General features: G+C 42.3%; 1 long non-coding RNA gene across 1 annotated transcript; it reads right to left on the bottom strand.

The window, feature by feature from the left end:
* Positions 1 to 93,011: 93,011 nt before the first annotated feature.
* Positions 93,012 to 246,055, bottom strand: LOC309339975. The gene is made up of 2 exons (XR_014155719.1): positions 246,008 to 246,055; positions 93,012 to 93,123 (listed from the first exon to the last, which is right to left on the bottom strand). It is a non-coding gene; the product is annotated as an uncharacterized lncRNA (long non-coding RNA).
* Between the last annotated feature and the right edge of the window lie 42,303 nt (positions 246,056 to 288,358).

The raw sequence follows: 288,358 nt of genomic DNA, 5'->3' as shown, positions 1-288,358 counted from the left end.
ATATATTGCGTCAATCCCATTCTCAAACCCCCGTCCCACTCCCATTTCATTCAAATTTCCCTTCATAAATTTCCAAGAAATATTGTCAAAGGCCTTCTCCGCGTCTATAAAAATTAACACTGCTTTTGTATTTATATCTGTTTGCAAAAGTTCCAAAACGTCAATAATGTTCCTAGTATTTGCAAACATATGTCTGCCTGGGAGAAAGCCTGCCTGGTCTTTATGAATTACTTCATTAAGAACTCTTTTAAATCTACTTGCCAAAATGTCTGCAAATATTTTGTAATCCACATTCAGAAGGGAGATGGGACGATAGTTTTTAAGTTGTGTCTTTTCAGCTTCAGATTTTGGTATCAATGTGATAAAAGCTTCCTTCCACGATTCCGGCGCCTTCTTCCCTTCCATAATTTCATTACAGACCTCCATCAATGGTTGGATCAGATAGTCTTTTAATGTCTTATAATACTTGGAGGTCAGGCCGTCTGGCCCTGGAGATTTGCCCAATTGCATGTTCTGGATAGCTTGTTCAATCTCTTGCTGTGTTATTTTGTTGTTCAGGATTAATCTGTTTTTTTGTGACAACTTTGTTAGTCCATTTCTTTCCAAAAACTGTTTAATCTCAACCTCATCTTGCGGCCCTTGAGTGTATAATTTTTTAAAGTATCTCTGGAAGCACTTTCTAATTTCTATGGGGTTCTGGATATTTCTTCCTTCAATTTCTAGGTTTGTAACTGTATTTAGTTTCTGTCTCTTCTTCAGCTGCCAGGCTAGCAGTTTCCCACATTTATTTGCCGATTCAAAAGTTTTTTGTTTCATTAATTTAATCTTCCATTCTATTTCTTGGTTTATCAATTTGGAATATTGAGCTTGATATAGTTTAATTTCTCTCAGAATCGGCTGTGACTTCGGATTTGATCTTAATTTCTTCTCCAATTCTTTGATTTTCTGCAAAATCTTATCTTTCCTTTCATTTTGTGTTCTTTTCTTTACAGTGTTCTGTTGTATCAAGAACCCCCTCATCACAGCTTTGCTTGCGTCCCAGATAGTTCTTTTTTCCACCGTAGTGTTCATATTTATTTCAAAATAGTCCTTCAGAGTTTTTTGGGCCTTCTTAACGATCTCCTGATCTCCAAACAAGCTATCATTCATCTTCCATCTAAAGGAGCCGGTTGGCAAAAGTGTCATATCCATCTTCAGCGCATTATGGTCGGAGCAGGTCTTTGGGCAGATTTCCACTTTTCTGACCTTGGGTGCCAGACCTCTAGATATCCATATTTGGTCGATTCTTGTCCAAGTCAGTTGGGCTTCAGAGAAGAATGTTCCCTCTCTTCCCAGGGGGTTCTTAGTTCTCCAAATGTCAATCCAGTCCATATTGTCAGCCATTTCAAAAAAGGTCTTTGGCAGTCTGCCGTCTTTTGTAACATTTTGATTTTGTGACTTATCCATGTTTGTCGATACGACCCCATTCATATCTCCCATCATAATGATGTTGTTGTAGTCCAGATAGTCCAGCATGATCTCATGCAACTTCTTGTAAAATTCCGATTTCCCGTCATTTGGTGCATAAATTCCTAATATCAGAATCTTTTCTCCTTGATGTTGTATCTCAATTCCTAATATTCTTCCATGTTCGTCTTTGAATAAGAATTTAGGTGACAGGCTCTCTTTTGCATATATCACCACTCCTCGCTTCTTTACTCTGTCCGAAGGTATAAATTCTTGACCAAGTCTTTTGTTTATTAACACCTTTCTATGGAGCCTAGTCACATGTGTTTCTTGTAAGCAGATAATATCCAATTGTTCTTTTTTTAATATATGAAAAATTTTCCTCCTTTTTTCCGGGATGTTGCAGCCATTAATGTTCCAACTCATAAGTTGCAGAGACATCCTGAATAAATCTGGTTATTTTTCAAGGGGTGGTATCTTATTCAGAGGATCTTCAGGGTCCAAGGGTGCAGGTACCTCTGGTGTTTCAGGCCCTGGAAGTTGGTCAATTCCTTTGTGAAGGTCCTCTCCGTATACGTTCAGAAATTTATCTCTATCTTCTGATGTTCTGATTTTGATCTTCTTCCCTCTAAAAGTAAAAGATAGTCCTTGAGGAAATTCCCACCTAAAGATGATTGAATTCTTCCTTAGTAGTCTTGTCAACTCCAAATAGTTAGATCTAAGATCTAGCAGTTGTTTAGGAATATCCTTGTAGATCTCAATTCTTTTGTCCAAAATATCCAGTGACTTTCCGTAGTGTAGGCCCAAAATCTTATCCCTTTCCTCCTTTGACCTCAGTATTATCAAACAGTCTCTGGGCTTCTCTTTCTTTAGAAGTCTTCCGAGCCTAAAAGCCGAAACGATTTTAAAGTCCTTTTCCTCTAAACTCCAAAATTTGGAGAATTCTTTAGTCAAAAACTCAGCTAGGTTGCCTTCTTCCACTTCTGGTATTGCTCTTATCCTTAAATTGCTCTCCCTGTTCCGCAGTTCAAGCATGGACAAATAGGTCTGATGTTCACCTACTTGTTTACAGAGTGGTCTTACCTCTTGTTCTAAGTTTTCAAGTTTTTGGCTGGTATCTTCAGCCAATTTCCGATTTTCCCCTGCAGCCTCCTTCAATTCTCCGATTGCTTGAGTATTCTGTGCAACTTGTCCAGATAATTTATTTAAACATTCTATGTTCTGCTCAATTTTATATGTTTGCTCATCGGCTTTCTTGTCCAAAGATTCTACTTTCTTATCCAAAGATTCTAATTTTTCAAAAATTTTCTCTAAGATAGCAGTGCTTGCCCCTGAGGCCATATCTTCCAGTTGTAATTCCTCAGTTTCTCCCTCCCCTGCCCGAGGCAGAGAAACAGCTTCCACCTCAGAAGGCAAAGTAGGCACAGATGATCTACGTGCCTGTGAGGCTGCGGTTAAAGTTGTCAAAGTTGTTTGTTTAGTTCTTCCTCTCCTTCTTGTACCACTCATTCCAAAGTTATCTAAAAGTCAAGGTCAAGCTGAGTTGTTCCCATGAGAAAGCCACGGCCCAGATGGTAACAGTCAACAGAGGGCCGGGAAAAGGAAAGTAAAATAAAAGTCACTGTTATAAGTCCCAAATCCTCTAGGGGGAGTTTAAAATATTTCAGGAAAGAAGTCAATTTCAATTAAAATAAAGTCAGATTTCTAAGTCCAGGAACCTTCAATAAAAAGATTTTTCAGCAGAGTTGGGGTTTAGTACAGCAACAAAGTTTCTGATGGTGCAAGCTGGTAATCCAAATGCCTTAAAGTAACAAGTTCAAACTCTCTCAGATTGTTTCAAAGTTCAGATTCAAAGTATCCAAACTGCAAACTGCAAGCTGACAGCTCAGTTTCTCAGGCAGCTCCAGCGCCTGGCATTTTTAGTTAGAATGTAGCTCCAAAGGGAGAAAGATATCCCCGTGTAATTAAAGTTCATAAGAGTCCAACACATAGGGTAATTGTTCCACTTAGAATAAAGTTCAATGGGTGCTCAGATCAAATAGTTTAAAAGATCTCTCTTTGCCTCCACTCCTCCAACTCTTTGCGTTCAAGTTCAATGGGAGCGGAAGACGGACTTCCTGTTTTTCGTCACTCCGCTTTCAGCCAAATTCAATATTTTAAAGTCCCAAATTGCATAGAGTCAGATGTTTACTCACGGGTTGTTGTTTTCAAGGCATAAATTTCAGGAAGAAAGGTCAGCGCTCACTGGCAACAGCTACGCGGCTTCACTCCGCCGATTGCGGAACGACCCACAGCGCCGCAGCCTCCTCCGCGATCCGGAGCCCCTTACGGGGTTCCTTCAACGTTTCGGTGACCGCTACAGGCACCCGCCGGGTCCCAGGACCGCAGGCTTCTGCTGCCTGCGGTTTTCCGTTTTGGGTCTCCGCTGCGCCGTAGCGGACGACCCTTCTCATGCGGAGCTTCCCTTCCCTGTTAGGAAAGGGCAGCCATTACCCTTCGCGCCGCCTCCGGAAGTGCCGTTTGGCACCAATTTGGAGTGAATTGCCGAAAGTTAGATTTTTGCTGAAATTGTGTCCCCGGGGCTTAGGGATTTTTTCAAAAAAATCTTTTTCTGCCGGTGACGTTGTTGAGGGCTGATTTCTTTTCCTTTCATAAAAAGCCTTGTGTTTCGACCGCCAAACCTCTCAGGGGAGCCTTTGCATCCGTTTGGCACCATTTTTGAGTGAATGGCCAAAAGTCAGATTTTTGATGAAATTGTGTCCCCGGGGCATAGGGATTTTTTCAAAAAAATCTTTTTATACCGGTTAAGTTGTCGAGGGTTACTTTCTTTTCATGTGATAAAAACCCTTCTGTTTCGACCGCCAAACCTCGCAGGGGAGCATTTGCGACCGTTTGGCACCAATTTTGAGTGAATGGCCGAAAGTCAGATTTTTGATCAAATTGTGACCCCGGGGCTTAGGGATTTTTTCAAAAGGATCTTTTTCTGCCGGTTAAGTTGTCGAGGTCTGATTTCTTTTCCTTTCATAAAAAGCCTATTGTTTCGACCGCCAAACCTCTCAGGGGAGCATTTTGAGATTTTTGCTGAAATTGTGTCCCCGGGGCTTAGGGATTTTTTCAAAAAAATCTTTTTCTGCCGGTGACGTTGTTTAGGGCTGATTTCTTGTCCTGTGATAAAAAGCCTTCTGTTTCGACCGGCAAACCTTTCAGGGGAGCATTTGCAACCGTGTGGCACCATTTTTGAGTGAAAGGCCGAAAATCAGATTTTTGCTGAAATTGTGTCCCCGGGGCTTAGGGATTTTTTTCAAAAAAATCTTTTTCTGCCAGTTAAGTTGTCGAGGTCTGATTTCTTTTCCTTTCATAAAAAGCCTATTGTTTCGACCGCCAAACCTCTCAGGGGAGCATTTTGAGATTTTTGCTGAAATTGTGTCCCCGGGGCTTAGGGATTTTTTCAAAAAATCTTTTTCTGCCGGTGACGTTGTTTAGGGCTGATTTCTTGTCCTGTGATAAAAAGCCTTCTGTTTCGACCGGCAAACCTTTCAGGGGAGCATTTGCAACCGTGTGGCACCATTTTTGAGTGAATGGCCGAAAATCAGATTTTTGCTGAAATTGTGTCCCCGGGGCTTAGGGATTTTTTTCAAAAAAATCTTTTTCTGCCAGTTAAGTTGTCGAGGGCTGATTTCTTTTCCTGAGATAAAAAGCCTTCTGTTTTGACCGCCAAACCTCTCAGGGGAGCCTTTGCATCCGTTTGGCACCATTTTTGAGTGAATGGCCGAAAGTCAGATTTTTGATGAAACTGTGACCCGGGGCTTAGGGATTTTTTCAAAAAAATCTTTTTATACCGGTTAAGTTGTCGAGGGTTACTTTCTTTTCATGTGATAAAAACCCTTCTGTTTCGACCGCCAAACCTCGCAGGGGAGCATTTTCGACCGTTTGGCACCATTTTTGAGTGAACTGCCAAAAGTCAGATTTTTGCTGAAATTGTGTCCCCGGGGCTTAGGGATTTTTTCAAAAAATCTTTTTCTGCCGGTGACGTTGTTGAGGGCTGATTTCTTTTCCTTTCATAAAAAGCCTTGTGTTTCGACTGCCAAACCTCTCAGGGGAGCCTTTGCATCTGTTTGGCACCATTTTTGAGTGAATGGCCGAAAGTCAGATTTTTGATGAAATTGTGACCCTGGGGCTTAGGGATTTTTTCAAAAAAACCTTTTTATACCGGTTAAGTTGTCGAGGGTTACTTTCTTTTCATGTGATAAAAACCCTTCTGTTTCGACCGCCAAACCTCGCAGGGGAGCATTTGCGACCGTTTGGCACCAATTTTGAGTGAATTGCCGAAAGAGAGATTTTTGCCGAAATTGTGTCCCCGGGGCTTAGGGATTTTTTCAAAAAAATCTTTTTCTGCCGGTGACATTGTTGAGGGCTGATTTCTTGTCCTGTGATAAATAGCCTTCTGTTTCGACCGGCAAACCTTTCAGGGGAGCATTTGCAACCGTTTGGCACCATTTTTGAGTGAATGGCCGAAAGTCAGATTTTTGCTGAAATTGTGACCCCGGGGCTTAGGGATTTTTTCAAAAAAAAAATTTTATACCGGTTAAGATGTCGAGGGTTACTTTCTTTTCATGTGATAAAAACCCTTCTGTTTCGACCGCCAAACCTCACAGGGGAGCATTTTCGACCGTTTGGCACCAATTTGGAGTGAATTGCCGAAAGTCAGATTTTTGCTGAAATTGTGTCCCCGGGGCTTTGGGATTTTTTCTAAAAAATCTTTTTCTGCCGGTGACATTGTCGAGGGCTGATTTCTTTTCCTTTCATAAAAAGCCTTGTGTTTCGACCGCCAAACCTCTCAGGGGAGCCTTTGCATCCGTTTGGCACCATTTTTGAGTTAATGGCCGAAAGTCAGATTTTTGATGAAATTGTGTCCCCGGGGCTTAGGGATTTTTCAAAAAATCTTTTTCTGCCAGTGACGTTGTTGAGGGCTGATTTCTTGTCCTGTGATAAAAAGCCTTCTGTTTCGACCGGCAAACCTTTCAGGGGAGCATTTGCAACCGTTTAGCACCATTTTTGAGTGAATGGCCGAAAGTCAGATTTTTGCTGAAATTGTGACCCCGGGGCATAGGGATATTTCAAAAAAATCTTTTTCTGCCAGTTAAGTTGGCGTAGGGATGCGGGTGGCGCAGTATGTAAAAGCCTCAGCGCCTAGGGCTTGCCGATCGATAGGTCGGCGGTTCAAATCCCCGCGTCTGGGTGCGCTCCTCTTGCTTTGTCCCAGTGCCTGCCAACCTAGCAGTTCGAAAGCAACCCCGGGTGCAAGTAGATAAATAGGGACCGCTTACTGGCGGGAAGGTAAACGGCGTTTCCGTGTGCTGCGCTGGCTCACCAGATGCAGCTTTTTCACGCTGGCCACGTGACCCGGAAGTGTATCCGGACAGCGCTGGTCCTCGGCCTCTAGAGTGAGATGGGCGCACAACCCCAAAGTCTGTCCAGACTGGCCCGTACAGGCAGGGGTACCTTTACCTTTACCTTAAGTTGTCGAGGGCTGATTTCTTTTCCTGAGATAAACAACCGTTTGGCACCATTTTTGAGTGAATTGCCAAAAGTCAGATTTTTGCTGAAATTGTGACCCCGGGACATAAGGATTTTTTCAAAAAAATCTTTTTCTGCCGATGAAGTTGTTGAGGGCTGATTTCTTGTCCTGTGATAAAAAGCCTTCTGTTTTGACCGCCAAACCACTCAGGGGTGCATTTGCGACTATTTGGCACCATTTTTGAGTGAGTTGCCGAAAGTCAGATTTTTGCTGAAATTGTGACTCCGGGGCTTAGGGATTTTTTCAAAAAAATCTTTTTCTGCCGGTTAACTTGTCGAGGGCTAATTTCTTGTCCTGTGATAAAAAGCCTTCTGTTTCGACCGGCAAACCTTTCAGGGGAGCATTTGCAACCGTTTCGTACCATTTTTGAGTGAATTGCCGAAAGTCAGAATTTGATGAAATTGTGACCCCGGGGCATAGGGATTTTTTCAAAAAAAATCTTTTTCTGCCGGTGAAGTTGTTGAGGGCTGATTTCTTGTCCTGTGATCAAAAGCCTTCTGTTTTGACCGCCAAACCACTCAGGGGAGCATTTGCAACCGTTTTGCACCATTTTTGACAACTTCACCGGCAGAAAAAGTTTTTTTTGAAAAAATCCCTAAGCCCCGGGGTCACAATTTCAGCAAAAATCTGATTTTCGGCAATTCACTCAAAAATGGTGCCACACGGTTGCACATGCTCCCCTGAGAGGTTTTGCGGTCGAAACAGAAGGCTTTTTCTCACAGGACAAGAAATCAGCCCTCAACAACTTCACCGGCAGGAAAAAAAAAATTGAAAAGAAAAAAAACCCTAAGCCCCAGGGTCACAATTTCAGCAAAAATCTGACTTTCGGCAATTCACTCAAAAATGGTGCCACACGGTTGCAAATGCTCCCCTGAGAGGATTGGCGGTCGAAACAGAAGGCTTTTTATCACAGGACAAGAAATCAGCCCTCAACAACTTCACTGGTGTAAAAAGATTTTTTTGAAAAAATCCCTAAGCCCCGGGGTCACAATTTCAGCAAAAATCTGACTTTCGGCAAATCACTCAAAAATGGTGCCACACGGTTGCAAATCCTCCCCTGAGAGGTTTTGCGGTCGAAACAGAAGGCTTTTTATCAAAGGCAAGAAATCAGCCATCGACAAGTTAACCGGAACCAAAAGGCAGTTACTTTACCCTAATGCCAATACAGACAATAATAATACAGATATAAAATCCTTTGACTCAATACACAAAAATTTATATGCAGAATGCATCATGTGAAAGGCTGGGCTGGATGAATCCCAAGATGGAATTAAGATTGCCGGAAGAAATATCAACAACCTCAGATATGCAGATGACACAACCTTGATGGCAGAAAGTGAGGAGGAGTTAAAGAACCTTTTAATGAGGGTGAAAGAGGAGAGCGCAAAATATGGTCTGAAGCTCAACATCAAAAAAATGAAGATCATGGCCACTGGTCCCATCACCTCCTGGCAAATAGAAGGGGTAGAAATGGAGGCAGTGAGAGATTTTACTTTCTTGGGCTCCATGATCACTGCAGATGGTGACAGCAGCCACGAAATTAAAAGACGCCTGCTTCTTGGGAGAAGGGCAATGACAGGCCTAGACAGCATCTTGAGAAGTAGAGACGTCACCTTGCCAACAAAGGTCCGTATAGTTAAAGCCATGGTTTTCCCAGTAGTGATGTATGGAAGTGAGAGCTGGACCATAAAGAAGGCTGATCGCCAAAGAATTGATGCTTTTGAATTATGGTGCTGGAGGAGACTCTTGAGAGTCCCATGGACTGCAAGAAGATCAAACGCATCCATTCTTAAGGAAATCAGCCCTGAGTGCTCACTGGAAGGACAGATCGTGAAGCTGAGGCTCCTGTACTTTGGCCACCTCATGAGAAGAGAAGACTCCCTGGAGAAGACACTGATGCTGGGAAAGATGGAGGGCACAAGGAGAAGGGGGTGACAGAGGACGAGATGGTTGGATCGTATTTTCGAGGTTACCAGCATGAGTTTGACCAAACTGCAGGAGGTAGTGGAGGACAGAGGTGCCTGGCGTGCTCTGGTCCATGGGGTCACGAAGAGTCGGACAAGACTAAACGACTAAACAACAACAACATAGGGAAGTTTTTTAATGTTTACTGTTTTATTACCTTTTTATATGTTTTGGAAGCCGCCCAGAGTGGCTAGAGCAACCCAGGCAGATGGATGTGGTATAAATACAGTGGTACCTCGGGTTACATATGCTTCAGGTTACAGATGCTTCAGGTTACAGACTCCGCTAACCCAGAAATAGTGCTTCAGGTTAAGAAATTTGCTTCTGAGAACAGAAATCGTGATCTGGCGGCGCGGCGACAGCAGGAGGCCCCATTAGCTAAAGTGGTGCTTCAGGTTAAGAACAGTTTCAGTTTAAGAACAGACCTCCGGAACGAATTGAGTACTTATCCTGAGGTACCACTGTAGTAAAATTGTTGTTACAGAACAGGGCACCCCTATTTTCATTGGAGAAATGTTGGAGGGTATGCTTTTGTCCTCACCTCAGTTTTGACTATGGGCTCCTCACACAGCTCCTGACTCACGACAGTGTGTTGCCCATCGCTCAGTTCTGACTAAAGGATTTTATGCAGCCACTGCTGGTGGGGACATTTTGGGACCCAAAATATCCAACGCCACTAAATTCTGGTGTACTTTTTAACATAATAGTGTAAACAGGGATCAACATACAAACACTGAAAAGCGATTCCACCCGCCCCACTAATTTATATGGAAACAACTGGAAAAACCTCTGTGATTGAGGCTACCAACATGGTGCCTTTTTGTATAACGAACACTTCTGAGGTCATTCTTACTACTGCTTTACTACTGCTTTACCACTACTTTACTACTGCTTTACCACTACTTTACTACTGCTTTACTACCATTTTATTACTACTTTACTACTACTTTGCTACCGCTTTACTACTACTTTACTACCATTTTACTACCGCTTTACTACTTTACTACCATGGCACCATTTTTGAGTGAATTGCCGAAAGTCAGATTTTTGCTGAAATTGTGACCCAGGGGCTTAGGGATATTTTTTTTCAAATTTTTTTTTTCTGCCGGTGAAGTTGTCGAGGGCTGATTTCTTTTCCTGAGATAAAAAGCCTTCTGTTTCGACCGCCAAACCTCTCAGGGGAGCATTTGCAACCGTTTGGCACCATTTTTGAGTGAATTGCCGAAAGTCAGATTTCTGCTTAAATTGTGACCCCGGAGCTTAGGGATTTTTTCAAAAAAATCTTTTTCTGCCGGTTAACTTGTCGAGGGCTGATTTCTTGTCCTGTGATAAAAAGCCTTCTGTTTCGACCACCAAACCTGTCAGGGGAGCATTTGCAACCGTTTGTCACCATTTTTGAGTGAATGGCTGAAAGTCAGATTTTTGATCTAATTGTGACCCCGGGGCTTAGGGATTTTGTAAAAAAAAAAAAAAAATCTGCAAGTTAAGTTGTCGAGGGCTGATTTCTTTTCCTGTGATAAAAAGCCTTCTGTTTCAACCGCCAAAACTATCAGGGGAGCATTTGCATTCATTTGGCACCATTTTTGAGTGGTGGAATAGTAGTAAAATAGCTTTAAAGTAGTAGTAAGTATTAGTAAAATTGTAGTAAAGTAGTAGTAAAATGATAGTAAAACAGTAGTGAAGTAGTAAAGCAGTAGTAAAATGGCAGTAAAGTAGTAGTAAAGCGGTAGTAAAATGGTAGTAAAGTAGTAGTAAAGCAGTAGTAAAGCAGTAGTAAAGCAGTAGTAAATCTTGGAACTTTGAAGTGTCAGGCATAGCTCTAATGGCTTTAGCCCAAACGTAGCAGAGTTTTCCTGCACAGCGAAGAAGCTAGTTGAGGTGGAAATGACTAGTCAGCTAGACTCAATAAATATTTACAGGATTTATTAAAAGGAAAAGAAACCAGCAGAGTTTCTGCATACAAAACAAAGCAAAATAAATCCTTTCTTTCTTTCTCTCTCTCTCTTAACCACACACAGCACTCCTACTCCTAACATACCACACCCCAAACGTACTAGCGTTCCTAGATAACAGAGTTGAGTGCTGGTCGTTAACCAATCGGAGTGAGTAGTTTCTAGGTCAAGCAGACCTTGGCTTTCTGCCAAGAGTAAATTGACACTGCCTTGAGTTAATTGTGTGAAGCCAGAACCTGTAAGTTTTCATGAGAATCAATTAACAGAAACTGAACAGTAAAATGGTAGTACAGTAGTAGTAAAAGCGGTAGTAAAGCAGTAGCAAAGTAAATCCAGCTTGCACTTCTAAATCCAGCTTGCACTTCTGGGAGTTCTCGATCCACATACTGCTTGAGCCTTCCTTGTAGAATTTTAAGCATAACCTTGCTAGCGTGTGAAATGAGTGCAATTGTGCGGTAGTTGGAGCATTCTTTGGCACTGCCCTTCTTTGGGATTGGGATGTAGACTGATCTTCTCCAATCTTCTGGCCACTGCTGAGTTTTCCAAATTTGCTGGCATATTGAGTGTAGCACCTTAACAGCATCCTCTTTTAAAATTTTAAATAGTTCAGCTGGAATACCATCACTTCCACTGGCCTTGTTATTTGCAGTGCTTTCTAAGGCCCATTTGACTTCACTTTCCAGGATGTCTGGCTCAAGGTCAGCAACCACACTACCTGGGGTGTACGAGACATCCATATCTTTCTGGTATAATTCCTATGTGTATTCTTGCCACCTCTTCTTGATGTCTTCTGCTTCTGTTAGGTCCTTACCACTTTTGTCCTTTATTATGGTAATCTTTGTACAAAATGTTCCTTTCATATCTCCAATTTTCTTGAACAGATCTCTGGTTCTTCCCATTCTGTTGTTTTCCTCTATTGTTTGCATTGCTCGTTTAAGAAGGCCTTCTTGTCTCTCCTTGCTATTCCTTGGAAATCTGCATTCAATTTCCTGTATCTTTCACTATCTCCCTCGCATTTTGCTTGCCTTCTCTCCTCCGCTATTTGTAAGGCCTCGTTGGACAGCCACTTTGCTTTCTTGCATTTCCTTTTCATTGGGATGGTTTTCGTTGTTGCCTCCTGTACAATGTTACGAGCCTCCATCCATAGTTCTTCAGGCACTCTGTCCACCAAATCTAAATCCTTAAACCAGTTCGTCACTTCCACTGTGTATTCATAAGGGATTTGACTTAGATGATATCTTACCGGCCCAGTAACTTTCTTCAGTTTAAGTTTGAATTTTGCTATAAGAAGCTGATGATCTGAGCCACAGTCAGCTCCAGGTCTTGTTTTTGCTGACTGTATAGAGCCTCTCCATCTTTGGCTGCAGAGAATATAATCAATCTGATTTCGATGCTGCCCATCTGGTGATGTCCATGTGCAGAGTCGTCTCTTGTGTTGTTGGAAAAGCGTGTTTGTGATGACCAGCTTGTTCTCTTGACAGAACTCAATTAGCCTTTGCCCTGCTTCCTTTTGATCTCCAAGGCCAAACTTGCCAGCTGTTCCTCTTATCTCTTGCCTCCCTACTTTAGCATTCCAATCCCCTATAATGAGAAGAACATCCTTCTTTGGTGTCACTTCTATAAGGTGTTGTAAGTCTTCATAAAATTGGTCAATTTCAGTTTCTTCAGCAGCAGTAGCTGGTGCATAAACTTGGATTACTGTGATGTTAAAAGGTCTGCCTTGGATTCGTATCGAGATCATTCTATCATTCTATTCTATGTATAACAACATACCATCCAACATTTCTCCCATGAACATAGGGACGTCCTAAGGAAAAGCAGGATAACATCAGAAACCAGGACAGCTTCAATAAATCTGGGACTGGCCCGGCAAAATTAGGGACAACTGGAAGGTTTGCAAAAGTGGGGAAGTTAAGATCAAGGAACAAGAGAGAAGTCATGAGTGAAGGACAAGCCAAAGGAGAGGTTGAGGGAGGAGGCTTATTGGTTTGTTCTTGTTCTTGTTTTTATTGTGTATTTTGTGTTTTTTACCTTGCATTTTTAAGTTGTAAACCATACGGATGAAGGGCAGTATATAGAATTAATAAAATAGTAACAATACTATTTGTTACTATAGACAGGCATGCCATTGTTCAGGAAGGTCTACTGTATAAATAGGGGTATAAATAGTAAAGTAGTATAAGTAATAAAGTAGCAGTAGTAAAGTGGAAGTAAAGTGGTAGTAAAGCAATAGTAAACCAATAGTGAAGTAGCAGTTAAGTAATGGTAAAACAATAGTAAAATGGTGGAATAGTAGCAGTAAAATAGCAGTAAAGTAGTAGTAATGCAGTAGTAAAATAGTAGTAAAATGGTAGTAAGGCTGTAGTGAAACAGCAGTAAGATAGTAGTAAAGGAGTAGTAAAGCGGTAGTAAAATGGTCCAATAGTAAAGTGGTGGAATAGTAGTAAAATAGCTTTAAAGTAGTAGTAAAGTTGCAGTAAAATTGTAGAAAAATAGTAGTTAAATGGTAGTAAAGCAGTAGTAAGGTAGTAGTTAAATGGTAGTAAAGTAGTAGTAAACCGGTAGTAAAGTAGTGGTAAAGTAGTGGTAAAGTAGTAGTAAAGTGGTAGTAAAGTAGTAGTAAAGCAGTAGTAAAGTGGTAGTAAAGTAGTAGTAAAGTAGTAGTAGAGTAGTAGTAAACCGGTAGTAAAGTAGTGGTAAAGTAGTGGTAAAGTAGTAGTAAAGTGGTAGTAAAGTGGTAGTAAAGCAGTAGTAAAGTAGTAGTAAAGTAGTAGTAAAGTAGTAGTAAAGTAGTAAAGTAGTAAAGATTTCTTGTTCTGTGATAAAAAGCCTTCTGTTTCAACCGCCAAACCTTTCAGGGGAGCATTTGCAACCCTTTGGCACCATTTTTGAGTGAATGGCCGAAAATCAGATTTTTGATTAAATTGTGACCCCGGGGCTTAGGGATTTTTTCAAAAAAATCTTTTTCTGCCGGTTAAGTTGTCGAGGGCTGATTTCTTTTCCTGAGATAAAAAGCCTTCTGTTTCGACCGCCAAACCTCTCAGGAGAGCATTTGCATCCCTTTGGCACCATTTTTGAGTGAATGGCCGAAAGACAGATTTTTGATGAAACTGTGACCCCGGGGCTTAGGGATTTTTTCAAAAAAATCTTTTTATACCAGTTAAGTTGTCAAGGGTTACTTTCTTTTTAAGTGATAAAAACCCTTCTGTTTCGACCGCCAAACCTCGCAGGGCAGCATTTGCGACCGTTTGGCACCAATTTTGAGTGAATTGCCGAAAGTGAGATTTTTGCTGAAATTGTGTCCCCGGGGCTTAGGGATTTTTTCAAAAAAATCTTTTTCTGCCGGTGACGTTGTTGAGGGCTGATTTCTTGTCCTGTGATAAAAAGCCTTCTGTTTCGACCGGCAAACCTTTCAGGGGAGCATTTGCAACCGTTTCGCACCATTTTTGAGTGAATGGCCGAAAGTCAGATTTTTGCTGAAATTGTGACCCCGGGGCTTAGGGATTTTTTCAAAAAAAAAAATTTATACCGGTTAAGATGTCGAGGGTTACTTTCTTTTCATGTGATAAAAACCCTTCTGTTTCGACCGCCAAACCTCACAGGGGAGCATTTTCGACCGTTTGGCACCAATTTGGAGTGAATTGCCGAAAGTTAGATTTTTGCTGAAATTGTGTCCCCGGGGCTTAGGGATTTTTTCAAAAAAATCTTTTTCTGCCGGTGACGTTGTTGAGGGCTGATTTCTTTTCCTTTCATAAAAAGCCTTGTGTTTCGACCGCCAAACCTCTCAGGGGAGCCTTTGCATCCGTTTGGCACCATTTTTGACTGAATGGCCAAAAGTCAGATTTTTGATGAAATTGTGTCCCCGGGGCATAGGGATTTTTTCAAAAAAATCTTTTTATACCGGTTAAGTTGTCGAGGGTTACTTTCTTTTCATGTGATAAAAACCCTTCTGTTTCGATCGCCAAACCTCGCAGGGGAGCATTTGCGACCGTTTGGCACCAATTTTGAGTGAATGGCCGAAAGTCAGATTTTTTATCAAATTGTGACCCCGGGGCTTAGGGATTTTTTCAAAAGGATCTTTTTCTGCCGGTTAAGTTGTCGAGGTCTGATTTCTTTTCCTTTCATAAAAAGCCTATTGTTTCGACCGCCAAACCTCTCAGGGGAGCATTTTGAGATTTTTGCTGAAATTGTGTCCCCGGGGCTTAGGGATTTTTTCAAAAAAATCTTTTTCTGCCGGTGACCTTGTTTAGGGCTGATTTCTTGTCCTGTGATAAAAAGCCTTCTGTTTCGACCGGCAAACCTTTCAGGGGAGCATTTGCAACCGTTTGGCACCATTTTTGAGTGAATGGCCGAAAATCAGATTTTTGCTGAAATTGTGACCCCGGGGCTTAGGGATTTTTTCAAAAAAATCTTTTTCTGCCGGTTAAGTTGTCGAGGGCTGATTTCTTTTCCTGAGATAAAAAGCCTTCTGTTTCGACCGCCAAACCTCTCAGGGGAGCCTTTGCATCCGTTTGGCACCATTTTTGAGTGAATGGCCGAAAGTCAGATTTTTGATGAAACTGTGTCCCCGGGGCTTAGGGATTTTTTCAAAAAAATCTTTTTATACCAGTTAAGTTGTCAAGGGTTACTTTCTTTTTAAGTGATAAAAACCCTTCTGTTTCGACCGCCAAACCTCGCAGGGCAGCATTTGCGACCGTTTGGCACCAATTTTGAGTGAATTGCCGAAAGTGAGATTTTTGCTGAAATTGTGTCCCCGGGGCTTAGGGATTTTTTCAAAAAAATCTTTTTCTGCCGGTGACGTTGTTGAGGGCTGATTTCTTGTCCTGTGATAAAAAGCCTTCTGTTTCGACCGGCAAACCTTTCAGGGGAGCATTTGCAACCGTTTCGCACCATTTTTGAGTGAATGGCCGAAAGTCAGATTTTTGCTGAAATTGTGACCCCGGGGCTTAGGGATTTTTTCAAAAAAAAAAATTTATACCGGTTAAGATGTCGAGGGTTACTTTCTTTTCATGTGATAAAAACCCTTCTGTTTCGACCGCCAAACCTCACAGGGGAGCATTTTCGACCGTTTGGCACCAATTTGGAGTGAATTGCCGAAAGTTAGATTTTTGCTGAAATTGTGTCCCCGGGGCTTAGGGATTTTTTCAAAAAAATCTTTTTCTGCCGGTGACGTTGTTGAGGGCTGATTTCTTTTCCTTTCATAAAAAGCCTTGTGTTTCGACCGCCAAACCTCTCAGGGGAGCCTTTGCATCCGTTTGGCACCATTTTTGAGTGAATGGCCAAAAGTCAGATTTTTGATGAAATTGTGTCCCCGGGGCATAGGGATTTTTTCAAAAAAATCTTTTTATACCGGTTAAGTTGTCGAGGGTTACTTTCTTTTCATGTGATAAAAACCCTTCTGTTTCGATCGCCAAACCTCGCAGGGGAGCATTTGCGACCGTTTGGCACCAATTTTGAGTGAATGGCCGAAAGTCAGATTTTTTATCAAATTGTGACCCCGGGGCTTAGGGATTTTTTCAAAAGGATCTTTTTCTGCCGGTTAAGTTGTCGAGGTCTGATTTCTTTTCCTTTCATAAAAAGCCTATTGTTTCGACCGCCAAACCTCTCAGGGGAGCATTTTGAGATTTTTGCTGAAATTGTGTCCCCGGGGCTTAGGGATTTTTTCAAAAAAATCTTTTTCTGCCGGTGACCTTGTTTAGGGCTGATTTCTTGTCCTGTGATAAAAAGCCTTCTGTTTCGACCGGCAAACCTTTCAGGGGAGCATTTGCAACCGTTTGGCACCATTTTTGAGTGAATGGCCGAAAATCAGATTTTTGCTGAAATTGTGACCCCGGGGCTTAGGGATTTTTTCAAAAAAATCTTTTTCTGCCGGTTAAGTTGTCGAGGGCTGATTTCTTTTCCTGAGATAAAAAGCCTTCTGTTTCGACCGCCAAACCTCTCAGGGGAGCCTTTGCATCCGTTTGGCACCATTTTTGAGTGAATGGCCGAAAGTCAGATTTTTGATGAAACTGTGTCCCCGGGGCTTAGGGATTTTTTCAAAAAAATCTTTTTATACCAGTTAAGTTGTCAAGGGTTACTTTCTTTTTAAGTGATAAAAACCCTTCTGTTTCGACCGCCAAACCTCGCAGGGCAGCATTTGCGACCGTTTGGCACCAATTTTGAGTGAATTGCCGAAAGTGAGATTTTTGCTGAAATTGTGTCCCCGGGGCTTAGGGATTTTTTCAAAAAAATCTTTTTCTGCCGGTGACGTTGTTGAGGGCTGATTTCTTGTCCTGTGATAAAAAGCCTTCTGTTTCGACCGGCAAACCTTTCAGGGGAGCATTTGCAACCGTTTCGCACCATTTTTGAGTGAATGGCCGAAAGTCAGATTTTTGCTGAAATTGTGACCCCGGGGCTTAGGGATTTTTTCAAAAAAAAAAATTTATACCGGTTAAGATGTCGAGGGTTACTTTCTTTTCATGTGATAAAAACCCTTCTGTTTCGACCGCCAAACCTCACAGGGGAGCATTTTCGACCGTTTGGCACCAATTTGGAGTGAATTGCCGAAAGTTAGATTTTTGCTGAAATTGTGTCCCCTGGGCTTAGGGATTTTTTCAAAAAAATCTTTTTCTGCCGGTGACGTTGTTGAGGGCTGATTTCTTTTCCTTTCATAAAAAGCCTTGTGTTTCGACCGCCAAACCTCTCAGGGGAGCCTTTGCATCCGTTTGGCACCATTTTTGAGCGAATGGCCAAAAGTCAGATTTTTGATGAAATTGTGTCCCCGGGGCATAGGGATTTTTTCAAAAAAATCTTTTTATACCGGTTAAGTTGTCGAGGGTTACTTTCTTTTCATGTGATAAAAACCCTTCTGTTTCGATCGCCAAACCTCGCAGGGGAGCATTTGCGACCGTTTGGCACCAATTTTGAGTGAATGGCCGAAAGTCAGATTTTTTATCAAATTGTGACCCCGGGGCTTAGGGATTTTTTCAAAAGGATCTTTTTCTGCCGGTTAAGTTGTCGAGGTCTGATTTCTTTTCCTTTCATAAAAAGCCTATTGTTTCGACCGCCAAACCTCTCAGGGGAGCATTTTGAGATTTTTGCTGAAATTGTGTCCCCAGGGCTTAGGGATTTTTTCAAAAAAATCTTTTTCTGCCGGTGACCTTGTTTAGGGCTGATTTCTTGTCCTGTGATAAAAAGCCTCCTGTTTCGACCGGCAAACCTTTCAGGGGAGCATTTGCAACCGTTTGGCACCATTTTTGAGTGAATGGCCGAAAATCAGATTTTTGCTGAAATTGTGACCCCGGGGCTTAGGGATTTTTTCAAAAAAATCTTTTTCTGCCGGTTAAGTTGTCGAGGGCTGATTTCTTTTCCTGAGATAAAAAGCCTTCTGTTTCGACCGCCAAACCTCTCAGGGGAGCCTTTGCATCTGTTTGGCACCATTTTTGAGTGAATGGCCGAAAGTCAGATTTTTGATGAAATTGTGACCCCGGGGCTTAGGGATTTTTTCAAAAAAATCTTTTTATACCGGTTAAGTTGTCGAGGGTTACTTTCTTTTCATGTGATAAAAACCCTTCTGTTTCGACCGCCAAACCTCGCAGGGGAGCATTTGCGACCGTTTGGCACCAATTTTGAGTGAATTGCCGAAAGAGAGATTTTTGCCGAAATTGTGTCCCCGGGGCTTAGGGATTTTTTCAAAAAAATCTTTTTCTGCCGGTGACGTTGTTGAGGGCTGATTTCTTGTCCTGTGATAAATAGCCTTCTGTTTCGACCGGCAAACCTTTCAGGGGAGCATTTGCAACCGTTTGGCACCATTTTTGAGTGAATGGCCGAAAGTCAGATTTTTGCTGAAATTTTGACCCCGGGGCTTAGGGATTTTTTCAAAAAAAAAAATTTATACCGGTTAAGATGTCGAGGGTTACTTTCTTTTCATGTGATAAAAACCCTTCTGTTTCGACCGCCAAACCTCACAGGGGAGCATTTTCGACCGTTTGGCACCAATTTGGAGTGAATTGCCGAAAGTCAGATTTTTGCTGAAATTGTGTCCCCGGGGCTTTGGGATTTTTTCTAAAAAATCTTTTTCTGCCGGTGACATTGTCAAGGGCTGATTTCTTTTCCTTTCATAAAAAGCCTTGTGTTTCGACCGCCAAACCTCTCAGGGGAGCCTTTGCATCCGTTTGGCACCATTTTTGAGTTAATGGCCGAAAGTCAGATTTTTGATGAAATTGTGTCCCCGGGGCTTAGGGATTTTTCAAAAAAATCTTTTTCTGCCAGTGACGTTGTTGAGGGCTGATTTCTTGTCCTGTGATAAAAAGCCTTCTGTTTCGACCGGCAAACCTTTCAGGGGAGCATTTGCAACCGTTTAGCACCATTTTTGAGTGAATGGCCGAAAGTCAGATTTTTGCTGAAATTGTGACCCCGGGGCATAGGGATATTTCAAAAAAATCTTTTTTTGCCAGTTAAGTTGGCGTAGGGATGCGGGTGGCGCAGTGGGTAAAAGCCTCAGCGCCTAGGGCTTGCCGATCGATAGGTCGGCGGTTCAAATCCCCGCGTCTGGGTGCGCTCCTCTTGCTTTGTCCCAGTGCCTGCCAACCTAGCAGTTCGAAAGCAACCCCGGGTGCAAGTAGATAAATAGGGACCGCTTACTGGCGGGAAGGTAAACGGCGTTTCCGTGTGCTGCGCTGGCTCACCAGATGCAGCTTTTTCAAGCTGGCCACGTGACCCGGAAGTGTATCCGGACAGCGCTGGTCCTCGGCCTCTAGAGTGAGATGGGCACACAACCCCAAAGTCTGTCCAGACTGGCCCGTACAGGCAGGGGTACCTTTAGCTTTACCTTAAGTTGTCGAGGGCTGATTTCTTTTCCTGAGATAAACAACCGTTTGGCACCATTTTTGAGTGAATTGCCGAAAGTCAGATTTTTGCTGAAATTGTGACCCCGGGACATAAGGATTTTTTCAAAAAAATCTTTTTCTGCCGATGAAGTTGTTGAGGGCTGATTTCTTGTCCTGTGATAAAAAGCCTTCTGTTTCGACCGCCAAACCACTCAGGGGTGCATTTGCGACTATTTGGCACCATTTTTGAGTGAGTTGCCGAAAGTCAGATTTTTGCTGAAATTGTGACCCCGGGGCTTAGGGATTTTTTCAAAAAAATCTTTTTCTGCCGGTTAACTTGTCGAGGGCTAATTTCTTGTCCTGTGATAAAAAGCCTTCTGTTTCGACCGGCAAACCTTTCAGGGGAGCATTTGCAACCGTTTCATACCATTTTTGAGTGAATTGCCGAAAGTCAGAATTTGATGAAATTGTGACCCCGGGGCATAGGGATTTTTTCAAAAAAAATCTTTTTCTGCCGGTGAAGTTGTTGAGGGCTGATTTCTTGTCCTGTGATCAAAAGCCTTCTGTTTCGACCGCCAAACCTCTCAGGGGAGCCTTTGCATCCGTTTGGCACCATTTTTGAGTTAATGGCCGAAAGTCAGATTTTTGATGAAATTGTGTCCCCGGGGCTTAGGGATTTTTCAAAAAAATCTTTTTCTGCCAGTGACGTTGTTGAGGGCTGATTTCTTGTCCTGTGATAAAAAGCCTTCTGTTTCGACCGGCAAACCTTTCAGGGGAGCATTTGCAACCGTTTAGCACCATTTTTGAGTGAATGGCCGAAAGTCAGATTTTTGCTGAAATTGTGACCCCGGGGCATAGGGATATTTCAAAAAAATCTTTTTTTGCCAGTTAAGTTGGCGTAGGGATGCGGGTGGCGCAGTGGGTAAAAGCCTCAGCGCCTAGGGCTTGCCGATCGATAGGTCGGCGGTTCAAATCCCCGCGTCTGGGTGCGCTCCTCTTGCTTTGTCCCAGTGCCTGCCAACCTAGCAGTTCGAAAGCAACCCCGGGTGCAAGTAGATAAATAGGGACCGCTTACTGGCGGGAAGGTAAACGGCGTTTCCGTGTGCTGCGCTGGCTCACCAGATGCAGCTTTTTCAAGCTGGCCACGTGACCCGGAAGTGTATCCGGACAGCGCTGGTCCTCGGCCTCTAGAGTGAGATGGGCACACAACCCCAAAGTCTGTCCAGACTGGCCCGTACAGGCAGGGGTACCTTTAGCTTTACCTTAAGTTGTCGAGGGCTGATTTCTTTTCCTGAGATAAACAACCGTTTGGCACCATTTTTGAGTGAATTGCCGAAAGTCAGATTTTTGCTGAAATTGTGACCCCGGGACATAAGGATTTTTTCAAAAAAATCTTTTTCTGCCGATGAAGTTGTTGAGGGCTGATTTCTTGTCCTGTGATAAAAAGCCTTCTGTTTCGACCGCCAAACCACTCAGGGGTGCATTTGCGACTATTTGGCACCATTTTTGAGTGAGTTGCCGAAAGTCAGATTTTTGCTGAAATTGTGACCCCGGGGCTTAGGGATTTTTTCAAAAAAATCTTTTTCTGCCGGTTAACTTGTCGAGGGCTAATTTCTTGTCCTGTGATAAAAAGCCTTCTGTTTCGACCGGCAAACCTTTCAGGGGAGCATTTGCAACCGTTTCGTACCATTTTTGAGTGAATTGCCGAAAGTCAGAATTTGATGAAATTGTGACCCCGGGGCATAGGGATTTTTTCAAAAAAAATCTTTTTCTGCCGGTGAAGTTGTTGAGGGCTGATTTCTTGTCCTGTGATCAAAAGCCTTCTGTTTCGACCGCCAAACCACTCAGGGGAGCATTTGCAACCGTTTGGCACCATTTTTGACAACTTCACCGGCAGAAAAAGTTTTTTTTGAAAAAATCCCTAAGCCCCGGGGTCACAATTTCAGCAAAAATCTGATTTTCGGCAATTCACTCAAAAATGGTGCCACACGGTTGCACATGCTCCCCTGAGAGGTTTTGCGGTCGAAACAGAAGGCTTTTGATCACAGGACAAGAAATCAGCCCTCGACAAGTTTTATCACAGGACAAGAAATCACCCCAGACAAAATCTGACTTTCGGCCATTCACTCAAAAATGGTGCTAAACGGTTGCAAATGCTCCCCTGAAAGGTTTGCTGGTTGAAACAGAAGGCTTTTTATCACAGGACAAGAAATCAGCCCTCAACAACGTCACCGGCAGAAAAAGATTTTTTTGAAAAAATCCCTAAGCCCCGGGTACACAATTTCAGCAAAAATCTGACTTTCGGCAATTCACTCAAAATTGGTGCCAAACGGTCGCAAATGCTCCCCTGCGAGGTTTGGCGGTCGAAACAGAAGGCTTTTTATCACATAAAAAGAAAGTAACCTTCGACAACTTAACCGGTATAAAAAGATTTTTTTGAAAAAATCCCTAAGCCCCGGGGTCACAATTTCATCAAAAATCTTTCGGCAATTCACTCTAAAATGGTGCCACACGGTTGCAAATGCTCCCCTGAGAGGATTGGAGGTCGAAACAGAAGGCTTTTTATCACAGGACAAGAAATCAGCCCTCAACAACTTCACTGGTGGAAAAAGATTTTTTTGAAAAAATCCCTAAGCCCCGGGGTCACAATTTCAGGAAAAATCGGACTTTCGGCAATTCACTCAATAATGGTGCCAAATAGTTGCAAATGTTCCCCTGAGAGGATTTGCGGTCGAAACAGAAGTCTTTTTATCACAGGACAAGAAATCAGCCCTCAACAACTTCACCGGCAGGAGAAAAAAAATTGAAAAGAAAAAAAACCCTAAGCCCCAGGGTCACAATTTCAGCAAAAATCTGACTTTCGGCAATTCACTCAAAAATGGTGCCACACGGTTGCAAATGCTCCCCTGAGAGGATTGGCGGTCGAAACAGAAGGCTTTTTATCACAGGACAAGAAATCAGCCCTCAACAACTTCACTGGAGTAAAAAGATTTTTTTGAAAAAATCCCTAAGCCCCGGGGTCACAATTTCAGCAAAAATCTGACTTTCTGCAAATCACTCAAAAATGGTGCCACACGGTTGCAAATCCTCCCCTGAGAGGTTTTGCGGTCGAAACAGAAGGCTTTTTATCACAGGACAAGAAATCAGCCCTCGACAAGTTAACCGGAACCAAAAGGCAGTTACTTTACCCTAATGCCAATACAGACAATAATAATACAGATATAAAATCCTTTGATTCAATACACAACAGTTTATATGCAGAATGCATCATGCGAAAGGCTGGGCTGGATGAATCCCAAGATGGAATTAAGATTGCCGGAAGAAATATCAACAACCTCAGATATGCAGATGACACAACCTTGATGGCAGAAAGTGAGGAGGAGTTAAAGAACCTTTTAATGAGGGTGAAAGAGGAGAGCGCAAAATATGGTCTGAAGCTCAACATCAAAAAAATGAAGATCATGGCCACTTGTCCCATCACCTCCTGGCAAATAGAAGGGGTAGAAATGGAGGCAGTGAGAGATTTTACTTTCTTGGGCTCCATGATCACTGCAGATGGTGACAGCAGCCACGAAATTAAAAGAAGCCTGCTTCTTGGGAGAAGGGCAATGACAGGCCTAGACAGCATCTTGAGAAGTAGAGACGTCACCTTGCCAACAAAGGTCCGTATAGTTAAAGCCATGGTTTTCCCAGTAGTGATGTATGGAAGTGAGAGCTGGACCATAAAGAAGGCTGATCGCCGAAGAATTGATGCTTTTGAATTATGGTGCTGGAGGAGACTCTTGAGAGTCCCATGGACTGCAAGAAGATCAAACGCATCCATTCTTAAGGAAATCTGCCCTGAGTGCTCACTGGAAGGACAGATTGTGAAGCTGAGGCTCCTGTACTTTGGCCACCTCATGAGAAGAGAAGACTCCCTGGAGAAGACGCTGATGCTGGGAAAGATGGAGGGCACAAGGAGAAGGGGGCGACAGAGGACGGGATGGTTGGATCGTGTTTTCGAGGTTACCAGCATGAGTTTGACCAAACTGCAGGAGGTAGTGGAGGACAGAGGTGCCTGGCGTGCTCTGGTCCATGGGGTCACGAAGAGTCAGACACGACTAAACGACTAAACAACAACAACATAGGGAAGTTTTTTAATGTTTACTGTTTTATTACCTTTTTATATGTTTTGGAAGCCGCCCAGAGTGGCTAGAGCAACCCAGGCAAATGGATGTGGTATAAATACAGTGGTACCTCGGGTTACATATGCTTCAGGTTACAGATGCTTCAGGTTACAGATGCTTCAGGTTACAGACTCCGCTAACCCAGAAATAGTGCTTCAGGTTAAGAAATTTGCTTCTGAGAACAGAAATTGTGATCTGGCGGCACGGCGACAGCAGGAGGCCCCATTAGCTAAAGTGGTGCTTCAGGTTAAGAACAGTTTCAGTTTAAGAACGGACCTCCGGAACGAATTGAGTACTTATCCTGAGGTACCACTGTAGTAAAATTGTTGTTACAGAACAGGGCACCCCTATTTTCATCGGAGAAATGTTGGAGGGTATGCTTTTGTCCTCACCTCAGTTTTGACTATGGGCTCCTCACACAGCTCCTGACTCACGACAGTGTGTTGCCCATCGCTCAGTTCTGACTAAAGGATTTTATGCAGCCACTGCTGGCGGAGACATTTTGGGACCCAAAATATCCAACGCCACTAAATTCTGGTGTACTTTTTAACATAATAGTGTAAACAGGGATCAACATACAAACACTGAAAAGCCATTCCACCCGCCCCACTAATTTATATAGAAACAACTGGAAAAACCTCTGTGATTGAGGCTACCAACATGGTGCCTTTTTGTATAACGAACACTTCTGAGGTCATTCTTACTACTGCTTTACTACTGCTTTACCACTACTTTACTACTGCTTTACCACTACTTTACTACTGCTTTACTACCATTTTATTACTACTTTACTACTACTTTGCTACCGCTTTACTACTACTTTACTACCATTTTACTACCGCTTTACTACTTTACTACCATGGCACCATTTTTGAGTGAATTGCCGAAAGTCAGATTTTTGCTGAAATTGTGACCCAGGGGCTTAGGGATTTTTTTTTCAAATTTTTTTTTCTGCCGGTGAAGTTGTCGAGGGCTGATTTCTTTTCCTATGATAAAAAGCCTTCTGTTTCGACCGCCAAACCTCTCAGGGGAGCATTTGCAACCGTTTGGCACCATTTTTGAGTGAATTGCCGAAAGTCAGATTTCTGCTTAAATTGTGACCCCGGAGCTTAGGGATTTTTTTCAAAGAAATCTTTTTCTGCCGGTTAACTTGTCGAGGGCTGATTTCTTGTCCTGTGATAAAAAGCCTTCTGTTTCGACTGCCAAACCTCTCAGGGGAGCATTGGTAACCGTTTGGTACTATTTTTGAGTGAATTGCCGAAAGTCAGATTTTTGATGAAATTGTGATCCCGGAGCTTAGGGATTTTTTCAAAAAAATCTTTTTCTGCCGGTTAACTTGTCGAGGGGTGATTTCTTGTCCTGTGATAAAAAGCCTTCTGTTTCGACCGGCAAACCTTTCAGGGGAGCATTTGCAACCGTTTCGTACCATTTATTAGTGAATTGCCGAAAGTCAGATTTTTGATGAAATTGTGACCCCGGGGCTGTCCCGGCAAAATTAGGGACAACTGGAAGCTTTGCAAAAGTGGGGAAGTTAAGATCAAGGAACAAGAGAGAAGTCATGAGTGAAGGACAAGCCAAAGGAGAGGTTGAGGGAGGAGGCTTATTGGTCTGTTCTTGTTCTTGTTCTTTTTTTTATTGTGTATTTTGTGTTTTTTACCTTGCATTTTTAAGTTGTAAACCAACCTTAAATCTACGGATGAAGGGCAGTATATAGAATTAATAAAATAGTAACAATACTATTTGTTACTATAGACAGGCATGCCATTGTTCAGGAAGGTCTACTGTATAAATAGGGGTATAAATAGTAAAGTAGTATAAGTAATAAAGTAGCAGTAGTAAAGTGGAAGTAAAGTGGTAGTAAAGCAATAGTAAACCAGTAGTGAAGTAGCAGTTAAGTAATGGTAAAACAATAGTAAAGTGGTGGAAAAGTAGCAGTAAAATAGCAGTAAAGTAGTAGTAGCACAGTAGTAAAATAGTAGTAAAATGGTAGTAAGGCTGTAGTGAAACAGCAGTAAGATAGTAGTAAGGGAGTAGTAAAGCGGTAGTAAAATTTTCCAATAGTAAAGTGGTGGAATAGTAGTAAAATAGCTTTAAAGTAGTAGTAAAGTTGCAGTAAAATTGTAGAAAAATAGTAGATAAATGGTAGTAAAGCAGTAGTAAGGTAGTAGTTAAATGGTAGTAAAGTAGTAGTAAACCGGTAGTAAAGTAGTGGTAAAGTAGTGGTAAAGTGGAAGTAAAGTGGTAGTAAAGTAGTAGTAAAGCAGTAGTAAAGTAGTAGTAAAGTAGTAGTAAAGTAGTAGTAAAGTAGTGGTAAAATAGTAGTAAAGTAGTAGTAAAGTAGTAGCAAAACAGTAGTAGAGTAGTAGTAAACAGGTAGTAAAGTAGTGGTAAAGTAGTAGTAAAGTAGTAGTAAAGTAGTAGTAAAGTGGTAGTAAAGCAGTAGTAAAGCAGTAGTAAAGTAGTAGTAAAGTAGTAGTAAAGTAGTAAAGATTTCTTGTTCTGTGATAAAAAGCCTTCTGTTTTGACCGCCAAACCTCGCAGGGGAGCATTTGCGACCGTTTGGCACCAATTTTGAGTGAATAGCCGAAAGTCAGTTTTTTGCTTAAATTGTGACCCCCGGGTTACTTTCTTTTCATGTGATAAAAAGCCTTCTGTTTCAACCGCCAAACCTCGCAGGGGAGCATTTGCGACCGTTTTCCCCAATTTTGAGTGAATGGCCGAAAGTCAGATTTTTGATCAAATTATGACCCCGGGGCTTAGGGATTTTTTCAAAAAAATCTTTTTCTGCCGGTGACGTTGTTGAGGGCTGATTTCTTGTCCTGTGATAAAAAGACTTCTGTTTTGACCGGCAAACCTCATAGAGGAGCATTTGCAACCGTTTGGCACCATTTTTGAGTGAATGGCCGAAAGTCTGATTTTTGCTGAAATTGTGACCCCGGGGCTTAGGGATTTTTTCAAAAAAAATCTTTTTCTGCCGGTTAAGTTGTCGAGGGCTGATTTCTTTTCCTGAGATAAAAAGCCTTCTGTTTCGACCGCCAAACCTCTCAGGAGAGCATTTACATCCGTTTGGCACCATTTTTGAGTGAATGGCCGAAAATCAGATTTTTGCTGAAATTGTGACCCCGGGGCTTAGGGATTTTTTCAAAAAAAATCTTTTTCTGCCGGTTAAGTTGTCGAGGGCTGATTTCTTTTCCTGAGATAAAAAGCCTTCTGTTTCGACCGCCAAACCTCTCAGGAGAGCATTTACATCCGTTTGGCACCATTTTTGAGTGAATGGCCGAAAATCAGATTTTTGCTGAAATTGTGACCCCGGGGCTTAGGGATTTTTCAAAAAAAATCTTTTTGTGCAGGTGACGTTGTTGAGGGCTAATTTCTTTTCCTTTCATAAAAAGCCTTGTGTTTCGACCGCCAAACCTCTCAGGGGAGCCTTTGCATCCGTTTGGCACCATTTTTGAGTGAATGGCCGAAAGTCAGATTTTTTATGAAATTGTGACCCCGGGGCTTAGGGATTTTTTCAAAAAAATCTTTTTATACCGGTTAAGTTGTCGAGGGTTACTTTCTTTTCATGTGATAAAAACCCTTCTGTTTCGACCGCCAAACCTCGCAGGGCAGCATTTGCGACCGTTTGGCACCAATTTGGAGTGAATTGCCGAAAGTCAGATTTTTGCTGAAATTGTGTCCCCGGGGCTTAGGGATTTTTTCAAAAAAATCTTTTTCTGCTGGTGACGTTGTTGAGGGCTGATTTCTTTTCCTTTCATAAAAAGCCTTGTGTTTCGACCACCAAACCTCTCAGGGGAGCCTTTGCATCCGTTTGGCACCATTTTTGAGTGAATGGCCGAACGTCAGATTTTTGATGAAATTGTGACCCCGGGGCTTAGGGATTTTTTCAAAAAAAAATTTTTATACCGGTTAAGTTGTCGAGGGTTACTTTCTTTTCATGTGATAAAAACCCTTCTGTTTCAACCGCCAAACCTCGCAGGGGAGCATTTGCCACGGTTTGGCACCAATTTTGAGTGAATTGCCGAAAGTGAGATTTTTGCTGAAATTGTGTCCCCGGGGCTTAGGGATATTTTCATAAAAATCTTTTTTTGCCGGTGACGTTGTTGAGGGCTGATTTCTTGTCCTGTGATAAAAAGCCTTCTGTTTCGACCGGCAAACCTTTCAGGAGAGCATTTGCAACCGTTTGGCACCATTTTTGAGTGAATGGCCGAAAGTCAGATTTTTGCTGAAATTGTGACCCCGGGGCTTAGCGATTTTTTCAAAAAAATCTTTTTCTGCCGGCTAAGTTGTCGAGGGCTGATTTCTTTTCCTGAGATAAAAAGCCTTCTGTTTCGACCGGCAAACCTTTCAGGAGAGCATTTGCGACCGTTTCCCCCAATTTTGAGTGAATGGCCGAAAGTCAGATTTTTGATCAAATTGTGACCCCGGGGCTTAGGGATTTTTTCAAAAAAATCTTTTTCTGCCGGTTAAGTTGTCGAGGGCTGATTTCTTGTCCTGTGATAAAAAGCCTTCTGTTTTGACCGGCAAACCTCATAGGGGAGCATTTGCATCCGTTTGGCACCATTTTTGAGTGAATGGCCGAAAGTCAGATTTTTGCTGAAATTGTGACCCCGGGGCTTAGGGATTTTTTCAAAAAAAAAAGTTTATACCGGTTAAGTTGTCGAGGGTTACTTTCTTTTCATGTGATAAAAACCCTTCTGTTTTGACCGCCAAACCTCGCAGGGGAGCATTTGCGACCGTTTGGCACCAATTTGGAGTGAATTGCCGAAAGTCAGATTTTTGCTGAATTTGTGTCCCCGGGGCTTAGGGATTTTTTCAAAAAAATCTTTTTCTGCCGGTGACGTTGTCGAGTGCTGATTTCTTTTCCTTTCATAAAAAGCCTTGTGTTTCGACCGCCAAACCTCTCAGGGGAGCCTTTGCATCCGTTTGGCACCATTGATGAGTGAATGGCCGAAAGTCAGATTTTTGATGAAACTGTGACCCCGGGGCTTAGGGATTTTTTCAAAAAAATCTTTTTATACCGGTTAAGTTGTCGAGGGTTACTTTCTTTTCATGTGATAAAAACCCTTCTGTTTCGACCGGCAAACCTCGCAGGGGAGCATTTGCAACCGTTTTCCCCAATTTTGAGTGAATGGCCGAAAGTCAGATTTTTGATCAAATTGTGACCCCGGGGCTTAGGGATTTTTTCAAAAAAATCTTTTTCTGCCGGTGACGTTGTTGAGGGCTGATTTCTTGTCCTGTGATAAAAAGCCTTTTGTTTTGACCGGCAAACCTCATAGGGGAGCATTTGCAACCGTTTGGCACCATTTTTGAGTGAATGGCCGAAAGTCAGATTTTTGCTGAAATTGTGACCCCGGGGCTTAGGGATTTTTTCAAAAAAAATCTTTTTCTGCCGGTTAAGTTGTCGAGGGCTGATTTCTTTTCCTGAGATAAAAAGCCTTCTGTTTCGACCGCCAAACCTCTCAGGAGAGCATTTACATCCGTTTGGCACCATTTTTGAGTGAATGGCCGAAAGTCAGATTTTTGCTGAAATTGTGACCCCGGGGCTTAGGGATTTTTTCAAAAAAAATCTTTTTGTGCCCGTGACGTTGTTGAGGGCTAATTTCTTTTCCTTTCATAAAAAGCCTTGTGTTTCGACCGCCAAACCTCTCAGGGGAGCCTTTGCATCCGTTTGGCACCATTTTTGAGTGAATGGCGGAAAGTCAGATTTTTGATGAAACTGTGACCCCGGGGCTTAGGGATTTTTTCAAAAAAATCTTTTTATACCGGTTAAGTTGTCGAGGGTTACTTTCTTTTCATGTGATAAAAACCCTTCTGTTTCGACCGCCAAACCTCGCAGGGGAGCATTTGCGACCGTTTTCCCAATTTTGAGTGAATGGCCGAAAGTCAGATTTTTGATCAAATTGTGACCCCGGGGCTTAGGGATTTTTTCAAAAAAATCTTTTTATACCGGTTAAGTTGTCGAGGGTTACTTTCTTTTCATGTGATAAAAACCCTTCTGTTTCGACCGCCAAACCTCACAGGGGAGCATTTGCGACCGTTTTCCCCAATTTTGAGTGAATGGCCGAAAGTCAGATTTTTGATCAAATTGTGACCCCGGGGCTTAGGGATTTTTTCAAAAAAATCTTTTTCTGCCGGTTAAGTTGTCGAGGGCTGATTTCTTTTCCTGAGATAAAAAGCCTTCTGTTTCGACCGCCAAACCTCTCAGGAGAGCATTTACATCCGTTTGGCACCATTTTTGAGTGAATGGCCGAAAGTCAGATTTTTGCTGAAATTGTGACCCCGGGGCTTAGGGATTTTTTTAAAAAAAATCTTTTTGTGCCGGTGACGTTGTTGAGAGCTAATTTCTTTTCCTTTCATAAAAAGCCTTGTGTTTCGACCGCCAAACCTCTCAGGGGAGCCTTTGCATCCGTTTGGCACCATTTTTGAGTGAATGGCCGAAAGTCAGATTTTTGATGAAATTGTGACCCCGGGGCTTAGGGATTTTTTTTTAAAAAAAAAAATTTATACCGGTTAAGTTGTCGAGGGTTACTTTTTTTTATGTGATAAAAACCCTTCTGTTTCGACCGCCAAACCTCGCAGGGGAGCATTTGCCATGGTTTTCCCAGTACTGATGTATGGAAGTGAGAGCTGGACCATAAAGAAGGCTGGTCGCCGAAGAATTGATGCTTTTGAATTATGGTGCTGGAGGAGACTCTTGAGAGTCCCATGGACTGCAAGAAGATCAAACGCATCCATTCTTAAGGAAATCAGCCCTGAGTGCTCACTGGAAGGACAGATCGTGAAGCTGAGGCTCCTGTACTTTGGCCACCTCATGAGAAGAGAAGACTCCCTGGAGAAGACACTGATGCTGGGAAAGATGGAGGGCACAAGGAGAAGGGGGCGACAGAGGACGAGATGGTTGGATCGTGTTTTCGAGGTTACCAGCATGAGTTTGACCAAACTGCAGGAGGTAGTGGAGGACAGAGGTGCCTGGCGTGCTCTGGTCCATGGGGTCACGAAGAGTCGGACACGACTAAACGACTAAACAACAACAACATAGGGAAGTTTTTTAATGTTTACTGTTTTATTACCTTTTTATATGTTTTGGAAGCCGCCCAGAGTGGCTAGAGCAACCCAGGCAGATGGATGTGGTATAAATACAGTGGTACCTCGGGTTACATATGCTTCAGGTTACAGATGCTTCAGGTTACAGACTCCGCTAACCCAGAAAGAGTGCTTCAGGTTAAGAAATTTGCTTCTGAGAACAGAAATCGTGATCTGGCGGCGCGGCGACAGCAGGAGGCCCCATTAGCTAAAGTGGCGCTTCAGGTTAAGAACAGTTTCAGTTTAAGAACGGTCCTCCGGAACGAATTGAGTACTTATCCTGAGGTACCACTGTAGTAAAATTGTTGTTACAGAACAGGGCACCCCTATTTTCATCGGAGAAATGTTGGAGGGTATGCTTTTGTCCTCACCTCAGTTTTGACTATGGGCTCCTCACACAGCTCCTGACTGACGACAGTGTGTTGCCCATCGCTCAGTTCTGACTAAAGGATTTTATGCAGCCACTGCTGGCGGAGACATTTTGGGACCCAAAATATCCAACGCCACTAAATTCTGGTGTACTTTTTAACATAATAGTGTAAACAGGGATCAACATACAAACACTGAAAAGCCATTCCACCCGCCACACTAATTTATATGGAAACAACTGGAAAAACCTCTGTGATTGAGGCTACCAACATGGTGCCTTTTTGTATAACGAACACTTCTGAGGTCATTCTTACTACTGCTTTACTACTGCTTTACCACTACTTTACTACTGCTTTACCACTACTTTACTACTGCTTTACTACCATTTTATTACTACTTTACTACTACTTTGCTACCGCTTTACTACTACTTTACTACCATTTTACTACCGCTTTACTACTTTACTACCATGGCACCATTTTTGAGTGAATTGCCGAAAGTCAGATTTTTGCTGAAATTGTGACCCCGGGGCTTAGGGATTTTTTCAAAAAAAAATTTTTATACCGGTTAAGTTGTCGAGGGTTACTTTCTTTTCATGTGATAAAAACCCTTCTGTTTCGACCGTCAAACCTCGCAGGGGAGCATTTGCGACCGTTTGGCAGCAATTTGGAGTGAATTGCCAAAAGTCAGATTTTTGCTGAATTTGTGTCCCCGGGGCTTAGGGATTTTTTCAAAAAAATCTTTTTCTGCCGGTGACATTGTCGAGTGCTGATTTCTTTTCCTTTCATAAAAAGCCTTGTGTTTCGACCGCCAAACCTCTCAGGGGAGCCTTTGCATCCGTTTGGCACCATTTTTGAGTGAATGGCCGAAAGTCAGATTTTTGATGAAATTGTGACCCCGGGGCTTAGGGATTTTTTCAAAAAAAAATTTTTATACCGGTTAAGTTGTCGAGGGTTACTTTCTTTTCATGTGATAAAAACACTTCTGTTTCGACCGCCAAACCTCGCAGGGGAGCATTTGCAACCGTTTTCCCCAATTTTGAGTGAATGGCCGAAAGTCAGATTTTTTATCAAATTGTGACCCCGGGGCTTAGGGATTTTTTCAAAAAAATCTTTTTCTGCCGGTGACGTTGTTGAGGGCTGATTTCTTGTCCTGTGATAAAAAGTCTTCTGTTTTGACCGGCAAACCTCATAGGGGAGCATTTGCAACCGTTTGGCACCATTTTTGAGTGAATGGCCGAAAGTCAGATTTTTGCTGAAATTGTGACCCCGGGGCTTAGGGATTTTTTTTAAAAAAAATTTTTATACCGGTTAAGTTGTCGAGGGTTACTTTCTTTTCATGTGATAAAAAGCCTTCTGTTTCGACCGCCAAACCTCGAAGGGGAGCATTTGCGACCGTTTGGCACCAATTTGGAGTGAATTGCCGAAAGTCAGATTTTTGCTGAATTTGTGTCCCCGGGGCGTAGGGATTTTTTCAAAAAAATCTTTTTTCTGCCGGTGACATTGTCGAGTGCTGATTTCTTTTCCTTTCATAAAAAGCCTTGTGTTTCGACCGCCAAACCTCTCAGGGGAGCCTTTGCATCCGTTTGGCACCATTTTTGAGTGAATGGCCGAAAGTCAGATTTTTGATGAAATTGTGACCCCGGGGCTTAGGGATTTTTTCAAAAAAAAAATTTTATACCGGTTAAGTTGTCGAGGGTTACTTTCTTTTCATGTGATAAAAACCCTTCTGTTTCGACCGCCAAACCTCGCAGGGGAGCATTTGCGACCGTTTTCCCCAATTTTGAGTGAATGGCCGAAAGTCAGATTTTTGATCAAATTGTGACCCCGGGGCTTAGGGATTTTTTCAAAAAAATCTTTTTCTGCCGGTTAAGTTGTCGAGGGCTGATTTCTTTTCCTGAGATAAAAAGCCTTCTGTTTCGACCGCCAAACCTCTCAGGAGAGCATTTACATCCGTTTGGCACCATTTTTGAGTGAATGGCCGAAAGTCAGATTTTTGCTGAAATTGTGAGCCCGGGGCTTAGGGATTTTTCAAAAAAAATCTTTTTGTGCCGGTGACGTTGTTGAGAGCTAATTTCTTTTCCTTTCATAAAAAGCCTTGTGTTTCGACCGCCAAACCTCTCAGGGGAGCCTTTGCATCCGTTTGGCACCATTTTTGAGTGAATGGCCGAAAGTCAGATTTTTGCTGAAATTGTGACCCCGGGGCTTAGGGATTTTTTCAAAAAAATCTTTTTCTGCCGGTTAAGTTGTCGAGGGCTGATTTCTTTTCCTGAGATAAAAAGCCTTCTGTTTCGACCGCCAAACCTCTCAGGAGAGCATTTACATCCGTTTGGCACCATTTTTGAGTGAAGGGCCGAAAGTCAGATTTTTGCTGAAATTGTGACCCCGGGGCTTAGGGATTTTTTCAAAAAAAATCTTTTTGTGCCGGTGACGTTGTTGAGGGCTAATTTCTTTTCCTTTCATAAAAAGCCTTGTGTTTCGACCGCCAAACCTCTCAGGGGAGCCTTTGCATCCGTTTGGCACCATTTTTGAGTGAATGGCCGAAAGTCAGATTTTTGCTGAAATTGTGACCCCGGGGCTTAGGGATTTTTTCAAAAAAAAAATTTTATACCGGTTAAGTTGTCGAGGGTTACTTTCTTTTCATGTGATAAAAACCCTTCTGTTTCGACCGGCAAACCTCGCAGGGGAGCATTTGCGACCGTTTGGCACCAATTTGGAGTGAATTGCCGAAAGTCAGATTTTTGCTGAATTTGTGTCCCCGGGGCTTAGGGATTTTTTCAAAAAAATCTTTTTCTGCCGGTGACATTGTCGAGTGCTGATTTCTTTTCCTTTCATAAAAAGCCTTGTGTTTCGACCGCCAAACCTCTCAGGGGAGCCTTTGCATCCGTTTGGCACCATTTTTGAGTGAATGGCCGAACGTCAGATTTTTGATCAAACTGTGACGCCGGGGCTTAGGGATTTTTTCACAAAAAAAATTTTTATACCGGTTAAGTTGTCGAGGGTTACTTTCTTTTCATGTGATAAAAACCCTTCTGTTTCAACCGCCAAACCTCGCAGGGGAGCATTTGCCACGGTTTGGCACCAATTTTGAGTGAATTGCCGAAAGTGAGATTTTTGCTGAAATTGTGTCCCCGGGGCTTAGAGATATTTTCATAAAAATCTTTTTTTGCCGGTGACGTTGTTGAGGGCTGATTTCTTGTCCTGTGATAAAAAGCCTTCTGTTTCGACCGGCAAACCTTTCAGGAGAGCATTTGCAACCGTTTGGCACCATTTTTGAGTGAATGGCCGAAAGTCAGATTTTTGCTGAAATTGTGACCCCGGGGCTTAGCGATTTTTTCAAAAAAATCTTTTTCTGCCGGCTAAGTTGTCGAGGGCTGATTTCTTTTCCTGAGATAAAAAGCCTTCTGTTTCGACCGGCAAACCTTTCAGGAGAGCATTTGCAACCGTTTGGCACCATTTTTGAGTGAATGGCCGAAAGTCAGATTTTTGCTGAAATTGTGACCCCGGGGCTTAGCGATTTTTTCAAAAAAATCTTTTTCTGCCGGTTAAGTTGTCGGGGGCTGATTTCTTTTCCTGAGATAAAAAGCCTTCTGTTTCGACCGCCAAACCTCTCAGGAGAGCATTTGCATCCGTTTGGCACCATTTTTGAGTGAATGGCGGAAAGTCAGATTTTTGATGAAACTGTGACCCCGGGGCTTAGGGATTTTTTCAAAAAAATCTTTTTATACCGGTTAAGTTGTCGAGGGTTACTTTCTTTTCATGTGATAAAAACCCTTCTGTTTCGACCGCCAAACCTCGCAGGGGAGCATTTGCGACCGTTTTCCCAATTTTGAGTGAATGGCCGAAAGTCAGATTTTTGATCAAATTGTGACCCCGGGGCTTAGGGATTTTTTCAAAAAAATCTTTTTATACCGGTTAAGTTGTCGAGGGTTACTTTCTTTTCATGTGATAAAAACCCTTCTGTTTCGACCGCCAAACCTCACAGGGGAGCATTTGCGACCGTTTTCCCCAATTTTGAGTGAATGGCCGAAAGTCAGATTTTTGATCAAATTGTGACCCCGGGGCTTAGGGATTTTTTCAAAAAAATCTTTTTCTGCCGGTTAAGTTGTCGAGGGCTGATTTCTTTTCCTGAGATAAAAAGCCTTCTGTTTCGACCGCCAAACCTCTCAGGAGAGCATTTACATCCGTTTGGCACCATTTTTGAGTGAATGGCCGAAAGTCAGATTTTTGCTGAAATTGTGACCCCGGGGCTTAGGGATTTTTTTAAAAAAAATCTTTTTGTGCCGGTGACGTTGTTGAGAGCTAATTTCTTTTCCTTTCATAAAAAGCCTTGTGTTTCGACCGCCAAACCTCTCTTGGGAGCCTTTGCATCCGTTTGGCACCATTTTTGAGTGAATGGCCGAAAGTCAGATTTTTGATGAAATTGTGACCCCGGGGCTTAGGGATTTTTTTTTTAAAAAAAAATTTATACCGGTTAAGTTGTCGAGGGTTACTTTTTTTTATGTGATAAAAACCCTTCTGTTTCGACCGCCAAACCTCGCAGGGGAGCATTTGCCATGGTTTTCCCAGTACTGATGTATGGAAGTGAGAGCTGGACCATAAAGAAGGCTGGTCGCCGAAGAATTGATGCTTTTGAATTATGGTGCTGGAGGAGACTCTTGAGAGTCCCATGGACTGCAAGAAGATCAAACGCATCCATTCTTAAGGAAATCAGCCCTGAGTGCTCACTGGAAGGACAGATCGTGAAGCTGAGGCTCCTGTACTTTGGCCACCTCATGAGAAGAGAAGACTCCCTGGAGAAGACACTGATGCTGGGAAAGATGGAGGGCACAAGGAGAAGGGGGCGACAGAGGACGAGATGGTTGGATCGTGTTTTCGAGGTTACCAGCATGAGTTTGACCAAACTGCAGGAGGTAGTGGAGGACAGAGGTGCCTGGCGTACTCTGGTCCATGGGGTCACGAAGAGTCGGACACGACTAAACGACTAAACAACAACAACATAGGGAAGTTTTTTAATGTTTACTGTTTTATTACCTTTTTATATGTTTTGGAAGCCGCCCAGAGTGGCTAGAGCAACCCAGGCAGATGGATGTGGTATAAATACAGTGGTACCTCGGGTTACATATGCTTCAGGTTACAGATGCTTCAGGTTACAGACTCCGCTAACCCAGAAAGAGTGCTTCAGGTTAAGAAATTTGCTTCTGAGAACAGAAATCGTGATCTGGCGGCGCGGCGACAGCAGGAGGCCCCATTAGCTAAAGTGGCGCTTCAGGTTAAGAACAGTTTCAGTTTAAGAACGGTCCTCCGGAACGAATTGAGTACTTATCCTGAGGTACCACTGTAGTAAAATTGTTGTTACAGAACAGGGCACCCCTATTTTCATCGGAGAAATGTTGGAGGGTATGCTTTTGTCCTCACCTCAGTTTTGACTATGGGCTCCTCACACAGCTCCTGACTGACGACAGTGTGTTGCCCATCGCTCAGTTCTGACTAAAGGATTTTATGCAGCCACTGCTGGCGGAGACATTTTGGGACCCAAAATATCCAACGCCACTAAATTCTGGTGTACTTTTTAACATAATAGTGTAAACAGGGATCAACATACAAACACTGAAAAGCCATTCCACCCGCCACACTAATTTATATGGAAACAACTGGAAAAACCTCTGTGATTGAGGCTACCAACATGGTGCCTTTTTGTATAACGAACACTTCTGAGGTCATTCTTACTACTGCTTTACTACTGCTTTACCACTACTTTACTACTGCTTTACCACTACTTTACTACTGCTTTACTACCATTTTATTACTACTTTACTACTACTTTGCTACCGCTTTACTACTACTTTACTACCATTTTACTACCGCTTTACTACTTTACTACCATGGCACCATTTTTGAGTGAATTGCCGAAAGTCAGATTTTTGCTGAAATTGTGACCCCGGGGCTTAGGGATTTTTTCAAAAAAAATTTTTTATACCGGTTAAGTTGTCGAGGGTTACTTTCTTTTCATGTGATAAAAACCCTTCTGTTTCGACCGTCAAACCTCGCAGGGGAGCATTTGCGACCGTTTGGCAGCAATTTGGAGTGAATTGCCAAAAGTCAGATTTTTGCTGAATTTGTGTCCCCGGGGCTTAGGGATTTTTTCAAAAAAATCTTTTTCTGCCGGTGACATTGTCGAGTGCTGATTTCTTTTCCTTTCATAAAAAGCCTTGTGTTTCGACCGCCAAACCTCTCAGGGGAGCCTTTGCATCCGTTTGGCACCATTTTTGAGTGAATGGCCGAAAGTCAGATTTTTGATGAAATTGTGACCCCGGGGCTTAGGGATTTTTTCAAAAAAAAAATTTTATACCGGTTAAGTTGTCGAGGGTTACTTTCTTTTCATGTGATAAAAACACTTCTGTTTCGACCGCCAAACCTCGCAGGGGAGCATTTGCAACCGTTTTCCCCAATTTTGAGTGAATGGCCGAAAGTCAGATTTTTTATCAAATTGTGACCCCGGGGCTTAGGGATTTTTTCAAAAAAATCTTTTTCTGCCGGTGACGTTGTTGAGGGCTGATTTCTTGTCCTGTGATAAAAAGTCTTCTGTTTTGACCGGCAAACCTCATAGGGGAGCATTTGCAACCGTTTGGCACCATTTTTGAGTGAATGGCCGAAAGTCAGATTTTTGCTGAAATTGTGACCCCGGGGCTTAGGGATTTTTTTCAAAAAAAATCTTTTTGTGCCGGTGACGTTGTTGAGAGCTAATTTCTTTTCCTTTCATAAAAAGCCTTGTGTTTCGACCGCCAAACCTCTCAGGGGAGCCTTTGCATCCGTTTGGCACCATTTTTGAGTGAATGGCCGAAAGTCAGATTTTTGATCAAATTGTGACCCCGGGGCTTAGGGATTTTTTCAAAAAAAATCTTTTTCTGCCGGTTAAGTTGTCGAGGGCTGATTTCTTTTCCTGAGATAAAAAGCCTTCTGTTTCGACCGCCAAACCTCTCAGGAGAGCATTTACATCCGTTTGGCACCATTTTTGAGTGAATGGCCGAAAGTCAGATTTTTGCTGAAATTGTGACCCCGGGGCTTAGGGATTTTTTCAAAAAAAATCTTTTTGTGCCGGTGACGTTGTTGAGGGCTAATTTCTTTTCCTTTCATAAAAAGCCTTGTGTTTCGACCGCCAAACCTCTCAGGGGAGCCTTTGCATCCGTTTGGCACCATTTTTGAGTGAATGGCCGAAAGTCAGATTTTTGCTGAAATTGTGACCCCGGGGCTTAGGGATTTTTTCAAAAAAAAAATTTTATACCGGTTAAGTTGTCGAGGGTTACTTTCTTTTCATGTGATAAAAACCCTTCTGTTTCGACGGGCAAACCTCGCAGGGGAGCATTTGCGACCGTTTGGCACCAATTTGGAGTGAATTGCCGAAAGTCAGATTTTTGCTGAATTTGTGTCCCCGGGGCTTAGGGATTTTTTCAAAAAAATCTTTTTCTGCCGGTGACATTGTCGAGTGCTGATTTCTTTTCCTTTCATAAAAAGCCTTGTGTTTCGACCGCCAAACCTCTCAGGGGAGCCTTTGCATCCGTTTGGCACCATTTTTGAGTGAATGGCCGAACGTCAGATTTTTGATCAAACTGTGACGCCGGGGCTTAGGGATTTTTTCACAAAAAAAATTTTTATACCGGTTAAGTTGTCGAGGGTTACTTTCTTTTCATGTGATAAAAACCCTTCTGTTTCAACCGCCAAACCTCGCAGGGGAGCATTTGCCACGGTTTGGCACCAATTTTGAGTGAATTGCCGAAAGTGAGATTTTTGCTGAAATTGTGTCCCCGGGGCTTAGAGATATTTTCATAAAAATCTTTTTTTGCCGGTGACGTTGTTGAGGGCTGATTTCTTGTCCTGTGATAAAAAGCCTTCTGTTTCGACCGGCAAACCTTTCAGGAGAGCATTTGCAACCGTTTGGCACCATTTTTGAGTGAATGGCCGAAAGTCAGATTTTTGCTGAAATTGTGACCCCGGGGCTTAGCGATTTTTTCAAAAAAATCTTTTTCTGCCGGCTAAGTTGTCGAGGGCTGATTTCTTTTCCTGAGATAAAAAGCCTTCTGTTTCGACCGGCAAACCTTTCAGGAGAGCATTTGCAACCGTTTGGCACCATTTTTGAGTGAATGGCCGAAAGTCAGATTTTTGCTGAAATTGTGACCCCGGGGCTTAGCGATTTTTTCAAAAAAATCTTTTTCTGCCGGTTAAGTTGTCGGGGGCTGATTTCTTTTCCTGAGATAAAAAGCCTTCTGTTTCGACCGCCAAACCTCTCAGGAGAGCATTTGCATCCGTTTGGCACCATTTTTGAGTGAATGGCCGAAAGTCAGATTTTTGATGAAACTGTGACCCCGGGGCTTAGGGATTTTTTCAAAAAAATCTTTTTATACCGGTTAAGTTGTCGAGGGTTACTTTCTTTTCATGTGATAAAAACCCTTCTGTTTCGACCGCCAAACCTCGCAGGGGAGCATTAGCGACCGTTTTCCCAATTTTGAGTGAATGGCCGAAAGTCAGATTTTTGATCAAATTGTGACCCCGGGGCTTAGGGATTTTTTCAAAAAAATCTTTTTATACCGGTTAAGTTGTCGAGGGTTACTTTCTTTTCATGTGATAAAAACCCTTCTGTTTCGACCGCCAAACCTCGCAGGGGAGCATTTGCGACCGTTTTCCCCAATTTTGAGTGAATGGCCGAAAGTCAGATTTTTGATCAAATTGTGACCCCGGGGCTTAGGGATTTTTTCAAAAAAATCTTTTTCTGCCGGTTAAGTTGTCGAGGGCTGATTTCTTTTCCTGAGATAAAAAGCCTTCTGTTTCGACCGCCAAACCTCTCAGGAGAGCAATTACATCCGTTTGGCACCATTTTTGAGTGAATGGCCGAAAGTCAGATTTTTGCTGAAATTGTGACCGCGGGGCTTAGGGATTTTTTCAAAAAAAATCTTTTTGTGCCGGTGACGTTGTTGAGAGCTAATTTCTTTTCCTTTCATAAAAAGCCTTGTGTTTCGACCGCCAAACCTCTCAGGGGAGCCTTTGCATCCGTTTGGCACCATTTTTGAGTGAATGGCCGAAAGTCAGATTTTTGATGAAATTGTGACCCCGGAGCTTAGGGATTTTTTTTTTAAAAAAAAAATTTGTACCGGTTAAGTTGTCGAGGGTTACTTTCTTTTCATGTGATAAAAACCCTTCTGTTTCGACCGCCAAACCTCGCAGGGGAGCATTTGCGACCGTTTGGCACCAATTTGGAGTGAATTGCCGAAAGTCAGATTTTTGCTGAATTTGTGTCCCCGGGGCGTAGGGATTTTTTCAAAAAAATCTTTTTCTGCCGGTGACATTGTCGAGGGCTGATTTCTTGTCCTGTGATAAAAAGCCTTCTGTTTCGCCCTCGGCAAACCTCTCAGGGGAGCCTTTGCATCCGTTTGGCACCATTTTTGAGTGAATGGCCGAACGTCAGATTTTTGATCAAACTGTGACGCCGGGGCTTAGGGATTTTTTCACAAAAAAAATTTTTATACCGGTTAAGTTGTCGAGGGTTACTTTCTTTTCATGTGATAAAAACCCTTCTGTTTCAACCGCCAAACCTCGCAGGGGAGCATTTGCCACGGTTTGGCACCAATTTTGAGTGAATTGCCGAAAGTGAGATTTTTGCTGAAATTGTGTCCCCGGGGCTTAGAGATATTTTCATAAAAATCTTTTTTTGCCGGTGACGTTGTTGAGGGCTGATTTCTTGTCCTGTGATAAAAAGCCTTCTGTTTCGACCGGCAAACCTTTCAGGAGAGCATTTGCAACCGTTTGGCACCATTTTTGAGTGAATGGCCGAAAGTCAGATTTTTGCTGAAATTGTGACCCCGGGGCTTAGCGATTTTTTCAAAAAAATCTTTTTCTGCCGGCTAAGTTGTCGAGGGCTGATTTCTTTTCCTGAGATAAAAAGCCTTCTGTTTCGACCGGCAAACCTTTCAGGAGAGCATTTGCAACCGTTTGGCACCATTTTTGAGTGAATGGCCGAAAGTCAGATTTTTGCTGAAATTGTGACCCCGGGGCTTAGCGATTTTTTCAAAAAAATCTTTTTCTGCCGGTTAAGTTGTCGGGGGCTGATTTCTTTTCCTGAGATAAAAAGCCTTCTGTTTCGACCGCCAAACCTCTCAGGAGAGCATTTGCATCCGTTTGGCACCATTTTTGAGTGAATGGCCGAAAGTCAGATTTTTGATGAAACTGTGACCCCGGGGCTTAGGGATTTTTTCAAAAAAATCTTTTTATACCGGTTAAGTTGTCGAGGGTTACTTTCTTTTCATGTGATAAAAACCCTTCTGTTTCGACCGCCAAACCTCGCAGGGGAGCATTAGCGACCGTTTTCCCAATTTTGAGTGAATGGCCGAAAGTCAGATTTTTGATCAAATTGTGACCCCGGGGCTTAGGGATTTTTTCAAAAAAATCTTTTTATACCGGTTAAGTTGTCGAGGGTTACTTTCTTTTCATGTGATAAAAACCCTTCTGTTTCGACCGCCAAACCTCGCAGGGGAGCATTTGCGACCGTTTTCCCCAATTTTGAGTGAATGGCCGAAAGTCAGATTTTTGATCAAATTGTGACCCCGGGGCTTAGGGATTTTTTCAAAAAAATCTTTTTCTGCCGGTTAAGTTGTCGAGGGCTGATTTCTTTTCCTGAGATAAAAAGCCTTCTGTTTCGACCGCCAAACCTCTCAGGAGAGCAATTAGATCCGTTTGGCACCATTTTTGAGTGAATGGCCGAAAGTCAGATTTTTGCTGAAATTGTGACCGCGGGGCTTAGGGATTTTTTCAAAAAAAATCTTTTTGTGCCGGTGACGTTGTTGAGAGCTAATTTCTTTTCCTTTCATAAAAAGCCTTGTGTTTCGACCGCCAAACCTCTCAGGGGAGCCTTTGCATCCGTTTGGCACCATTTTTGAGTGAATGGCCGAAAGTCAGATTTTTGATGAAATTGTGACCCCGGAGCTTAGGGATTTTTTTTTAAAAAAAAAAATTTGTACCGGTTAAGTTGTCGAGGGTTACTTTCTTTTCATGTGATAAAAACCCTTCTGTTTCGACCGGCAAACCTCGCAGGGGAGCATTTGCGACCGTTTGGCACCAATTTGGAGTGAATTGCCGAAAGTCAGATTTTTGCTGAATTTGTGTCCCCGGGGCGTAGGGATTTTTTCAAAAAAATCTTTTTCTGCCGGTGACATTGTCGAGGGCTGATTTCTTGTCCTGTGATAAAAAGCCTTCTGTTTCGCCCTCGGCAAACCTCTCAGGGGAGCCTTTGCATCCGGTTGGCACCATTTTTGAGTGAATGGCCGAAAGTCAGATTTTTGATGAAATTGTGACCCCGGGGCTTAGGTATTTTTTCAAAAAAATCTTTTTATACCGGTTAAGTTGTCGAGTGTTACTTTCTTTTCATGTGATAAAAACCCTTCTGTTTCGACCGCCAAACTTCGCAGGGCAGCATTTGCGACCGTTTGGCACCAATTTTGAGTGAATTGCCAAAAGTCAGATTTTTGCTGAAATTGTGTCCCCGGGGCTTAGGGATTTTTTCAAAAAAATCTTTTTCTGCTGGTGACGTTGTTGAGGGCTGATTTCTTTTCCTTTCATAAAAAGCCTTGTGTTTCGACCGCCAAACCTCTCAGGGGAGCCTTTGCATCCGTTTGGCACCATTTTTGAGTGAATGGCCGAAAGTCAGATTTTTGATGAAACTGTGACCCCGGGGCTTAGCGATTTTTTCAAAAAAATCTTTTTCTGCCGGTTAAGTTGTCGAGGGCTGATTTCTTTTCCTGAGATAAAAAGCCTTGTGTTTTGACCGCCAAACCTCTCAGGGGAGCCTTTGCATCCGTTTGGCTCCATTTTTGAGTGAATGGCCGAAAGTCAGATTTTTGCTGAAATTGTGAGCCCGGGGCTTAGGGATTTTTTAAAAAAAATCTTTTTCTGCCTGTTAAGTTGTCGAGGGTTACTTTCTTTTCATGTGATAAAAACCCTTCTGTTTCGACCGCCAAACCTCGCAGGAGAGCATTTGCGACCGTTTGGCACCAATTTGGAGTGAATTGCCGAAAGTCAGATTTTTGCTGAAATTGTGTCCCCGGGGCTTAGGTATTTTTTCAAAAAAATCTTTTTCTGCCGGTGACGTTGTTAAGGCTGATTTCTTGTCCTGTGATAAAAAGCCTTCTGTTTCGACCGGCAACCTTTCAGGGGAGCATTTGCAACCGTTTCGTACCATTTTTGAGTGAATGGCCGAAAGTCAGATTTTTTATCAAATTGTGACCCCGGGGCTTAGGGATTTTTTCAACAAAATCTTTTTCTGCCAGTTAAGTTGTCGAGGGCTGATTTCTTTTCCTGAGATAAAAAGCCTTCTGTTTCGACTGCCAAACCTCTCAAGGGAGCATTTTCAACCGTTTGGCACCATTTTTGAGTGAATGGCCGAAAGTCAGATTTTTGCTGAAATTGTGACCCCGGGGCTTAGGGATTTTTCAAAAAAATCTTTTTCTGCCAGTTAAGTTGGCGTAGGGATGCGGGTGGCGCTGTGGGTAAAAGCCTCAGTGCCTAGGGCTTGCCGATCGATAGGTCGGCGGTTCAAATCCCCGCGTCTGGGTGCGCTCCTGTTGCTTTGTCCCAGTGCCTGCCAACCTAGCAGTTCGAAAGCAACCCCGGGTGCAAGTAGATAAATAGGGACCACTTACTGGCGGGAAAGTAAACGGCGTTTCCGTGTGCTGCGCTGGCTCACGAGATGCAGCTTTTTCACGCTGGCCACGTGACCCGGAAGTGTATCCGGACAGCGCTGGCCCTCGGTCTCTAGAGTGAGATGGGTGCACAACCCCAGAGTCTGTCAAGACTGGCCCCTACAGGCAGGGGTACCTTTACCTTTACCTTAACTTGTCGAGGGCTGATTTCTTTTCCTGAGATAAACAAACGTTTGGCACCATTTTTGAGTGAATTGCCGAAAGTCAGATTTTTGCTGAAATTGTGACCCCGGGGCTTAGGGATTTTTTCAAAAAAATCTTTTTCTGCCGGTTAACTTGTCGAGGGCTGATTTCTTGTCCTGTGATAAAAAGCCTTCTGTTTCGACTGGCAAACCTTTCAGGGGAGCATTTGCAACCGTTTGGCACCATTTTTGAGTGAATGGCCGAAAGTCAGAATTTGATGAAATTGTGACCCCGGGGCTTAGGGATGAAGGGCAGTATATAGAATTAATAAAATAGTAACAATACTATTTGTTACTATAGACAGGCATGCCATTGTTCAGGAAGGTCTACTGTATAAATAGGGGTATAAATAGTAAAGTAGTATAAGTAATAAAGTAGCAGTAGTAAAGTGGAAGTAAAGTGGTAGTAAAGCAATAGTAAACCAGTAGTGAAGTAGCAGTTAAGTAATGGTAAAACAATAGTAAAGTGGTGGAATAGTAGCAGTAAAATAGCAGTAAAGTAGTAGTAATGCAGTAGTAAAATAGTAGTAAAATGGTAGTAAGGCTGTAGTGAAACAGAAGTAAGATAGTAGTAAAGGAGTAGTAAAGCGGTAGTAAAATGGTCCAATAGTAAAGTGGTGGAATAGTAGTAAAATAGCTTTAAAGTAGTAGTAAAGTTGCAGTAAAATTGTAGAAAAATAGTAGTTAAATGGTAGTAAAGCAGTAGTAAGTTAGTAGTTAAATGGTAGTAAAGTAGTAGTAAACCGGTAGTAAAGTAGTGGTAAAGCAGTGGTAAAGTAGTAGTAAAGTGTAAGTAAAGTAGTAGTAAAGCAGTAGTAAAGTGGTAGTAAAGCAGTAGTAAAGTAGTAGTAAAGTAGTAGTAAAACAGTAGTAGAGTAGTAGTAAACCGTTAGTAAAGTAGTAGTAAAACTGTAGTAAAGTAGTAGTAAAGTAGTAGTAAAACAGTAGTAGAGTAGTAGTAAACCGGTAGTAAAGTAGTGGTAAAGTAGTAGTAAAGTAGTAGTAAAGTGGTAGTAAAGCAGTAGTAAAGTAGTAGTAAAGTAGTAGTAAATTAGTAGTAAAGTAGTAAAGATTTCTTTTCCTTTCATAAAAAGCCTTGTGTTTTGACCGCCAAACCTCTCAGGGGAGCCTTTGCATCCGTTTGGCACCATTTTTGAGTGAATGGCCGAAAGTCAGATTTTTGATGAAATTGTGACCCCGGGGCTTAGGGATTTTTTGAAAAAAAACTTTTTATACCAGTTAAGTTGTCGAGGGTTACTTTCTTTTCATGTGATAAAAACCCTTCCGTTTCGACCGCCAAACTTCGCAGGGCAGCATTTGCGACCGTTTGGCACCAATTTTGAGTGAATTGCCGAAAGTCAGATTTTTGCTGAAATTGTGACCCCGGGGCTTAGGGATTTTTTGAAAAAAAACTTTTTATACCGGATAAGTTGTCGAGGGTTACTTTCTTTTCATGTGATAAAAACCCTTCTGTTTCGACCGCCAAACCTCGCAGGGCAGCATTTGCGACCGTTTGGCACCAATTTTGAGTGAATTGCCGAAAGTCAGATTTTTGCTGAAATTGTGACCCCGGGGCTTAGGGATTTTTTGAAAAAAAACTTTTTATACCAGTTAAGTTGTCGAGGGTTACTTTCTTTTCATGTGATAAAAACCCTTCTGTTTCGACCGCCAAACTTCGCAGGGCAGCATTTGCGACCGTTTGGCACCAATTTTGAGTGAATTGGCGAAAGTCAGATTTTTGCTGAAATTGTGACCCCGGGGCTTAGGGATATTTTCATAAAAATCTTTTTTTGCCGGTGACGTTGTTGAGGGCTGATTTCTTGTCCTGTGATAAAAAGCCTTCTGTTTCGACCGGCAAACCTTTCAGGAGAGCATTTGCAACCGTTTGGCACCATTTTTGAGTGAATGGCCGAAAGTCAGATTTTTGCTGAAATTGTGACCCCGGGGCTTAGCGATTTTTTCAAAAAAATCTTTTTCTGCCGGCTAAGTTGTCGAGGGCTGATTTCTTTTCCTGAGATAAAAAGCCTTCTGTTTCGACCGCCAAACCTTTCAGGAGAGCATTTGCAACCGTTTGGCACCATTTTTGAGTGAATGGCCGAAAGTCAGATTTTTGCTGAAATTGTGACCCCGGGGCTTAGCGATTTTTTCAAAAAAATCTTTTTCTGCCGGTTAAGTTGTCGGGGGCTGATTTCTTTTCCTGAGATAAAAAGCCTTCTGTTTCGACCGCCAAACCTCTCAGGAGAGCATTTGCATCCGTTTGGCACCATTTTTGAGTGAATGGCGGAAAGTCAGATTTTTGATGAAACTGTGACCCCGGGGCTTAGGGATTTTTTCAAAAAAATCTTTTTATACCGGTTAAGTTGTCAAGGGTTACTTTCTTTTCATGTGATAAAAACCCTTCTGTTTCGACCGCCAAACCTCGCAGGGGAGCATTTGCGACCGTTTTCCCAATTTTGAGTGAATGGCCGAAAGTCAGATTTTTGATCAAATTGTGACCCCGGGGCTTAGGGATTTTTTCAAAAAAATCTTTTTATACCGGTTAAGTTGTCGAGGGTTACTTTCTTTTCATGTGATAAAAACCCTTCTGTTTCGACCGCCAAACCTCGCAGGGGAGCATTTGCGACCGTTTTCCCCAATTTTGAGTGAATGGCCGAAAGTCAGATTTTTGATCAAATTGTGACCCCGGGGCTTAGGGATATTTTCATAAAAATCTTTTTTTGCCGGTGACGTTGTTGAGGGCTGATTTCTTGTCCTGTGATAAAAAGCCTTCTGTTTCGACCGGCAAACCTTTCAGGAGAGCATTTGCAACCGTTTGGCACCATTTTTGAGTGAATGGCCGAAAGTCAGATTTTTGCTGAAATTGTGACCCCGGGGCTTAGCGATTTTTTCAAAAAAATCTTTTTCTGCCGGCTAAGTTGTCGGGGGCTGATTTCTTTTCCTGAGATAAAAAGCCTTCTGTTTCGACCGCCAAACCTCTCAGGAGAGCATTTGCATCCATTTGGCACCATTTTTGAGTGAATGGCGGAAAGTCAGATTTTTGATGAAACTGTGACCCCGGGGCTTAGGGATTTTTTCAAAAAAATCTTTTTATACCGGTTAAGTTGTCAAGGGTTACTTTCTTTTCATGTGATAAAAACCCTTCTGTTTCGACCGCCAAACCTCGCAGGGGAGCATTTGCGACCGTTTTCCCAATTTTGAGTGAATGGCCGAAAGTCAGATTTTTGATCAAATTGTGACCCCGGGGCTTAGGGATTTTTTCAAAAAAATCTTTTTATACCGGTTAAGTTGTCGAGGGTTACTTTCTTTTCATGTGATAAAAACCCTTCTGTTTCGACCGCCAAACCTCGCAGGGGAGCATTTGCGACCGTTTTCCCCAATTTTGAGTGAATGGCCGAAAGTCAGATTTTTGATCAAATTGTGACCCCGGGGCTTAGGGATTTTTTCAAAAAAATCTTTTTCTGCCGGTTAAGTTGTCGAGGGCTGATTTCTTTTCCTGAGATAAAAAGCCTTCTGTTTCGACCGCCAAACCTCTCAGGAGAGCATTTGCAACCGTTTGGCACCATTTTTGAGTGAATGGCCGAAAGTCAGATTTTTGCTGAAATTGTGACCCCGGGGCTTAGGGATTTTTTCAAAAAAAATCTTTTTGTGCCGGTGACGTTGTTGAGAGCTAATTTCTTTTCCTTTCATAAAAAGCCTTGTGTTTCGACCGCCAAACCTCTCAGGGGAGCCTTTGCATCCGTTTGGCACCATTTTTGAGTGAATGGCCGAAAGTCAGATTTTTGATGAAATTGTGACCCCGGGGCTTAGGGATTTTTTTTAAAAAAAAAAAATTTGTACCGGTTAAGTTGTCGAGGGTTACTTTCTTTTCATGTGATAAAAACCCTTCTGTTTCGACCGCCAAACCTCGCAGGGGAGCATTTGCGACCGTTTGGCACCAATTTGGAGTGAATTGCCGAAAGTCAGATTTTTGCTGAATTTGTGTCCCCGGGGCGTAGGGATTTTTTCAAAAAAATCTTTTTCTGCCGGTGACATTGTCGAGGGCTGATTTCTTGTCCTGTGATAAAAAGCCATCTGTTTCGCCCTCGGCAAACCTCTCAGGGGAGCCTTTGCATCCGGTTGGCACCATTTTTGAGTGAATGGCCGAAAGTCAGATTTTTGATGAAATTGTGACCCCGGGGCTTAGGGATTTTTTCAAAAAAAATCTTTTTCTGCCGGTTAAGTTGTCGAGGGCTGATTTCTTTTCCTTTCATAAAAAGCCTTGTGTTTCGACCGCCAAACCTCAAAGGGGAGCCTTTGCATCCGTTTGGCACCATTTTTGAGTGAATGGCCGAAAGTCAGATTTTTGATGAAATTGTGACCCCGGGGCTTAGGTATTTTTTCAAAAAAATCTTTTTATACCGGTTAAGTTGTCGAGGGTTACTTTCTTTTCATGTGATAAAAACCCTTCTGTTTCGACCGCCAAACTTCGCAGGGCAGCATTTGCGACCGTTTGGCACCAATTTTGAGTGAATTGCCGAAAGTCAGATTTTTGCTGAAATTGTGTCCCCGGGGTTTAGGGATTTTTTCAAAAAAATCTTTTTCTGCCGGTGACGTTGTTGAGGGCTGATTTCTTTTCCTTTCATAAAAAGCCTTGTGTTTCGAACGCCAAACATCTCAGGGAAGCCTTTGCATCCGTTTGGCACCATTTTTGAGTGAATGGCCGAAAGTCAGATTTTTGATGAAACTGTGACCCCGGGGCTTAGCGATTTTTTCAAAAAAATCTTTTTCTGCCGGTTAAGTTGTCGAGGGCTGATTTCTTTTCCTGAGATAAAAAGCCTTGTGTTTCGACCGCCAAACCTCTCAGGGGAGCCTTTGCATCCGTTTGGCTCCATTTTTGAGTGAATGGCCGAAAGACAGATTTTTGCTGAAATTGTGAGCCCGGGGCTTAGGGATTTTTTCAAAAAAATCTTTTTCTGCCTGTTAAGTTGTCGAGGGTTACTTTCTTTTCATGTGATAAAAACCCTTCTGTTTCGACCGCCAAACCTTGCAGGAGAGCATTTGCGACCGTTTGGCACCAATTTGGAGTGAATTGCCGAAAGTCAGATTTTTGCTGAAATTGTGTCCCCGGGGCTTAGGTATTTTTTCAAAAAAATCTTTTTCTGCCGGTGACGTTGTTAAGGCTGATTTCTTGTCCTGTGATAAAAAGCCTTCTGTTTCGACCGGCAACCTTTCAGGGGAGCATTTGCAACCGTTTCGTACCATTTTTGAGTGAATGGCCGAAAGTCAGATTTTTTATCAAATTGTGACCCCGGGGCTTAGGGATTTTTTCAGCAAAATCTTTTTCTGCCAGTTAAGTTGTCGAGGGCTGATTTCTTTTCCTGAGATAAAAAGCCTTCTGTTTCGACTGCCAAACCTCTCAAGGGAGCATTTTCAACCGTTTGGCACCATTTTTGAGTGAATGGCCGAAAGTCAGATTTTTGCTGAAATTGTGACCCCGGGGCTTAGGGATTTTTCAAAAAAATCTTTTTCTGCCAGTTAAGTTGGCGTAGGGATGCGGGTGGCGCTGTGGGTAAAAGCCTCAGTGCCTAGGGCTTGCCGATCGATAGGTCGGCGGTTCAAATCCCCGCGTCTGGGTGCGCTCCTGTTGCTTTGTCCCAGTGCCTGCCAACCTAGCAGTTCGAAAGCAACCCCGGGTGCAAGTAGATAAATAGGGACCACTTACTGGCGGGAAAGTAAACGGCGTTTCCGTGTGCTGCGCTGGCTCACGAGATGCAGCTTTTTCACGCTGGCCACGTGACCCGGAAGTGTATCCGGACAGCGCTGGCCCTCGGTCTCTAGAGTGAGATGGGCGCACAACCCCAGAGTCTGTCAAGACTGGCCCCTACAGGCAGGGGTACCTTTACCTTTACCTTAACTTGTCGAGGGCTGATTTCTTTTCCTGAGATAAACAAACGTTTGGCACCATTTTTGAGTGAATTGCCGAAAGTCAGATTTTTGCTGAAATTGTGACCCCGGGGCTTAGGGATTTTTTCAAAAAAATCTTTTTCTGCCGGTTAACTTGTCGAGGGCTGATTTCTTGTCCTGTGATAAAAAGCCTTCTGTTTCGACCGGCAAACCTTTCAGGGGAGCATTTGCAACCGTTTGGCACCATTTTTGAGTGAATGGCCGAAAGTCAGAATTTGATGAAATTGTGACCCCGGGGCTTAGGGATGAAGGGCAGTATATAGAATTAATAAAATAGTAACAATACTATTTGTTACTATAGACAGGCATGCCATTGTTCAGGAAGGTCTACTGTATAAATAGGGGTATAAATAGTAAAGTAGTATAAGTAATAAAGTAGCAGTAGTAAAGTGGAAGTAAAGTGGTAGTAAAGCAATAGTAAACCAGTAGTGAAGTAGCAGTTAAGTAATGGTAAAACAATAGTAAAGTGGTGGAATAGTAGCAGTAAAATAGCAGTAAATTAGTAGTAACGCAGTAGTAAAATAGTAGTAAAATGGTAGTAAGGCTGTAGTGAAACAGAAGTAAGATAGTAGTAAAGGAGTAGTAAAGCGGTAGTAAAATGGTCCAATAGTAAAGTGGTGGAATAGTAGTAAAATAGCTTTAAAGTAGTAGTAAAGTTGCAGTAAAATTGTAGAAAAATAGTAGTTAAATGGTAGTAAAGCAGTAGTAAGGTAGTAGTTAAATGGTAGTAAAGTAGTAGTAAACCGGTAGTAAAGTAGTGGTAAAGCAGTGGTAAAGTAGTAGTAAAGTGTAAGTAAAGTAGTAGTAAAGCAGTAGTAAAGTTGTAGTAAAGTGGTAGTAAAGTAGTAGTAAAGCAGTAGTAAAGTAGTAGTAAAGTAGTAGTAAAACAGTAGTAGAGTAGTAGTAAACCGTTAGTAAAGTAGTAGTAAAACTGTAGTAAAGTAGTAGTAAAGTGGTAGTAAAACAGTAGTAGAGTAGTAGTAAATTAGTAGTAAAGTAGTAAAGATTTCTTTTCCTTTCATAAAAAGCCTTGTGTTTCGACCGCCAAACCTCTCAGGGGAGCCTTTGCATCCGTTTGGCACCATTTTTGAGTGAATGGCCGAAAGTCAGATTTTTGATGAAATTGTGACCCCGGGGCTTAGGGATTTTTTGAAAAAAAAACTTTTTATACCAGTAAAGTTGTCGAGGGTTACTTTCTTTTCATGTGATAAAAAGCCTTTTTTTTTTCGACCACCAAACCTCGCAGGGGAGCATTTGCCACCGTTTGGCACCAATTTTGAGTGAATTGCCGAAAGTGAGATTTTTGCTGAAATTGTGTCCCCGGGGCTTAGCGATTTCTTCAAAAAAATCTTTTTCTGCCGGTGACGTTGTTGAGGGCTGATTTCTTGTCCTGTGATAAAAAGCCTTCTGTTTCGACCGGCAAACCTTTCAGGGGAGCATTTGCAACCGTTTGGCACCATTTTTGAGTGAATGGCCGAAAGTCAGATTTTTGCTGAAATTGTGACCCCGGGGCTTAGCGATTTTTTCAAAAAAATCTTTTTCTGCCAGTTAAGTTGTCGAGGGCTGATTTCTTTTCCTGAGATAAAAAGCTTTCTGTTTCGACCGCCAAACCTCTCAGGAGAGCATTTGCAACCGTTTGGCACCATTTTTGAGTGAATGGCCGAAAGTCAGATTTTTGCTGAAATTGTGACCCCGGGGCTTAGGGATTGTTTCAAAAAAAATCTTTTTGTGCCGGTGACGTTGTTGAGGGCTAATTTCTTTTCCTTTCATAAAAAGCCTTGTGTTTCGACCGCCAAACCTCTCTGGGGAGCCTTTGCATTCGTTTGGCACCATTTTTGAGTGAATGGCCGAAAGTCAGATTTTTGATGAAATTGTGACCCTGGGGCTTAGGGATTTTTTCAAAAAAAAAATTTTATACCGGTTAAGTTGTCGAGGGTTACTTTCTTTTCATGTGATAAAAACCCTTCTGTTTCGACCGCCAAACCTCGCAGGGCAGCATTTGCGACCGTTTGGCACCAATTTTGAGTGAATTGGCGAAAGTCAGATTTTTGCTGAAATTGTGTCCCCGGGGCTTAGGGATTTTTTCAAAAAAGTCTTTTTCTGCCGGTGACGTTATCGAGGGCTGATTTCTTGTCCTGTGATAAAAAGCCTTCTGTTTCGACCGGCAAACCTTATAGGGGAGCGTTTGCAACCATTTGGCACCATTTTTGAGTGAATGGCCGAAAGTCAGATTTTTGCTGAAATTGTGACCCCGGGGCTTAGGGATTTTTTCAAAAAAAATCTTTTTCTGCCGGTTAAGTTGACGAGGGCTGATTTCTTTTCCTGAGATAAAAAGCCTTCTGTTTCGACCGCCAAACCTCTCAGGAGAGCATTTGAATCCGTTTGGCACCATTTTTGAGTGAATGGCCGAAAGTTAGATTTTTGATGAAATTGTGACCCCGGGACTTAGGGATTTTTTCAAAAAAATCTTTTTCTGCCTGTTAAGTTGTCGAGGCTTACTTTCTTTTCATGTGATAAAAACCCTTCTGTTTCGACCGCCAAACCTCGCAGGAGAGCATTTGCCACGGTTTGGCACCAATTTTGAGTGAATTGCCGAAAGTGAGATTTTTGCTGAAATTGTGTCCCCGGGGCTTAGGGATATTTTCATAAAAATCTTTTTTTGCCGGTGACGTTGTTGAGGGCTGATTTCTTGTCCTGTGATAAAAAGCCTTCTGTTTCGACCGCCAAACCTTTCAGGGGAGCATTTGCAACCGTTTGGCACCATTTTTGAGTGAATGGCCGAAAGTCAGATTTTTGCTGAAATTGTGACCCCGGGGCTTAGGGATTTTTTCAAAAAAATCTTTTTCTGCCGGTGACGTTGTCGAGGGCTGATTTCTTTTCCTGAGATAAAAAGCCTTCTGTTTCGACCGCCAATCCTCTCAGGAGAGCATTTGCATCCGTTTGGTACCATTTTTGAGTGAATGGCCGAAAGTCAGATTTTTGATGAAACTGTGACCCCGGGGCTTAGGGATTTTTTCAAAAAAATCTTTTTATACCGGTTACGTTGTCGAGGGTTACTTTCTTTTCATGTGATAAAAACCCTTCTGTTTCTACCGCCAAACTTCGCAGGGGAGCATTTGCGACCGTTTTGCACCAATTTTGAGTGAATGGCCGAAAGTCAGATTTTTGCTGAAATTGTGACCCCGGGGCTTAGCGATTTTTTCAAAAAAATCTTTTTCTGCCGGTGACGTTATCGAGGGCTGATTTCTTGTCCTCTGATAAAAAGCCTTCTGTTTCGACCGCCAAACCTCTCAGGAGAGCATTTGCATCCGTTTGGCACCATTTTTGAGTGAATGGCCGAAAGTCAGATTTTTGCTGAAATTGTGACCCCGGGGTTTAGGGATTTTTTCAAAAAAATCTTTTTCTGCCGGTTAACTTGTCGAGGGCTAATTTCTTGTCCTGTGATAAAAAGCCTTCTGTTTCGACCGGCAAACCTTTGAGGGGAGCATTTGCAACCGTTTCGTACCATTTTTGAGTGAATTGCCGAAAGTCAGAATTTGATGAAATTGTGACCCCGGGGCTTAGGGATGAAGGGCAGTATATAGAATTAATAAAATAGTAACAATACTATTTGTTACTATAGACAGGCATGCCATTGTTCAGGGATGAAGGGCAGTATATAGAATTAATAAAATAGTAACAATACTATTTGTTACTATAGACAGGCATGCCATTGTTCAGGAAGGTCTACTGTATAAATAGGGGTATAAATAGTAAAGTAGTATAAGTAATAAAGTAGCAGTAGTAAAGTGGAAGTAAAGTGGTAGTAAAGCAATAGTAAACCAGTAGTGAAGTAGCAGTTAAGTAATGGTAAAACAATAGTAAAGTGGTGGAATAGTAGCAGTAAAATAGCAGTAAAGTAGTAGGAACACAGTAGTAAAATAGTAGTAAAATGGTAGTAAGGCTGTAGTGAAACAGCAGTAAGATAGTAGTAAAGGAGTAGTAAAGCAGTAGTAAAATGGTCCAATAGTAAAGTGGTGGAATAGTAGTAAAATAGCTTTAAAGTAGTAGTAAAGTTGCAGTAAAATTGTAGAAAAATAGTAGTTAAATGGTAGTAAAGCAGTAGTAAGGTAGTAGTTAAATGGTAGTAAAGTAGTAGTAAACCAGTAGTAAAGTAGTGGTAAAGCAGTGGTAAAGTAGTAGTAAAGTGTAAGTAAAGTAGTAGTAAAGCAGTAGTAAAGTGGTAGTAAAGTGGTAGTAAAGTAGTAGTAAAGCAGTAGTAAAGTAGTAGTAAAGTAGTAGTAAAACAGTAGTAAAGTAGTAGTAAAGTAGTAGTAAAATCGTAGTAAAATCGTAGTAGAGTAGTAGTAAACCGGTAGTAAAGTAGTAGTAAAACAGTAGTAAAGGAGTAGTAAAGTAGTAGTAAAACAGTAGTAGAGTAGTAGTAAACCGGTAGTAAAGTAGTGGTAAAGTAGTAGTAAAGTAGTAGTAAAGTGGTAGTAAAGCAGTAGTAAAGTAGTAGTAAAGTAGTAGTAAATTAGTAGTAAAGTAGTAAAGATTTCTTGTTCTTTGATAAAAAGCCTTCTGTTTCGACCACCAAACCTCGCAGGGGAGCAGTTGCGACCGTTTGGCACCAATTTTGAGTGAATTGCCGAAAGTCAGTTTTTCGCTGAAATTGTGTCCCCGGGGCCTTGGGATTTTTCCAAAAAAATCTTTTTCTGCCGATGACGTTGTTGAGGGCTGATTTCTTTTCCTTTCATAAAAAGCCTTCTGTTTCGACCGGCAAACCTTTCAGGAGAGCATTTGCAACCGTTTGGGACCATTTTTGAGTGAATGTCCGAAAGTCAGATTTTTGATGAAACTGTGACCCCGGGGCTTAGGGATTTTTTCAAAAAAATCTTTTTATACCGGTTAAGTTGTCGAGGGTTACTTTCTTTTCATGTGATAAAAACCCTTCTGTTTCGACCGCCAAACCTCGCAGGGGAGCATTTGCGACCGTTTTCCCCAAGTTTGAGTGAATGGCCGAAAGTCAGATTTTTGATCAAATTGTGACCCCGGGGCTTAGGGATTTTTTCAAAAAAATCTTTTTCTGCCGGTGACGTTGTTGAGGGCTGATTTCTTTTCCTGAGATAAAAAGCCTTCTGTTTCGACCGCCAAACCTCTCAGGAGAGCATTTCCATCCGTTTGGCACCATTTTTGAGTGAATGGCCGAAAGTCAGATTTTTGCTGAAATTGTGACCCCGGGGCTTAGGGATTTTTTCAAAAAAAATCTTTTCTGCCGGTGACGTTGTTGAGGGCTGATTTCTTTTCCTTTCATAAAAAGCCTTGTGTTTTGACCGCCAAACCTCTCAGGGGAGCCTTTGCATCCGTTTGGCACCATTTTTGAGTGAATGGCCGAAAGTCAGATTTTTGATGAAATTGTGACCCTGGGGCTTAGGGATTTTTTTTTAAAATAAATTTTATACCGGTTAAGTTTTCGAGGGTTACTTTCTTTTCATGTGATAAAAACCCTTCTGTTTCGACCGCCAAACCTCGCAGGGGAGCATTTGCGACCGTTTGGCACCAATTTGGAGTGAATTGCCGAAAGTCAGATTTTTGCTGAATTTGTGTCCCCGGGGCTTAGGGATTTTTTCAAAAAAATCTTTTTCTGCCGGTGACATTGTCGAGTGCTGATTTCTTTTCCTTTCATAAAAAGCCTTGTGTTTCGACCGCCAAACCTCTCAGGGGAGCCTTTGCATCCGTTTGGCACCATTTTTGAGTGAATGGCCGAAAGTCAGATTTTTGCTGAAATTGTGACCCCGGGGCTTAGCGATTTTTTCAAAAAAATCTTTTTCTGCCGGTGACGTTGTTGAGGGCTGATTTCTTGTCCTGTGATAAAAAGCCTTCTGTTTTGACCGGCAAACCTCATAGGGGAGCATTTGCAACCGTTTGGCACCATTTTTGAGTGAATGGCCGAAAGTCAGATTTTTGCTGAAATTGTGACCCCGGGGCTTAGCGATTTTTTCAAAAAAATCTTTTTCTGCCGGTGACGTTGTTGAGGGCTGATTTCTTGTCCTGTGATAAAAAGCCTTCTGTTTCGACCGGCAAACCTTTCAGGGGAGCATTTGCAACCGTTTGGCACCATTTTTGAGTGAATGGCCGAAAGTCAGATTTTTGCTGAAATTGTGACCCCGGGGCTTAGCGATTTTTTCAAAAAAATCTTTTTCTGCCGGTGACGTTGTTGAGGGCTGATTTCTTGTCCTGTGATAAAAAGCCTTCTGTTTTGACCGGCAAACCTCATAGGGGAGCATTTGCAACCGTTTGGCACCATTTTTGAGTGAATGGCCGAAAGTCAGATTTTTGCTGAAATTGTGACCCCGGGGCTTAGCGATTTTTTCAAAAAAAATCTTTTTCTGCCGGTTAAGTTGTCGAGGGCTGATTTCTTTTCCTGAGATAAAAAGCCTTCTGTTTCGACCGCCAAACCTCTCAGGAGAGCATTTACATCCGTTTGTCACCATTTTGAGTGAATGGCCGAAAGTCAGATTTTTGCTGAAATTGTGACCCCGGGGCTTAGGGATTTTTTCAAAAAAAATCTTTTTGTGCCGGTGACGTTGTTGAGGGCTAATTTCTTTTCCTTTCATAAAAAGCCTTGTGTTTCGACCGCCAAACCTCTCAGGGGAGCCTTTGCATCCGTTTGGCACCATTTTTGAGTGAATGGCCGAAAGTCAGATTTTTGATGAAATTGTGACCCCGGGGCTTAGGGATTTTTTTTTTAAAAAAAATTTTATACCGGTTAAGTTGTCGAGGGTTACTTTCTTTTCATGTGATAAAAACCCTTCTGTTTCGACCGCCAAACCTCGCAGGGGAGCATTTGCCACGGTTTGGCACCAATTTTGAGTGAATTGCCGAAAGTGAGATTTTTGCTGAAATTGTGTCCCCGGGGCTTAGGGATATTTTCATAAAAATCTTTTTCTGCCGGTGACGTTGTCGAGGGATGATTTCTTGTCCTGTGATAAAAAGCCTTCTGTTTCGACCGGCAAACCTTTCAGGAGAGCGTTTGCAACCGTTTGGCACCATTTTTGAGAAAATGGCCGAAAGTCAGATTTTTGCTGAAATTGTGACCTCGGGGCTTAGCGATTTTTTCAAAAAAATCTTTTTCTGCCGGTTAAGTTGTCGAGGGCTGATTTCTTCTCCTGAGATAAAAAGCCTTCTGTTTCGACCGCCAAACCTCTCAGGAGAGCATTTGCATCCGTTTGGCACCATTTTTGAGTGAATGGCCGAAAGTCAGATTTTTGATGAAACTGTGACCCCGGGGCTTAGGGATTTTTTCAAAAAAATCTTTTTATACCGGTTACGTTGTCGAGGGTTACTTTCTTTTCATGTGATAAAAACCCTTCTGTTTCGACCGCCGAACCTCGCAGGGGAGCATTTGCGACCGTTTTGCACCAATTTTGAGTGAATGGCCGAAAGTCAGATTTTTGCTGAAATTGTGACCCCGGGGCTTAGCGATTTTTTCAAAAAAATCTTTTTCTGCCGGTGACGTTATCGAGGGCTGATTTCTTGTCCTGTGATAAAAAGCCTTCTGTTTCGACCGGCAAACCTTATAGGGGAGCGTTTGCAACCGTTTGGCACCATTTTTGAGTGAATGGCCGAAAGTCAGATTTTTGATGAAATTGTGACCCCGGGGCTTAGGGATTTTTTCAAAAAAATCTTTTTCTGCCGGTTAAGTTGTCGAGGGCTGATTTCTTCTCCTGAGATAAAAAGCCTTCTGTTTCGACCGCCAAACCTCTCAGGAGAGCATTTGCATCCGTTTGGCACCATTTTTGAGTGAATGGCCGAAAGTCAGATTTTTGATGAAATTGTGACCCCGGGGCTTAGGGATTTTTTCAAAAAAATCTTTTTATACCGGTTAAGTTGTCGAGGGTTACTTTCTTTTCATGTGATAAAAACCCTTCTGTTTCGACCGCCAAACCTCGCAGGGGAGCATTTGCGACCGTTTTGCACCAATTTTGAGTGAATGGCCGAAAGTCAGATTTTTGCTGAAATTGTGACCCCGGGGCTTAGCGATTTTTTCAAAAAAATCCTTCAAAGCCTTCTGTTTTGACCACCAAACCTCGCAGGGGAGCAGTTGCGACCGTTTGGCACCAATTTTGAGTGAATTGCCGAAAGTCAGTTTTTCGCTGAAATTGTGTCCCCGGGGCCTTGGGATTTTTTCAAAAAAATCTTTTTCTGCCGATGACGTTGTTGAGGGCTGATTTCTTTTCCTTTCATAAAAAGCCTTGTGTTTCAACCGCCAAACCTCTCAGGGGAGCCTTTGCATCCGCTTGGCACCATTTTTGAGTGAATGGCCGAAAGGCAGATTTTTGATGAAATTGTGTCCCCGGGGCTTAGGGATTTTTTGAAAAAAATCTTTTTATACCAGTTAAGTTGTCGAGGGTTACTTTCTTTTCATGTGATAAAAACCCTTCTGTTTCGACCGCCAAACCTCGCAGGGGAGCATTTGTGACCGTTTTCCCCAATTTTGAGTGAATGGCCGAAAGTCAGATTTTTGATCAAATTGTGACCCCGGGGCTTAGCGATTTTTTCAAAAAAATCTTTTTCTGCCGGTTAAGTTGTCGAGGGCTGATTTCTTGTCCTGTGATAAAAAGCCTTCTGTTTTGACCGGCAAACCTCATAGGGGAGCATTTGCAACCGTTTGGCACCATTTTTGAGTGAATGGCCGAAAGTCAGATTTTTGCTGAAATTGTGACCCCGGGGCTTAGCGATTTTTTCAAAAAAAATCTTTTTCTGCCGGTTAAGTTGTTGAGGGCTAATTTCTTTTCCTTTCATAAAAAGCCTTGTGTTTTGACCGCCAAACCTCTCAGGGGAGCCTTTGCATCCGTTTGGCACCATTTTTGAGTGAATGGCCGAAAGTCAGATTTTTGATGAAATTGTGACCCCGGGGCTTAGGGATTTTTTTTTAAAATAAATTTTATACCGGTTAAGTTTTCGAGGGTTACTTTCTTTTCATGTGATAAAAACCCTTCTGTTTCGACCGCCAAACCTCGCAGGAGAGCATTTGCGACCGTTTGGCACCAATTTTGAGTGAATTGCCGAAAGTCAGATTTTTGCTGAATTTGTGTCCCCGGGGCTTAGGGATTTTTTCAAAAAAATCTTTTTCTGCCTGTGACATTGTCGAGTGCTGATTTCTTTTCCTTTCATAAAAAGCCTTGTGTTTCGACCGCCAAACCTCTCAGGGGAGCCTTTGCATCCGTTTGGCACCATTTTTGAGTGAATGGCCGAAAGTCAGATTTTTGATGAAATTGTGACCCCGGGGCTTCGTAATTTTTTCAAAAAAATCTTTTTATACCGTTTAAGTTGTCGAGGGTTACTTTCTTTTCATGTGATAAAAACCCTTCTGTTTCGACCGCCAAACCTCGCAGGGCAGCATTTGCGACCGTTTGGCACCAATTTTGAGTGAATTGCCGAAAGTCAGATTTTTGCTGAAATTTTGTCCCCGGGGCTTAGGGATTTTTTCAAAAAAATCTTTTTCTGCTGGTGACGTTGTTGAGGGCTGATTTCTTTTCCTTTCATAAAAAGCCTTGTGTTTCGACCGCCAAACCTCTCAGGGGAGCCTTTGCATCCGTTTGGCACCATATTTGAGTGAATGGCCGAACGTCAGATTTTTGATGAAATTGTGACCCCGGGGCTTAGGGATTTTTTCAAAAAAAAATTTTTATACCGGTTAAGTTGTCGAGGGTTACTTTCTTTTCATGTGATAAAAACCCTTCTGTTTCAACCGCCAAACCTCGCAGGGGAGCATTTGCCACGGTTTGGCACCAATTTTGAGTGAATTGCCGAAAGTGAGATTTTTGCTGAAATTGTGTCCCCGGGGCTTAGGGATATTTTCATAAAAATCTTTTTTTGCCGGTGACGTTGTTGAGGGCTGATTTCTTGTCCTGTGATAAAAAGCCTTCTGTTTCGACCGGCAAACCTTTCAGGGGAGCATTTGCAACCGTTTGGCACCATTTTTGAGTGAATGGCCGAAAGTCAGATTTTTGCTGAAATTGTGACCCCGGGGCTTAGCGATTTTTTCAAAAAAATCTTTTTCTGCCGGTGACGTTGTTGAGGGCTGATTTCTTGTCCTGTGATAAAAAGCCTTCTGTTTTGACCGGCAAACCTCATAGGGGAGCATTTGCAACCGTTTGGCACCATTTTTGAGTGAATGGCCGAAAGTCAGATTTTTGGTTAAATTGTGACCCCGGGGCTTAGCGATTTTTTCAAAAAAAATCTTTTTCTGCCGGTTAAGTTGTTGAGGGCTAATTTCTTTTCCTTTCATAAAAAGCCTTGTGTTTCGACCGCCAAACCTCTCAGGGGAGCCTTTGCATCCGTTTGGCACCATTTTTGAGTGAATGGCCGAAAGTCAGATTTTTGATGAAATTGTGACCCCGGGGCATAGGGATTTTTTTTAAAAAAAATTTTTATACCGGTTAAGTTGTCGAGGGTTACTTTCTTTTCATGTGATAAAAACCCTTCTGTTTCGACCGCCAAACCTCGCAGGGGAGCATTTGCGACCGTTTGGCACCCATTTGGAGTGAATTGCCGAAAGTCAGATTTTTGCTGAATTTGTGTCCCCGGGGCTTAGGGATTTTTTCAAAAAAATCTTTTTCTGCCGGTGACATTGTCGAGTGCTGATTTCTTTTCCTTTCATAAAAAGCCTTGTGTTTCGACCGCCAAACCTCTCAGGGGAGCCTTTGCATCCGTTTGGCACCATTTTTGAGTGAATGGCCGAAAGTCAGATTTTTGATGAAACTGTGACCCCGGGGCTTAGGGATTTTTTCAAAAAAATCTTTTTCTGCCGGTTAAGTTGTCGAGGGCTGATTTCTTTTCCTGAGATAAAAAGCCTTCTGTTTCGACCGCCAAACCTCATAGGGGAGCATTTGCAACCGTTTGGCACCATTTTTGAGTGAATGGCCGAAAGTCAGATTTTTGATGAAACTGTGACCCCGGGGCTTAGGGATTTTTTCAAAAAAATCTTTTTCTGCCGGTGACGTTGTTGAGGGCTGATTTCTTGTCCTGTGATAAAAAGCCTTCTGTTTTGACCGGCAAACCTCGCAGGGCAGCATTTGCGACCGTTTGGCACCAATTTTGAGTGAATTGCCGAAAGTCAGATTTTTGCTGAAATTTTGTCCCCGGGGCTTAGGGATTTTTTCAAAAAAATCTTTTTCTGCTGGTGACGTTGTTGAGGGCTGATTTCTTTTCCTTTCATAAAAAGCCTTGTGTTTCGACCGCCAAACCTCTCAGGGGAGCCTTTGCATCCGTTTGGCACCATATTTGAGTGAATGGCCGAACGTCAGATTTTTGATGAAATTGTGACCCCGGGGCTTAGGGATTTTTTCAAAAAAAATTTTTTATACCGGTTAAGTTGTCGAGGGTTACTTTCTTTTCATGTGATAAAAACCCTTCTGTTTCAACCGCCAAACCTCGCAGGGGAGCATTTGCCACGGTTTGGCACCAATTTTGAGTGAATTGCCGAAAGTGAGATTTTTGCTGAAATTGTGTCCCCGGGGCTTAGGGATATTTTCATAAAAATCTTTTTTTGCCGGTGACGTTGTTGAGGGCTGATTTCTTGTCCTGTGATAAAAAGCCTTCTGTTTCGACCGGCAAACCTTTCAGGGGAGCATTTGCAACCGTTTGGCACCATTTTTGAGTGAATGGCCGAAAGTCAGATTTTTGCTGAAATTGTGACCCCGGGGCTTAGCGATTTTTTCAAAAAAATCTTTTTCTGCCGGTGACGTTGTTGAGGGCTGATTTCTTGTCCTGTGATAAAAAGCCTTCTGTTTTGACCGGCAAACCTCATAGGGGAGCATTTGGAACCGTTTGGCACCATTTTTGAGTGAATGGCCGAAAGTCAGATTTTTGGTTAAATTGTGACCCCGGGGCTTAGCGATTTTTTCAAAAAAAATCTTTTTCTGCCGGTTAAGTTGTTGAGGGCTAATTTCTTTTCCTTTCATAAAAAGCCTTGTGTTTCGACCGCCAAACCTCTCAGGGGAGCCTTTGCATCCGTTTGGCACCATTTTTGAGTGAATGGCCGAAAGTCAGATTTTTGATGAAATTGTGACCCCGGGGCATAGGGATTTTTTTTAAAAAAAATTTTTATACCGGTTAAGTTGTCGAGGGTTACTTTCTTTTCATGTGATAAAAACCCTTCTGTTTCGACCGCCAAACCTCGCAGGGGAGCATTTGCGACCGTTTGGCACCCATTTGGAGTGAATTGCCGAAAGTCAGATTTTTGCTGAATTTGTGTCCCCGGGGCTTAGGGATTTTTTCAAAAAAATCTTTTTCTGCCGGTGACATTGTCGAGTGCTGATTTCTTTTCCTTTCATAAAAAGCCTTGTGTTTCGACCGCCAAACCTCTCAGGGGAGCCTTTGCATCCGTTTGGCACCATTTTTGAGTGAATGGCCGAAAGTCAGATTTTTGATGAAACTGTGACCCCGGGGCTTAGGGATTTTTTCAAAAAAATCTTTTTCTGCCGGTTAAGTTGTCGAGGGCTGATTTCTTTTCCTGAGATAAAAAGCCTTCTGTTTCGACCGCCAAACCTCATAGGGGAGCATTTGCAACCGTTTGGCACCATTTTTGAGTGAATGGCCGAAAGTCAGATTTTTGATGAAACTGTGACCCCGGGGCTTAGGGATTTTTTCAAAAAAATCTTTTTCTGCCGGTTAAGTTGTCGAGGGCTGATTTCTTTTCCTGAGATAAAAAGCCTTCTGTTTTGACCGGCAAACCTCATAGGGGAGCATTTGCAACCGTTTGGCACCATTTTTGAGTGAATGGCCGAAAGTCAGATTTTTGATGAAATTGTGACCCCGGGGCTTAGGGATTTTTTCAAAAAAATCTTTTTCTGCCGGTTAAGTTGTCGAGGGCTGATTTCTTTTCCTGAGATAAAAAGCCTTCTGTTTCGACCGCCAAACCTCTCAGGAGAGCATTTGCATCCGTTTGGCACCATTTTTGAGTGAATGGCCGAAAGTCAGATTTTTGATGAAACTGTGACCCCGGGGCTTAGGGATTTTTTCAAAAAAATCTTTTTATACCGGTTAAGTTGTCGAGGGTTACTTTCTTTTCATGTGATAAAAACCCTTCTGTTTCGACCGCCAAACCTCGCAGGGGAGCATTTGCGACCGTTTTGCACCAATTTTGAGTGAATGGCCGAAAGTCAGATTTTTGCTGAATTTGTGTCCCCGGGGCTTAGGGATATTTTCATAAAAATCTTTTTCTGCCGGTGACGTTGTCGAGGGATGATTTCTTGTCCTGTGATAAAAAGCCTTCTGTTTCGACCGGCAAACCTTTCAGGAGAGCGTTTGCAACCGTTTGGCACCATTTTTGAGAAAATGGCCGAAAGTCAGATTTTTGCTGAAATTGTGACCTCGGGGCTTAGCGATTTTTTCAAAAAAATCTTTTTCTGCCGGTGACGTTGTCGAGGGCTGATTTCTTTTCCTGAGATAAAAAGCCTTCTGTTTCGACCGCCAAACCTTATAGGGGAGCGTTTGAAACCGTTTGGCACCATTTTTGAGTGAATGGCCGAAAGTCAGATTTTTGCTGAAATTGTGACCCCGGGGCTTAGGGATTTTTTCAAAAAAATCTTTTTCTGCCGGTTAAGTTGTCGAGGGCTGATTTCTTCTCCTGAGATAAAAAGCCTTCTGTTTCGACCGCCAAACCTCTCAGGAGAGCATTTGCATCCGTTTGGCACCATTTTTGAGTGAATGGCCGAAAGTCAGATTTTTGATGAAACTGTGACCCCGGGGCTTAGGGATTTTTTCAAAAAAATCTTTTTATACCGGTTAAGTTGTCGAGGGTTACTTTCTTTTCATGTGATAAAAACCCTTCTGTTTCGACCGCCAAACCTCGCAGGGGAGCATTTGCGACCGTTTTGCACCAATTTTGAGTGAATGGCCGAAAGTCAGATTTTTGCTGAAATTGTGACCCCGGGGCTTAGCGATTTTTTCAAAAAAATCTTTTTCTGCCGGTTAAGTTGTCGAGGGCTGATTTCTTTTCCTGAGATAAAAAGCCTTCTGTTTCGACCGCCAAACCTCTCAGGAGAGCATTTGCAACCGTTTGGCACCATTTTTGAGTGAATGGCAGAAAGTCAGATTTTTGCTGAAATTGTGACCCCGGGGCTTAGGGATTTTGTCAAAAAAATCTTTTTCTGCCGGTTAAGTTGTCGAGGGCTGATTTCTTTTCCTGAGATAAAAAGCCTTCTGTTTCGACCGCCAAACCTCTCAGGAGAGCATTTGCATCCGTTTGGCACCATTTTTGAGTGAATGGCAGAAAGTCAGATTTTTGCTGAAATTGTGACCCCGGGACTTAGGGATTTTTTCAAAAAAATCTTTTTCTGCCTGTTAAGTTGTCGAGGGTTTCTTTCTTTTCATGTGATAAAAACCCTTCTGTTTCGACCGCCAAACCTCGCAGGAGAGCATTTGCGACCGTTTGGCACCAATTTGGAGTGAATTGCCGAAAGTCAGATTTTTGCTGAAATTGTGTCCCCGGGGCTTAGGGATTTTTTCAAAAAAATCTTTTTCTGCCGGTGACGTTGTTGAGGGCTGATTTCTTGTCCTGTGATAAAAAGCCTTCTGTTTCGACCGGCAACCTTTCAGGGGAGCATTTGCAACCGTTTCGTACCATTTTTGAGTGAATGGCCGAAAGTCAGATTTTTGATCAAATTGTGACCCCGGGGCTTAGGGATTTTGTCAAAAAAATCTTTTTCTGCCGGTTAAGTTGTCGAGGGCTGATTTCTTTTCCTGAGATAAAAAGCCTTCTGTTTCGACCGCCAAACCTCTCAGGAGAGCATTTGCATCCGTTTGGCACCATTTTTGAGTGAATGGCAGAAAGTCAGATTTTTGCTGAAATTGTGACCCCGGGGCTTAGGGATTTTTTCAAAAAAATCTTTTTATACCGGTTACGTTGTCGAGGGTTACTTTCTTTTCATGTGATAAAAACCCTTCTGTTTCGACCGCCAAACCTCGCAGGGGAGCATTTGCGACCGTTTTGCACCAATTTTGAGTGAATGGCCGAAAGTCAGATTTTTGCTGAAATTGTGACCCCGGGGCTTAGCGATTTTTTCAAAAAAATCTTTTTCTGCCGGTGACGTTATCGAGGGCTGATTTCTTGTCCTGTGATAAAAAGCCTTCTGTTTCGACCGGCAAACCTTATAGGGGAGCGTTGGCAACCGTTTGGCACCATTTTTGAGTGAATGGCCGAAAGTCAGATTTTTGCTGAAATTGTGACCCCGGGGCTTAGGGATTTTTTCAAAAAAATCTTTTTCTGCCGGTTAAGTTGTCGAGGGCTGATTTCTTCTCCTGAGATAAAAAGCCTTCTGTTTCGACCGCCAAACCTCGCAGGGGAGCATTTGCCACGGTTTGGCACCAATTTTGAGTGAATTGCCGAAAGTGAGATTTTTGCTGAAATTGTGTCCCCGGGGCTTAGGGATATTTTCATAAAAATCTTTTTTTGCCGGTGACGTTGTTGAGGGCTGATTTCTTGTCCTGTGATAAAAAGCCTTCTGTTTCGACCGACAAACCTTTCAGGGGAGCATTTGCAACCGTTTGGCACCATTTTTGAGTGAATGGCCAAAAGTCAGATTTTTGTTGAAATTGTGACCCCGGGGCTTAGGGATTTTTTCAAAAAAATCTTTTTCTGCCGGTGACGTTGTTGAGGGATGATTTCTTGTCCTGTGATAAAAAGCCTTCTGTTTCGACCGGCAAACCTTTCAGGAGAGCGTTTGCAACCGTTTGGCACCATTTTTGAGAAAATGGCCGAAAGTCAGATTTTTGCTGAAATTTTGACCTCGGGGCTTAGCGATTTTTTCAAAAAAATCTTTTTCTGCCGGTGACGTTGTCGAGGGCTGATTTCTTTTCCTGAGATAAAAAGCCTTCTGTTTCGACCGCCAAACCTCTCAGGAGAGCATTTGCATCCGTTTGGCACCATTTTTGAGTGAATGGCCGAAAGTCAGATTTTTGATGAAACTGTGACCCCGGGGCTTAGGGATTTTTTCAAAAAAATCTTTTTATACCGGTTACGTTGTCGAGGGTTACTTTCTTTTCATGTGATAAAAACCCTTCTGTTTCGACCACCAAACCTCGCAGGGGAGCATTTGCGACCGTTTTGCACCAATTTTGAGTGAATGGCCGAAAGTCAGATTTTTGCTGAAATTGTGACCCCGGGGCTTAGTGATTTTTTCAAAAAAATCTTTTTCTGCCGGTGACGTTATCGAGGGCTGATTTCTTGTCCTGTGATAAAAAGCCTTCTGTTTCGACCGGCAAACCTTATAGGGGAGCGTTTGCAACCGTTTGGCACCATTTTTGAGTGAATGGCCGAAAGTCAGATTTTTGCTGAAATTGTGACCCCGGGGCTTAGGGATTTTTTCAAAAAAATCTTTTTCTGCCGGTTAAGTTGTCGAGGGCTGATTTCTTCTCCTGAGATAAAAAGCCTTCTGTTTCGACCGCCAAACCTCTCAGGAGAGCATTTGCATCCGTTTGGCACCACTTTTGAGTGAATGGCCGAAAGTCAGATTTTTGATGAAACTGTGACCCCGGGGCTTAGGGATTTTTTCAAAAAAATCTTTTTATACCGGTTAAGTTGTCGAGGGTTACTTTCTTTTCATGTGATAAAAACCCTTCTGTTTCGACCGCCAAACCTCGCAGGGGAGCATTTGCGACCGTTTTGCACCAATTTTGAGTGAATGGCCGAAAGTCAGATTTTTGCTGAAATTGTGACCCCGGGGCTTAGCGATTTTTTCAAAAAAATCTTTTTCTGCCGGTTAAGTTGTCGAGGGCTGATTTCTTTTCCTGAGATAAAAAGCCTTCTGTTTCGACCGCCAAACCTCTCAGGAGAGCATTTGCAACCGTTTGGCACCATTTTTGAGTGAATGGCAGAAAGTCAGATTTTTGCTGAAATTGTGACCCCGGGGCTTAGGGATTTTGTCAAAAAAATCTTTTTCTGCCGGTTAAGTTGTCGAGGGCTGATTTCTTTTCCTGAGATAAAAAGCCTTGTGTTTCGACCGCCAAACCTCTCAGGGGAGCCTTTGCATCCCTTTGGCACCATTTTTGAGTGAATGGCCGAAAGTCAGATTTTTGCTGAAATTGTGACCCCGGGGCTTAGGGATTTTTTCAAAAAAAATCTTTTTCTGCCGGTTAAGTTGTCGAGGGCTGATTTCTTTTCCTGAGATAAAAAGCCTTCTGTTTCGACCGCCAAACCTCTCAGGAGAGCATTTGCATCCGTTTGGCACCATTTTTGAGTGAATGGCCGAAAGTTAGATTTTTGATGAAATTGTGACCCCGGGACTTAGGGATTTTTTCAAAAAAATCTTTTTCTGCCTGTTTAGTTGTCGATGGTTACTTTCTTTTCATGTGATAAAAACCCTTCTGTTTCGACCGCCAAACCTCGCAGGAGAGCATTTGCGACCGTTTGGCACCAATTTGGAGTGAATTGCCGAAAGTCAGATTTTTGCTGAAATTGTGTCCCCGGGGCTTAGGGATTTTTTCAAAAAAATCTTTTTCTGCCGGTGACGTTGTTGAGGGCTGATTTCTTGTCCTGTGATAAAAAGCCTTCTGTTTCGACCGGCAACCTTTCAGGGGAGCATTTGCAACCGTTTCGTACCATTTTTGAGTGAATGGCCGAAAGTCAGATTTTTGATCAAATTGTGACCCCGGGGCTTAGGGATTTTTTCAACAAAATCTTTTTCTGCCAGTTAAGTTGTCGAGGGCTGATTTCTTTTCTTGAGATAAAAAGCCTTCTGTTTCGACCGCCAATCCTCTCAGGAGAGCATTTGCATCCGTTTGGCACCATTTTTGAGTGAATGGCCGAAAGTCAGATTTTTGATGAAACTGTGACCCCGGGGCTTAGGGATTTTTTCAAAAAAATCTTTTTATACCGGTTACGTTGTCGAGGGTTACTTTCTTTTCATGTGATAAAAACCCTTCTGTTTCGACCGCCAAACCTCGCAGGGGAGCATTTGCGACCGTTTTGCACCAATTTTGAGTGAATGGCCGAAAGTCAGATTTTTGCTGAAATTGTGACCCCGGGGCTTAGCGATTTTTTCAAAAAAATCTTTTTCTGCCGGTTAAGTTGTCGAGGGCTGATTTCTTGTCCTGAGATAAAAAGCCTTCTGTTTCGACCGCCAAACCTCATAGGGGAGCATTTGCAACCGTTTGGCACCATTTTTGAGTGAATGGCCGAAAGTCAGATTTTTGATGAAACTGTGACCCCGGGGCTTAGGGATTTTTTCAAAAAAATCTTTTTCTGCCGGTTAAGTTGTCGAGGGCTGATTTCTTTTCCTGAGATAAAAAGCCTTCTGTTTTGACCGGCAAACCTCATAGGGGAGCATTTGCAACCGTTTGGCACCATTTTTGAGTGAATGGCCGAAAGTCAGATTTTTGATGAAATTGTGACCCCGGGGCTTAGGGATTTTTTCAAAAAAATCTTTTTTTGCCGGTTAAGTTGTCGAGGGCTGATTTCTTTTCCTGAGATAAAAAGCCTTCTGTTTCGACCGCCAAACCTCTCAGGAGAGCATTTGCATCCGTTTGGCACCATTTTTGAGTGAATGGCCGAAAGTCAGATTTTTGATGAAACTGTGACCCCGGGGCTTAGGGATTTTTTCAAAAAAATCTTTTTATACCGGTTAAGTTGTCGAGGGTTACTTTCTTTTCATGTGATAAAAACCCTTCTGTTTCGACCGCCAAACCTCGCAGGGGAGCATTTGCGACCGTTTTGCACCAATTTTGAGTGAATGGCCGAAAGTCAGATTTTTGCTGAATTTGTGTCCCCGGGGCTTAGGGATATTTTCATAAAAATCTTTTTCTGCCGGTGACGTTGTCGAGGGATGATTTCTTGTCCTGTGATAAAAAGCCTTCTGTTTCGACCGGCAAACCTTTCAGGAGAGCGTTTGCAACCGTTTGGCACCATTTTTGAGAAAATGGCCGAAAGTCAGATTTTTGCTGAAATTGTGACCTCGGGGCTTAGCGATTTTTTCAAAAAAATCTTTTTCTGCCGGTGACGTTGTCGAGGGTTGATTTCTTTTCCTGAGATAAAAAGCCTTCTGTTTCGACCGCCAATCCTCTCAGGAGAGCATTTGCATCCGTTTGGCACCATTTTTGAGTGAATGGCCGAAAGTCAGATTTTTGATGAAACTGTGACCCCGGGGCTTAGGGATTTTTTCAAAAAAATCTTTTTATACCGGTTAAGTTGTCGAGGGTTACTTTTTTTTCATGTGATAAAAACCCTTCTGTTTCGACTGCCAAACCTCGCAGGGGAGCATTTGCGACCGTTTTGCACCAATTTTGAGTGAATGGCCGAAAGTCAGATTTTTGCTGAAATTGTGACCCCGGGGCTTAGCGATTTTTTCAAAAAAATCTTTTTCTGCCGGTGACGTTATCGAGGGCTGATTTCTTGTCCTGTGATAAAAAGCCTTCTGTTTCGACCGGCAAACCTTATAGGGGAGCGTTTGAAACCGTTTGGCACCATTTTTGAGTGAATGGCCGAAAGTCAGATTTTTGCTGAAATTGTGACCCCGGGGCTTAGGGATTTTTTCAAAAAAATCTTTTTCTGCCGGTTAAGTTGTCGAGGGCTGATTTCTTCTCCTGAGATAAAAAGCCTTCTGTTTCGACCGCCAAACCTCTCAGGAGAGCATTTGCATCCGTTTGGCACCATTTTTGAGTGAATGGCCGAAAGTCAGATTTTTGATGAAACTGTGACCCCGGGGCTTAGGGATTTTTTCAAAAAAATCTTTTTATACCGGTTAAGTTGTCGAGGGTTACTTTCTTTTCATGTGATAAAAACCCTTCTGTTTCGACCGCCAAACCTCGCAGGGGAGCATTTGCGACCGTTTTGCACCAATTTTGAGTGAATGGCCGAAAGTCAGATTTTTGCTGAAATTGTGACCCCGGGGCTTAGCGATTTTTTCAAAAAAATCTTTTTCTGCCGGTTAAGTTGTCGAGGGCTGATTTCTTTTCCTGAGATAAAAAGCCTTCTGTTTCGACCGCCAAACCTCTCAGGAGAGCATTTGCAACCGTTTGGCACCATTTTTGAGTGAATGGCAGAAAGTCAGATTTTTGCTGAAATTGTGACCCCGGGGCTTAGGGATTTTGTCAAAAAAATCTTTTTCTGCCGGTTAAGTTGTCGAGGGCTGATTTCTTTTCCTGAGATAAAAAGCCTTCTGTTTCGACCGCCAAACCTCTCAGGAGAGCATTTGCATCCGTTTGGCACCATTTTTGAGTGAATGGCAGAAAGTCAGATTTTTGCTGAAATTGTGACCCCGGGACTTAGGGATTTTTTCAAAAAAATCTTTTTCTGCCTGTTAAGTTGTCGAGGGTTTCTTTCTTTTCATGTGATAAAAACCCTTCTGTTTCGACCGCCAAACCTCGCAGGAGAGCATTTGCGACCGTTTGGCACCAATTTGGAGTGAATTGCCGAAAGTCAGATTTTTGCTGAAATTGTGTCCCCGGGGCTTAGGGATTTTTTCAAAAAAATCTTTTTCTGCCGGTGACGTTGTTGAGGGCTGATTTCTTGTCCTGTGATAAAAAGCCTTCTGTTTCGACCGGCAACCTTTCAGGGGAGCATTTGCAACCGTTTCGTACCATTTTTGAGTGAATGGCCGAAAGTCAGATTTTTGATCAAATTGTGACCCCGGGGCTTAGGGATTTTTTCAACAAAATCTTTTTCTGCCAGTTAAGTTGTCGAGGGCTGATTTCTTTTCTTGAGATAAAAAGCCTTCTGTTTCGACCGCCAATCCTCTCAGGAGAGCATTTGCATCCGTTTGGCACCATTTTTGAGTGAATGGCCGAAAGTCAGATTTTTGATGAAACTGTGACCCCGGGGCTTAGGGATTTTTTCAAAAAAATCTTTTTATACCGGTTACGTTGTCGAGGGTTACTTTCTTTTCATGTGATAAAAACCCTTCTGTTTCGACCGCCAAACCTCGCAGGGGAGCATTTGCGACCGTTTTGCACCAATTTTGAGTGAATGGCCGAAAGTCAGATTTTTGCTGAAATTGTGACCCCGGGGCTTAGCGATTTTTTCAAAAAAATCTTTTTCTGCCGGTGACGTTATCGAGGGCTGATTTCTTGTCCTGTGATAAAAAGCCTTCTGTTTCGACCGGCAAACCTTATAGGGGAGCGTTGGCAACCGTTTGGCACCATTTTTGAGTGAATGGCCGAAAGTCAGATTTTTGCTGAAATTGTGACCCCGGGGCTTAGGGATTTTTTCAAAAAAATCTTTTTCTGCCGGTTAAGTTGTCGAGGGCTGATTTCTTCTCCTGAGATAAAAAGCCTTCTGTTTCGACCGCCAAACCTCGCAGGGGAGCATTTGCCACGGTTTGGCACCAATTTTGAGTGAATTGCCGAAAGTGAGATTTTTGCTGAAATTGTGTCCCCGGGGCTTAGGGATATTTTCATAAAAATCTTTTTTTGCCGGTGACGTTGTTGAGGGCTGATTTCTTGTCCTGTGATAAAAAGCCTTCTGTTTCGACCGACAAACCTTTCAGGGGAGCATTTGCAACCGTTTGGCACCATTTTTGAGTGAATGGCCAAAAGTCAGATTTTTGTTGAAATTGTGACCCCGGGGCTTAGGGATTTTTTCAAAAAAATCTTTTTCTGCCGGTGACGTTGTTGAGGGATGATTTCTTGTCCTGTGATAAAAAGCCTTCTGTTTCGACCGGCAAACCTTTCAGGAGAGCGTTTGCAACCGTTTGGCACCATTTTTGAGAAAATGGCCGAAAGTCAGATTTTTGCTGAAATTTTGACCTCGGGGCTTAGCGATTTTTTCAAAAAAATCTTTTTCTGCCGGTGACGTTGTCGAGGGCTGATTTCTTTTCCTGAGATAAAAAGCCTTCTGTTTCGACCGCCAAACCTCTCAGGAGAGCATTTGCATCCGTTTGGCACCATTTTTGAGTGAATGGCCGAAAGTCAGATTTTTGATGAAACTGTGACCCCGGGGCTTAGGGATTTTTTCAAAAAAATCTTTTTATACCGGTTACGTTGTCGAGGGTTACTTTCTTTTCATGTGATAAAAACCCTTCTGTTTCGACCACCAAACCTCGCAGGGGAGCATTTGCGACCGTTTTGCACCAATTTTGAGTGAATGGCCGAAAGTCAGATTTTTGCTGAAATTGTGACCCCGGGGCTTAGCGATTTTTTCAAAAAAATCTTTTTCTGCCGGTGACGTTATCGAGGGCTGATTTCTTGTCCTGTGATAAAAAGCCTTCTGTTTCGACCGGCAAACCTTATAGGGGAGCGTTTGCAACCGTTTGGCACCATTTTTGAGTGAATGGCCGAAAGTCAGATTTTTGATGAAATTGTGAACCCGGGGCTTAGGGATTTTTTCAAAAAAATCTTTTTTTGCCGGTGACGTTGTTGAGGGCTGATTTCTTTTCATGTGATAAAAACCCTTCTGTTTCAACCGCCAAACCTCGCAGGGGAGCATTTGCCACGGTTTGGCACCAATTTTGAGTGAATGGCCGAAAGTGAGATTTTTGCTGAAATTGTGTCCCCGGGGCTTAGGGATATTTTCATAAAAATCTTTTTTTGCCGGTGACGTTGTTGAGGGCTGATTTCTTGTCCTGTGATAAAAAGCCTTCTGTTTCGACCGACAAACCTTTCAGGGGAGCATTTGCAACCGTTTGGCACCATTTTTGAGTGAATGGCCAAAAGTCAGATTTTTGTTGAAATTGTGACCCCGGGGCTTAGGGATTTTTTCAAAAAAATCTTTTTCTGCCGGTGACGTTGTTGAGGGATGATTTCTTGTCCTGTGATAAAAAGCCTTCTGTTTCGACCGGCAAACCTTTCAGGAGAGCGTTTGCAACCGTTTGGCACCATTTTTGAGAAAGTGGCCGAAAGTCAGATTTTTGCTGAAATTGTGACCTCGGGGCTTAGCGATTTTTTCAAAAAAATCTTTTTCTGCCGGTGACGTTGTCGAGGGCTGATTTCTTTTCCTGAGATAAAAAGCCTTCTGTTTCGACCGCCAAACCTCTCAGGAGAGCATTTGCATCCGTTTGGCACCATTTTTGAGTGAATGGCCGAAAGTCAGATTTTTGATGAAACTGTGACCCCGGGGCTTAGGGATTTTTTCAAAAAAATCTTTTTATACCGGTTACGTTTTCGAGGGTTACTTTCTTTTCATGTGATAAAAACCCTTCTGTTTCGACCGCCAAACCTCGCAGGGGAGCATTTGCGACCGTTTTGCACCAATTTTGAGTGAATGGCCGAAAGTCAGATTTTTGCTGAAATTGTGACCCCGGGGCTTAGTGATTTTTTCAAAAAAATCTTTTTCTGCCGGTGACGTTATCGAGGGCTGATTTCTTGTCCTGTGATAAAAAGCCTTCTGTTTCGACCGGCAAACCTTATAGGGGAGCGTTTGCAACCGTTTGGCACCATTTTTGAGTGAATGGCCGAAAGTCAGATTTTTGCTGAAATTGTGACCCCGGGGCTTAGGGATTTTTTCAAAAAAATCTTTTTCTGCCGGTTAAGTTGTCGAGGGCTGATTTCTTCTCCTGAGATAAAAAGCCTTCTGTTTCGACCGCCAAACCTCTCAGGAGAGCATTTGCATCCGTTTGGCACCACTTTTGAGTGAATGGCCGAAAGTCAGATTTTTGATGAAACTGTGACCCCGGGGCTTAGGGATTTTTTCAAAAAAATCTTTTTATACCGGTTAAGTTGTCGAGGGTTACTTTCTTTTCATGTGATAAAAACCCTTCTGTTTCGACCGCCAAACCTCGCAGGGGAGCATTTGCGACCGTTTTGCACCAATTTTGAGTGAATGGCCGAAAGTCAGATTTTTGCTGAAATTGTGACCCCGGGGCTTAGCGATTTTTTCAAAAAAATCTTTTTCTGCCGGTTAAGTTGTCGAGGGCTGATTTCTTTTCCTGAGATAAAAAGCCTTCTGTTTCGACCGCCAAACCTCTCAGGAGAGCATTTGCAACCGTTTGGCACCATTTTTGAGTGAATGGCAGAAAGTCAGATTTTTGCTGAAATTGTGACCCCGGGGCTTAGGGATTTTGTCAAAAAAATCTTTTTCTGCCGGTTAAGTTGTCGAGGGCTGATTTCTTTTCCTGAGATAAAAAGCCTTGTGTTTCGACCGCCAAACCTCTCAGGGGAGCCTTTGCATCCCTTTGGCACCATTTTTGAGTGAATGGCCGAAAGTCAGATTTTTGCTGAAATTGTGACCCCGGGGCTTAGGGATTTTTTCAAAAAAAATCTTTTTCTGCCGGTTAAGTTGTCGAGGGCTGATTTCTTTTCCTGAGATAAAAAGCCTTCTGTTTCGACCGCCAAACCTCTCAGGAGAGCATTTGCATCCGTTTGGCACCATTTTTGAGTGAATGGCCGAAAGTTAGATTTTTGATGAAATTGTGACCCCGGGACTTAGGGATTTTTTCAAAAAAATCTTTTTCTGCCTGTTTAGTTGTCGATGGTTACTTTCTTTTCATGTGATAAAAACCCTTCTGTTTCGACCGCCAAACCTCGCAGGAGAGCATTTGCGACCGTTTGGCACCAATTTGGAGTGAATTGCCGAAAGTCAGATTTTTGCTGAAATTGTGTCCCCGGGGCTTAGGGATTTTTTCAAAAAAATCTTTTTCTGCCGGTGACGTTGTTGAGGGCTGATTTCTTGTCCTGTGATAAAAAGCCTTCTGTTTCGACCGGCAACCTTTCAGGGGAGCATTTGCAACCGTTTCGTACCATTTTTGAGTGAATGGCCGAAAGTCAGATTTTTGATCAAATTGTGACCCCGGGGCTTAGGGATTTTTTCAACAAAATCTTTTTCTGCCAGTTAAGTTGTCGAGGGCTGATTTCTTTTCTTGAGATAAAAAGCCTTCTGTTTCGACCGCCAATCCTCTCAGGAGAGCATTTGCATCCGTTTGGCACCATTTTTGAGTGAATGGCCGAAAGTCAGATTTTTGATGAAACTGTGACCCCGGGGCTTAGGGATTTTTTCAAAAAAATCTTTTTATACCGGTTACGTTGTCGAGGGTTACTTTCTTTTCATGTGATAAAAACCCTTCTGTTTCGACCGCCAAACCTCGCAGGGGAGCATTTGCGACCGTTTTGCACCAATTTTGAGTGAATGGCCGAAAGTCAGATTTTTGCTGAAATTGTGACCCCGGGGCTTAGCGATTTTTTCAAAAAAATCTTTTTCTGCCGGTGACGTTATCGAGGGCTGATTTCTTGTCCTGTGATAAAAAGCCTTCTGTTTCGACCGGCAAACCTTATAGGGGAGCGTTTGCAACCGTTTGGCACCATTTTTGAGTGAATGGCCGAAAGTCAGATTTTTGCTGAAATTGTGACCCCGGGGCTTAGGGATTTTTTCAAAAAAATCTTTTTCTGCCGGTTAAGTTGTCGAGGGCTGATTTCTTCTCCTGAGATAAAAAGCCTTCTGTTTCGACCGCCAAACCTCGCAGGGGAGCATTTGCCACGGTTTGGCACCAATTTTGAGTGAATTGCCGAAAGTGAGATTTTTGCTGAAATTGTGTCCCCGGGGCTTAGGGATATTTTCATAAAAATCTTTTTTTGCCGGTGACGTTGTTGAGGGCTGATTTCTTGTCCTGTGATAAAAAGCCTTCTGTTTCGACCGACAAACCTTTCAGGGGAGCATTTGCAACCGTTTGGCACCATTTTTGAGTGAATGGCCAAAAGTCAGATTTTTGTTGAAATTGTGACCCCGGGGCTTAGGGATTTTTTCAAAAAAATCTTTTTCTGCCGGTGACGTTGTTGAGGGATGATTTCTTGTCCTGTGATAAAAAGCCTTCTGTTTCGACCGGCAAACCTTTCAGGAGAGCGTTTGCAACCGTTTGGCACCATTTTTGAGAAAATGGCCGAAAGTCAGATTTTTGCTGAAATTGTGACCTCGGGGCTTAGCGATTTTTTCAAAAAAATCTTTTTCTGCCGGTGACGTTGTCGAGGGCTGATTTCTTTTCCTGAGATAAAAAGCCTTCTGTTTCGACCGCCAAACCTCTCAGGAGAGCATTTGCATCCGTTTGGCACCATTTTTGAGTGAATGGCCGAAAGTCAGATTTTTGATGAAACTGTGACCCCGGGGCTTAGGGATTTTTTCAAAAAAATCTTTTTATACCGGTTACGTTGTCGAGGGTTACTTTCTTTTCATGTGATAAAAACCCTTCTGTTTCGACCGCCAAACCTCGCAGGGGAGCATTTGCGACCGTTTTGCACCAATTTTGAGTGAATGGCCGAAAGTCAGATTTTTGCTGAAATTGTGACCCCGGGGCTTAGCGATTTTTTCAAAAAAATCTTTTTCTGCCGGTGACGTTATCGAGGGCTGATTTCTTGTCCTGTGATAAAAAGCCTTCTGTTTCGACCGGCAAACCTTATAGGGGAGCGTTTGCAACCGTTTGGCACCATTTTTGAGTGAATGGCCGAAAGTCAGATTTTTGATGAAATTGTGACCCCGGGGCTTAGGGATTTTTTCAAAAAAATCTTTTTTTGCCGGTGACGTTGTTGAGGGCTGATTTCTTTTCATGTGATAAAAACCCTTCTGTTTCAACCGCCAAACCTCGCAGGGGAGCATTTGCCACGGTTTGGCACCAATTTTGAGTGAATTGCCGAAAGTGAGATTTTTGCTGAAATTGTGTCCCCGGGGCTTAGGGATATTTTCATAAAAATCTTTTTTTGCCGGTGACGTTGTTGAGGGCTGATTTCTTGTCCTGTGATAAAAAGCCTTCTGTTTCGACCGACAAACCTTTCAGGGGAGCATTTGCAACCGTTTGGCACCATTTTTGAGTGAATGGCCAAAAGTCAGATTTTTGTTGAAATTGTGACCCCGGGGCTTAGGGATTTTTTCAAAAAAATCTTTTTCTGCCGGTGACGTTGTTGAGGGATGATTTCTTGTCCTGTGATAAAAAGCCTTCTGTTTCGACCGGCAAACCTTTCAGGAGAGCGTTTGCAACCGTTTGGCACCATTTTTGAGAAAATGGCCGAAAGTCAGATTTTTGCTGAAATTGTGACCTCGGGGCTTAGCGATTTTTTCAAAAAAATCTTTTTCTGCCGGTGACGTTGTCGAGGGCTGATTTCTTTTCCTGAGATAAAAAGCCTTCTGTTTCGACCGCCAAACCTCTCAGGAGAGCATTTGCATCCGTTTGGCACCATTTTTGAGTGAATGGCCGAAAGTCAGATTTTTGATGAAACTGTGACCCCGGGGCTTAGGGATTTTTTCAAAAAAATCTTTTTATACCGGTTACGTTGTCGAGGGTTACTTTCTTTTCATGTGATAAAAACCCTTCTGTTTCGACCGCCAAACCTCGCAGGGGAGCATTTGCGACCGTTTTGCACCAATTTTGAGTGAATGGCCGAAAGTCAGATTTTTGCTGAAATTGTGACCCCGGGGCTTAGCGATTTTTTCAAAAAAATCTTTTTCTGCCGGTGACGTTATCGAGGGCTGATTTCTTGTCCTGTGATAAAAAGCCTTCTGTTTCGACCGGCAAACCTTATAGGGGAGCGTTTGAAAACCTTTTGGCACCATTTTTGAGTGAATGGCCGAAAGTCAGATTTTTGCTGAAATTGTGACCCCGGGGCTTAGGGATTTTTTCAAAAAAATCTTTTTCTGCCGGTTAAGTTGTCGAGGGCTGATTTCTTCTCCTGAGATAAAAAGCCTTCTGTTTCGACCGCCAAACCTCTCAGGAGAGCATTTGCATCCGTTTGGCACCATTTTTGAGTGAATGGCCGAAAGTCAGATTTTTGATGAAACTGTGACCCCGGGGCTTAGGGATTTTTTCAAAAAAATCTTTTTATACCGGTTAAGTTGTCGAGGGTTACTTTCTTTTCATGTGATAAAAACCCTTCTGTTTCGACCGCCAAACCTCGCAGGGGAGCATTTGCGACCGTTTTGCACCAATTTTGAGTGAATGGCCGAAAGTCAGATTTTTGCTGAAATTGTGACCCCGGGGCTTAGCGATTTTTTCAAAAAAATCTTTTTCTGCCGGTTAAGTTGTCGAGGGCTGATTTCTTTTCCTGAGATAAAAAGCCTTCTGTTTCGACCGCCAAACCTCTCAGGAGAGCATTTGCAACCGTTTGGCACCATTTTTGAGTGAATGGCAGAAAGTCAGATTTTTGCTGAAATTGTGACCCCGGGGCTTAGGGATTTTGTCAAAAAAATCTTTTTCTGCCGGTTAAGTTGTCGAGGGCTGATTTCTTTTCCTGAGATAAAAAGCCTTGTGTTTCGACCGCCAAACCTCTCAGGGGAGCCTTTGCATCCCTTTGGCACCATTTTTGAGTGAATGGCCGAAAGTCAGATTTTTGCTGAAATTGTGACCCCGGGGCTTAGGGATTTTTTCAAAAAAAATCTTTTTCTGCCGGTTAAGTTGTCGAGGGCTGATTTCTTTTCCTGAGATAAAAAGCCTTCTGTTTCGACCGCCAAACCTCTCAGGAGAGCATTTGCATCCGTTTGGCACCATTTTTGAGTGAATGGCCGAAAGTTAGATTTTTGATGAAATTGTGACCCCGGGACTTAGGGATTTTTTCAAAAAAATCTTTTTCTGCCTGTTAAGTTGTCGATGGTTACTTTCTTTTCATGTGATAAAAACCCTTCTGTTTCGACCGCCAAACCTCGCAGGAGAGCATTTGCGACCGTTTGGCACCAATTTGGAGTGAATTGCCGAAAGTCAGATTTTTGCTGAAATTGTGTCCCCGGGGCTTAGGGATTTTTTCAAAAAAATCTTTTTCTGCCGGTGACGTTGTTGAGGGCTGATTTCTTGTCCTGTGATAAAAAGCCTTCTGTTTCGACCGGCAACCTTTCAGGGGAGCATTTGCATCCCTTTGGCACCATTTTTGAGTGAATGGCCGAAAGTCAGAATTTGATGAAATTGTGACCCCGGGGCTTAGGGATGAAGGGCAGTATATAGAATTAATAAAATAGTAACAATACTATTTGTTACTATAGACAGGCATGCCATTGTTCAGGAAGGTCTACTGTATAAATAGGGGTATAAATAGTAAAGTAGTATAAGTAATAAAGTAGCAGTAGTAAAGTGGAAGTAAAGTGGTAGTAAAGCAATAGTAAACCAGTAGTGAAGTAGCAGTTAAGTAATGGTAAAACAATAGTAAAGTGGTGGAATAGTAGCAGTAAAATAGCAGTAAAGTAGTAGGAACACAGTAGTAAAATAGTAGTAAAATGGTAGTAAGGCTGTAGTGAAACAGCAGTAAGATAGTAGTAAAGGAGTAGTAAAGCGGTAGTAAAATGGTCCAATAGTAAAGTGGTGGAATAGTAGTAAAATAGCTTTAAAGTAGTAGTAAAGTTGCAGTAAAATTGTAGAAAAATAGTAGTTAAATGGTAGTAAAGCAGTAGTAAGGTAGTAGTTAATTGTAGTAAAGTGGTAGTAAAGTGGTAGTAAAGTAGTAGTAAAGCAGTGGTAAAGTAGTAGTAAAGTAGTAGTAAAGCTGTAGTAATGTAGTAGTAAAGTAGTAGTAAAGTAGTAGTAAAACAGTAGTAGAGTAGTAGTAAACCGGTAGTAAAGTAGTAGTAAAACAGTAGTAAAGTAGTAGTAAAGTAGTAGTAAAACAGTAGTAGAGTAGTAGTAAACCGGTAGTAAAGTAGTGGTAAAGTAGTAGTAAAGTAGTAGTAAAGTGGTAGTAAAGCAGTAGTAAAGTAGTAGTAAAGTAGTAGTAAATTAGTAGTAAAGTAGTAAAGATTTCTTGTTCTTTGATAAAAAGCCTTCTGTTTCGACCACCAAACCTCGCAGGGGAGCATTTGCGACGGTTTGGCACCAATTTTGAGTGAATTGCCGAAAGTCAGATTTTTGCTGAAATTGTGACCCCGGGGCTTAGGGATTTTTTCAAAAAAATCTTTTTCTGCCGATGACGTTGTTGAGGGCTGATTTCTTTTCCTTTCATAAAAAGCGTTGTGTTTCGACCGCCAAACCTCTCAGGAGAGCATTTACATCCGTTTGGCACCATTTTTGAGTGAATGACCGAAAGTCAGATTTTTGCTGAAATTGTGACCCCGGGGCTTAGCGATTTTTTCAAAAAAATCTTTTTCTGCCGGTTAAGTTGTCGAGGGCTGATTTCTTTTCCTGAGATAAAAAGCCTTCTGTTTCGACCGCCAAACCTCTCAGGAGAGCATTTACATCCGTTTGGCACCATTTTTGAGTGAATGGCCGAAAGTCAGATTTTTGCTGAAATTGTGACCCCGGGGCTTAGGGATTGTTTCAAAAAAAATCTTTTTGTGCCGGTGACGTTGTTGAGGGCTAATTTCTTTTCCTTTCATAAAAAGCCTTGTGTTTCGACCGCCAAACCTCTCTGGGGAGCCTTTGCATCCGTTTGGCAACATTTTTGAGTGAATGGCCGAAAGTCAGATTTTTGATGAAATTGTGACCCCGGGGCCTTGGGATTTTTTCAAAAAAATCTTTTTCTGCCGATGACGTTGTTGAGGGCTGATTTCTTTTCCTTTCATAAAAAGCCTTCTGTTTCGACCGGCAAACCTTTCAGGGGAGCATTTGCAACCGTTTCGTACCATTTTTGAGTGAATTGCCGAAAGTCAGAATTTGATGAAATTGTGACCCCGGGGCTTAGGGATGAAGGGCAGTATATAGAATTAATAAAATAGTAACAATACTATTTGTTACTATAGACAGGCATGCCATTGTTCAGGAAGGTCTACTGTATAAATAGGGGTATAAATAGTGAAGTAGTATAAGTAATAAAGTAGCAGTAGTAAAGTGGAAGTAAAGTGGTAGTAAAGCAATAGTAAACCAGTAGTGAAGTAGCAGTTAAGTAATGGTAAAACAATAGTAAAGTGGTGGAATAGTAGCAGTAAAATAGCAGTAAAGTAGTAGGAACACAGTAGTAAAATAGTAGTAAAATGGTAGTAAGGCTGTAGTGAAACAGCAGTAAGATAGTAGTAAAGGAGTAGTAAAGCGGTAGTAAAATGGTCCAATAGTAAAGTGGTGGAATAGTAGTAAAATAGCTTTAAAGTAGTAGTAAAGTTGCAGTAAAATTGTAGAAAAATAGTAGTTAAATGGTAGTAAAGCAGTAGTAAACCGGTAGTAAAGTAGTGGTAAAGTAGTGGTAAAGTAGAAGTAAAGTGGAAGTAAAGTAGTAGTAAAGCAGTAGTAAAGCGGTAGTAAAGTGGTAGTAAAGTGGTAGTAAAGTAGTAGTAAAGCAGTAGTAGAGTAGTAGTAAAGTAGTAGTAAAGTGGTAGTAAAGCAGTAGTAAAGTAGTAGTAAAGTAGTAGTAAATTAGTAGTAAAGTAGTAAAGATTTCTTGTTCCTTGATAAAAAGCCTTCTGTTTCAAACGCCAAACCTCGCAGGGGAGCATTTGCGACCGTTTGGCACCAATTTTGAGTGAATTGCCGAAAGTCAGTTTTTCGCTGAAATTGTGTCCCCGGGGCCTTGCGATTTTTTCAAAAAAATCTTTTTCTGCCGATGACGTTGTCGAGGGCTGATTTCTTTTCCTTTCATAAAAAGCCTTGTGTTTCGACCGCCAAACCTCTCGGGGGAGCCTTTGCATCCGTTTGGCAGCATTTTTGAGTGAATGGCCGAAAGTCAGATTTTTGATGAAATTGTGACCCCGGGGCTTAGGGATTTTTTCAAAAAAATCTTTTTATACCGGTTAAGTTGTCGAGGGTTACTTTCTTTTCATGTGATAAAAACCCTTCTGTTTCGACCGCCAAACCTCGCAGGTCAGCATTTGCGACCGTTTGGCACCAATTTTGAGTGAATTGCCGAAAGTCAGATTTTTGCTGAAATTGTGTCCCCGGGGCTTAGGGATTTTTTCAAAAAAATCTTTTTATACCGGTTAAGTTGTCGAGGGTTACTTTCTTTTCATGTGATAAAAACCCTTCTGTTTCAACCGCCAAACCTCGCAGGGGAGCATTTGCCACGGTTTGGCACCAATTTTGAGTGAATTGCCGAAAGTGAGATTTTTGCTGAAATTGTGTCCCCGGGGCTTACGGATTTTTTCAAAAAAATCTTTTTTTGCCGGTGACGTTGTTGAGGGCTGATTTCTTGTCCTGTGATAAAAAGCCTTCTGTTTCGACCGGCAAACCTTTCAGGGGAGCATTTGCAACCGTTTGGCACCATTTTTGAGTGAATGGCCGAAAGTCAGATTTTTGCTGAAATTGTGACCCCGGGGCTTAGCGATTTTTTCAAAAAAATCTTTTTCTGCCGGTGACGTTGTTGAGGGCTGATTTCTTGTCCTGTGATAAAAAGCCTTCTGTTTCGACCGGCAAACCTTTCAGGAGAGCGTTTGCAACCGTTTGGCACCATTTTTGAGAAAATGGCCGAAAGTCAGATTTTTGCTGAAATTGTGTCCCCGGGGCTTAGGGATTTTTTCAAAAAAATCTTTTTCTGCCGGTGACGTTGTTGAGGGCTGATTTCTTTTCCTTTCATAAAAAGCCTTGTGTTTCGACCGCCAAACCTCTCAGGGGAGCCTTTGCATCCGTTTGGCACCATTTTTGAGTAAATGGCCGAAAGTCAGATTTTTGATCAAATTGTGACCCCGGGGCTTAGGGATTTTTTCAACAAAATCTTTTTCTGCCAGTTAAGTTGTCGAGGGCTGATTTCTTTTCCTGAGATAAAAAGCCTTGTGTTTCGACCGCCAAACCTCTCAGGGGAGCATTTTCAACCGTTTGGCACCATTTTTGAGTGAATGGCCGAAAGTCAGATTTTTGCTGAAATTGTGACCCCGGGGCTTAGGGATTTTTCAAAAAAATCTTTTTCTGCCAGTTAAGTTGGCGTAGGGATGCGGGTGGCGCTGTGGGTAAAAGCCTCAGTGCCTAGGGCTTGCCGATCGATAGGTCGGCGGTTCAAATCCCCGCGTCTGGGTGCGCTCCTGTTGCTTTGTCCCAGTGCCTGCCAACCTAGCAGTTCGAAAGCAACCCCGGGTGCAAGTAGATAAATAGGGACCACTTACTGGCGGGAAAGTAAACGGCGTTTCCGTGTGCTGCGCTGGCTCACGAGATGCAGCTTTTTCACGCTGGCCACGTGACCCGGAAGTGTATCCGGACAGCGCTGGCCCTCGGTCTCTAGAGTGAGATGGGCGCACAACCCCAGAGTCTGTCAAGACTGGCCCCTACAGGCAGGGGTACCTTTACCTTTACCTTAACTAGTCGAGGGCTGATTTCTTTTCCTGAGATAAACAAACGTTTGGCACCATTTTTGAGTGAATTGCTGAAAGTTGTGACCCCGGGGCTTAGGGATTTTTTCAAAAAAATCTTTTTCTGCCAGTTAAGTTGTCGAGGGCTGATTTCTTTTCCTGAGATAAAAAGCCTTCTGTTTCGACCGCCAAACCTCTCAGGAGAGCATTTGCATCCGTTTGGCACCATTTTTGAGTGAATGGCCGAAAGTCAGATTTTTGCTGAAATTGTGACCCCGGGGCTTAGGGATTTTTTCAAAAAAGTCTTTTTCTGCCGGTGTCGTTGTTGAGGGCTGATTTCTTGTCCTGTGATAAAAAGCCTTCTGTTTCGACCGCCAAACCTCTCAGGAGAGCATTTGCATCCGTTTGGCACCATTTTTGAGTGAATGGCCGAACGTCAGATTTTTGATGAAATTGTGACCCCGGGGCTTAGGGATTTTTTGAAAAAAATCTTTTTATACCAGTTAAGTTGTCGAGGGTTACTTTCTTTTCATGTGATAAAAAGCCTTCTTTTTCGACCGCCAAACCTCTCAGGAGAGCATTTGCAACCGTTTGGCACCAATTTTGAGAGAATGGCCGAAAGTCAGATTTTTGATCAAATTGTGACCCCGGGGCTTAGGGATTTTTTCAAAAAAAATCTTTTTCTGCCGGTGACGTTGTTGAGGGCTGATTTCTTGTCCTGTGATAAAAAGCCTTCTGTTTTGACCGGCAAACCTCATAGGCGAGCATTTGCAACCGTTTGGCACCATTTTTGAGTGAATGGCCGAAAGTCAGATTTTTGCTGAAATTGTGACCCCGGGGCTTAGGGATTTTTTCAAAAAAAATCTTTTTCTGCCGGTTAAGTTGTTGAGGGCTGATTTCTTTTCCTGAGATAAAAAGCCTTCTGTTTCGACCGCCAAACCTCTCAGGAGAGCATTTACATCCGTTTGGCACCATTTTTGAGTGAATGGCCGAAAGTCAGATTTTTGCTGAAATTGTGACCCCGGGGCTTAGGGATTGTTTCAAAAAAAATCTTTTTGTGCCGGTGACGTTGTTGAGGGCTAATTTCTTTTCCTTTCATAAAAAGCCTTGTGTTTCGACCGCCAAACCTCTCATGGGAGCCTTGTCATCCGTTTGGCACCATTTTTGAGTGAATAGCCGAAAGTCAGATTTTTGATGAAATTGTGACCCCGGGGCTTAGGGATTTTTTCAAAAAAATCTTTTTCTGCCGGTGACGTTGTTGAGGGCTGATTTCTTTTCCTTTCATAAAAATCCTTGTGTTTCGACCACCAAACCTCTCAGGGGAGCCTTTGCATCCGTTTGGCACCATTTTTGAGTGAATGGCCGAAAGTCAGATTTTTGCTGAAATTGTGTCCCCGGGGCTTAGGGATTTTTTCAAAAAAATCTTTTTCTGCCGGTGACGTTGTTGAGGGCTGATTTCTTGTCCTGTGATAAAAAGCCTTCTGTTTCGACCGCCAAACCTCTCAGGGGAGCCTTTGCATCCGTTTGGCACCATTTTTGAGTGAATGGCCGAACGTCAGATTTTTGCTGAAATTGTGACCCCGGGGCTTAGGGATTTTTTCAAAAAAAAATTTTTATACCGGTTAAGTTGTCGAGGGTTACTTTCTTTTCATGTGATAAAAACCCTTCTGTTTCAACCGCCAAACCTCGCAGGGGAGCATTTGCCACGGTTTGGCACCAATTTTGAGTGAATTGCCGAAAGTGAGATTTTTGCTGAAATTGTGTCCCCGGGGCTTAGGGATTTTTTCAAAAAAATCTTTTTTTGCCGGTGACGTTGTTGAGGGCTGATTTCTTGTCCTGTGATAAAAAGCCTTCTGTTTCGACCGGCAAACCTTTCAGGGGAGCATTTGTAACCGTTTGGCACCATTTTTGAGTGAATGGCCGAAAGTCAGATTTTTGCTGAAATTGTGTCCCCGGGGCTTAGGGATTTTTTCAAAAAAATCTTTTTCTGCCGGTGTCGTTGTTGAGGGCTGATTTCTTGTCCTGTGATAAAAAGCCTTCTGTTTCGACCGGCAAACCTTTCAGGAGAGCATTTGCAACCGTTTGGCACCATTTTTGAGAAAATGGCCGAAAGTCAGATTTTTGTTGAAATTGTTACCCCGGGTCTTAGCGATTTTTTCAAAAAAATCTTTTTCTGCCGGTTAAGTTGTCGAGGGCTGATTTCTTTTCCTGAGATAAAAAGCCTTCTGTTTCGACCGCCAAACCTCTCAGGAGAGCATTTGCATCCGTTTGGCACCATTTTTGAGTGAATGGCCGAAAGTCAGATTTTTGATGAAACTGTGACCCCGGGGCTTAGGGATTTTTTCAAAAAAATCTTTGTATACCGGTTAAGTTGTCGAGGGTTACTTTCTTTTCATGTGATAAAAACCCTTCTGTTTCGACCGCCAAACCTCGCAGGTGAGCATTTGCGACCGTTTTGCACTAATTTTGAGTGAATGGCCGAAAGTCAGATATTTGCTGAAATTGTGACCCCGGGGCTTAGCGATTTTTTCAAAAAAATCTTTTTCTGCCGGTTAAGTTGTCGAGGGTTGATTTCTTTTCCTGAGATAAAAAGCCTTCTGTTTCGACCGCCAAAACTCTCAGGGGAGCCTTTGCATCCGTTTGGCACCATTTTTGAGTGAATGGCCGAAAGTGAGATTTTTGCTGAAATTGTGTCCCCGGGGCTTAGGGATTTTTTCAAAAAAATCTTTTTCTGCCGGTGACGTTGTTGAAGGTTGATTTCTTGTCCTGTGATAAAAAGCCTTCTGTTTCGACCGGCAAACCTTATAGGGGAACGTTTGCAACCGTTTGGCACCATTTTTGAGTGAATGGCCGAAAGTCAGATTTTTGCTGAAATTGTGACCCCGGGGCTTAGGGATTTTTTCAAAAAAATCTTTTTATACCGGTTAAGTTGTCGAGGGCTGATTTCTTTTCCTGAGATAAAAAGCCTTCTGTTTCGACCGCCAAACCTTTCAGGGGAGCATTTGCAACCGTTTGGCACCATTTTTGAGTGAATGGCCGAAAGTCAGATTTTTGATGAAACTGTGACACCGGGGCTTAGGGATTTTTTCAAAAAAAAATTTTTTACCGGTTAAGTTGTCGAGGGCTGATTTCTTTTCCTGAGATAAAAAGCCTTCTGTTTCGACCGGCAAACCTTTCAGGGGAGCATTTGCAACCGTTTGGCACCATTTTTGAGTGAATGGCCGAAAGTCAGATTTTTGCTGAAACTGTGACACCGGGGCTTAGGGATTTTTTCAAAAAAATCTTTTTCTGCCGGTTAAGTTGTCGAGGGCTGATTTCTTTTCCTGAGATAAAAAGCCTTCTGTTTCGACCGCCAAACCTCTCAGGAGAGCATTTGCATCCATTTGGCACCATTTTTGAGTGAATGGCCGAAAGTGAGATTTTTGCTGAAATTGTGACCCCGGGGCTTAGGGATTTTTTCAAAAAAATCTTTTTCTGCCGGTGACGTTGTTGAGGGCTGATTTCTTTCCCTTTCATAAAAAGCCTTCTGTTTCGACCGCCAAACCTCTCAGGGGAGCCTTTGCATCCGTTTGGCACCATTTTTGAGTGAATGGCCGAAAGTCAGATTTTTGATGAAATTGTGACACCGGGGCTTAGGGATTTTTTCAAAAGAATCTTTTTATACCGGTTAAGTTGTCGAGGGTTACTTTCTTTTCATGTGATAAACACCCTTCTGTTTCGACCGCCAAACCTCGCAGGGGAGCATTTGCGACCGTTTGGCACCAATTTTGAGTGAATGGCCGAAAGTCAGATTTTTGATCAAATTGTGACCCCGGGGCTTAGGGATTTTTTCAAAAGAATCTTTTTCTGCCGGTTAAGTTGTCGAGGTCTGATTTCTCTTCCTTTCATAAAAAGCCTATTGTTTCGACCGCCAAACCTCTCAGGGGAGCATTTGCATCCGTTTGGCACCATTTTTGAGTGAATGGCCGAAAGTCAGATTCTTGCTGAAATTGTGTCCCCGGGGCTTAGGGATTTTTTCAAAAAAAACTTTTTCTGCCGGTGACGTTGTTGAGGGCTGATTTCTTTTCCTTTCATAAAAAGCCTTCTGTTTCGACCGCCAAACCTCTTTGCATCCGTTTGGCACCATTTTTGAGTGAATGGCCGAAAGTCAGATTTTTGATGAAATTGTGACACCGGGGCTTAGGGATTTTTTCAAAAAAATGTTTTTATACCGGTTAAGTTGTCGAGGGTTACTTTCTTTTCATGTGATAAAAACCCTTCTGTTTCGACCGCCAAACCTCGCAGGGGATCTTTTGCGACCTTTTGGCACCAATTTGGAGTGAATTGCCGAAAGTGAGATTTTTGCTGAAATTAGGGCTTAGGGATTTTTTCAAAAAAATCTTTTTCTGCCGGTTCAGTTGTCGAGGGCTGATTTCTTTTCCTGAGATAAAAAGCCTTCTGTTTCGACCGCCAAACCTCTCAGGAGAGCATTTGCATCCGTTTGGCACCATTTTTGAGTGAATGGCCGAAAGTCAGATTTTTGATGAAACTGTGACCCCGGGGCTTAGGGATTTTTTCAAAAAAATGTTTTTATACCGGTTAAGTTGTCGAGGGTTACTTTCTTTTCATGTGATAAAAACACTTCTGTTTCGACCACCAAACCTCGCAGGGCAGCATTTGCGACCGTTTGGCACCAATTTTGAGTGAATTGCCGAAAGTCAGATTTTTGCTGAAATTGTGTCCCCGGGGCTTAGGGATTTTTTCAAAAAAATCTTTTTCTGCCGGTGACATTGTCGAGGGCTGATTTCTTTTCCTTTCATAAAAAGCCTTGTGTTTCGACCGCCAAACCTCTCAGGGGAGCCTTTGCATCCGTTTGGCACCATTTTTGAGTGAATGGCCGAAAGTCAGATTTTTGATGAAATTGTGACCTCGGGGCTTAGGGATTTCTTCAAAAAAATTTTTTTATACCGGTTAAGTTGTCGAGGGTTACTTTCTTTTCATGTGATAAAAACCCTTCTGTTTCGACCGCCAAACCTCGCAGGGGAGCATTTGCGACCGTTTGGCACCAATTTGGACTGAATTGCCGAAAGTCAGATATTTGCTGAAATTGTGTCCCCGGGGCTTAGGGATTTTTTCAAAAAAATCTTTTTCTGCCGGTGACATTGTCGAGGGCTGATTTCTTTTCCTTTCATAAAAAGCCTTGTGTTTCGACCGCCAAACCTCTCAGGGGAGCCTTTGCATCCGTTTGGCACCATTTTTGAGTGAATGGCCGAAAGTCAGATTGTTGATGAAATTGTGACCCCGGGGCTTAGGGATTTTTTCAAAAAAATCTTTTTCTGCCTGTTAAGTTGTCGAGGGTTACTTTCTTTTCATGTGATAAAAACCCTTCTGTTTCGACCGCCAAACCTCGCAGGAGAGCATTTGCGACCGTTTGGCACCAATTTTGAGTGAATTCCCGAAAGTCAGATTTTTGCTGAAATTGTGTCCCCGGGGCTTAGGGATATTTTCATAAAAATCTTTTTTTGCCGGTGACGTTGTTGAGGGCTGATTTCTTGTCCTGTGATAAAAAGCCTTCTGTTTCGACCGGCAAACTTTTCAGGGGAGCATTTGCAACCCTTTGGCACCAATTTTGAGTGAATTGTCGAAAGTCAGGTATTTGCTGAAATTGTGACTCCGGGGTTTAGGGATTTTTTCAATAATATCTATTTCTGCCGGTTAAGACCTTGGGGGCTGATTTCTTGTTCTGTGATAAAAAGCCTTCTGTTTCAACCGCCAAACCTCTCAGGGGAGCATTTGCAACCGTTTGGCACCAATTTTGAGTGAATTGTCGAAACTCAGGTATTTGCTGAAATTGTGACCCCGGGGCTTAGGGATTTTTTCAATAAAATCTTTTTCTGCCGGTGAAGTTGTTGAGGGCTGGTTTCTTGTCCTGTGATAAAAAGCCTTCTGTTTCGACCGCCGAACCTCTCAGGGGAAAATTTGTAACCGTTTGGCACCATTTTTGAGTGAATTGCCGAAAGTCAGATTTTTGCTGAAATTGAGACCCCGGGGCTTAGGGATTCTTTTCCAAAATATCTTTTTCTACCGGTGAAGTTGTTGAGGGCTGATTTCTTTTCCTTTCATAAAAAGCCTTCTGTTTCGACCGCCAAACCTCGCAGGGGAGCATTTGCGACCGTTTGGCACCAATTTTGAGTGAATTGCCGAAAGTCAGATTTTTGCTGAAATTGTGTCCCCGGGGCTTAGGGGTTTTTTCAAAAAAATCTTTTTCTGCCGGTGACGTTGTTGAGGGCTTGTTTCTTGTCCTGTGATAAAAAGCCTTCTGTTTCGACCGCCAAACCTCTCAGGGGAGCATTTGCATCCGTTTGGCACCATTTTTGAGTGGTGGAATAGTAGTAAAATAGCTTTTAAAGTAGTAGTAAAGTAGTAGTAAAATTGTAGTAAAGTAGTAGTAAAATGATAGTAAAGTAAAGTAGTAGTAAAGCTGTAATAAAATGGTAGCAAAGCAGTAGTAAAGTAGTAGTAAAGCTGTAGTAAAATGGTAGTACAGTAGTAGTAAAAGCGGTAGTAAAGCAGTAGCAAAGTAAATCCAGCTTGCTCTTCTGGGAGTTCTCGATCCACATACTGCTTGAGCCTTCCTTGTAGAATTTTAAACATAACCTTGCTAGCGTGTGAAATGAGTGCAATTGTGCGGTAGTTGGAGCATTCTTTGGCACTTCACTTATTTGGGATTGGGATGTAGACTGATCTTCTCCAATCTTCTGGCCACTGCTGAGTTTTCCAAATTTGCTGGCATATTGAGTGTAGCACCTTAACAGCATCCTCTTTTAAAATTTTAAATAGTTCAGCTGGAATACCATCACTTCCACTGGCCTTGTTATTTGCAGTGCTTTCAAGGCCCATTTGACTTCACTTTCCAGGATGTCTGGCTCAAGGTCAGCAACCACACTACCTGGGGTGTACGAGACATCCATATCTTTCTGGTATAATTCCTCTTCGTATTCTTTCCACCTCTTCTTGATGTCTTCTCCTTCTGTTAGGTCCTTACCACTTTTGTCCTTTATTATGGTAATCTTTGTACGAAATGTTCCTTTCATATCTCCAATTTTCTTGAACAGATCTCTGGTTCTTCCCATTCTGTTGTTTTCCTCTATTGTTTGCATTGCTCGTTTAAGAAGGCCTTCTTGTCTCTCCTTGCTATTCCTTGGAAATCTGCATTCAATTTCCTGTATCTTTCACTATCTCCCTCGCATTTTGCTTGCCTTCTCTCCTCCGCTATTTGTAAGGTCTCGTTGGACAGCCACTTTGCTTTCTCGCATTTCCTTTTCATTGGGATGGTTTTCGTTGTTGCCTCCTGTACAATGTTACGAGCCTCCATCCATAGTTCTTCAGGCACTCTGTCCACCAAATCTAAATCCTTAAACCTGTTCATCACTTCCACTGTGTATTCATAAGGGATTTGACTTAGATGATATCTTACCGGCCCAGTGGTTTTCCCTACTTTCTTCAGTTTAAGTTTGAATTTTGCTATAAGAAGCTGATGATCTGAGCCACAGTCAGCTCCAGGTCTTGTTTTTGCTGACTGTATAGAGCCTCTCCATCTTTGGCTGCAGAGAATATAATCAATCTGATTTCGATGCTGCCCATCTGGTGATGTCCATGTGTAGAGTCGTCTCTTGTGTTGTTGGAAAAGCGTGTTTGTGATGACCAGCTTGTTCTCTTGACAGAACTTAATTAGCCTTTGCTCTGCTTCGTTTTGATCTCCAAGGCCAAACTTGCCAGTTGTTCCTCTTATCTCTTGCCTCCCTACTTTAGCATTCCAATCCCCTATAATGAGAAGAACATCCTTCTTTGGTGTCACTTCTATAAGGTGTTGTAAGTCTTCATAGAATTGGTCAATTCCAGTTTCTTCAGCACCAGTAGCTGGTGCATAAAATTGGATTACTGTGATGTTAAAAGGTCTGCCTTGGATTCGTATCGAGATCATTCTATCATTCTATTCTATGTATAACTCCATACCATCCAACATTTCTCTCATGAACATAGGGACGTCCTAAGGAAAAGCAAGATAACATCAAAAACCAGGACAGCTTCAATAAATCTGGGACTGTCCTGGCAAAATTAAGGACAACTGGAAGGTTTGCAAAAGTGGGGAAGTTAAGATCAAGGAACAAGAGAGAAGTCATGAGTGAAGGACAAGCCAAAGGAGAGGTTGAGGGAGGAGGCTTATTGGTTTGTTCTTGTTCTTGTTCTTGTTTTTATTGTGTATTTTGTGTTTTTTACCTTGCATTTTTAAGTTGTAAACCAACCTTAAATCTACAGATGAAAGGCAGTATATAGAATTAATAAAATAGTAACAATACTATTTGTTACTATAGACAGGCATGCCATTGTTCAGGAAGGTCTACTGTATAAATAGGGGTATAAATAGTAAAGTAGTATAAGTAATAAAGTAGCAGTAGTAAAGTGGAAGTAAAGTGGTAGTAAAGCAATAGTAAACCAGTAGTGAAGTAGCAGTTAAGTAATGGTAAAACAATAGTAAAGTGGTGGAATAGTAGCAGTAAAATAGCAGTATAGTAGTAGTAACACAGTAGTAAAATAGTAGTAAAATGGTAGTAAGGCAGTAGTGAAACAGCATTAAGATAGTAGTAAAGGAGTAGTAAAGCGGTAGTAAAATGGTCCAATAGTAAAGTGGTGGAATAGTAAAATAGCTTTAAAGTAGTAGTAAAGTTGTAGTAAAATTGTAGAAAAACAGTAGTTAAATGGTAGTAAAGCAGTAGCAAGCTAGTAGTAAAATGGTAGTAAAGTAGTAGTAAAGCGGTAACAAAATGGTAGTAAATCAGTAGTAAAGCAGTAGTAAAATGGTAGTAAAGTAGTAGTAAAGCAGTAGTAAAGTAGTAGTAAAGTAGTAGTTAAATGGTAGTAAAATGGTAGTAAAGTGGTAGTAAAGCAGTAGTAAAGCAGTAGTAAAGTAGTAGTAAAGCAGTAGTAAAGTAGTAGTAAAGCAGTAGTAAGAATGACCTCAGAAGTGTTTGTTGTACAAAAAGGTGCCATGTTCATAGCCTCAATCACAGAGGTTTTTACAGTTGTTTCCATATTAAGTAGTGGGGCGGGGGGAATGGCTTCTCAGTGTTTGTATGTTGATCCCTGTTTACACTATTATGTTAAAAAGTACACCAGAATTTAGTGGCGTTCGGATATTTTGGGTCCCAAAATGTCCCCGCCAGCAGTGGCTGCATAAAATCCTTTAGTCAGAACTGAGCTATGGGCAACACACTGTCGTGAGTCAGGAGCTGTGTGAGGAGCCCGTAGTCAAAACTGAGGTGAGGACAAAAGCATACCCTCCAACATTTCTCCGATGAAAATAGGGGTGCCCTGTTCTGTAACAACAATTTTACTACAGTGGTACCTCAGGTTAAATACTAAATTCGTTCCGGAGGTCCGTTCTTAAACTGAAACTGTTCTTAACCTGAAGCACCACTTTAGCTAATGGGGCCTCCTGCTGTCGCCGCGCCGCCAGATCACGATTTCTGTTCTCAGAAGCAAATTTCTTAACCTGAAGCACTATTTCTGGGTTAGCGGAGTCTGTAACCTGAAGCATCTGTAACCTGAAGCATCTGTAACCTGAAGCATATGTAACCCGAGGTACCACTGTATTTATACCACATCCATCTGCCTGGGTTGCTCTAGCCACTCTGGGCGGCTTCCAAAACATATAAAAAGGTAATAAATCAGTAAACATTAAAAAAAACTTCCCTATGTTGTTGTTGTTTAGTCGTTTAGTCATGTCCGACTCTTCGTGACCCCATGGACCAGAGCACGCCAGGCACCTCTGTCCTCCACTACCTCCCGCAGTTTGGTCAAACTCATGCTGGTAACCTCGAAAACACTATCCAACCATCCCGTCCTCTGTCGCCCCCTTCTCCTTGTGCCCTCCATCTTTCCCAGCATCAGCGTCTTCTCCAGGGAGTCTTCTCTTCTCATGAGGTGGCCAAAGTACAGGAGCCTCAGCTTCACAATCTGTCCTTCCAGTGAGCACTCAGGGCTGATTTCCTTAAGAATGGATGCGTTTGATCTTCTTGCAGTCCATGGGACTCTCAAGAGTCTCCTCCAGCACCATAATTCAAAAGCATCAATTCTTCGGCGATCAGCCTTCTTTATGGTCCAGCTCTCACTTCCATACATCACTACTGGGAAAACCATGGCTTTAACTATACGGACCTTTGTTGGCAAGGTGACGTCTCTACTTCTCAAGATGCTGTCTAGGCCTGTCATTGCCCTTCTCTCAAGAAGCAGGCGTCTCTTAATTTCGTGGCTGCTGTCACCATCTGCAGTGATCATGGAGCCCAAGAAAGTAAAATCTCTCACTGCCTCCATTTCTTCCCCTTCTATTTGCCAGGAGGTGATGGGACCAGTGGCCATGATCTTCGTTTTTTTGATGTGGAGCTTCAGACCATATTTTGCGCTCTCCTCTTTCACCCTCATTAAAAGGTTCTTTAATTCCTCCTCACTTTCTGCCATCAAGGTTGTGTCATCTGCATATCTGAGGTTGTTGATATTTCTTCCGGCAATCTTAATTCCAGCTTGGGATTCATCCAGCCCAGCCTTTCGCATGATGCATTCTGCATAGAAATTGTTGTGTATTGAGTCAAAGGATTTTATATCTGTATTATTATTGTCTGTATTTGCATTAGGGTAAAGTAACTGGCTTTTGGTTCCAGAGGGTACAGCTACTATTGGTTCATTTAAGCTGCTGTATTTGGATCCTCTGTCTTATTGGTTTCCTCCAAAAGGCAGGACTGTGATTGCCTGATATTGTTCCCTCCAAAATGTATCCTTTCTAGCTGGTTCCCTGTCCCTATAAATGTAGCTCTCCCCTCCTCAGGTCTCAGTCTTGTTTGCTTTAATAAAGAAGTGTTACTAGAGAACTGTCTCCAGCATATTATGTCAAGAGAGCTGAAATCACAAACCCCACGTCACAACAACTGGCGACGAAGGTGGGATCCGGAATGCTGAGGAGCGGTTAAACGCAGCCCTGCCTCAGAGTCCGGATTGTAGCTAAGAACAAGACTCACTGGCCAGCTGAGAAGACGACCCTGCCCACAGGACAATGGAGAGTCCAAGGGTATTGGAGCCCTTCCAGCCATCAGAGCCCCACACGTGGGAAGACTATGTCGAACGCTTCGAGTTCTTCGCAGTGGCTCAAGGGATCACCGATGCCAGCAAAAGAAGGGCCACATTCCAGAGCTACTGTGGCCCTGAGATCTTCAAGCTGGCCAAGGCATTGCTTGCTCCAGCGAAGCTAAGTGAGACATCTCTCAAAGATATTCTTGCCTGCCTAACAAGCCATTTGGCGCCTACTGAGACCAAGATGGCCCGGCGGATGGAGTTTCATAAGAGGCAGCAGCGTGCTGGGGAGTCTGTATCTGCATTTCTAGACGCATTGTGGCTAAAGAAGAGGTTACCCTTGCTTCAGCCTTGAAGGAGGCCACCGCCACGGAGAATTATGAAAGAGAGGAGCTTGATGCCAGTCGCAGGGCCCCTAAGCCACAGATAGAAGTTGCGCATGCCATGGACGAGCTAGAGGCTACTCCGAGCCAGAGCCCAGTCCGTGGGGTCGAGTCAGTGCGTCAGGCCTGCACAGTGCACAAAGATCACTGAGGCAGGTGCCCTGGTTGTGGCGGAAACCATGAGCGGAAGAGTTGTCGTTTCCGGGATGCTGTGTGCCGGACGTGCGGGAAGACAGGTCACATCGCCAGGGTCTGTAGATTGGCGGCGTTGGGAGCGACAGGAGCACCTAGACTGGAGCATCGCAGACCGCCCACAGCAAACCATGTTCTAAAGGACTGCCACTACGTAACGGAGATCAACGGGAGGGTCGTGCAGTTTCCAGCGCAAGGCAAGGCACACGTCAAGGTGAAGATTGAGCGTCAGCTGTGCGACATGGAGGTGGACTCCGGATCTGGATTCACTATCGTGTCGGACCAGACCGCGAGGACGTTCTTCCCCAGGGGTAAGTTGCCCCCTCTGGAGCCCTTCCCGGCAACTTTGCAGTCATACTCAGCGGGCCGCATCCATGTCATGGGAATGTGTGCCGTGAGAGTACAGTTCCGGGACAAACAGGTGGTACCCAAACTGGTGATTGCGAAATGCAGTCGCCCCAGTCTCCTGGGCACTGACTGGTTCCCCGCCCTGGGACTGAGTATATCAGGGCTTAATTCAATCCAGACCTGCCCTGAGATGAGCGAGGCATTATGCAAAGAATTTGCTGGTCTCTTTAATGGAAAACTGGGTTGTTATAAAGGGCCCCCAGTTGACTTCGAATTGGACCCTGGGGTGGCCCCAATCCGACTCAAACCAAGGCGAGTGCCATTTGGGATGGTTTTCGTTGTTGCCTCCTGTACAATGTTACGAGCCTCCATCCATAGTTCTTCAGGCACTCTGTCCACCAAATCTAAATCCTTAAACCTGTTCATCACTTTCACTGTGTATTCATAAGGGATTTGACTTAGATGATATCTTACCGGCCCAGTGGTTTTCCCTACTTTCTTCAGTTTAAGTTTGAATTTTGCTATAAGAAGCTGATGATCTGAGCCACAGTCAGCTCCAGGTCTTGTTTTTGCTGACTGTATAGAGCCTCTCCATCTTTGGCTGCAGAGAATATAATCAATCTGATTTCGATGCTGCCCATCTGGTGATGTCCATGAGTAGAGTCGTCTCTTGTGTTGTTGGAAAAGCGTGTTTGTGATGACCAGCTTGTTCTCTTGACAGAACTTAATTAGCCTTTGCTCTGCTTCGTTTTGATCTCCAAGGCCAAACTTGCCAGTTGTTCCTCTTATCTCTTGCCTCCCTACTTTAGCATTCCAATCCCCTATAATGAGAAGAACATCCTTCTTTGGTGTCACTTCTATAAGGTGTTGTAAGTCTTCATAGAATTGGTCAATTCCAGTTTCTTCAGCACCAGTAGCTGGTGCATAAACTTGGATTACTGTGATGTTAAAAGGTCTGCCTTGGATTCGTATCGAGATCATTCTATCATTCTATTCTATGTATAACTCCATACCATCCAACATTTCTCCCATGAACATAGGGACGTCCTAAGGAAAAGCAGGATAACATCAGAAACCAGGACAGCTTCAATAAATCTGGGACTGTCCCAGCAAAATTAGGGACAACTGGAAGGTTTGCAAAAGTGGGGAAGTTAAGATCAAGGAACAAGAGAGAAGTCATGAGTGAAGGACAAGCCAAAGGAGAGGTTGAGGGAGGAGGCTTATTGGTTTGTTCTTGTTCTTGTTCTTGTTTTTATTGTGTATTTTGTGTTTTTTACCTTGCATTTTTAAGTTGTAAACCAACCTTAAATCTACGGATGAAGGGCAGTATATAGAATTAATAAAATAGTAACAATACTATTTGTTACTATAGACAGGCATGCCATTGTTCAGGAAGGTCTACTGTATAAATAGGGGTATAAATAGTAAAGTAGTATAAGTAATAAAGTAGCAGTAGTAAAGTGGAAGTAAAGTGGTAGTAAAGCAATAGTAAACCAGTAGTGAAGTAGCAGTTAAGTAATGGTAAAACAATAGTAAAGTGGTGGAATAGTAGCAGTAAAATAGCAGTATAGTAGTAGTAACACAGTAGTAAAATAGTAGTAAAATGGTAGTAAGGCAGTAGTGAAACAGCAGTAAGATAGTAGTAAAGGAGTAGTAAAGCGGTAGTAAAATGGTCCAATAGTAAAGTGGTGGAATAGTAGTAAAATAGCTTTAAAGTAGTAGTAAAGTTGTAGTAAAATTGTAGAAAAACAGTAGTTAAATGGTAGTAAAGCAGTAGCAATCTAGTAGTAAAATGGTAGTAAAGTAGTAGTAAAGCGGTAGCAAAATGGTAGTAAAGTAGTAGTAAAGCAGTAGTAAAATTGTAGTAAAGCAGTAGTAAAGTAGTAGTAAAGCAGTAGTAAGAATGACCTCAGAAGTGTTTGTTGTACAAAAAGGTGCCATGTTCATAGCCTCAATCACAGAGGTTTTTCCAGTTGTTTCCATATAAAGTAGTGGGGCGGGGGGAATGGCTTCTCAGTGTTTGTATGTTGATCCCTGTTTACACTATTATGTTAAAAAAGTACACCAGAATTTAGTGGCGTTCGGATATTTTGGGTACCAAAATGTCCCCGCCAGCAGTGGCTGCATAAAATCCTTTAGTCAGAACTGAGCTATGGGCAACACACTGTCGTGAGTCAGGAGCTGTGTGAGGAGCCCGTAGTCAAAACTGAGGTGAGGACAAAAGCATACCCTCCAACATTTCTCCGATGAAAATAGGGGTGCCCTGTTCTGTAACAACAATTTTACTACAGTGGTACCTCAGGTTAAATACTTAATTCGTTCCGGAGGTCCGTTCTTAAACTGAAACTGTTCTTAACCTGAAGCACCACTTTAGCTAATGGGGCCTCCTGCTGTCGCCGCGCCGCCGGATCACGATTTCTGTTCTCAGAAGCAAATTTCTTAACCTGAAGCACTATTTCTGGGTTAGCAGAGTCTGTAACCTGAAGCATCTGTAACCTGAAGCATATGTAACCTGAAGCATATGTAACCCGAGGTACCACTGTATTTATACCACATCCATCTGCCTGGGTTGCTCTAGCCACTCTGGGCGGCTTCCAAAACATATAAAAAGGTAATAAATCAGTAAACATTAAAAAAAACTTCCCTATGTTGTTGTTGTTTAGTCGTTTAGTCATGTCCGACTCTTCGTGACCCCATGGACCAGAGCACTCAAACCAAGGCGAGTGCCATTTGCACTGCAACCCAAGATCGACGCAGAGCTGGATAAATTGGTCAAGCAGGGAGTTCTCTCACCCGTGGACTCCGCTAAGTGGGAGACTCCAATCGTCACGCCCCTTAAAGCAAATGGGGAAGTCAGGATCTGTGCTGATTACAAATGTACTATCAATAAGGCACTCAGGGGGAACTCATACCCCATTCCAGTCGTATCACATCTGTTGGCTAAACTGGCTGGGGGCAAGGTGTTCGCCAAAATTGACCTGGCACAAGCTTACCAACAGCTGCCAGTAACCCCACAATCAGCGGAAGCACAGACTATTGTCACACATAAAGGGGCGTTCAGAGTTAACAGATTACAATTTGGAGTTTGTGTGGCCCCAGGGATTTTTCAAGGGCTCATGGAACGCCTGTTAAGAGGTCTGCCGGGGGTCTTGCCATTTTTTGATGACGTTTTGATTGCTGGAAAAGACCCACAGGAACTGGTTGCGCGTGTCCGTGCAGTGTTGCTCAAGTTCAAGGAGGTGGGGTTGCAACTAAAAAAGGAAGAATGCAGTTTTGGGGTGCCAACTGTGGATTTCTTGGGGTTTAAAATTGATGCATCAGGCATCCACCCCACAGATGCTAAGGTTAAGGCCATCATCGAGGCACCACGACCACAGAACAAGACGGAGTTGCAGTCATTCCTGGGACTTATTAACTTTTATCATTCGTTGTTACCCCAGAAAGCTTTGGTAGCTGAACCATTACATAGACTGTTGCAGAAAAAGAATGTGTGGCGATGGGGGCAGGGGCAGCAGAAGGCTTTTGACTCCTTGCGAGGAATGCTGAGTAGCAGGAGCGTCCTTGCTCATTATGATGAGTCGAAGCCGCTGGTCCTGGCATGTGATGCCTCTCAATACGGCCTGGGGGCGGTGCCGAGTCATAGGGAACCGGATGGGTCGGAAAAGCCCATCTCTTTCTATTCCCATACGTTGTCGCCCACGGAGCGCAACTATGCTCAAATTGACAAAGAGGCGCTTGCAATTGTGGCAGGAATCAAAAAGTTCCATGATTATGTGTACGGTCGCCATTTCTCCATTGAAACGGACCACAAACCACTGTTAGGGTTGTTCAACCAAGAACAAACAAACGCCACAAATTTTCTCCCCCAGAATGTTCCATTGGTCTATATTCCTGAACGGGTTCCAGTACACCTTGACCCATGTGCCGGGGAAATGGTTGTGCCACGCTGATGCGCTGAGTCGATTGCCCCTTCCTGGCGGGAGCAATGAGGATCCTGCTCCAGCGGAGCACATAATGATGCTGGAAACACTTCCGGGGGCTCCTGTAACGGCTACTGATATAGCTGAGAAAACGAGGAAAGATGCTGTTCTCTCCCGTGTGCTCACTTGAGTGGGGAGGGGGTGGCCAGGTGGTCCGCATGAAGACAAATTCAGGCCTTATGCGACAAGGCAGCACGAGTTGTCCATGCATAAGGGTTGTCTCCTGTGGGGAAATAGGGTGATCATCCCAGCACCACTGAGAAACAGGGTTCTTGAGACGCTTCACATGGGACACCCGGGAATGGTCAGGATGAAGTCGCTAGCCCGATGTTATGTGTGGTGGCCTGGAATGGACCAGAACATAGAACAATGGGCACGAACATGCAAGGCATGCCAAGAGGTGCGGGCAGAAGTGGCCAGAGCACCAGTTCACTGGTGGGAGCTGTCCAGATCTCCCTGGAGCCGGCTGCACTTAGATTTTGCTGGGCCATTCCAGGGGAAGGTCTTTTTGGTTATCATCGATGCATATTCCAAATGGTTAGAAGTGGCCATGGTCCCTAGCATGGCATCAGCTGCCGTAATCAAGGTGTTGAGGCAGCTGTTTGCAACCCACGGGTTACCTGAGACCATTGTATCAGATAATGGGGCAGCTTTTGTATCCCAAGAATTCAGGGCATTCTTGGCTGATAACTTCATCAGAGGGGTCACATCCGCGCCCTTTCACCCATCCTCCAATGGGCAGGCGGAGCGCATGGTAAGAACAGCCAAAGAATCCATTGCGCGCTTAATGGAGGGTAACTGGTCAGCTCGCATCGCACGAATGTTATTTTTGCAGCATGCGACGCTGTGTACTGCGACGGGCAAGTCGCCAGCTGAGCTGCTCTTGGGTAGAAGACTGGTAAAGGTGCTGGATTATGTCCACCCGGATAAAATGCCAAACTGTAATTCAAGAGCAACCCCCCAGGCTGAGACTGACACAACAAGGTATCTCGCCCCTGAAGATCTGGTCTGGGTGAGGAACTATTCACGAGGTTCGCGGTGGGTGGCTGGTGTGGTCACCTGGACTAGTGGACCTGTGTCCTATTATGTGACCTTGGAAAATGGGCAAGTTTGGAAGAGACCAGCTGAGGCGCCGGGCACTCACCAGGGAGGAGTCTGATAATTCATCCCTGGCTAACAACGCAGAGCTGCAAGACCAGAGTGAAAATGGCCCAGAGGTGCAGTCACCAGGGGCTTCAGCAAATGAACCAGGGTCTGCTAGTCCTCAGGATGACGAGGTACAGGTAGAGGACCCTGAGATGTCTGGGACTCCATCTGTTCCTGACGAAACCCCTATAGCAGCCCCCCTACCACAGGTGACACCCAATCCAGAACCGGCAACACGTGTTGTCAGGAGATCAAGTAGAAGTTGTAGGACCCCACAGTACCTGAGAGATTACGTCTGCTGTGCTCACTAGGGGGGGAGGGGTGTTGTGTATTGAGTCAAAGGATTTTATATCTGTATTATTATTGTCTGTATTTGCATTAGGGTAAAGTAACTGCCTTTTGGTTCCAGAGGGTACAGCTACTATTGTTTCATTTAAGCTGCTGTATTTGGATCCTCTGTCTTATTGGTTTCCTCCAAAAGGCAGGACTCTGATTGCCTGATATTGTTCCCTCCAAAATGTATCCTTTCTAGCTAGTTCCCTGTCCCTATAAATGTAGCTCTCCCTTCCTCAGGTCTCAGTCTTGTTTGCTTTAATAAAGAAGTGTTACTAGAGAACTGTCTCCAGCATATTATGTCAAGAGAGTTGAAATCACAAACCCCACGTCACAACATAAATTAAATAAGCAGGGAGACAAAATACAGCCTTGTCGTACTCCTTTTCCAATTTTGAACCAATCAGTTGTTCCATATCCAGTTCTAACTGTAGCTTCTTGTCCCACATAGAGATTTCTCAGGAGACAGATGAGGTGATCAGGCACTCCCATTTCTTTAAGAACTTGCCATAGTTTGCTGCGGTTGACACAGTCAAAGGCTTTTGCATAGTCAATGAAGCAGACATAGATGTCTTTCTGGAACTCTCTAGCTTTCTCCATAATCCAGCGCATGTTTGCAATTTGGTCTCTGGTTCCTCTGCCTCTTCTAAATCCAGCTTGCACTTCTGGGAGTTCTCGATCCACATACTGCTTGAGCCTTCCTTGTAGAATTTTAAGCATAACCTTGCTAGCGTGTGAAATGAGTGCAATTGTGCGGTAGTTGGAGCATTCTTTGGCACTGCCCTTCTTTGGGATTGGGATGTAGACTGATCTTCTCCAATCTTCTGGCCACTGCTGAGTTTTCCAAATTTGCTGGCATATTGAGTGTAGCACCTTAACAGCAACCTCTTTTAAAATTTTAAATAGTTCAGCTGGAATACCATCACTTCCACTGGCCTTGTTATTTGCACTGCTTTCTAAGGCCCATTTGACTTCACTTTCCAGGATGTCTGGCTCAAGGTCAGCAACCACACTACCTGGGGTGTACGAGACATCCATATCTTTCTGGTATAATTCCTATGTGTATTCTTGCCACCTCTTCTTGATGTCTTCTGCTTCTGTTAGGTCCTTACCACTTTTGTCCTTTATTATGGTAATCTTTGTACAAAATGTTCCTTTCATATCTCCAATTTTCTTGAACAGATCTCTGGTTCCTCCCATTCTGTTGTTTTCCTCTATTGTTTGCATTGCTCGTTTAAGAAGGCCTTCTTGTCTCTCCTTGCTATTCTTTGGAAATCTGCATTCAATTTCCTGTATCTTTCACTATCTCCCTCGCATTTTGCTTGCCTTCTCTCCTCCGCTATTTGTAAGGCCTCGTTGGACAGCCACTTTGCTTTCTTGCATTTCCTTTTCATTGGGATGGTTTTCGTTGTTGCCTCCTGTACAATGTTACGAGCCTCCATCCATAGTTCTTCAGGCACTCTGTCCACCAAATCTAAATCCTTAAACCTGTTCGTCACTTCCACTGTGTATTCATAAGGGATTTGGCTTAGATGATATCTTACCGGCCCAGTAACTTTCTTCAGTTTAAGTTTGAATTTTGCTATAAGAAGCTGATGATCTGAGCCACAGTCAGCTCCAGGTCTTGTTTTTGCTGACTGTATAGAGCCTCTCCATCTTTGGCTGCAGAGAATATAATCAATCTGATTTCGATGCTGCCCATCTGGTGATGTCCATGTGTAGAGTCGTCTCTTGTGTTGTTGGAAAAGCGTGTTTGTGATGACCAGCTTGTTCTCTTGACAGAACTTAATTAGCCTTTGCCCTGCTTCGTTTTGATCTCCAAGGCCAAACTTGCCAGTTGTTCCTCTTATCTCTTGCCTCCCTACTTTAGCATTCCAATCCCCTATAATGAGAAGAACATCCTTCTTTGGTGTCACTTCTATAAGGTGTTGTAAGTCTTCATAAAATTGGTCAATTTCAGTTTCTTCAGCACCAGTAGCTGGTGCATAAACTTGGATTACTGTGATGTTAAAAGGTCTGCCTTGGATTCGTATCGAGATCATTCTATCATTCTATTCTATGTATAACTCCATACCATCCAACATTTCTCCCATGAACATAGGGACGTCCTAAGGAAAAGCAGGATAACATCAGAAACCAGGACAGCTTCAATAAATCTGGGACTGTCCCGGCAAAATTAGGGACAACTGGAAGGTTTGCAAAAGTGGGGAAGTTAAGATCAAGGAACAAGAGAGAAGTCATGAGTGAAGGACAAGCCAAAGGAGAGGTTGAGGGAGGAGGCTTATTGGTTTGTTCTTGTTTTTATTGTGTATTTTGTGTTTTTTACCTTGCATTTTTAAGTTGTAAACCATACGGATGAAGGGCAGTATATAGAATTAATAAAATAGTAACAATACTATTTGTTACTATAGACAGGCATGCCATTGTTCAGGAAGGTCTACTGTATAAATAGGGGTATAAATAGTAAAGTAGTATAAGTAATAAAGTAGCAGTAGTAAAGTGGAAGTAAAGTGGTAGTAAAGCAATAGTAAACCAGTAGTGAAGTAGCAGTTAAGTAATGGTAAAACAATAGTAAAGTGGTGGAATAGTAGCAGTAAAATAGCAGTATAGTAGTAGTAACGCAGTAGTAAAATAGTAGTAAAATGGTAGTAAGGCAGTAGTGAAACAGCAGTAAGATAGTAGTAAAGGAGTAGTAAAGCGGTAGTAAAATGGTCCAATAGTAAAGTGGTGGAATAGTAGTAAAATAGCTTTAAAGTAGTAGTAAAGTTGTAGTAAAATTGTAGAAAAATAGTAGTTAAATGGTAGTAAAGCAGTAGTAAGGTAGTAGTAAAATAGTAGTAAAGCAGTAGTAAAGCGGTAGTAAAGTAGTAGTAAAGTAGTAGTAAAGTGCTAGTAAAGTAGTAGTAAAGCAGTAGTAAGAATGACCTCAGAAGTGTTCGTTGTACAAAAAGGTCAGATTTTTGATGAAATTGTGACCCCGGGGCTTAGGGATTTTCTCAAAAAATAATAATAATTCTGCCGATTAAGTTGTCGAGGGCTGATTTCTTTTCCTGTAATAAAAAGCCTTCTGTTTCGACCGTCAAACCTCTCAAGGGAGCATTTGCAACCGTTTGGCACCATTTTTGAGTGAATGGCCGAAAGTCAGATTTTTGATCAAATTGTGACCCCGGGGCTTAGGGATGTTTTTTTTAAAAAAAATTCTGCAGGTTAAGTTGCCGAGGGCTGATTTCTTTTCCTGAGATAGAAAGCGTTCAGTTTCGACCGCCAAACCTCTCAGGGGAGCATTTGCAACTGTCTGGCACCATTTTTGAGTGAAAGGCCGAAAGTCAAATTTTTGATGAAATTGTGACCCCAGGGCTTAGGGATTTTTTCAAAAAAATCTTTTTCTGCCAGTTAAGTTGTCGAGGGTTAATTTCTTTTCCTGTGATAAAAAGCCCTCTGTTTCGACTGCCAAACCTCTCAGGGGAGCGTTTGCATCCGTTTGGCACCATTTTTGAGTGAATGGCCAAAAGTCAGATTTTTGAAGAAATTGTGACCCCGGGACTTAGGGATTTTTTCAAAAAAATCTTTTTCTGCCGGTTAAGACGTTGGGGGCTGTTTTCTTGTCCTGTGATAAAAAGCCTTCTGTTTCGACCGCCAAACCTCGCAGGGGAGCATTTGCGACCGCTTGGCACCATTTTTGAGCGAATGGCCGAAAGTCAGATTTTTTATGAAATTGTGACCCCGGGGCTTAGGGAATTTTTTGGAAAGAAAAAATTTCTGCCGGTTAAGTTGTCGAGGGCTGATTTCTTTTCCTTTCATAAAATGCCTTCTGTTTCGACCGCCAAACCTCTCAGGGCAGCATTAGCATCCGTTTGGCACCATTTTTGAGTGAATTGCCGAAAGTCAGATTTTTGATGAAATTGTGACCCCGGGGCTTAGGGATTTTTTTGGAAAGAAAAAATTTCTGCCGGTTAAGTTGTCGAGGGCTGATTTCTTTTCCTTTCATAAAATGCCTTCTGTTTCGACCGCCAAACCTCTCAGGGCAGCATTAGCATCCGTTTGGCACCATTTTTGAGTGAATTGCCGAAAGTCAGATTTTTGATGAAATTGTGACCCCGGGGCTTAGGGATTTTTTTTTCAATTTTTTTTTTTCTGCCGGTTACGACGTTGGGGGCTGTTTTCTTTTCCTGTGATAAAAAGCCTTCTGTATTGACCGCCAATCCTCTCAGGGGAGCATTTGTAACCATTTGGCACCATTTTTTAGTGAATTGAAGAACTTCAGATTTTTGCTGAAATTGTGACCCTGGGGCTTAGGGTTTTTTTCAAAAAAATCTTTTTCTGCCGGTGAAGTTGTTGAGGGCTGATTTCTTGTCCTGTGATAAAAAGCCTTCTGTTTCGACCGCCAATCCTCTCAGGGGAGCATTTGCAACCGTTTGGCACCATTTTTGAGTGAATTGCCGAAAGTTAGATTTTTGCTGAAATAGTGACCCCGGGGCTTAGGGATTTTTTTTTCAATTTTTTTTTTCTGCCGATGACGTTGTTGAGGGCTGATTTCTTGTCCTGTGATAAAAAGCCTTCTGTTTCGACCGCCAAACTTTTCAGGGGAGCATTTGCAACCGTTTGGCACCAATTTTGAGTGAATTGTCGAAAGTCAGATTTTTCCTGAAATTGTGACTCCGGGGCTTATGGATTTTTTCAAAAAAATCTTTTTCTGCCAGTGAAGTTGTTGAGGGCTGATTTCTTGTCCTGTGATAAAAAGCCTTCTGTTTCGACCGCCAATCCTCTCAGGGGAGCATTTGCAACCGTTTGGCACCATTTTTGAGTGAATTGCCGAAAGTTAGATTTTTGCTCAAATAGTGACCCCGGGGCTTAGGGATCTTTTTTCAATTTTTTTTTCCTGCCGGTGACGTTGTTGAGGGCTGATTTCTTGTCCTGTGGTACAAACCCTTCTGTTTCGACCGCCAAACCTCGCAGGGGAGCATTTGCGACCGCTTGGCACCATTTTTGAGCGAATGGCCGAAAGTCAGATTTTTTATGAAATTGTGACCCCGGGGCTTAGGGAATTTTTTGGAAATAAAAAATTTCTGCCGGTTAAGTTGTCGAGGGCTGATTTCTTTTCCTTTCATAAAATGCCTTCTGTTTCGACCGCCAAACCTCTCAGGGCAGCATTAGCATCCGTTTGGCACCATTTTTGAGTGAATTGCCGAAAGTCAGATTTTTGATGAAATTGTGACCCCGGGGCTTAGGGATTTTTTTTTCAATTTTTTTTTTCTGCCGGTTAAGACGTTGGGGGCTGTTTTCTTTTCCTGTGATAAAAAGCCTTCTGTATTGACCGCCAATCCTCTCAGGGGAGCATTTGTAACCATTTGGCACCATTTTTTAGTGAATTGAAGAACTTCAGATTTTTGCTGAAATTGTGACCCTGGGGCTTAGGGGTTTTTTCAAAAAAATCTTTTTCTGCCGGTGAAGTTGTTGAGGGCTGATTTCTTGTCCTGTGATAAAAAGCCTTCTGTTTCGACCGCCAATCCTCTCAGGGGAGCATTTGCAACCGTTTGGCACCATTTTTGAGTGAATTGCCGAAAGTTAGTTTTTTGCTGAAATAGTGACCCCGGGGCTTAGGGATTTTTTTTTTCAATTTTTTTTTTCTGCCGATGACGTTGTTGAGGGCTGATTTCTTGTCCTGTGATAAAAAGCCTTCTGTTTCGACCGCCAAACTTTTCAGGGGAGCATTTGCAACCGTTTGGCACCATTTTTGAGTGAATGGCCAAAAGTCAGATTTTGCTGAAATTGAGACCCCGGGGCTTAGGGATTTTTTTAAAAAATACTTTTTCTGCCGGTGAAGTTGTTGAGGGCTGATTACTTTTCCTCCGATAAAAAGACTTTTGTTTCAACTGCAAAACCTCTCAGAAGAGCTTTTGCAACCATTTGGCAACATTTGAGTGAATTGAAGAACTTCAGATTTTTGCTTAAATTGTGACCCTGGGGCTTAGGGGTTTTTTCAAAAAAATCTTTTTCTGCCGGTGACGTTGTTGAGGGCTGATTTCTTTTCCTGAGATAAAAAGCCTTCTGTTTCAACCGCCAATCCTCTCAGGGGAGCATTTGCAACCGTGTGGCACCATTTTTGAGTGAATTGCCGAAAGTTAGATTTTTGCTGAAATAGTGACCCCGGGGCTTAGGGATTTTTTTGGAAAGAAAAAATTTCTGGCGGTTAAGTTGTCGAGGGCTGATTTCTTTTCCTTTCATAACATGCCTTCCGTTTCGACCGCCAAACCTCTCAGGGGAGCATTAGCATCCGTTTGGCACCATTTTTGAGCGAATGGCCGAAAGTTAGATTTTTGATGAAATAGTGACCCCGGGGCTTAGGGATTTAGTTGGAAAGAAAAAATTTCTGCCGGTTAAGTTGTCGAGGGCTGATTTCTTTTCCTTTCATAAAATGCCTTCTGTTTGGACCGCCAAACCTCTCAGGGGAGCATTTGCAACCGTTTGGCACCATTTTTTTAGTGAATTGCTGAAAGTCAGATCTTTCCTGAAATTGTGACCCCGGGGCTTAGGGATTTTTTCAAAAAAATCTTTTTCTGCCGGTGAAGTTGTTGAGGGCTGATTTCTTGTCCTGTGATAAAAAGCCTTCTGTTTCGACCGGCACACCTTTCAGGGGAGCATTTGCAACCGTTTGGCACCATTTTTGAGTGAATTGCCGAAAGTCAGTTTTTTGCTGAAATTGTGACCCCGGGGCTTAGGGATTTTTTCAAAAAAATCTTTTACTGCCGATGAAGTTGTTGAGGGATGATTTCTTGTCTTGTTATAAAAAGCCTTCTCTTTCGACTGCCAAACCTCTCAGGGGAGCATTTGCAACCGTTTGGCACCCTTTTTGAGTGAATTGCCGAAAGTCAGATTTTTGCTGAAATTGTGACACCAGGGCTTAGGGATTTTTTCAAAAAAATCTGTTTCTTCCGTATAAGGTGTCGAGGGCTGATTTCCTTTCCTGAGATAAAAAGCCTTCTGTTTCGACTGCAAAACCTCTCAGGGGTGCTTTTGCAATCATTTGGTACAATTTTTGAGTGAACTGAAGAACTTCAGATTTTTGCTGAAATTGTGACCCTGGGGCATATGGAATTTTTCAAAAAAATCTTTTTCTTCCGGTTAAGTTGTCAAGGGCTGATTTCCTTTCCTGAGATAAAAAGTCTTCTGTTTCGACCGCCAAACCTCTCAGGGGAGCATTTCTAACCATATGGCACCATTTTTGCGTGAATTGCCGAAAGTCAGATTTTTGCTGAAATTGTGACCCCGGGTCTTAGGGATTTTTTCAAAAAAAACTTTTTCTGCTAGTGAAGCTGTTGAGGGCTGATTTCTTTTCCTGTGATAAAAAGCCTTCTGTTTCAACCGCCAAACCTCTCAGGAGAGCATTTGCAGCCGTTTGGCACCATTTTTGAGTGAATTGGGGAATGTCAAATTTTTGCTGAAATTGTGACCCCGGGGCTTAGGGATTTTTTCAAAAAAATCTTTTTCCGCTACTAAATTTGTCAAGGGCTCATTTTTTGTCCTGTGATAAAAAGCCTTCTGTTTCGACCGCCAAACCTTATAGGGGAGCATTTGCAACCGTTTGGCACCATCATTGAGTGAATTGCCAAAAATCAGATTTTTGCTGAAATTGTGATTAGGGTTTTTTTGAAAAAAATCTTTTTCTGCCGGTGAAGTTGTTGAGGGCTGATTTCTTTTCCTGTGATAAAAAGCCTTCTGTTTCGACCGCCAATCCTCTCAGGGGAGCATTTGCAACTGTGTGGCATCATTTTTGAGTGAATTGCCGAAAGTCAGATTTTTGATGAAATTGTGACCCCGGGACTTAGGGATTTTTTTTTCAAATTTTTTTTTCTACCGGTGACATTGTTGAGGGCTGATTTCTTGTCCTGTGATAAAAAGCCTTCTGTTTCGACCACCAAACCTCTCAGGGGAGCATTTGCAACCGTTTGGCACAATTTTTGAGTGAATGGCCAAAAGTCAGATTTTTGCTGAAATTGTGACCCCGGGTCTTAGGGATTTTTTCAAAAAAATCTTTTTCTGCGGGTGAAGATGTTGAGGGCTGATTTCTTGTCCTGTGATAAAAAGCCTTCTGTTTCTACCGCAAAACCTCTCAGAGGAGCATTTACAACCGTTTGTCACCATTTTCGAATGAATTGGAGAAATTCACATTTTTAATTAAATTGTGACCCCGGGGTTTAGGGATTTTTTCAAAAAACCCTTTTTCTGCTGGTGAAGTTGTTGAAGGCTGATTTCTTTTCCTTTGATAAAAAGCCTTCTTTTACAACGGCGAAACCTTTCAGGGGAGCATTTGCAACCGTTTGGCACCATTTTTGATTGAATTGAGGAATGCCAATTTTTTTTTTGAAATTGTGACCCCGGGGCTTAGGGATTTTTTCAAAAAAACCTTTTTCTGCTGGTGAAGTTGTTGAGGGCTGATTTCTTTTCCTTTGATAAAAAGCCTTCTTTTACAACGGCGAAACCTTTCAGGGGAGCATTTGCAACCGTTTGGCACCATTTTTGATTGAATTGGGGAATGCCAATTTTTTTTTGAAATTGTGACCCCGGGGCTTAGGGATTTTTTCAAAAAAAGTTTTTCCACCGGTTAAGTTGTCGAGGGCTGAAATTGTGACCCTGGGGCTTAGGGATTTTTTCAAAAAAAAAATATTTTTCCACCGGTTAAGTTGTCGAGGTCTGCAATTTTGACCCCGGGGCTTAGGGATTTTTTCAAAAAAATCTTTTTCCGCTAGTAAATTTCTCAAGGGCTCATTTTTTGTCCTGTGATATAAAGCCTTCTGTTTCGACCGCCAAACCTTTTATGGGAGAATTTGCAACCGTTTGGCACCTTCATTGAGTGAATTACCGAAAATCAGATTTTTTCTCAAATCGTGACCCCGGGGCTTAGGGATTTTTTTTAAAAATCTTTTTCTGCCGGTAAAGTTGTCGAGGGCTGATTTCTTCTGTGATTAAAAAAACCTCTGTTTCGATCGCCAAGCGCTTCAGGTTAGCATTTGCAACCGTTTGGCACCATTTTTGAGTGAATTGGGGAATGTCAGATTTTTTCTGAAATTGTGACCCCGGGGATTAGGGTTTTTTTTGAAAAAAATCTTTTTCCGCCGCTTAAGTTGTTGAGGGTGACTTCTTGTCCTGTGATAAAAAGCCATCTATTTCAAGCGCCAACTTTTTCAGGAGCGCATTTGCAACCGTTTCTCAACATGTTGTAGTGAATTGCCGAAAATCAGATTTTTGCTGAAATTGTGACCCCGGGGCTTAGGGATTTTTTCAAAAAAACCGTTGTCCGCCGGTGAAGTTGTTGAGGGCTGATTTCTTCTTCTGTGATAAAATGCCTTCTGTTTCGACAGCAAAACCTCTCAGGGGAGCATTTGCAACCGTTTGGCACTATTTTTGAGTGAATTGCCGAAAGTCAGATTTTTGCAGAAATTGTGACCCCGGGGCTTAGGGATCTTTTGAAAAAAAATAAATCTGCTGTTGAAGTTGTTGATGGCTGATTTCTTGTCCTGTGATAAAAAGCCTTCTGTTTCGACCGCAAAACCTCTCAGGGGAGCTTTTGCAACAATTTGGCACTATTTTTGAGTGAATTGGAGAACTTCAGATTTTTTATGAAATTGTGACGCCAGGGCTTAGGGATTTTTTTTAAAAAATCTTTTTCTGCCGGTAAAGTTTTTGCGGGTGATTTCTTGTCCTGTGATAAAAAGCCTTCTGTTTCGACCCCCAAACCTTTCAGGGGAACATTTGCAACGTTTGGCACCATTTTTGAGTGAATTGGGGAATGTCAGATTTTTTCTGAAATTGTGACCCTGGGGCTTAGGCATTTTTTCAAAAAAATCTTTTTCCGCTAGTAAATTTGTCGAGGGCTGATTTCTTGTCCTGTGATAAAAAGCCTTCACTTTCGACTGCCAAACCTTTCAGGGGAGCATTTGCAATCATTTGGCTCCGTTTTTGAGTGAATTGGGGAATGTCAGAGTTTTTCTAAAATTGTGACCCTGGGGCTTAGGGATTTTTTCAAAAAAATCTTTTTCCGCTGGTAACGTTGTAGAGGACTGATTTCTTGTTCTGTGATAAAAAACCTTCTGCTTTGACCGCGAAACCTTTCAGGGGAGGATTTGCATCTGTTTCTCAACATTTTGAATTGCCGAAAAATCAGATTTTTTACTGAAATTGTGACCCCGGGGCTTAGGGATTTTTTCAAAAGAATCTTTTTCCGCCGCTTAAGTTGTCGAGGGTGATTTCTTGTCCTGTGATAAAAAGGCTTCTGTTTCGACCGCCAAACCTTGCACGGGAGCATTTCCAACCGTTTGGCACCATTATTGTTTTTTTTTTTTAAATAAAATTTTTATTGTATTTTCAGTTTACAAGAGAAAGAAATAGAATAAACTAAAAGAAAAAAGAAAGAAAAAGAAATAATCCAACTTTCAAAATACATCTTTAAGTTACTAACTGGACTTCCCCACATCTCCCTCACCCTGCGTTCTTTACAATAAACATATCAGCAAATTATTACCTTGTTTCGTGTCTTATTTATATCTTTCAGGATATTTTACTTCTAAATTTAAAGTACCTTTTGTCAAATATTTATACCTTAAAATAATACATATAATAGCTTTAAATTTCAACTTTTTCTTACTTATAACTTAACTTTCTATTTTCTCAATCTAATTGCAGGAGCTAAAATTTCCAAATCATGCAGATTCTTAACATTCATACAACTTATAATGTTTTTGTAAATAGTCCTTAAATTTTTTCCAATCTTCTTCCATTGTCTCTTCTCCCAAATCTCGGATTCTGCCAGTCATTTCAGCCAATTCCATATAGTCCATCAACTGCGTCTGCCACTCTTCCAGCACGGGAAGGTCTTGTATCTTCCAATATTTCGCGATAAGTATTCTTGCTGCTGTAGTTGCATACATAAAAAGTGTTCTGTCCTTCTTTAACACCTTTTGGTCCACAATGCCCAGGAGGAAGGCCTCTGGTTTCTTGGGAAAGGTGTACCTAAACACCTTTTTAAACTCATTATAGATCATTTCCCAGAAGGCCTTCACTTTTGGACAAGTCCACCAAAGGTGAAAGAATGTCCCTTCAGCCTCCTTACATTTCCAACATTTATTATCAGACCGATGGTAAATTTTTGCAAGTTTGACTGGGGTCATGTACCACCTATATATCATTTTCATAATATTCTCTTTCAGGGCATTACATGCCGTAAATTTCATTCCAGTGGTCCATAACCTTTCCCAGTCTTCGAACATAATGTTGTACCCAATATCCTGAGCCCATTTTATCATGGCTGATTTGACTATCTCATCCTGAGTATTCCATTTAAGCAGCAAGTTATACATTCTCGAGAGTACCTTGGTCTTAGGTTCTAACAGTTCTGTCTCTAATTTCGATTTTTCCACCTGGAATCCTATTTTTTTATCCATCTTAAAAACCTCTTGAATTTGAGCATAATGAAACCAGTCTTGCATCCTATTCTTTAATTTTTCAAAGCTCTGCAGCCTCCAATTGTCTCCAGTTTTTTCTATTATTTCCCAATATTTTGGCCATCCGACCTCCATATTGAGTCTTTTTCTGGCCTTGGCCTCCGATGGTGATAACCACCTCGGGGTCTTACCCTCCAATAAGTCTTTGTATTTTGTCCAGACCATAAATATAGCTTTCCTGACAATATGGTTTTTGAACATTTTATGAACCTTTACCTTGTCATACCACAAATATGCATGCCATCCAAAAGCATTATCGTACCCTTTCAGATCTAGGACATCAGTGTTCTCAAGAAGTAACCAATCTTTCATCCAGCAGAAAGCTGCAGCTTCATAATATAACCTTAAATCTGGCAGGGCAAACCCCCCTCTCTCTTTGGCATCCGTTAATATTTTAAATTTTATTCGGGGCTTTTTGCCCTGCCAGACAAACCTAGAAATATCTTTCTGCCACTTCCCAAAGCACGCCACTCTGTCTACGATCTGTAGGGTCTGAAACAAAAATAACATCTTCGGCAATACATTCATCTTTATAGCTGCAATTCGGCCCATCAAGGAAAGTTTCAATCTTGACCAAATCTCTAAATCTTTCTTAATTTCTGACCAGCATTTTTCATAATTATCTTTAAATAGATTCAAATTTTTGGCAGACAAGTTTACCCCTAGGTATTTTACCTTTTTAGCAAGATTTAATTCTGTCTCTTTCTGAAACCCATCTATTTCCAAAGGTGTCAAGTTTTTCTCCAAAACCTTAGTCTTTTGCTTGTTCAATTTAAACCCCGCTACCCGACCGAATTCATAAATTAGTTCTAACACTCTCTTCGTACTAGATTCTGGCTCCTGTAATGTTAAAACCAAATCATCTGCAAAAGCTTTCAATTTAAATTGTTTCACTCCGACCTGTATTCCTTGTACCAACCGGTCTTCCCTGATCATGTTCAAAAGCACCTCCAGAACAGAGATAAATAACAGAGGGGATAGGGGGCATCCTTGTCGTGTTCCTTTTTCAATTTTAAACTCTTCTGTCACCACATTGTTTACTATCAATTTAGCTTTCTGCTCTGAATAAATTGCCTCTATTCCATTTTCAAACCCCCGTCCCACTCCCATCCCTTCCAAATTTTTCTTCATAAACCTCCAGGAGATGTTGTCAAAGGCCTTCTCCGCGTCGACAAAAATTAACACTGATTTTGTATTGATGTTGGTTTGCAAAAGTTCCAAAATGTCAATAATATTCCTAGTATTATCAGACAAATGTCTTCCTGGGAGAAAGCCTGCCTGGTCTTTATGGATTACTTCATTTAATACTTTTTTAAGTCTACTTGCCAAGATGTCTGCAAAGATTTTGTAATCCACATTTAGGAGTGAGATGGGACGGTAGTTCTTTAGTTGAGTCTTTTCAGTTTCCACTTTAGGGATCAATGTGATGAAAGCTTCTTTCCACGATTCCGGTGCCTTCTTCCCCTCCAAAATCTGGTTACATACCTCCATTAATGGTTGTATCAAATAATCTTTCAATGTCTTATAATACTTGGAGGTAAGCCCATCCGGACCTGGAGATTTGCCTAGTTGCATATTCTGAATGGCACCCTCTATTTCTTGTTGTGTTATTTTATGATTTAAGATTGTTCTCTTTTCCTGAGCAAGTTTTGGTAAGCCATTTATTTTCAAAAATTGGTCTATCTCCTTCTCATCTTGTGGCCCTTGAGTATAAAGCTTTTTAAAATATCTCTGGAAACACTTCCTAATTTCTTCGGGTTTCTGGATATTTTTCCCTTCAATCTCTAGATTGGTGACTGTATTCAATTTTTGTCTCTTTTTCAATTGCCATGCCAGTAGTTTTCCATACTTGTTAGCTGATTCAAATGATCTTTGTTTCATTTGTTTAATTTTCCACTCAACTTCTTGGTTTATCAGTTTCGCATATTGTGCTTGGTAAAATTTAATTTCTCTCAAGATCTCCTTCGATTTTGGCTTAGATCTCAACTTTTTCTCTCCATCTCTTATCTTCTCTAAAATCTTATCTTTTTTCCCCATTCCAGAGTCTTTTCTTTATCGTGTTCTGTTGTATCAGAAACCCTCTCATAACTGCTTTGCTTGCGTCCCAGATTGTTCTCTTTTCCACCGTAGTATTCAAATTTATTTCAAAGTAATCTTTCAAAGTTTTTTGGGCCTTCTTCACAATCTCCTGGTCTCTTAGTAGGGTGTCATTCATTTTTCATCTAAAGGAGCCGATTGGAGTAAGTCTTAATTCCATTTTCATAGCGTTATGGTCGGAGCAAGTTTTTGGGCAGATTTCCACTTTTCTAGTCATAGGTGCCAGCCTTCTAGTTGTCCATATTTGGTCTATTCTTGTCCATGACAGATGGGCCTCAGAGAAGAAAGTTCCTTCTCTACCTAAGGGATTCTTTGTCCTCATTTGGCACCATTATTGAGTGAATTGCCGAAAATCATATTTTTTTTCTGAAATTGTGACCCCAGGGCTTAGGGATTTTTTCAAAAAAAACTTTTTCCGCCGGTAAAGTTGTCGAGGGCTGATTTCTTGTTCTGCCATAAAAAGCCTTCTGTTTCGACCGCAAAACCTTTCAGGGGAGCATTCGCAACCGGTTGGCACCAATTTTGTGTGAATTGGAGAACATCACTGTCAGGGGTTCAGGGAGAGAGACGCAGATGAGGGAGGAGACAGAGAGCGAGGAGGAAGGATTCCAGGGTGACGAGGAAGAGGATGACAATGACCCAAGATTGTCCATGAGTCCGTCCAGTGAATCGGAGGACTCCCAAAAGGGAGCCCCCCTGGTCAAGCCAAGGGGAGCTAGAGGGGGAAACAGTCAGGAGCAGGGGAACGAAGGGGGAACCCCCAGTGGGAGTTGGAGATCGGGACCGGCTTCTCCGCCGGAACGGAGTGAAGGGGGTGGAGTTACCAGTGTGTCAGAAGGAGCAGAACAGGAAGCAGAGAGGGGAAGGAGATTGGGGCAAGACGTCCTGCCGAAAGGGGCGGAGAGTAGTACCGAGAGCAGTGTAACTGTCGAAAGGAAGGTCAGGAGCAACGTACGCGCGCCAAGTTCAAATGTGGAGGCGCGCGGAAGTGAGGAGAGCCCTGGGGAGGAGCCTGGTCCCAAAGCCCGAAGGAGGGGGCAGCAAACGTCAGAGGAATCAGCCTCTGGGGAGTCCCGGAGGGAGGGAACACAGGGGGGCAGAAAGACCCTGCGGAAAAGGAAGGAGAGGGTACCAACGGCAGATCACCTTTTGCTCATCGTACTGTGCTCAACATTGCATCCAGCCCAGCCAGGAGGAGGGGGCGGAGCAGCAGCTGCACCTTGGCATGGTGCAAGCAGTACCTAACAAGTACAAAGAGTTTTTGGAGGTCTTCTGCAAGAAAGAACGCCGGACTCAAACTCGCCCAGGGGATCGTGTTCGGGGGTGGACACGGAACCCTCTTATTGGTGGGACGAGCAACCAGAGGAAGACTGGCGCAAGAGATGGCTGACGGGGCCTTGGCCGGCAGCACCAGACGAAGTAGCAATGGAAGAGGGAGCTGAGAACACCTTGGGTGAAGAACCCGAATTCGAACACACATACACCGAGCTGCCAGCAGAGGACATTGAAGTAGACGAACTGTATCCTGCATCTACCTCCGAAGAGCCGCAGATCCCACAACCCGCACCCGAAGGGCGGGAGGGGGGAAGGGGGGGCTTCGAGGGGGGGATGGATGTCAGGGGTTCAGGGAGAGAGACGCAGATGAGGGAGGAGACAGAGAGCGAGGAGGAAGGATTCCAGGGTGACGAGGAAGAGGATGACAATGACCCGAGATTGTCCATGAGTCCGTCCAGTGAATCGGAGGACTCCCAAAAGGGAGCCCCCCTGGTCAAGCCAAGGGGAGCTAGAGGGGGAAACAGTCAGGAGCAGGGGAACGAAGCGGGAACCCCCAGTGGGAGTTGGAGATCGGGACCGGCTTCTCCGCCGGAACGGAGTGAAGGGGGTGGAGTTACCAGTGTGTCAGAAGGAGCAGAACAGGAAGCAGAGAGGGGAAGGAGATCGGGGCAAGACGTCCTGCCGAAAGGGGCGGAGAGTAGTACCGAGAGCAGTGTAACTGTCGAAAGGAAGGTCAGGAGCAACGTACGCGCGCCAAGTTCAAATGTGGAGGCGCGCGGAAGTGAGGAGAGCCCTGGGGAGGAGCCTGGTCCCAAAGCCCGAAGGAGGGGGCAGCAAACGTCAGAGGAATCAGCCTCTGGGGAGTCCCGGAGGGAGGGAACACAGGGGGGCAGAAAGACCCTGCGGAAAAGGAAGGAGAGGAAGAGGTGGACCAGCACAAGCCTCTTAAACTGGTGTAGAGGCGGTATTGATTCAGAGGGGACTTCTACGATCTAAGCGTAACAGACGTGGAGTCATGGAGTTCGGATGTAAACCCAAGAATGTTCTTCAATAAAAGCTTTTGTATATAAGCCGGACTGAACTCTGGTCTCTTATGAGCTGGGACCTCGGGTGACTCTGACAGTCACATTTTTTTCTGAAATTCTTAAGCTAACTGTTGTTTGCTTCTTGCATGACTAATCAAGTAGACCCTGATTGTACATGTAGCAAACTCCAGACGTACTTTTCCTGTCTTTAGTGTCACCACCAAAATTTGCATCTGCAAATATCTCAAGACCACCAGACCTCTGATTGTTAAACCTCAGTCTGTAATGCATAGTGCCTTTCAAATAGCGAGCTATGCGTTTCAGAGCTTTCCAATCCTTAACTGTAGGATTGTTGACTTGTCTGCTTAGGAAATTACAGCTAACAGCAATGTCAGGTCTTGAACATCTGGCAATGAAGTTCAGTTTACCTAGCACACTTCTGTACAGTGTAGTGTCAGAAAATCCTCCTTCAGTGTCATCTACCTGATAACCTGTTGTCATCTGTGTTTCTACAGGGTTAGCATCCATCAGGTTTAGTTTGCAATTTTCCATGACTGGTGCACTAGAATGTTATCATCTTGATCCCTCTCTATTTCCAGAGATAGGTAGTTGTTTACTTCACCAAGATCTTTCATGTCAAAGTGCTCTTTCAGTTGAGCTTGGGCGTTATTGTACATTTTGACATCCTTCCAAAAGAACAGAATATCATTAACATAAAACCAGCAATACAGCTTCTTTTGCCCCTCCTCTTTGACAAGTACACGTGGATCAGCTTTCCCTTGCTGAAAACCTAGAGAAAACAATACCTCAGTGAGTTTAGTGTGCCAGCACCGTGCACTTTGTTTGAGACCATAAAGGACTTCTTCAGAGCACAAACAAATCCCTGTTTTCCCTGTACACCATCAGGTGGAAGCATATAAAGAGATTCACCTAGAGATCCGTACAAAAACGCTGTATTCACATCCTGGTGACTAACATGAAGATTCTCTTCTGCAGCAAGCTTGAGCATAAGCATAATGCTCTCATATCTCACGGTGGGTGAGTAGGTCTCGTGATAGTCTTCTCCTGGTACCTGTGAAAAACCTCTGGCTACCAATCTGGCTTTGTGTCTGACTATCTTGCCATTTTGATCTGTCTTCGCTTTGAAGACCCATTTGCTTCCAAGCAGTTTCATTCCTGGAACTACTGGAACTTGCTCCCATGTTTTGTTCCTCTCTTAGGAATCAAGCTCAGCCTTCATGGAATTTAACCATGGCTCTGCATCCTTTGAATCCAAATCCTGGATTTCTTGGAAACTGGAAGGTCCAAAAACCTTCTTGGAGCTTTTAACAGCTGCCACTGCTGTTTTAGCAAACTCATCAGCAAATCTCTTTGGAGGTCTGCCTTTTGTGGCTCTTTGTGACCTGCGAATTAGCCGTAGGTCTTCTACGCTTTCCTCTTCCTTCTTAGGAGAAAGGTGGCCTATAGTAAACAATGGTTCCTCCAATTCTTCTCAGTCAGAGCCTTCAGAGGGTCGCATAGAGGCTTTCACACTCTTGAAATCCTCTGAATCATCTGATTCCATCTCAGTCTCAGAATCAGGACCTTCATCAGTGGGTGTGGGTTGTTGCGGCAGCTGTTGCCTATCCACAGTCTCATCACTGTCATCAGGATAACATTGGAAAATTCCCACATTCTCCCCCCACTTGGCATTCTACTCAACACTTCTTGTGAGCCTAATTGTCTTAGAGTCAGTCATCATTATTCTGTAAGAACCTTTCTGATAACCTAGAAAGATACCATGCAATCCACGCTTGCCTAACTTGGAGCTTTGTGGTGTGTGAACCCACATGTCAGAACCAAAAATTCTCATGTGTTTGATGTATGGCTTCTTGCCAAACATCTTTTCATAGGGGGTACAACCAGTCGATGATGATAACCTGCGATTATAACTATAAACAAAACAGGCCAAAGATTCTGCCCAATAACTCTCTGGAAGATTGGCATCATGCAGCAAGGTTTTCAACCCTTGAAGCAATGTTTGATTTGCTCTCTCACAAAGTCCGTTCTGCCATGGCGAATGAGGACTAGACAAATCGTGTTGAATTCCTTTCTCAGTCAGAACAGCTTCAAACTGCTGAGAAGTGAATTCCCCCCCGCGATCAGTGAAAAGAGTCTTTATCCTCTTACCATGCACATTTTCCAGCCAAGCACAGAATTCCTTGAACCTTGGAAAAGCCTGATTTCTGCTTGAGATTGTACACATAAATATACCTCGAAAATGCATCAATGAGAACCATGAAGTACCTGTTTCCACCCAAAGAGGGCGATAGTGGACCAACCAAATCAGCATGCACTACCTGGTATGGTTCTGTAGGTTTCCTACTAGACACCTTACCTTTTGCAGCCATTTTCACCTTATTTGCTGCGCATGCCTTACACTTCATGTGGTACCTGCAGGGTTTAATAGTCATACCTTCAACCAAGGTAGGCATTTTAGATACTGCCTCAAAATGTAAATGACCAAATTTCCTGTGAAAATCATGAATACATCCTGCATGCAAACTTTTGTTAGAACCTGCAATGCAACAAGTTTCATCCTGCACAACATCATCAAAATACAAAACAAACAATTAACATATTCAGCATGCAATACATAATCGTTTTTCTTTGTGATGGTGCACTTCTTGTTCTTGAAGGAAACATCAATGTTCCGTTCATTCAGCTGCGCAACGCTGAGTAGATTGTGTGCAGCATCTGGAATGTAGAGCACATTGTGTATCGACAAGTCCAAACTGTGAAGAACAACAGTTCCGTAGCCTTGACTGGAGATCGTGTGGTCATCGCCTGGTGAATCGTACCTTCATGCGGTGTAAAAGACATGAACAGTTGCTTGTCGTTGCATATGTGCCTCGTAGTGCCCAAATCCACAACGAAGAAAGATCTAGACGTCTTCTGGACCTTTGCAACCTTTGGAGTGAAGCGTGAGACCATTGCCTTGTGCTGCGTTGTCCTGGACACCGGACCTTTGCCTTTGCCTTTTCCACGCGTTGAGCTTGCGCTGTGCTGCTCTGTCTGTCTGGCCTTGGGATGTCTGCATTCCCTCTTCATATGGCCTAGACATCCACACGAGTAGCATTTCACTGCCTTCAAAGCTTTGGCGCCATCTGGTGGTTCCACTGCATTCTGGGATGACATCTGTGAAGACTCCCCCTTACCGATGCAGCTAGCACTTCGCCTGTCCGCTTCATTCAGAACAATGGCAGTAACATGGGCTACCGTGAGCTGAGCAGTTGGCTGAACAGCAATCTGAGTGGCAACGGACTCCCAACTTGAACCCAAAGAACTCATGAAGGAGTACACAGCCTCTGGAAAGGTGAGTCCTCTCTGTTGCAGCTCATGTCTCAGATTCTGCATCTCCATCAGATGTGTACACACACCTGCACCTTCAGCAAGTGCCATATCATGCAGCTTGGCATAGTAGAACAAAGAAGCACCAGCTTCTGTTCTCAAATGAGAATCTCTCAAAGTGTCCCAAATTTCTCTGGCTGAGGTCTTATCACGCAACAGACAGAGCTCTTCTGGGGAGACTATCAATGTAAGAGTTCCCCTTACTTTGGAATCCTTAGCTGCCCATTCATTCGTCATTGGAGCTGGGGGGGTACCTGTTATGACTTCAAACAGACCCTCTTTTTGTAGCAAAGCCTCTGCATACAATGCCCATTCCGCATAATTCTTCTTATTGCGCTTTGGAATCCCGAAAGCATCCTGAAGGGCCGCCATGACTCTGGCATTAGCCTTCTGCGTCATTAACCAAGCTGCGTCTGAGTACAGCTGCTTCCAAAAGCACTTGTAAAAGCACTTTCAGTTTTCAAGCCTCTCAAGCCTTTGAGCGTCTGCCACTGCAAACGGCATAAAAAGTTCAAAGTCCAGCCTTATAGCCATTAATTAGGAGCTGGCAGGCTTCTCGGGGCAATGAGCACATACCTCTCATCAATCTACTTGACACGCAGAGCAGATAATGTCCAATCCGTCCCTCTGTTCCTCTGCCAGCATTCCGATTCCGTTTTTCTGGGCCCATAACCAAAAATGTGAGATTTTGACCAGCTTCACCCATCTGAAGCTGATACAGGCTCGTCTTATCTTGAGCCCAAGCAGAGCGTCATCACACAGCAGAAGGATAAGCAGGTAATGTGCATTTTGCTGCTCAGTGAGGGAAACAGAAACCAACACTACCAACCTTACTGTACGCTTGTGAAACATGGACCACTTATAAACACCATCTCCAACTCCTTGAAAGATTCCGTCAACAGTATCTCAGAAAAGATGTACACATCACTTGGGAAGACAGGCGAACTCATGCCAGTGTCCTGGAAGAAGCAAAGATCGCCAGTGTTGAAGCAATGATTTTTCAACATCAACTTCGTTGGACTAGTCATGTTGTGTGGATGCCTGATTATCGTCTTCCAAAGCAACTACTCTATTCCCAACTTTAAAAAGGGAAGCATAATTCTGGTGGTCAACCAAAGAGGTTTAAAGACTCTCCCAAGGCAAATCTGAAAAAAATGTAGTATAAACACTGACAACTGGGAAACACTGGCCTGCGAGTGCTCCAATTGGAGAACAGCCTTTACCAATGGTGTCATGGACTTTGAAGACACTCAAACTCAGGACGAAAGGGAGAAACGTGCTAAGAGGAAGGCATGCTTGGCAAACCCTCACCATGATCAACTCCCGCCCGGAAACCTATGTCCCCACTGTGGAAGGACGTGTGGATCCAGAATTGGCTTCCACAGTCACTTACAGACTCACTGTTAAAACCGTGTTTATGGAAGACAATCTTACTCAGCTATAAGTGATAGCTGAAGAAGAAGTAGCCCAAAACATCTGAAGGGTGCTTGGTTGGGGAAGTTGTGCTATGCAAATCTATGCTGCAACCACACTTGAAATACTATGTGCAGTTCTGGTCAAGTTCAGAACTCTCCCCACTCTTATTCCACCAAGTGGTTTCACAGACTAGGATGAATTTGCCCACCACCACTTTGAAACTTGAATGATATACAACCAAGCCAGAGTAGACCTATTGAAATTAATGTGCTTGTCCATCAATGGGTATACTCTTGAGTATGACTAACATTGGCTTATCACCCTTGGAGAACTGACCATCAGTACTAAGATCTGGAGAAAGGACCAGAATGTCTCCGCTGAATTCAGTGAACAAAACCAGACTTGATAATTTTTTAGTTTGAAAAGGTTTCCTCTTCTTACTGCAGCTAGTTGACTTTTCTAACCTGTGAAGCGATGCCTAAGAGGGTAGCACAGAAGAAACAGAAGCCTTCAGCTCAGTGTTTGTGGCTTCAAAGCAACGCCTGAGGGCTGCATTGGTCTTTCTTCCTCTTGTAATCCCATAAGATCAGTATCCTCTTTGGAAAGAATGCATTGCAGTTGGTTAAGTGTGCCTGTGTCTGGACTTCAGATTGCTAAGAAAACACATTTTAGGAAAGCTTATCACATGCTTAATCAAGTCTAAAGGGTTTACTGGGTAATGCATTTATTTTCCACCAGCTCAAGGATGGCTGAGGGAGTCTGCAGAACACAGTTTTTACTAAATTATTTAAGGTTCTCACCAGTACAGCATATATCAGGCTGAACACATTGCTCCTGTAGGGCAAAAAAGAGAAATAGAGGGGCAGAAGGAGAGAGAGAGAGAAATGATTATTTACCAGAAAAGAAGGGGATTGAGGAGGGATATTTCTCTCCTCCCCACCCGGACAAGGGTTGATTATGATGACAGTTTACATAGGGAAGAATTAAAAGGAAAAATGAGTTTCCAATTTTCTTGAAAAGGGGTCACCATCATGGCACCCATGAGTGACAGATGTGGTCACCAAGTCCTTTATTGAAAGAAGTATGAGCGGATGCCTGATTATCGCCTTCTGAAGCAACTACTCCATTCCGAACTTAAAAATGGAAAGCGTAATGCTGGTGGTCAACAAAAGAGGTTTAAAGACTCTCTCAAGGCAAATCTAAAAAAAATGTAGTATAAACACTGACCACTGGGAAACACTGGCCTGCGAGCGCTCCAATTGGAGAACAGCCTTTACCAAAGGTGTCATGGGCTTTGAAGACACTCAAACTCAGGACACAAGGGAGAAACGTGCTAAGAGGAAGGCATGCTTGGCAAATCCACACCGTGATCAACTCCCGCCCGGGAACCAATGTCCCCACTGTGGAAGGACGTGTGGATCCAGATTTGGCCTCCACAGTCACTTTCGGGCTCATTGTTAAGACCGTGTTTATGGAAGACAATCTTACTGGGCTACGAGTGATCGCCAAAGAAGAAGAAGAAAGAAGACAGCATTTTGGTATATGTTTGATGCTCCCAAAGTTTATCCATGAGTCCAAAAAGGTTGGTGGTCCCTGTTCTAGACTATGAATGTGGCACCCATTTTGTGTTGGAAACATCTTTCTTCATAAAGCTGAGTTGTTTCCCATGAGGCCCTGCTCGCCTCTTCCACCTGTCATCCCACCACTACATGAAAAGGTAGCAGGGAAATGCCTCTTTTGCAGTTGCCAGCTATTCATAATTTATATGGGTCATGTTTGTATTGAATGGATCTAACCAAGGATGCAATCACTGAACTGAGCAGCTTGAGATCCAGCAGATCTGTACCTCAACTGGCTACTTCCTGGCTAAGCAGTGAGTTTAGCAAACATAAGAAGTGGAGACATGGGCTGTTTAAGCCAACTCTCCCTTCTAACACTTCTTCTTTCAGTCTTTTTGTGAAGGTAAGGGCACCAATAGGATTGCAGCGATTGTTGGTATGAGTGACCTATTTTTCAGGCTCCAAAATTACTAATTTAATGGCATCACGTGGTATCTACAATTCCCAGAGGGCTGGAGACTCAGCTGCTTCAGTTTGTACTCCTCTGATGTTGCAAATAGGTGGACAGTTCGTAAATTCACAGGTTAAAAAGTGATGACTCTCAAGCCCTTCATGCCTCTTAGGGTAGAAACAGAGAGTTATTTTGCTCAGGCATTTGAAATTTATATGATGGGACATCTGTGGTACATGAACATGCACTCCACTGCCTTCACAGCTTTTTCCTATCAAAACAGTTTGACCCGAGGTGATGGAGGGTAAGTGGATGCACAACAAAAAATGATGGCCTCATTACACTACCATGAAATATCTTTGAAACTGTTGTCTGTTGTGAGCCTTAGTGGGGGAGGGGGAGTCAAGACAGGGTTTATGGGGTGCTCTGAATGCTTATGATGGGAATTTAGGGCTGCTATTTAATTCCAGTGAAACATAGGGTAAGATGAGGGGTGCCGTCTCTGTGGAGCCCTGGGTGCCCAGAAAATTTTCAATGAGGGGGTTGGGCCATCTCAGTATTTTGTAGGCAGTCAGGTTCCAGCAGACCCTCCCACTGCAGCAGTGGGCTCCATCAGAGTCCGTCACAGCAGCGGGCACTCTGGCACACCCTTCAAAGGCCCAGCAGGTGTCAGGGACTATGTGGAGGAGGGCTGCACTGAGTAAGAATAGTGGGAGCCACCCCTCCCCTGATCCTGATCCTGAATTTTCCCAGGAGCAGGAGGACAGTATAGATTTGGAACCGTGGTTTGCAGAAGGGCATAGTTCAGAGGGCAGAAGCTGGGAAATACTGGATGGGGAACAGCTCACAGAAGAAACACTAGAAGAGAGAGAGTTAACAGATTCACAGTCTCTGGATAGTATTCACCCCCCCTTGTCCAAAGTCACGGAGAGCTCAGAAAGTGTCAGAACACAAAGCACAGAAGTTACAAACTCAGATTACAAGACGTAGGAGTGACGTAGATTAATAGGGATGAACGAGGGGGGGGGAGAGTGACCCTTAATTGGGAGCACCGCCATTTTAGGAGATGTGTTCTTTGTTCTCTCACTGTGATTATTAAATATTCTAACTGGTAAGACATTTCTTTTGTTTGATCCTTTGTTTACTGCCACGGGGGAGGAAGCCGATTCCCCAAAGTTTGGCAGCAGGGCCTCCTGTGGCTGCGATGGGCTCTGATTAGAATTGGAAGGTACAGATTCCCAAATGTATGGTGTATGGCAGGCATGGCCAAACTTGGCCCTCCAGGTGTTTTGGGACTACAATTCCCATCACCCCTGACCACTGGTCCTGGTAGCTAGGGATGATGGGAGTTTTAGTTCCAAAACAGCTGGAGGGCCAAGTTTGGCCATGCCTGGTGAATGATGAATGTTGCCCTGAAATATTTAATTGCTAGAGCATGAGACAATCTCAGGGAATTGGGTTTGAGACCCACATTGGGCAAAAGATTTCTGCATTGCAGGGGATTGGACTAGATGATAGATGATTCTATGGTTCCTAATCTTGTCTTCCTAGTGGTGCAGCAATAAAATTGCTAACACATTTGCAAAAGCTAGCAGGTCTGGCATGGTTCCAAATTGGATGGTGGACCGCTTTTTAAGACTCATGCATTGCAGGGGGTTAGATTACAATTCTATGATTATATGATAACAGCCTTCAAGGTGACTAAACAGAGGGAAATGTTCACAGCGATATACAGAGCCAAACTTGCATGGGTAATGACTATTGTAAATAAATCACTTCCTTAGTTATTCTGATATGTTAATGCTTGCATTCCTTCATTTGTGTTGGAACATTTCCCTCTGCCAAAGACGATTCCCTCACCTTATGAAAATAAATGCATAAAACTGGCTATGAGTTGTTGCTTACATTTTCCTTTCTCTGTAAAGCAGAAACAATGTCTTTGATCATGTATCAAAGCTGACAGACTCTTTCTTGGATGCTGGATTTCTCCAAGTGTGTTTGCACCCCAACTCTCTTGCCTCACAGGGTTATCAATCATGTATTGAATGCCCACATAGGACTTTAGTTTCAGACTTAAATGTGTGTGTGTAAACAGGAGTGAATACCTTTCTTCTTTCTTTTATTTTGCATTTATTCTTTCACAACATAAACTGCAGAAGAGCTGCATGCAGAGGTTCCCAGGTTGAAGTCTCTCCAGGTAGGGCAGAGAAAGACCCCTAGCTCTGAAATCACTGTAGACCACAGTGAGCTAATTGGACTAAGGATCTGACTCAGTTTAAGGCATCTTACAGTGTTCCTCAACTCTTCTCCCCCCCTGTTTTTCACCTCAAATAGTAGACATTATAGCCTGGGAACTGAATGCAAATTGCCTGTACCTCTTGCCCTCTCTTTTCTTGTGTTTTCTTCTTCTTCTTCAAGCACACTGCATATTTATCCAATCAAGGTTTGTTTAGCAGTTTATTTCAAAGTATCTTTTATTTCAAAATATTTTTTTACACCCAAGAAGCTGCTCCGAGAAGAGCAGTGTGTGTGTGGTGCTTCATGAATTTTATTTTGGTTTTATTTTGTTTTAAAGTGTGTTGTTCTTGTTGCTCTAACCCACTCTGGGACCTTCTGGTAGAGAGCAAGTATGAAATCATCAGCATCAGTAACAGACTTAAAAGGGCAGAAGAACTATAAAGCAGAACAGGTTTTTCCTCCTCTCAATCTGTGGGGATAAGGTTGTACTTCTGCCTCAAACATGGTACCTTTGTGCTTCCACACTCATGTTCTGTCATAAAATACCGCGTCTCTGAACTCCTACATTAACCGGGAGGGGGGATTAAACAAGACATTAAACAAGACAGCAGAAAAGTCACACTGGCTACACCTTTGCACAAACCCGAGCCTATTAGTTACCCACTCCTCTCTGAAGGGAGCCTTATTCATTTTTGTATCTGACATTTATCTCAGCTTGCTATCCCATATAGCAGGCAAATCCAACATTGTTTGGTTTTCTTCTAAAACTCAGAATGATTTTGAATAACCACCAGAAATTCCCCCAGTGGGTGGAAGAAGAACTTGAATACATGAACTTTGATTAAATTGGACACAACTTTATTGAGAAACATACTTTATTGATAAACATGCCAAACCCCACGTTCCCAGGCTTCTCCGCCTGGGATTTCTAGCGGGTCCCCGCCTTCGCCGCGGCAGGAAGACCCAGTTTTCACGGAGCCCGTTCCTCCAGTTGGAGGAACTCCGCCATTCGCCGATGGCGCTGACCCGGAAGTCTCCCAGAGATGCCGGTTTTTTCCTCCTACCTCAAACTGGTTTGTTCCCTGCATTCCCCGTGATGTTTGCCCATGTTTGCATTAAATCTTTAGGCAATTTCAAAATATGAAATCAAAAGTGGTACACCAGAAAGCATGGTGCCAATGAAGTATATGGTATCTCCTCATTGCTAATTGGATTAGTTTATGGGTTGTTAGGGTAAAAAGCTTTAGTTAGTTAGATGATATACATGTACACCAGGATAGATTTATTAAAGGTCATAAACCATCACACTTCAATGCATGAGCCAATTTCTAATTAGAAACAACTCCAATATAATTTGTTCGTCTTCTACTGAAGTGGCTGGTGCAGTCCTTATCTATCATGCATATAGCTTTGCTACCCAGATATTTGCAAGTGCCCATTATCAACAAATGCTGAAACATCTTGAGTAGTGGATCAATGCTATAAAATTAGGTTCATATGGCTAGAGTACAAAGCAGCTGTGGAACTCCTCTACCAGGTACATCACTTTGCTTCTGAGAGCAGCTCATTAAACCCTACCCTTCTTGGTGCACTGGTGGTATGCTGAAAATACTGAATCCATCCTTAGGAGTAGTGCTATGGCAGGGATGAGAAACCTGTGGCCCTCTAGATGTTGATGGACCCTGAATGGGTTCCTGAATTCCACAGGTTCCAAGGATGGAGCATATTCCAAAGATGCTGCCTTAAATATTTCCCCAGCAATACTAACTGTCTTTCATCCATGGACATAGTGGCTTCTTCTTCTGCAATGGTGTCCATTATGATTCCAGCTAAGTGAACTGGTAGGTCCAGAAAACCATCTGCGACCCAACAAGCTGAATGCAACCCAACAGGGAAATGCATTGTGTACTGGTAAGTGTTTGGCACTCCCCCTCCCCAGGTTTGTTGTCCCCAGAAGGGAGCCAAACACAGGAGATATATTGAGGCCTTAGTGGGTGATCACCATTTGAGCCCCAGGGTTCAGTTTTGCCTTGTTGGATTATATCATTGCAACAGGCCTGATCTGATCCAAATACACATATGAGATAGGGGTAGCATCCATAATATTCCTTCAAGATGTAGTTTCCGAGTTATTTATCTTGACGTGCACAAATTGGATGTGGGCTTACAATCTGTTACAGATTTTTATAGCTGAGTGTCTGGGCAATGCTATGCATTCATCATCTAATAGATAAAACAGTATTTCTTCCCCTTAAACTCATAATTGTTCTTCTGGGAAGTTGTACTTATTAAACAGCTGAGAGTGCCAAAGAAGCAATCCTTTTGACAATAACTCACTAGGTGGAAGAGCGTATTGAAATGGTGAATAGTTTCTGGAAGTGTAGAGAAGAGAATTGCCCATTGCATTCATCGCCCAAACAAAAACACAGAACATTAAAATGGGACTAAATTAAGTCTGCAACTTAGCTAAATAGCTTACCTGCAGCCTATGTCTGGATGATATTTGAGGTACCAAGCTCCTAGGCATGATGCGGCTTTGGACACTACTGTCCCCCAGTTTACTCTTTGATCTGGACAACTTCACCCTGGTTCAAAGCATAAGGACAGTGGTCTCTATCCACTTTCACTTTTCACTGCCCCCACACCTTAATGGTGTGCTGATTACCCACCCACCCAAGTCACCTTGGATCCAGGGAGGTGGGCAGACTTTCACACTGATGAGTCCTGAGGCTCTAGGGCTGAGGGTCCCAAGTCCTCTCAGGCTGATGAGCCAGGAAAGGTTGATTAAGGCAAGTTTCTATTCACTATTGCAGTATACACAGTTTCTCTCTCAGCAATTCTATATTCTGACACATATTTAGGACCTAACCAGAAAAAAAATAGTATTACCAGGCTGAAAAGAACCTTCACTTCCATGGCTGATGAAGAATGTTCTACAAAGGTTTCTCTTCAGACTCAGAAGATTCCCAATTGCAACCTCACTTTGTTGGCAGGTGGGAGGGAACCTTGGATGTGGTGGTAGTTTAGCAGGTGGGCTAGATGAGACCATGAATGCCTCAAATAGTCCTCTTTAGTCCTATGAGGTGTTCTTTTTAAGAGGATGGAGACTCATAGGTTGTTTCTGTTTTTAAAAAGAATTTTATCATGCCTGTATATATTTATAGTAAAGGTAAAGGGACCCCTGACCATTAGGTCCAGTCATGGCCGACTCTGGGGTTGCGGCGTGCATTTTGCTTTATTGGCCGAGGGAGCCAGCATACAGCTTCCGGGTCATGTGGCCAGCATGACTAAGCCGCTTCTGGCAAACCAGAGCAGTGCACGGAAACGCTGTTTCCCTTCCCGCTGGAGCGGTACCTATTTATCTACTTGCACTTTGATGTGCTTTTGAACTGCTAGGTTGGCAGGAGCAGGGACCGAGCAACAGGAGTTCACCCCGTCACTGGGATTCGAACCACCGACCTTCTGATCGGCAAGTCCTAGGCTCTGTGGTTTAACCCACAGCGTCACCTTGCACACAAATTATGAGTCTAAGATTCTATATAGAGAATGGATGGAACTTTGCTTCTTTTCATTTACTTGTTACTTTCTACTCTACAAGAAAAATTAAAAACTAGCCCCCAAATTCCTACCTTTGCTGTCTTTTTGTTTGTTTTACAAAATAGAGCAAGTTGTTTCATATTAATAACTGTAAACTTAAATGGGAAAAAAACACACACCTGGTCATATAGTACATAGAGTATACATATGAACAAGAATATAGTAAAAGTCATCTGAAGAGTTTCACAAGTACTGTTTCTACCAAATTACATCGGGTTAACTGCGCTGAGTGAGTTTTGGAACATTTTTCAAGTCTGCAGAAATATCTTAAGGAAGAAGGGCTTTAGCAAAAATGTTACCTGGCTTTGGGCAAATGTGATCGTAATACAAATCCACTTCTGATCAAGTTTTCCCAAAGCTAAAGCTTTTAAACTGGATTTATTAAACTTCCCTTTGCCTCCAGTCATCTCTGGTACATTGCAGCCTTCATACACAAGATTCACTATAATCTGAATCACATTGGGCTAATCTAAAAGGCGGATTGATATGCAAGGCAATTTGAGAGATCTACATTCCAGATTTATTCATTTATTTTATTCAGCAATTTTTCATACCGTATAATCATCTGCATATGTATACTTATGCAGTGTATAATAAAAAATAAAATAAAAATCAAGACAGAAATTAAAATAAAATGCAGCATGTTCACATAGTTTCATGGTACTATAATATGGGTCACCTTCAAGAGAAGGTTCGTTGGGACAATTGAGTTTTAAGATGGTGTCTAAAATGCATGATTAGGCACCCCACAGCATGGAAGCCTCATTATTTGTATTTATTTATAGAAGTATTTATGAATCACCGCCTTGCAAAATATCAGGCCAATGCACAGCAAGAAAAAAAAAAGACATTTAAAAGCAATACAAAACAATAAAAGACTGGCTAATCAAGAAAATTACAGGTGGTGCCTGAATTTAATGGGCAAAGAGTACAATAGTCTCCAAGTGCATTCATTATTGAGCGCACTATTTCTAGCTGATGGTATCGTGATCTTGCATGAACTATCAGTCATAGCTCAGTTGCGTCTTATCACTAGTTTGGAGGAGAAGCGTGGTTGTGATTCTCTCTGTCTCCACCACACACTGCTCCAGTAACAATAGAATGGGGAAATTCTCAAGGGAAGAGATGCTGATGTGCTTGGCTCTCATATTGTGTATTCCAAGGGTCAACATCCACAACATAACATTTAAAGCACATTGACATCACATTAACAGTTGTGGCTCCCCCCACCCTCCTCAAATCCTGGGAGTTTCAGTAGCCCTCACAGAGCTACAATTGACTGGCACACTTCACAAACTACAGTTGCAGGGATTACTAGGGGGAAAGCCATGACTCCTAAGTGTGCTTTGAAAGTCTGGTATGATATCCTGAGAGGCATCCTGAGAGATATCCTGAGAGGCATTCTGTATCCAGGGCAGCTGTCTACCATCTCCATCTGGTACGCAGGCTGAGGCCCTATCTGCCCATGGACTGTCTCGCCAGAGTGGTGCATGCTCCCTCTTGGACTACTGCAATGTGTTCTACGTGGGGCTACCTTTGAAGATGACCCAGAAACTACAATTAAACCAGAATGTGGCATCTAGACTGGTGACTGGGAGCGGCCACCTACATTGGCTCCCAGTACGTTTCCAAGCACAATTCAAAGTGTTGGTGCTGACCTTTAAAGCCTTAAACAGCCTCGGCCCGGTATACCTGAAGGAGCGTCTCCACCCCCATCGTTCTGCCCAGACACTGAGGTCCAGCTCCGAGGACCTTCTGGCAGTTCCCTCACTGCGAGAAGCAAAGCTACAGGGAACCAGGCAGAGGGCCTTCTCGGTAGTGGTGCCCACCCTGTGGAACACCCTCCCATCAGATGTCAAAGAGATAAACAACTACCTTACATTTAGAAGACATCTGACGGTAGCCCTGTTTAGGGAAGTTTTTAATGTGTGACATTTTAATGTATTTTTAATCTTTGTTGGAAGCTGCCCAGTGTGGCTGGGGAGACCCAGCCAGATGGGTGGGGTACAAATAAATAATAATAATAATAATAATAATAATAATAATAATAATAATAATATCCCTTATCAGAATAGGCTTTGTTTATGTTCCCAGGACGTCGATTGTACAAAGCATATCCTACTGCATTGTGGGCAATATGAGCAAACAAGTGAGCAAATCCGAAGCCTCCCATATGAAATATATTTTGGAAGACGGGTCAAATTATATTACACTGGCCGTGGAAAAGTTTCTTTCGGAGGTTATAAGACACAAAGATCATTATGCCCTAGATAAAACAAAATGACTACCTTGGCTTCTTCCATCTGTCTTTCTGGTCATTTTAACTGTATCTAGTTTTGAAATTGTTTTGTGGGTCTTTGGACTGCAATAAAGTTTTTGATTTTTTTTAAAAAATATCCTTTCCTGCTCAAGCACTGCCAGAGTAATGCTGGAAGGAACGGTGATGAAGGTCCCCAGACGACCTTTTGTGTAATATAAGAGCCAGTGCCTACTTCCATTACAACTGTGCTTCTCAAAGCATCGGCTCTTCAGCCATTCTTGGAAGGAAACCATTCTTTTTTTTAAAAAAATAATTTTTATTAATTTTACAACATAAACAAAAAACAGACAAACATAACACGACTTCCCCAAACCTCCCCTTCACTGCATCCTTATTTTAAATTTTTTTAGCAATCCTTCATCCCTTTTTATATTTAATTCTCTTTAAAGTTTTTTTTAAATTTCAATTTTTACAGCTGTAATTCTTTATATCCAATCCCTTGACATCTTAACATTCCGAAATTTTACAACAATTTTTAAGATAGATTTTGAATTTTTTCCAGTCTTCTTCCACTGTCTCTCTCCTCTGGTCACGGATTCTGCCGGTCATCTCTGCCAGTCCCATAAATTCAGTCACCTTGGTCTGCCATTCTTCCAGAGTAGGTAATTCTTTAGTCTTCCAATACTTCGCCAAAAGAATTCTTGCTGCTGTTGTTGCGTACATAAAGAATGTTCTATCTTTCTTTGGAACCATTTGGCCTACCATGCCCAAGAGAAAAGCCTCTGGTTTCTTTACAAATGTCCACTTAAGGATTTTCTTAATTTCATTATAGATCATTTCCCAGTAGGCCTTAATCTTCGGGCAGGTCCACCAAAGATGATAAAAAGTTCCTTCGCATTCATTACACTTCCAGCAATTGTTATTGGGCAGATGATATATCTTTGCAAGCTTGACTGGGGTCATGTACCACCTATAGATCATTTTCATTATATTCTCTTTCAAGGCACTACATGCCGTAAATTTAATACCTGTGGAAAGGAAACCATTCTTAAGACCATAAGTCATAGATGGGGAACCTATGACCCCTCCACGTGTTGTCAGACTCCTGCCCCCACCAACCCTAGCCAGCATGATGAATGATCAGGGATGATGGAAGTTGCAGTCCAACATCTGGAAGGTCACAAGTTCCCCATCCCAGGCATAGGTAAGATATACCTTGGGGTTGCCAGCTTCCTTCGATTTCCCTGAGCAATATATGAACCTTTTCATTATGTCGTTCATGTCATTGCTGCTTAGTTCTAACCACAGCATGGGAGCCTAATTTCATGATGCATGCAACAATATTACACCATGTTGGTAGGTTTCACAAAAGGAATACAATGCTGCCTGAAATTGTGCACCCTATTATAGCCCCCTATCTTTGATCTTTCCAATTTCCCAATCTCATTTCCCCCCCTGTGAGATGGGATTAGTTTATCTGATGTGTCAGTAAATAGGCTACATTTGTATTCATGCTGTAGATGCTGACAGACAAGATTTTATTTTATTTTTTTAAGAATCACTAGCCTTAGCATCTGAGTACCCATTTATTTTTTCCCCTTTTTAGCTTGACATAAGAGATAATATTGTCATGGAAAGACTAAGAAAATAATCGGAGGGAACCAAACATATCTGATCATGAGATTTCATTTTATTTCATTCCATTGCTCTCATCTGCATAACATGCACAATAGGCAGTAATAAAATGCTTTGGTGGAACTGAGAGCCTTTCCTTGACCTTTTCTGGGCTAGCCAACTTATTTGGAATGCTTTCAAATTTTCATTCATATTCGTTCACAGCTTTACAATGTCAGAGGCACAGACCGTTGTAGAGTTCAAAATCTTTCTCGCTGTCATGCAAAAGTTTAATATGTCAACTAAAACAATAAATCAGGATTGCATCTGACTGAGCCATAGATCAGACACATTGAAAGCAATTGCCTTAAGCTGATTTCAGCGGGTCTGTTCTTTGTATGACTTAGGCAGCAGTTCTAAACCCATATACCTGAGAGTAAGACCCACTGAGGGACACAGGTGGCGCTGTGGGTTAAACCATAGAGCCTAGGACTTGCCGATCAGAAGGTTGGCGGTTTGAATCCCCACGACGGGGTGAGCTCCCGTTGCTCGGTCCCTGCTCCTGCCAACCTAGCAGTTCAAAAGCACATCAAAGTGCAAGTAGATAAATAGGTACCGCTCTGGTGGGAAGGTAAATGGCATTTCCGTGCGCTGCTCTGGTTTGCCAGAAGCGGCTTAGTCATGCTGGCCACATGACCCAGAAGCTGTACACTGACTCCCTCGGCCAATAAAGCGAGATGAGCGCCACAACCCCAGAGTCGGCCACAACTGAACCTAATGGTCAGCGGTCCCTTTACCTTTACCTTTAAGCCCCACTGAATTCATTAGGACTTACTTCTGAGTAGACATAGCTAGCGTATGCTGTTAGTTAGTTAGAACTCCAACTCTCTGACCCAATTGTGGAGATACCAGGGCACAGAAACCTTACAAATGTGACGAGTGATTGCCAAACAGTGTGCTGTGAAAAGGGATGAACCATAGAATTCACCACAAGGGTCATCTAGTCCAACCCCTTGCAATGTAATAATCTTTTTGCCCAACATGGGCTTGAACCCATAACTCAGAAATTAAGAGTCTCTTGCTCTACTGACTGAGCTAGTGTACCTTGGGCAGTGGCGGGGGGACGGGGGACGGGGACAACCACTATGATGGATGCATAGACCACATTCAGCTCATTGGAGAAGAAGGCCCTGTGCAAAATTGACCCGCCCCCTTCTCTGCCCATATATGGACAAATGAATGGCATCATCCAAAGGGCACACCAGTCTCTAAGTTTTCATTGCAACTGAAAGGTACAGAGTAATCTCAGATGCATTGCTATTGTCTATCATTGAATGGCTGGATACAGAGGAATAGTGGGAGGCACTGTCTAGGGATCCCCCACGGGAACCATGAAGGGAAGGAGACTCAGAGCCAGGGGATTGGTGGTGGGGCAACTGCATTCAGAAGAGGGAGCAGACTGGGAGGAGGAGATGTTGGAAGCTGAAGAGGTAACAGGGTTTAGTGGGCAGGAAGAGGCTGTGGTAGAGAGCAGTCCACACTCAGAGGCAAGGGTGGAGGGGGGCCAGGAGACAGAAATGAGGCATTTGTGGGGTGCATGCTCTAGTTATCCCTCGCTTGGACTACTGCAATGTGCTGTATGTGGGGCTACCTTTGAAGGTGACCCGGAAACTGCAATTAATCCAGAATGCTGCAGCTAGACTGATGACTGGGAGTGGCCACCGAGACCATATAATACCAGGTCCTGAGAGATCTGCATTGGCTCCCAGTACGCTTCCGAGCACAATTCAAAGTGTTGGTGCTGACCTTTAAAGCCCTAAACGGCCTTGGTCCAGTATATCTGAAGGAGCGTCTCCACCCCCATCATTCTGCTCGGACACTGAGGTCCAGCTCCGAGGGACTTCTGGCAGTTCCCTCACTGCGAGAAGCCAAGTTACAGGGAACCAGGCAGAGGGCCTTCTCAGTACTGGCACCCACCCTGGGGAACGCCCTCCCATCAGATGTCACAGAGAAAAACAACTACCAGACTTTTAGAAGACATCTGAAGGCAGACCTGTTCAGGGAAGCTTTTAATATTTAACAGACTATTGTATTTTAATATTTTATTGGAAGCTGCCCAGAGTGGCTGTGGAAACCCAGCCAGATGGGTGGGGTATAAATATATTATTATTATTATTATTATTATTATTATTATTATTATTATTATTAAACCCAGGGAGTCTCTCCCTTCTGTTGTGGAGAGCTCCCAACCTCCTGGTCTCCCAGTACAGACAGAGAAATTAAGAGGGCGGAGCAATGAGAGACAAGACAATGGAGCCTTAGGCTTCTGGGGAAGGAACCGGGGAGGGGCCTTAGAGAGTGGTGGTAAGGCAGCGACCTTCAGTTCTTGCAACTGACACATTGGGGCAAGACCTACTGGGAAGAGTTGCTGTGATCACCAGGCCTGCCTTGTTTTGGTTTCTTGAATAAAGAGTTAATTTCACTGACATCAGTAGGTTTTTTTTAATTGTTGACCTACTCCTGACTCTGGCTTCTGACATCCACTATGACCCCAAGGTCTCATTCCTGGTTCATCACTGCCAGTTCACACGCCATGAGCGTATATGTGAAATCAAGGTTTTTTATCCTAATATGTATCACTTTACACTCGTTTCCACTGAATTGCATTTTTCAGTGATGTTTCTTTGTGAGATGCATAATGTATCATACATAAATGATATATATTATAAAGTTGCTTTAATGATTGACTCAAGCACCTGCTGCTAAGTTCAAATAAATCAACTAGACTTTGAGTGAACTGAACACTGCGCTTAGAAGCTGAACTTAGAAACTGAAAAGAATTTACACTTTCAAAAGATCTTTAGATAATGTATGTACAGTGGTACCTCGGTTTTCGAACAGCTTAGTTCCCAAACAACTTGGAACTTGAATGCTGCAAACCCAGAAGTCAGTGTTCCGGTTTGCAAACTTTGCTTCCAAAGCTGAATGTGTTCCTGAGCTTCCGTTTTCACTGTTGCGCTGCTAATTTGCATCCCCCCATTGTAATTGAAGTCTTCCGTTATCAATTGCAGTGTTCTGAGGTGGTATTTGGAGCTTATATTTGGTGCTTTTGTTTTTGCCATATATTTTGCATTTTTTGTTTTTGAGGCTTTTTTGGTTAATTTCTTTTTGTGACTGTATGTAACCCAGTTCAGCTACTAATTGATTGATTGTGTGACTGTGGAAATGGATAAAAGCCCCCCATCCAAACAATGACTATCATCAGTGCAGGTAAGAAAAAAAAATAATTTTAATTTTTATCATCTACAATACTGTTTTATTTATTTTCTAGTACAGTACATTGATTATTGCATTCATTTCATGGATCAATGGTCTCATTAGATAGGGGGCGGGCTGGTGTGGAGGACTCCCTGGTCCTGAATAGGGTAACTGTGCCCCTGAAGGACCAGGTGCGCAGCCTGGGAGTCATTTGGACTCACAGCTGTCCATGGAGGCACAGGTCAATTCTGTATCCAGGGCTGCTGTTTACCAACTCCACCTGGTACACAGGCTGAGACCCTACCTGCCCACAGACTGTCTCGCCAGAGTGGTGCATGCTCTAGTTATCTCCCGCTTGGACTACTGCAATGCGCTCTACGTGGGGCTACCTTTGAAGGTGACTCGGAAACTACAACTAATCCAGAATGCGGCAGCTAGACTGGTGGCTGGGGGCGGCCGCCAAGACCACATAACACCGGTCTTGAAAGACCTACATTGGCTCCCAGTATGTTTCCGAGCACAATTCAAAGTGCTGGTGTTGACCTTTAAAGCCCTAAACGGCCTCGGCCCAGTATATCTGAAGGAACGTCTCCACCCCCATTGTTCTGCCCGGACACTGAGGTCCAGCGCCGAGGGCCTTCTGGCGGTTCCCTCATTACGAGAAGCAAAGCTACAGGGAACCAGGCAGAGGGCCTTCTCGGTAGTGGCACCCGCCCTGTGGAATGCCCTCCCATCAGATGTCAAAGCGATAAAAAACTACCTGACATTCAGAAGACATCTTAAGGCAGGCCTGTTCAGGGAAGTTTTTAATCTGTGATATTTTAGTGTATTTCTGGTTTTTATGGAAGCCGCCCAGAGTGGCTGGGGAGACCCAGCCAGATGGGCGGGGTACAAATAATAAATTATTATTATATTATTATTACTATTGATCATATTCGCTGGATTGATTTCCGTTCTGGAAAAAGGGGACATTGGCAATTTTTACTCCCGCTCCAATTTTCTTCAGGCTTCTCTGACATCCCTAAACAGGACTAGAGGCAGCCGTGGTCCTCATCAAGATTCCCTCCACAGTTTTCTTATCTACCCTTTCCCTCCCCTAGTGTATGGATTGCCTCACAGTGGGCCAAGCTAGATGTGAGCTTAAATATATATAATAGCTATGTATCTTGGAGCACCTCCAGTCACATACCTGTACTGGCAAATTCAGGTTGCACAATTAAAGCTGATTTGGATTTCTTGCACAATAAACCCACTTTCTCCAAAAGATTGGACTTTGGATTGGATGAGGAAATGCATTGAAAAGTGTGCCTTGAAGGAATGATTAATAGGAAGATGTGCAAATGAGGATAAATATAGGGTGAATGCTCAGTTGTATAACCTCCCTGCAAACAAATCAGAATGAATGATCAATAAAGACTGGATATAATTTAAGCTCCACATAAGCTTTCTTCAAACAGTTTGCCTGGGGGAGCCCTTTGTAACTATATAGGATTTGTATGATCTTACACGTTCTATATTTCCTTTCTGTCACTGCCCAAGATGTAGATTATCATAAATAAACAAATAACATTAAAACATGTACGTATAGCAGCCAGTAATTATTCCTACAGCACTTCAGCACTATTTGAGTACGTTTCCGAGCACAATTCAAAGTGTTGGTGCTGACCTTTAAAGCCCTAAACGGCCTTGGTCCAGTATATCTGAAGGAGCGTCTCCACCCCCATCGTTCTACCCGGACACTGAGGTCCAGCACCGAGGGCCTTCTGGCGGTTCCCTCACTGCGAGAAGCCAAGTTACAGGGAACCAGGCAGAGGGCCTTCTCGGTAGTGGCACCTTCCCTGTGGAACGCCCTCCCACCAGATGTCAAAGAGAACAACAACTACCAGGCTTTTAGAAGACATCTGAAGGCAGCCCTGTTTAGGGAAGCTTTTAATGTTTGATGTATTTTAATATTATTTTGGAAGCCACCCAGAGTGGCTAGGGAAGCCCAGCCAGATCGGCGGGGTATAAATAATAAATTATTATTATTATTATTATTATTATTATTATTATTATTATTAAGATGTATCCTGCATGCTGCTCGCTAAACAGGGACCTGAACCCAATTCTGCCATGCCCAGGTTCAAGACTACAATCATTAAACCACCCAAAATATTCTGAGGAGGAAAAGGGCTTCTGAGAACAGCCCAAAACTCTCCATAAACTCATAACATATATAGAAACTCCCCCCCCCCACCAACTTGTTCTGCTTCATGTTTAAAAAACGGGATTAGACTTCCTTGCTTGAATTCCAAAGCAGTTCAAAAGGTCTTGATGAAGCTCAGCTTTAGGTTGCATAGATTTTGAATTATGGAAGTATTTCAAAAGGCATTAAGGACAGAATATACAGAGGAACATTTCATTCTGAACGCGGAGAGAGGCTTCAGATGAGACAGGAAGATATTGCCCAAAAGAACATCTGTACTTTTGTCAGCCTCCACTTTATGGGGGGGAAAGGGGGGGAGAGAAAGAACAACTCCACTAACTATCCTTTATTTAGCAGCTCAGCATTTTTTATCTTCCCTGCCGTGAGCCAGTGGTGACCCCTTGCAACTATAAGTAATTAAATCTCACAGATGCAATAAGGGCCTATGACATTCTCAAAAGGAGAATTAAAAATTAGAGCTCTGGCAATCTCACCTCAGAAAAAGAAGTTTTTGAAAGAACCAGTTTCCCCTTGACTTTTTAACTCTTAGTTCAGTTTTTGGCAGAGAGGCAAAAAAAAAAAAAAAAAAAAAAAGTTTCATAAATGTATGAAAGGGGGTTGCTTTTGTTTTTTCATAGCCATCAACATGGCTGTCCTTAAATGTTATTCATATATATTACATGTAACAGAAGCATGAGTTGGTAAGTAGAGACTTAATTTTAACAGACTGAACCCTACCCACTGTCTCAATCTTTCGTAACGCTAGAAATCAGGGACATGCAACTGTGCTGAAAGTGGGAAGATTTAGGACAAGAGACAAAAGAAAGTACCGTATTTTTCTGTGTATAAGATGTCCCCATGTATAAGACAGCCCCTATTTTTTGAACCCAAAATTAAGAAATCAATATTCTTGATTTCTTGAGTTGTTTACCTTTTTTTGGGGGGGGGGAGATCGCTGCCGCCAATTGCTCATCAACGCCAATCACCAGCCCCCCCGTTTGTCTTATTCACTATCTGTGCATAAGACAACCCCCCCCCCCCATTTCTGCTTAACATTATTTAGCAAAAAACATCATCTTATACATGGAAAAATACAGTGCATTTTCAAACAGCACATAGTTAAATTATGGAATTTGCTCCCCCAAGGAGCAGTGATGGTCACTATCTTGGAGGGCTTTGAAAGAGAATTAGATTCAGGGAGGATAAAGTAGTCCATGGCAACTAACCCTTATGGTTAGGGTCTACATCCATTCTTGGTGGCAGTATGTTTCTGAATACCAGTGGCTTTGGACTCCAGGAGGTGAGATGGTTCTGGTGCTCTGGTGCTGCTTGCAGGCTTCCCATAGGAATCTGGGTGAACCTGCAGTCCCTTAGGTGCAAGCAGCCACGGCAAAGTCCTACTGAATTACTGCGATCTGTGTGTACATACAGACGACACAAAAACATTCCACGTTCAGAAATAGGCAATATGATTAAAAGGGGGTTGAAAACTGCACTTACGTTCAAATAGCTTTGGTGATCTAATGACTTAGAATGGCTTGCTGAAAAAGCCTCTCCTCCTCATGGAGAGGGGGGTGTTATGGGCAGGACGCGATTTATGCATCATGCAGGGGGCGTCATGCCCCCCTGCCCCACTCACCTGGCTGGCGCACCATGTCCACAGGTAAGCGCCCAACCGGGTGGCTTGTCAGGGGTCAGCGGCGTAGCGTGGGTTGTCAGCACCCGGGGTAAGGCAAGTAATTTGCGCCCCTAACCCCTAACCTGCCACCGCTGCCAGCTTCTTCTTGCTGCTGCCTGGGCTGGGGTATCTACGGTAAGGTAGCCACGGCGGTGGCGGGTCCGTGTCAGGTGATCTGAGGCGAGTTGCTGCTGGCGCTGCGGCTCAAACGACGCCGCTTGCCCGGAGGAGGGCAGAGAGGCGAGGAAAATGCAACATGGCCCAGCAGCTGCAGCAGCGGCGGCGGGGCTGTGAGGAGGGGCTGCCTGGCGCACCCTCCGCAGCCCTGACGCGCGGGGACCGCGGTGAGCGCTGAGAGCCGCTGCCTGCTGGACGCCTTCAGCCCGGACGCGCGCACAGCTCGTCAGTTCCGCGAGATATGGGGCTCTGCTACAACCTGCGCCCGAGGCTCTTTGGCGACTCCGGAGGCGGCGAGCGCACCCCCCCCAGATGTTGTGTCTGGTGCGGCCGGCCCCCCCTGCACCCCCCATGCTACGCCACTGTTGGGGGTGTGGTTTGCAGTTTAAGATACCGCTGTGCCAGCCATTCCGCCTCACTTTTCACCTCCTCATCGCGAGCCACCCACCCACCACTCCCTTAGGGCTTAGCTTTTCACTTGACCTTGCTATGGACCTTTGGTTGGTTGCCCAGGTTGCCCAGGGGGCCTGGTAGGAATTTTTCCAACTGGCATTAGGCCTTTTGGTTTTTTTGCCTACCTCGTATCAATCGTCACAACTTTCTTGGTATTTGGCGGTTAGGCATTGGAATGTGTCGTTGGTGTGTGGAAGGCCTAGGTTTGGCCATTGCCGACCCCTTCAAATTTGGGTATTCCATTAAAGGAATCTGGCGGTCGTGGATCCTGTCTGATGCCTGTGTGGCGGAGGGCCATGGCACGACCCTCAGTGACATCAGGTGAGAGCTTATAGTTGTATTAGCATCAACAGGCTCCACCTACTGGTGAATAAACCCCCTTTAGGCTCACCCCTCTCCAAGTGGGTGGAGTCAATCTGTCGTGGTCTAATGCCTAAGCCAATACCTTCTCACTTGCTGTAATCAATAAAGTTGTGGCCTTTTCTTGCCCATTAACCTTATACACTGTGCCCGTGTGTCTTTATTCCACAAAGCGGGGATCGGGTCCTCGAACCACAAGCCAGGCTTGTAAATTAATAAGGAAAAACGTATCAGTAGCAGTGCATGAGAAATAGACCTGAGCAGCACTCCAGCTTCATGTCAGGACAGGATAGAATTCAGTACCGTGGTCTTTCAGTTGTTCCATGTGCAGAAGCAATCCTCTCTTTCCTTCATCCATGTGCTGTTTTTTTTTTTTGGGGGGGGGTTCTCGACACATAGCCTAAGCCAATTTTGGAAGCACGGGGCCAGGGGAGGAGATGGGCGAAAGCCCTATTGCATATGCAGGCTTGCCAATCATCTATCATCCTCCCTTGTGGTTACACACCCACACCCTTCAAAGAAGTGAGGGAGCTTACAAATGAGGCCAGGTTTTCTCCTGTTTTTCCAAGCCAGAAATTTATAGTTGTGTTTGGGTCAGATACAGGCAGTGCTAATAATGTTTTGTTTTGTTTCATTGCTTTGCCCAGTACATTTTTGCAGTACTTCCACTGTGGGATTCTACGCTTTTCCTCAGCAGGTAACCAGATAGATGGATGGTAAATTCCCTAATCTTGCTGGTAATATCTCTATTTGTTGCAAATAGAGAGTGTGTTTTATCTATTTTCTGTGTGCATCCTCCCAACTCTAGTTCCCACCTACAGGATACAAACTGTAAGCTGTTCTGAGTCTTGAAGCCGATCAACTATCTCCGTGTTTCTTTCCTGCCATGCACAGTATTAGAGGAAATAGCTTGCAAAAACATGTATTTAAGGCAAAATTGTGTACAAAACTATTAGGGATAATGTGCATGAAAGTGCATGTGAATTTTCAAGTGTGTTGTTATTAAACTGCAAGATTTTGTTGAAATGAGGCAAGCTGAACTAATGATTGGAAAAAATGAGAAAAAGGCAGAACCCAAACTTGATAGATTTTTCCATCCCTGCTGCCATGTTCAATATTAGAAGGAATTATGATCCTCGGTCATCCAAATTCACTTGTCAGGTTTGAGCATCTGAATCTACATTTCCGATTTTGGAATTTAACAAAGTTTTACAGAACGTAAGTGCTGCTGCTCATCTAATGGAAACCAGAAGTGCCAAGTCTTCAAGTAACTGTGATCACATGTGTTTAGCAAACAGGGAGGGATTGATCCTCGTATGTAGTTCTGTGCACCTGGTTTAAGTATGTGTTTGTGAAGCAACTTCCAGGAAAACCACAGACAATGTTTTCATCCCTTTTGCCCCTTGTTATGTACTGAAGTTCTCACCCTGGGCCAGCAGGGGGATACTGTAGATAGTTTCCCCTCAGGTCCACATATGCAAATAAGGAATTGAAAGTGACGTTCAGTGACTGGATAGCTACAGAAAATTGCTACTGTTGCTTTGTAGTTGAGCTCTATATAAGCAGGTTGGCTGAACCCTTCAGCCCAATTCTGTTCTGGCCTGTGAATAAACAAGAGCTGTCTGAAGAATCGATGTGTCGTATGATATGTTCACCCACAACTTAACATCCACAGTTTCTGTGCAACAGGGAAGATATGAAGCTGAACAAAAGCATTTTTGGGTTATTAAGGTATTCTATTCAGAGCATACAAGGGTGAGTGGATGGTTAGTGAACCGAGTCATAAAGTACATTATAGTGGAGGTTTAAAATCACCTGTGTGGGTCCTTTTCCAAGGGCTTTGTCCTCCAATAATCATTTAAATATGAAGTATAATGAAACAAGGCACTTCTAATTGATATGGAATTTAATAGGAATTTTATGCTAGGATTCAATTGAAGGTTCATCCATAGTGGACAATGCAATTTGATAGGCATAAAATAGAATTAGAAGAAATTGCATTTGGAGCTGAGAATTAAAAATCCATGTTCTGTAATAAAAAACTAAATTAACTAATATTCACTTTTTCTTGATGGCAGAAACCTCTACCCCTGTGCTGTATTCCATTACATCACCAATCTGAACTTTCTGATTTGTTCTAAATTGGATAGTTTTAATTGGCCCGAACCTGCACACTTTTTGTCGGAAACAATTCAGCTGGAGCAAGAGCAGAAGCTCGCAGAAGAGAAAAAGAGATGAACAGACAAGTAAACGCCACAGTAGCAAATGTAATTTTAAATGATGCACTATATTGCAATAAATAGTACATTTTAACACATCAGTGACTGTGTGATTGGGTTTTTATGCAGCAGTCTTTCCAATTAGTTTCCAGGCCCAAGTCAAAGTGCTGGTTTTGACCTTATATGTTTTGGGACCACAGTACCTCAAGAACTGCCTCTCCCCATATAAATTGACCCAGATCCTGTGATAATCATGTGAGGCCCTTCTTTGTGTGTGGAGGGCAGCAACATGAGAATAGGCCTTTTCTTCAGTAGCTTCCCAGTTGTGAAATGCTCTCCCCAAGGAGACTCACCGGACACCTTCATTACATATCTTTAGGTGGCAGGCAAAAATGTTTCTCTATAACCAGGCCTTGGGGCAACTGAACATTTGATGGTCTTTTAAATGGCTTTTTTGGAGGGGGTGTTGGTTTGTTTTTGTTCCTGTTTTATTATGTGTTTTGTGTTCTCGTTTTGTATTTTTAAGTTGTGAATTGCCCTGTGATCTTCAGATGAAGGATAATATATAAATTTAATTAATAACAGGCAAATTCTGATTAAATAGGGCTAATGCCCTTTCATCAAACCTTTGAGAGCGGAATAAGTTGCACGTTTTTGCCTGCACAGTTGTCAGGATTTACTTGGACTTATAACAAAGCTGGCCATTGGATGTTGCAGGGCAAGAAGACAGACAATATGGTTTCCTGTTCTAGCTCAGCCTTTTTCTGAGCAATGCTGTCTTCCTGAGTTTTGGCATGTCCCCATATCCTTTTAATGTCCTCTGGTCGTCCCCCCCCCCCCCCCGGCCTGCTCTTTGATCCGGCCTCCTGCTTAGTCCTTACTGTTTGATTTTGACTATGGTGTTTGTCCTTCAACTTGATGACACAACTCATAGGGGGGAGACTTCATCAGGCAAGGCCTCTTTCCACCTGCCTTGCCCCACCCTCCAGTCTCTGCTTCTCATTTTGTATTGTACTATGTTGTGCACTGTGGTTTGCTGTTGTTTTATTGATTGGAGTTTAGAAATTACTTATTGTAAATGTTGAGTAGATTTCTGTTTAATTTTGAAATGCTGATATTTAATATTATTCTATATTGTTTTAATGAATGTTGAATGTTATTTTATTTGCATATTGTATATTGTATTATGCATATTGTCTTATTTATATGATGTTAGCTGCTCTGAGCCTGGCTTTTGCTGGGGAGAGCGGGATACAAATAAAATTTATTATTATTATTATTATTATTATTATTATTATTATTATTATTATTGCTTCTGGTTCCTACTTCTAGCTCATCTTTGAACACTGCTTACAGCACAATACTGATTACAGTGTAATTGGTCCATCTTCACCAGCAGTTACCTGTGCAAAAGTGAGTGCCTAGACAAAGATCAGTAAATGTGAGTCCTACCATAGAAGAGAAAAACACAGGGTAATCCAAAATCCACTATTGCTTCACTTTCAGCTGCTTGCCTGGGGCCCTGAAACACTTGTGTGTAGGGCTGAACTTACCTTATCATTGTGAGTGTGGCTAGTTTTTCTTTATTTCCAGTGAACCATTCTCCAACACTCTGCAGTCTCCTCAACTTTCCATGGGCTGAGTTACATCACAAGATCTTCTTCTAAGCTTTCTTTGAAGCCTAGGATGATGGGCTGGCTAAGACTGGTGTTGCTTTAAACTTCAGTTTTAAAAAATAACAATGAACAGTTTTCAAGTACACATAGTATGTAGCCTTCTTGGCTTCCCATGCTATGAGGAAAGCCCAGCTGAGAATGTGGACCACAAGAGAATGGGGTGGTGGTGGTGGGGAGATGCTCACAAAACTTCAGCACAAAGGGAAGCACAAGAAAAACTCTGCACTCCATCCATTATGATTTCACTGATACTTTTCTCTTCCTTTTGATACTTTTTTGAATTTTGATGTTATTTCTTTGTCATCGTTAATTTGATAAGAATGGCTTAGCAGAGAAGATAAATATTTGGTACATCTTGTCTAATTCAGATACAGAAAAGGTCAGCTGAGCCAGTCCACCTAAGTTTAAATCAGCTACTGCTTGGTGCCAACTTTCAAAGGCCTTCTTCAAAGAATTGCCCCACTGCTTTGAGCTTGGACCATCTAACCAAAGATGCTAAGGCTGTTTTGGAGTTGCAGATTGGCTTCAGACAGCAGTTGTAATTGCCCTTCTAAATGTCTATAAAAAAATACCACAGGTAGACAATTTTTCTCAATATGACTTATATTAATGAAAGTTTCCTGCTTTTATATAGCTTGAGGTAAAAGATACAGTTGCTGCTTATTGGATTCCACCCGTCTCTCAGATGACAGCAAGTTGATTAATTATATTAGCAAATATCGTTCTAGGTACCTTTAAAATACCAGGGACGCCTGTAGCGCTGTGGTCTAAACCACAGAGCCTAGGGCATGCCAATCAGAAGGTCGGTGGTTTAAATCCCCGTGACAGGGTGAGCTCCCATTGCTCAGTCCCTGCTCCTGCCAACCTAGCAGTCCGAAAGCACGTCAAAGTACAAGTAGATAAATAGGTACCACTCTGGCGGGAAGGTAAACACTGTTTCCTTGCGTTGCTCTGGTTCTCCAGTAAAGCCAGATGAGTGCCACAACCCCAGAGTCGTCTGCAACTGGACCTAACGGTCAGGGGTCCCTTTACCTTTACCTTTAAAACAAATAAAGAAAAGAGAAGTCTCAGACAAGTGTTTCTTCAAGCATCAGTAGATGTGTTGTTTCATTTGAATTGTTATTGTTAAATTGTGTTAAGTGTAGGAAACTTTGCAAAAATATGTCCCTTTTCAATGATATGAAACAGCATTGGTAAGGGAACTAGCAGCAATTTAGCCGGGAAGCACAAAATTCATACACTGGAACAAAACAGAGAAGAATAGTTACAAAGTACGGTGGAGGGACTGCTAAGTTAATTTTTTATGTCAGCATGGTTTGCTTTCAAGCAGATGAAGGCTTTGGATATTTCCCAATATTTAATCTACCTTATGAAGAAAGATATGAGAGTTTGAAAGTGAAGAAGCATTTCCACCTAAGAAGGACTTCATTTTTCATGTGTGATCTTTGTACCTACGTAGGTATACATGTTGACGTTGATGTGAAGACTATAAAGGTAAACAGAAAATGTATTGATCTGCCAGTTTTCTTGTGTTTGAGGTTGTACAGCCCTCTTTCATGTGAATATTTGATGCCAAAGGAAAAACAAGTCCAATAAGCACATTTGCCTTTGGCTGGATCTCCACATGAAGAAGGTTAGGAGTAAATAAGTTCTGAGATGATAAAATGGATAGTATTATTTCTTTCGTTTCATTTTTGAATTGTTCTTTAACCTAAGAGTTCCCAGGAAGGTATACAAATTATGTGCTGATAAAATACCACAGGGCACTATACATCATCATGGTAGAGGCTGATCTCTTGGGTTAAACTACCTGCCTTCTTGTTGCATTCACCTCCCTGCCTTCTTATTCCTTCCTGCCTTCTTGTTGGCCCAGGGTGTCACTAGGGACACAGCTATACAGCTGCAAATAGAACGTTTCAAATGTGTTGTAAAGCGCAATATACAAATGTGACACTAGATGGCGAAAGTGAGCTATGCAAAATTCAATGTATTTCTCAAAACTTTTTTTAAAAAAGCATTTTTCACAGTGTTTTTTTTTTGTTTTTTTGTTTTTGTATATGTGTAGATTCCACCTAGCTGTCAGCTTCTTCCTCCTTCACCTCAGTGTTGCTTTTGTAAACTCAACAAGGAGATGGATGGGGACAAAATTAGAATTGACTATGCCTACCACTGGCTCTGCCTACCACTGACTCTGACTCCACCTACCGTTGACGCTACTTTCCTACAATTCCCAGTGGGCTCCAGACAATACTCCATTGCTCCAATTAATCTCAGATCCTGACAGTATCACACTGCACGTGCCCTCACCAGTGCCAGGTTAGTCAATGAATGGTCTGATAGCAAGCAGTTCCACCCTCATTGGCACTACAATTCCTGTCTGTGCTCTTTTAATGTAGCACATGGGATGCCTTTCATCTTTGTCCATGGCCTTTGTGCCCTGCTGCTTCCAAGTCATGCTTCAGTTTCACAGAAATGCACCCCGGGTTTCAAAAATCATTCACGGGGGATGCATCTGCAGCTAAATATATTGGTTTATTAATTTGACTGAGAAAATCAGGCTAGGGCTTAATGCTGCTTAAGTATTAATTGTCTGCATTATCTATGAATTGTCGGATATAAAAGAGGGATATTCTCTATGTCCAAGTGGTTCTGCTGCTATTCTTGCATGACTATCATTACTCGAAATTGGCCATTTACAAGTAGTGTTGAGCAATTGCGATGCATTTGTAACTTCAAATGTGTTCTTCTAAGTATATGATTGGGAATTGTGCCTGGAAAATTATTGGCCCAGAAAATTGGAGGGCACCGTTATAATTTCCAGTGAATGATGATTTGTGGAAATAAACAACAGAAAGGATGAATATGCATGAACGCCACAGAATGTACCTAATTAGCAAGAGATGACATTTTGTATAATTACCACTGTACTCCAAATATCACCAAAACATCAGGATATCTCAATTAAAACAATTGCCTAATTTTCATTTATTTAGAAAGACGCAAGGGCATGACTGTATTGCAAGCTTGCATTTCGCTCTTGCTTCAAGGAGCTTTGCCCGATGAATGCTTAGCATATCTTCCAACAAGAAGTACAGACAGTAATCAAACTATTAAAGGGCACATCCAGATATAAATCATCTGAATAGCCTGCAGTGAAAATGCACTTACCGTGTATTCTTCAGACACTGTTGTGCTAGCCCAGGGCATTTTGCAGAATCCATACACCACCCTTCCCCTCTTGGAGCTATTAGTTTTATTCTGCTACCCAGGGCCTAGTCCCTGCCTTCATTTCCTCCCACCCTCCAGTGGCTAGATGTTTTGTCTTTCTGCATAACATCCATGGTACAGGCATCTAGGAACTGACAAATCTAACTTTGGTGTCTCTCTGTTTCTGTCCTTTTCCCAATATTTGGTTCTGTTCTCCACATTGCAGTTCGCATTTTAAAAAAAGGGTTCTCATAAGAATTCATCTGTATTTTAATGTGCATTTCTTTAGAAGCTCAAAGTTTTGGTGGCATTTGGAGTATACTGGTAAAGGTAAAGGTACCCCTGACTGTTAGGTCCAGTCATGGACAACTCTGGGGTTGCGATGCTCATCTCACTCCATAGGCCAAGGGAGCCAGTATTTGTCCGCAGGCAGCTTCTGGGTCATGTGGCCAGCATGACTAAGCCGCTTCTGGTGAACCAGAGCAACTCCTGGAAATGCCATTTACCTTCCCACCGGAGTGGTACCTATTTATCTACTTGCACTTTGGCATGCTTTTGAACTGGAGGCAGCAGCTGGGACCGAACAACGGGAGCTCACCCCATCGTGGGGATTCAAACTGCCGACCTTCTGATCAGCAAACCCTAGGCTCTGTGGTTTATGTAATTAGACATAATTATATATTTTCTAATTTAGATTTTGAAAATGGTGTATCTGCTGGAAGTCCAGGGTAGGGTTACAGAATAAAGGCACTGTATACCTCGCTCTTTCCTTGGGTGGAATGAGCTGAAGTACAAAGCATGAACCAGAACATAGCTATCCCATGAAATCTTCTGTGATATTTGGGTGAGGAAACATATGACAAAATTCAGAGAAGTGTGGCTAGCTGTGTTCAGGGATAGCTGTGTTCTGGTTTGCGCATTTTTTCAGGAAGTGCAAATGAGGCAGTTTTACGTTAAAATGTAACCCTTATCAAATTTATCCCCTGTGGACCACTGGTGCATCTACATAGCACTAATTTCACCCCTTCCCCTCCTAGTCAGCAGTGGTGCTGTGATCTAAACCACTGAACCTCTTGGGCTTGCCAATTGGAAGGTCTGTGGTTTGAATCCTTGCGATGGAATGAGCTCCCATTGCTCTGTCCCAGCTCCTGCCAACCTAGCAGTTCAAAAGCACACTTGCACAAGTAGATAAATAGGTATACCCTTGTGCAAATTAATTGAAACAAAGCATGTTTTCTATGCCGCATTGATCAGTCTGTCAAGCACCCACAAAAGAAGATGTTTTGGGGATGCTTCAGTTATGGTGTCGGAAGCCTGCAGCCAGTAGAAGGAATGATGCGCTCGCCATAGTATAATGTGGTTCTACGAAAGAGAGTTATTCCAGAGCTGGAAAAGAGGTATCCTGATGGTCCTGGGATATTGCAGCAGGACCTAGCCCCCTTTCACACATCGAAAGTGGTGAATAAATTCATGACAGAGCAGCAAATACAGATACTTAATTGGCCAGGAAATTCCCCGGACGTAAATCCCATTGAGAATTTGTGGGCTATATGCAAAAGTCGCCTCCAGACTATAGACTGTAAGACTATGGAGAAGCTCATTCAGGGGCTGATTCAAGTGTGGTACAGGGATCCAAAAATCAACGGTGACTGTTCAAAACTAGTAGACTCCATGCCAAACCGTGTTCAAATGCTGCTTAAAAATAGTGGCGGTCATATCCGTTACTAATGTACATATATGTGAGTTTTGTACAATAAACTGTTGAATATTGCAGAGCATACGCAGACTGTCCAGAAGCAGTCAGTTGCAAGCCGGCAGGATGAAGCAGGAACAAAACGCTGCTACTAGTAACTTGGTTGCTTATAGGTTTATTATTTACAACACTCACACATTACTATATACAAGATACAGACATGGATCTTAACTCTCTTAACAAACTCCAGCTAACTCTCAGAACAACACTGACCAACCAAACAACCAAAGGAAAGTCATGAGTCATCATGCCTATGTGGATGACCTCGACCAATAGCAGAATTGTAATCAAGGTCCCATAGCTCTAGGCAGAATAACTCCCTATGCTCAGTCTTCTTGGCCTTTGGCCAACTCCTTAATTGCTTCTGTGGGAAGCTGCATTAGATAGCACGTAGTCAAAAATCCCAACATAAGCTACTGTACTAAATTCATTGTTTGTTTCAATTAATTTGCACAAGGGTGTACCACTGTAGTGGGAAGGTAAATGACATTTCCATGCACTCTGGTTTCCATCACGGTGTCCTGTTGCACCAGAAGTGGTTGAGTCATGCTGGCCACATGACCTGGAAAACTTTCTGTGGACAAATGCCGGCTCCCTTGGCCTGAAAGTGAGATGAGCACCACAACCCCATAGTCACCTTTGACTGGACTTAACCATCCAGGGGTCCTTTACCTTTACCTTTACCTGTCTCAGCCGTGCCCCACCAGAAAAAATCCTGAGGACAGAGCAAGGTTTATAGCTTCTTTCTTTTCTAGCACTGTTATACTCTCTAGAATAATGATACGCGCTTTCAGATTCTTTTCATCTAGTTGGGCTTCCAACGTATATACCATTTTCTAAACCTAAACCTCAAATGAGACAAATTAATCATGCTAGAAAATAACAGTGTGGAAGAAGCATTTGCAACAAGCTGATTTTTGCTGAAAGCCATGCCGTGTAAAAGGTGCTTAATATTTTACTTCATAGTGTTCAGCTTTATAGCCTGCGCTTCCCACGTCTCCTTTTTAACAATTCACAATGTTTATCATTGCATTTTTCTCCTTTAATATCTGGCAAACAAATTAAGCATGAAAGGGATACCTACGTGCCTATGGCGATGTGGGTTTATCTTGGCACGACTGATGGCATATAAATAAATAACAATCCTTTATAGTAGAGATTGGTGTGACTAAGTGCAGCAATTACTCATTTGTATGCCTTGGACAGACACAGGTCTACACACACTAAGAAAGAAGAAAAAACATCTGACGCTTGGGTAAGAATGACTGCAGGGTTTGTCCCTCAACTACAATCTCCTGGAACAACTCCTGGCTCACCTCTGACCCTCGTTGACAAGGCAGGTTGGTGGAAGCAGTGTGGCTTTTTGGTAGAGCATTCAAAGGTCCCAAATTCAATCCCTGACATTCCTCTTGAAGCAAGAGTAGTGAAAATGAAGCTAAGAAGCTCAAATCATATATATGACTGACACCGTTCTTTGGAAACTAAACCAATGTCCAGACTTTAACATTCAAAAACTTTACTTGCAGAAGCTGATTGATGAATTTACAGTCACATGCTTCTCCAAGCATGGACTTAGTCTCTTTTCTAACTTCCAAACAACTGTATTTTCCTCCCTTTCCAGAGCTTAGCACTCAGCCTTCTCTATTTCAGTTAGACCATGCCTTGAAATTCTTATGAGAAATTTCCACTTCCACCTTCTCCTGCAGCTTTGCTTTCTTCCTTTCAAGCAGAGAAGCACTCCAACACTCTATTTGACTCAACAGTGTTCACAGTGGATTCTCAAACACTGTCATCCCCGCTTCACATAAAATGGAGTCCCTCCTTCACTAGACCGACATTAGCCAGTCACATGAAAAGTACTAGGGAACTTTCTAGAATTCAGTTACCAACCAATCAAATTTAATAGTAATTCATACAAGCATTTACAATTTCAGTGAATTAAATTACTATACTTACAAATTCCCAGGTATTTCCCCCATTGTGTTTTTGCACACTTGTCAGAAAAGTTACCTCAAATGGTTACGTTTGAGTTGCTGAGTGCCTTCGTCTATACAAACAACAGACATACACAGCCACTCCAATTTTGGATGCAACTGTTCCTTTTCTCAGAAACAGCAGTGGCTTTCTTGAACGTGCATTGCATCTTACAGCTACTTGAGCTCTTGTCATCTTTAACATGATTTTCCCCCTTATCAAGTGCCACAGCATGTCATGCAACTGGTCCAAGATATTTTACAGTTTCAGATATACAAATCTTGGAAAGGAATAAGATTGAAATGTGGTGATAGAGGGCATTACCCCAGCCTCTTTATTACAAGAGTATTATCACTGAAATTGGCCTGCAACTAGTGTTGGCTTAAATAAAAATACGGTACCACAATACATCCATTCCACTGGAAAGCCTTTACAATGCTGCTAAGAGAAGGAAGGAGAGTTTAATGTTTTGTCACACAAGGAATATACCTCTTTCCCTACAGCCCATACCTTCAGAAAGCTCACTGCAGTCTGTTCAGTTTCTGACATCTCATTAGAAGTTGCATTTCTGCTAAATATACCCAGGTCTCAAATTGGCAATGTAATGAAGCTGAAAACTCTGAGCATTTCCATCTTTTATTTCGAGAGATCTGCAGCTATGGCAATCAAGCCACATTTCATGCTTTCAGAGACCTTAGATGTTGATGTTTTCCCACTACCAAAGCGACTGGCTGGTTTCATCTTGGAAAATAGGTATTTTAACACCATTCTGTTAATGATTCATGCTTTACAACATGACTGTAGTGGGAATTTTGCAGATATAAATAAATGAGATACAGAGAAAGTAAGACTGAGCCGGTATGCATTCCTTCAAACTAAATTGTCCTGTAAAATGTGAAAGCAGCTACAGTTACTTTGTTAGGTTAATGGGTGGTTCTTTCCATTCTGGAAGGCTTTGTACTGGAGTTTGGAGCTCTAAGGGAGATATTGCTTCAGCAGTGAAGCAGGTGAATCTGAGCATTCATAAAACTCCTGGAGGTTCCTCCCCTTCCAGGCTTTCAAAGAGCCAGTGTGGTGTAGTGGTTAAGAGTGGTGGACTCATAATCTGGTGAATCGGGTTTGATTCCCCGCTCCTCCACATGCAGCTGCTGGGTGACCTTCACACTTCTCTGAAGTCTCTCAGCCCCACTCACCTCACAGAGTGTTTGTTGTGGGGGAGGAAGGGAAAAAGGAGATTGTTAGCCGCTTTGAGACTCCTTAGGGCAGTGATAAAGCGGGATATCAAATCCAAACTCTTCTTCTTCTTCAACCAGGTCTTCCCAAGTAGCCTCATTTGCATCTAACTGGTGCCACTGGAGCTCCTACCTGCTCCTGTGGGAGTCCAGAGCTGGCCAGGAACCTAGGCAACTTGTGTGGAAATCTCTAGCCCTGTTCCAGGGATGTGATAGATTGCTGGGTTGCTGGGTAGCCCAGAGATCACCTGGGCATCCTACTGACACTCCTATTTCAAGGAGACCCCAAGTTGCAAGTCTGGGAAGGGCTGAAACCTGACAGGTTCACATATCACATGAACTTGTGTCACCTGATTTCCCATCATTTAATTACCAAGTCATTATTTTGACATATTCTCAGAACTTGCATTTAAATACGTAATCTGACTCCAGTGAAAAATCCAGTGGCATTGGGTGATGTAACTGCTGCCATTGGTGTTATATCTGTGGTGGCTCTTGTGAGTTTTCAATTGATGCTGTTGTTCTTATGCAATAAGTATGTATATAATGGGCCATAGTGTTTGGAGAAAGCAAACCAATGGTCTGTAAAATTGCATAGTCAGGTCTAAGGCAGAATAATGGAAAGAAAGAAAAACGGGAGGGCATGGGAGCAGTGGTTATGGTTATGATCCACAGAAGTGCTTGAGTAGCAGTAAGAACTTGGATTTTTTTTCCACGCAAAAAGAATTCTATGCTTTCAAACTCACAGGAAAACAGGGAGGTGCCTTATACGAAGTCAGACCAATTGACCATCTATCTCAGTAATGCTGACACTGTCTGACAACAGCTCTCCACCATTTTAGCTCACCTTAGATTCAAACATGAGCACTCTGTGCATTATAATGCCCTATGTAGGTAGTAATATGTGAGGGGGAAGTGGTGATGGACGTGCCAAGCTTTCTTGCTCTCCTGAATTCATGAAGGTTCCTTGTGGAACTTAGATCCCTGGAAGGTCATGCTTTCCTTTGGCGATGAGGCCTAAATTTAGATAGAGCACAAAGTCTATGAAAGAAAAAATGGAAAATAGAATAAAAATGGGAATTTATCATCTTCTCTATGAGCTTGACCCAAGACTAATGCATGTAGTCATTTATAACTGGCATTCAAAGTGTGGTCCCATCTCCTTGGCCCCTGAGGTCAGCAAAGGTTCAAGGCAAGATCCAAGGGTCATGTGGAATGCTTTGTTCTTTAGAGATGAAATTGTCCCCCAGGGCTATTCAGGGGCAAATGTACACAATGGTAACCATTGTGTGGAGAACAGAGATGAGTACATTTACCCCTCAGATCATGTACCAGATCAAACATTATACAGTTTTGAAGTTCAAGAAGTGTTGGCCTAATAGGATAATGAATTCTGTAAGAACTCTGAGCTCAAAACCCTCCCGATCATAAACGTTGCTACTTGAGAAGTGCGGAATCTGACCAGGTAGCCGGTCGGAAAGGTCAAAGATCAGAATGGGGGAAAGTTCTTAGAAACAGAAGTCTTTTGCTCACAATAACTAAACTTAAATGAAGTCATGAAGGTGCTTTTTCTATAATGTTAAACTTAACGCCCTGGCTGAAATCTTGTTCCCATTGAAACCAATGACAAATTATCTGTTGAATGTTTTGAGCTTTGTGTTCCCTGACTCATCTACCACTAAGTCATAGCAACTACACACAACGACTTCTTTAATAAGGTCCAAAATGAGACCTTGAATTGATTTACTATAGCAGTGTTAATAACTCTTCTTTCCTATTTTCCAGAAAAGTCATAGTGTCTGAATGCAACGTCTTTTTCACTCAGATCTCTTTTCTGAATTCAGGAAAAGATGGAAAACCAATACATGTGCAAAGTTTCAATGAGAGAAAATAATTGGGTTTTGGCTAGAATAAAGGAAAATGTCTGGGAATTCTTTCCACTCTACACAATTTGCATCAAGATGTCCCTTTAAGAATATTCTGTGTGAGCCAAATACAAAGAGTGGCATCTAACATTGTCCTCTCCCAGTTGTTCCCATATGTGGAAGCATTTCAGCTTGTCCAACAGAATGATTCACCTTCTCCTTTCCCTGTGTGTTGTTCTGGGGGGTTTACTGACTTCCCATGAACAAATTTTGAGGGGTAGAGGGGAGAAGGAGGTGAATCACCATTGCAGAAGTGAGTCCTTGTGTTGGGATGATGGGCTGGTTAGGTGAATCCTACCCAAATGAATGTAAAATTTTGTTCAGCACACTGTTACTGCTGGAATAAGATGCATCAGATGGACTGCAAAAGTTTGGGGTTGTAAAGGATCTATCTGAAAGATAATTCTGCAATATTATGTAATCTCCTAACACTTGAAGCCCAACAAGAAACTCCTTTCCAGATGTTACTTTTTGTAGTTCACAAGATTTGGAACAGCAACAATGTAGGAGCTCAGCTATGAAGCTGTATTGGGTGACAACATATTTCAGGCTGGCAAACCCAATGGAGCCAAACAGTAGGGAGGCCTTTCAGACACGTTAAGTAGGTCCAGAGGGAATTAGAAACTCCATTCACTACAAAAACATTCCTTCCAGTAGCACCTTAAAGACCAACTAAGTTAGTTCTAGGTATGAGCTTTCGTGTGCATGCACACTTCTTCAGATACACTGAAACAGAAGTCACCAGACCCTTCTATATAGTGAGAAGGTGGGGAGGGGTATTACTCAGAAGGGTGGTGGGAGTGGGTGATTGGCAGATAGCTGTGATGAGCCTGTGATGAGCCAATCATCAATCTGCCAATCTGCCAATCACCCACTCCCAACACCCTTCTGAGTAATACCCCTCCCCACCTTCTCACTATATAGAAGGGTCTGGTGACTTCTGTTTCAGTGTATCTGAAGAAGTGTGCATGCACACGAAAGCTCATACCTAGAACTAACTTAGTTGGTCTTTAAGGTGCTACTGGAAGGAATGTTTTGTTTTGACTATGGCAGACCAACACAGCTACCTATCTGTAACTGGATCCATTCACTACAGTAAGGTATTAGAGATTTCATCTGATCAACATTTTAAGTGAACTGTCGTGATCTACATTTCCTATTCTGAGACAGGTCAAAATGGAGTTATCCTTCAGCTTTCGTACTTCTTGGAATGATTCCAGCTCAAACACATGTATACAAAATATTTACTGAAGGGCATATTTCAGGGTGAAGTGTTTTCCAAAGTATGTATTTGGGTGGTGGTGGGGAGATGTACGAAAAGTAATCTGAATTTTTATACTTTTTTTTTTAAAGTATAGGTTTCTGCAGAAATGTAATGGAACAGACTTGGAATGCAGTTTTGAGGGGGAAAGTGGTACAAAATTTGAAGGATAGCTGTGTTTTGGAATGTGTACCAGTTCAAGAAGTGCAAGTTAGGTCATTTCTCATTGAAATACAAATAAAATCAACTTTCACATCCGCCCTTACTTCCTCTGCACATTTCTTTTTGCCAGATAACTGGGGAACCAGCTGGCACTTCTCGGAGTCAGATTTGGATTTGGGGACTCATGCTTTCTGATCCTCTTATTGAGGTGTCATAACAACATAGTACATGCAGTGAGCAGGAGATATGAAAAGTGTAAGGACTTTGCATTTTGATCTATTTCATAGGGTGCCATAGTACACATACACTTGCTCTCATAAGCTCATTATTTTAGCATTCAAGTCTAATACATATGCCAATGCCTTATCAGAGTCTCTGAATGTCAATTGACTATTTACTCCCCCCCCCCCCGTTTTACATTTCCAGCACATATACGGAAAATTACAGTGGGTTCATTTCAAATGAAAGTTACTTTTTTGACTTAAATATCATTTAACACATTACAGTTTAAAGCAAGGGAAGTAAAAGGAACCCAGAAGGGCATTTGATATGCTATGTGGTCTTGAGCATAAGAGGATTAGAGCCTATTTGATATTAGTACATAAATTACACGCAGGAGGAGACCTCAGTCACTGGAATTTTCCATAAAATAAAATAAGGATGGCTCTTTTTAAAAGCAAATGTGATTGAACTTTCTGTCATGCAAAATTCAGCTGGCTGAGATTATTTTAACAGTTCCAGTGATCATGGCATTATTTTTTTAAAAGCAAAAGGGATCACAACACAAAAATCCATTGATATACCCAGCGACTATTTTTTCCAGCAGTACTGAGAAGTGTCACAGCCCACTCCTGTATGAGGGCAGTGTCTCATTAGCTGCAATTGCAAACTTATGGGTCCTCAAAGGCACATACTGAGAAGCCCTCTATGACTGTAGTAATCTCTGCAACGTTTTGCAAAGCAAGCCAGTCCCCCAGCCTGCCACGTGTGAGGGGTTTGGATGGAGCAGGTGAGTGATTCTGTGTCAGGCTTCAGGGAATCCTATCCCTCTCACAGTTGGATGCCAAGAAGCAGATAAACAAGAAGAGTTCTTACCAAGTAGTTTATTCAATATTCACAGAGATGAAGGAATGTGGTCTCTCTTAGATAATGGCGTTGCTCCAGGTAAAGTCCCACCCCCTCAGTCCCTCCTATTCTACTTCAACCCTGCACCAGAGGATCTGTGCTTTCTGCCTCTGAGCTCTTTGTTCTACTATTCTCAAGGCACGCCTGGACCTGGGAGGGGGGGGGGTCAGTGTGGGATGTAAGCCACTGGTGCAGTCAAATGCAACATTCCATATTTCCCTAGAGTGGGAACATGCAGGGGGACATCCAGTCAGTGTAACTTCCTGTTCTGCTGGTCTGGAGCTTCTTCCCCCTGCATGTGATCTGGGAGATGGGCATGGCTCTGGCTGACTCTATAAAAGAGCCAAGTCATGCAGCCATTTTCTCAGTCTGTTTTGTCTTTCTCTTGTTCTTTTGCTGTCATGCTGCTCTCTTGCAGCCATTTTGTTACCTTAATGTAATTTTGCTGTCTGCTGGCTCTCAGCCAGCAGAACATGAGTTCAGACTCCTTATGAGACGAAGTCACAGTTTCTTTCTGTAACTACCAAGTAAAGCCTACCTTTGAGGGATCAAATCGTGAACTGAAATATGTGAACTTTTTGTTACTTTACTCAGAAAGACTTGTGTTTTTATTCTTTTAAGAGGGATTAAAGGGGACACCAGGAAATAATCTTAACAAAGAGATTCAAACGAATCTGCAAACTAGCTTCCAGCTAAATTGAGGGGAATCTACTCTGCTACATCACTTTCTAGCACGAGTGAAGGAAGGATAATATTTATTCAATATATCATTTCCTAGAATCCTAAAGGCAGCCCTGTTTAGGGAAGCTTTTAATGTTTGATGCATTACTGTATTTAATATTTTGTTGGAAGCTGCCCAGAGTGGCTGCAGAGGCCCGGCCAGATGGGTGGGGTATAAATTATTATTATTATTATTATTAAACATTCTCACAGTCAGGAATGCTTTCTAAAGACAATGAGTTTGTCAGCTGTGTCTACCCTCGTGCTTCTTCCTGCTCCTCTCCCAATATTTTCCAGCTTCTCCCCTCTGCAGCGTCTGAACTATGACCTTCTGCAAACCACTGTTCTTAATCTATACTGTCCTCCTCCTCTCGGGAAGGTGCAGGAAGAGGGGCAGTGGTCCTCATCATTCCTCCTCAGTCCAGTCCCTGACTCTCTGACAGCCTCCACCAGTGTGGAAATGTAGATCTACGAACCCCCTCCCGACACTGGCATCATTGTGCGTACCTGGACGGGGATGGGACAGCATGTTGGTGAATTTGTCACTGCACAAATGCACTGGAAGAGCCGATCTGCGTGTCTTGATGCTATGTCCAAGCAGCCCCAACCTCAGCCCTATCCTTTCCCTATCTCATCCAGTTAAGCTGAGTTAATAATAATCTTTATTGCAGTCCAACGACCCATAACATGGATTCAGAATAAAATACAGATTCATACAGACAACCCCCCAGGGAAGGGAGACCCAAGAGTTATTTGTTTAGTTTGTTTAGTTATGTTGATCTTTGATTCGTATGACTACTGCAAGAAACTTTGCCACGGCCACTGTGACTTGTCTTTTTAAAAAATTTTAAGCATAATTTTTATTAACCGACCAATCACATTAAATCAAACCAAATTACATAAATTCCAAATTACACAGCCGAATTTTAAATTTTTGTTGGGGGTACCCATATTTCAAGTTCTGAAGGGATCCAATCAACTTCTTGCTTCTTACTGCTGTTTTAATGTCCACAAATCTAACCTTATGATGTTTACAGTACTATCCAGTCCTTTCTTATTATTTTTCCACATCTCTTGTTGTTATTTTCATATATTTTTCCTTTCTCTTTGTGACCTCTGACAGTCGATATCACTGGACTTGTCATCCAGAAGATATTTGATATAGTAGGCTTCAGATTGACCCGGCCAATTTGCCAATAGTGGTTTAATCAATAGTTCCCTAGCTTGATCATATTGTCCGCAATGCAATAAAATATGCCTCATGCAGTCAAGCTGAGTTGATGCTGGTGTTGGAAGGGTGGCTCTGCCCACCACACTGGATGCTACAGACAGTAGGTCTGCTGCCTCCTGGGAGTCCTGTGCTGTTTGTCTCCTCCTATGCTCTACTTGTATGTTTGCAAATCAGGAGGTGGGATTCATTCTGGCAGTTGCATTCCCTCCTTGACAGCATTCTGGGGGACCACATGCCTGGGGTGGGTGTGACCAGAGATAAAAGTGGGTGGAGTAATGGCTGTAACTTTCACTTTACATTCCAGCCATGCAAAAGTCAGAGAAGTTCTATGCAGTGACATAAATATGCATGAAGGGTTCTTTTGCACAGCTGTTGAATATTTCGCTGATGGAAAGCACGTAACATAAACTTGTGATTATGACACTTATTTTTCAGTGTGTGAGCAGGCTTGAGCAAAATTCTGACCTTTCTAGGCTGCAACTCATTTCTTCTGTTTCGGTGAATTAATTTGATTAAGAGTTAGGCCTTTGTTTTTTATTTTATGATATTAATAATTTTATTCCACACTGCCATATATGAGTTGTGGTTTATAAATACCTATTACAGTGGTACCTCGGTTCTCCAACGGAATCCATTCCGGAAGCCCATGTGGCTTCCAAAAAAGTTTGAAAACCAAGGTGCGGCTTCCCATTGGTTGCAAGAGCTTCTTGCACTCAGCGGAAGCCTCATCGCATGTTCAGATTCTGAAAAACATTCAAAAACAGAAGCATTTACTTCCAGGTCTTTGGCGTTTGAGAACTGAAACAAATGACAATGGAGGCATTTAGAAACTGAGGTACCACTGTATTCCAAATGGCTAAAATTAAGTACAGTGGTGCCTCGCAAGACGAAAAGAATCCGTTCCGCGAGTCTCTTCGTCTTGCGGTTTTTTCGTCTTGCGAAGCAAGCCCATTAGCGGCTTAACAGATTAGCGCTATTAGCGGCTTAGTGGATCAGCTGATAAGCAGCTTAGCGGATCAGCTGTTAAGCGGCTTAGCGGCTTAGCGGATCAGCTGATAAGCGGCTTAGCGGCTTAGCGGATCAGCTGATAAGCGGCTTAGTGGATCAGCTGATAAGCGGCTTAGCGGCTTAGCGGATCAGCTGATAAGCGGCTTAGCGGCTTAGAAAAAGGGGGGGAAAGGAAAAAAACCCCGCAGGAACTCGCAAGACATTTTCGTCTTGCGAAGCCCATAGGAAATTTGTTTTGCGAAGCACCTCCAAAACGGAAAACCCTTTTGTCTAGCGGGTTTTCCGTCTTGCGAGGCATTCGTCTTGCGGGGCACCACTGTAAGTTGCATTCAAATGCATTTGAAATTGTACTAAATAATTAAAAAAACCTATCTTGGTTATATTTATATTTTGTTTGTTGTTGTTTAGTCATTTAGTTGTGTTTGACTCCTCACGAGAGCACACCAGGCACTCCTGTCTTCCACTGCCTCCCGCAGTTTGGTCAATATATATATTTAATTACAATAATATCTATTGCACCCCAATGACCTGATGCATCTTTCCTCACCACATGTTTAGTCTAATGTCTAGTTTGGCCCTGTAAATAGGACAGAAGCATACAGTGATACCTCAGGTTAAGTACTTAATTCGTTCCGGAGGTCCGTATTTAACCTGAAACTGTTCTTAACCTGAAGCACCTCTTTAGCTAATGGGGCCTCCTGCTGCTGCTGTGCCGCCGCTGCACAATTTCTGTTCTCATCCTGAAGCTACGTTGTTAACCTGAGGTAGTATTTCTGGGTTAGCGGAGTCTGTAACCTGAAGCATATGTAACCTGAAGCATATGTAACCCGAGGTACCACTGTACTGACATCTCACAGTTAGTGATGCTCAGCTGGAAAGAGACAATAGAGTTCGGAGAGATCTGCATTGGCTCCCAGTAAGTTTCCGAGCACAATTCAAAGTGTTGGTGCTGACCTTTAAAGCCCTAAACGGCCTCGGTCCTGTATACCTGAAGGAGCGTCTCCACCACCATTTTTCAGCCCGGACACTGAGATCCAGCACTGAGGGCCTTCTGGTGGTTCCCTCACTGCGAGAAGTGACCTCACAGGGAACCAGACAGAGGGCCTTCTCGGTAGTGGCGCCCACCTTGTGGAATACCCTCCCTTCAGATGTGAAGGAAATAAGCAGCTATCCTATCTTTAAAAGACATTTGAATGCAGCCCTGTTCAGGGAAATTTTTAATATTTAATGCTGTACTGTTTTTAACCCTTGATTGGTAGCCACCCAGAGTGGCTGGGGAAACTCAGCCAGATGGGCGGGGTATAAATAAATTATTATTATTATTATTATTATTATTATTATTATTATTATTATTATAGCATGAAGATATTAATTAAACTTAGGACTCTATAACTACAGCCAGTGCTATTTTTCTAGAAGAAGAGTGTTGGAACTCACCCTTGTTCTCTTAGAATGTCAATGACATCGACCTCAGAGGTGTTGGAACTGAGTTCGGGCTGGGGAAAAAAACCCTGCAGCTCTGACTTCCAAAAGCAATATTTGGAAACTGAGGCCTTGAGGGCTCAGTGCTACCTTTTGCATCCTTCCTCTGTTTATGGGAATTGGAAACAAGTTGGCTTGAGCAACCTACATTTCCTACTCATGTCAGAAAGATGCCAAAGGAGACAAATAAATGCATTCTTCTTTTCTGCCTGAAACAGCTGCCTCCACAGTGCCCTTTGGGTATTCTGTACCAGCTGTTTTCTCACATGGCACATTTCAGATTCTACCTCAAACATCTGGTGTAGACCACATCTCCCTAATGCTTACACATCCCCATGATTGACATTTTACTTCAAGTTTTCTTTGAGGGAAGCAAATAGTTCTCCATTAATATGTTGGAGGAAAATAAACGAAAAACACTGTAACACCCTCCAGCATTTCTCTGATGAAAATGCAGACATCCTATGCAACTGCAACAACAACAACAACAACAACAACAACAACAACATTTATACCTCACTCATCTGACTGGGTTGCCCCAGGCACTCTGCACAGCTTCCAACACATATAAAACCACAATAAAACACTAAACATTTTAAAACTTTCCTATACAGGGCTGCTTTCAGATGTCTTCCAAAGGTTGTATAGTTACTTATCTCCTTGGCTTGGGGGGTCGCATAACTCCATACCCTCCAACACAAGTACGATTGAAATAGGGATGTCCTAAGGAAAAGCAGAACATTTGGGGATCAAATCAGAAACTGGAATGGCATCTGTAAATCTGGGACTGTCCCTGAAAAAGAGGGACACTTGGAGGGTCTGCTGTAATGGACGAGCTCGCCAGTCTTTCCAATTACATTAAAAATATAATTCTTGAGCTGTGATATTGCTTCTCGTTTGTCTGGACAGAGGATCAGAAAATGTGAGTGGGCTGTAGGTCTATGTACTACTGATTTTTGTGTGTGGTTGGAATGCATTGTTACAATGTTGCAGGTACATCTGTTGCTCTGCTTACTTTTGCATATGCCTCTTGGAAGGATGCCCATGAAAGAATGGAAATTTCAGTCTGAAAAGGTTCCTCAATACTGATGCACACATATTTGATCTCAGGATTTACTTATTTTTTGAGGTAGGTCTCTTAAAAAAGAAAAGAAACAAAGCTTTGTGCATGCAAAAAATAATAATGTTCCAGCAATAAAAAGCAAGAAACTATATATAAGTTACTAGTGCACATGGAGAGTCTTGGCTTGGTTTGTTTATTCATTCTCCCTGCTCCAGCTGCTATTAATTCCTCTTCCATCTTCGTCTCCTCTTCTGTTCACAATATTATAAAAAGTCTGGGTTTATTTCTGTGCTGGGTCACTGATCAACTTGACATTTCACATGCACCTACGACCACCCTCCGGAGAGTGGTGCCGACTCTATGATTCTAACACACAGCCCAACGTCTCACCTTTGGCTTACAAATTCTTGCTTTCCCTTCATGGACATGCTTTCACAGCTAATCTGGAAAGTGTGCAGGCACTTCTGTGCCAGTTACAGCCTTCCTCCCACCACCATGTGCATTGCTGACATATCTTATAGTCAGATGGTGTATTAACGAGAGCTATGGACAACAGCTTCTTTCCAGGTGGCTGGCAAAGTACAAAATATCAGGAAACTGTAAGAGTCCTTGAGTCCTTCCTTCCTTCCTTCCTTCCTTCCTTCCTTCCTTCCTTCCTTCCTTCCTTCCTTCTTTTCTTCCTTCCTCCCTCTCCTAAATGTACAAAAATCAGGAGATGGGTTGACCACCTCTGAATCTTGAGGAAAATCATTTTATGGCACAAGGAAAACATAAACAAAAGCAGAAATAATCGTTTTAGTGGTATGTAGCTAACAACTGGGGGGAACGGACCCAAGAACAATCCATGTCAATTGTGAAGTTGTTATTTATACGATATAAAAAGAAAATAGAGGAATATAGAATTTATTGAACCTTTAAAATATTCAAAGTACAAACATGTTACAGAACAAATTGACTTTGTACAAGCAAGCAGACGAATAATGACAATTATATCTTGTTGTTTCTGAAAAAGACCCAATATGGAGGCCAAATGGCCAAAATATTGGGAAATATTAGAAAAAGATGGAGACAACTGGAAATTGCAGAGTTTGGAGAAAATGAAGGATAAAGTGCGAGACTGGTTACACTACGCTCAGATTAAAGAAGTTTTTAAAAATGACAAAAAGCTAGGGTTCCAGGTGGAGAAATCAAAGTTGGAAACAGAACTGTTAGAACCTAAGACTAAGGTACTTTCAAGAATGTATAACTTGCTGTTAAAATGGAACACACAAGATGAAATGGTTAAATCGGCTATGATAAAGTGGGCACAGGATATTGGGCATAACATTATGTTTGAGGACTGGGAAAGGTTGTGGACCATTGGGCTGAACTTCACTGCATGTAATGCTTTGAAGGAAAATGTAATGAAAATGATATATAGATGGTACATGACCCCAGTTAAACTTGCCAAGATATACCATTTGTCTGATAATAAATGTTGGAAATGTAAAGAAAATGAAGGAACATTCTTTCACCTCTGGTGGACTTGCCCTAGGGTGAAGGCCTTCTGGGAAATGATATATAATGAGCTGAAAAAGGTATTTAAGTATACCTTCACCAAGAAACCAGAGGCCTTCCTTCTGGGTATTGTCGGCCAGAAGGTGTTAAAGAAGGACCGAACATTTTTTATATATGCAACAACGGCAGCAAGGATACTCATCGCTAAGAACTGGAAAACTCAAGATCTACCCACACTGGAAGAGTGGCAGATGCAACTGATGGACTACATGGAACTGGCCGAGATGACTGGCAGAATCCGAGACCTGGGAGAGGAGAGGGTTGAAGAAGACTGGAAGAAATTTAAGATTTATTTAAAAAAAATTGTAATTTGGTTGAATGTTAAGAAAGGATGCTAGATCATAAATAATTGTGCACCACTAAACTAGATGGAATTAAGATGACAAGTAAATTGAGGAAAAATTATAAACCTATTGGAGAATTAACAGATTAGAGTTAAATGAATGTGACACAAGATTGTAAACAAGATGATAAATTGCAGGCAAGAATTGACAATGATGCAAGTGGGAGCGGGAGATGTGAGGGAGTCCAAAGAAGTTACGAAAGTATGTTATGATATATGTTATACTGTTTTTTATCTTTGCATTTATGTTTAAAAACTTTAATAAAATATATATTTAAAAAAATATATATATATCTTGTTGTTTCTTGGAAAAAGCAAAGAAAACAGGTTGCTTGGGATTCTCCTCAGTCGTCTTCCATACCAGCCAGGTTAGGTTAGGTTAAGCAATTCCATCCTATCAGGTGCTGCCCAACTGTTCTCTGGAACATCCATGCATTGGAAATATTCAGTGATAGAAGAAACATGTAGGAGGCATCCATGCCCTGTTATTATTTCTAATCTCCAGAAACACACACCTTTGCCCCCTCAGCCTCTGGAGTTGTTGGCTTCTTTTCTTCTGGATGACTGCTAAAGGCTGTGTCTCCATCCCATGTCCAGCCATCTCCATCTTATGCTCGCCATGAAATATACTGAGCATGCTTACTTGACTATTTATGCTTCTACCCACTTTGGCTGACCCCACTCACTCCTTTCTGTTCTAGCTTCAGCTGTTAGTTCTTCATGGAGTGAGAGTGTTGGGGCAGTTGTCCCTGTCTTGAGGAGTTTGAGGCAAGCTTGGGGGCAAGGGGGGCAGCTAGTGTTGGGCACAAGTCTGGCAGTACCCAGCTACACTGGTGCTTACCTTCAAAGCCACAAGGCTGAGGATATCTGAAGGAGTACCTGATCCAATCCCAACCTGTCTGTGCACTGAGGTCCTCCTCCAGGTCCTCCAGCCATGAGAGGTAAGCTGGGTGGTCATCAGAAAGGGAACCTTCTCATTGTTTGTGGTATTCACTCCCAAGTGAGGCCCATCTGATGCCAACACTATTATTCCTTTTGCACCAGGCGAAGGGATATTTATTCTCCCGGGCTTTTAAATGACTCGACATGGTTTTTCTTCTCTTGTAAACCAGCATGAAAACTCCGCTGAAAGGTGGCACCTACATATTTCAAATGAATAAATACAGAGTGCCGTGCTACCTCTGTGTCCAAGGTGGGACATGTAGGAAGAGGAACAGGATGAGGTCTTTGACTCTGCTGAAGGAACTCCCCTCAGAATTTTTGTTAATTTTATTGAAAATCCTTCTTGCTTTCTCCAAGTGCCTGTTTACGAGTGCCATGTCCCATAGACTAGAGATCCCTACCTGAATTTTTACTACAGGAAACACTGAGGTAAATTTGGAGGTTCATACCCAGGCAAAGTATCAAAGGAATTTTGAGGAAGACAATAAGACACGAGGCTTGCAAATCACAAGTGTGCCCACACCACAAAATTAAGCATTGCCATCATAATCTTGTAAAGGTGGTAGAGGTCTCTTCATAGAAAAAACTGAATTTGCTTCAAGAAACCTACAAAAAGCTTTATTGTAAGCCACGACTATGTATACACCATACATTTAAGGTGCATCCCCCAGAAGAATCCTGAGAACTGTAATTTATCCCCTCACAGAGTTATAATTCCTGGCACTATCAATGAACTACAGTTCCCATGATTCTTTTTGGCATGTGTGCCTTGAATGCGCTTTAAAGGTGTATATCCCAAAATAGCAGAAGTGATTTGAAGTCTGTGGTATGGCTGCACCCCAAATGTTTAAATTCCTTTCTGCTCAGGCAGACCATTTTAGGTAAGTCTGAAACAGGATTTTATGGGGGGAGGAAAGTTCTGTGGCCCTCCAGATGTTGCTGGCCTTCAATTCCCATCAGTCCCAGCCAGCATGCCCAATGGTCAGAGATGATAAAGTCCCCAATCTATGCTTTAGGGAAATATATATGTGCATGTGTATCCATCATGCTTCTTCTATTCACAGTTCACAATACCTTTGAATGCTTTATAGCTGCAGAGGCTACTTTTAGGGGGGTTGCAAATGTCCTGCAATTTTTCATCAAAGGTCAGAATGTGTTTTGCTTTTGTGGGTTTTTGCAACCTATGCAGAACTCGCCATCGGAGGGACAAACAGTTTGCTAGCTGGAGGGTTGTTTATTTCAATTGCTGATTGCATTTGGCTTCCTTTCTCTATAGATATAAATCATCAGAAGGGAGCTTGCAAATCAAGTACTCAAGCTGTGAGGCAACATGCCTAGACTAAAATGAAAAGATGCCTCAAAGACGCTGGAACAAAATAGGAAAAGACATTGAAATCTGACCTCAGAACATAGGATACTGCTAAAAATTCCCAGTACTCATGATTTCTTTTGGTTGTAATATTGAATGATCATCTGCAGTCAGAACACACCTGGCTCTTATCGAAAGCTATGGGATAGCAAAACACCACATACTGCAATGATGAGAGAACATCTCTTGGATTGATTTGAAATTGAGTCAGCTATTATGAGCATCTTTGAAGACTAAATAAAGAGTGAGTCCACCCCATAATACTTTGGCCACCTCCAGGGGCGCCGACTTATAAAAAATATTGGGGGGGCCCATACCGGGGTCCTGCCCCGGGAAGTTTTCTAAGAGCCGCTCCCGGCCGTTGCTGCTGCTGCCGCCCGCCTCGTGGCCCCCTCGCCAGCTGAGGGAGGGAGAGAGACCGAGAAGGAGAGAGATGCGTGGTGGGCAAGGCAAGTGCCGGCCGCGCCTCGCCTCCCACCGCCCCTCGTGCCGGCCGCCCCCTCCCCTCCCTTCCCTGCTCGCTCGCTCGCTCGCTCGCCCTCCTCACTCCAGCTCTTGGCCGTTCGCCCCAGGAACTCGCCGCTGTTGGGGTTGTAGATGAACCTCCGCCCCTCGGCCATAGACTGGCTGAAGGGCTTCTTCTCCTCCTTGGCCATAGCGAGAGAGAGAGAGAGAGAGAGAGAGAGAGAGAGAGAGAGAGAGAGGCTGGAAAGAGAGAGGGAGCTCGGCGGTTTTTCCCCTGCCGAAACAACAGCGGCTCCTCAGAACCGCTAAGTAACTCTCCCTCAGGCGCCCGGCGGGAGAGCAGAAGAGAGGAAAAGGAAAGAGGGGCTGGGCCAGTCGCACGCACCGAGCAAAACTACTCGCGCCGCCTCTTTTACTACCGTAATAATTATTTGTTTTAACTCATTACTGAATGTATTTTAAAAGGTAACTATCGTCAAACAAGGAAAATAAAAAATACCAACATAATTTTGTGATTTTACAAAGCATAATATAACTAATAATTTTCTTAAATTATTGGGGGGGCGGAACCCCCCCAAACGAATTTTTGAGGGGGCTCGGGCCCCCTCAGGCCCCATGGAGTCGGCGCCTATGGCCACCTCATGAGAAGAGAAGATTCCCTGGAAAAGACCCTGATGTTGGGAAAGATGGAGGGCACAAGGAGAAGGGGACGACAGAGGACGAGATGGTTGGATAGTGTTCTCGAGGCTACCAGCATGAGTTTGACCAAACTGCGGGAGGCAGTGGAAGACAGAAGTGCCTGGCGTGCTCTGGTCCATGGGGTCACGAAGAGTCAGACACGACTAAACGACTGAACAACAACAACCACCCCATGACTCCCAGAGTTCCTGCTTGCATGACACCAAATCATCATCTTCTTCTTCTTCTTCTTCTTCTTCTTCTTCTTCTTCTTCTTCTTCTTCATCTTCTTCATCTTCTTCATCTTCTTCATCTTCTTCATCTTCATCATCCTGAATACTCACAGAGACTGCATAAAAGCCTTTAAAAAGCTTTCCCAAGAGGATGCGGGTGGCACTGTGGTCTAAAAAGCCTTCCCAAGGCATTCAAAATAAAGGATGATCAGGTGAGTGGCGGGGGAGACACACAGAGAGAGTCATTGCCAGGACTTTGGGAGACATACTCCAGGATTAAATAGCTGTCCACTCCACAAGCTCTGGACCAGGGCCAGACCAAAATAGTTTGCTGCCTGAGGCAAAGAGAGAAGAAAGGGAAAGCAAAAGGAGAGGGGGAAAATGATGATTACAAAATTTATCACACACCCTTCAACAGCAGGTTCCAGGGCATGTTAGAGTTAAAAATTCAGTATCAGAAACAGTTATACAGTGGTACCTCGGGTTAAGAACTTAATTCGTTCTGGAGGTCCGTTCTTAACCTGAAACTGTTCTTAACCTGAGGTACCACTTTAGCCAAAGGGGCCTCCCGCTGCTGCCACTGCGCCACCGCCGCCACAATTTCTGTTCTCATCCTGAAGCAAAGTTCTTAACCCGAGGTACTATTTCTGGGTTAGCAGAGTCTGTAACCTGAAACACCTGTAACCCGAGTTACCACTGTAATAGATTACAGTTACATGAAGGGTGCGTCCTGAAATAACCACTCACCTGGGGCTCCGGATGGGTGACATTTGCCACATGGTGTGGCCACAGTGGGTCCATTAAGGCAGCCATCTTCTGGCACGGCCGGGGGAGGGGATGGTCACCTGATACAATCCACCTCTGGCTGCAATGGCCTTTCAGGTATGGGAGGGCAGGACCCTCAAAGTCAAAAGAGGCAGGGGCTTGGGGGCTGAACCCACCGCACCCATGGCCTGTTTAAAGGGGTGGCCAGATAGATGCCACTCTCTTGGCCGTACGGTCACAGGAATAGGGTGTGTCCTGAAAACACATATCCCAGGTGTCGAAGGTAAAGAGGTGCATCTTCAGCATTTGCTAAGAGTGGCTTATATTGTAAGCCACTTACAGGTATTTTCTGCTAGGAAGTTATACGTGAATATTCCCAGATGAGGGAAAAGTTGACAGCTCTCCTTTTTAAAAAAAATAATAATTCTTTTCTTTCCATAAGTTTACCTTGACTTGTATTTCAATTATGGAGAGAAGGGAGACATTTGGCTGGTGTGGTATATCTATATCTATATCTATATCTATATCTATATCTATATCTATATCTATATCTATATCTATATCTATATCTATATCTATATCTATATCTATATCTATATCTATATCTATCTCTTCAAGTAGTCTTCTTATCCAGTTAGTTAAGTTCTGTAATAGATCTGTGATGCCCTTTGAAACATTACAGAACTTAGAAAGACAGATTCCCACCTTCGTCACTGTGAACGTGGGTAGTGCTATGTCTTCCCTGCTCCCCGTGCTGCTATGGGATTATCACTTAATTACAGATTTAACCTTGGCAGCTGATGTGCATTTGAAATGATATTGAAATCCAAAAGCTGCTACTGTTCATGGCTTTCTGCCAACTCCTGTTGCTTGAAGTGGTCCAGCGTTTAAAAGGAACCCAAATCTCAACCTTGTGGGGAATCTAAACTCTGCGCAAAATATGCTGCATAATCTGTCCGTTGGCAGTTTGAAAACTTTCACTTCCATGAAAGGCAGCTCAGTCACCATGCAGCACCATCAGCAAAGTGAGGACTAGATTGTATCTCTGCACGTGTTATTCTAATGGTTTCATGTTAATTACACTATCATCATAATCACTGTGGTTTTAGTTGTTATTTTATGGGATTTCTTAGCCGTCCTTCACCACAAGGTTCCAGGACAGGTATCAACAATATAAAATTAAAAGCACTTGAAAAAACTTACAATCAGAAGACTGGGATTGTCCTCTCTCTCTCTCTCTCTCTCTCTCTCTCTGTGTGTGTGTGTGTGTGTGTGTGTGTGTAAATATATAACTGGTCTCACAGCCAGGGCAAAGAGGTGTGTCTTCTGCATATGATGAAAGTTATACAATATTGTTAGAACCACCTTTCTAATTCTGCTTCCTGGTGGTAGCAATAAAATATAAAATGCGCCAACACTACTGAAGCCCTCTACTGTGAAAGCTGTCCAGTGAGCATGAATTTATCCCAATTTTATCTTCACAACAATCCTGTGAAATGTCTAATATGGAGAACCAATGACCTGCCCAGGTCATCATAGTAGACTAGGGAAGAAGGAACCAGTTGCATTGCTCCTTCTGGCTTCCCCATGTATCAGTTTGCTAGAGAGTAGTGCTGATAACACCAAGGTTGCAGGTTTGATTCCTGTATGGGGCAGCTGCATATTCCTGCATTGCAGGGGGTTGGACTAGATCAGGGGTCAGCAAACTTTTTCAGCAGGGGGCAGGTCCACTGTCCCTCATACCTTGTGGGGGGCCATATATTTTGAAGAAAAAAATATATGCTCCACAAATAACCCAGAGATGCATTTTAAATAAAAACACACATTCTACTCATGCAAAAACATGCTGATTTCCAGACTGTTCGCGGGCTGGATTCAGAAGGCTATTGGGCCAGATCCAGCCCCCGGGCCTTAGTTTGCCTACCCATGGACTAGATGATCCTCAGGATCCTTTCAACTCTAGAATTCTATTATTTTAATGCAAGGAGCAGCCTTTTCTACTCATATAGACTCAGCATGCAATTAAGAATCTGGAAAATCAGAGTTCTTAATTTTCAGGGAGGAGGAAGCGGAGGGCCTTAGCTCAGTAGCAGAGCATCTGTTTTGCACGCAGAGAGTTTTGCAGCATCTTCAGGTAGGACTGGAAATATTCCATGTCTGGTAACCGACTACCAACTAGTGTTGCCAGTCCTGAGCCAGATGGAACAACAATCTATCTCAATATAAGGCACTTCCTATTTTTCTAAGTTGGCATAAGATGTGCAAAGACTGAGCAGAGCTAAATGTGTGGCCCTGCAGTCCTTGCCCACTAAAGCATGTACACTTGAAGAAGACACCAGTTAAATACACTAGCTCCAGTTACACATTGACAGTTCTCAGTTTATGCCTGCAAAACTTTAAAACAGACACCACAGCTTGCTTTTGCCATGTAGCATTAGCCTGCATTTCCAATTTACGCAAGAGTAGTACATATCAGTGACTCAACTATTGGTGGAGCCTCAAGGTCACAGACTCAGGGTCACAGACTTAATGAATCTATATGATCCTTCTGGATCCTGATTGAATGTGACCTTTGCAGCCCCATTCTTCATAATTAGAGATGCTTGAAGAATTCAGTCATTGCTAATGCCAGTACGTACTGACCTGATGTGCTCTCTCCGAGTAACACACAGGCTGAAACTTGGTTCTCCATCAACTTCATGACTGTGGGTCAAGAATCTCTTTATAGAGAGGTGGGGCTCCAGCTAATCAACTGTCCACACCCAATTTTCTGATGTGGGCTTCTTCAGAGGGATCTCACTACATTTATCTCAGATGTACCTCTGGAACCCCCTGAAGAAGCCAACAGCAGAAATCGGCTGTGGACAGTTGATTAGCTGGAGCTAGTTACAAATCCTACCCAATCATCAGAGCAGTACTGCCTTATTCAATGTTAAGATTATTTAAAAAAAGTATTTAAAAATTTGTAAATAAATTAAAAATGTGTACTTATGAATTGCCTTGCAGATTTTTTTTTAAAAAAGATGCAGATTAATACAGAAATGGAATGAAATAGAGTTATGGGTGAGAAAAGAAATAATTCTTTCTAATTCACCCATCCCTAGTCATAATGCTTCTTTTCAACACATGGCCATATTCAGTTGGCTTTGGTTGCATTTTGTTTGTACTATTGTGCTTAATTCCTGCTGAGCAGACCAAAGCTCCATCATTCTGCCTTCTGACAACAAAGGGTCTGCCTCTCTTTTGCAATTTCCTTATAGCCCTCTTTATCTTTACCTTCCAATGTAGTTGTAGAATATGAGACATCCTTCTCCCTGCCGTTACTCATTGCTCATGGAAGGCTGCTGCAAGTTGATCCTCATTCATGAGAAATAAGGGTTAGGCTGAAAGTCTGTAGCCACACCAAGTGTATGGAAACTGACTGTATATGAGAACTGCTTCACTTATTTCCTTCGTGTTAGGGAGGCAAAGAGTCAGTTGGGTAATCTGGTGATACTGGACTGAGTATATTCCCTCTTGTGCTATGAACTATTCATATACAGTACTGAAGACAATTGAACTGTTGACAGGGTTGCCTCCTTTATCACACCTGTCCAGGTATAGTGAATTGCAGCCAACTAGTTATAGGAATGGATTTAGATACCAGGAGATGATATATTGTTTAGTTATTATTTTTCTTTGCTCACATTAGCGAGATCAGCAGAGCACCATCATTTGTAGTTTAAACCTGGAAGCTAAGACAAGTTTGATGTAACCTTTTAGAAACAATAGTCAAGGTATTGCCCCTTTTCTCCCCCTTAAAAACAACAATCACAGACATACACTGTTTGGTGAAGAAATAAAAGTAGTATTTACTTACGCAATCTAGGTATTGAAGTGGCTATCACAGTAGCAAAATGAAGACAGGTTTAGAACTACTATTTAAGTTACAAAAGTACAAAATGTAAGTTCAAAATGGTGCCTGAGCTGCAGAACTCAAACATACATGTGTGGTCAGCTTGGAATCATGATGAAGAAAGATGCCTAGAAAGACCTCCATTCTGTTTCTATTACTCCTAGAATGGGATGAGATTCCTTCATAATATATTAATCCTGAGCAGTTATTGCTTAGTGGCTAGCCAATATTCCATATTCCTCTTGCCAACACAAGCACCAAAGCAGCTGGAGATGCAGACAGGAAACTTGCAGATTCATGATCCTTCAGATTATTGTTCATCATGAGAATCTTAATTCTGGAAGCATCCATTTTCTATACATATCTCTCTCTCTTCTACAGCTATCAAACCCTGTTTGGTCTTGACAAACATGAAACATTCTATGCATTACAATAGGGAAATACTTGTTTCATATATATTTTTTTTATCTCGTACAATGCTTTGTGTATCCCAATCCTCTTTTCATCTCAGTTTCCAATATTTTGACCTTGTTGACTCTCTCTCTCTGAGTGTGTGTCACTATAAAGTCCATGATCTATTACAGTGTTTTTTAAAAAGAAAATAAAGAAAAGCAGGTCAATGGGAGTTCCTAAAGGCAAACTGAGAAATATACAATGACAACAACAATGATAATCTATAACTCTGTCCTGAGGCACACCCCCTTCTATCTGGAAAAAATCATTCATCTCAGCTGTGGCTTAAATTGTCAGAAACTCCTAAATTTGGCTCCGATTATATGACTGAAGAACCAATCATGGAATACCTCATACAAGCCATCTCCTTCATCCCCTTTTCCAGAAATGAATACTGTGATTTGTCTTAATGCTAATGCTTTAACAATCTTCCCCTTAATAGTAGGGAGCAATGACCCTCCTATATGGAAGGGCAGCTATACAGAGAAATCCACACAAGTAAGAAAGGGAAGAGGGGTGTTCTTGGACTGTTTCCCCACTAACCCCTTTGTCATATATAAAATCTGTATTTCCCCTTACCTGTATGCCTGGGGCAGACACCAAGTTTCATGGTCCAATATCAGTCCCCCTACAGAAGTTTAATTTAGTTCTACTGTTAGATCAGCTTCTTATAAACAAGCACCACATTCCAAAAAAGTTTAGTATGAAAGTTCAATTACTACTTCCATTTCTATTAATGTCATCACAAAATCAATCTGCCCATTTATATTTGTTCTGTTGAGCGGAGAAAATAAGTAGAACCAGAAAGAAAGTCTCTGGCATCTGATTTAACATTTTTTATTATCCTTGGCAAAAGTACATTCGTAAATGAAGACAGAAAGGTATCACCTTCATGGTAGCTGCATTAATAACCTTGCTTTAGAATTCAGATCTGTTAGGTCAGGTTGGCCTGCTCCAACACATGTGATGTCACTGTCGATTGGTTTTTAAAAAGAAAGAAAGATGAAAATAAGATAGAAGGGGGGAAAGGAAGCAAGGAATGTTCAAAGTCAATGTAGCCGACCCTGTGGCCACTGACTTTGAAGTACTTCTACTGAAACCCATATGACTTGCATCTGAGTAACTATGCTTCAGTTTGAGTTTATTCTTGAAAAAAGCAACCATGTTTCTCTCTCCATGAAACAGCATGTTCTTTCCTGATACACTTACCTCTAGCCTAGGAGTGAATCTGGCTTATTGCGTGGCGATTCCCGCCCCCCCACCGCCAGTCGGATAGAAATAAAGAAACAGGACACCAGAATTTAAGGTTAATGGGTGAAAAATGGCCACAACTTTATTGGTTACAGGTAAGAGCGGTATTGGCTTTAGGCATTGGTCCTATCAGACTATCCGGTATAAAACCAGAAGGGGTTAACACCAACAGGGGGAGCCCCTGAGATGCACATCCCTAGGCGCTCCTCGAGGGGTCACTGCTCGGGACCGCGCTTTAGGCCCTAGCCTCCATAGGTTTCAGATGAGGCAACGCCCCCTGGAATCCTTTATTGGACTACCCCTAAATATTTGGGGGAGGTGATGGCACTTCTCCCCCCCAGCTCATCAGCATAATAATACCCCTACCAATGCCTAACCGCCCAAACCAAAGGTATTGTGACGCTTTTGCTACGAGGTAGGCGAGAAAACCAAATGGCTTTAAAAACAATGCCAATTAGCCAAGTGGGAAAACTCCTACCAGGCCCCTTGCGGCGACCAACCGAGGTCCATAGCAAAGTCAGAGGGAACCTAAAGGGCAGGTGGGTGGGAAACCGCAGGTGGATCAAGGAAGAAAAGGGGCATTCTCGGGCTGCGCCGACCTTAAATGACCCTGGCCCCGCCCCTGCAGCCAGCCGATTGGCTGGCCCGGGGTGTGACAAAGCCTGAGGATTCCCCTGATCCTCTGATCCATCATCCTGCAGCCAGCCCCACGCGGATGATGTTGGGCATGAGCCTGCAAACCCCCCCCCCCCGATGTCGGGAGTGGCTTTGTCTCATTCATCAGTGTAAGGGTCGTGCCTCCCTATATCCAAATAAATATCTTTGCTATGAAAGAGCCAAATACACAGTGGTCCCAGTCCAGCTAAAATTAGCCTTGAACAAGTCCCTTTGAGGACACTGGAATAAGTTCTTGACAGCATTGGAACAAGTTATTCAGCATTAAATTCAGTCTGATTTCATTCAAGATGAAACTAGTGGTGATACCACCACCCCTCTGCTGCCCATTTCATTTCAGGTCTCAATTCCCCGAAACAATAGCTCTCTTCCAGCACTTGTTCTAAATTATTTGTATAGAAACACAAAGATTGTTTGCTTAAGCCACACAGTCTAAGCTTTGAGCATCCAGCTGAAACCTTCTTACTCTTAAGGTTCACATGGTGTTCTTCACATGGGAAGAACAAAGGCTTGATAACCCTCCCAAAGTAAGAGGGTTTGACCTAACTAAGCCTGGCAGGACAGCCCATTCCATGGTCTTAGCCCCTTTCATACATTAGAGTTAAACATGCTGGTTACATAAGGTTGATTATCCCACAAATCTCAGGTGGGAGACTAGCACAGCAGCATCTGTTCCACATTGAATCTACCAACCAAGCTATTGTACTATTAGATCAGTTGGGCTTTTAGACCTACTTATGTGCCTGATGACATCACTAGCCTGAAAAGCATCCATCCTGGTGCCATTTTGTGTTATTACATACACTGAATCTTAATTTCCTAGGAACTAGGAAAATTGTAGTCTTACTGAAGCCTGAGATCCTCATCTGCATTGCTTTCACTGCCTCTGGTCAGTAACATGAGATATGTTGCAGGCGCTGAAGGAAGTTAGCTCAGATTTATTCCCAGGTACCTCCAGCTAGGGTTGGGAATGTCCCCTATGTGAAATCCTGGACAGCTGATGCTGGTCAATGTAGGCAATATTCAGCAAGGGTTTGCTTCCTATGTTCCTATGAGAGGTCCAACCTGGTTGAGAAAAGTGTTGATTTTTGGAAGCCTTCTAAATCATGGTGCTTGTCCAGTGATGTTTGAAATGTGATGGGGCCTAGCAGCAATTTTGGATTTTCCCCCAGCTTAGTGTCAGAACCTTACACAGACTCCAAGATGGGTCTCAAAAAAGAGCAGAAAGTCCACATCTGGATGGTAGATGTAGACATAGCCTGTATTTACCCCAGTACTAGAGTTAGTAGTAGAAGAATGAAGTACAGTGCATTTTTTTGGGTTTTAAATAATAGAGGGAACCAGACAGAGGGTCTTCTCAGTAGTGGCACCCACTCTGTGGAATGCCCTCCCATCAGATGTCAAAGAAATAAACAGCTATCTAACTTTTAGAAGACATCTGAAGGAAGCCCTGTTTAGTGAAGTTGTTAATTTTTGAAGTTTTATTGGTTTTTAATATTCTTTTGGGAGCCACCCAGAGTGGCTAGAGAAACCGAGCCAAATGGGTGGGGTATAAATAATAAATTATCATCATCATCATCATCATCATGAAAGGTCGGTACTCATATCTTGATAAAAGTAACATGGGTGCCAGCACAAAATGGCTGCCGTGAGTGACAAAAATGACACTACTCCACGCTGAGGAGTACTATCACACACAAAAAGAGAACTGACAAAATTTGCTCTATATGCGCTGGCAGCTAAGAAGATTAGGAGAAAAGAACTAGATAAAATAGCGGTCAATTACAAAAGTGATTCAGACATTTAAGCTGCCACATTCTATCTGAGAACCCCCTGCTATTCTATTGTATGCGACAAATAATTTCTAGGAGACGTGACCATGGTTTATTGTATTTGCAGTACCTGATGTTTTTATGGTTATTGTTGTCTTTCTTTGTTTCCTTTGTGAATGATGCCATGGCCTTCGGCTAGTGCAATAAAGTTTATGGTGATGATGACAAAGTTTGTTCCATTCCAACAGCAGAATAGGTCCTTCAGTCAGAAGAGGGACAGACATCACAACAAAAGTTTGCAAGAAGTTCTGTGAGGAGAACTAATGGAAATATTGTTAAAATGGAAAAGAAGAGAAGATAGGTTAAGAGATATAAAGACAGTATTAAGTTAGGAAATACATAAGAAGTGATGTAAGACGGAGGATTATCAGAGGTGCTGATGGAAGTCCAGTAAGACTGTATTTGTGATAATTTTGTGTGGTACGTTTTATAATTTTGTATGTTAAAAATTAATATATATATATATTTTTAAAAAGACATCACGACAGAAGATGCCATGCCATGAATATTTAAGTTTATTAGTAAAGCAAATGGGAACCAAACCTTGTATAAGTCTCAAGTTATGAAGATGCACCCGCAACATTAGTCTGAAAAGGTTGTGATGTGTTTACAAGAAATACAAAGATATGCCTTATAGTGTCTACCCTTTCCTGGTTTCCTGGCCAAACAACTGTGGTTGTAGACAGGAAAATCTACATTGTGTCATATTGTATTGTGTCACTCCCAAGGCATACCAGGAAGTGTGGCCAGAGGGAAGATGAGGAGAGTCTTGTGCTGTTTCCTGTTGGCCTTGGGGACAATGTGACATTGGAAGGCCTTGGGAATGATGCAACATGACATGGCATTAAGGACATTCCCAAGGCATACGGGGAAGTACAGCTGACAGAAGCTGTGGAAAGAGCCTCATGCCAATGTAAGCAGCACAGGTCTTCTATTAAAACGTAAGAGGGGAAAACTTAGAAAACTCTCAGCCACATCATAGCTTTAAGAAACACAAGCAGGGCACAGCCCCCCCCCCCAATTTTTGGATAAATTTATTTTGCCCAATTATCTTTTTTTTAATCCGCATTCATCCAACAAATGGTTGAAAAAGACCTTTTCCAAATACATTGGACTGACAATTTTCATGGCAGCCCTTATTGAGTATAACATTATGTTCCATTCGAAACCTCCCTTATTTTGACATGTTGATTTAGCAGTCTGACTCGATCCATAAGAAGACACACAAAGCATTCACATCAAAGACATCTAAGCTGGTAAACAATGTAGGATTTTAAAAAGCTGCACAACAAACCTCTTTATATCCACTGAATACAACACAACAATTGGCTGTTGCCAGCATTATGCATTCAGTAAAGAGACTGTGCGATGTTGCTTTTCACGGCCCATAAATACAAGAAATAATAATGGTGTTAAATCAAGCTGCATGCTTTGCGAATGAAAGGCCTTTATAACTTTAGCACGCATGGTAGATATAGGAGGATTTCTGCAAATAATGGTAGATGGTACAACTAGCGCAGGAGCCTTTTTTTGCATCACATTCAAGGCCATCACTTTCCTAACAGGAGAAAGAGTCACAAGCTAAAAAGCCATACACTATAGTCAAGCAACTACTCTTTTTACCTTACCAGACACTAGAGCTGGTCTCCTTTTGTTTGATTCCTGTGGCCTGGCTGAACTGGAACATGGGCATTTTGGATATCCACCTCAAATGAAGCAAAATGAGAAGGACAAAATGGTTTTTGGTGGACGATTCAGGGATTAGGAGGTTTATGATTGCAGTGAGAATCCCTGCAACATTCCAACACAGACTAGGCTCAGGCCAAGAGCAAACTTGCTTCAAACACAACTTTATATTATGCGGAGTCACTCCCACATGCTTGCATACTCTCCAACATTCCTATGATGAAAACAGGGATGTCCCATTCCATAATGATAATTCTACTATTTATACCCCACACATCTTACTGGGTTGCCCCAGCCACTCTGGACAGCTTCCAACATATATAAAATCAACAATAAAACATTATTGAAAAAAACAAAACAACCCTGCCCCTATACAGGATTGCCTTCAGACAGCTCGGGAGTCAAATAACTCCATACATTTCTCCAATGAAAATAGTGGCATGCTAAGGAAAAGTGGGACATTCTGGGATCAAGTTAGAAACTGGGATGGCTTCTCTAAATCAGGGACATCCCTGGAAAATAGAGACACTTGGGTGGTCTGGGCTTGCTGACTCACTCTCACATCTTTCTTCTTCTTCTTCTTCTTCTTCTTCTTCTTCTTCTTCTTCTTCTTCTTCTTCTTTAAATTTATATTCCGCCCTATACCTATAGGTCTCAGGACGGTTCACAGGTGCTTATCAAGTTGCAGGTGCAAGACAAACAGACCCAAAATTAACCAGCACACCTAACTTAATCCTTTCATGTCTTTCTTTTCTCTGAATGCACAAACCTTTATACATTAACAGTATAGTCCTAAAGGCACCAGCGAGGAAGGCTGGTGTATGGAAATAACCTTGGTGGGGGATGTGTTGAGTGCTAGAGAAACTCAGTTATACCACTTCTCCATTACAGAAGAGTCGTTTTGCTCTTTGACTTATGTAGGAAGTGGTACTAGCTACTGAATTTTGATGATTGGTTTTGAATAGCATGGCCTTGAGAATTGTCAGCTCTGAACCATTGTGAATTGAGATTCCTTCTGAGTTTAAAAAACCAGTAAAGATGGAAGTCTTCTCTCCAGGGTTTCAGAAAGGTGATGTTCACCAATCTACTTGGAAATGCCAGAGACTGAACCTGGAACTTTGTGCATTCAAAGCTGATGTTCTACCACTGAGCTATACTCCTTCCTCCTCAACCATTGTAAGAATGCTCTCCTTGCATGAAAATGGCAACCTTAGAAGCAATTGCCCTTAACACTGCATGGTGTCTTCAGGTAGCAGCATGTGATTAACTATCTCATCCATTCATTGGGGGCAAGTTCTTGAAGTAAGGGTAGCGAAATTGCAGCTTAGACACTCAAATCATCTATCATCTATCTATCTATCTATCGTCTATCTATCTATCTATCTATCTATCTATCTATCTATCTATCTATCTATCTAACACCATTCTTTGGAAATTAAACCAATGCCCAGACTTTAACATTCAAAAAATTTACTTGCAGAAATTTATTGATGAATTAAAACATCATATTTACAGTCACATGCTCATCCAAGCATTGGCTTAGTCTCTTCGTCTAACTTCCAAACAACTGTATTTTCCTCCCTTTCCAGAACTCAGCACTCAGCCTTCTGTATCTCAGTTAGGCCATGCCTTGCAGCTCCTATAAGAAATTTCCACTTTCACCTTTTCCTGCAGCTTTGCTTTCTTCCTTTCAAGCAGAGAAGAAACACCCTAACACTCTGTTCAACTTAGCAGTATTCACAGTGGATTCTAAAACACTGTAATCTTGCTTCGCATAAAATGGAGTCTCTCCTTCACTAGATACCTTCCATGAGACCAACGCTAGCCAATCACAGGAGAGTTCAGTTACTAACCAATCATATTTAAGCACATAGTAATGCACACAAGGATTTAAAATGCCAGTGAATTAAATTACTATATCATATTTTTCGCTCTATAGGACGCACTTTTCCCCTCCAAAAATGAAGGGGAAATGTTTGCGCATCCTATGGAGCAAATGAGGGCTCCTTGGATTCATCAAAAGCAACACGAAGCCTCCAAAGCGCAGAGGGAGCGCTCCCTCCACGCTCCGGAGGCTACGCGTTGCCTCCGGTGCGCACCGACCCCTCTCGCTCTCCAGGCTTCAGGGATAGCCGCCTGAACCTTTGGAGCACAGCGGTACCTCGTGCTGCGCTCCAAAGGCTTCGGGGTTAGCTGCGCAAAGCACTCTGCTGCCCTGCAGAGGCTTGAAAGGCTGTCCCCGAAGCCAGAACAGAGAGACGGAGCACTGTGCAGCGTCTCGCTGTTCTAGCTTGGGGATGCCGGGGCTTTATGGGGAAACCCCAGGCTTCCCCCTTCAGCCCCAACACTGATTTGATTCAAAATATTTTTTACTTGTTTTCCTCCTCTAAAAACTATGTGCGTCCTTTGCTCGGGTGCGTCCTATAGAGCGAAAAATATGGTACTTAAGTCCATTAGGGAAAGTGGGGCAGTCAGTAAGCCCTCAGGCATCCCTCACTTGCCTGCCAAGTTACTTACAATGACCTCCATTACTCCTCCACAAAGAAGCCAAGTGCTGTTGAGCAAGATCAGAAAGGGGAGCAGTCAGGGCAACTATATTGCCCAGAGGGCAGAAAGCTTCTCTGGCCAGCTGTAGCAAATGAGAGCTTGTAGCTACTATATCTAGATAGATTTTAGTGGATCTCAAAATCACGTGGTAACCAGCCCTTCATCTGCCTAAGTCATCTGAGTTGGTTCAGATGCTTCTGAGAGCATATAATTACGGGCTAAGAAACAGGGAGGGTGGTTGCTATCTCACCAGTATATGCTTTAGCATAGATGAAGCATGAATAAAACTAGACACCATTAATTCTATCCTAAGATAATATGCTACATAATTCTCAGTACAATAGAGCAACTGTGGGAGTTGTAAAAAACACCACCACAAAAAAACAAGACCCCTGTTTAATTGTTTGCGGCTCAAGGTTAAGTACATCAAAGCTGTTTGTTCTACCTAGTTTTCTTAATCAGTATGAACAATGGATGGTGTTAGGGCCTCTTCATTCGTTTCAGCAATTTTATTTGGGGTCATGCCATTTGCTTCCCTCTTGACAAGTTTACCGCTACCTTTAGTCGTTAGTCATGAAATATTGGTATTTTTAATAGCTTTTCTGCATGCACGACCTCTTTTATATGCCTCAACTTTTTTTCCTCTCATCTCAGAGTATACACTTCTTTAGTTTCATTGCAAAGGGAAGCAAACAAAGAAAAAGAAGAAGAAGAAAACAGTCTCTATGAGACTTTGCTGACAGCTTTACAAAATATATGGGTATGCAACGATAAATTATTATCAGCTTTGATACACCCTCAACGCGAAATGGTTTCTAGGTAACTAACTTTTTAATCCAATGAAGTATTTTACAGGTATAGGCAATTTCCAGGAGAAGACTATATGTAATACTATTGTATAATCAGTCTTTGACTTTTAAATTGACTTTTTAGTACATTTTAGCACCAAGTACTAAGCATGATTTTGTGTGTGTGTGTGTAGGAATGTATTGTTCTTAATATTCCCAATAAACTTCCTGTTTAGATTACTGCAATGTGCTGTACATGAGGCTGTCTTTAAAAATGCTCAGGGAACTGTAGCTGGTCCATAACGGAGTCTCAAAAATATTACCTTATTCTGGGGTTGACCATATTACACCTGTGTTTTCTCAGCTGTACTGGCTTCCAATCCTTTTACATGCCCAATTTAAAGTGTTGCTGTCACAAATGGTTTGAGGCCGTCTTCTTCCACATGTACCTATCTGAGCCTTACGATCCTCTTCGGAGGCCTTCTCCAGGTGTCCTCACCCAATGAGGTGAGACCAGTAACCACCAGTGTGAGGGCATTTTCAGTAGCGGCACACCCTAGTTATAGAATAGTCTTCCTAGAGAGCCTCACCAAACACTATCTTTGTTTTCTTCTGGACACCAGGTAAATACTTTTCTGTTGACAAAGACCTTTTATAACAATTAGCTGGTATAGCTCTTTCTTTGTTTGTTTTTAAATCTGATTTTGGGGTGCAATGTGTTTTGTTGTATTCATGTAGTCACCGCTTTGGTTCATGTGTATCCTTTCTATTTCATTTGCCTTTGCTTCCTTTTTTATTATTAATTGTAGGCTAGTCAGAGAACTTTATGTTCTGGGGCAAAGCGCATTCTCCAATTAAATGAGAGTGCGTGTTGCGGTGTGGGCCACCAGGCCAGCCCGGTGTTGCCAGGCAGGTTAATGGCTATTGCCTGGTGCATTGATTGGATGACCGGGTTGCTGGGGCAAATTGCATGTAGCAAATTGGTGGGTGGGACCATAGCCTTTAAATATTGGGGTTCTCTGGTTTTCCTTTCTCTTTTGCAGAGTGCATCGGATCACCCGCCCGCCCTGTTTTCCGGTTGACCTTGCTTTGCCTGTCATGGGGTCATCTGCCTTGGTGCAGGGGCCCAGTAGGAATTTTGCCATTTGGCTGATTGGCTGGTGCCATTTGGTTTTTGCCTACTACTTAGCAATTTGTCACAACTTGTAAGGTTGCGGTTAGGCACTGGTTATAAAAAGCTGGTGGTGGAGGGGTCAGGATAGGCTGTGCCTGCCCCTCCAATTGTGCTGAAGGGAATTCCGTTAAAGGAATCCTGGGGCTTGCCACGATTTTGTCCCCTCCCTGTCATGGGACCAGGGCCGGCAAGCCTTGGGGAGCTGGTTGGGTGAGCGGCGTGGGACTGACGCTCAGCTCAACTGATTCCCAACATTGACTTTCCCTTCAACTGGCTTCCGATCGGAGCTCGGAATGTCAGTTCTGTCCCTGGAGGGGGACAGATAGTCATAACCACTGTCTAAACAACCATTCACAGATTTTGTATTTTAATAAAGTTGTGGCCAAAACAGTGCCCAAAAACCAAAACTAAAATTACGTGTGATGTGTGAAATTATTTTGTGGGGTGGCCTGGGGACCTACGCATGCAACAAACGATCTCCACAAAACTCTCTCTCCCTCTCCCTCTCCCACACACAAACTTACCATTTCATAGAGGGTTAAAAGAGATGAATACAAGCTAAACACAGTTTACATTGGGGTGCATGTAACTGTTTGGTAAACCAGTCTTCTGAGTTTTCTGCCAAAATGGTGAGGTTTATTTTTACTATATTGCAGCAACTGATCTTAGGAAGCCATGTGGCTGTAAAATTCTCTTCACTGCTTAATGTGGTGTACCCAGGAAACACCGTGACAGGAAATAAATGAGCCACGATCAGGGGTAGCAATGGAACTGACGATTCACTGTGCTAGAGAAGAAACTAAAAAACGTATTTTTTAAAAAAAGTTTTTCTCCCTTTAGTTTCACAAAATGTTAAGGGGTATGCGTCCCACTGCATCCCCCCAGAAAAAAAGCACTGGGTGTACCACATACTCTGGCCAGTGTGGTGTAGTGGTTAGAGTGTTGGACTAGGACTTGGGAGACCCGGGTTCGAATCTCCACTTGACCATGAAGCTATCTGGGTGACCTTGGGCCAGGCACCACCTCTCAGCCTAGTCTACCTGACAGAATCAGATATAAACCACTTTGAGATCCTTGGAGAAAAAGTGGGATAGAAGTGCAATATATAATATAAAATACAGAGACCTGTGACCCTTCAGAGGTTGCTGAATGACAACAGCCATCACCATGCTGGCTGGTTAAGATCCAGGAATCTCCAGAGGCCCACAGGTTTCCCATCCCTGACCTAAGAGAAAACCAAGTGCTGCTTTTAAGCAAACACCTCTGTTCACCTCATGACATGGGGATGAAACAGGGAAAGGTAAAATAGAAGAGAATGCCTGCTGTTTGCTCCTCAGGCATTATAATTCAGCAACAGTTTGGAAGGATATGCATGTTCGTCAAGAGCATCTCTGACCACCACAGACAGTACAATGCCTGACATTCTTTTCAGACTCTGGAGATCACATCAGCTTCATTCCGTGAATATGAGATGGATATATTTTGTGCCTCACAAAAGAAAAAGATTTTAGGCGTGTGTTAGGGAAAATATTGGGAAAACTTTCCCTGTTTTACTGCACGAACTTTTAATTTTTTTTAGCGTTGCAGTGTTGAACTGAGAATATGAAAAACGTCTGTGTAGATGCAAGAAGGAATTGTGATGTGCAAAAATACAATTCAGCTGGGTTGTGTGAAATTGAACAAGAAAAAAAGAAAGAAGCTGACTAGGTATTTCTTGACAACCCGACAATATGCTCAGATTATATACTAAAACATCTCTCTTTAACACCATGGAAATTGCCTCACAAAACAAAGGCCATATGCCCTTCTAATTTTAAACACACTTTCTGTCTTCTTTTTATTACTCCTTTGTATTATGCATCTGCTTTTATAGATTCAAGACTAATTTTGTCTTGGGCCATTATGATGTTAGTATTAATTTATAATGTGATGGTGACTTCCACGGAGATGCATATACTCATTATTTATTGCTTTTCACCTGAAGGCAGCTCATTTCCAAAGTTTATAGCTTTCAGGTCATAAATTCTAATTTGCTTTTTGTTCTTCATTGCCTTTGTTTATGGTTTCATTGGACTACTGTTCCCTTCTGCAATTGTTATTATATTGCTTATAGTAGGCCATTTTATCCATCAGAAAGCAGTTTGGGGTTAATTTCTCTAAAGAGAGAGAGAAAGAGAATTGGTAGGGCTCAACCCTATCAGGAAGCCACTCCCATTGACCTTGAAAGCCCTTCCTACTAATCTAAATCAGTATCACCCCAACAAGTTCTAATTAACTGGTGGCGGGAGTCTGATCAAGACTGGACAATTTGGTACAGCTCTGATTACTTCTATTTACACATCAAAACGGTGGTTGCTCTCCTCTCCATCCACTAGGGGCTTATCTGCACTTCCTCTTTTCCTGCTGCTTTCCCCTCTCTTTGGGGCTCAGTTGGAGCAAACAGCACTCCAAATGGATGTTTGTTCAAATTTAGCACTAAAGAGTGGGTTTTCCCTGGGAAAGGAGCAGGGCAACGGGAGAACTGCTCAGACCGATGCCTAGAAAGTTGTGGGTCAAGTGGGAAGCCACCCAAGCACACCCTTTGTGGATGAGCCTTAGGAGGAAAGACCCTCTAACCAACTTTATGGCACAGGAAGGAGGCAGATGGGGACAGTGATGGATGCATGCCCTCCAACATTTCTCTGATGAATATGGGGGTTAATAATAATAATAATAATAATAATAATAATAATAATAATAATAGCCTACCCATCTGACTGGGTTACCCCAGCCACTCTGGGCAGATTCCAACGTATATGAAATCATAATAGAACATTAAACATTAAGAAATTTCCCTATACAGGGCTGCCTTCGGATGGCTCAGGGTTGGATAACCCCATAACCACCAACATTTTGCCAGTGAAAATAGGGACATCCTACCATGCCCTCCAGTAGTTCTCTGATGAAAATAGGGACATCCTAAGGACAAGCAGGACATTATGAGATCAAATCAGATACTGGCATGGCTTCTGTAAATCTGGGACTGTCCCTGGAAAATAGGGATACTTGGAGGGTTTGTGGGTGTTCATAGGGCCATGTAGAGAATATTTGAGGGGGGAAACCCCACTAAGAAGAATAGATTCCCCTTTAAAAGTTTGATGAAAATTAATCAGGAAAGATGCTCAGTTTAGTTTTGGAAGTATGTTGTCCAGCTTTACCATATCACCTATTACTGCTTATTCCAATCACAAAAAAAACCATGTTCTCCAAATGTTTATCTTGATTCTGATACTTTAAATCTTGCCTTTGACCTTCAAATATCAGAATACATTCTCAATGGCATTATTCCTCAAGTACCCAGAACCATTACCTTCCATATTGTGTACATAACAAAGATGCAGCAGGAAATGTCTTCCGAATAGAACATAATCCCGTTTTGCAATCCATTCGTGCTCAGTGTTTGTTTGAGTTCAAAACAAGTCTTTGAATGACACTGGGATCACACTCCTAAATGTATTATGCACCTGCATTTGAAAGGCTTTCATAAATGCACAATCCCGTTCAAATCTGAATGTATGGTCTATTTGGATTTGGATGCTAGCATTGCAGATTTCAGGATTTGGGATACAGTCTTTTATAGGCATTTCATAAATCTGTGATAATGTTATTTTATTTAGTTAAGAGACCTTCTATGTCACTTTTCACTGTATGTCTCTAAGTGGTTACAGAAGAATATAAGCATAGTACAGTCAAACTTCGGTTCCTGAACGGCTCCGTTTTGGAACATTTCAGCTCCTGAACACTGAAAACCCGGAAGTAAATATTCCGTTTTTTGAATGTTTTTCAGAAGCCGAACATCCAACACGACTTCCGCTTGAATGCAGGAAGCTCTTGTAACCAATCAGAAGCCTTGGTTTCCAGAACAGATTGACTTTATATAAAATTTAAAACCTTTATTAAAACTTTGGAAAGTAGAAACATCAGAACAACATTCCTAGTGAAAACACCTCCTGAAATAAACCTCACATCTTAAACTTAGCAGGGGCAGTGCCTCTCGTATTTCTAATGGAAGGTTAGTTCCATAGATTTCGGCCCAGTACACTGAAAGAATGATTCCTAATTAGAATCATCAAATTGTAGAGTTGGAAGAGACCACAAGCTGCAATGCATTGACATGTTTTGCATTTCATGCTTCTGGTCCATGGGGGACCACTAATAATGCTCCCACAGATAAGCTTGGTTCATACTGGGTAGGGTGACCCTTAAGGTTGTCATGAAATTCTAGTCAATATTGATCCAGAGTAGATTTCAATGTGTAATTAGCAGAGGCAATAAGAAATCTTAACTTAAATCTACAATAACCAAGCATACTATGTACAGAACACCACACCAGAAGGAAAAGAGATAGAAAGAGAAAATGAAACCCAGGCTCCTTCTGGCCTTACTTTTATAGCCAGCATGGCCTTGACATAAAGAGATAACAGAACCAGTTTAAGCCAGCTGTATTCAGCTTTTCTGAAGGAATAACCCAAACATCATGAACCTTCTGCTTGCTTCTTTCACACAGAGAAGCTTCCAGAATCCTCTTGAATTACAGAGGTACCTCGGGTTACAGACGCTTCAGGTTACAGAAACATCAGGTTACAGACTCCGCTAACACAGAAATAGTACTTCGGGTTAAGAACTTTACTTCAGGATAAGAACATAAATCAAACACAACTTTCACTTTCTCCAGATCTTGCAATGCCGTTTCAAGGTGCAATAAGTTTCCACAAAAAGGGTTGGTCAGAACTTCATCAAACTAATAGAAGTGCAGGCTGTACAAACAAGCCTGAATAAGGAACACGGGCAGTTTTCAACAGAACTGGAAACTGACAATTTTCTCAGTTTTTTCACTTGCTGCAACTGTGGCAGTTTTTATTGGATCGGTTTGAAATTTGCCATTTCCATCAGGCAGACCATACATGCCAAATCCAAGTTAGCCATTTATATAAGCTATAGATGTTGAGGCAGATAATGGAAGTTTTAAAAATTATTATTTTTTAATTATTATTTGCTACTCTTCTTAACTATAGGAACACTCCTGTGCTCTTACCAGAGAGCGTGAAGTTTTTAATGGTACTTCTTCTGGCTTGCTCTTTTATTGATGCCCCTTGTTTTCTTTTGAAGAGCACCAAATTAATTTGATGCAGTCTGTTCTAAGGCTGTCTGAATAACCCTAAAAAGTCAAGTGACGTAACCCCCTAGTCTAAGCTCTGTGTCTCACGGCTATCTCTGCTGAGTGTAAATCATTGTCTTGAACTCTCCAAAGCTGACTGCACTTATAGGATGTCTCCAGCAGGGCTCTCCCTTGCTTTATAAGTGAACAGGGACGGCCGTGCCTTTAATCTGTATGTGGCAAATATTTCTTCCTGCTCTTCTCCCCCACAATTACAGCTCTGAATTGATAATCACTAATAGAAAATATGGGATATGGCAGTCAGAAGCAGTCGGAACTTCCTCATGAGTCACCCTAAGCATGTCTGCTTCCTTAGCACAAAGTCTATTAACTACCAAATAAACATATGAAGTGTACAGCACTGCAAGCCAATCTGTGTAGACCTCTGCACTGGGTTTCCCCCTCCCCATCTCGTTAATGCTGAGATGTTAATGATGCTAATGGATTGCACTTCTGTTTCTGAGGGTCATCATGCCACCAAAGAATCACGTGAGCTCTAACTCTCTTACCTTGGGGCAAGATCATATTCCTTATAGACAACCACGTTGCAAAAGCCCAGTCCAATATGAACATAAAAGGGCAACGAAACCAGTTCACTGGCTGAACAAAATGAGGATATGGTCTAATTGGCCTGTTTGGCATTCCATTTGTTTTGGGGTTTTAAAATAAATTTTTTATTAGATTTTTCACAATGATAACACAAACCACAAAGCAAAATGATACACAAAAACAGAAAAAGAGAAAGAAAGAAAAAAGAAAAAATAACAACAAACTTAATTTTTCACACATCCAACCTTTTAAACATCTTGGTTGACTTCCTCAAATCCCCCCCTTCTGAGTTTCTTTGTAATTAAAAGTAACAGCTTTCCAATATCATTATTAAACTAAAACATTTTCCAATTATAGTCCATCTTATTCATTTTTCTTAACATTCTAAATTCCATTTATTTAATTATAACTTAGTTTAATCCTAGGCCTATTTGTTTCTTTCAAGTACAGTGGTGCCTCACAAGACGAAAAGAATCCGTTCCGCGATTCTCTTCGTCTAGCGGTTTTTTCGTCTTGCGAAGCAAGCCCATTGACAGCTTAGCAGATTAGCGCTATTAGCGGTTTAGCGGCTTTTAGCGATCAGCTGTTAAGCGGTTTATCAGCGGAACAGCTGATAAGCGGCTTAGCGGCTTAGGAAAGGGGGGGAAAGGCGGGAAAAAACCGTGGGAACTCGCAATATTTTTTCGTCTTGCGAAGCAACCCCATAGGGAAATTCGTTTAGCGAAGCGCCTCCAAAACGGAAAACCCTTTCGTCTAGCGGGTTTTCCGTCTTGCGAGGCGTTCGTCTTGCGGGGCACCACTGTAATTTTGAATTTTTTATATTACAATATTTATTCAAATAGTCCCTAAATTTCCTCCAGTCCACTTGAAACTCCTCTTCTTTCTGGTCGCGGATTCTTCCAGTCAGGTCAGCTAGCTCCGAAAAGTCCATCATCTTCATCTGCCAATCTTCCACTGTTGGTAGTTCTTGTGTTTTCCAATTTTTAGCAAGTAATATTCGGGCAGCCGTTGTGGCATACAAAAATAATTTAACGTCTTTCTTGGGCAATTCCAAACCTGTTATTCCAAGAAGAAAGGCCTCTGGTTTCTTAATAAATGTATATTTCAACATTTTTTTCAGTTCATTATAAATCTTCTCCCTGGCATTCCATTTGTTTACACTTTGTCTGCTGTGACGTTTTTGCCTTTTCTAAAACCGTATTGTGTTTTAGATGGCATATGTTTACACTTTTTATTTTTTGCATTAAATCAAATTTAATACAGACTCCACAAAAAACCCACACCAAAAAACCCACATAGCATTAAGATCATAAGGTTATCTTACACAGTGACCGCTCCCTGCCTAAAACGGGGGGCGCCCTTTGCGTGGACGCGTGCAGCCCCTAGATCTGGAGCGGCTCCAACAGCATAGGCTTGGCTTTGCCTTCCCTCAGGTGGGATACCTGGAGGTCTCCGCCTACCTTAGTCAGTTGTCCAATCCCACCTGGGGGAAGCATTGCCAAGGAGACCAGGCCAGGTAGGGGAGGGACTACCTGCCCACACAATAGAGGGAGGATCTTACCTGGGAATCCTCACTTGGCTCCAGAGCTTCTCCCACCCTACCCACCCTCAGTTAATGTCTTATTTTGCAGGTTAACTTTTCTTCACAGGTATGTGGGAGCTGCTACGTCAAGGTCGCTGTTAAAGGGCCGGAAAGAAATTTCCCTGCATTGGCAGGTTTCGCCTTTCCCGTAGCAAAAGTCACAACTTTGGCGGTATCAGGCCTTGGGTGGAATCCTTTAGTCCATCTTCCTCTTTGCGGCGGCGATACCAGGGTTCCCTGTTAAAGGGGTTTCTGAAGGGAGGCTTTGACCGTACGCCGAAAGGTCGTCATTGCTCTCCCCTGCGGCGGCGTAACGGGGGCGGCTATCTCTGCTTGAACATATGTTCTCCAGAGCCGGCCCATCCCCCCCCCACACACTGGATAACCCTGATGCTCCCTAGGTCCCCAGCTGGGGACTGGGGAGGGAGAACGGCCAATGCCTGAGCCAAGGTCTACCCACATTTGAAATTTAATAAAGTTGTGGCCAATTTAATCCCATAGCACGTTGTCTTGAGTCATTATTCCACATGACGGGGGGGGGGACCACGCGGGATCTGGGGACTCCGCCTGTCCACGCAATGCTTTTTTTTCTGGGGGTACGCAGGGATACGCATACCCCTAAACATTTTGTGAATCTAACTTTGGCCTCATTGAGGGGCAGTATTCAATATGAGTAGGAAAAGGGGGGGGGAGCACTGATCTTACACAATCTTAGGGCATTATGGTCAATATAGGGTTTCCACAGACATGTTTGCGAAATTGGTGGGAGAAATTTGCCATCTACATCCCTTGCATATGAAAGGAAGTGGAACCAGGTTTCATCAAAGGTGTCTCACTTTATAACACCTTTTGCTACCCTTCTAAGCCCAGTTAGGAGCTCTGAAATAGCCACATCCCAGATATGACCCCCTCTTTGGCAATCCTCACAGAACTCTAGCCCAATGGTTGCCATTAATCTGATTTGAATTGATTTTATAATGAATTGATTTTAGAATGTTGTATCATTTTACTGTTGTTAGCCGCTCTGAGCCCGGCTTCGGCTGGGGAGGGCGGAATATAAATATTATTATTATTATTATTATTATTATTATTATTATTATTATTATTATATTGCTGAACCATACCTAGTTTAGACTGGGATTTCCAAAAACGCACCATCACCAAATGTGTAGCCGCCAGTAGAAAGAAGGTTAGATCTTTATGTTTTATATTTTTTATGCTTTGATGGAAGCTGTTTAGAGGCGTGTTTGATTTCAAGTGATTAATTAATTAAATAACTACATTAAATTAAGTAAGATACCTCTGAATACCAGTTGCTGTGGACATGCAACGGAGGACAATTGTTTCCTTCATGTAAGCTTAGAAAGCTTTTGTCTGACCACTGTTGGGAACAGGATGCTGGGCTAAATTGCAAGAAGATACTTGCACCTTTCCATTGATATATAATTTTATGGTATTACTAAAAAAAAAAAAAAAAGTGGTGTTATGAGCCATCAAACCTCGGAAATACACCTTTTCCAAAAGGTTTCCACAATTTTGGCCACTAGTGTATACACTGATCCAGCAGGCAAGTTCTCACATTTTTAAAGAAAAATGGTTCACATATAATTTTTTTTTCAGGATACTTATCAATAAAGTACCACTCTATTTAAATATTCTACTTATTTATGGGACGCGGGTGGCACTGTGGGTTAAACCACAGAGCCTAGGACTTGCCAATCAGAAGGTCAGCGGTTTGAATCCCCGCAACGGGGTGAGCTCCCATTGCTTGGTCCCTGCTCCTGCCAACCTAGCAGTTCGAAAGAACGTCAAAGTGTAAGTAGATAAATAGGTACCGCTCCGGCGGGAAGGTAAACGGCGTTTCTGTGCGCTGCTCTGGTTCTCCAGAAGTGGCTTAGTCATGCTGGCCACATGACCCAGAAGCTGTACGCCGGCTCCCTCGGCCAATAAAGCGAAATGAGCACCGCAACCCCAGAGTCGGTCACGACTGGACCTAATGGTCAGGGTCCCTTTACCTTTACTTTACTTATTTATACAAGGGATCAATTTAAAATGTATCAATTCTTTTTAAAAAATTGGAAACAAGGGGAACTATAAATATGTCTGCCATAGGAGCCAAGTCCTGGGGCCAAGGTCCCTTCGCCCCCCCCTAAAATATTTGAGGCCCCCCTCTGAAAAAATGAACATGGGCATTGCCATTCAGATGGTGTGTGTGTGTGTGTGTGTGTGCTACATCATGTGATCAGTTATGTCAGGGCTTAACTGCCCTCCCAATATTTTATTCAAGTTGGCACCTCAGTGTCTGCTTATCTATATTTAAATTTATAATCCAATCTGAGAGCAGGTCAGAGCATTTTTTTTTTTAAAAAATGCAGTGGTACCTCAGGTTACAGACACTTCAGGTTACATACGCTTCAGGTTACAGACTCCGCTAACCCAGAAATAGTACCTCGGGTTAAGAACTTTGCTTCAGGATGAGAACATAAATCACACAGCGATGGTGCGGCGGCAGTGGGAGGCCCCATTAGCTAAAGTGGTACCTCAGGTTAAGAACAGTTTCAGGTTAAGAACGGACCTCCGAAACAAATTAAGTTCTTAATCCGAGGTACCACTATAAGCATAAAGACCAGGCCCTTATTCTTGTAGGGCTTCTAAGGTATAGATGGTCACATAAAATTTGCCATGCAAATGGGCATGCTTTATTGTAATTTATACAGTTTTGACATGATATTTCCCTTTGCTAATATGTTTTGACCATTTTATCATTCATATATATGAGGCACCCCCCTTTTTTGATTCTGTGTCTGATGCATTTTTTTGCATATTTTAATAGTTAAATTGTTGCTATGATAGTAGACCTAGTAATGCATCTATTTGTCTTGAGTCCAATCTATGTGTCCAAACCTTGACAGCTTTCTCTGATTTCATAGGCTTATATGGTGGGGCAGAGGTAAAAGACGAGTCAAACAGAAACCATCCGGTTCAGTCCATGTCACTTCTGGAAAAGCAGCTCTGTGAATAGGAATGCTAGATGTGTTGGATTGTCTCAGAGCAGCAAACTGTCAGTTTAATTCCACTTCATCTGTTTGAGGTCAGTGTTTGATGCCAGCACAAACACTTAGAAAGCAAGACTTCTTTTTGCATTGGCTTCATTCAGAGGAAGCAAGGCAGTCTTGAAAAATCCTTGGAAATTTGTTCTATTGATTTTGTAACTTAGGGCTGATTTGTGCATGCCTAGGCCTCATTTGAGGAGTGCAACATCAAGGGACAACTTCTTTCTGTGAATGAGAATTTCATTTCACCCAGTGTGACTTCAAATGCTGTCGAATTCTGACTGTTACTTACTGAGCCAAGGGAAGGGGAATTATGTATTTTTTTCTTCTGGGGAAAAGGTTATGGCCAGGCACAAACCCTCCAACATACCTGAAGGAGCGTCTCCACCCCCATCATTCTGCCCGGACACTGAGGTCCAGCGCTGAGGGCCTTCTGGCGGTTCCCTCACTGTGAGAAGCAAAGCTACAGGGAACCAGGCAGAGGGCCTTCTTGGTAGTGGCACCCGCTCTGTGGAATGCCCTCCCATCAGATGTCAAAGAGATAAACAACTACCTGACATTTAGAAGACATCTGGAGGCAGCCCTGTTCAGGGAAGTTTTGAATATGTGACTTTTTAATGTATTTTTAATCTTTGTTGGAAGCTGCCCAGAGTGGCTGGGGAAACTCAGCCAGATGGGTGGGGTACAAATAATATATTATTGTTATTATTGTTATTATTATTCCTCAGATGAAAATTGGGACATTTTTATCTGAGGAACCGCAAGGTGTTTCTGGCTGGAGGAAGAGCAGGGATAGCAGAAATATGCATAAGGGCATCTGTACATCCTCAGATGTGCTACCACCTCTTCATTACTTTGCACATTAGCAGATGGGACCATAGCACCGGGAACCAACCCTTCTTCCTAAGCCTGCCCACCCAGCCACCCCCTCTCCCCCATCCTGCAAGCCACTGAAGTCTCACCCGCCACTGCTGCTGTCGGCTCCAGTCTTCAGCGTGGCACTTTTAAGCCCATGGAAGTGGTAGGGGAGATGGGATAATGACCTTTTGGGGAAAGGAGGAAAGAAGAAAGAGATTCAGATTTGATGACAGGGTGGGGAGATATGGGAGATGGGCTGGGTAAAGGGGGAGAAGGAGAAGCAGGTCCAGTCATCACTGTGATGATATTTACGATATGATAATCTTTATTGTCATTGTCCCATACAGAACAACCAAATTGAAAAATCTACATCAGTCATTCAAAAATCAAAAAGCCTGTTATCCCAACTATCCTAGCCTGGTTAGCCCTTAAAAACTCTGATACCCCATAATCATAGCTGTCAATGTTACCCTTTTTTAAAGGGAAATTCCTTTACTCTGAATAGGATTCCTCGCAAGAAAAGGGAAAAGTTGACAGCAAGGCCCATAATTGAATGCAATATACTCACATAGAGACTACCTTACACTGTGTTTAAAACCAAAATTGCATTTGGATAGAAACTGTTTCTCAGGCGGCTAGTCCTAGTCTTTATAACCCTGTACCTTCTTCCAGAAGGCAGAAGCTGAAAGAGATTATTTCCTGGGTGCGTGCTATCTTGAACTATCTTCAGCTTTCTTATGGAACCTGGAAGCATAGATTTGATCCAAGGTGGGAAGAGTGCACCCAATTATTCTCTCCGCAGTCTAGCCAAAGAAAGTGAATGGTGAAAGTGGTGAATGGTGGTGGAAGTGGTGAATGGTGGTGAAAGTGGTGGATGGTGGTGAGAGTGGTGAATGGTGAAAGTGAATGGTGAATGGTGAAAGTGGTGAATGGTGGTGAAAGTGGTGAATGGTGAAAGTGAATGGTGAATGGTGCCCCCCCCCCAATTTTAATCACCTGCAAAACGATAGAAGAATGAACAAAATGAATTGTGTTAAAAGGGACAGGATGAAAGAGGGGAGGAAGAAGGGGTGCTTAAGGGTGGCAGGGATTTTTTGCGGGGGGGGGGTAGTCTTTCTTATTGGTTTTCCCAGAAGGGGAAGACTAAATATGTAGGGAAAGGTCTGCCTACCCCTTATCCGCCTTCCTCTCCATCTGCTCTTCCCCTTGCTTTTGCTCTCGACTGGTCACACATTCCTTGGATCTGTTTATTTAGGAGGTGATGCATCTAGAGGTTAGGCTGGTGACAATATTCTATAGCTTCACGAGCCCACTGAATGCTTGGCTTTTCATTCGGGCTTCTGAAAGACATAATATTGGCCTTTATAGTAGGAAATCGGCATATTATTGAGGTTACATGGCGGAAAGGAGCCTGGTGGTCTGGAAGGAAGGGGAAATTCTGTGGACTGCATCTTTTCTTCCATAATCAAGGAATGTACAGTACATATATGACCCACTCATAGCTGTCAACGTTTCCCTGTTTTTAATGGAAATTCCCGTATTCCGAATAGGATTCCTCGCAAGAAAAGGGAAAAGTTGACAGCTATGGACCCACTCCTCCTTCCTAAGTTTTTTTTTTTTTTTAAAAAAAAATATATTATTAATTATTCTTTACATATTTATATTCTGCCCTGTGGAACGCCCTCCCATCAGATGTCAAATGAATAAACAACTATCTGACTTTTAGAAGACATCTGAAGGCAGTCCTATTTGGGGAAGTTTTTAATGTTTGATGTTTTATTGCATTTTTAATATTTTGTTGGAAGCCACCCAGAGTGACTGGGGAAACCCGGCCAGATGGGCGGGGTATAAACAATAAGGTGTTGTTGTTGTTGTTGTTGTTGTTGTTGTTAAGCCAAGCCTTCTTTCCTTAACAAAGCGGCTTACAAGAGCTATCAGCAACTAAGAATTGCAGGCTGCAATTCACACTAGATTCCTGCTGTTGCAGGTGTGTGCCAATTAGGTTTCCCTGTGCAATTTTCTCATTACCATGATTAAGCATTTCTCGTTGCATCTGACATTTGCTTGGTTACTGCGCCACTTTGCCTAGGAAGAAGCAATTTATATCACCGCAAAGTGGTCTACACTGATATGAGATAACCCCTTTCCGGTTGCCATAGAGTCCATCTCAAAAGGATCATGATCAGAATTAAAAGACCCAATACTGTTTAGGAAATTCTGTGTTATCAGGATACTTTATCAAGGCTTATCTAATGTTTCGAATGCATTCCCATGGCAATTAATGTTTATGCTATGGTTGCATTCGAAGGTGTTTTGCATGGAATATTTTCCGGTGTCCGTTTTCCTCCACGGTATCTTTTCTGGAACGAAATCCACCGAAGAATCTGCTAGTAGCACGTTTGTCGGTGTGCAAAATAAAGCAGATTTTCAGGGAAAGATTCTCAAAGCTAAGCCAGCAGCAATCTAAATTTCTTTGCATAGATTGTTCCTGGGAGGGTGGATTTTCAGTTCTAAATAGTGTGCAAAATACCTGTGCTCTTCTATGCAGAATAATTCATGCTCTACAGCAAAACAATTATATCAGAAATGCTTCAGAGCTGTAAAAACAAGCCATTTCCATTATAGCTCCTAGATAGAAAAATACTTTTACAACTCATACATACAACTCACACAACCCATACATTCCTATATTTATTTATGCAGTCCTTTCTGGTAATTGCACTTGAACCAGGCTATTGCGGGGGGGGGGGGGCTTTTACTATTTTAGTATCTACAGAAATAACAGCAGCAGCTAAAACTTTTGATAAGACATAATATAATATAGCTTTATATTTGTGAACTTCGGAGCATGGTATCCAACTAAGCTTTGCTGATAGTAGACCCATTGAAATTAATGACCTTACTGAAGTTAGGTCCATTAATTTCAATGGGTCTACTCTGAGTTAGTTAAACACCACCATAATATTTTCCTTTAAGTTTTGTATTTCATAATTTAACTCTTGATCAGTGGGTGATTTGTGATTTTTTAAAAAGACTATAATTTCACTACTTGTGAGGGTCAAATCAGAGACCTAGATCCTTGATGTGCTTGATAAAAAATCAGAAAAATAAGGTCCTTTTTTAAGCATTTCTCTTCTGTACCACTTGTTCCTGGTAGTTAAGCTAGTTCTAATAACTCAGCTAAGCAAAAGCAATACTTATCCCAATTTACCCCCTTTTCCCTTCTTTTCATATTGACCCTCAAATCCTCCCCCAATCCTGTCTACATCTTAAAGACTCACATATTTTTTAAAGGATTTCTTAAAAAAGAAGAGAGGTTTCTAACAAGACCAATGGCTTAAAACTTGAATAAAAAGACTATTCATGCAGCTGTTGATTCCATTTTCACAACCTTGGTTGCCCAATGCCTTGGAACTCATATGTTTCAGTTCCCGAACGATCGAAAACCGGAAGTGAGTGTTCTGGTTTTTGAACGATTTTTGGAAGCCGAACAGGAGCTTCCTGCAACCAATCAGAAGCCACGCTTTGGTTTCCAAATGTTTTGGAAGTCGAATAGACTTCCGGAACGGATTCCGTTCGACTTCCAAGGTACAACTATATAGTGAATTTAGTGCAACTTATTTGCTTCTAGAAAAAAATCTATTTGCAAATAATGTGGAAATGGGTGCTAAACCTGTGCTACATTCCAAGTTTCAGAAGTGGCTTTTGCATTGTACGACAGCTTCACTCTATGGTGGAATTAACTGGGAAATGTCGTGAAAATTGAATAAACTGTTGTGTGAATGCAACCAAGGTCAACAAGAAAGAATAGAAAGAAGGAAAGATGGTTTGAGTGGGGGGAAAGGGAAAGGATTGAAGCAAAGAAAAATGTAGAGGTCATGGGGATGTAGTGGAGGCCGGGAGGAACTGAAAAATGTTTCTTTGGTAAGCAAGTAAGTTTACTAATATCCGTAACTTATACTGTCTTACATATAAATGTGGGAAACCAACAGAAGCAGATATTATTAGTAGTATTAGTATTATTATCATAATATGACCTGGCTGTGGACAGTTGTCAGCTGCCATATTGTTGGGGCCAGGTAGGAATTTTTCCACTTGGCAAATTGGCACGAGTCATTTGGCTTTCACCTACCTGGTATCAATCGTCACAACTTTGTGAGGTTAGGCATTGGGTAAGCCTTTGTTTGTAGGGTGGCGAGGTTGTCCCCTTTGCCTGCCCCTCCTCAGTAAGGGTATCCTGTTAAAGGCATCTGGGGAGTGGGGTGATTCTGTCCAAAGCCTGGATGTGGGCTAGGGCCATGTCACAACCCCTATGGGGACTCCTTGGGTGCCCCTATTTGATATAAGTCATAGAGCTCCTCCTCATGGTGATTTAGCCTTAGTTGGACTCCCAGCAGATGGACTGGAGTTGTGATATAGCCTGGCCTCACCCAATGCCTAAGCCAAATCGCTCACCTCTGTAACCAATAAAGTTCTGGCCTATTTGAACCCACAAACCAAAATAATTGTGTCTGTGTCTTTATTGTCCATTAGGAAACTGTGAGTCACAGGGGCCTTGGCATGCAACTCCCTATTAGATGCTCTCTTTAGATCTTCCTGTGATTCACCCCTCCCATTTTTATTTTTATTTTAAATTAGCTTTAGTTTATTCTTCATAAATTCTTTGGACTCCCACCAGTTTGTTTACACTAAGCAGCTATATTTCCAGGATATGCATTTGGCTGGAATTCTTGGCTAGAACTGTGGGTGGGGGGCAGGAACACACTTTCAATCCCCACCCCTGACACCTCTATTCAGTTCCTAGTGTTGAGCAAGGACGTTCTGCAGGGGAATTCCATTACTGTTTGCATTCATGCAGTGTCAAACACTTGTTTGTGGCAAAGACGAAGGTTTGTCTTCCTTTCCGTGTTCTATCAGTTGACGGGGTTACAGCACTAACTGATCACCTGATCAGCAAACGTGAATGCCAAGCTTGGTGCTGTATCTCTAAGTTGGCAGCAATATGTATTCTAAGGTAGATACCCCAAGTTGCTCTTTTTTTCTTTGCAATAAGTGCTCAGCCTTTTTCCCTTTTGACTCTGTTGTACATGAATCTTTAAAGGTACAACACGAATATTTCTTGTATCACTGGGCTGTTAATGAAGCAATAATCTGAAGCGATTGAACATTACCAGCACGATAAGAAAATAATAACTGAACGTGGCAGACAGTCACAGTTGTTCACATGTTATCATGCCTATGCAGTTCAGATAAAAATCTTTAGAAAGGGCGTGATATCACAACAAATAGAGGAGTGCCTTCTTTAAAAACTTGTGACATGATTACAACAATCAGTTAGCTGATTTGCACTTGCTTTGAGCTGTGTTTGCTATGTTTGCTATCCTGCTCTGGGACACAAGTTCAGCTTAAATTATCATCTCAGGGTGAGAACATTCCCATCTGAATGTTGTAAATTATTGAACTATATGGATTTGTAGCAGCATTAAGGTTACATGCAGATAACTGCCTGATAATTTAGCCAGTTTCTTAAAAAAAGAATTCTCCCCTTGTCACTGGTAGAGCTACTGTGATGTCACGGAATGTTTTCAAACATTCTAACACCTCAGAGTAAACTGTTAGCATGAAAAAACCTGCAGACGGAAAGGACAGTGGCATGGTAAGCTAAGCAAGCACTGAGAAAGCATGCAGCAGAGAAAGATTATCTCGGGGGAGTTGGATAGCAGATAGAAAGCTCTTTCTCCCACTTGGTCCTTTTCTGCTGTAAATAATGTCTTCTCCCTGCCACTTTACAGCTGCTCAGTGGATCATAAGGAACACATTCGCATTGTAGCATTTTTGAAATAGTTTCATGAACTAGGATCAATAAATTTTATCTCCATTTTAAATTGATACTCATAAAGGCTTGCTTGGCTCATGATAATTAATTCAGCCAGAACCAAAAGAAGAGATTTGTTCAGCTCCAAAACTGATGTCAGGAGTACAGAACAGTTTGAAAATGGCAGCAGTTTCCATCATTCAAGGCATAACACATTGCAGAATCATGTGGGCTGGCTTAGCCAATCCATTTTCCTGGGGCAAAACATATAGCCATGAACAGTGATGGGATTCACCACATCTCTGCTACTTTTGTAATTGATTTAGGAATGTCGCCAACCCTGTAAAAAAGGATTGAGGCACCACATGTCAGTTCAATGTTGAGAACTTATGCTGACAACTCATCATTTTTTACAATACTTAACTGAAGCCCGAACAGCATTGCATATAGAGTAACTATTGCCTCTAAGGCCCCCCCTAATTTTCTCAGGCTCTTATAATAATGGATTAACAATTTTTATCTTCATCACCACCTAAAATGAATTGGACCTTTTTTGATCCCAGACATACACTTCCTATTAAACAGGCATTATGCATGGACATACTAACTGTCTAGTAACAAGATCATTAATAATTCCAAGGCTTTCAAATATTATGACAGAGAGCAGATTAATGCTTTATATACTTAAAATTTCCCCCACATAAATAGCACCTATTTTTAAAAAGGACCCTAATGGATACTGAACCATATAGGGAACTGAAATAGCACAATGTAAGGTCGGCGGTTCGAATCCCTGCGTAGGGGTGAGCTCCCGTTGCTCGGCCCCTGCTCCTGCCAACCTAGCAGTTCGAAAGCACGTCAAAGTGCAAGTAGATAAATAGGTACAGCTCTGATGGGAAGGTAAATAGCGTTTCCGTGCACTGCTCTGGTTCGCCAAAAGTGGCTTAGTTATGCTGGCCACATGACCCGGAAGCTGTACGCTGGCTCCCTTGGCCAGTCAAGCGAGAGGAGCACCGCAATCCCAGAGTTGGCCACGACTGGACCTAATGGTCAGGGGTCCCTTTACCTTTACCTATAGTAAAGTAGCTTGTAGAAAACAGCAAAGTTTTTAACAAGCCCCACCAAAGTAAGAGAATGCCACCAAATTACAATTTATTATCCATATAAATATGAAATAGCAAAGGTAAACAACGTAGAGGACCCCTGGACGGTTCAGGGGTCCAATCAAATGCGACTATGGAATTGCGGTGCTCATCTTGCTTTCAGGCCAAGGGAGCTGCCGTTTGTCCGCAGTCAACTTTCCGGTTCATGCGGCCAGCAGGACTAAACCACTTCTGGCACAACGGGACACTGTGACGGAAACCAGAGCACACGGAAATGCTGTTTACCTTTCCGCCACAGCGGTACCTATTTATCTACTTGCACTGGTATGCTTTTGAACTGCTAGGTTGGCGGGAGCTGGGGCAGAGCAACAGGAGCTCACAGGGATTCGAACTGCCGACCTTCTGATCGTCAAGCCCAAGAGGCTCAGTGGTTTAGACCACAGCACCACCCACGTCCCTAGTCAAAATAAAATAAAAATAGCATCACAGACCAAACATGCATGGATCACGTGAAAGGGCATCACATGTAGATAAAGCATCTGAGGCCCCACCCTGCCCCCGCCCCTGAGGTTTGCACAACTTCTTAGCCCCATTGCTAATGTCCATCCATTGGACCTGAATGTTTGTAGGGGAAAGCCTATGCATGTAGCCTTTCATGCAAGTCTGAACCCTGACAGTGCAAACTTCCAGCCTGTGTACAAACTCTAACCATGCACATAGGCTTCTCCCTATGGACATCCACAATTTACATGTGGATGTTGGGGCTGGGGTCAAGGAGCTGCAAAGCCTCAAGGATGGAGTCAGTGCTGCAAACATGCAGCCCCATTTTTAATGGGCCATGCCTCTTTATGTGATTCTCACAAGAAGGAAGCTAAGGAGGCAATGTTGATCTCCCAGGGTATGACGTTCTACTAAGTGGATGCGACAACTGAAAAAGCCCTATCAGATATTCTTGGGATGAGATGTAAAAAGGTCATCTGCCATGACTACAATTTCTGTGCTGTGTCATATGGAAGGAGGCGTTCGTTCATGACCCAGGTGTTAGATGAATGCAAAATTAGCAAGGATGAAAAATATTTAGAATAGCATCCTTCTGTAACAAAGCTGCCATGCCAACACAGCAATCAACATTTACTAATAATTTTGAATATGTTGGGGAAATAAAGGTACTGGAAAGTAGGTTAATGTTGACATATAAAAAATATTTATGTAGGCTTCTTGATGCAATACCAACGAGAAAACTAGGACTAACTAGATAAAAATAGGATATCTGTAATTAAGTAGGCCAAGATGAATTCTTAATCTAGGAATAGCTGCTGCTGCAAAAAGAAACTATCAATAAGCCAAAAAAGAAGAAGAAGAAAGAAATCTCAATGGATTCATCAAAAATTCAATATCTATACTTTTGAAACTTTTTTTGCCATATTTACTGGATCTTTGAGCTGGTAAATATATATAATTTATGTCAGGCAAAACAAATGGGAAAGCTTTGAATCTGAAATTCTTTCCCCATAGTACGTCAAAAAGAACAGACTTATTTTATTTATTTTCAAGTGCAATCTTTAATGCATACTAAGAGAGTCTGAAATGATAAACATGCTAATCTTTTTCTTCTCTCGGTGACTGTATGTTGATTTAGGCAAAATGAATGAAGGCATGCCCCAACCCTTTAAGGGCAACCCACAATCCAGCTTCCCTTCTCTCTTTTAGTCTGTTGACCTAGAAGCACCTTGTCCACTTTGCAAAGAGGCAACCAGTCATGTATTCTTTGTTTTGTTTTTGTATAATTATTATAAAAGATTTAAATGAAGCATATTATCCAAAAACATGTCATCCTTCTCCTGGGTTTGGTCGGCCAATTGGTGCCAAAGAAGGACAGAACCTTTTTTATGTACGCTACAGCAGCAGCAAGAGTACTCATTGCAAAGCATTGGAAGACGCAAGATCTACCCACCTTGGAAGAATGGCAGATGCAAGTAATAGACTATATGGAACTGGCTGAAATGACCGGCAGAATTCGAGATCAAGGAGAAGAGCAGGTGGAAGAGAACTGGAAGAAGTTTAAACTTTACTTACAAAAACACTGTAAAATTTTTGAATGTTGAGGACATTGAAAAGGAAAAGAAGGGCTTCTAGTGATTAAGTTAAATAAGAGTACAAAGGGAGGGACGAAGGATGAAAATTAATAAGAATGATCTTGCTGAACTAATTACTACATAGAATACAAGATCGGGAGGCGGGTGGAAGGAAGGAAAATAAGGTTTTGAATGTTATAATTGGAATGTGAGTTCTTTTTTTATGCTAAAATTTTCTTTTTCTTTTTTATCTGTGTATCTTTTTTCTTTTATTCTTATGTTATGTTTGTTTTTTACATGTTTTTTATTTGTGTAAAACTTAATAAAATATTGTATATATATTAAAAAAACAAAAACATGTCATCCTTAATCCCCCCCCATTTTCCTCCCTCCCCCCCTCCCCACCCACCATCAAAACCCACCCACTCCAGTGACTTTCCTCAGTTCCAGTCTCTGGTTTCTCTGTGAATGCTGTTCTTTGCATGTTACAAGGTTGTATAAATCCTTAAATTATATAACTGATTATTGTCAATAAAAAGTTTGTGAAAGTTTATTCAAAACCTGCCAAGGAGTCCAATTCACTTTATTGCTTCTTCAAATACTTTGTAAAGGGTTCCCATTAAAGTCACAGTTATCCTTGTTCCGTAGCTTATGTGTCAATTTTGCCTGTTCTGCATAGTCCATCAGTTTTTTTTGCCATGATTCCATAGTTGGAACTTCTTCAGTCTTCCATCCTTGTGCTATTAGGATTCTCACGGCCGTTGTCACATACATGAAGATATTTTTCAGCTTCCTTGGCAGGTCTTTCCCTACAATCCCTAACAAAAATGCTTCAGGTTTTTAAAGAAATGTTAGATGGAACATTTTCTTCAATTCATTGTGTATCATTTCCCAATTTTTTTAAACTACATTACAATCCCACCACATATGATAAAATGTCCCCTCCTTTTCCTTACACTTCCAACATATATTTGAACTAGTTTTGTACATTTCCCCTAACTTTACTGGTGTCATATACCATCTGTACATCATCTTCATATAATTCTCCTTCAACAGGGAACAGTCTGTAAATTTTAGATCAGTTTTCCATAATTTTTCCCAATCTTCCATCATAATGTTATGACCTACATCTTGTGCCCATTTAATCATGACTGATTTTACCACTTCATCTTTCATCTCCCAGTCATGTATTCTTTGAACCTTTCTTCCTTTTGACTGATTAAAGATTGCAGAAAGAGTATGACTACATGGATCGAAGGCAGTGCTATTTTTCTAGAAAAAGAGGTGCCGTAACTCATCATGAACACCTCCCTCGTTCTCTTAGAATGGCAATGGTGCCCACTTGAGAGGTGCTTGAACCCAGCTGAGACGTGCCAGAATTGAGTTCCATTGAGTTCTGGCTGGGGGGGGGGGAGCTCTGATCCAGGGTGTGATCAATGCATCCTTGCAGGAAGGCACGGCCCCAAATGTCTCGAAAGAAGCAGTGATTCAACCGTTGCTGAAAAATGCTCAGTATGGGCCCATTGTTGCTTGGAAACTTTGAAGAAAGGCAATTGAGAGGGTTGTAGTGCAGTAACTGAACTTCTAAGTGAAGTCTAGAGCTACCCTCAAAAATTTGGGATGCTGTAATGTATAGTGAAACCTGGAACTACCTATGGTGCGTTTCTTGCAAATTCTGCCTTCTATGATGCTAGAGGGGCAGTCGCTCAACTCTGAACAACTCTCTCATGGTGTGATACCCTTGCAGTGTATTCATGGTCTCTGCTTTAATCTGCTTTGCTTTTAAATGTCATCCCACCAATGAACACACAATAGTTGCTCTGTGAAGATGGCAAGATGCCTCCCTAGCAAGATAATAATAATAATAATAATAATAATAATAATAATAATAATAATAATAATTTATTATTATTTGTACCCCGCCCATCTGGCTGGATTTCCCCAACCACTCTGGGCGGCTTCCACAGAGACCAAAAATACACTAAAATGTCACACGTTAAAAACTTCCCTGAACAGGGCTGCCTTAAGATGTCTTCTGAATGTCAGGTAGTTGTTTATCGCTTTGACATCTGATGGGAGGGCGTTCCACAGGGTGGGCGCCACTACTGAGAAGGCCCTCTGCCTGGTTCCCCGTAGCTTTGCTTCTTGCAATGAGGGAACCGCCAGAAGGCCCTTGGCACTGGAGGGCTGTTTCTATATATTTTATATTTTATATTTTTTAAAAAATGTGCCTTGCCTTGCTACCACTTCACCATGCTATAGCACAGATCTCCTTCAGAAGCAGTCAACAGATATGTATGGATTGGAGAAGAGCATTCCCACCCCATCCACATTCATTGAATGATCAGGAAATTATCAGCAACGACATCTGAGGAGGGTTAGCTACAATCACATCTCACCGTGTGTTTTTAGATTCTATCAATGGGGTGAGGAGGACAGCGAGTTGTGATTTTGGTGGTAGCTACCTGCCTTCTGTGCTTAAGAATGGGTGAATCTGTCAATTTTGCTTTCTCCCAGTTTATCTCCACCCCACCCCACCCCCATTTCTACATCAGTTTGTAATGGGTTGGGGAAATCCTCATGAAAATCCATCTGTGAATTTCTTATAATTTTGTACGCAATTTTGCAACAACAACAACAATTTATTATTTATACCCCGCCCATCTGGCTGGGTTTCCCCAGCTACTCTGGGCAGCTTCCAACAGAATATTAAAATACAATAATCTATTAAAAATTAAAAGCTTCCCCAGACAGGGCTGCCTTCAGATGTCTTCTAAAAGTCTGGTAGTTTTTGTTCTCTTTGACATCTGGTGGGAGGGCGTTCCACAGGGAAGGCGCCACTACCGAGAAGGCCCTCTGCCTGGTTCCCTGTAACTTGGCTTCTCACAGTGAGGGAACCACCAGAAGGCCCTTGGCGCTGGACCTCAGTGTCCAGGCAGAACAATGGGGGTGCAGACGCTCCTTCAGGTATCCTGGACCGAAACCGTTTAGGGCTTTAAAGGTCAGCACCAACATTTTGAATTGTGCAAAGCAATTTTTCTTCAATAGAATGCATTTTGTGGGTTATTTTAGCAAATATGTGAATTATTGGGCATAGTTTATCGCAGCATATGCATTTTTGTGGTCATTAGTTAGCTGTGAACCACATTGCAAAATTCAGAGTAGTGTGAATTTTGAAGGAATGCTGCATTTCATTTCTCATATTGTTTTGGAAAGTGAAGATTAGGCCGGTTCATCTCTAGATGTGAACTAGATAATATTTCTCTACTATATCTAATTCTGTCCTCAGAACAGATTAGATAAAGGTGGTCCGGCTTTCAGAGGAAAACCTGTATTCCCTGCCTGTGGTTTACAAGAAACATTGGTACGAATGCCGAGTTTGATTGAAATAAGTTATTTAGATCTATATATTGGAGAACAGCTGGCAATCAGAACTCTAGAGAGGAGGATGGAGACATTTATTGTGTTTATATTTGTTATATTTGACATTGGGGATTCTAAAACTGTTACACCATTTGGGTGGGGGGAAATGTGAAAGAATAAGTTCTTAAAATGTAGGGCTGTTTTTATCCAGGGATTCTAGCTATGGTGGCAAGTGAATTGAATATTTTGTGCTGAGAAATGCCTGGGTTGGAGAGGGAGCAGAGAGTAAGGATGTCAGTCCTCAAGCACCGTGGTGAGACATATACTAGAAATGGGGGCAATAACTGGAGCATCTCAGGCTCCCACCTGATTTGAGACATGCTTTAAGTAAAGCATCGGAAAGCTGAATAAATTACGTCGGGAAAATCATAATTCACTGTGGCAGTAGCCTGCAATGTACACAAGGAAGGTACGAGGGAAAAGGCAGGAGAGAAAATTGGGTCAAGAGTGTAATTAGGTTCTTTTTGGTAGCAAATAGATAACACTGGAGAGAAACTGAGCAGAGAGGAGGGGAAAGAATGGAAAGCAAAGGAGGTAGATAGAGGTAGAGGGAGAGGCAGTAGTAGGAGGTGTTAGGGTTGAAGAGTTAGTGCCATAAGTTAAAGTAACGTGCTTTGGGAGGAAAGTTAAAAGCATTTTCTCTCCTCCCCCAATGTCTGGGAAAGGTTGGGGAGTAGAAAGCAATCTTTCCAGTGCTCTAGGGGAGGCAGCTCCATTAATATCTGTTAAACTTTCAGTGCAAAACAATGTCTAATCAACTCTCCACCAGCGCGAGTGATCCATGTTGTGGATAAAAGGGTCAATTAAAGCTTCTGGCCTTTGTGTCTGCTTGAGCTTGCCTGGTTCCTTAATATACCATTTCTAGTCTTATCCAAACTAGTTTTCAATTTACCAAGCAACAGCTGTAAAATTTTCTCAAGCCCATTATGGAACATTTTATATATAGCAGATGTATGCAAGATAAGGCAGCAATCTGCTTGCAGCCATATTATATTATATCTATATTATATTATAATTATTTTTATTTATTTTTTACACCCCCCCCCCAAAAAAAAAAAACCCTTGCCTTTTAGGACAAAAGTCTCACAAAGCAACTTGCATAATTGGCATTAAAAGCAATGTACTACAAGTCCGTACATAATAATTTGTGATCCACAGAAATTACTTTGTTTCCTGCTATAATTGTTAAGAAACCCCTATTAGCTTTGCCCAGGGGAACCCATATCTGTGGATGAGATCCAAGGGAGGAATACCGGGAGAGAAAAATCCATCAATAGCATTGTTTTAAGGTAAAGGTAAAGGTACCCCTGACCATTAAGGTCCAGTCATGGCCAACTCTGGGGTTGCAGCACTCATCTCGCTTTATTGGCCGAGGGAGCCGGTGTACAGCTTCTGGGACATGTGGCCAGCATGACTAAGCCACTTCTGGAGAACCAGAACAGCACACGGACACACCATTTACCTTCTTGCTGGAGCAGTACCTATTTATCTACTTGCACTTTGATGTGCTTTCAAACTGCTAGGTTGGCAGGAGCAGGGACCGAGAAACAGGAGCTCACCCCATTGTGGGGATTCGAACCACTGACCTTCTGATCGGCAAGTCCTAGGCTCTGTGGTTTAACCCACAGCGCCACCCGCGTACCAACACTGTTTTAATTTATAGAATTTTATTTTGTAATAGCTACCTCCTAGACCCCCTTGGACCTGTTCTATCTGAGCAGAGGGTGTTCCTGGCTCACACAGAATGTACTATTCTGCTCAGTCCCTTTAGAGTAAGAGGGCCTTCTCAGTAGTCACATCTGCCCTGTGCCAGCAGATGTCAAGGAGATAATCTGACTTTTAGAAGACATCTGAAGGCAGCCCTGTTCAGGGAAGTTTTATTGTGTTTTTAATATTCTGTTGTGAGCCACCCAGAGTGGCTGGGGCAACCCAGTCAGATGGGCAGCATATAAAGATTATGATGATGAGTGAAATTTACTCAGAGTTGAGAGTGGATTTCATGCTCTTTATTCAGCTCATAGTGGTGAGGAGGAAAAGAAAATTCCCTCAAAGTATCTGCTTTATATACATTATTTACACAATGGGCTGCACCTGATTGGCTAATTCCTGAATTCTCCTGTAGGCCAATCAGGTTGTGGATTCACTTCCATCTGGAGCTGGATTGGGTGGCTCCTGCAGACCAATCATACTGCTGCATTGTTCTAAGACCAATCAGACTGCTGTATTCTGAATCCTATTGTTCTGGGACCAATCAGACTGCTGCATTTTGGATCCTATTCAACTCAGTACATAACAATGATGATGATGATGATAAGGGTTGAACTGCCCTTATCAATCAGCCTCCAAAATTATTCCTAAAGTCATGCAGATTACTGGCTTCCAGGTGTGTGAGGGTGTTAAAATAAGAAGAGACCACACCAGTCTTATGAAACAAGTAAAGAGTTTGCTAACAAGGGGGGGGGGGAGAGAATTAGGTTCTTTTCAAAACCAAATATGCAATGCATAAATGACAAAAGGACTCACAACCCACCCAGAATACAGTCATACCTTGGTTTTCAAACAGCTTTGTTCTCGAACGTTTTGGCTCTCAAATATCCCAAACCCAGAAGTGACCGTTCTGGTTTGCAAACTATTTTTGGAAGTGAAATGTCCAGCGGGGCTTGGGCGGCTTCCAATTGGCTGTGGGAGCTTCCTGCAGCCAATCAGAAGCCACACTTTGGTTTTTGAACCTTTTGGAAGTTGAACACACTTCCGGAGTGGATTCCATTCAACTTCCAAGGTACGGTTATATTCCTTTTGGACCAAAATAGTGCAGTTTAAAACCCACTTTCCCTGGACTAAACAGACTCTAAATGCAGCAGGCACCCAGAATAATCTTCTCTTGAGTAGCAGCCTTTTCCTTTCCTTCTCTCTTATCACGTTGAGTTCCGCCTTGAACAAAAAACCCTCCAGGATGGCTACAAGTTATCGTAGGCTGCCCTTGTCAACTATATGCACTTTCCACTGGGCCATAGGAAGAAATTAATTTCTTCTACTAGGGCAATTGCACTGCTTTGATATTCGAGCTTCAGAGCATTTGTGAGGGCTTCAAGCTATCTCTGTAATCTCCAGTGAACAAATCAGAACACAGCAGACAGGAAAGATCTGCATTCTCATATAATACAAAACAGCTCACACAAACAGTCCACTAACACGAAACCCAGAAAAGTATGCTTTCCCATATAATATGCATCAGTTCATGCAAGCAAGGTCAAATTCCTTCACTGTGTTGTTTGATTATTTTATCTTATATGCTGCTATTTTTTGTACCAAACTGTCTTAGTTAATTGTGGTGTAATTAACTTATTCCTTAATTGTTATTGTTTTTAAAATGTGTGCTTTGGGCTTGTCCACATTGCCACCTGTCTCGTGCCTAGATAGCACAGGTCTGAGTGATTTTGTCTTTGTCCTGCAAATTTCCCCAAGTAAAAACCCACTCTTTGGTGATAAATGAGAGCAAATGGCAGTCCATGGAAAACCCAATGGTTGTTTGCTCTGGTTCAGCACCAAACCACAGTCTTTTCTGGGAGAAAGCAGTGGGACAAACAGAAGTGTGGCTGAGCCCTTAGTTTCTGTGGTAAAACAACAACAAAACATTTAGATTATTCCACTTGTTTTTCAGGAACTCTCTAAGGCTTGTTTCTGGGTCATTTATTATTTGTCTCTCTTCCAGATCAGAGGTTGCTTCCTGTGGGTTGACATTTCTCTCTCTCTCTCTCTCTCTCTCTCTCTCTCTCTCTCTCTCTCCCCCCCCCCCATATAAAGATAGACTATGTTTGATGGATGGAAATACCATAATACACAGCAGCCTAGACTATCTTGCACACTTGAGAAATATGACAGAGTTCTGTGACATTGGAATTATTGGACATTTAAACTCCATTATTAAGATGCAAAAAAATCCTTTCAGTAATTACTTTGATCCCCCCCTTCCTCTCTGCCTCTGAGGGATATTAAAGATTGGAAGACTGATTCATTAACCAGATCTTCAAAAGGCTACGTGCTTGCCACTCAGAGTAGAAATCATCATAGCCACATAGTAACAAAATCAATGTTAGTCCTCCACATCCATACTAACTTATTTTTAGGAGAAACAGCCTGTTTGCCCTAAGCTCCCTTCTCATTCCCTTGTCCCATGGATGGGGAGCATATGGCCCTCAACATGTTTCTAAGCTGATACAACTCCCATCTCCTATGCTGGGTTGGGGCTGATGGACATTGGAGTCCAACAACATCTGGAAAACAGCAGGATCCCTATTCTTGCCTTACCTAATTTGGAAAAATTGAGCAGGTCAAACTTTTGGAGAAATGGGTTGCACATCAGATAACATTCATCTGGAACCCAGATGCATAGCTGTCAACTTACAGTTTTGAAAATAAGGGACCAGCAGCCTCAAAAATAAGGGATCAGCAGCCAAAATTTTCAGAGCACAGGGAGGTTCAACTTCTGAGCCCCTCTGAGCCAAAGGCAGAAAGCCCAGTCAGCAGCCAAACGAAGCCTCAAGTTGTGGTTCCCACAGCGCAGCAACCCAGCAAAGGGGATGCAGCAAAGAAAACCACCGTCACCTCTCCGCTGGGAAGCGCGGAGCAAAGGCGAGTCCCCAGGCAACGCGGCCGATTTGATCAGCACAAGGCATGCAAGTTCCACCCCCCAGTCGTTTTTAGACTCCTTGTTGGGTGAGCAATGCAGCCAAGCAACACAGTTGGAGCCTCCCTCCTCCCTGGCCGGCAGGGAGGGAGGGAGGGAGAGGAGCTCCTTCCTTTGAAACCTGGGAAATTTAAGGGACATCATCAATAAGAGACAGCAGCGGGACACGGCGCTGGGATAAGGGACTTTCCCGCCAAATAAGGGATGGTTGACAGCTATGCCCAGATGGTAGTAATTAGTTTTAGTTCCAGAAAAAGTGGATCCAGCTCACTAAATCTGAAAAAAATATGGAAACAAGGAGCAGATCTTCTCACTATAAAAATGCACACAAGCAGCAACTTTAGAAATTTGAAGGTAAGGGGGACCAGGGACACGAAGCACAGGTGTTCACAGTTCCCCTTCCCTCCGTTTTACACAAGTCCCGAATGGAACTTGTACCTTCTTTCTAGTACTGATAGGTGTATGTGGAGACTGGTTGTACGGATAAAACCACAAGGGCTATTTGGGATCAGATTGAGCACCTGACTGGCATTCTGCTTCTGGCCGCAGATACCCAGATTGATAGCCAATTCTTTTTCTAGGAAGCCCACAAACAAGGCATAAAGGCAAAAAGTTCAGGGATTGAGCAACTGCTCCTGGATCTGATAAAAATAAAGTTCTATCCTCACCTCCGAAACCTCTGCTAATGTTTGTTGATGTTAAAAAACCAAGGAAGAAGAGGCAACCCTAACTGTATCACAGAAGAAGCTGCTACAGTGGGTGTAGCAGAAGTCACCCACAATAGCAAACTATTCAGACAAAACAAAGACTTTGTTGTGGCACCTTAAAAATGCATTATGACATAGGTTTTCATAAGCTGCCGTGCATTTCATCAGATGCACTATAGCCACAAATAGCTTATGCCAGGGATGTCCAACAGGTAGATCTTAGTCTCTTGAAAGTTGGAGATGCCTGGCTTATGCCATAGCAAGATTGTCAGTTTTTAAGTTGCTGCAAGACTGCATTCTTATTTTTTTCTTTTGCTGCAAAACAGCTGCTGCTCTGGAAACTATTCCAATTGTTACATAGAAATCCTATAAATATAACATGAATTTACATTGGAACTTGATGAATATAAAACTGTTCCCATCAGTCATGTTTATTTCATAGTTATCATTCCCGCCAAAATTAATACTGCAAGACTATCCTGTAGTAAACTTATTTGTCTTTTGCCTTCCTTCTGAAACATAGCCTGTGGCATAAGGCTCAGCATTATAATATTAATATACCACCATTCTGAGAAGTTCAGCAAATTTGACTTTGCTTAATGGAAATCTGTTTAAAGGGCAGGTTTCTCTATAGCTTGTGTGTGAATCAAACTTGTGAATCTGTTGAGGTTCTTTGAAATTGGTGCTTTTCCATTTACCTGCAGAATTCTCCTTGATAATTCTGTCTCAGGCTAGCTCTTTTTGATTTCCCCAGTTTAATAGGAACATCCCCTGCAATGCCTGTGGTAAGGAAGATGCCTATCTATATAGTCTCTTGAGTCTTAGCACAGATATCTTCCTATTATCTGTCTGAGATGAGTAGGAGCTGATAGACTTCATTTATCTCTAGACAGGGATCATAGGTATTCACCTACAAAGACAGACACATTGGTAGTAGACTGCTGCACAAAATGCTGCACTTCAATTTACCATTGATACCCATTAGTCAGTTTCAATCATCCCTCCCCCCCCCTTATTTTTTAATCCTATCATTACAATGATCTACGGTTAATTTATATTTTCATATGAGATTTGTGGTTGGACTGGACCAATGTCAGGACTGTAACTCAAAGGAGATTGCTTCTCCTCCTCCATTGCATTCTCGGTGAGTCTCCCCTTTTCAGAACAATTGCAGTAGAGCAGGAAAAAATTCCCTATTACTCCTGCAAAACTATATTTCTGGAAGGCCACCGGTGCATATGCATGTTTTTTTCCTAAAATTTAAGCCAAGGGTAGCCAGTTTGGGGCCTTGCAGATTTTGGAGCCAGGGGCTGATGGGAGTTGAAGTCCAAAAACACTGAGGAAGAATGTGCCACATCACTGTTAAGTCAGCAGTAAAACCACAATTTTCAGGCTCATATGCTCCACCCTTGTATTGTGTTGCCATGAACAGGAGAAAAGAAGAATCCAGTACCATTTTAAAGCTAATCACAGTTTGTTGTTTATGGTCTCCTTCTGATTGTGGCGGAGCAGAATGGAAGAAAAAAAACAAACTCAATCATAGAGTGCTAAACCATCTTTCAGCATTACATCTGAACCCGTTATCTGTCTCTTCCACCCATTACAACTGCTGATTTGCCAGCGAATGTTGATTAAGCAAAGCAGATTTCTGCAGCCAATGGGGTTTCAGATATGTGTGCCCTTGTGCACTGTTCTGGGAATTGTCAGCTTGTGATTGCCTACCACAACAGCCAAAGATGTATGCAGACAATTTGATCCTTTACACTTTGCTAAAATTGGCAGCCTCCCGTTCTAATCAACAAGCAGGTGGGAGAAATGAGAGATGAAGTGAAAGCCAAACTTTAAGTCAATTTTGTAAGGTTTATAGAGTTTGTCATAGATTTAGAACTTTAATGACTTTGAATAATTCAACACTCTCATAACTTCAGCTGTGAGAACAAATGGAGGCAGGATTTCTTTTTATGTGCCTTCTCTTGAGCTGAAATTCACATTAGCATAGGATGAACCTTGTGCATTTAATTCTAAGTAAATGGAGGATATGTTATCAGTTCTCCGGGGATAAATGATTGATTGCATTTGTAAAGGGGAAGTCCTGATACAGAGTTTTTAAGCACGCGGTGATACACAAGGAGAAAAAAAAAATCTTTTTTTGTGCCACTAAGAACAATGTCATGTCTAGAACTAAAGGAATAGGAGGATATCCACCAGATAAATGTGCTTGATTTACTTTTTGAATTCATCCTAATTGCATGTCTAAAGGCAATCATTTTATAAAGGTCATTAACAAAATGATGAAATTATTTGTAATTACACAAACTACGATCCTACTCTCAATTTTTGAGCTGTTGAGCTGAAGTATTACCCATCATAGAGCTGGATAAAAAGTAATACTCACACATAGTATTGCATTGACCCTTGGGGAGAGTAGTTTTTTTTTGTGAACAGTGTGTACAGATCACCATATTGGATGGTTGATCCACCATGAATTTCTATGGTGGAAATTCAAGCCCTATACTTTAAAAAGCTGCAACAACCAAACATCCCCAAGAAGAAGGGTTTCTAGCTCTCGATGGGTGACAATAATCACATAACATATTTGCAAGGAACAATCAATAGAACTGACAGCACTCGCCAAACAAATGGCTGCTTGACCGGGTGGTCTGTTCAAGTAGTCTCATAACAATCAACTAGAATTTCATTAAGAGTAAGGAGTTAACATTAAAAAAAAAAATAATCTTGCCCAGCCACTGGTTTGGGTCTGGTGAACGTTGATAACAACTACACAAAATTTAATTTAGCATTCCAAGTTAGAGAAGAACTTCTGGGGGAAATGGTGCCTGATTTGTCATACAGCAGAGCATTTGCAAATTCGCAAACTGAACCAGATAATTACTACAAATTTAGGTGCCATCACTAAACTTACTAGGTCTGTGTAACATCATTTTGGTAATATTGTTTTATTTGGGTAAAAGGTCAGTATCATGACACTGAAACTCAACATTCATTCTTTTGGGATTATGTGAAATGTTAGATTTGAAATTATGTATGTGAAGATAGATCTTTCAACTACCCATTGAAGTTAATGAACCTGAGGTAGTCGTGTTCATTAAATTCAGTGGATCTACTCTCAATTCACAGTTGGTTACAATGGATGGTATTCAACAAATTTTGACTCAGAATAGACCCATTAAAATTAATGAACATGAATAAGTTCCTGTTCTGTTTTAAGAAAATGCATCAGAAGCAACTATAGTGGATTTCCTTTGCCGACGGAAGCCCTATGACAAAATCCACTTAAGTACATAGTCATCCACAACAGAATGTGACCATTTTTCTTTATTAAATCACTGTGAAGCTGCAAAGGGTTTCTGGAAGTCAAAAAGGTGTTTCAAGGCAGTTGCCTACGCGGCAACAGAGCTTCATTTTATGTGGCACTCAGTAAGAAATCATATAAACCCCCTGATGTATTGCCCCTGACATGTTAATAAAACAAAATAAAAATGATAAAATAACTTTGCTGCACTCACATACTCTAGTTGCTATTTCATTTCATTGCATACAGTGCACATGTTACTTCACTGTCATAGTCTATGACTGGTTCATGACAGATTTTCCAGAATGAATTACGGTAGAATGGTTAAGCAAATGCATGAACTTTTTGGGAGAGGGTGGAGCGTGGATATCTGTATGCATATGGCAGCAGTAGTACTCCTAAGATACAAGAAAGTATGTCTGTACATCTATATGGTTGACATGAGATGAGTAATGTCTTCAGACTCTGCAACTGGACATGGAGGAGGTCCTAAATATTTTAAGGCTCACTCTAGTTCCCATCAGCTGCAGCCTACATGGCCAGTGGTCAGGGAAAAGGTAGTCAAATAATGTCTGGAGGACCACAGGTTCCAAACCCCTGCTCTACAAAATTGTAACAATTGGGACACACACGCACTTCATCCAAGGAGCTCATGGTGCCATGTATCATCTCATCTCATTAAAGCAAACCTGTGAGTTAAGTTAGGCTGTGAGAAGGTGAGTGGCTCAGATTTACCCAGGGTGGTTTATGGTTTTGTAGCAGTATGATCCACATCTACCTTAACCAAGTCCAAAGCAGAAGGGAAGTACAAGAATGATTCAGGCAGGGCTGCAGTTCTACACACACACTTCCTTGCAAGCTACAGTGGTACCTTGGTTCTCAAACTTAATCCGTTCCGGAAGTCTGTTCCAAAACCAAAGCGTTCCAAAGCCAAGGCGTGCTTTCCCATAGAAAGTAATGCAAAATGGATTAATCCATTCCAGACTTTTAAAAACAACCCCTAAAACAGCAATTTAACATGAATTTTACTATCTAACGAGACCACTGATCCATAAAATGAAAGCAATAAACAATGTACTGCAGTCAACCAATCAACCAATCAGTAGCTGAACTGGGTTCCACACAGTCACAAAAACGAAACAAAAAAGGCACAAAAACGTAAAATAAATAGCAAAGACATAACACTCAGCGTAACACTAAAAACGGAAGTGTGGCACTCACAATGGAAATATGACAGTCAAAACAGAGCACGTTCATCTTCCGAAAAACGTTTGCAAACTGGAACACTTACTTCCGATTTTGCATTGTTTGGGTTCCAAGTTGTTTGAGTACCAAGGCATTTGAGAACCAAGATACTATTGTATATTGTTGCATATAGTGGAGACTCGTCCATTAGGGCAAATGGTGCACTGCCCACCAATTTCAGCCAGCCCCCACCTTCCTGCCTTCTTACTTACAGCTGGTCCTGGGAGATGGCATTGACTTTCAGTTTCCTCCTCCTTAGTCCCAGGGTTGAACTCATAAGGGAGAAGGATGGAGCTCATTATGAATGGACAAAGGTCTCCACTGGTTGCATGGTGAAGGTTTGCATACCTAACCAAGTCCACTTGCAGCCTAAAAGGAAAACAGAGAGAATAGTAATCCATCCATTCCCACTCATGAATAGTATTTGTAGGCAAATACTGTTTATCATTGTTTGTGCAAATACATTATTTTTCTTCCCTGGCATTCTAGTGTTGAATGACTTCTGTTTCCCAGAGGAGCTAGGGGACATGTATGTAAACCGCAGCCTGTTTCCTATAATGCAAAAACAGATATTATAGTTGGAAGGCAGACTGTTAATGTAAGAAGGGAAACCATTTAAAATCCTTCCTGACTAGAGAGTGTGTTGGTTTGATGTTGGAGGCTATATATTACAATTTTTCAAAGTTCCTGCTTTGCAGTCCTTCCCATGTAACTTCCTCTGTTGAAGAACCCCTGTATTGTTGGGATAGGGGATTGTTCTAGAGTGCAAAATTAGTTCACACAAATTTCTGGGCAGATCTTTTTTTGTAAAATTTGTATTTGAATTTTCAGAAACAGGAACAGGGACCATCTTTAACCCCCCTCCCCTTCCTTCCCCTTCCCCTGTCCCACCGTACAACTGTACCAAATACAGCATATATACATATACTATATGACTTCCCTTCCACAGTTTTCTTTGTTCCTTTGCTTTTCTACTACTACGCGTAATGCACATCTTTTTAATCATCTAATTTGTTATCTATTAACTACTCTATCTATTTCAACTCTGTTGGATTTACTCGAGATCTGCTAAGCTATACATTTGTCTATACTGGTTCTTAAAATATTCAATAAACATTGTCCGTTCCTCCTTGTATTCCTTATCTTCATTTTCTCTTATCCTGTTTCTCAGAGTTCAGTATAATCAAACATTTTACACTGACATTCTTCCTTAGTGGGTACTATGCTTGTTTTCCACCTTTGTTCCAATAAGGTTCTAGCTGCGGCAGTGGCATATAGACATAAACTCTTGGGTTTTTTTGGATCTCTGTTGTTACCATCCCCAAGAGGAAAATCTCAGGTGTTCTTGGTTAAGTTTTTTAAAGTATATTTTTTAATTCATTATATATAGTTTCCCAATATTCCTTAATTATTTTACAGGACCTCCACATGTGAATAAAAGATCCCTCAATTTCATTACACTTCCAACACATACCTCTTTCTTTTTTAGACATTTTCACCAACCTGGTGGGTGTTAAATACCATCTGTGGGCCATTTGCATTGTATTTTCTTTCATTGTATAACAAGCTGTAAAATTCATATTTGTTTCCCACAACTTTCCCCATAATTCATAATCAATATTGTGACTCACATCTTGTGAAAGTTCTGGGCAGGGCTGTTGCTCCTCATCATAACCTTCTGATCCTCTGTGGATATGCACTGTATAGGACAATCAGTAACATTGGAAAACAGTCATTTTCGGGGAAGTTGCCCACCATTGTTGAGTTTCTGATTGGGGACTAAAGGATCTAAGGCAGTAGAGGGACAGAACTCCTCTATGGATGGTACATCATAATGGAGCCTTTCACACACTCAAACAGCTCATTCTTATTTAACAACTGAACCAATTCTTATCATTTCTTCTCCTTGTTTTCAGTCAGAGGGAGTTATCATGCTTTTCTTCTCTGCAGGTATTTAAATGGAAGCAGCAACCTGTCAAAGATGTCATGGTTCCATGCTACATTATATATCTTGCATTGAGATTAGATGACTTCTGGATACCCTTCCAACTCTTGAATCATATGAAACAAATACCTTCTTTTTTGTATAGAGATCTTGTTACTAGTTTCCAAGATGTCATATATGAACAGGTTATGCGATGAAAATGTATGGTCTCCCCACCCCACTCCCAAACGTATCAGGATGTATGGAAATGCCACCTTTTCAAAGTCACTGTGGGCTGCTTCACACTGACATGCTCATAACTTGATGGCTGTAGTCATTATAAGTTGTAAATGAGCTAAAAGAGCCAGAGGTTTTAGATCTCCCCTGCCCATGTCCTCAAACTTTCCCCAAAACGTTTTGAAAGACTCAGCTTATTCCAAACTGAGACCATTGACTTTCTCTCATCACGAATAGAGACTCAGTAGAAGAACATTATCTAGCAAAGTTATTGAAAAGCACCCAGACATCTCCTCAAAATGGGGGCAAAATAAGAAATGAGGAAGTTACCAGAAAATAAATACTATTCCTAGTAATTATGGGTTATTTGGAGAACATGGTAGAAGATAGGGAATAGCCATGCATATATTTGGAGCCATGGTCTGATAGGATTTTATAAATCTGTATTCTGTGCAAACACTGTTGCTGGACCTAATAATGAACTATTATCATTTGCCAATACTACAACAAGACACGGTGTTGACACACTGCCTTTTCTGCTCTTCTCGCCCACTTCCAGAGAAAATTCGGTTGTTTAGCTGTGCTCAACCAAAAAGAGCTAATAACAAATCTCTCCAAAGTAGGCCCTCACAGTGGAAGGCATTCAATAGAGAGGTCATTATCACTTGTTTCCTTCCAGCCAAGCAAACTGCTACAGTCACAGAAGGGATAATAGACTATATGGAGTTATTTATTTATTTGCCTTTCTGTTTGTAGCACAGCCTTCACTAAACAAACATACATCCTGAAATGAAACAAAAAAAGAGGTTTTCTTTACAGGAAATGGCATCTTTTTTCGTTATTTAATGGTAGCAACACAGTTTGCTTCAATACTTCCTTTGGACTTCGTGATAGTCAGAATCCGAAGATTGAATGCATGAGTTCTCTTGGGCGTAGATTGATAAAAGCGTGTGGCTGGTTCATGCCTGCCAAAGGCCAACACACAATCGCCTCAGCAGTGTGTCAGGCCACTCTATGCCAGGAAAGGGGAAATAACAAGAAATCTAATGTGTGTCCCATGGCTAGCAGCAAATATCTGTGCTCTAAAACAGGGGTGGGAACACCTGTGGCTCTTCAGTTGCTGTTGGAATCCAGCCTGCATCCAGACCTTCCAAGTGTCCCTATTTTCCAGGGTTAGTCCTGGATTTACAGAGGCCACCCCAGTTTCTGATCCCAGAATGCCTCATTTGTCCTTAGGATGTCCCTATTTTCATCAGAGAAATGTCAGAGGGTATAAGGAGTTATTCGACCCCAGGGACATCTGAAGGCAGCCCTGTATAAGGAAGGGTTTTTTATATATATATAAAATGTTTAATATATTATTATGTTTTTTATATATGTTGGAAGCTGCCCTGAGTGGTTGGGGCAACCCAGTCTGATGGGTAGGGTGTAAATAGTAGAATGATAATGATGATGGAATAGGACGTTCCTATTTCCATTGGATAAATGTTGGAGGGTATGCCTGCCTCAGCCCCAGCCATCATGGTAGATGGTCATGGAACGATGGCAGCTTCCATCCAACAACATCTGGAGGTTCCCCAATCATGCTCTAAAACACCCAAACATTTGCTTGTGCAGCAAGCCAAATGTTTATTCTCATTGCTTTTTGCCTCCGTAACAAACTAATGTGTCCCAGGCACCACTGAGAAACAAATGACTGTAATGTGATGTTTCAGCAATATCTTCAAATAGCTAAAGAGCTGTCATGCAGAAAATGGAGCCGACGCTGTGGGTGGTATTCAGTGGAGTTTTACACAAAGCATACCCACTGAAACGAATGAACATGACTAAGTTAGGTCCATTAATTTCAATGGAACTACTTGGAGTAAACTTAGTTGAAATCACCATGTCGTTCCAGAGGGCAGGACTAGAAGCAATGGGTAGGAATTGAAAAGAGATAGTTTTGGTTAACCAGAATACAAAAAATCCCCAAAGTTCACAAAGCTGTTGGGCTTTCTGATGAATCTGCCTTCTTTCAGGCCACATCCACACCATACATTTAAAGCACTCTTCTACCACTTTAACAGTCATGGCTTCCTCCTCAAAATATTGGGAATTTAAGTTTCTTAAGGGTCTTGGGAGTTGTTAAGTGACCCCTGTTCCCCTCACTAAGCCCCAATTCCCAGAGTTCCCTGGGAATAGCCATTTATTGTTAAAACACTCTTGTTACTTAGATCCTCATCCTAAGCATCAGCCGCACATGACTTTTAACCCTTTGTCCCAGTTTTATGCTAGAGCTTAACTAGGTAGATATCCCTCTCCCCACTTTTCCTTCATCATAATCATACTGGGAGCTTTGTGGCTCTCTAGATATGAATGCAGTCTTTTTGTTTAAATGCCAGGTTTCTGCTTCTTGTAAATCTGATCTGAGTTATATATAATCTGTCTGTCAAAAGAGGATGATATTGAAGGATTAAGAATTTTTCATTAACAAGGCCACGATTGTGACCACATCGACTTCTTTAGCTTCAACAACGGAAAAAGGATGTTAGGTCATCATGCTTCGTAAGAACAAAAGTAATTGCTAAATTGAAATTGCTCTCATTCATATTCATGGTCTAATACAGGCACGTCCGAAGTCTGTTTCGGGGGCCCAATTGGCCTGCTGGTCAGTTTAATCCAGCCCCTGTGGCAGTTTATTTCCTGGGGTAAAATCTTTAAAAAAAACACCTCAACAACTTCAACTTTAAACAAAGCTCAACAACTCTGAGGTAAAATCATAAAAAAGCTCAACAACTTCAATCCTAAAAAAGGTCAACAACTTGACACAGTTTGGACACCACTGGCTCTGATAAATTTTACCACCAGTCTCTTCGATCTCTTCTCCAAATAGCTTTTAAGAAGGCCTGGCCCATAACATTTTGGTGCCTGAGGCAGAAAATCCAAATGGCACATTTCCCATGTCTAATAACAATTAATAACACTTAATCTTCTAATCTGCAGGGAAATATCTTACGATGCACCTCTCAATGGGCATCACCACTGTGCAGTGACTCGGATTAGGGCCTTCTCTGTGCTGGTGCCCTGCTTGCAGAAATTGCTCCTTTTGGGTGTGCACCAATCACTCTTATTTCTGAGTTTTCATCACCAACCTGAGACAGACCTATTTATCCAGACCTCTGTGAGAAATGAATGTTTTGATGTTCCATCTGTATTTTTCCAATTATTTGGTGCATGTGGATTTGTAAGCTCTCAATTTTATCTACGTTTCATGGCTAGTATTTTACCCTTTGATTCTTATTGTAATCTTAACTGGATGAAGGACCATCTATAAATAATTATAACTAAAAATAAAGCAAATGATATTAAAGCTAAGGCAGGTGACCCTCTCTACCACATGATAGGACTAGTTTGGAGTTTCTAACTAGAAAAGAACAGATGCAAGCACTACTCAGGTATTCATTCCCACATGTGATTACCATTGCATGAGAGGAAGAACAAGGGTGCACTTCTGCAATGGGGAACATGCTCTGTGTACAGTATGTAAGGTCATCTCATAATTTAGAGCCCTGGGATATCAATGTTCGAAATTGCATGGGGAACTAAGATTGGTAAAAAGGTTCCCTTCTGCATAAGTTCACTCCCACCATTTGGGGTGCTGCAAGAACAGTGAAAGTCACACAGATGGGATGGGGCATGGGGGACACCCTCCCCCTTCCCCTCACATGATGATTATAATGTTTGAGAGAAATCTGAAAGGGATAGTGATGAAACAGAATAGACAGAATCAAGGCTCATAACCTTATTTATTATTATTTTTCTATTTATAAGTACACCAACATGGTTCTCCCCCTCATCATTTTATCCTCACAAAAATCCTGTGAGATAGGTTAGGCTGAGAGGCAGTGATGGCCCCAAGGAAAATCCGGTGAGCTTCATGGACAAGCTGAGATTTGAACCCAGGTCTCCAAGCACCCAGTCCAACACTCATACCATTACACCACATTGGATGACCTCTGTGTCAATTTGATTTTCTATGACTTAAGTCAATGGACGGGATGGAAGCTTCTTTTAGAAGTAGGTTGTGAGGAGGAAGTAGGAATTGTCCCGAAGAATAGGAGAACAGGGGCTCATAATGGCAGTCCTTGAGTAAATTTAACTTTAGTTTATGCAATGGCAAGAGCTTTGTAATGAGCACACATTAAAAGATGCTTTGAAATAGGATTCTGCTCTTAATGAAGGAAGTGGTAAAGTGCGAAAATGTGTCTAATGTAGCCAGAGGCTGTGAAGTAACAACTCAGTTTCAGATTTAGAGGCTATAAAAGCTTCTTGGTGAAGTTAATGATGTAACCGTTCTGTCAAAACAAAATAAAAGGCTGCCAGCTTTGTTATGGATGTCCTATTTACTTCATAAGACAAAAGGAGAACTTGAGAGATTTTCAAGTCATGACAACGAATGAATGGCTTTCAGAAATTCAAATACCATTTACACATTAATCTCCTTCTCAAGGGGCTGTGCTTGCAAACAGGCATCATTTCACATTCTCCTAAGATACCACATCAATATTCTACAATGTTTTTACAGGTATATTGTCCTGTAATTACATTTCCTGCCATTTAAGATCATACATTTTCTCATGGACTATCATGAAAACCTGGGATGGCCATCTTCTGTGTTATCCAGGCATCTGTATTCTCCTAAACCTGCTAATCCCTGCCAACATTTCTCCAATGAAAAGAGGGACATTTGATTCCATCCCTTCCAACATTTCTCAGTTGCAAATGAGGAAATCCTATTGCATTTCCTTCAACATTTCTCCGATGAAAATACTGACATTCTTCAAAAAGGGCAAGTGGGACAATCTGGGATCAAATCAGAAACCGGGATGGATTCTGTAATTCCAAGACTGTCCCTAGGAAATCAGCATACTTGGAAGGTCTGCTTGCTCCCCTCATAAATAGTCAAGTTCTCTAATAAAGCTGGCATTGCCAAGTTGAGAAGGGTCGTAGCTGTCAGGATTTACGATCTCAACCCTCACACCAAGAGACAGCAGGCTGGTGGTTTTATAACATTCAGATTTATTGATATTTACACAGTAGCCTCAGTTTGAGCACATAGTTCAATCATCAACACTCGATGGGTCAGTTGAGCCCACTGGAAGGTGGTCTCTTTTCCAACAGGAAATACGCCATCGGCTCCTCCTCCTCTTGTAGGTTTGACACCAAGCCTGAACTCTGCCCAATCTCCGAGAGCGATGAGATTCAGGAACGGACCGTCCAGCTTGCGTCTCCTCCCCAGAGAGCCTGTCTGAAATTTCTGGCTCCTCTACCTGCCTTAAGTCGCCCTGGGAATTTACGACTTGCATTCCAGGGGAAGAGGGGCTCACTGCCTGTGAAGAAAGCAAGCCTCCGTCTCTTTCTGCCTGCCCCCCCCCCCCCTGCTTGGTCCTTGGAGCCCTCGCTTTCACTTGGGGCAGGAACATTCCTGAAACTATCTCATTGGTTGAACACATGTTTTTCATGGAAATTTTCCCAGGTTCAATTCCTGGTGAATTGGCAAAGAAGATGAAATGGCAAAGAAGATGTTTTACTATACCTTGTTTAAAATGTGATAAATGAGGGACCTGGGGAGGCAGATAAATTTGGCTTGGGTGGCAGATCAAAACTGACACAAGCACCTTCAGCTGGCTATCCCTATGGACCTCATTTCACATTAATTAAATGTGAAATTAAATTAATTTAGGATTGGGTTTAAAACCCATCCTCATCACATAGTTCGCTGAGTGAACTTAGGGTCTCCATAGGCTATACAAATTTGCATCCTATACACATTTACCAGGTTGTAAACTCAATGGAAGTCAGTGTAGCTTACTTCTGAGTAGACTTGCGCAGGATGGCACTGTCATTCTGCCTGTTGCTTAATTGTTACTTGTTTGGGGAATAAAACTGATAAACTGAACAGGGTTAGGTTTATTGAATTTATGAATCATTTCCCACAACAAAAAGTCCCAAAGTGGTTTATGACATCAATAAAATACAGAAAGTCAGAATGAAAACTTCCAATCTGCCCAGATTCTCCAGAAAACACAAATATCTTTGGTGCCAAAATGATGACAAAGTTGGAGTCAGTGTCCCAATCAAAGGAATTACTTTATTATTTCTTGTGAGGTGGTCCTATATCTAGGGCTTCTAGTCTGGCAGAATTCAGTTGGACAAACAGATGACTAATAGAGGTAAAGAAGGCAAGCAAAAAACATTTTGATATGTTAAGGTATTGATTTTCTAAGTAAGATTAAAAATTGCACTAAATTAAATTCATGCATAGAAGCAGAAATTTCATAGAAAACTACAACTCATTCCAAAGATGAAGATTAACTGCTTTTGATTCTCCTTCATACTCACGGATGAGTAAATGCTGATTAACATGTACAACTTCCTCAAGGGCATTCCTATCGAACAGCAGGATACCAATCCCATAAACAAATAACGGCATAAATAAAGCTAACCAGTAATTCTGATGTAACTTCTGAGTTTTAAAACCTATCTATCTTTTACGCATATAATTCCCAGTGCAGCAAGCCCCTTATGCATTGAGCATTTAGTTTTCCAAAGCTGTAGCTTCCCCACTGTTATGTCTTATCTATTGGATATAATTTTATCAGATCCATACAAATCACCCCTCCCCTCCTCTCTCTCTCTCTCTCTCTCTCTCTCTCTCTCTCACACACACACACACACACACACGCACATATCTTCCTGGTAGTGCAATGTAGATCTAAAGTTTTTCGCATACAGCGTTCATTCAGGAACAGATCTATAACATCAATCAGAACATTCTTTTCAGGGAAAAAAAATCAAGTCAGCCCTACTTAGGGTGTGTTCGCTGCCTTTGAGGCCAGTGGAGTTGGTTTTTTTAAATGCTTTTCAATGCTCTCCCCCAAGTTGTTCACATCAGCACTGCTTCATTGGTGTCAAATCATTTATGTTTTTGTACACACCAAAGGGTATTGATGTCTTTACTCTGGCCTATGCAACGGTGTTCATACCTTGACAAAGTGCCAACTCGACAATTTAGCCTAAATACCAAGGTTTTAGTTTAGGGGGGAAAACAACTGATACATTAACATCTTTTGTCTTAAAAGAAAAACACAACAACAGAGCTTTCAATGATACAAACAACTTTTTATTGAAAGGTAAAAGTTTGTATTATCCTTGTTTGTGAAATCATGAAAAAGGGAATTACGCCCAGACAACATGGCCATTTTTATAATATCCCCATCAGAGAGGGGCTTACCATGTTTTGCTATGCACAGTGAAATTTGAAAACTGGCAGCTGTCAGATGATTTGTTCTAGAAAGATAGTTGTCAAAACTAAGATACTGGGAACGATATTTCCTCAATTCCACTTCAAGAAACTCTTTTTTGGGAGATTTCAAAGCTGAAGCTGAATGGCCATCTGCCATGGGTGCTGTAGTTGAGATCACTGCATCGCAAGGGGGTTGGACTAAGATGACCCTCAGCTTCCCTTCCAACTCCCCACAATCCTATGATTTTATGGCTAGCCTGCTGGCCTGCACTTGTAAAGCCCACTCGTGCGGAAGGGAGCAAATTGCCTCCAGACTTACTGGCAGTTCTGCACCAAGGTGCTTTAAGACAGCAGAATGAAACATTCACATTTCTGCTGCAGCCCGTGGGTGGCAAACAGGCTACTTGTGCATGCATGACTCTACTTGGCGCATGCCCTGCCCCTACAAACTCTGTGCTGGGGCGACGGCACACGTGCCCAGCACAGAGAGGGCTCTGAGTACTCCCTCTGGCACGAGTGCTATAGGTTCACCACCACTGGCTTAGGGTGTGTTTGAGAAGCTGATTTGAGAAAGTGTGTTCTCCTTCATGGAGAGCACGTGTTGTGGTGGGGTCTAGCAGGACACCCCCTCTTGGTTACTGGGCGGGACCGTTTGGATAGCCATGACTGTGATTGGGCCAATTTGGGTTGTTGGGGAGATTTTGATGTTGCCATTTAGTGGGTTGGCCCAAAGGTTATATATTCTTTGCACACAGCATGGTACGGCCTCTTTTGCTGCGTGCATCGGATCGCCCACCCACCCTCCCTAATTTAGGGCTGTTGCGTTTGACATTGCTATGCCTGTCATGGGGTCGTCTGCTTTGGGGGCAGGAGCCTGGTAGGAATTTTGTCCATTTGGCAGATTGGCTGGTGCCATTTGGTTTTTGCCTACTGCGTAGCAAATCGTCACAACTTGTAAGGTTGTGGTTAGGCATTGGTTAAAATTTGGTTGGTGGAGGCGTAAGGGTTGGCTGTGCCTGCCCTTCCAATGCTGCTGCTGCAAGGGAATTCCGTTAACAGAATCCAGGGGCTCGCCATGCTTTTGTCCGAATCCCTGGCAAGGGGCTTGGGCCGCGCAAGTCCCTGGGAGCATGCGGGGAGAGGTGAGGGTGTGGTGCCCACCTCCATTCTCTCCCCAAAATGTTTTCCCTTACTGACTTCCACAGGTTTCCGGAAGTCAGTTCTGTCCCGGGGCGGGGACAGATAGTCGTAACCAATGCCTAAGCAACCACTCACACTATGTATTTAATAAAGTTATGGCCAAAATTATGCCAAAAACCTAAAAAAAAAATAATTCTGTGTGAATTGTGATTTATTTAGGGGGTGGCTTGGGGACCTCGACACGCAAATAACACTTCAAACGGGAGTATTCTATAACAAAGTACAGGATACATAAGCATTCTGGATAATGTCATATGAACACAGATAAGAAAACTCAGCACTGGAAACACAATGAGAGCATCATAATAAATAGGAGTGTCTTACTGTGCCTGGTCAGAAATCCATGGTAGCAAAGGTAAGATGTTCTTCAGTGCCTGGTAATACAATACAGACAGAAAGCTCATTGCTATATGTAAGCCACGGGCAAGTTGGCTTATGGTGACCTCTTTTCACCCACAGACTTTCCCGAACCATGCAGTGATGTTGGTAGAGCCCATGAGTTTTATTGTCAGTGATAGACAAAACTTTTTTAAAGTAAGGATTCATCAGAGCATAGAATTAACTTCAAAATCTCTTCTCCCCCCTGCACCCTTTGTGTAAAGCTTTCTTTCAGTAGCCACAACTGAAGAGGGGGGGAGAGGGACAATGAAACAGTTAAATAGACCTAGAGTGCTTTAGAAGGAGAGCTGAGGTGCATACAGTCTAAAGTTAATGTGCCTCAGAGAAGCTAGAAATTGGATTAATATTGCTTGCTCATGCTTGAAGCACAGAAAATTGCTCAAAGGCAGATGGAGGGAGAACTAAATTCTAAAAATAAAATTCCCAGGAGAAATGAAGATTTTCACAGTTCAAATTGGAGTTCTTTCCCCCCTACTAGGTTACATGTCTCTGAACACTAAAACAAATAAGTTACAAGTGGAAATGTAAGAACATTATGTAACTTGAGTATATACCTGAAAAATGATACCGGGGGACGGGGGGGACGGGACCCAAGCCTGTTGGTTTTCTGTCTCTTAAAAAAAAAAATGACAGTCAAGGATAACAAAAGCATCAACCAGTTATTTTAAAAGGTCAGTTTTGCTGACTAACTGAATTTTAGTTTGGATTCTTGTAAAATGCCAGCATACAAGAGTCCAAGGAAGGAGTAAGTGACAGATTCTTGGAGCCACTGAACACAACAGTGTCCAATATTTCACAGCTCAACATGAACTACCCAGTGGATATTTGATCTGTATTCCAACCAACAGTCTTACCCAGGAATTGTTTGTTGTTTAGTCGTCTTAGTCGTGTTCGACTCTCCGTGACCCCATGAATGGAAACTTTCACTTTCTTCTCAAAGCTTCTCATTTTTTATGTCCATGGAGTTTTCTTGGCAAAATACTGGAATGGTTCCTTCTCCAGGTGGATCACATTTAGTCTAAACTCTCGGCTATGACCTGTCCGTCTTGGGTGGCCCTGCACGGCATAGCTCATAATTTCTTGGAGTTATTCAAGTCCCTTTGCCACGACAAGGCAGTGATCCATTTAGGGGTACCCAGGAATAGCAGTTGACAAAATATCAGGTATTTCAAAACCACTATCTGTTGATAATTTGGTAGGTGAATATAGGAATTACATATAAATTCATTCCCGGCCCCCAGCCCCCGCCAATCATCCCCAGCATATATTTTTACGGCCTGAATTTGGATGTAAGGACAACTCTACACAGTACACAACAATTTCTACTGCTATGTATACCCCAGTGATTTCCACACATTCGTGTTGGAAGTGCACATAGAACTGTAGAGTTGGAAGTGACCACAAGGAATCTTTGACCCCTACATGGGGCTCAAACCCATGACGTTGAGATCAAGAGTCTTCTGCTCTACTGACTGAGCTATGCATGCATCTTTTAACCGCGTTGCAGCTCCTAGAGCCCTCATTTGCCTGGTGGTCCCAGATATGTGCACACAGGTCAGTAAAGGCACACTTAACGTGATAAATGATTCCCCACTTGATAACACTGATGTAATGCCAAAGTATACACTTCAAAATGATTTACCCTGCAACACCCCAACATTAAAGTCTACATGAAGGAGCTATTCCGGCCCGATGGCGTGCACCTATCGGACCGTGGTAACGAGCGTTGGCTGAGCGACATCAGGCATGGCCTGATTGGCTGGTTGGAGGATGGCAAAGGGGTTTTTCAGATGTAGGTAGTCTTGGCGGCGAGACCGCAATCTTTGCGGTCTCGGGTGGCGGTATCAGGCCTTGGGCGGAATCCTTTAGTCCATCTTCCTCTTTGCGGCGGCGATACCAGGGTTCCCCGTTAAAGGGGTTTTTGAAGGGAGGCTTTGGCCGTACGCCGAAAGGTCGTCATTGCTCTCCCCTGCGGCAGCGTAACGGGGGCGGCTATCTCTGCTTGAACATATGTTCTCCAGAGCCGGCCCATCCCCCACACACACACTGGATAACCCTGATGCTCCCTAGGTCCCCAGCTGGGGACTAGGGAGGGAGAACGCCCAATGCCTGAGCCAAGGTCTACCCACATTTGAAATTTAATAAAGTTGTGGCCAATTTAATCCCATAGCACGTTGTCTAGAGTCGTTATTCCACATGACGGGGGGACCACTCGGGATCTGGGGACTCCGCCTGTCCACGCAATGACCGCTCCCCACTTAAAACGGGGGGCGCCTTTTGCGTGGACGCGTGCAGCCCTGGATCTGGAGTGGCCCCATCAGCATAGGCTTTGCCTTCCCCCAGGTGGGATACCTGGAGGTCCCCGCCTACCCCAGCGAGTTGTCCAATCCCACCTGGGGGAAGTGTTGCCAGGGAAACCAGGCCAGGTAAGGGGAGGGATTACCTGCCCACACAATAGAGGGTGGATCTTAATTGTTAATCCTCACTTGGCTCCAGAGCTTCTCCCACCCTACCCACCCTCAGTTAATGTCTTCTTTTGCAGGTTAACTTTTTTTTTTTTTTCATAGGTTTTGCAGGTTAACCTGTCTCCACAGGTATGCGGGCGCTGCTACGATAAGGTCGCTGTTAAAGGGCCGGAAAGGAATTTCCCTGCATTGGCAGGTTTCGCCTTTCCCGTAGCAAAACGTCACAACTTTGGCGGTATCAGGCCTTGGGCGGAATCCTTTAGTCCATCTTCCTCTTTGCGGCGGCGATACCAGGGTTCCCCGTTAAAGGGGTTTTTGAAGGGAGGCTTTGGCCGTACGCCGAAAGGTCGTCATTGCTCTCCCCTGCGGCGGCGTAACGGGGGCGGCTATCTCTGCTTGAACATATGTTCTCCAGAGCCGGCCCATCCCCCACACACACACTGGATAACCCTGATGCTCCCTAGGTCCCCAGCTGGGGACTAGGGAGGGAGAACGCCCAATGCCTGAGCCAAGGTCTACCCACATTTGAAATTTAATAAAGTTGTGGCCAATTTAATCCCATAGCACGTTGTCTAGAGTCGTTATTCCACATGACGGGGGGACCACTCGGGATCTGGGGACTCCGCCTGTCCACGCAAATGATTCCCCACTTGATAACACTGATGTAATGCCAAAGTATACACTTCAAAATGATTTACCCTGCATCACTCTCTTGTTCGCTTTCCCAGCAGCGCAGACATTGATTTAATTACCATGAAATATCAAGGGCAGAAAAACAAGTGGTGAGCTTTATGAGACCCAGAATTCTTGTTCAGCTCAAGTCTACAGAAGAGCTTCTGGCTTACCCAGGAAGCCCACCCACCCTCCCATGTGCCTTGTTAGCTTTAAAATTCCCCAAAGGTTTTTCTATTCCAATTACACTTACTAGACAGCACAGTGGTACCTCAGGTTAAGGATGTAATTCGTTCCAGAGGTCCGTACTTAACCTGAAACTGTTCTTAACCTGAAGCACCACTTTAGCTAATGGGGCCTCCCGCTGCTGCTGCCATGTTGGGGCATGATTTCTGTTCTTATCTGTTCTTATCCTGAAGCACAGTTCTTAACCTGAAGCACTATTTCTGTAACCTGAAGCATACGTAACCCGAAGCGTATGTAACCCGAGATACCACTGTATGGCAGTACAGTGGTACCTTGGGTTAAGAACTTAATTTGTTCTGGAGGTCCGTTCTTAACCTGAAACTGTTCTTAACCTGAAGCACCACTTTAGCTAATGGGGCCTCCTGCTGCCACTGCGTGATTTCTGTTCTCATTCTGAAGCAAAGTTATTAACCTAAGGTACTATTTCTGGGTTAGCGCAGTCTGTAACCTGAAGCATCTGTAACCTGTAGTGTCTGTAACCTGAGGTACCACTGTAGTGGTTAGAGAAGAGGGAAAGTAGGGAAACTGTGTGTGAGTTGTAGTTTACCTCCAGTGGCCATAGCAACTGCGGAAGAAACTACAACCCCCAAAGCCCAGCAAGGCTTTCCCTCCTGATTTGCTAGTGGTATACTGAGATATTTTCCCCTCAGTATACAATTTTTTTTTGGGGGGGGGAGAATAGTTTGGTTTATTCTGAGCCCCTCACATTTGGGCTGGTGAGAGATCTCCCATAATGACTTCTGTACTTCCTTCTACTACCATCTCATTACAGGTTATTCCTCTGCATCTTTTCTCTCAGCTTGTCCTAAATTCAGGAGAAGGAGCCATGCAAAAGCATAAAAGAGCCTACTGGCTCCCATTTAATTCAGCATCTTGTTCTCACAGTGAACAACCAGATGCCTATGGGTTTTCTATTACTCCTGACATAGTACCTGGTTCAAAATAGCCTTGGATTTTTTTCCAGGCATATAACTCTTCACATTTTCTCTGAATATTCCCCATTGTGTGTATGTGTCGTGGTCATCCTTCTCCAATCACAATCCCCCAGCATGCTGTCAAAAAAATGCAAATCCTGGGGAATTTCACAAGCTTTCCTCAAAATTCTCGAGACATTTCATTATGAAAGAACTTCCCATTTCATCTTGAATTATTTAATATTTATTCCATAAATAATTTATAATTCTGCTCTGGGCAAATGATGTATAATTCTGTTCCGGACAACATTCAGTGGCAATTCACTAAGTATTTCCATATAATATACAATTTAGCATCATCAAAGAGAAGGGTATTTTCCAAGTGCGAACTTTTACCAATTATGAATTTGATTTCCTGTTGTGCCTTTAAAAAAAAAATTTAAACTGCCTCCACTTTGATTCTAAGCATTTATAACTGGAAGTGATTTCAATTCCAAGCTTGCTTTCCAGGATGTACTTGTAATATGGTTGGAATGCTGTTTATGACAGTAATGGTTTAGGAATGGTGTTTAGGGATGCGGGTGGCGCTGTGGTCTAAACCACTGAGCTTCTTGGGCTTGCCGATCAGAAGTTGGCAGTTTGAATCCATGCGATGGGGTGAGCTCCTGTTGCTCTGTCCCAGCTCCTGCCAACCCAGCAGTTCGAAAGCATACCAGTGCAAGTAGATAAATAGTTACTGCTGTGGCGGGAAGGTAAATGGCATTTCCATGCGCTCTGGCGCTTGTCACGGTCCTCCGTGCACCAGAAGCGGTTTAGTCCTGCTGGCCACATGACCCGGAAAGCTGTCTGCGGACAAACGTCAGCTCCCTCAACCTGAAAGCGAGATGAGTGCAACAACCCCATAGTCACCTTTGACTGGACTTAACTGTCCAGGGGTCCTTTACTTTTTACCTTTACCTTTTAGGACAGTAGTAAGTGGGTAACATGCATCATAAAAAAGCATTCAGGTAACAATTAAGTAAGTTAAAATATCCTTTCAGGAGCATTGTCTAAGGAAGCAGTCCTATGCAGAAGCTGGCATAAAGCAAGTCAGTGTAAGTTAAGTTCATGTAAAGTTGAACAAGATCCAAACCCCATTCAGTAGTGGGACTGTTGCTGCTCTGCTTGAGCCTGGCAGAAGATGGGCTTATCCTAGCTGGATGAGGAAGTAACCCCAGTGGATCTTTTTTGGGGATGAGAACTTAATGCTTGTTGTGCCCAACTGAGTGGGAATTTAGCTGGCTGAGTTGGAGATCCACTGTATTCTAAACTGCAAATGCTGGCAACCTTTTAATGAGGGTGAAAGAGGAGAGCACAAAATATGGTCTGAAGCTCAACATCCAAGAAACTAAGATCATGGCCACTGGTCCCATCACCTCCTGGCAAATAGAAGGGGAAGAAATGGAGGCAGTGAGAGATTTTACTTTCTTGGGCTCCATGATCACTGCAGATGGTGACAGCAGTCACGAAATTAAAAGACGCCTGCTTCTTGGGAGAAAAGCAATGACAAACCTAGACAGCATCTTAAAAAGTAGAGACATTACCTTGCCAACAAAGGTCCGTATAGTTAAAGCTATGATTTTCCCAGTAGTGATGTATGGAAGTGAGAGCTGGACCAGAAAGAAGGCTGATCGCCGAAGAATTGATGCTTTTGAATTATGGTGCTGGAGGAGACTCTTGAGAGTCCCATGGACTGCAAGAAGATCAAACATATCCATTCTGAAGGAAATCAGCCCAGAGTGCTCACAGGAAGGACAGATCCTGAAGCTGAGGCTCCGAGACTTTGGCCACCTCATGAGAAGAGAAGACTCCCTGGAAAAGACCCTGATGTTGGGAAAGATGGAGGGCACAAGGAGAAGGGGACGACAGAGGACGAGATGGGTGGACAGTGTTATCGAAGCTACCAGCATGAGTTTGATCAAACTGCTTGAGGCAGTGGAAGATAGGACTGCCTGGCATGCTCTGGTCCATGGGGTCACGAAGAGTCAGACACGACTAAACAACAACAATGCTGGCAAATCTGAGACAGACCTTCCCAGTGTCCCTATTTTCCAGGGACAGTCCCGGATTTACAGTAGCTGTCCTGCTTTCTGATTTGATCCTGGAATTTCCAGCTTTTCCTTAGGATGTTCCTATTTTCATTGAAGAAATGTTGGAGGGTATGGAGGTATGAGACCCCTGAACCCAGGAGATTCTATACAACTTTTAGAATTAGTATTCATGTTATGGAATAGGACAGGCATCCCCAAACTCATCCCTCCAAATGTTTTGGGACTGCAATTCCCATCATCCCTGACCACTGGTCCTGTTAGGTAGGGATGTTGGGAGTTGTAGTCCCAAAACATCTGGAGGGCTGAGTTTGAGGATGCCTGGAATAGGACGACCCTATTTTCATCAGTTCAAATGTATGGATCTGCCACAGGAATAGCCCCTTAAAAATTTCACAGAATTACCACAAGGAATAATAAGTTACAGTATAGGAAAATACGCCGCTCAGGTAGAAAATAACTCTTGACATAGAAACTTGGATCTGAATGGGGTTCTCAGTGATAAATATATGGAAAAACAGATAATCTGTCTTTTAACATTAAGCCAAGATACACAATCTTTCTAAGATGTGGAATGTATAGTCCCTTTTGTCACCTCTGTATTACTATTTTTTGGACTTACTGGTTGCCTGTTTATGAAAACTTTAAGCAACAACAAAAGCAACAATGATTTGGTCACCTCTGTGTAAAAGGTCTTTTCAGCACTTTTTTATTTTTGCCAGAGTTCTACAGGGAATAAGTTATATTTTGCTGAATGCTTATGTTGTTTAGCTCGAGGGTTATTTTTCTCCTCTTTCAGCATTATGGGGTTTTCAGACAGGAGACAGCACTTCCCTAAGCTAAAGTACTTGTTACGTATTAAGTGGAATTTAGAATCTCACAAACACACCTTGCCATGAAAGGGAACATGCCTAGGCTACTGTTTTTCTAAGTGACACAACTGTTTTATCTCCTGAAGCACCCAGTTTGTTATCTTCTCTAGTTGAAAACCTGAATATTTTAGGTGCTGCCAAGCAATCCTTTTCACCCATAAACCATAGCACAGCTTCAAGTTATTGTGTAAAATGAAATACATTACTACAGCAAGTGCATTTAGAAAAAACTACTACTGGAGTGTTCTATATTTTTCCATTTCTGCACTTAAGATGTTTTTGTCCTCTCCATCTTCCATACATTTGTAAAGCATTGATACATTATACTTATTCTATGGCAATTTAAAATGTGAATTGGAAGTGTTTGGGTATACACTTTCTAAAATATTCTGCATTTCTTTTTCCCCTCCCTGCCTTTTTTAACAAAGCAATACCATTTCTAAAGACCAAAAGCTGCTCAGCTAGTGGCGAGAGATATAAAATGATGAAATACAGTTTTTTATTGGATCCAGCACAGAATAGGTTCGGGGAAGAAGGTATGCGCCAGCTCTGGGACTTTTCTTCCCATTGTAATCAATTGAGGATGGGAATATGGAAGGGCTTTGGGTTTTGCAGCCTGTCTGCTTCTACACCTGCCTTCGCCACCTGGTAGGATTGTATAGTGGATTTTGAAATTCACAACATTTTGTCTTCCAGAATGTTAGCAACAGCCAAAATCCCCACAGAAACATGGGCATATTCTCATGTTAGTGAATGCACAATGGTTAAAACACATGATACTCATCTACTTAGTCTAAAATATCATGGGACACATGTCTTCTTTACATATTTATGCATTGATATTTATATGTTTTTAATATTGTTTTATAGATTCTAAATGCTGCATTGATTTCTTAATCACATGACTTGCCATAATTGTGAGGTATAGCTTATTTTTTGTTGCTGTTTTATTAAGTTCTTAATAAATTGATTGCAACTGTTTTATTGATAATTTGTTAATTATTTTATATGATGTATACTGTATTTGCGATGTGCTATTACATTTTATTATGTTTTGGTTATTTATTGGTTGTAAGCTACTTTGAGATTCATTTGAATGAAAAGCAGCTTGGAAATACAATCAATCAAATCAATCAATCAATCAATCAATCAATCAAAAAAGTGTGTGTACACACACACACACACACACACACACACACACACACACATATATACACAGTGTCAGTCAGTCAGTTTTATTGCACATAGCCAAAGGCTGCTGCAATGTACACAAAATCATTCGACAATTAAAAGAAAATATACTGGATTAATTCAAAAAACCTAAAACATTTATATTATCAAAACATTACGTACTCTAAACAGAGCTATAATAGTACCCCAATATACTGATCAATGCATTAAACAATAAAATTCATAAGCTAAAATCATCACATGCCCAATAATATATCAAAAAACAATGTCAATTAATACAGTGTGCAATTTATACTCAGAGTTTGGTGACAAAGATAGAGCATAGCCTGATGTAGATAGATAGGGTCAAATAAATTCATCTCCTTTATGATGGCTACCTTGGCTATATAATTTGCTCTCATTTTCCTAGTAGCAGTTGCAAAGAGTGCTACATGCCAGGTCACATACTTATCTGTGTCTGTGAAGACATATAAAATCATGTCAGAGGGGTTCTGGCCAGGAGACCTTGTCATTATAGGTACTAAAAATCTTTTTCTGGCATCGTTGTATAGGGGACAGTGAATATATATACAGTGGTACCTTGGTTCTCAAACACCTTGGTATTCAAACAACTTGGAACCCCAACACTGCAAACCCAGAAGTGTTCCGGTTTGTGAACTTTTTTTGGAAGTCAAACGTGCTCCGTTTTGAGTGCCACACTTCCATTTTGAGTGTTACATTGAGGTCTGTTTTTGCTATTTACTTTGCATTTTTGTTTTTGCACCTTTATTGTTTTGTTTTTGTGACTGTCTGGAACCCACTTCAGCTACTGACTGATTGATTGATTCTGTGACTGCAGTACATCATTTACTGATTTCATTTTATGTATCAGTGGTCTCATTAGATAGTAAAATTCATGTTAAATTGCTGTTTTAGGGGTTCTTTTTGAAAATCTGGAATGGATTAAACCATTTTGCATTACTTTCTATGGGAAAGCGCACCTTGGCTTTGAAACGCTTTGGTTTTGGAACGGACTTCCGGAACGGATTAAGTTTGAGAACCAAGGTACCACTGTATATAAGAACTCAGATCTCTCACCAACTACAAGGGCCCCACATCCTTTATCAGATATAAAAATGTCGCAATGCTTTCTCAGTGCTCAAGTATGAACACCAGGAATAAAGATTCTCTCATTCATTCAGTGGAGATGGCTAAACCCCAGTGGATCTTCATTATGAGAGACAGCATGACAGAGATATTTTTCATTTCAGAAAGAGAGAGAGAGAGAGAGAGAGAGAGAGAGAGAGAGAGACTTAGGAGCCCAACTTTGTGGCTAGTTCACCCTCAAGCATTCCATGGCTATTATCCAAGCACTGTAAAAACAGTACTCTTTCTTTATCACCCACTGACCCAATTGCCCCGCCTTTCTTCTCCGACAGGTCCTGGACTTTACATTGAGTAAATTATGCAAAATGATTTCTTGAGTGACAATAAAAACAAAATTGCCTGCTTGCGATAAACAGAGACAAAAGGAATCAACAAAAGGGAATTTAGTCCCACCGTTCTTTTTCATTGGTATTTATCCCATTTCCATGGGGAAATTGCAATAATTAAATCAACTCCCACACACATGCAGCCGAGTTCGTCTATGAACAGCGGCAATAGATGCAATTCTCATTACTACTTCTTTTTTTGCCAGTAAGTGGGTCAAGTGGCTATTCACAGTCAACATGGGAATACTTTTGTCTTGATAGGTATGTGTTCTTTTAAAATATTCATGTCACACAATGTTGCCTTGACAAGATGTTATTCAACATCAGTGTCTGTTAAACAATCCCTGCAGCGCCAGAGGAAGAAAAAACTGCAAGAGATTTGCCCTTTTTTATGAGTACTCCATCACCTTGCCTTTGACGTGCAACTTTCTGTTCAGCAAATGCTACAGGCATGTTTTTAAATATTGCACCTGTTTGTGATGTATGATTCCATATTAAATATGCACCAAATTTATTAAATCCCAACTGCCAGGCAACTCAGTAGGCACATTTCAAGGTACCTGTGTTCCATATCCAAAGAAAATCCAGAGTTTCAAATAGCTCTCAACTCTGCAGGCAAATTGATTTGGTAAAACAAGGAGATCCAGTTAATTAAAGATTTGTTTTGTGGATGGCAGAACCACTTCTTCAAGTGCCCTTTTTATTAAGTTTTTAGTTGTCATGAATGTTATGAATTTTGTAGAACTCCTTTCCAGTTGAGGTCAGGCAGGCCCGTCTCTACTGACTTTCTGGCACCAAACTGAAGTATTATTTTTTATTCCAGCAAACATTTTAAATGAAGTTTGATTTTATAGTTTTAACTGGTTGTGGGTTTTTTGTACTGTATCTTTGCAAACCACCCAGAGATTGTCATAGTTAAGTGGTATATAAGTTGCTTGAATAAATCCATAACATTAAGTTAGAAACCTGTTCCATAACTGAAAAAGGGAGAGCTGCTTATGGGTTACATCCATCTTTTTCCTCTAGAGAAATCAGAGATTCAGCAAAAAAGATCATTTCACAGGTGCAAATGCACTGAAAGGGAAAGAGGTTCAGAGCACAGGGTCACAGTGTTGTTATTTTGCTTTGACATTTCATACTGGCAACTTGGTACAGTTATGCAGGTCCCAGGGAGAATGGCCTACATGCAACAGAGCCATGCGAAAGATTTGGGGGGGGGGATGGCAGTGAACACAATCTCCAACATTTCTCTGATGAAAATAGGGACATCCTAGTCAATATTAGGGACACGGGTGGTGCTGTGAGTTAAACCACAGAGCCTAGGGCTTGCCGATCAGAAGGTTGGCGGTTCGAATCCCAGCGACGGGGTGAGCTCCTGTTGCTTGGTCCCTGCTCCTGCCAACCTAGCAGTTCGAAAGCACCTCAAAGTGCAAGTAGATAAATAGGTACCGCTCTGGCAGGAAGGTAAACAGCATTTCCGTGCGCTGCTCTGGTTCGCCAGAAGTGGCTTAGTCATGCTGGCCACATGACCCGGAAGCTGTATGCCGGCTCCCTCGGCCAATAAAGCGAGATGAGCACCACAATCCCAGAGTCGGCCACGACTGGACCTAATGGTCAGGGGTCCCTTTACCTTTAGTCAATATGTTGTTGCTGTTGTTGTTTTATTTATACCCCTCACATTTGACTGGGTTTCCACAGCCACTGGGCAGCTTTCAACATATATACAAACAATAAAACATTAAACTTTTTTAAAAAACAAAACAAAAAGAACTTCCCTATACAGAGCTGCCTTCAGATGTCTTCTGAAGATTGTATAGTTACTTATCTCCTTGGCTTAATGAAAATAGGGACTACGAGAAGGACAACCATGACTTCAAGAAAGAATGGGAACTTTTTACAAACTATTGAAAAAGACAACAAAATGATTTGGATTTCTTGGCAGGTTTTGAATAAACATCCACAATTTTATTAGTAGAACATAGGATAGATAAGTTAATGATATGTATAACTTTTTAACCTGCAGAGAATAATATGTGCGAACAAATCAGAGAGGGGAGCTGAGGGAAGTCTCTGGAGGGTGGGAGAGGGAGGGATGGGAGAGAATCAAAAGGGGGGAAATGTCATTGGTTATATTGATGGATAATCTGTTTGTTAAAATTGTTCAATCAAAATATATTTTAAAAAATAAATAAATATGGACATCCTACCATACCATCCAACATTTCTCCGATGAAAATAGGGATGCCCAAAGTGGCTTAGTCATGCTGGCCACATGACCCGGAAGCTGTACACCTGCCTCCTTGGCCTATAGAGCGAGATGAGCGCCGCAACCCCAGAGTCGTCCGCGACTGGACCTAGCGGTCAGGGGTACCTTTACCTTTTTAAGGAAAGGCATCAGAAACGGCTTCTGTAAATCTGGAACCGTACCTGGAAAATAGTGACACTTGGAGGGTCTGAGAGAAGTGAAGCGAAAGGGAAAAGTCAACGAGGGCAACCAATATGAGTAGCCCTCTTGCTACAATGCAGAGGGAAATAGGTAACTGGGTAGCTTTTCTCTAATACAGTAAAGATTAATAGTTATACAGAATCCTGTAAGGTTGTCGTCCCCCCCCCCCCCCCGGCTCTCTTTTCTTTCTCAGCCTAGGCTTTCTTTACAGCCTGCTCAGAGCCTACTGCTCTATGGCCATGAATGCTCTTTGAAAGCACAAATACAAGTCCTGGCTGCTTTTGTGATTCAAGGGTGAGCAGCACATGCTGTCAAATTGTATTTATAATTTGAGAGCTTGTACTGCTCACCCTTGAATCACAAAAGCAGGCAGGTCTAAAGGGTTTGTTATATGAGTGGCAAAGGCTAATCTCATACAACAAACCTTGCAATAAAAGAAGAGGCATATGATTTCACCCTGTGAAGTATATTTCTTCTTTAAGTGGGTTAAAGGCTTTGGACTTATCCCTTTGGTCAGTAGCACAGTGTTCGTTGTGTGCAGGGCTGGGGAAGCTCAGGCCTGGGGGTCAAATGAAGTCCTCCAAGCATCTTGACCTGAGCCTCAAAACTCTCCCTTGACCACTACACCTTTCCAGTCTCACCCCCTTGTGGTTCAGCTTCCCACCATCTTTGATTGATTGATTGATTGATTGATTCTATTTCTATGCAATTTTTTATTCAAAGTGGCTTACAAACAAAAGATAGAAATAGCATAATGGAACATAACAAATACAGCATAAATCGTATAGAATACTTAATAAATCATCAGTAAAACAATCACAAATAGTAAATCAAACAATTACCATCTATGTAACACTCTTAACAAAAGAACTAAAAAATAAGCTAAACATCACAGGTACACCAAAGATCATATTATAGGATTCACAAAGGATGACAGCATTCGTATCTATAAAACAGTATTAGCAACATTAACAAAATAGCAACAAAACAAACAAACAAAGCCTTGTTGAATTTGTACAGCTGTTTTCTCCACTGCCATGACTCATAAACTTTCATTCCATTCAATGCATCAAAATACACGTGCACATAATGTTCCTGGCAGCAACTCCCTTCTGAAGGATCCTTGCAATGGAAGTGGTCAGCATCTTTGAGTGTCTTTGCCTAGCTGGAATGTGTCCTGGAACTCTGATAATGCCTCTCGCTTGCCTGGATGGATGATTGCATGGAGTTGTGTGAATGTGCACAGAAGCTAGCCTACTGAGCGATAGCTCAGTAAAGCGTGAGAGTCTTAATCTCAGAGTTGTGGGTTTGAGCCCCACATTGGGCAAAATATCCCTTCACCGCAGGGAGTTAGACTAGATGATCCTTGTGGTCCCTTTCAACTCTAAAATTCTATTATTTTATTTTATTTTATTTTATTTTATTTTATTTTATTTTATTTTATTTTATTTTATTTTATTTTATTTTATTTTATTTTATTTTATTTATTATTTTATTTTATTTTATTTTATTTTATTTTATTTTATTTTATTTTATTTTATTTTATTTTATTTTATACCGCCCTGTATCCAGGGGTCTCAGAGCGGTTCACAGAATAAAATCAAGATATAAAACTACAAAATACAATGCCTGCTCCCCACATCAAATGGGAGGTGCCTTTTGCACAGTTGCGCGCAGCCCTCCCCCGATCCCCTGTGGCTCCCAGCAGTACAGCCTGGATTGCGCCCCCCCCCCCCCGGCTGGACACCTGGAGGTAGCCGCCTACCTCTGCCAGTTACCGAATCCTAGCTGGGGAGACGTTGCCAGGAGAGAGTTGGCCAGATAGCCCCCACAAAAAACCCCACATTGCTTGGGGGGGCGCATAACTAGATAGCATGCCAGAGTCTCGCTTGTTATTGGAATTAACCAGACAAATCACTCCACCAATTAAGAATAGCCATGCACCACCATCCACAGAATCAAGAAAGAGCTGTCAATCTCTCAATCCTTTCCATGTCTGGGCTGGGTGAGCTTTCCTGTGTTCAGAGGTAACATTTGGATCCAGTGCTCCACCCATTTTGTCTCCAGCCCTGCCCGTCCCTTTCCCCTTTCCCCCAGAAGGGAATGTCATCAACAAGCAGAGAAAGGGTTCATCACTCCAGATTAGTGTCTTCTTCCAAACTTCTGCTGGGTTAATGTCCATTCTGCGAGGCTACATTTTCTGATACCGTCACTTTACAAAATGTTAGGAGAGAGCACTGATCAAACTGGAGCAGTAGTAATAAAATAAAATAAAAAATCCTTCTAGTAGCACCTTAGAGACAAACTAAGTTTGTTATTGTTATGAGCTTTCATGTGCATGCACACTTCTAGTAATAATAAGGAAAAGTAAAGGACCCCTGACAGTTAAGTCCAGTCACAAACGACTCTGGGGTTGCGGCACTCATCTCGCTTTACAGGCTGAGGGAGCCGACGTTTGTCCGCAGACCGTTTTTCTGGGTTATGTGGCCAGCATGGCTAAGCCGCTTCTGGTGAAACCAGAGCAGTGCATGGAAACGCTGTTTACCTTCCCGCTGGAGTGGTACCTATTTATCTACTTGCACTTTGACGTGCTTTCGAACTGCTAGGTTGGCAGGACCAGGGACCGAGCAACGGAAGCTCACCCCGTTGTGGGGATTTGAACCGCTGACCTTCCAATTGGCAAGGCCAAGGCTCAGTGGTTTAGACCACAGCACCACCCGTTCCTAATAATGATAATAATAATAATAGGCATGGACATTGAGGTTGGTATGAAATTCATCTGCATTTGATGATTTTCTAACATTTCAAAATCCGATGAATGAAAACAAGAATTTCCAAATATGGGAAATGTTGTCGAAATCCTCCCTCTTCCCCCACTCTAGTGGCAGAATTGCCATTTGGGTGATCTAGTGGTCAAGCAGATCTTGGTTAAAGTCTGCATTTTGCTCTGTGCCACTCCAATTGGCATTTATGATAGGATTTTTTTGTGCTTATATTGCAATCTTGTTTCCCATTATATTTCTCCCAACCTACTATTTAGCAGGAAGAAACTCCAATGAAAACCCTTGTTATTATGTATTTTACATGGCTGTTTATTTGTATATATTTTAAAATTTATATATGGGTGTTTTATGATGACCTATATTTGTAATGCCTAATAAAGGTTTGGTGAAGTGAAGTAAGTATATTTGTCCCATAGCTTTACTTCAAGGGGACAAGAGAATACTGCCCACCTGGAAGGTTTCAAAGAGAGTGAACATGAACTCCTGGTTGTTGTTGGGGTTCTTTTTTTTTGGGGGGGGGGGTAATAACAGTTATAAATGTTTTATTCCTCAGGAGTAGATACAAATGCTATCTTTTCCCCCTAGTATTATTATAATTATGTGTTTGGCAATAAGCCATAACAGTTATTAATATACTGCTTTATCAATGCAGAATAAAATCCCATTTCATTGTTACATCATATATAGATTATTCAATTATACAGGTAAAAATAAATGACATGAGGAACCGAATGTATTTGACGTTGCTCTGCTGGAGCCATAATGAAAACACGCACAGCTTGTATCATGTCCGTATCACCAACAGAAAATCAATTTATTTATTGTTCAGATTGTTCCTGATTCTTAAATAAAAGTTGATATTTGTTTTCCTTTGTGTCTTTCAGTAATATGACAACAGTAAATAATAACAAGGTCTCCATATTACTTCCACCAAGGAATTCAGGAGGTTGTACTCACCATAATAAAATGCCTGCTTTCTTCTTTAAAATCTAATTAAATCATCCAGATATTTCACACAGGAATATTGATGATGGATCACTGACTGCTTAGGTGATATATGCACAAAATATATTTAACAAGTGTATATGTTAGAGATCAAATTAGGAAGTGTCTTGTTTTGAGACGCCATCAAAACTTGTATTCTGATGCAGCTGGAAATCTCTTTGTGTTGAATCTTTTTCTTCTTGTTGTTTTTGCATTGCAAGCTGTATATGGTGAATCTTCTAACCTGCTGCCATTTTAATTCCTTGTAAATAAATTGCAGGCTTGAGTGCCGAAATGGTTTCCTTTCATATCACCAATTTTCCCCTTCATGGTTAGCCAGTATAATACCCCTTCTGAAGGAAATCCGAATATGTTACAGGTTCTGCCCCAATAACCCCTCTTTTCCCATGCCAATAAATATGTTTGGTGCAGTGATATATGGTATCTAAAATATGCCTTGTCTGTTGCTAGTTTTGTTAGTCCTCTAATGCATAAGGATTATTTACTTTCATCCAGGTATGGTTTATGATCCAGAATCTATGATGATTGCGCCTGACCTTGGGGGAGCAAGAACCTGAGATTACAGCTACATAAAATCCTACTATAGAAGTAAACACTAAGTGCCGTCGCTTTTCTCAATCTGCTCGGGAAAGCTTTTAAGCAGGGAGGAAATGTGGCTTAGAGCTTGTCAAGCCACAGAAAAGAAGGGAGAGAGAGAGAAAGAAGAGGGTGGGGGCAGAGAGATGAGTGAGCAGAAAAAGGAGATGAGATCAGCAAGTTACGTTTCAGGTTTTCTTCCTTCTCGCTCTCTCCAATGTCCTTTGGACAGGAAGCCAAACATAGGGCTCCATAAAGAGGTGGAGCTGCTACAATGATTCAACTTCAGTCCAGCACTAACACCCTGCAGACAGATGCTGCAGTGTTATTCTGACTCACCCTGACAAATTGATGAATGTTGTCTGGTTTGCTGTAACAAAGAAATGTTCTAAGTGTGCAAATGGCTTGCAACAAGCAGCTTGTTTAAGAGGTTGCTGAGAAAAAAGGGTTTAAGTTTTAAACGGTGAAGGAAGGGGAGCATGATTTAACAGCACAATCCAATCCCGAGACCAGCCAGGATGAGAGAACTTTGATCTGGTGGATCTTGGGCTGAGCTGGAGATTATTCCTGCATAAGTTTTGGTTGCAGCCCAGCTGGAAGAACTTCAGCTGACATAAATTCCAAAATGACATTGTGGATGTAGGGCAAAACAAGGAGAAACTTGTTGTTGTTTAGTCGTTTAGTCGTGTCTGACTCTTCGTGACCCCATGGACCAGAGCACGTCAGGCACTTCTGTCTTCCACTGCCTCCCGCAGTTTGGTCAGACTCATGTTTGTGGCTTCGAGAAGGAGAAACTTACACCTACTGTATTCCAAACCCCTTTCGGCTCAGACACATGATCTAGCAGGACTTAGCCAGCAAAAAGGGTGTTGTTGTAAGTCAAATTCCTCCTGGAATAGAGGAAACTATAGTTTGGATGGCTCTGTTTGTAATTTTCATTCAAAATGTTAATGATGCCGTACATCAGAACAGTATCAGAAAAGAAATCCAGTAACGATCGTTCAAAATGTTAATGTTGCCGTAAATTGATCAAAGATGCCACAGCAGAGCATCCCTTTCATAGTATTGTAGAATTTTATGGTTGGAAGGGACCGCAAGGGTCATCTAGCCTAACTCCCTACAATTCAGGAATTTCAGCTAAAGCAGCCATGACAGATAGCCATCCAACCTCTGTATAAAAATATCCAAGGAAGGACAGTACACCACCTTCCAAGGGAGTCTGTTCCACTGTCAAACAGCTCTTCCTGATGATTTTCTTGCAACTTGAAGCCATTGTCCTACCCTCCAGAGCAGGAGAAAACAAGCTTGCTCAGTCCTCCATGTGACAGCCCTTTTGATATCTGAAGATGGCTTTCATATCTCCTCTCATTCTCCTCTTTTCCAGGCCAAACATACCCAACTCCTTCAACCGTTCCTCATAAGGCTTGCTTTCCAGACCCTTTATCATCTCGGGTGCCCTCTTCTGTACATGTTTCAGCTTGTCAACATTGTTCTTAAATTGTGGTGCTTAGAATTTTGCACAGTATTCCAGGAGTGGTCTGACGGAGGAAGAATAGAGTGGTACTGTTACCTTCTTTGATCTGGACACTATACTTCTGTTGATGCAGACAAGAATAGCATTAGCCTCCCGCCCCTTTTCTTTCATTTCTTATAATGCCCTTCTTAAAAATCAGCTCCTTTTGCAACAACACCTGTTTCTTTACATCCATCTCGCTTTTCTTTCTTGCTGGAATTGTCTGCAATTGTGTCTTCAATATTTCACCTTTAAGAAACTCCCATCCACCTTGGACTCTCTTCTCTTTGAGTATTTCTGACTACAGGATCTTCACTCAGTAGTTCCTTAAGCTTTTTGAAATCAGCCTTCTAAAAGTCCACAATGTATGTCTGATCACACTCAGCTTTCCATTGCCTCTGTATCGTAAAACCAAAGAGGACCATCATTTCTCCCAAGGTTCCCATTACCTCCACTTCATTGACCAGTTCCTCCTTGTTGCTGGGGACCAAGTCCATTCCTTGCAGTGGCATTCAGAGGCTCCTCAAGTTTGGTTTTCCAGCAACAAATGCATTCCAGGCCACTTTATTTGAAATCAGTGTGTCTTCTCAAAACTTAATGGACTCTCATTTGCCGATAAATGCATATATCTATATATGTTCGCTTCTCTAATGTGTTCCGATCACCATCTCATGAGAGCAGATGGGATTTTTAAGACACTGTGATAGCAGTCAGCTGTGAAGCAACTAATGCAAATTGTCAAAAGGGGCAAGTAATGAAGCTGCATGCATAGAACCATGTCTTGAGAAGTTTTACATGATTATATTTTTCACATAGTGCTTGTAATGATCCGGGTGTTTGAAGATTCTATTACATGGTGCCTCTGTGATTGCTCTTTCAAGAGCATCAGTGGGGGAGAAATCTGCAACACAACAGGTGTAATGATATGAATGAATAATCAATCATATACAAAGAATTGTATTTAAACTGGTTTTTTTATTATGATTTTAAAAATCCATCACAACCAATCTGTTTCTGTTGACATATTGCATTTTGTGATAAAATTAGAGATTGCTTCACCATATTGCATTCTCTTTCCTCATCCGGTAATATTTAAGAACAATCACCATTCTGTGACATCATCTTTTGTTTGCATTTTCTCTGCTCTTCTCCACAGAGAAACATACCACATTAGGATGTGATGGTTGGGAATGGGGAATAAAAAGCTCAGATGCAGCTGTTTTCATCCCTAGCTCTCTATATAATACCTAATTTCAACCTCAATATTCAACTGCTCTGGTCCAGTTAGTGGAGGATTGGACAGAGTGGAGCCCTCTGTTCAACTATCATTTCTTCCCCACATTTATTGTGGTACCTTGGGAAAGTCACTATCCTTCTGCCTCTCTTACCTGTTTGTAAAATTGAATCAGTGGTGGCCTACCTTGTGGTTTGGTTTGGACGTGAACACAATAGACACTGCAAATTATCTGTTGGAATCCACCCAGAGTGGCTGGGGCAACTCAGTCAGATGGGTGGGATAGAATTATTATTTTTATTATTATTGTTTATTAATATTGATTTTATTTAGGAAATTCATAAACTGCATGATCCATCAAGATATATAATTGACTCCAAGTGGCATACAAATTAAAAGTGATGTGTGTGCAATCATATATATATATATATATTCTCCCCCCAAAACATTTTTTATTAGCTGCTTTTCAGTCAAAGCTCTTGGAGCAACTTACAAACTAGAGCAATCTGAACCCAAGATCTACTGGGATGGGTTGAATTTGGAATAGGAGTCTCTCTGGCCGAGTCCAAAAAGATCATGTATTAAAAGGTGGTCTGAAACTATTTAAGCCTTTAAAATAGATTTTTACTTACAACATCCTTTTTGCCATTGTAACTTACTCTAGATTGCTAAATCACCTTAGCACACTGAGTGGACATTGAAATAAATATGTCTCCCCTCACCTATCTAGCCCCCATTTCTCGACTCAAGCAGATATCCTCCTATTCCAAACTGCAGATCATGGGCTTCAATTTCTCCTTGAGTGAGCCAATACTTTTGTCACACCTCATCAGAACTGACAGAACTTTATTTAAAACTACTGTGCCCTATTAGTGAGCTAAAATATACTTTAAGTAAGGAAAGGATATTATCAATCTGTTTACCAAACATTCCACAAAATTGGTTTTGCCCTCGTCTATTTCATGGCTTGGCATCTGTTTCACATAGAGGTAAAATATATATTTTCTGTTTTGACTCTGAAAGAGACAAGATGTAGATGCAGGGACAAATAGGTGTAACTTTTCATTACTTTCTGGGTCATATATTACATGTGGCACTTTCAGCTAGATCAAGCTCAATGGACTCCCTTAGAATATATTAACTTTTTCTCCTGCCAACCTACCAGTTTGAAAGCACACCAGTGTAAATAGATAAATAGGTACCGCTGCAGCAGGAAGGTAAATGGCATTTCTGTGCACTCTGGTTTCCATAATGGTGTCCCGTTACACCAGAAGCGGTTTACTCATGCTGGCCACATGACCCGGAAAACTGTCTGTGGACAAACACCAGCTCCCTCGGCCTAAAAGCAGATGAGCGCCACAACCCCATAGTTGCCTTTGAGTGGACTTAACCGTCCAGGGGTCCTTTACCATTATATTAACACAGAATAGATAGATTAGATTAGATAGATAGATAGATAGATAGATAGATAGATAGATAGATAGATGATAGAGATAGATAGATAGATGATAGATAGATAGATAGATAGATGATAGATAGATAGATGATAGATAGATAGATATAGATGATAGATAGTTCTAGCCAAAGGCCGTGACAAACCTGCATCAACAATGCCAATAAAACAATACAGACCATACATCGATAATATGAGCTAACATCCATGATGTAAGACACAAACGCTTGTTGAAGGAGTAGGGAAGCTGTGGCCCTCCTAATACTGGGCTCCAACTCTCATTGACCAGCATGATCAATGGGAAGTGTCAGTGGTCAAGATCTGGAGGGCCACACTTGTCCTTTATCAGATCTGGAGGGCTTTCCCACTTGTCCTTTATCAGATAGCAAACTGAAGCAGCGTCATTTTAGTACTTATCCATATCTGCTTTCTTTCCAAATTTCACTCAACTATCCCCCACTCTCTCCCCACCGCACCCCAGAAACATGCACTCCTTTCTCTCATGCTTTATAAAGAGCAGGTGCAGCATACAGAACTAGCAGATTTCATAAAGCCGGTTTACCAATTTCCACGACTGACTGCAACATGGTGGTGTCATTCTAGTGCAGGCCCAATTTTGCATTGACTCAATAAAAGACTTTGGGACGCGCACTTTGCGAAAAGGTTGTAGTCAATCTCTTATTCCTGACCCTGTGAAAATGAGTGCAGAGATGGAAACAGCCACCTTAGTACATTCCATCTAAGTGCATCAGTACTGAAATGCTTCAAATGGAAATGATGGGAGGAGAATTCTCCACTTATCACATTATGTGATATCCACTCCAGTTTGTACCACTACCATTCTAGGGAAGTTGGCACAAACTTGGTGGTTGCAGCTAAACCTAAGGGCAAAAATGGTTTATGCACAGTGGCAGAACAGCACTGGATCATTACCTCTTACCTGCCAGGAATAGGATGGAATGGAACATGCTACTGTAGATTTTTGGGGTGAAACAGCTTTGCAGGATAAGGTCTTTGGTCTTCAGCTATTACTGTTGCCATTAGAAAATATAGCATCTTATGGCCACAGCAAAAATGGTGGTCAGGAGGTCTTCCACTTTTCTGGAAGCTGAAAGAAGAGGCAATAGGCAGTGATAAATGGATACACTTCACGCTGGGAAAGAAAGACAAGGAAGAGAGCAGTTTCTGAGCAGGAACATGGTACAGTATTAGGAATGGAAAAATAATACAATTCCTCACTAGATCAAGATAGAAAAAGTGGTGAAGAAAATGTCATACCTGAACATAATGCAAACAGAACACAGGAGAAAACCTTTATAAAATACCACATATTTAAACCAATTAAAAAATTCTGTACACCTATTATTTAGAATGGGGTGTGAGAGGCGGAAGGTCACTGAATTTTGGGGTCACACAGGGCACCAGTGAAATTTAGACCCCAAGGTCCGCCACTGTGGGTAGTGGTGGCATCCTCACCGCATTTCATCCCAATGTACCATTCGATCTACAGTGCTGAGGAACAATCACCAGTAGCTAATTTGGACAGCTCATTAGCCAGAGTCTTAAGGGTCCTCCTTCATCTCTGTCCCCAGGACAGAGATTCACAAAGGGTTACAAATACATTGAAAGCATAGTAATGCTTCTGGTTCATAGAAGAATGTAGCCTTGAAATAGTACTGTGTTGGCCCGAATATAAGCCGCATGTTTTTTCCAATTTCCGATCTTGAAAAGTTACAAGTGTGGCTTATATTCATGACCTTACACTGCAAGCAAAGTGGCGCAGCTCCACCCCACTCCAGAGAGCAGCCCAGGATCGCAGGGCAATAGTACCCATCCCCTCTGCGGCTCACAAGCCTCCCCCAAGCTGCCAAATTTTAAAGGTGTGGCTTATTTGCGGGTGCGGCTTATATTCGTGCCAATACAGTATTAGGAATGGAACAGCACTGTCTATGGCCGTATCCAATTGGACTCCTCAGCTCAGAGATGGGGAATCTGTGGTCCTCTTGATGCTGTTTCACCGCAGCTCCTATAATCCCTGAGAGTTGACCAAGCTGGATGATGATGATGATGATTTATTTATACCCCGCCCATCTGACTGGGTTGATGGGAGTTGGAGTCTAACAGCAGGCTTCTTATCCCTTCTGCAACCAAGCAGCTAACTGATTTGCTGATGGTATGTTTGTCTGCTATGTCAATTGCAAACCCGAGTTCCTGAATTCACATAGATTGAAGGGATGGAGAACCTACTGCAACTTTAAAAAACATTTCATCAGTTTTTGCCATCAGAAGAACAATGCAAATTGTCAGCACGCTCCAAGATGGTGGAGGAATTCCACTGCTGTTTTGGGCAGAGATGGGCTGCTTAGCATGAAGTAGGAGCAGATCAATATGGTGGGGAAAGACGGCTTTATGCCACTTTGTGTGTGAGTCATCAAGTTTAATTTGACATATTTTAGAAAAAGTTATTGGGGAGGAAACTGGGTTTTATCTAAATCTGATGAAGCTGATTAAAGTTTAAAACTAGGGGATAACATGGAGTCATTATAGGAAGAGCTTGAAAGACAGAATCCATTTTGAACTTGGTGTGTTCTCAGTTTTCATTGCCAGCAGTCACTGCTAACAAGAATAACCTTGCACAGTATAGCCTGAAGAAAGGACATACTATCCCTGAGGTATCATTAATAGTATGATTGGGACTCAAATGAACTTTTAAGAGACTCTGTATCCTCTCAATCAAGACACGCAGAGAAAAAGTAAGACAGCTCTCTGAAGAAAGGGAAATAACAGTCTAAGAAGAACACAACATGGCAGTGAACACTAATTATAAAGAAATGACGGTACGTGTTCTGTAACTCTTTCTGAAGCAGAACCTCAGCGGACAGAGCTCTCTCAAATTAACACTGCCTCAAAGTTAAAGCTCTGAAGCTTAAGACTGGACTTTGATTGCTGAACTTGAAATAGCACTTGAAAATAGCAGTGTCAAAGTAAGTGTGTTCAATTTTGTTCTCCCTCCATTGCTTGGGTTTTGTTCAACAATATATATTTGCTGTTATTAAAGGACCACACACAAACACATTTATAGCACAATTGTCCCGTAAACAAGACCTACAAATGCCTTTTGTCCTGTATGAAAAGGAACTCATGGTTTTTTTTAAAATGATTTTGATTTTTGATTTTGCCCTAAATAAGCAGATTGCACAGTTCACCTCTATGTAGTTTTTAATCTGCCAGTGCAATCATGTGCATGAATACTCAGAGGTCCACTGCCTTCAATGTGTCTTACTTTTAGGTAAGCAAACAGAGGATAACAGCCAAAGTTATATTTTAATCCTTTATATGTCTTATTTCCTTTAACTTTATCTCATCTGCCTTCTTACTTTTTTTAAAAAATAAAGCAGCTAACACAATATTTTAATAGCATAACAGGAAGGGAGAATGGAAATAGCACCCCACCCCCATTTTTTTATCACCACTGGTGAGCCTTTAGCTACAGTTCTTTTTTCTGGGGGGTGGGAAAGCATTGGAATTCATAGACTTCTACTACCATTGGTTGCATTGATCATTGCATTGATCACAGGTGGAGCTGTGGTCTAAACCACTGAGCCTCTTGGGCTTGCCAATCAGAAGGTTGGCGGTTCGAATCCCCATGATGGGGTGAGCTTCCATTGCTCTGTCCCAGCTCCTGCCAACCTAGCAGTTTGAAAGCACACCAGTGCAAGTAGATAAATAGGTACCACTGAGGCAGGAAGGTAAACAGTGTTTCTGTGCACTCTGGTTTCCGTCATGGTGTGTCGTTGAGCCAGAAGCGGCTTAGTCATGTTGGCCGCATGACCCGGAAAGCTGTCTGTGGACAAATGCCGGCTCCCTCGGCCTAAAAGCGAGATGAGCGCCACAGCACCATAGTCGCTTTTGACTAGACTTAACCGTCCAGGGGTCCTTTACCTTTTACCTTTTTACCTTTTTTACTCCAATGACATCAGGAGGGCACCACATAAGTAACTCCTGGATTACTGTATCTCCTGAAACTGAAGTAATGTAGATGTGGGGCTTAGCTGACTGGAATAGTTATATTGCTGATCAAAATAAAGCACACAGCTGTACAGGGGGCATGGCACTACTTATACTGGTCATATACCAATAACCAGAACAATGCTACAAATGCTTAGTTAGAAGTAGGCCTCACTGTCTTCAATAGTGCTTCCTCCCTTGTAAATGCATTTTGGATTGAGTTCTAATTGTATTGTATTGGTATTTCTTTTGACTGCTGCACCATTTATGTCATTATGGTGTTGATGGTGAGACTGTTTTGTAAAATAATTCTGGATATTGTATATTGGTGAGGCTTCTTATTAAAAGGCATCCCTAAACTCTCTCATAAAATGAGGGTTTTCAGAGCCCAGGAATATCTTTGAAGCATCCATTTTGGTAGAATATATTTTGCAAACCTTAGGGAAGAAACACTGCATTATGTGACATAAAGTCATTTTTCAGTCTTTTTCCCCCCCATACACCTAATATTCTTCCATGACATTGCAAAGCACCATTATATCCAATAAATGTAAATCTAATAAGAATGTGCTGTAGTCCTTTTGTTTTAGTTTACTGTTGACTAGCTGGATGAAGTAAGAGGTTTTTTTTTTTAAAAAAAAGAATGATAGGAGGAAGCAGATAATGTTAATAAACGTATCTCAAGTGGCTGGGAGTGGATAAGTGTTCAGACCCCTGGGCTCTCACTTGTGGGGTGTCTCAGGGTTCTGTCCTCTCCCCCATGCTTTCTAACATCTACATGAAGCCACTGGGAGAGATCATCAGGGGTTTGGGCTGGGTGTCCATCAATATGCGGATGATACCCAGCTCTATCTCTACTTTAAATCAGAACCAGTGAGGGCAGTTAAGGTCCTGTGTGAGTGTCTGGAGGTGGTTGGAGGATGGATGGTGGCTAACAGCTTGAGGTTGAATCCTGACAAGACAGAAGTACTGTTTTTGGGGGGACAGGGGGCAGGTGGGTGTGCAGGACCAGGTGTGAAGCCTGGGAGTCATTTTGGACTCACAGCTGTTCATGGAGGTGCAAGTCAATTCTGTGCCCAGGGCAGCTGTCTACCAGCTCCATCTGGTATGAAGGCTGAGACCCTACCTGCCCACAGACTGTCTTACTAGAGTGGTGCATGCTCTGGTTATCTCCCACTTTGACTACTGCAATGCACTCTATGTGGGGCTACTTTTGAAGGTTACCCGGAAACTACAACTAATCCAGAATGTGGCAACTAGACTGGTGACTGGGAGTGACCAATGAGATCACATAAGACCGGTCCTGAAAGACCTACATTGACTCCCAGTACATTTCTGAGCACAATTCAAAGTGTTGGTGCTGACATTTAAAGACCTAAACAGCCTCGGCCCAGTATACCTGAAGGAGTGTCTCCACCCCCATCATTCAGCCCGGACACTGAGGTCCAGCTCCAAGGGCCTTCTGGTGGTTTCCTCACTGCGAGAAGTGAAGTTACAGGGAACCAGGCAGAGGGCCTTCTCGGTAGTGGGACCTGCCCTGTGGAACGCCCTCCCGGCAGATGTCAAGGAAATAAACAACAATCTGACTTTTAGAAGACATCTGAAGGCAGCCCTTTATAGGGAAGTTTTTAATGTTTGATGTTTTATTATATTTTCAATATTTTGTTGGAAGCCACCCAGAGTGGCTGGGCCAACCCAGTCAGATGGACGGGGTATAAATAAAAGGAGGAGGAGGAGGAGGAGGGCGAGGAAATAAAACATACCCCCCCTTTTGGATGGAAAATACACTTATCATAAATTTAAATAGTTTTTTTCTACAGCTTTTGATTAAGGGAGTGGCTTTACTTATTATTTTTTAGCCATATCAAAATGTTGAAATGATTGGAGGAGTGTATTTCTTGTATTTGACTCAGGTTCTTCTGGATCTTAAAAGCTAGAAAAGGGCTAGTCTTTCTTACTGCTGATATCCCCAGGCTGCTCCAGTTTTATTTCATTTTTAGAGCTTTAGAAAAGTACTTTTCCATGAAGATAACCTTCATAAAAACCATATCAGTAGTGAAGATTATATTCGACAGTAGTTCATAAAGAGCGGTAAATGGCTCTGTTACCCAAATGGAGTCTTCATAGGCATAGTGGAGTAGGATAGGCAATAATGCATTCCCTTCAGCTTAAAAATTGTGATAGAGCCATATGTGTGGAAAATGCACAGAATACTTCCTCATGTGTAGGAAGTGAGGAAGTATGTAGAAACCTCCAAGTTTTGTGTAGCTGGAATGTAGCCTACTGTACAAAGATAAAATTCACATATGTTGCTCCATCTACTTTTCCCTCTAGCCAGAGCAGAGGCTGCTCATAAAGGAATTTGGTGATGATGATAATAATAATAATAATAATAATAATAATAATAATAATAATACCCTGCCCATCTGGCTGGGTTCCCCAGTCACCCTGGGCAGCTTACAGCATATATAAAACCACAACAAAACATCAAACATCAAGAAACAGAATATCCTGTGCAGTGATACCTTGGTTCTCGAATTTAATCTGTTCCGGGAGTCCGTTAATCTCCTGAAACCCTTCAAAAACCAAGGCATGGCTTCCAATTGGCTGCAGGAGCTTCCTACACTCAAACAGAAGCCATGTCAGATGTCCAGCTTCTGGAAAACGTTCACAAACTGAAACACTTACTTCTGGGTTTGCAGCGTTCAGGAGTCAATTTGTTCGAAAACTAAGCCGTTCAAGAACCAAAGTACGACTGCACAGGCAACAAACAAACCAATAAATCAATAGAAACCAATAATAGGAATAATAGCAATGACAACAACAATAATAAACAGTTTACACTTATACCCAAATTAAAATAACTGCCAAACCTAACCCTTGGACTGGAAAAGCAGTCGCCACTCCTGCTACAGTTCAGAAGCACATATATATAGGATCAAGCAGCCAATATATTGGAAATACTTTCATTTATTGTACAATTTAAGAGAATTGATAACACTATTGTGTGAAGATACCGTAATTAGATACAGTAGTACTGTGCTTATTTTAAACTATTCTTCCTAACGCATGCAATATATCATACCAAAATAGAGAACTAATTATAAGCTTTTAAAGATTCTTAAGAAAAATGAAAGCTTGAGATACATTGTCATTTTTCATGCAATCAAGTGTCATTGATCTGCTATTTGTGGTCCAGTAGGAAGCTGGGAGCCATACATGAACCAGCTATTAATTAAAATACGCTTCATAAAGAAACAGCCTTGTCAGTGTTTGCAAAATCAAGAAACCGTAAGAAAATGTATAATTAAACGAAAGAGCTTCTGGGAATACTAACACACAGTGATGGACATATTTATATGAGCCAACCTTATTTGGTGTGTGTGTGTGTGTGTGTGTGTGTGTGTGTCTCTCTCTCTCTCTCTCTATATATATATATATATATATATTTCTGGTTTGGGCAAATGTTATTGCTATCATTCCCACCCACCTGCCAGCAAAAGTTCAGTTCAAAGTGAATATAATAACACATTCTAGGTTTGAAGTTGCATGAAACAGCCATTCTGTTCTTGCAAAACTGGTATGCCAGCTGACGTTTCAGATGAATGGAGGGAGATTTGTAGCATTCTTGCTCTTAAAACAAGGATCATTTCCTAAACATCACCTGCCTACTCATTGGTGAAGGTTTTCTTTCTTTCTTTTTTGTACAATCTTTTTTTATTCAGTTTTACACTGGACATTTAAATTCCAACATTAGACATAATCATCAGCATTTAGGATTCCCTGAATCCTTAGGCTCGCCTCCACCCTTCCATGGTTTCCATTTGCAATCTTTTTCAACAGCATCACATGAAAAAGGTTTTTACCTTAGTTTTTAGTGCTTTACAAGCCTTACTCAAATCCTGCCAAAGTTTTTAGTTGTTTACAGTGTTCTCTTAAGTACGTTGCAAATTTTTCCCATTCCTTATTAAAGTTCCTCTCTTCCTGGTTTCTGATTTTCCCGGTCATTTTCGCCATTTCAGTGTAGTCCATGATCTTCATCAGCCATTTGTCTCAGGTCGGGACTTTATCTTCTTTCCATCTCTGGGCCAGCAGTATCCATGCTGCTGTCATCGCATGCGTAATCACATACGTCACAATCATTTCTGCTCCTTTGGTATCTATGCACCTAAAATTCCTAGTAAAAAAGCCTCTAGTTTTTTCAAAAACATTATTTTAAACATTTTTTTCAACTCATTACATATCATTTCCCAGAATGCTTTTGTTCTCTTGCACATCCACCACATGTGGTAGAGCTTGCCTTTCTTCTCCTTACACTTCCAACATATGTTTGAAGTGGTTCGATACATCTTTGCTAATTTTGTAGATGTTAAATACCAACAATACATAATTTCATTGGTCAAAGTTTTCACACACTTGCCAAAGGAACCTGTGATCCTCCATATGCTGTTGGACCATAGCTCCCATCATCCCTGACGACTGACCATACTGGTTTGAACTGGTGGGGGTTGGAGGACCACCCTCAGCCTGCTTCTCATGTGACCTGATGTCCATTTTCCCTGGCCCCAAACACCTGTTATTAGACACCAATTCCTATCTCATCTAAAGCCTAAGTCTGTACCTAGGGATGGAGGAGAAATTTGATTCAGTCTGCTTTTAAAAGTAAAATTTATCCAATTTGGACTTTCTGAATCAATATGTGAACTAAAACACGGCTATCCTTTGAAATTTTTAAATATCTGAATTTTGTGATGCATCTCTCGAACCAAAAGACATTTACAAAAATGCATACATTAGGAGGAAGCATGCATAAAGATGAATATATTAGTGAAATAACATTTAAAAATCCACTTTATAAGAGGAAATAGCTCAGAAAAATGTGTACGTTATTCAAAACTGAATACAAAAAGTTGTGTATAAAGAGAAATCCATACTACAAGGTGGATGATTTTTCATGAGGATTTTTTAACTGAATTGTTCCTGTTTTTATTTTGATTATGTATTATCTGTGTTTTTATATTGTGATTTTATCCTGTAAACCACCCTGAAACCTGTGGGTATAGGGCAGTATACAAATTTAAATACTACTACTACTACTACTACTACTACTAATAATAATAATAATAATTTTAAAATGCAAATTGTTGCAAAACGTGGAGAATTGAATTCAAGAGTTGAAAAATAAGACCATGAGCGAACCAAACGTGACAGATTCTTCCATGCATAGCTACACCTCAGCGTTTCCTTTCCTTCAAGCATACTTTTGAGTTATATTGAAAAACTCCCAAGGCTCCAATCTCTGATTAATCCTCTGGATTTTCCCTAACTGTTACTTCTCTCTGATTAACACTCGTTCTTGGCTGCACTCCTATTCCCTGGACCATGGTCCTTGGCTTCTCTTTGATACATTAACACTAGCCTTACAGATTTGGCATGAGTTGGGCAACCCCTGCTACTGCCATTGTACCTTTAGGCAACAGCAGTTGATTGCTGGCAGGGAAAAAATAATAATTTACATCTTTGGCATTGTTTTCGTTTCCACCAGTCTCCAGCTAGCCTAGAAGCTCAGACTAAACATTAGCCCATTTTATGTAGGACACCTCTGAGATATTTAATTTTTTTACAGATAGTTAAGCAAGTTTTGGGGAAAGTGTCACTTAGAGCGAGAAGAAGGCCTACACTAGCTGACCTGCTCTTCTCAAGCTTTCAAAACTCAAAAGCCAAGCAGTTGCAATAAAAAAGTAGAGCTGTATTTTTACTCATCCTCTGCCTCCACTGCCAAGCTGGCTATCTACCAGTGGTTTGTCCATTCAGAACTGGAAGGAAACAACATATATTTGGAGAAATAATTACATTTTTACTGTTGTTATTCTTCTTGAAGGTAAAGCAAAACACACAGCGGGCTGGATCCAGACAGAGTTGAGCTGTACAAATCAGTGACTAACTTAGCTCCCACTGATTTCAATCATAATAATAATCATCATAATAATTTATTATTTATACCCCGCCCATCTGGCTGAGTTTTGACAGCCACTCTGGGCGGCTCCCAATCAAGTATTAAAAACAATACAGCGTTAAATATTAAAAACTTCCCTGAACAGGGCTGCCTTCAGATGTCTTTTAAAAATAGGATAGCTACTTATTTCCTTCACATCTAAAGGGAGGGTGTTCCATAGGGCGGGCGCCACTACCGATACGGCCCTCTGTCTGGTTCCCTGTAGCCTCACTTCTCGCAATGAGGGAACCGCCAGAAGGCCCTCAGCACTGGATCTCAATGTCCGGGCTGAACGATGGGGGTGGAGACGCTCCTTCAGGTATACAGGACCGAGGCCGTTTAGGGCTTTAAAGGTCAGCACCAACACTTTGAATTGTGCTCGGAAACGTACTGGGATCATCTACTCCAAGCAAAACCAAGGACTTATCTGCACTTTATATTCAAAACAGTATTATATAACTTTAAACAAGAATAGCTTCCTTCAAAGAATCCTAGAAACTCTGGTTTGCAACGGGCTGCTGAGAGTTGTTAGCTCCTGGGGACCAAAGGACACATAAATATCCTTGTCCCCTATAAAAGAAAAACTATCAGACAGACCCCAATCAAGCAATTAAAGCAATTAAAAAGATGGCCTGTGGAGCTCAGCCGAATACCTCAGTGCCATGTTGACCAGAAGTCTAAAACGCAAAGGGATGAAGGTGGTGCTGTCGTCTAAACCACTGAGCCTCTTGGGCTTCCAGTCGTAAGGTCAGCAGTTTGAATCCACACTCTGGGCTGAGCTCCTGTTGCTCTGTCTCAGCTTCTGCCAACCTAGCAGTTTGAAAGCATACCAGTGCAAGTAGATAAATAGGTACCGCTGCGGAAGGAAAATAAATGGTGTTTCTGTGTGCTCTGGCATTCGTCATGGTGCACAAGAAGTGGCTTAGTCAAGCTGGCCACATGACCTGGAAAGCTCTCTGTGGACAAACACCGGCTTCTTCAGCCTGAAAGCAGAGGTGGGTGTTGCACCCCACCGTAAAATTTAACTGGACTTAACTGTCCAGGGGTCCTTTGCCAAAAACGCGGAGGACCAGTCCTGTTGTGAGGATCAATGATTTCCACAGTAGGGCCTCCCCACTTCAAGCTATTTTGGAGAATTAGTTGGCGGTTGGGGATTTAACTGTAACTTTTGTTACTTACCTGTTGATCTGAAGGGTTCAGTGTCATTTTATCCATGTCTTGCCACATGAATGCTGTCCTGGTAATGTTAATAAATTAATTAATAAAAAATTACTACCACCATCAACATGGATCAAAGGTCAGGATTGTTCTGTAAATGGTGCACAGCCTAAATTAATGGGTTATATCAACTTTTCAAAAGACTAACAAAACCATGATCTGGTCCCCTGCACAGGAATTTCATTTTGGTACATAGAACTAAACCTAGTTTTCCTACAGCTCTGGCTAGCTGGATTTTCCTTCCCTGCATTCCAATCTTTGTACCACATGTGAATTCCACAAACAGTTTTGACACTTGTGACAAAAGATGCCCCCCTCTGTGTAGTATAGGAATAAAAGAGTTCAGCTCTGAACTCGAAGGGAAGACAGAAAAGTTGTTCAGTTAGAAACTGATATTCATGTGCCATTGTGATTAAAAAACAACAACCCTAAAAGAGTTAGTTTGACAGTCAAACAGTGAAAAGCTGATAACTGCTTGTTCACTCATATTCTTGGTCTTGTGTGAAATGTTTATATATCTTGATTTTTGTATGTGGCAGCAGTATGTAGGGTAGCACAGTTTGCCCAAAATTATAGTTGTGTTAGATTTAGCACACAACTATAATCTCTCTCCCCTTCCACCATGCATCACTAGAAAATGCAGGCCCACTATTTAGAGGGGGGGAATCCTTAAAACTGCTCCATGTGCATTGTGAAGAACATTGTGACAACTTAAGAAGATCTTGCTTTTCAATTAACGAACTTGTACCCTACGAAACTTCAAAGGGAACATAGGCTGTATATCTCTTTCAGGAAACTGAAAGGAAAAGAGGACAGTTGAGGCCTGTACTCTCTCATACCTCATAGGTTATTTCCAGGTATCATTGAACCCTTCAAAGCCTTTTCTGCGGCAATGACTTGCCTGAGTTCAATCTGTCAGCTGTACAATGATGTATAAAATTTTAATGGTGGAGCCAACTCAAAGAGTGTTACTGGGAGGCCTTCCAGGTGAACTCTGGGATGAATAAATCATATGAGCCATTGAAAGGCTTTAGCAAGGAGGCAAATGCGGGCGACTGGACTGGTGCGAATCTGTCAAAGTTTCAAATGTAAAATGTTCATCTCCTGCCCGTGCCCAGTGCTTGTGGAACAGCATTCGAAATAAGCTGGTTGCCATATAGTGACGATGCAAAGGAAAATGTTTAGAATTTATATCAATAAGTGAAAAGAGAAATGGGGATACAGAAAGCCTGATCAGGAAATGTAAACATCAGGATTTCTGGATATCAAAAGAGCCAGTGTGGTGTAGTGGTTAAGAGCGGTAGTCTCCTAATCTGGGGAACCGGGTTCGCGTCTCCACTCCTCCACATGCAGCTGCTGGGTGACCTTGGGCCAGTCACACTTCTCTGAAGTCTCTCAGCCCCACTCACCTCACAGGGTGTTTGTTGTGGGGGAGGAAGGGAAAAGGAGATTGTTAGCCGCTTTGAGACTCCTTAAAGGGAGTGAAAGGCAGGATATCAAATCCAAACTCTTTTTCTTCTTCTTCTTCTAATACTGATGACTGGGAGACATCTGCATCAAACAGGATATTAAAAACTGACATTTAAGACATGCAAGACTGTTAGGAAGAAGTAATGAGCAGAGCAATCCCATACCCTCCAAATGTCCCAGTTTTCCAGGGACAGTTCTGGAATTATGAAAGCCATCCCAACTTCTGATTTGATCCTGGGATGTCCCCATTTCCCCTGCCAGTGCTGCCACCACCAAACCTGGGGGGGGGGGGGCAGCACTTGTCCCAAGCAATGGCAGTGGCAAGAGAACATTCTGTTGCTTCTCCATGGGTGTTGTTGCTTATCTCCTCCCTTACATAGTTCATAGTGGCTGCTGGAGAGTAGGTGAGGAGGCAGAGAGGCTGTCGCCCCTGAGGCCCAGCCCCACATGCTGTGCCAACTCTGGGGGCAGAGGGCTTCCTTGGGCGGGAAGAAAAGGGAGTAGAGAGGAGCTCTAGGAGTCTTGATTTTTTAATTAAAAAATAACAACCCTTTGTGGGTCTGCATCTAATCTTGCCGCTTTCTATTTTTTTTGTGTTTGTGTGTTGTTCTTTTTGTAAATTATCATCATTTTTATTAAATTCATAAACAGTGGTACCTCTGCTTATGTACTTAATTCATTCCGGAGGTCGGTTCTTAACCTGAAACTGTTCTTAACCTGAAGCACCACTTTAGCTAATGGGGCCTCCTGCTGCCGCTGCGCCGCTGCTGCCTGATTTCTGTTCTCATCCTGAAGCAAAGTTCTTAACCTGAAGCACTATTTCTGGGTTAGCGGAGTCTGTAACCTGAAGCGTATGTAACCTGAGGTACCACTGTACTGTACTTGTAATTTTTATGAATGGATAATAGGTGATTTAAACGTGTTATAATTTTCACAGTGGACATGCAGCATCTCGATAAATAATGGAACCAAGAAAGGGACTAGACTAGAGGGAAGTTAGTTTGTTTTGTGTTTATTTTGTTTTGTTTTTGTGTTGTTGTTTTTATTTTTATAATTGGAACATCAAAAAATGTTATTAAAAAAAGAGAGAGTGGCAGAGCTATGGATGTGGAAATGGCCCTGCCACCCAGACCAGCCCTGCTAAGGAAGGGAGTTCGGATTGTGCTTCTAGTAAAAAATTTCCTGTTTCCATCTTAGAGAGACTGACGCCTGAGGTTGACATATCCATCTATACTATGTATACCAATAGGAGAGATGCAGGTGCTATTATTTTGGATATTACTTTGGACATTACAGCAGATGTGCGAAAAAATAGATGCATAAGCTGTTATTGCATTATCTCTTGCATTGGAGGGATAGGAGGAAAATCAATTCAGTTCACATTTTAATGCAAACCCATCCAATCCATGCTTCATGAACCAATACATGAACCGAAACACAGCTATCCTTTGAAATCTGCGCTCCTCCAAATTTTACAATGCAGTTCTCCAGCAGAAAAAGAAAGTGGATGTTAGAAAATGGTGCACACAAAAACGTAGGAAATATTGAAATTTATTCAGTTCACCGTTCACTCAAGCAGCATTATACGGGAAAGTGAAATCTCCCTATAATAATTTGTATTGCGAAATATGCCCAAACCAACAGTAAGGTATAGACTGTAACAATGTTGCTGTGGCAACGTGATGACTGACCACATTGTTGCCTGGGAAACAGATAAATATTTCCATGGTGACAAAGGGAGTGACTCTTTTCATTGAAACGTTTTTATCCAAGAGGAAGACACAAACACAAAGCAGCTGTTGATGAATTAATTAATAGTGTTGTCATTTGAGTTGCTGTTCCTGAAAGCTGTTAAGTAATGTGGTGCTGTAGAAAACACCTTGTTTGAGGCTTCTGCTCTTTGAAAAACGCTTTGATGCCAATTAAGCCACGAGGCTACATGTTATCTATTTCTTCTCACTAAATGATACTTTGAACATACCTGTATTCATATCAAGAGTTATAGCCTGCTTTTGATATTGCACAAAGTGGCTTACACAAATTAAAACCAGCATATAAAAATACTTTATTTTTTATTTCATAAAATTTATATACTTCTTGATCGTAAACCCCCCCCCCCCATACAATCAAAGCATTTTTCATTATTCACTGCTACTGTTTTCATTCCGCAATTGGCATATAACTGACGCTGCCCCTTACATTAGCATTGTGTTTCCTTTGCACTGAAACAAATGAAATGAAACAATGTTATGCTAGAGCCATTAATTTCATCATTAATTACAGGAACCACAGTGGACAGCAAGATAAATGACTACTTTTTGTTGGAAGCAGAACTGCAGTGGAACAGAAACAGTGCTGCATAGAACAGAGCAGAAATTGATGCCTTCCTACATCCTTAGCCAGATAGCATGGTGCACTGAAACAATGTAGAATGTGCTACTCAGCCTACAGGTGTCAGGGCTGTGAAGCACAAAAAGTAAAGTGGATTTTGCTGTCTGATCTGATTAGTGAATGCCCACTAATGTATTCATTGCTACTCTCAGAGTAACGTTAGCATTTAATCTGACTTCAGTTTAGCTCTCTGCATTTTTGGCCTTCTGGTAGTACTAGCATGGATTTATGATACTGTCATTTTTGCAGGGCCATTGACATTTTCAAAGTTGAGAAGTAAAAGCTTTGCACATATCATGGCCGATTATTAAAACGAACGAAGGACAAAAGGTATACCCTAATGCAGTTCAGTATGAACACTGTTCCTGCCTAGGCGAGGGAATTTAATAACATACTACTATACCCACAAATTAACAATCTTACATATTAAAAACACCAAACTGGGGGAAAAGTCATTCATGGTGTGATGGATTAGTTAAAGGAGCCATTATAAATATATGTAAGATTTTTAATTCACTTGTCAGTTCCCAGCATTTGCTTTGATCATACATTCAGGTAGAGGAGCTCTGAAATAGCTTTGTGGAAGAACATTCCTCTCTCCTTAACCATGAAGATATATTTCCTTTTGAACTAGTGTAGTAGCTTTGGTGTTTGTAATAATAATAATAATAATAATAATAATAATAATAATAATAATATACAGTGGTACCTTGGTACTCGAATGACTTGGCTCCTGAACAAATCAGCTCCCGAATGCTGCAAACCCAAAAGTGAGTGTTCCGAACGTTTTTCGGGAGTCAAACGGACTACCGGAATGGATTAAGTTTGTACCACTGTACTGCCCTATACTCGCAGGTCTCAGGGCAGTTTACAGGATAAAATCAGAATATAAAACCACAACATACATAATCAAAATAAGAACAGCAACAACCCCATAACACCCCCCAACACATTCTGAAAGGCCATAGGATGTCAATAAACCCAGCTGAAAACAGGGAAAACACTGGAAAACAAATTTTAAAAGATGTGTATGTTTGTGTGTGTGTTACACACACACACACACACAATTTAAAACCAGTTTAAAAGAAGAAGCAATATTCTCTGCTGGGTAGCAGCAGCAGCCCTTACATAGCCTGTCAGGTCCCACCCTAGGCCTGGTGGAGAGAGGCAGGAGCAGGGCCTTCAAGCTCTCAGCACGGTCTGTATGAGTTTATTAGAACTCAGCTATACAGCTGCAAATGAAACATTTTAAGATTGTTTTAAGTGCAATATACAAGGTGACACTCAATGGCAATGGCAAGCCTTGTGGAAAATTCAGTGTATTTTTAAAGACGCTTTTTTAAAAAAAGTATTTTCAGAATCATGTTTGTAGATTCCACCCCAGTCTTCATCTAGCCCATCACTGCCTCCAGAGATTGATGCTGAGCTTGCACCATCAAACCACATTCAGATGCTTCCGAAAAATAGACTTGGATGTCCTCAGCACACAGGCGACACTTTGCTACAGATCTCCAGATGACCACGAGCAATGGTTTCATGTAGATGTTAAACAGCACAAGGGCAAGATGGTACTGTGTGGGATCTCAGGGCATAGTTGCCAGGATCCAACAGGCATTGATCCAGTGCTGCACTCTGAAACCAGTCCTGCAAGTAAAAATAGAACCATAAATAACAGTGCTCCCAATTCTCATCTGGCCGAACCAGTCCACGAAGATATCATGCTTGATGCTATCAAAATCTGCTGAGAGATTAACTAAGTGCATCACATTCCTCTTATCTCATTCTTAATCAAACTCACCCATCATGGCAACCAGTGCTGATTCAGTCCCAAAGCCAGGTCAGAAACCAGACAAAACTTTGTCTGGATAATCAGTATTTTCCCAAAATGCTTGCATTTGTGCCCTCCCAATCACCTAGCTCTGAAAAGGGATGTTAGACACTGGGTGGCGGTTGTATAAAACCTTATGATCCTTTTCTTTGAAATTCCACAAGGTTCCATCTAGTTCCCTCTCCTTTTCATTGTCTATAAAAAGCCATGAGATGAGGCTGTGAAAGCTGTCTTGATGTATTTATTTCTGGGAATAAACTGTAAATATTTAAGCTACTCCGACAAAGCTTCATTACGGAAACATTAAAATGTATTTCCAACCATGTTTGTCCTTCTTAATTTATGCATGTACACAATTTTAGTTCTTACGAGCTTTTGTTTAAAAAGGAAAAACCAGGCCATAAACAACTTGATATTTTTTATTTTATTTTTGCCAGTGTTGATGTCTTTATGGTTTGACACAAGCTCTCTGTTAGCTCTCTGCATTATGGATGCGTATCGTGAAATATTAATTGCCTTCCAGGAAAATTCAGTTTGACTATTTCATTGGCCTCTTCTTACTTACTCGTCATGAAATGAGCAAGCTTACATACAGTACCTCACATTTATTTATTTACATTTTGTGGACTTGGTGTTATAGGCATCTGCAGATCAGCTAGTGTGCCAGTCCAAACATTTACACAAACATATAGTGTATAAATTTGTTTGCTAAAAGGTTAATTTTGGTGTGCATAATGAAACAACGGATGAGCAGAGCTGGTCCTCACCATGTGCCATAGGCACTCCTCTCACTGCTGATGTGCATGGTATCAATGCTTTGCCACCATCCATGCACACAGAAGCCATGGGAACATGCTCTTTATGTACACTGCATGTGGGTGGAACAAGAAGACCACTGATTGGGTCAGAGTACATGTACATCTGTACATGTGGCAAACTCTTTCTCCCCACTGAGCATGCAAGCAGTGGGGAAGCATTTGAGCCATGCATAGCAGCCGTCGGAAGCATGGCTGCAGTGGGTAGCAGTGGAAGCAGGCAGGACTGGCCTTGTCTCAGCACAATGAGAAGTTTATGAGAGCCTCTCTTAAGCTACAATCCATCAAGAAGTTCTCCTGTGCTCACCTCATTAAAATGAATGGCGCTACTATCCCATTCATTTTAATACAACTCACACAGTAAAACCTCTCATTGCGAAAAGTGTGCCTGAACAGCTTAGAAAGGTTACAGAAGTAGTAACTTCACAGGGGTTTTGTTTAACAGACCGGAGGGGGGGGCACTTTATTCTGGATAACGTTAAGGGCACATAAAAGCAGAGTACATGAAGTTTTAATTAAACTTCCATTTCTGAACATGAAAATCATTGATTGATATCTTAATGCGCAGAACATGCTTCAGAAAAGCTTTCATTTAAAAGGTGTCATGCTGCAGCAAGTAATTCTTAAAGCTTTTTGTTTCTTTCCCTTGGTATAAATGAGTGGTTTCTTTGCTCTTCTGATTTGTTAATCCCCCCTCAATCCAATTTAACTTTGGGATTTTACAGTAAAACACCTCTGTTCATGCCAGAAATACACAATGTTTGGTGAAACATTCTCGGGATATTTTAGAACGGTACTCTACACCAGGATTTTGTGGGCTAGCCTATCTATAATATATGAAAACCTTAAATAGTTAAGAGCAAACGGAGTAACACTGGAAAAAGAATCTACTCTCATCAGTCACGTAAAAGGAAATTTAGCAAGCGAACTAAATGTGCCACAGAAAATTAGATCGTAGCATACATAAAAAATGAAAAGGGTGCAGTAGCCAATAGCCAGTGACAGCATAGATGAATAAAATGCGTTATCAGATGAATAAATGCTCATAATCCCATTAAAATCTTAAAATCCTTAATGCAGGCCTACAGTGGGGGCTACGGGGGGAGTTTGTCCCTCTTTCCTTAGGGAACATCCCTGCCCAGACTATGTTTTGGTTAAGCTGGTTAATTCCCCTATTTATACGCAATAAAATAGAACCTTCCCCCCAATTTGCTTTCCCCAGGTCTTCTTTGAGGTATGATGGCAACACTTTTTGCTCTTTCCCCAAAATGCCATTTAAAAGCACCTTGCGCTCCTGAAATACGGAAAGGCAAACAGAAAGTCACATTAATGCCGCCAGCTCTGAAAGGCAGTTTAGAAGCTGAGGCAATTAGTTGCTCCAAAGGAAGTGAAAGAGGCGTCATACCTTTGGAGTGGAGGTTTTATTGCCGGCAAGTAAAACTGCCAGGTAAGGTAAATGTCAACTTTAAAACACTACTCTTCCAATTTAATGTTGTATGTTTGCCTCTGTTGTTTCTGGGGGAAACGCTGATTCTTTTAGTTTTACTTAACCACCTCAGCTTGCTTCCTCCCTGTGACTTGCTGACATCACATGCCACCCTCAGCTGCTATATTGGGCAATAATGGAATTTATTACAGTACCTCAAAGATTACAGCCTTATTTTCTTCGATCATTCTCTCTCTCTCTCTCTCTCTCTCTCTCTCCATGCCAAAACAAAGCTTCATTTCTGAACATCCTTTTCAGTTGTTGTTCAGGTAGGAGTTCAGCAATATTATTTACGTAAGTATTGCTTTGCACCTGTGAATGCTGGCCCATTCAGTTTCTGAATCAAGCTCCAAATCACAGTTGGGTACAGAAAAATACCTCCAAAAATGTATTTCAGAACACACCAGAAGCAAGTTTGTCACATCATTTGGTTTAATAAAGTGGTTTCTGCTGGGAATTTCATCTCCAGAAAAAATGGGTAGAAGCTAAGAATCACCTTGGTTGCCCTCATAGATGTTTAGAAAGAAACCAAGAAGAAATGGATTCTTTTTATCAGTAAATGGAAATAAAGGGGCCTAGTATGTTTTGAAAATAAGAGTATTGTGGACAAGAATAAATCAGGACAGAGCATTCTAGGAGCTGACTCACTGAAGTTCTCGATGGATACTTAACTGATGTTTTCCATTGATAGCCACTGCTTGGTAGACAAAAATAGATTATTTTTCAACATATGGATTCTGGTAATCAAATATAATTTTGAAAAGGCGGAAACTACTAGCAGGGATACAACTAAAGCTGCAATCCTAGGCATCCTTGCATGGGAGAAGAAATACATACAGTGGTACCTCAGGTTAAGAATTTAATTCATTCTGGAGGTCCGTTCTTAACCTGAAACTGTTCTTAACCTGAAGCACCACTTTAGCTAATGGGGCCTCCTGTTGCCGCTGCGCTGCCACTGCACAATTTCTCTTCTCATTCTGAAGCAAAGTTCTTAACCCGAGGTAATATTTCTGGGTTAGTGAAGTCTGTAAGCTGAAGCGTCTATAACCCGATGTACCACTGTATTTTTCTGAATACCGTATTTTTTGCCCTATAGGACGCACCGTCCCATAAGGCGCACCTAGTTTTTTTGGGGGGAAATAAAGGGGAAAAAATTATTTCCCCCCCCCAGGCGCGGGGCTGGGGCGGGGGAGGCCCGCCCGAGCTTCCCCCGCCCCCAGCCCCCAAACAGGCAGCTCTCTGCAAGCTGTGGGAGCCCAGCGCTGGCTCCCGCTGCTTGCTGAGAGGTCCGCGAAGCCTGGACGCGCTGAGCTCAGCGCGCGCAGGCTTCAGCACGTAGGAGAGGTCCGCAAAGCCTGGAGAGCCAGAGGGGTCGGTGTGCACCGACCCCTCTCGCTCTCCAGGCTTCACCGAAAGCCTGCATTCGCCCCATAGGACGCACACACATTTCCCCTTCATTTTTGGAGGGGAAAAAGTGTGTCCTATAGGGCGAAAAATACGGTATATGCCAGATTTGAAAGCAATGGTCTGCTTAAGGATGTAGGGCAATGCTCATGGTTATAAAAATGTGTGATTCATGGGCAAATCACAAGTAAGCTAAACATCCCAGAAATAGTCATCTCTATAGGCAGGAGTAGCCAATGTGGTGCCTTCCAGATATTGGGAGTATCAGCCTCAGCCACTCGAGTCAGTGATCGTGCATAAGGGCACTTGTAAACCAAAAGTATTTGGAGGGCACCATGTCATAAGGTTGGGGACGCGGGTGGTGCTGTGGTCTAAACCACAGAGACTAGGGCTTGCCGATCAGAAGGTCGGCGGTTCGAATCCCCGTGATGGGGTGAGCTCCCATTGTTCGGTCCCAGCTCCTGCCCACCTAGCAGTTTGAAAGCACGTCAAAGTCCAAGTAGATAAATAGGTACCGGCGGGAAGGCAAATGGCGTTTCCGTGTGCTGCTCTGGTTTGCCAGAAGTGGCTTAGTCATGCTGGCCACATGATCCGGAAGCTGTACGCCAGCTCCCTCGGCCAATAAAGCGAGATGAGCGCCGCAACCCCAGAGTCTTCCACGACTGGACCTAATGGCCAGGGGTACCTTTACCTTTATGTCATAAGGTATAAAAACATGACAACTGGTGCTCTTAAAATACATTGCTTTAAAATAAAATAAAAATAACCGCTCACCTAGGGCCCTGGGTGGGTGACTTTTGCCGCATGGTGTGGCCATGGTGTGTCCAAGGAGGCTGCCATCTTCTGGTGCAACTGGTGGGGAGGGTTGGTCACCAGGTGCCACCACACCTCCTGCCACAAGGCCAACCAGGGCAGGGGCTTGGAGCTGCGCCCAGCCCACCCTGGTCTATTTAAGGGGGTGGCCTGAATCTCACTGGATTTTCCACCTACCCAGTCCATTAAGGCCTGCTCAATGAGTGAGCAGGCGAGGGGTATACAGACCTTGCCATGGTTTACTCGGTCAATGTATCTGGGGCCAGGGAGGAATTTTCTCCACCAATGTCAGGGAGAATTCTGAGGAGCAATGGACAGAAGAGGAAGACAGGGAGATGATGCGGGAGGCAGAATAGGGGGCAGAGAGCAGTCAGGGAGAACAGGGGCTCAGAGATGCTGGAGAGCCCTGCAACCACCCAGAGGCTCGGGAAGGAAGCTCAGACTCAGGAAGGGAAGGGGCTTTCAAATCAGCACAGACAAGGAGGGAAGTGAAATGTAAGGATCAAAGACTTCTCGCGCGATTCCCACGCCTACTTTGCTGGCGCGGGAATTGTAGGAAGCCACTCCCCGAATCTGACTCAACGGGTTCGGACGCGTAATTCTGAACTGTAGCTTTTCTTGTATATATGTAATAAAGACCATAAATATCACACTGATTGTGCTGCAGTGTTACTAAGAAGGGGAAACACCACCTTTACATCCAAGCAGATTGGCTGGGTTGCGGGTCTTCGCCTGCTTCACAGCAACTGTCACAACTTTGCCAAATAAGGCATTGGGCTGGAAATCTCTCTAGTCGCAGGGAAACCCTGTTAGAGAGGGTTCTGGAGGGGTGATTCTGTCCAGGAGTTCACAGGGGAAACAATGGGCCAACATATATTGCCCAATGGTGGCCTCCTATGGGGTTGTGGCACCCAATCTATGTCGGGGGCAACTCCCCAACGCAAGGTTGACCCTACCAGGTTCCTACCAGGTAGCAGACAGGCTGTCTAATGCTGGATACATGCCCGATGCCTTAGCCAAACCTACACTTTCATATAATCAATAAAGTTGTAGCCTAATTCAACCCAATACCAGTATCCTGTGTCCATTGCTGTGGCCCTCCCTGCACCTGCAGTGGCCATTATGCACCTGTGAGCTAGAATCTTTCTCCCCATTACTGAGATCTTCTCTCACCATACCATAAAATGAAATATTGCTCATTTATAGAACTTTAAAAGGGGAGCAGCAAAGAATATATCAAAGGAAGTAAATAAAACTCAGGAGCACAATCATAAAATGCTCTTACTTTTATAATTATAGCATCAGCCCTTTCACTTTTCAGGACGCACTACACACACAAATTACAGATAACTATTAAGGCTGGAGTCTGGATAACAGGTAAGGCCCATCCAAGGCTGGGAGAATGATGCCTTCCCCAACCCTGCTTGAGATACACTGCTGTATAATCTGGCTAATTCATATATTTATGAGCTGACAACAGCCTCAAGCCTAGCGTAAGGAATCCTGGCAGTATCATATCTCTTATAGCTGGTTGTGCTCTGGTGGGGGGGAAAGGCAAAGGTAAGATTTGGATTGGAATTGCTAGAGAACAGGTGCCAAGCCTGTGGCATCGAGGCAGCTCTGAGAGAGGATATGTAGAAAACATTTGGGAGTGCTGTTATACTTGAACCAGCTTCACAGTGTCTTGAGGCTACTGGCACCAGACAGCTTTGGGGGTGAGGGAGTGACTAGATGATAGAACCGCTTAGCAGCAAAAGTAGGGAGGACAATGAACAATGACAGTGGTATTTGCTCCTCTTTGGAGGGGGAGGTGAAGGGTCATGTGGACATAAGGAATGCTGGGATAAAATCTGAGAAAACTGGTAGATTACTAACATGGTTGTTGAAGCTTGAATGCATGATCAGGAAATATCCTCTCTATAAAAATTGTGCCTGAATTCTCATTCTGACTTAGCTTCCAGGAGACACTTTGTCCTATCTATTATAATAACTGTGACATTATTGCAAGGTCTCTCTCTGTGTGTTTGAATATCAATAACACAGCTTTTAATGGAGTAAATGCCTGTATCATTTTTCCTCCCCTCTCACCAAAGTTAACTATTGATCAAGGCAACCAATGGTAGTAGAAGTCTATGCATTCAAATGCTCCCCCACCCCCAGAAAAAAGAACTGTAGCTAAAGGCTCACCCAGGGTGATAGGTAATGGAGGGGTAGAGAAATTCAATCCGTTGCTGGTTGCCAGTCCTCTTATTCTCTTCTCTCACGGTCATAGGTGCTGAGTAGGGTAAGGTAAAAAGGTAAACAAGGTAAAGGACCCCTGGAAGGTTAAGTCCAGTCAAGGATGACTATGGGGTTGCAGCGTTCATCTTGCTTTCAGACCAAGGGAGCCAGCGTTTGTCCACAGACAGCTTTCCGGGTCATGTGGCCAGCATGACTAAACCGCTTCTGGCTCAATGGTACACCGTGATGGAAATCAGAGTGCACAGAAACACTGTTTACCTTCCCGCTGCAGTGGTACCTATTTATCTACCACTGGCATGCTTTTAAACTGCTAAATTGGCAGGAGCTGGGACAGAGCAACAGGAGCTCACTCCATCAGGGGATTCGAACCGCCGACCTTCTGATCGGCAAGCCCAAGATGGAGGGCACAGCCCCCCAATATTTCTCATGAAAGGGCTGCCCCCCAAAAGTTCCATGGCAGCCGTGCATATATTCCGCTGGGTGTGTTTGCATCACACGCGCAAGCCACAGGGCATGCTGACGTCGTGCACACATGCCGTGGAGATGTACACACCACATGCTGACATCATGCAGCCCCAGGTCCCCTCAATTGTGGGGGCAAGTCGGCAGCCCTGCTCACTGCCTACTCTTGTGTACATCACTGAAGACACTGAATCAGGCCCACCAAGGGGCAGGCAAGGTCTGCTCTATTCCCTGTTGAGGATGTGGGATATTTTTTTCTTTGTACAATAGATTAGTTTCTGCACATGTCTGTGCATCCTCCATCCAGGCCAACAAGAAGCGTGATTAAATTCCAAAAAAATGTTCCAGCCAAGCAAAAATCTTCAGTAAAGGGTGTGGGCTGAGGAGAGGGTGTTTGGCTTGAGACGGAGGGTGACGTTAGGACGGTCCCATGGGCCAGAGCGTGAGGTTTGGAGACTTGCATTTGGCCACAGAGGTTTTAACTTCTCTATTCCTGCTCTAGGCCATAGCAACAGCCTCCCCCCACTCCCCATAGTGTGGAAGCATTACAACAGTGTAAAAATAAGTTATCCCTGGATAAATGCCATAAAACCTATTGTGAGCACAAACTCTTAGAAGGAGACATCCTTATTAGAACCTTAGCAAGTTATGCAAACACATTCTGTCTGATTTTTCTTACCTTTTTTAAACCAGTAAGAATATCATAATACCTCTTTTAGGTCACTGCAGCTTGCTGAGAACTTTACTACAACGCAGCCACAGACCAGAATACTTAGAATTCTTTTCCTTGAAGAGGCTACACCTAATTCAGAATCCATCAGTAAGTGCTGGCAGTCTAAATTGCTCTTTCCAATGTACATTATCTCAGGCTTATTGAGAGGCGCTTCAGCTAAGTCAAACTGCAATTGCTTTTTTGAAGACTCTAGTATTTGCATGCTACAAACTGTCACTACAAGTGGAGAATAAAAGGAGCTGGAAATCATATCAGTTTACAATCAGACTCATCCTCTATTCAACTGTGCAGAGGTTTTCCTTTCCTTCTTTCTGATATCCACTCACATTCAATGGGTGCAGGAGAAATGTCATATGACAGCTTTTCATTTCTCTCATTTGAGATTGGGTTAGCAACCTGTTTCCACCTAGATGTTGCTGGACTTCAGATCCCATCATCCCTGACCTTTGACCATTCTAGCTGGGGTTCATGGGAGTTGAATTTAAACAGCACCTGTATGAAAACAGGTCCTTCTTCCCCAGTGTGAGGTAATGTAAAGGTAAAGGTAAAGGTAGAGTTGAGTTTTGATGATGGTAGTACTGTAGTTGTGGGCCTCCTATCAGAAATAAAGAAAGATGGTACTGGACTGGACCAAAGGTTTACTGCACTGGAAAGCCCATCAGCAATATATGAAAACAACAGCTTTCCCATATATGTTTTCCAAGCATTGTCTGCAGCACCAGTCATTCTGAGGTAAGCTGCTTATGAACATGGAGGCTCTACCTTGATATCATGAATAATTGTTCCTGGCGAAACAGTATCTTCCATGTTTGTGTGTACTGCATATCAAAGCCATCAATCACAATGAGCACCACCCCATCTTGTAGCAAGATAATTAACTCCCTTGGGCATTTTAGGAAGAATATATCAATGCCCCTCTTTCAAAAATAAAACACTGTATGAAATTGGCTGAATGTTAAATGATTCACTCTTATGCTAGTTTTGGAGTGCACAAGGATTGTTGTTGTTGTTGTTGTTTTGGCCTACAATTCTCCTTTGTTAAATGTATTTTTACGGTAGTTTTCACTTACTTGGGTCTTTACTGAAAAAAAGACAGTGAGAAAATGAATCGTTGAAGAAGCGAAAATTGTTATCTTTACAGAAACTTTTGTGCATTGTTCTGTTCAGTAGCATATGAGGCAAATAGGAAGCACTACATAGAGTGCCTTACTGAAGAAGAAACAAAATAAAAAAATTCCTTCCAGTAGCACCTTAAAGACCAACTAAGTTAGTTCTAGGTATGAGCTTTCGTGTGCATGCACTCATACCTAGAACTAACTTAGTTGGTCTTTAAGGTGCTACTGGAAGGAATTTTTTTATTTTGTTTTGACTATGGCAGACCAACACGGCTACCTATCTATTACTGAAGAAGGTACATAATTGTCACTTAAGAGTCGTGGCAGGAACACTGGATTGGCTCCACCACTGTGCTTGCACCATGCCGAACTCCCAGACCTTTCACCCCTCTCCCTCTCCCTCTGGGTTACGGACAATGACATCTGCATTGGGATGCCAGGTAAGCAGCCCCCGCCCAACCTGCTCTGCCCTGCGACTGACAAGTTCAGACCACTGGTAAAAGGTATCTGTCCTTCCACTTACTATCTCTCAGGTAGGGAGAGAGAAGGAGAGGAAGAGGAAGAGGCCTCAGAGGAAGAAAGAGACAGAAGGGTGCCCATGAGAGAAAGCAGGGGTTGGATCCATCCTTTTCAGCTCCTGCCTCATCCACTGTCAACATGCAGATCTTGATAGATTACCCCTAAGAGAATGTGCTCCTTGACATGGAACCGGAGTGAATTAATTGATTCTGGTTGGACAGTGTTCTCGAAGCTACTAACATGAGTTTGACCAAACTGCAGGAGGCAGTAGAAGACAGAAGTGCCTGGCGTGCTCTGGTCCATGGGGTCACGAAGAGTTGGAAATGACTAATGGACTAAACAACAACAGCAAAACCTAACTCATGAAACGTCTGTTTGCTTCATTGTGATAGTCATTGTATTCTTTGACATGATCTAGTTGGATGCTCTTCCCATTGCATGTACAAAGTAATCTCCCCAGGATATAAAAAAAGAAGATAATTTATCTTTAAGTGTTATAATGGGGCTCCGTAAAGAGAGGCAAAGTCCATGGATCAAAGCATTTTGAAATATTGCCCAAAATTCTGGTGGTTGCAAGTTGGCAATGCCTGTGACTGTTATCATTGAAAACAACAGCAAATGTCAGAGATGCCAAGAAATTTAATCATCACAATCCTTAAAAATAAGTTGATGTCTTTTTTTATACAAAATGGTGATGTATCCAGTGGATCAAGATTTCTTATTTTCTATCGCTCAGTGGCTGTTCTCATTTCCAGCAGTGATACTTTGTTAACAGTGTTACCTGTTACAATTCAGTTTCCATACAGTCTATTATTGACTGAGGGGTATTCTGAGATACCACTCAAGATTAGGTAGATTTGTTTGCCATAAAGGTACTGGTTTCTTCATTGAATTACAAGTATTTCTCTTTTCGCTGTCAATTTTCTGAGTGTTCAGTGACGAACCATTGAATATTTTTACACTTCGCTGTTAGATGGGGGAAGGGGGCCTCTAATCCTTTTTTAGCTATGTACTGTAGAGAAAATCCTGGCAGTTCAATAATCTAGTGAGCATGTAAAATGCAGTTTAATAGAATCCAGATCCCTGCCAAATGACTCCCTGTTGGGCATGATATATCCCAGTTTTTGGTGTATTGCTGTCGTAAGAACATGTCATTTCCAGGGATGAGCAGACCAATAGCTCATCTAGTATTAAAGCAGCCTATTACTGAATGTGATAGGTGCTTAATGCCTTAATGGAAGCTGACATAAAAATGTAACCTCTTGCTAAAAACCTCCACTTTCTTGAATGTAGCTATTCCTGTTAAAGCATAATAATTTGTTGCCCGTTAAGGTTATTCCATAATACAAAACTGAGTAATACAATACCTGGTGATTTATATATTACAGATTATTCTGTAGTGTGTGTTAAGCAACATAGTCCATGCATTGGTGACCTTGAGGCTAGATTACTGCAATGTGCTCTATGTGGGGCTGCCCTTGAGCCTGGTCTGGACGTATCAGATGGTGCAGAATGCAGCAGCTAGACTGCAGATAGGATAGATGATTGAGAGTATGCAGCACCTCTGCTAAAACATCTACCACTGGCTGTTCATATCTGACCCACTCATGTTGTGGGTGGGTATAAAAAGCCCTTAAAACCTTTGTTGTGTCACTCAGATGGTAGTTCTCAAATTATTTTCTCTGGGCCCACTTTGCTCACTCTACATCAATTTTTTTTTCTTCATAAGAAATACATTGGAAAGCAAAAAGAAACAACTCATAGCAGAGCTTGATGGATAACTGTCAGGCTTCGGGGAATCAACTCCCCCCCCCCCCAGCAGTAAATAAGCAGATCAAACAAAAGGAAATTCTTACCAGCTAGTTTCTTTAATAAACACAGCGAGAGACAAAAGAAAGCATCTCCCTAGAATGGCGGTGCTCCCAGTTAAGGCTCACCCCCCTCTATCCCTATTAATCTATGTCACTCCCAAGTCTTGTAATCTGAGCTTGTACCCTCTGTGCTTTCTGTTTTAACACCCTCTGAGCTCTCCTTGTCTTTGGGGGTGGGGGTTGAATGCTGTCCAGAGACTGTGAATCTTCTAGTGTTTCTTCTGCTACCTGTTCCCCATCCAGTACTTCCCAGCTTCTGCCTTCGGAACTATGCCCCTCTGCAAATCACTATTCCAAATCTATACTGTCCTCCCGCTGCCAACAACTTTCCCATGAGCCTTCAGACTATTGTCTGGACCATGTCCCAGATATTGTTGGACCCCCATCTCCTATCAATCCCAGCATTCATAGATAATGGTCAAAAATGGAAATCCCTGCAACGATGCCATAATAAAAGTTCATACTACCTCAGAATGGGACTGATTTTTAAATTGACTCACAAGGCTTTGGAATTTTGTTCCTCCTGCCCCTCCCTTCCGAAGTACATTGCACATTATTAAGTTGTAAGAAAGAACTTAGTTACAAAAATGGCTTAAATATCTTCCCTGTTTTGATCATTGTAATTTTAAAATGAAAAATTATAAGCTAGTATGATTTGTACTGTTTTAATTAACTACAAGGCAAGGTTATTGTAAAGGTTAATTAAAATCTGCTTCCTATGACTGTGGGGAAAACACGTTATGATAAGTACTTCAAGAGGTATTGTAGTTTTCTGTATGTGCACTGAAGCATGATAACTTCCATCGGTTTAACATGTACAAAAAAAGGATTGTGTGGTTTTTTTTGTATGTGTGGTTTACTCCGAAAGCCTGATAATCAAAAATATAATCATATTGCTCAAACAAAAATATAAGACCAGGGGGAAATGTGTGTGTGTACTCGCAGATTAACTAGCTATTTTTTGTTTTGTTTCTGAGCACTTTGTCACATCAAAATGCTGGTGCATGTTAAAAATATGTCAAGATTATTATTACTGAAGAGACAAGATCAAGATAAATCACTGTGTGCTCCTCTGGAACTCAGCTGAGGTGGTAATGTCAAGTTACGGGTTTTCCTCTTTGATTAAACTCATTCTCAGAGGTGATTTGTTCCACAAAGAAAACAATAATTAATCAGTTAATTACACTGCTGGCTTACCTTATGAACTTGGGAGCAAATGGAATTTAATTTCCAAAGAATATCAAGACTTTCTTTTCACCTTTCTTTCTTCATCTTCAAGTAGTGACAGATTACCTGAGGGAAATAACTCATATAAAATACAAGGTGGTGTGCTTTTTAAGGATTTCATACAGCAGTATAATGTTAGGCCAAACCATGCTTTCTGTGACATATCCAAATCAGGGATCTGTTGAATAGCCAGCCATGCATCAGCAGGACAGGGGTGGTTTGCAGCTGAGAAGATAAGAAGCTAATGGGAGCTGAATTGGCCTTTAAAATTCTTAATTGCTAAGGTATGGAAAGGAGATTCTACTCCCTCAACATTAGATTGGCAAAATAAAATGTTGGAATATGCATAACTAGCAAGACTCCAAGACCATGAGATCAAATATTTAATAGAGAGTGAATATTTACAGAGAATACTTAAAAGAACATTGTAACAACATAAATTCTTTGGCAGGCCTGGATTGAATTCTGCATGAAATAAGAAATTTCTACAGAATTAACATAACAGAATAATTTAGGAGAGATAAAGTTAAGTGTGCAGCTGTAATGAAACCTAGGAATCACAATGGGGGATCAGAAGTCATGTTAGAATTAGTGATGGATGAACTCAATCTTCTTCTTTTTTGTATACGGAGTGTTAATTTTGGGTTGCCTTTTGTTGATCGTTGTGTATTGTATTGTTTTGCTTCTAAAACCGATAAAGCATTTTTTAAAAGAAAAAGGGGAGGAATTGGCCTTGATTGTTCTGATCTTTATCAGGTGATGGACAAGGAAAGTTCAGTCTTGTTCCTCTTACTTGTATAGGCAAGTTTTTAATGTTTAATGTTTTATTATGTTTCTGTATATGCTGGAAGCTGCCCAGAGCGGCTGAGGCAACCCAGTCAGTTGGGCAGGGTACAAATAATAAAGTTGTACATAATTCCTCAATCTGGGAGGCGTTCCATGCAAAATAGAAAACTGAACTCCAAAACCTTGAATTCAACATTAGATACGTTGAATACCTCTGCAATGTATTATCTGCCCCAGCTTTATCCTCTGTATAATAGAGGTGGAGTATAAGTTCATTTTAAGCGACAAGAAATTTCTGTGTGATAATTGCTGCTTTCGACTGGTGGCATGAATGTGCGAAACAGTTATCTGATTTGTGCTGTTCTCTTACAGCCATTTCTCTCTCATATAGTGTCTGGGAAATGAGGGAAGGCAACCTGAGACATGATTAAAATAGTGTGATCCATGATAGCAGAGAGGTTTCACACATTGAGGCTGCAATCCTAAACACACTTACCTGGGAGTAAGGTTAATTGAACTCAATGGGACTTCTGCAGAGACGTCCATAGAATTGCCGTGCCAGACAGTCAATTGATCTTCACAGCTATCATGTGGGAAACCAAAATGTGTTACTACTTAATTTGATACAGTGAATCGAGTCTCCAACTCCTGATGTCAGGAATTGTTGCAGACAATATAATACCTCAGCAATATAATACCTGCTAGTAAATGGCTTTTGAAGATGGAATTTCTCCCAGAGCTTCCTGCTTCAAAATTAGTTGCACTCTTGTGGAGTACAAAAAAGGCAACCACATTATTTTCCAAGTTCTGTTTTAGAGCCCTTTGTTTTTGATGCAACTTTGTTATAAGGAAATAAGAACTGGGTGGGAAAGTGGCTCTTTTCCTGTTTATTTTTCCCATGGCCTAAAATTGAAATAAGAAAGGAAAAGGAAAAAAATAGGGGTGTGTCTGTGAAACTAAAATTTGTAGAACATTTTGTCTTTCAGATAATTGAATGAAATACTTCTCCATGTAGTTAGTATGGCTTCAAAATATCAAAGATTCAATGGCAGTGGTGATGCTGGCAATGTTACTGTATTTGCCTGCATTGGCTGGCATGAAGCATTCATTGACAATAACAACTGAGTGTGACAATAAAATGATCAGTATTGTCTTGCTCTTAGCCAAATCTAACGTGCATCAGTATTGGGAAGATTGTGTCAAAAAGGATATCACAAAGTAGGAAAAGATGATGAAAATGACAATCAACATGATAAAAGGGTTTGATTGGACTACCTTCTCTAAATGGAAACGCTAAACCTTCCGGGTTTGGGTGCTTTTTAGTTTAGAAAAAAATGATGACTAAGGAGAGACATCATAGAGGTTTATAAAATTATCGTGGATTGGAGAAACCACATGGAGATACTTTATGTTCCCTGTCTCTCCTTTTATGTGAAATTGATGCCATTTAGTAGATTGAGGAACCATCTTCAGTCCTTCTTGTGAGCATCCCAGAGCCATCTGACTGGTCGCTGCTAGAAGTAAGATGAACCCAGGATCTGATCCGGCAAGGTTTTTATTGGATAGCTCAGCTGGTTAGAGCATGGTGCTGGTAACACCAAGGTTGCAGGTTCGATCTTTGTAAGGGACAACTGCATATTCCTGCATTGCAGGGGGCTGGACTAGCTGGTCCTCCTAGTCCCTTCCAACTCTATGATTCTATGTGTATGTCTAGGCCTATGTCCCTGGGTACTAAACAAGCACCACTCTTCAGACTTGATTCTGGGGAAGTACAGTGGTGCCTCGCAAGACGAAATTAATCCGTTTCGTGAGTCTCTTCGTATAGCGGTTTTTTGTCTTGCGAAGCAAGCCCATTGACAGCTTAGCGGATTAGCGGCTTTTAGCGGCTTATCGGCTTATCGGATCAGCTGATAAGTGGCTTAGCTGCTTAGAAAAAGGGGGGGGGAAACCCCGCAGGAACTCGCAAGACATTTTCGTCTTGCGAAGCAAGCCCATAGGGAAATTTGTTTTGCGAAGCGCCTCCAAAATGGAAAACCCTTTCGTCTAGCGGGTTTTCCGTCTTGCGAGGCGTTCGTCTTGCGGGGCACCACTGTACTTTAAAAACGTTGCAAAAACCCAAACCCAAAACAACCTCTCCCATTTGTTTCAGGAATGCAGTCTGGAAGTCAGCTCAACATATCATTCTTGCAACATGGTGGCAAGGCCTTTATGTGAGTCCACCAGTCCTCTTCCTTCTCACTTGACTCGGATTCTGCATTTTGAAATTGGCTGACAAATGTTTGACAGAATTTAATGAAAGACTTCAAGGAATCCAGTGGGTCTAGTCCCAGGTAGCTTACAGTGCATGGTTATGGTGATGTTCTATTATTAAAAAATGATTGGCCATATTACTTGGTTTTAAATTAATAGCTAAAAAAGGGCTAGGGAACATTTTTCATCCAAAGGACCACAGGAAAAAGCAGGCAGAGCAATGAATGCGCATCAGGCTAGTTTCTATACAAAGTCAAACCCTGCTCCTTCCTTCATCCAGAAATAGATGAAATTAAATGTGTGAAGGCCCCCCGAAGTCTGGTGTTGGCCCTCTAAGTGGCAGACACACTTTCCCTGGAACAAATACTGGAACAGATTCACCAAGCACACCAGAAGCGAGATGTAAGTCACTGCCTTTACTTAAGGCCAAGTGCATGATGTTCTTCCTTTTGAAGAAGTCATTACAAGTCCATCACTAGAATCCCAATTAACCCTGATGTATAGCTCTCATTTTTACCTTTGTAAAGATTATCTGAGATGTTAAAAGTTGTGGAGAGATGCTTTTATGAAATGAAATAAGCTCCATTTTTATAGGAGTATCAATCTATAGAAGTATAGAGGTGTCAGAGTTGTCTCCCCCCCCCTCACTTTCATATATACTGTAAAGTAGATTTTGATGTAACAGGGAATGCCTCCCTTTGTAGTTTTGTCTTATGGGTCCCTCACTCTTTTAAAATACAGCAAAGAAATCAGAGGTGTTTGAGGAGATCAAATGCACATATATTTCAGACAGAACTCAGTGTTAAAAGTTATGTTTAACTGCATCAGGCACCAGTTGGGTTAGGCTGTGCACAGCTTTCTTTTTATTCCATACATATTACTAAAGTTCACTTGAGACTTGACAGCTGCATAAAATGAATATAAATTGTGAGAAATATAGATTATTGCGATGGTTAGGTACTTCCCATGCAAGGCTGCGGTGGAGTGCTAACAACAGAAATAATAAAATGCAAGAGGACGCAAAAAAATATAAGAAATTCTGACAAAAGGTTGAAGGGTTTGTTATAGGAGCATCCACATAATTTGACTCTCAGTTGTCTGATTCAATGAAGTCCTATTCATGTATTATTCACATGTAGGGCATGCTTGTGTTTAATCTGCAACAGGTCTGCAATTGTCAGGCCTGCTCAACATGTTTTAGCCTTACTCCAAATGGCGGTGTATTGCATACCATAAAGGGCGAGGCCGAAGGTTCCAGATTAAATGTGGCAATACTTACTTTTGAGTGAATAAGGCTATATTTGTCTGTATAATACATTCTCTAATACTCACATCAATCTTATGATGTCGTCAAGGTTTTTGTGATCAAAGAGTTTGTACTGCAAGCTGGTGTACTTTGCAGTACCAAATGAGGCTCATGCGTCTGGATATGACCGTTCGATTATTGGAGTTTCCTACAAGCAAACTATCCTTCAAAAAAAGCCCCTGTGCTCACTACGTTTTTGGTTATTATGGATTAATCCATAAGCCCCTGACCTCCCACAAAGACTTAAAACTAACAAGTCAATAAACAACCCAGACCTGCACACAAAGTAAATCCCTAATATTCTCATCTACAAGTGAATGCAAGTCTAGAGTGGTATTGATTATGTAATTCATTCTGAAGTTTCTGCATGAGAGATCGCTAAAAGCACAGAGGCTACCATGAGCCATCTGATATTGCATCCGCAATGCAACAATCCTGCCATCTGTTAAATTAAAGAATCCTTTAAAATGCCCATTAAGCAACTTAACACTAAAGCTATGATCCACAAACTCAACCGCACTCCTCCCCTATGCGATCACCTCAAGGAGTCTCTCCTGACATCCCACCTACTCTGCAATGCTGCAGAATGCAGACCTGGACATAAAGAACTCTGGAGTTTTTGTCAGAGCAGGCTGCAAATAGATTGTGGCAATTTCATTATAACACAAATTGAGCTTGTGTAATTCAACGTACTTCATGTTCAAGAACTCTCATCCAGTCTGGTGTAAAAATAAATAGTAGAGATGATCCACACCAGCCTTTGCAGACCTGGTACTCTCCGTATGTTTTCCAATCATTCCCAATCACTTGTAAGTCGAGGCCCCGCCACCGCTTGGAGATAAAATAATACACATGGACACAAGTATTTAGGTTAATGGGCTAAAAAAGGCCACAACTTTATTGGTTACAGAATGTGAGTGGTATTGGCTTAGGCACTGGATCAGACAGACTATATTTGACTCCTGCCCGCTCTGCCGGGAGTCACACAAGGGTTAACAACCAGTAGGGGGAGCTTGTCGATGTAAATCAACTGGAATCTTTCCCCTAGAGTCACCGGGGGTCGAGCCATGGCCCTAGCCACCACCAGGGCATTGGACAGGAACTACGATCGCCGGATTCCTTTAACGGAATACCCTTCAAGGGGAGGGGTAGGTGATGGCCATAACCTCCCCTCTGACACACAACAAGAAGGGAGAGTCCATGTGCCCACGGTCATTCAAATACAGCTAAGCCATGCCCCACCCAGCTGTATAAGCCACCCAGTGGGCGTGACACGGGCACAGGACTCAGTGATGCAGGGGACTGAGTTATGCCCCCTGCAAGTGCAAGAAGTGGTACCCACTCACAGCACCTTCCCTCCGTGAAGAGGAGAGGCCTTACCAGGATGCCTGGAGCTGATGAGAACTGAGCTGAAGAGAGGTGATGTGCCTATTTTGAAAACCGCAACCACAAACATTCTCACAACAGCAAAAAATGTTCAGCTCTGCTCATCAGATTGTATCATTCAAATGGGCAAATGTGTGTTAGCTTTGCCTTGCCTGTTTTCCATTTATCACATATGAGGATAAGGGGGAAATCACAGCTCCTTTGACCAACCTATTTGTTTATATGAACAGGGCTGTGAGATGTTCTAAGTGTTCAAGCATTACCTTTTTGCTGAGCTTATTTTACAAACAGTTGCCTCTTGTGACATAATGTAGAAAATGTCTTACGAGAACTGCTATATCTTGTGCTGTTCTGTTGTTTTTGTCACTGGGGTATAATGTGAATATTATTAAAGAAGAATATTGTTATATGAGGGGCAGATGGGGCTCATCAACCTGGGAAGGTAGCCATATTATTATTATTATTATTATTATTATTATTATTATTATTAATAATAATAATTTATACCCCACCCATCTGGCTGGGTTTCCCTAGTCACTCTGGGTGGCTCCCAACAGAACAACAATAACAATAATAAAAAAGCAACAACATCAAACATTAAAAACTTCCCTAAACAGGGCTGCCTTCAGATGTCTTCTAAACGTCAGATAGTTGTTTATTTCTTTGACATTTGATGGGAGGGTGTTCCACAGGGCGGGTGCCACTACCGAGAAGGCCCTCTGCCTGGTTCCCTGTAACTTTGCTTCTTGCAGTGAGTGAACTGCCAGAAGGCCCTTGGCATTGGACCTTGTAGTTTCCGGGTCACCTTCAAAGGTAGCCCGACATAGAGCGCAATGCAGTAGTCCAAGCGGGAGATAATCTGAGCATGCACCACTCTGGTGAGACAGTCCACAGGCAGGTAGGGTCTCAGCCTGCATACCAGATGGAACTGGTAGACAGCTGTACAGAATTAACCTGTGCCTCCATGGACAGTTGTGAGTCCAAAATGACTCCTAGGCTGCACATCTAGGAGAAGGAAAACTCTGATCCTAAACCTCCACTGCCTTTTGGCTATAGACATTCATGAGTAAAAATCTATATCCACTGCCTTGTGGGACATCTTCAGGAGAAGAAAAGGCTGAGGAGTAAACCCTACACAAATCTGGAGTAGAGTCCCTAAGGCTTCTTTCCAGCAATTCATGCAGCCAAGTTGGTGCCAAATGGTTTTCATTGCTTTCCATTGGAACACATTGGTGAGGCCAACAGGGGGGTCTTGTAGACTGGGCAGCCCAGGAACGCCATACACGCTTGTCCAGGCTTGCACCCTGGAGAGGTTACTTTGGTGCTGCTAGCACAGCAAAAACTATGTGGGAGGCAGCAGTTGTGAGTTACCAGTCTCTGCAGCCACAGCAGGCGCTGTGATTCCCCAGTGGTTTGACTTCAACCCCGGAGGTGCACTGTATAGTCTCATGAGACAGATCAATGCCAACAAAATGTTCTAGAAGTGTTGCGGGGGGCAGTATATGAAGCAACTGAAGGAAAACAACAATCACTACCGAAAGGGCACCGAAATAGTTCTGACTTAGACCTCCACATGTTATCCTGGATTTCTAAGCACAGAGAGCTTTATTTTTTAAATTACTGTAATGCAATCCTCCATGCAATCCTCCATTTGCATAAGTGGTACAATGCACATTATTTTCTCTGAAATTTAATAATTGCATTGAAAAGCAAATGGCCACCCATTTTTATAAGTGTAAGCAATTACTGTACTTGGATGCTCAAACTAGGCAGTTACTCTTCAAGACGGGTGGTTAACCTGTGGTCTCCAGATGCTGTTAGGCTACAGTGCCATCATCCTTGACCACTGGGTGCACTAAGGGGGACTGATGTGAGCTGAAGTCCATCCAACATCTGGAGGGCCACATTTCCCATCCCTGCTGTAAGGGAATCCTCCAGTATCTCTTTTATTATTCTTTTGTACATTTAATTGTAGGTTCAGGGATTTCAAAGAGCAAGACAAATATAGAAAAGGGGGAAATTGCTTTTGACATCTTACAGTACTTAAATGGATGCATAAAAATAGTAATTATAATATTCCATCTTACAGCGCAGATTTCCCTATATGAGAAATCACTGTTTGCTATCCCAAATGGGAAATGGAATTAGTGTGGGAGATTAGTCTGTTCTTCTAAAACAGCACATATAATTTGTTTACCTCTTTCTTCACAATTTTCAAGCAGTTTGTGACAATAAGATATGTCACTGGGAATTAAACAGGAGCCACAGGTTTGAGGAATCATAAATCACTATAACGTTGCTTTGCGAGGTTTTTTTTTGTTTGTTTGTTTGTTTTTTAATTATTCCTGGCTTTTGATGGGCTTTCAAAGCACAGAAATGATGAAAGGACTTGTTCGGTGAAGAAACACCTGGTGTGATCTAAGTTGACAGGCAAGCTGAACAATAAAAAGCAATAATTTACATATGTCCAATTTAGACGAATGGGGTAAGACGATGGCTGCTTTGCCGGGCAGTTTGTTCTCTTTTGTGAGCTTTGGTTAGGAAATCTCTGATCCCCATGAAGATCAAGACCACACTTTTACATTTGGTTTTCCCTTTAGCTTAGGTTGTTTCCTTTCTGATGCTGTATATTGAATGGGTGGGATCCAAAGGATATGCAAGTTTAATGTTCTTGCTCCCCACCCACCCCAGCCCACCGCTTCCTAGACTGTGTAATGGGAAAGGGAAATTGCAAAAAATTGAGCAGGGACCTTTGCACAAACAGAGTTGTGCTGTAGCTTACAATGTCATTGGTTATTATTCAAAGTCAGGAAATACCTGGTTAATGGTGATATCATTATTGGGTACGTCAAAGTAACAAAGTATGTTGTTTAAAAGAAAATTAACCAATAAACATGAACGGGGGAGGGCTTCATTATACAGGGCTGTCTTCAGATGTCTTCAAAAGGTTGTATAATTACTTATCTCCTGGGCTTGGGATCACATAACTCCATACCCTCCAGCATTTCCCTGATGAAAATAGGGATGTCCTAAGCAGGGCTCGCTTAAGCATATGCAGTGCCAAGGTGCAAAGATCCACCCAGCGCCCCCCCCCCCAGGTTGGCCAGTCCCAGGCATGCAGGAGGGCAGAGCTGGCTGGCTGCCTCATCATCTTGCTGGCTCAGTCGCCCCCAAACTCATGGCGCAGAACCATCCACAGCAGAAGAGCCCACCACAGCGCTCTGACCAACAAGCGGGCTCTTCTCAGGCCCCAGACTCTCAGCCTGGCACCCCTGAGAGCCTAGCACCCGGGTGCCCCGCACCCCTAGCGCCTATGGGTAAGATGGCCCTGGTCCTAGGGGAAAGCGGGACAGAAACTGGAACAGCTTCTGTAAATCCAAGACTGTCCCTGGAAAATAGGTATACTTGGAGGGTCTGTGGTGAGGGAGCTGGGTGAGGGAAGTGTCATAGGTACATAGGAAACTGCCTTATACTGAATCTGATCATTG

This window comes from Podarcis erhardii, assembly GCF_964252035.2.
Source record: "Podarcis erhardii genome assembly, chromosome: 4".
Classification (NCBI taxonomy): domain Eukaryota; kingdom Metazoa; phylum Chordata; class Lepidosauria; order Squamata; family Lacertidae; genus Podarcis; species Podarcis erhardii.
The sequence above is the reverse complement of the archived record's forward strand: the minus strand, read 5'-3'. Positions and strand labels throughout refer to the sequence as shown.